The following is a 266,619-nucleotide window of genomic DNA, read 5'->3' as shown; positions in this document are numbered from 1 at the left end:
ATCAGAACCTTCATATTAGCTTCAATTAAAGATGTATTAACCAACCCTTTATAGGTTCTTGTTCCTACCTTATGCCATCTTTCCAGGTCCCAGGTCATCCGCAGATCTCTCTCCCATGCCTCCATGTATGAAAATTTGGAGGTCACCCCAGATAGTGCCGTGTATATTGTAGAAATACCCCCTTTGTGTTCTGTCATTTGTTTGCACCAGCGTTCATAACTAGTGGGAATTGAATATTGGGATTTGTCAATCCAAAAGGTTGACACGAAGCGAGAAATTTGCAAGTATCGATGTCTTTCCGAATGGGGCAGATCCAATTTCCTCACACAATGTTCCAATGAAAGCGGGCCTGTGGTTGACAAAAAATCACCTATTCTATAGATCCCTTTGTCTAGCCACCATTGGAATGCTGTAATGTTCATTCCCGGGGGGAAATGAGGATTGAGGAAGATCTGTGTCAAGGGCCTGGCCCCTGAGACGAGAGAAGGAAGGTGTCTCAGACTGTCCCAGAGTTTGAAGGATTGTGACAGTGTGGGGGACATTATCGCAGGTCTGGATTTCTGAGGTAACCAGAGAAGGCTCCCCAACGTTAGGTTAGGGACCGCCAAACTCTCAATGTCTATCCACTCTGGTTTTTCACATTTCGCGTATATGGATGATAATTGGGCTAGTCTGGCTGCCTGATAATACTTGAACAGGTTCGGTAGTCCGAGGCCCCCTTGTGTTTTAAGCCCATATAGAAAGTTTTGGGCCAATCTGTAGCCTTTACCTTCCCACACGAATTTAAGGATTTTGCCCTGAAATGATCTAAGTTGATCCTTTTTAACAGCAATCGGGAGAGATCTGAACAGGTAGAGTAACCTAGGTAATAGAGTCATTTTAATTGCATTTACCCTACCTATCCAGGAAAGCTTGTGTCGAGCCCATGTCTGGAGATCTGTTTCTAGTTTACGAAAAATAGGTGGGAAATTAGCCTGATATAGTTGTTCAATTTTGGCAGTGAGGTTTATGCCCAAGTACCAGATGGATGAGTCGGCCCACTGGAATTTAAAGTAGGGTTTCAGATGATCGATCACTGAGGGTGGAGTGGAGATATTTAATGCTTGGGATTTATTCCAATTGACCCGCAGACCCGAGATTTTTCCGAAGGACTCAAGTAAGTTGCATACAATTGGGAGAGAGGTGATCGGAGAGGAGACAAACAAGAGGAGATCGTCTGCGAAAAGCGCACATTTGTGGATTTGGTTACCGCAGGTCACCCCCTTAATGTCCGGTTCAGACCTGATAGCGATAGCCAAAGTCTCAATCGCTATGGCGAAAATCAATGGGGATAGGGGACAACCCTGTCTAGTACCTCTGGCAATACTAACCGGGTCTGAGAAGTATCCCTGTAATTTGACCCTTGCACTGGGTTCAGAATAGAGGGACCTCAACAGACCTCGAAACTGCTCTCCAAACCCCCAACGCTGCAATACCTCAAAAAGGTACTCCCAGGATAAGGAGTCAAAAGCCTTCTGGAGGTCCAATGACAGAAGGAGTCCTTCCTGCCATGGGCTCCCGTCCCATCCTGACTGGAGCAATGAGATAACATCTATTGCTCGCCTCACCTGATCTGGGCCCTGTCTACCTGGTATAAAACCGACCTGGTCTTTATGGATATACATTTTTTATGAAGGAATTTAACCTATTGGCTAGGATCTTGGTCAATATTTTTAAATCGTTGTTGATTAAGGAGATAGGTCTGTAATTCTCAACTAGCTCTGAGTTTTTGTCTGGTTTGGGTATGACTGAAATATACGCCTCATTTAAATTTGGGTGCATGAATCCCCCCTTCTCCCCCCGTTTTGAATTAAAAAATTTAGTAAGGTATGGGGCCAGGGTTTCAGAGAAAGCTTTGTAATATGGCACTGAAAAGCCATCTGGTCCAGGGGCCGAACCATCCCTCAGGCCCTTGATTACCTCCACAATTTCTTCCTTAGAGAATGGGGCTTCCATTAAATCTACATGACTCTCCTGTAGGCTCGGGATCGAAAGCCGATCTAAAAAAGATTTGACCTCAGAATGCTTGGCCAATCCCGACCCCTGATACAGGGAGGCATAGAAGGTTTCAAATTATTGTAGGATGCGTTTAGGATTGAGGGTCGCGGTCCCCTCCCGGGTCTTGATTTTGGGCAGAGCGAATGTTCGGAATCTCGGCGAGAGCTTAGTGGCTAGCATTGTGTTCATTTTATTCCTATATAAATAAAATCTAGCGTTGTTCCAATTTAAAGATCTTTCCGCTCTAACTGTAAGTGATAGGTTCAATGCTAGTCGAGCGGCATCAAGCTGTGAGACCTGGACCGACGTCTGGTCTTTCTTATGTTTTTTGCGCAAGATTATGAAATCCCTTTTAAGTTTCACTATCTCCGCGTTTTTTTCCTTTTTTCGTTTAGTAGCTATCTGAATGATCTTACCACGAATGGTAGCTTTATGGGCTGCCCACAATATCTCAGCCGAGATCCCATCCACATCATTCAGCTCAAAATATTCTTTCATGGCCTTCTCAATCTCCCGGACCACAATCGGGTCATGTAGTAAGGTTTCGTTTAGCTTCCAGTGGTATTTGTGGGATCCTAAAATTTGAGTTTGTATTGAGCATACCACCATAGAGTGGTCTGATAGGGCTGTGTCTTTTATATTAGCTTTAATGACCGTGGGGACATGTCTGGCGGATGTGAATATGTGATCAATCCTAGAGTATGATCGATGTGGATGTAAATAGTGTGAATAGTCCTTTTTATTTGGATTAAGTTCCCTCCATATGTCTACAAGGTTATGTTGGTATATTAATTTTGCTATGTGCGAACTGGCTCTAGTTGGACGGGTTAGTATTGTAGCCAGAGGCTTGGATTTGTCTAGACATTGGTCGAATGCTATGTTGGAGTTCCCACCGCACACTATCATTCCTTCCAACAGGGGTTCTAAGATATTAAACATAGATTTAAAAAAGGCAGTTTGGCCCCTGTTGGGGGCATAGTATGAGACGAGCGACACCAACAGGTCATCTAGTTCTCCCTTGACTAGGAGGAACCTACCGTCAGGGTCTCTATGTATTAGCAGAGGGTTAAATTTGCAGGTCTTTGCGAAAAGGATTGCTACCCCTCTCGTCTTATCCTCTGCGTTGGCCAAAAAAAATTGTGGGTATTGTGTATGTAAAAATGAGGGAGAATAATTGGCCGGGAAATGGGTCTCCTGCAAAAGGACAACTGACATCTTCTGGGAATGATATGACTGAAACACCTTCCTTCTCTTAACGGGCGAGTTCAACCCCTGAACATTGTGTGAGACAACTCTAATAACGGTAGGCGGAGCCGAATTAAGGGATGAAGTCATTGTGAGAGCAAGATGAATATAATTTGGAACTTACCCCGGTCACAGGGAGGCATGGGAGAGAGTGACGCGGACGATGAACCTGGCCCGGCCCCGAGGTACTCTGGGCGGAAAGCTGTAGAAATTGACTGGCAATCAAGAGAAAGGAGGGAAAACAAAAAACAAAAAAAAAGATTAGTGGAAACAGGAAGAGAAAAAAAAACAGAAAAAGAAACGATGCATTTCAGTAAATGAATTGATACCATACAACGAACGTGGGAGGGATAAGGATCCATCCCACCCCCGTCAGAAAAACAATCAACATAGCCCTTGAAATGGGCTACTGGACCACTCCTTGACAGTGAAGGATCCACCGTCAAGGAATGGTCTGAGGCGCAAGGCGTCCGCCTCGGCCCCCGTCAACCCTAAGAGTAGTTAGGAGAATTATAACTTATTAAACAATACTCTAAATGAATACTATGACATTTCATATATAGACTATACGAATCACGGTCAGTGCGGAGAAAAAAAAAGAAAAAGAGAAGTGGCATCAGCCAAAACCACATATTAGACCGGTATATGCCAACTTGAGGAAGAAGAGAGGGGCGGGGGGTTGCGTGAGTCCCCAGCCACGGGGACTCCCAAAAGACAAAATAAAAAAATAAAATAAAAACAAGAACAGAGTGGGAGGCCGAACTAATAAGATGAATAGTTCAAGTCTTTGCTGGATCTTTGGTGCGTCGGCTCTTGTTCGTTTGCCATGTAGGGGATAAGGGACTAGCCGGGGTGGACCGCTTGGAAGAACCTTGTTGTAAATTTGAAGTGTCCATTGCTGAGTCCAAGGAGATGAGCTTTAAGGCGAGCAGGATTTTTTCTCCCTCAGAGAGCGTGGAGAAAGAGTGAGTTTTGCCTTTGTAAGTGAATTTTAAAGCAAACGGAAATCCCCACCAATATTTAATTTCTTTCTGGGACAGAATCAGCAGCAAGGGTTTCAGTGTTCTACGTCTTTGAATAGTTGAGGCGGAAATATCAGCAAAAATTTGAATGTCCTGTCCCATGAATGACATGCGGGGTTGCTGTCGAGATGTTCTCATGATCTCCTCCTTCACAGAGTAGTAGTGAGGTTTTACTATAATGTCCCTGGGTGATCCGTCCTTTCTCAGGGGGCCAAGGGACCTGTGGGCCCTGTCCAGTTCCAGCTTGTGGGAAGCAATAGAGGGAATCATGCTTTTGATGAGGTCCTGAATGGCCTTGTGGACATCTGTAATGGACTCAGGGAGACCCCTGACCCTAAAATTGTCCCTCCTAGAACGGTTCTCAAGGTCGTCAATTCTATTTAGGGCCACATCCAATTGCTCTTGGAGGAATTGTATTTGATCGGTGTTCTGGTTAGTTCTGGCGACAGTGATGTCCAGTTTACTTTCAATTATCTCCATCCTGGAGCCTATGTTCTGAAAGTCAGCATGTATTTCTTTTGTGATATTATATGCTGTTTGAGCAAGGCCTCGCTCAAGTAGTTCAGAAAACTTCAAAAAAAGTTCCCCTGTATTCTGTGGTATTTCAATCTCTGAATGTCCTGTGGGGGTCCTGGAGACTGGCAAAACATAAGTTACCTCATGTGCAGCACCAGCATAGGGGGACAGTGAGGGGTCTGACTGGGTCTCTGAGGTGGCTGGCGGGGGAGACATGGGGCCTGGGGAGCCTTGGGTGGACATAGGTGTAAAGTTCAGGGTGGCTGGGGAGATTACTTGCCTCAATTCAGCACTTCCCCCTGCGTGAGGTGTTTGTGGCTGAGGCGCGGCCGCCATCTTGGATTCGGCCTGTGTATTCAGCGCTGAATAGCGCGGTTCTAGGCCCTTCCGGACCGCGCTGCTGTACATGGGGGTCTCAACCGAGTGTCCCCCTATCGAATCCTCCCTTCAGAAGGTCCCGCACCGCCGTGAATCCGGTGCTAGGGCTGACGTGGGGCCGTGGCAGAGCGGAGCTCCTGGCTTAAGCAGCCATCTTGGACGCCTCCGCGCATGCGCCCCCAGGTGTGCACTTTGAAACCCAGAGACCTAATCCTGAGGTTGCTGACAGGTGTCAGGAGGGCTTCATGCTGGAGCCTGAGCAGTGGTGCTACTGCTGAAAAGAGCCAGGTGGCTTGGCATTTCCTTTTGCATGTGTGAGCCAGGAGGCTGACGTCATTATTTTGTTTGGACTTTTATTTTTGCCTTTTTTTAGTAAAAATGGGCTACCAGGCCCTTAAACATAGTTCCTGGCTGGCGTGAATCCCTTAAAGCCGCATATCCCACTTAAAGCGGTTGTAAACCCGCATCAAAAAAAAATTCTCCTACAAGGCAAAAGTCATAATGAGCTAATATGCACCGCATATTAGCTCATTATGAAATACTTACCTCGGAACGATGTGTGTAAAACTTACCTGGTTCACGCCGAGCGAGAAATCATCTTGCTCCGGCGTGTCTTCCGGGTATCGCCGCTCCAGCGCTGTGATTGGCTGAAGCGGCGATGACGTCACTCACGTGCGTGCGCGTGGGAGATTTAAATTCGGCAAGCTGCCGGTCCTTTAGCCGAGGATCCCCCCTGCGCATGTGCCGCTGCAGTCAGCGGCGCAATGCGAGGGAAATATCTCCTAAACCGTGCAGGTTTAGGAGATATTCTTTATACCTACAGGTAAGCCTTATTATAGGCTTACCTGTAGGTAAAAGTAAAAAAAGTGGGTTTACAACCACTTTAAGCTAACAACCCCCAACTTTACACCACAAACATGTAAATCACTGGCAGACCCTCTATTAAATGTAGTTATAACACACAGGGTTAGCGTTTTATTAAAACAAAGCTTGTAAATACCTTTTTAGACCTATCTTCAGTCTTGTCACATGACTCCCGGCCAGTCTCCTACTCCGATCCCCGTGCTACAGCAGGACGAGTAGGAGAAATGCTCCCTGCCCCAAGGAAGCTCATGGTCACTCTGCTCCCTCCCATACACTGCCCCCCTCCAGACATGCTGTACAGTCCCCCTCATACTGCCCTACATTATCGGATCCCACTTCCCATCATACAGCCCTCCACTACCCCCCTCCCATCATACTGCCCTCCACTATCACCCCCTCCCATCATACTGCCCTCCACTACGCCCCCTCCCATCATACTATCCCCCACTACCCCCCATCATACTGCCCTCCACTACCCCCATCATATTGCCCTCCACTACCCCCTCCCATCCTACTGCCCACCACTACCACCCCTCCCATTATACTGCTCTCCACTACCCCCCTCCCATCCTACAGCCCTCCACTACCCCCCATTATACTGCCCTCCACTACCCCCTCCCATCATACTGCCCACCACTACCACCCCTCCCATCATACTGCCCTCCACTTTCCCCTCCCATCATACTGCCCTCCACTGCCACCCCTCCTATTATACTGCCCTCCACTGCCCCCCTCCCAACATACTGCCCTCCACTGCTCCCTCCCAGCATACTGCCCTTCACTGCCACCTCCCAGCATACTGCCCTCCACTGCCACCTCTCCCATCATACTGCCCTCCACTACCACCCCTCCCGTCATACTGCCCTCCATTGCCCCCATCCCATCATACTTCCCTCCACTGCCACCCCTCCCATCATACTGCCCTCCACTGCCACCTCTCCTATCAAACTGCCCACTGCCACCCCTCCCATCATACTGGTTTGCACTTAAATGGAAGGGGGTCTTCTGTGCTGGGGGGAGGTTTATGGGAAGACTGGAGGAGTATTTAAACTAGGATTGAGGGGGGAGGGTGAACTAGAATTACATCAGGCAGACAGGTCAGTTAGGGGTCAGACATTAATGGAGGGTGGAATGGGTATAGATGGGGGGAGGGTTATGGCAGGTGACAAGAAAGTTCCCGTGTTGCAAACAGCCATTGTAAAATATAGTGCCATTTGTACTACTAAAAATGATATGAAACACACCAGAGCAAAATTTAATAATGCATTAAAGTGCTTGTTCACCAATGCCAGAAGTCTGCCAAGCAAAATAGGTGAGTTGGAAGCAGCTCTAGTGCATGAGGAGAGCTATGATGTAATCGGTATTGCTGAAACTTGGCTTCATTCCTCATATGACTGGGCTATTAATATTAATTAATAATTAATATTAATATTCCTGGCTATGCACTCTTTCGGAGAGACAGGGTAAGAAGGAAAGGTGGCGGGGTCTGTCTTTACAGTATGTGAGAAGTGATCTCAAAGCAAGTGTGAAAGAGAACCTGGCTGATGAAGAGTGTGATGAGTCTGAAGCATTATGGGTGAAACTGCACATAGATGTGCGTAGTTCAAAGTTAATCATTGGAGTTTGTATAGACCACCCAATGTTAATGAGGAGGTTGAGACTCAGCTCCTTGCACAGATGGAAAGAGCTGCAAGCAGGGCTGTCTTAATGAGAGGGCACACCTGGGCACTGCCCAGGGGCCCCAGCTTAATGGGGGGGCCCCTACACTTTCCCCAAAGCAGCTGGTCCTTGAGCCCATGCTGCCCCGAAATTGGGGGCCCCATGATGGCACTGAGAGTGATAGATGCAAAGGGGAGGCAGTCTGCCTCCTATCTACTTAATGTCGGTTTTCCTGCACTTTCATCATTGTAGGGGCCCCAGAGCATTACTTTGCCCAGGAGCCCATGATGCTATTAACACGGCCCTGACTGCAAGGGCTGGGACGGTAATAAAAATGGGGGATTTTAACTACCCAGAAATTGACTGGAGTAATGGCACTGCTGGGACTGTTAACTGCTTGCCGACCAGCCGCCGCAGTTATACGGTGGCAGGTCGGCTATGCTGGGCGAGAGCTCGTAGCTATACGTCACCTCACCCAGCAGCCAATAGGGACTAGTAAAAAAAAATATTAATAAAAATGCCATAAAACTACCCCCTATTTTGTAAACGCTATAACTTTTGCGTAAACCAATCAATAAACGCTTATTGCAATTTTTTTTAACGAAAAATATGTAGAAGAATACGTATTGGCCTAAACTGAGGGGAAAAAAAAGTTTTTTTATATATTTTTGGGGGATATTTATTATAGCAAAAAGTAAAAAATATATATTTTTTTCAAAATTAAATTAAAAAATACCACCAAAAGAAAGCTCTATTTGTGGGGAAACAAGGACGCCAATTTTGTTTGGGAGCCACATCGCACAACCGCGCAATTGTCAGTTAAACGACACAGTGCCGAATCCCAAAAAGTGCTCTGGTCTTTGACCAGCAATATGGTCCGGGGGTTAAGTGGTTAAAGGCCAAACATTTATAAATCTATTACAGGACAATTTTTTGGTCCAGTTTATTGAGGACCCAACTAGGAATGATGCTCTGTTGGACCTGGTAATCTCAAACCATGCAACCATATTATTACTAATGTTCAGATAAAGGAACACCTGGGTAGCAGTGATCATAACATGATTTCATTTGATGTTAGCTGTAAGCAAAAAACACATAAGGCTAAGCAAAGCACATGCTAGCTGGAGATCCGACATCCCTGAGTTGACGGAGGACATCTGGCATGAGGTTTTGCCCTTCCAGTTCCCCTCTGTCATTTCTTCCCGTGACAAGGTAATACAGACCAAACTGTTATACAAATCCTATTTTACACCTTGCTTATTGTTTAAGCTAAACAGAATCCCCTCAGCGCCAGGGCCGGCGTTAGCGCAAGGCAACATGGGCACTTGCCTCCTCTCCCCCGCTACTGTCCTGGTTAGCACGGCGCCGTTGTGTAAAGCGTGCATGCGTAATGCATGCAGCTTCAAATTCTAACGGCGCCAGCTGCCAGTAGCAGAGGGCACTGAGTCTGACTGACTGAAGCCGGGACCGGGACAGGACTGACAGACTGCCGCCGTACACGCTGAAGAAAAGTAACGGTAAGGCCGCCCGTCCCCTCCCCCTTATCTAGCAGGCTGACAGGTGTCATTCCCTCCTCCCCCTCACCTGTACTCCAATGAGGAGGGCGGGCACCAGATGTGAGCCTGGCACTGAATTTATATAAAAAAAAAAGGATGTAATAATGTCACCCCTCCTCTGTGTCACCCCCATCCTCTGTCAGCTTACCCCCTCTCCTCTGTGTCAGCTTACCCCCCACCTCTGTGTCACCCCCCTCCTCTGTCAGCTTACCCCCCCTCCTATGTGTCATCTTACCCCCCTCTTCTGTGTCAGCTTACCCCCCCTCCTCTGTGTCCCCCCCTCTTCTGTGTCAGCTTACCCCCCTCCTCTATGTCAGCTTACCCCCCACCTCTGTGTCACCCCCCTCCTCTGTCAGCTTACCCCCCTCCTATGTGTCAGCTTACCCCCCTCCTCTGTGTCACCCCCCTCCTCTGTGTCAGCTTACCCCCCCTCCTCTGTGTCCCCCCTCCTCTGTGTCAGCTTACCCCCCTCCTCTATGTCAGCTTACCCCCCCACCTCTGTGTCACCCCCCTCCTCTGTCAGCTTACCCCCCCTCCTATGTGTCAGCTTACCCCCCTCCTCTGTGTCACCCCCCTCCTCTGTGTCAGCTTACCCCCCTCCTCTGTGTCCCCCCATCCTCTGTGTCAACTTACCCCCCCTCCTCTGTGTCCCCCCATCCTCTGTGTCACCCCCTCCTCTGTCAGCTTACCCCCCTCCTATGTATCATCTTACCCCCCCTCCTATGTGTTACCCCCCCACCTCTGTGTCACCCCCTCCTCTGTCAGCTTACCCCCCCTCCTATGTGTCATCTTACCCCCCTCCTCTGTGTCAGCTTACCCCCCCTCCTCTGTGTCAGCTTACCCCCCCTCCTCTATGTCAGCTTACCCCCCCACCTCTGTGTCACCCCCCTTCTCTGTGTCACCCCCCCCTCCTCTGTGTCAGCTTACCCCCCCTCCTCTGTGTCAGCTTACCCCCCACCTCGGTGTCACCCCCCTCCTCTGTCAGCTTACCCCCCTCCTATGTGTCAGCTTACCCCCTCCTCTGTGTCACCCCCTCCTCTGTGTCAGCTTACCCCCCCTCCTCTGTGTCCACCCATCCTCTGTGTCAGCTTACCCCCCCTCCTCTGTGTCAGCTTACCCCCCACCTCTGTGTCACCCCCTCCTCTGTCAGCTTACCCCCCTCCTATGTGTCAGCTTACCCCCCTCCTCTGTGTCACCCCCCTCCTCTGTATCAGCTTACCCCCCTCCTCTGTGTCACCCCCCTCCTCTGTGTCAGCTTACCCCCCCTCCTCTGTGTCACCCCCCCTCCTCTGTGTCACCCCCCTCCTCTGTGTCAGCTTAAACCCCCTCCTCTGTGTCACCCCCCCCTCCTCTGTGTCACCCCCCCTCCTCTGTGTCACCCCCCTCCTCTGTGTCAGCTTACCCCCCTTCCTCTGTGTCACCCCCCCTCCTCGGGGTCCAGAGGTGCGGTGCTGTGTAATGTAAAAGCGGTCCAGAGGTGCAGGGTGCTGTGTAATGTAAAGGGGTCCAGAGGTGCAGTGCTGTGTAATGTAAAAGGGGTCCAGAGGTGCGATGCGGTGTAATGTAAAATGAGGTGAGGTTTCTGTGGAGGACAAGACAGAGAGGAGACTTGCAATTAGGGGAACCCCAAAGCCAGGCAGCGCAGCTGCACACTGGGGCATTGCGCCGTCGGCAGTAAAGCGCCGCTATTTTAGCGGCACTTTACTGTAGTTTTTGCGGCTTTGCCTGAGTTGGTAAAAATCCTTGCACCGGCCCTGCTCAGCGCTATGCTCCCGATTTGGCGTGGCTGATGGCACGTTTTTTCATTTAATGTGGGAGTGTGCTCCGATTAGAAAGTTTTGGTCAGAGGTCACAGCCTTCATTAGTTCACTGACACAGATACCCAACATATGTAGTCCCCCGAGGTGATTACTGGGTTATATCGATGACGAAAGTATGTCTAAGAATACGCAAACCTTCCTGCGGATAGTATTGTTTTATGCTAAGAAGTCTATAACCTTCCACTGGAAGTCTCCATCCTTACCTACTATTGCCTTCTGGCTCACCACCATCAACCATGCTATACCGCTGTATAAGTTGACATATGAGGCCAGAGGGTGTCCAAAAAAATTCTTGAAGGTTTGAGGCTCTTGGGTTAACTCCGAAAGCACCATACCACCTGCTCCTTAAAATTTGACTGATACCTCTGCCCGTTGAGTAGACCTGAGTGAGCAAATTGATAATTTTATTGTTTCTTTCCCCTATTTTTTATATGTTTCTATGAATATGCTGAATGTGTACCAGCTACCAGAGTTTTGTGAAATAATGTAATGGGCGATGTTCGCTCCGTATCTGTGTGTGTTGTATTGTATGACTTGTGCGAAAAAAAACTTAAACTAAAAATGTACCTTTAAAAAAAAAAAATAGAACATGCTCTATTTTTTCGCGTAGTTTTTCACGTTGTCGTTTTTCACGTTGTGAAAAACGGTAGTGTGTAGGCTTTAACGATGTGAATAAAAATGCGCATGCTCAGAAGTTATGAGACGGGAGCGCTCGTTCTGGTAAAACTAGCATTCGTAATGGAGATAGCACATTCGTCCTGCTGTAACAGACTGAAAAGCACAAAGCCTGAAAAGCACAAAGACTAAAAATCATGAAACGTCTCTCACCAAACTTTTACTAACACGAAATCAGCAAAAGCAGCCCCAGGGGTGGCGCCATCTGAATGGTACTTCCCCTTTATAGTGCCGTCGTACGTGTTGTACGTCACTGCACTTTGCTCGAGCATTTTTTTTTTCACGATCGTGTGTAGGCAAGGCAGGTCGAAAAAAACGTTGTTTTTTCTAGACCAATAAAAATGGTCGTGTGTATGCGGCATTAGACTGGGAGGGAATATTGGCATCAATAAACACAGAACAAAAATGGGAATTCTTCAAAAAGTCAGTTTGTGAACTCACTGCAAAGTATATTCCCATGGGCAATGAGTTTAAAAGGCTAAAGTTGAAAAAAGCTACAAACAATAAGAAAAGAGCTTTTAAAAAATATTAAAATGAAGGAACACTAGTGTCATTTAACCACTTAAGACCCGGACCAAAATGCAGCTAAAGGACCTTGCCCCTTTTTGCGATTCGGCACTGATTCGATTTAACTGACAATTGCGCGGTCGTGCGACGTGGCTTCCAAACAAAATTGGCGTCTTTTTTTCCCCAGAAATAGAGCTTTATTTTGGTGGTATTTGATCACCTCTGCGGTTTTTATTTTTTGCGCTATAAACAAAAACAGAGCGACAATTTAAAAAAAAATTCAATATTTTTGCTATAATAAATATCCCCCAAAATATATAAAAAAATTGTTTTCCTCTGTTTAGGCCGATACGTATTCTTCTACCTATTTTTTTGTAAAAAAAAAATCGCAATAAGCGTTTATCGGTTGGTTTGCGCACAATTTATAGCGTTTACAAAATAGGGAATAGTTTTATTGCATTTTTATAAATTTTTTTATTTACTACTAATGGCGGCGATCAGCGATTTTTTTTTGTCACTGCGACATTGTGGCGGACACTTCGGACAATTTTACACATTTTTGGGACCATTGTCATTTTCACAGCAAAAAATGCATTTGAAATGCATTGTTTATTGTGAAAATGACAATTGCAGTTTGGGAGTTAACCACAGGGGGTGCTGTAGGGGTTATGTGTGACCTGAAGTGTGTTTACAACTGTAGGGGGGTGTGGCTGTAGGTGTGACATCATCGATTGTGTCCCCCTATAAAAGGGATCACACGATCGATGAAGGAGCCACAGTGAAGAACGGGGAAGCTGTGTTTATACACAGCTGTCCCCGTTCTTCAGCTCCGGGGACCGATCGCGGGACTCCCGCGCGCGATCGGGTCCGCTGGTCCCGGTCACGGAGCTTCGGACCGGGTCGCGGGTGCGCGCCGCGGGCTGGACAATAGCACAGCACGTACCTGTACGTGCAGGTGCCCAGCCGTGCCATTCTCCCGACGTATATGTGCAGGAGGCAGTCCTTAAGTGGTTAACCACTTCCCTACCACAGTAGACATGTGCGTTCCCGTTCGTAACGAATGGATTTTCGTACGAATTTGTTCGTTTTCGTACATTGGTATCAATTCGAACATTCGAAAAGCCGAAAGAACCAAAATACGAAAATTACGGAATTGCGAATAAGCAAAATAACGAACAAGCGAAAATACGAACGTATGATTGGACAATCTTACTAAAATACGAAACACCGAAAAAGCAAAAGAACGAAAATGACATCTATAACGAACGATTTGCATTCCGTATTTTAAATCCTTTGTCGTATTTTCATTTGTGTGTTTTGTAAATCCGTTTCTTTGTCTGTTCGTAAATTTGTGTACTTGTATCGTTCTTTCGAATGGGCACTGGGCAGTGTAGTTAGTGAGTGATGTATCTTACTTAATATCTTAGCCAATCAGCTTATCTCTTTTGTGCTGAGTCACATTGTACAGTGTAAAGCCTCGTACACACGATCGCACTTCAAACAAACTTTTCCGTGGATTTTTGTCTGAAGGGAGTTGGCCGGACTTTTGAAACCGAAAAAGTTTGTCCGATAGAGCGTACACACGGTGGGATTTTTTGGAAAACGCTCATTTTGACGTTTGTTGGCAAAAAGTCCGACCGTGTGTACGGGGCTTAAGGCCTCGTACAGACGAGTGGACCTGTCCGATGAAAACGGACCGTTTTCATCGGACATGTCCGCTGGGATCATTTGGTCTGATGGCTGTACACACCATCAGACCAAATTTCCCGCGAACAGACGGCGTGGTGACGACGCGGCGACGATGACGCGGCGACGTGCGCGAACCCGGAAGTTTAATGCTTCCACGCATGCGTCGATTCACTTCGACGTCATGCGCGGGTTCTCGGGCCAGCGGACATGTCCGATGAGTCACACTGACCATCGGACATGTCCGGTGGACATGGTTCCAGCGGACATGTTTCTTAGCATGCTAAGAAACATTTGACCGCTGGAAACCTGTCCGGTCGGCCGGAAAATTGTCCGGTCGGCCCTACACACGAGCGAACATGTCCGCGGAAACTGGTCCGCCGGACCAGTTTCAGCGGACATGTTCGGTCGTGTGTACGAGGCCCAAGAGAAAAGTATATCTTAATATGAATTAGCCGCATGTTGCTATGTATTTACGAAAGTACAAAATTACGAATCCATTAAACGAAAGTTATTATCTAACAAAATTACGAATTTCGAATCAAGGAAAATAAATTAGACAGAATTACGAATCATTCAGTATAAACGAAAATAAAACTGTTACGAAAATACGAACGGGTCCGAATAGGAAAACTTGCGTCTTACGAAATTACGAATCCACGGAACGAGACGAAACGGAACAAAAAAATGCAAATTTTTTTGTTGTGCCATCTGGGACCCGGAGAAAGAATCGTTCGGATGATGACCATAGAGATTTTATCTCTATGACCATCGGAGGCTCGGGCGCAACATTATGACGTCACGCCCGGGCCCCGGATGTAAACAAAGCCGTGATCTCGGCTAGTAAGCATATCAGTGATTTTTTTTCTCAATCTCATGCTTTACAGCCTGGAGGAGAGATGTGGGGTCTTATTGACCCAGCATCTCTCCATAAAGAGGACCTGTCACAATAGAGTCCTATTACAAGGGATGTTTACATTTCTTGTAATAGAAATAAAAGTGATCAAAAATAAAGTAAAAATAAAGTAAAATAAAAAATAAAAGAATTAAAAAAAATAACAATTAAAATGCCCCTGTCCCCGGATGCTCGCAGTCAGAAGCGAACACACACGTAAGTCCCGCCCACATATGTAAACACCGTTCAAACCACACATGTGAGGTTAGAGCGCGAGCAACAATTCTAGCACTAGACCTCCTCTGTAACTCTAAACTGGTACCAAAGTTTTAGCGCCATTCCATGAGTGCAATTTCAAAGCGTGACATATTGGGTATCTATTTACTCGGCGTAACATCATCTTTCAAGTTATACAAAGAAATTGGGCTTACTTTACTGTTTTGTTATTTTTAATTCATTAAACAGTTTGAAAAATTATTGCGCAAATACCGTGCTAGATAAAAAGTTGCAATGACTGCCATTTTATTTCCTTAGGTGTCTGCTAAAAAAACATATATAATGTTTGGGGTTCTGAGTAATTTTCTAGTAAAAAAAATGATTTTTACATGTAGGAGAGGAGTGCCAGTATAGGCCCAGTATAGACGTGGTTAATGTTACAAAGAATATAACAGAATATGTAAAAAGGAAATCAAGGATGCAAAAATTCAAAACGAACGACAGATTGCAAAGGATAGTAGGACAAACCCCCTAAAAGTCTTCAAATATAATAGTAAAAAGGTCAGGTCTGAGCATGTAGACCCTTTACAAAATAATCTAGAGTGGGTGACTGGGGACAAAGAGAAGGCTAATTTATTAAATACTTTCTTCATCTCTGTGTATACAAAAGAGCATGGGGGATCGCATGTCCATAATGGGGGTGGTATTGGCACAGCCCCAAATGATCCACAATGGTTTAAAAGTGAAATGGTCCATAAATATTTAGACAAAATAAAGGTGGATAAAGCACCTGGACCAGATGATATCCACTAACGGATCCTAAAAGAATTGAGCTCTGTAATTGCTGGGTGAATTGAAAGATGCAGTGCTAGACTGCATGCTGGAGAGACACCCACATCTGGGTGGGGTGTGGATTCGACGGAGGAGCTTGGGAGCTGGGAGGGAGATTTTCCTTACACGGTCATGGAGAGGTCTCCTGGAACAAGAGCTGGAGGAGCAGTTGGTCCACACGATCCAGGTAAATCCTTCAAGAAGGACTCAGGGCAGGAGTCGGTGAGTGAGGCACAGTGTAGATCTGGAAGAGGCATGCCAGGGGAGCTGGGTGCAGAGTCAGAGGAGAGACTATGGGGTTTGGTGTCAAGTCGCGGCAGTCTGAGGACTCAGGATTTGCACATCAGGCTTGCTGGGATCAGTAGTCCATTGATAAGGATACCCCCTGGCACAACTCCAGGGCATAACCCATTTTGCCTCTGAGTCAAATTTCATAACAGTAAAACACGCAGACAAGAGGGAAATTCAGTCTACATCCTCTACCATCCCAACAGCAAGAGAGAAAGACGGAACCTTTATTGGCATCGTAGATTTATAGACAGAGTGACATAAGCAATCGTCATTCATATGGGTATATCTGATTCGCTAATCCATATATGGTCTTCTCTTGTGACGTCCCCTTTTTGCCACCTCGTGGCTTACATTCCACACTCATGGGGGCCATCTTTCTTTGGTCGATGGAAGGGGCAGGAAGGAGGGAGGAGGGGGTGACGAGTAGCAGCAATATTCACTTAATCACTCCTGAAGGTTTTTAACTCTATAATGACTTTTTCAAGGAAAATAATAGTATTGTAATACACACACACACACACATATATATATATATATATATATATATATATATATAATCTCAAGAAATAAAAGAAATAAAACAATATAAGAAAGGAAAGCAATATTTGAGTGGTTAGGAGAAAAATAACATAAACACAAAATAATAATTTTATCGACTCCATCACAATCCCCCCTTAACCACTTAAGACCCGGACCAAAATGCAGCTAAAGGACCTTGCCCCTTTTTGCGATTCGGCACTGCGTCGCTGTAACTGACAATTGCGCGGTCGTGCGACGTGGCTCCCAAACAAAATTGGCGTCCTTTTTTTCCCACAAATAGAGCTTTCTTTTGGTGGTATTTGATCACCTCTGCCGTTTAATATATATTAAAAAAAATGTTTTCCTCAGTTTAGGCCGATACATATTCTTCTACCTATTTTTGGTAAAAAAAAACGCAATAAGCGTTTATCGGTTGGTTTGCGCAAAATGTATAGAGTTTACAAAATAGGGGATAGTTTTATTGCATTTTTATAAAAAATTTTTTTTTACTACTAATGGCGGCGAAAAGCGTTTTTTTTTCGTGACTGCGACATTATGGCGGACACTTCGGACAATTTTGACACATTTTTGGGACCATTGTCATTTTCACAGCAAAAAATGCATTTAAAATGCATTGTTTATTGTGAAAATGACAGTTGCAGTTTCGGAGTTAACCACTAGGGGGCGCTGTTGGGGTTATGTGTGACCTGAAGTGTGTTTACAACTGTAGGGGGGTGTGGCTGTAGGTGTGACATCATCGATTGTGTCCCCCTATAAAAAGGGATGACACGATCGATGCTGCCGCCACAGTGAAGAACGGGGAAGCCGTGTTTACACACGGCTCTCCCCGTTCTTCAGCTCCGGGGACCGATCGCGGGACTCCAGCGGCGATTGGGTCTGCGGGTCGCTGGAGCGCGCCACCAGTGCGCGCCCGCGACCCACGGCTGGGTACTAGTACAGGACATACCTTTACGTACATGTGCCCAGCCGTGCCATTCTGCGGACGTATATGTGCAGGAGGCGGTCCTTAAATGACTATTTTATCAGTACTATCCCCATGCTTTTAGTCCCTGTGTTTGGCCTCCCTATCAGGATCTTTTTTGTGTTTTGCATAGCGACCAGACAGGGCTTATCCATAGTCCTTACCATCGAATTGTCAGGAGGCAGTCAAATACTATTCTTTCCCTTATCATTTGAGAATGTTGTATGTGTTTTTAACAGGTAAGGACTGTAATGGAGGATACGGTCAATACAACAAACCATTATCATAACCAATATAAGCAGAAACAAAATTGCTATACCTACAGTATCTAAATACAAATGCGTTATCACCCAAAATACTGTTCCCAAGTAACATTTTACATACACCCCCCTTCTCAGCTAAAATCATGTCTAGGGCCATACGATTTAACAAAGTCATTTGTGAAATGGCCTCTAGTTGTTCAGCTAAACCTTGGAGTGCATCCCTGTTTATAGTTAACAAACCTCTGTTGGTTATAGTAAATATAATTAATCCAATCTACATTCTTATTTGAACCCTCTTTATCCTATTACTAAATTACATTTTGTAAAAGTATCAATCTTACCAGATTACTGTATTTTTTCCTCTTTTAATGACAATAACTTGCATATTAACCTTTAAAACTAGCACTTTTGATTTTTCATGCTCGTGTCCCATAGACTAAGGCCCCATACACACGAGAGGATTTATCCGCGGATACGGTCCAGCGGACCGTTTCCACGGATAAATCCTCTCGAGGATTTGCGCGGATTTCCATGCGATGGAGTGTACTCACCATCGAATCGAAATCCGCGCCGAAATCCTCTGGCGATGACGTGTCGCGCCGTCGCCGCGATTATGACGCGGTGACGTGCGCGACGCAGTCATATAAGGAATTCCACGCATGCGTCGAATCATTACGACGCATGCGGGGGATCCCTTCGGACGGATGGATCCGGTGAGTCTGTACAGACCAGCGGATCCATCCGTTGGGATGGATTCCAGCGGATAGATTTGATAGCATGTCATCAAATATTTATCCGCTGGAAATCCATCCCAGGGGATAAATATCCGCGGAAACAGATCCGCTGGAGTGTACACACCATAGGATCTATCCGCTGAAACCCATTCGCTGGGATTTTTCAGCGGATGGATTCTATCGTGTGTATGGGGCCTTAAACAGTGTTTGCGTGTTCGAACAAATTTTTTGCCTGTTCGCATTTTCTGCTGCGAACCAAACTGGGGGGTTTTCCGGCTCATCCCTACTCCCTATTTGTGCCTCAGTTTGGTCTGATCTATATAGTTGCATATAACATGCACTTTTTATCTTTCTTTTTTTTTTTTCAAAATCTCTTTATCAATTTTCATTTCAATTCGTTACAGAACAGTCATCTAACATACATAATATATACCCTTCAAATACAAACATTTCATTTCCCTTCCCTAATTAAAACCAGTCTCGACGTATTATCTTTACCAACCTATATTTGAAAGTATATAAGAGGCCCCATGTTCCCGAGCTCCTATCCTACTCTATTATACCTTTATCCCTCAGTCTTCTTTTCTTGAGTTAAAATTAAAAAAAAATCTATTCCTTTTCCCAGCCTATCCAGATTAACTTAGTATGCGTAGATGGAGAGGAATGCCCCTAAGGAAGTAGGAGGCACCAGGCAGTAGGGGAAAGAAGAGAAAAAAGGGGGGGAGTTAAAAAGTAGTGTTAGTGTTGTCCCCATATCTTATTGATACGCCCTGAATTAGTCACGTAAGTAGGGCTTATTTGAATAGTGCCTAATTTTTGGACCTCTCCAAGTATGCGATATATACGTGAGGAAAGCAAAAAAAAGAAAAGAAAAAAAAATGATGGGGGGGGGGGGGGGGGGAGAGCACCCATTGATGAAAAAGGTGTACCAAGTTGGCCTAGTATAAGGCTTTATTTAGAGGGACTGAATCTACAGCCCCATGCACACCCCCGTGCCCCACTCTCTAGAGTGCTTGTGCATTCAGACTCAAGAAAGGAAGAAAAAAAACGGGGGGAGGGGAGTTAATAAGTGATGTTTGTGATATCCCTATACCTTATAATAGTACCCCCATAATTATTCATGTATTAGTGTTAATTGTATGGTGCCGAATGCAGCATTTCTTGAAGCAAGGCCTGGAAGTGCTGTATTCTAATAGCCCTCTGTGATGGTGGTAACATTTCCGCCATTTCTTGTTTGTACCGGGGGTCTACGTACGTTGCCACAGAGGAATGGTCCTTGCCCTTTATGTTTTTTATACGGGGGTCCCTCTTAAAACACTGGAGCATGAAGGCCCCCATTTGCACTAAACTGGAAGCGGTGTAGTGACCTGGCTCCTGCTCATCATCCAGGATATCCCAGAAAGGTTTAAAGCATGCTCTTCTTGCTCCTCCTCATCTGCCCTGGCACCATCCTCCTCTGACTCCTTTTCAGACTCCCGTTGTTGACTTGTCTCAGGTGGAGTAGCCCCCCATGGGAATTCATCCAGCATTGCGACTTCCTCATCTTCCTGCTCCTGCTCCTTGACGGCTTGATCAATGACACGACGCAATGCACGCTCCAGAAAGAAGGCATAAGGTACGATGTCACTGATGGCACCCTAGCTGCGACTGACCAGTTTGGTGATTTCATCAAATGGCCGCAGAAGTCTGCATGAGTCGCGCATGAGCAGCCACTGGCGCTGTGAAAAAAAACCAAGCTCCCCAGAACCTGTCCTGCCACAGAGTTCATACAGGTAGTCGTTAACTGCACGTTTCTGCTGGAGCAGCCTATCAAGCATATACAAGGTTGAGTTCCATCACGTCGGGCAGTCACAAATAAGACAAATAAGATGTCTGACGGGCAGGTTGTGTTGCTGCTGAATGTCAGCAAGGCGAGCCATGGCCGTGTAAGATCTTCCGAAATGGCCCGAGATTTTCCTGGCCTGCCACAAGAAGTTCTGGACCCCAGGAAATTTGGCAACGAATCGCTGCACGGCCAAGTTCAGGACGTGTGCTATGCATGGCACGTGTGTAATTTTGCCCTGTTTCAGCACGCTCAGCAGATTGGCACCGTTGTCACACACCACTTTACCAACTGTCAAATTGAGTGGTGTTAGCCACTGATCTGCCTGTGAACACAAAGCTGAAAGGAGTGCAAGACCAGTGTGGCTCTTGTCTTCCAGGCACAACAGACGCAGCACAGCATTGCAACGTCTCACCTGGCATGTCGAATAGGTTCTGGGGATCTTGGGCGGCGCAGCAGAAGAGACGGTAACATCGGAAAAGGAGGAGTCAGCCGAGGAGGAGAGGGAGGATGGAGTAGGAGGAGGAGGAGAAGAAGAAGAAGAGGCAGGCCTGCATGCAATCCGTGGCGGTAAAACCAAATCTCCATGGGTGCCACGGGTTACATGCTTGACGGATGTCAGAAGGTTCACCCAGTGGGCAGTAAAAGTTATATACCTTCCCTGCCCGTGTTTGCTAGACCATGTGTCTGTGGTCATATGTATCTTGGCACCGACACTGTGTGCCAGAGATACAGGTCATTCTCAAAAAATTAGCATATTGTGATAAAGTTCATTATTTTCTGTAATGTACTGATAAACATTAGACTTTCATATATTTTAGATTCATTACACACAACTGAAGTAGTTCAAGCCTTTTATTGTTTTAATATTGATGATTTTGGCATACAGCTCATGAAAACCCAAAATTCCTATCTCAAAAAATTAGCATATCATGAAAAGGTTCTCTAAACGAGCTCTTAACCTTATCATCTGAATCAACTAATTAACTCTAAACCTCTGCAAAAGATTCCTGAGGCTTTTAAAAACTCCCAGCCTGGTTCATTACTCCAAACCGCAATCATGGGTAAGACTGCCGACCTGACTGCTGTCCAGAAGGCCATCATTGACACCCTCAAGCAAGAGGGTAAGACACAGAAATAAATTTCTGAACGAATAGGCTGTTCCCAGAGTGCTGTATCAAGGCACCTCAGTGGGAAGTCTGTGGGAAGGAAAAAATGTGGCAGAAAACGCTGCACAACGAGAAGAGGTGACCGGACCCTGAGGAAGATTGTGGAGAAGGACCGATTCCAGATCTTGGGGGACCTGCGGAAGCAGTGGACTGAGTCTGGAGTAGAAACATCCAGAGCCACCGTGTACAGGCGTGTGCAGGAAATGGTCTACAGGTGCCGCATTCCCCAGGTCAAGCCACTTTTGAACCAGAAACAGCTGCAGAAGCGCCTGACCTGGGCTACAGAGAAGCAACACTGGACTGTTGCTCAGTGGTCCAAAGTACTTTTTTCGGATGAAAGCAAATTTTGCATGTCATTCGGTAATCAAGGTGCCAGAGTCTGGAGGAAGACTGGGGAGAGGGAAATGCCAAAATGCCTGAAGTCCAGTGTCAAGTACCCACAGTCAGTGATGGTCTGGGGTGCCATGTCAGCTGCTGGTGTTGGTCCACTGTGTTTTATCAAGGGCAGGGTGAATGCAGCTAGCTATCAGGAGATTTTGGAGCACTTCATGCTTCCATCTGCTGAAAAGCTTTATGGAGATGAAGATTTCATTTTTCAGCATGACCTGGCACCTGCTCACAGTGCCAAAACCACTGGTAAATTGTTTACTGACCATGGTATTACTCTCCTGACCTAAACCCCATAGAGAATCTGTGGGATATTGTGAAGAGAAAGTTGAGAGACGCAAGACCCAACACTCTGGATGAGCTTAAGGCCGCTACCGAAGCATCCTGGGCCTCCATAACACCTCAGCAGTGCCACAGGCTGATTGCCTCCATGCCACGCCGCATTGAAGCAATCATTTCTGCAAAAGGATTCCCGACCAAGTATTGAGTGCATAACTGAACATAATTATTTGAAGGTTGACTTTTTTTTTTATTAAAAACACTTTTCTTTTATTGGTCGGATGAAATATGCAAATTTTTTGAGATAGGAATTTTGGGTTTTCATGAGCTGTATGCCAAAATCATCAATATTAAAACAATAAAAGGCTTAAACTACTTCAGTTGTGTGTAATGAATCTAAAATATATGAAAGTCTAATGTTTATCAGTACATTACAGAAAATAATGTACTTTATCACAATATGCTAATTTTTTTAGAATGACCTGTACATTCACTTGCCGCTGAACATGGCCATATAGCTCTGGGATGCTCTTCTGTGAGAAATATTTCCTTCCTGGGACCTTCCATAGTGGTGTTCCAATGGCCACAAATTTTCGAAAGGCCTCCGAGTCCACCAGTTTATATGGCAGTAGTTGGCGGGCTATCAGTTCAGACAAGCCAACGGTCAACCGTTGGGCAAGAGGGTTATCCGGCGTCATAATTTTTTATGATCAAACTTTTGGGCCACGGAAGCCTGCCTTTTTGCAAAAAAACGTGAGGACAGCATGATGGAAGGTGGAGTGGAGGACAATTGTGAGTATAGAGGAGAAGGAGAAGAGGCTAGACGGTGAGTGCCTGGAGTGTGGCTTTGTGGGTTCTGATGGCGTTGCTCCCACTGGAAGCACCCAGAGGCGATTCAGTTTGCATGTGTTGCGCTATATAAGTTTCTCACTCACTCACTCACTGGGCTCGGTGATGGGAGGCCAGGTGCCTTCTTAAGGCGGTCGTCCCTAGGTGAGTGTTGGGCTTACCGCGACTTATGCGTTGACTGCAAAGGCTGCAGATGGCAACACTATTGTCAGCAGTGGACATGTTAAAAAAAGCCCACACTGCGGAGCCATGGGCCGGTGTCCTTGGAGTGCCAGATGTGACCGTACATGGTTGATGGCTCGCTCCTGATACATTAGCAGTCTGGTTTGTCCCTCCTGTGCAATGTAAGTTTGGCCTGCTTCTCCTCCCTATCTGCTGGTTCATCTCTCCCTCTGAACTCTGCTCCTCTTCCTCTCTTGTGGGCACCCACGTGACGTCTGTAGACACGTCATCATGGACGTCACCTTTCCCACCACTAACATTAGAGATCTCGGAATAGGCAGCAACAGCGGGGACCATCCTCCTTGGGCTAATCTGGTCACTGTCGTCAGACTGCTGAGTGGCGGCTGTTGTTACCTCTTCTTCCTGATCCAATGCCAAGAATGGCTGCGCATCAGAAATATCTTCTGATGGATCGGAAAATAATTCCTGTGACTCAAGCGGAGGGTATATGGTGGTGGTGTTGGTGGTGAGTCACTCAACCAAGTCTGGTGATTCCTTTGACGTAATCGAACGCAGCTTGTGCCACTTCCTACTTTGGCTCCAGCCTGGTGCTCCTGCCCTACCTCTACCATCCCTGCGGAAGGGCCTGCCTCTTCCTCTGCCTGTCATTTTTTAAATGACCCTGTGAAAAAAGTCTCTAGAGAAGCGCAGTATATGTGGAAGAAGGTATATAACACCCCGCTTCAATCTGTCGTTTTGGGGGGCCACTGGTTTATCGCACCAGTTATAAAACTTTTTTTCCAGTAACATTTGTCACTGTGTATAGCAGAGTTAAAGCAGCAAAACAGAAAAAAAATTCTGCAGTACCCAAATACACTATTATGAAAGTATATTTTTATAAAACACCCTGCTTCCATCTGTCGTTTTGGGGGGCCACTGGTTTATCGCAGCAGTTCTAAAACTTTTTTCAGTAAATTTTGTCACTGTGTGTAGCAGAGGTAATGCAGCGAATAAGTACCCAAATACACTATTATGAAAGTATATTTTTATATAACACCCCGCTTCAATCTGTCATCTTGGGGGGCCACTGGTTTATCGCACCAGTTATAAAACCTTTTTCCAGTAACGTTTGTCACTGTGTGTAGCAGAGTTAAAGCAGCAAAACAGAAAAAAAAAAATCTGCAGTACCCAAATCCACCAGTCACAATGCTGCACAGTAAAAAAAATTCCCAAAGGAAATGTCAGAGAAACACATTGTAAAGAGTCATGTTCTACTTCCATTTGAACGCTAGATGGCAGCAAAGCTGACAGTGAAACACTCATGCATCACATGACTTCCTGGCTGTCTATAAAAGCTCAGGAAGTGCTCAGAGGGATTGCTGGTTTGTCTTCAGCTTCCTGTTTCCTGTGACTTGTTCCTATGTTTGATTACCTGCTGTGACCCAGATTGCCTCTGACTCTGCTGATCTTCTCCTGGACCCGACCTCGGCTCGTATTACGGACTCCGCTCATCTCCTGTGTTTGACCCTCGGCCTGTGACCTGAACTTTGCCTATTATCTCCTTGCCTTGACCTTTTGCCTGTGACCTGGACTTGCCTTGTGTGTTCCCTACACAGTACCTCCAGCTGTGTTTGGACTATCTTACCAGCCCGTGCTTGACCCTCAGCCTGGTTTTGGACTCTCTGACTTAGTTCTTCCAGCAAGCCACGCACCTGCCAGTTTGACACAGCTGCTCGTCCACTTGAAAGACCCTGATACCAGTCTACTTGAACCTGCTGGGTAGCCTGTGCCTCTTTGTGCCTTTCCTCCCCTGTCTCACCTCCAGGGGTCGAGGTGCGCTTAGTCGCAAGGGTGAACCGCTCTCGGCATCTCGGCCTCGGTAAATACTAGTCTACCCGTGATAGTACGAACCAGCCATGTCTGAGGCCGACAGAGCGCGTTCTCCTCTTGAAATCCTGTGCCAACAAGTCTCCCCCCTCACAGATGCAGTGCAGAAATTGCAGGAAGTCTACACCCAAATAGACAATCATCTCCAGCAACTTTCTGGACCTTCCGCATCAGCAGCCGCACCTTTGGCATCCAGCAGCGGGGCTCCTCCTTCTCAAAACGCTTCAGGTCCCACAGTAAACATGGAATATGTGCAGCGCTTAAGGAAGACAAAACCTAGTGGACAGGTTATGTAAATGAATGCAACTGAACCATAATGGCACACAGTGACTGCTTGGAAAAGTACATGAGTAACCAGGTAACAATGAACAAATGATAGTCCAAAATAAACCTTAAGTCATCATAGTAGTCTGTTAAGGCTATATGGAGCAACAAATAACAAGCAACAAATAACCAATATAAAGTGATGCAAATAACTAAATGCAAAAGCTCATAGGTAAAAATGACTAATGATAGTCCAAAGTGAATATCAGCTGAACATGGAGGTCTATTACAAGACTGCACAAAATATCAAAAGTGGATAGTCTATTAGACCATGTGGTGGGTAAAACAGATCTTCAATTTGATTGGAATGAAGGGGACATAGATGTGAAGACAATCCTAGATAGATAAGTTGGATACTCTTCCCGGGTATTGTGTACCAAGTACCTTTCGGTCTGGGTCAATCAGGCAAAGGTAAGAGTGTTGATGCGACCAGCTCTCCCGTCGGCGTCTGCCTTGGTGCTTGGCAGCTCCTCCAGTCAAAGATCTGGATGGAATCCTCCACAGTTGCAGACTTCCAGCAGCTTGTTGGTCTGTATTAAGGCAACGATAGTTACTCCTCCACAGCTTCAAAATGTGTCAAAGGCATGCAAGAAAACAAAAAAGGCCTCCGCATGGCATAGATCAGATTGACCAAAAAAGGGTTTATTAAAACAGGATCAAAAATATAAAAAAATGGATAAAATGGTAAACATCCAGCAATGGTTACACAGGGTGATCACAGGTAAAAAAGCGCTGTAGTGGCAGCAAGCGTAGAACCCAATGTATTTCGTTCTATAGGACTTCTACAGGGGTAGCCTTAACAGACTACTATGATGACTTAAAGCGGGAGTTCACCCGAAAATCTATTTTTAACATTAGATTGAGGCTCATCTTTGGAAGCAGAATCGGGTGTTTTTTTTAAATCGAAGCAGTACTTACCGTTTTAGAGAGCGATGTTCTCCGCCGCTTCCGGGTATGGTCTTCGGGACTGGGCGTTCCTATTTGATTGACAGGCTTCCGACGGTCGCATACATCGCGTCACGAGTAGCCGAAAGTAGCCAAACATCGGTGCGGCTCTATACGGCGCCTGTGCACCAACGTTCGGCTACTTTCGGAAAATCATGACACGCTGTATGCGACCGTCGGAAGCCTGTTGGAAGCCTGTCAATCAAATAGAAATGCCCAGTCCCGCAGCCCATACCCGGAAGCGGCGGAGAACATCGCTCTCTAAAACGGTAAGTACTGCTTCGATTTAAAAAAAAAAACACCCGATTCTGCTTCCCAAAATAAGCCTCAATCTAATGTTAAAAATTTAGTTTTTGGGTGAACCTCCACTTTAAGGTTTATTTTGAACTATCATTTGTTCATTGTTTGTCCATATGGGAGGTGGGGCCCGTGGGCCCAGGCTGGCATTTACAGGACCCCCTAGGAAGGTCTGGCCAGGTCTGGGGGCTAGCAGCAGGCCCCATCCTGGCTGACCATAACATTGTATTTCAATGGAGGGAGGGGGAGGGGGAGGGGGGAAGGGAGAGGGATTATTTGTGATGTTTAATTATGTTTGTTATTGTCTGGGTACACGGAATGGTCCATCCTACAGAAATCAGTATATGAGAGGATATAAACTTTATGATGTATGTTTGAATAATGCATTTTTGAGGGGAGAGAGAGGGAGAGGAAAAGGCATACACTGGATATTTTCTAAATGGCACCCTTCAAAATTATTACATATAATGTTAGGGGGTTAAACAGTCCCTCCAAGAGACATCAAATACTGCAAGAACTGAAAAACTGGGCATCAAATATTGTTTTTCTACAGGAGACTCATTTTAAGTTTTCCTCTAGGGCTGGATTAAACTCTAGACACTTCCCACTTTGGTTTCATGCATATTCACCTAATAAAAGATCTAAAGGTATAGCAATAGGACTCGATAGGAATACCCCCTTTGTGTTAAAAGACATGGAATCAGACTCAGAAGGGAGGTATCTTTTTGTTAAGGGTTCCTTGTTTAATAGAATGTATACTCTAGTTAATGTCTACTGCCCTAATGCGCACCCCTGTCTCTTTTTTGGAAAAGTGTTAAATAAGCTGGAAAAGTTTAGAGAGGGGGGTGTGATTATGGCAGGGGATCTTAATTTTGTGTTTGATCCAGTCCTGGATACTCAACCCCTTTCCCTGCGCTCGGAAGGAAGGGTTCTTAAAGTTATCAAAAGAAAATTACATCAACAACAATTAGTAGAAATTTGGAGGATCCTTCACCCTAAAGTAAGGGACTTTACATACTACTCCCAGATACACTCCACTGACCATATTTTTTTAGACCACCAGCAAATGGAAGGGGTAACGAAGGTAGAGGTGAAGTCCATAACCCTCTCGGATCATGCTCCAGTAATGGCCATATTAGATTTAGAAGATGTTCCGGTTAGGCAGAGGTATTGGAGATTGGATGAATCTCTCCTGTATGATCATTGTGTAAGTGAGGCTCTGGAAAGGGACCTAAATTTGTTCTTTGAAGAAAATAATGTAGAAAATATTGCACCATCTACATTGTGGGAAACCCATAAAGTATTCATGAGAGGGAGATTAATAGCGGAAAGGGACAAAAAGAAGGAAAATTTGGGCAGCAGGAAAAAAATCTGATTTTACAGGAAATTCAGGAGCTGGAGCAGATACACAAAGAGTCAATTGACAGTAAAATAATGGAGGAACTAACAAGAAAACGTGAGGTACTAAAGAATCTGCTGGAACAGGAGACAAAAAGAGTATTTTTAAAAACAGCTAAAAAACAATATGAATTCGGCAATAAGTCCGGGAGACTTTTGGCAGAAACAATTAAACCGAGACGAAACCGGAATTATATTGCAAAAATAAAAGATAAAAAGGGGACCCTGAAACATACAACGAGAGATATTAGTCAAAACTTCCTTGAGTACTATCAATCTTTATATAAAGTAAGCGATAGTCAGGATAAAGAAGAAATACAGAATAGGAAAGAGTTGAACAATATCTTAAGAAAATAAAATCATTAGCTATCTCAGAAGAAGAGTCAAATAAATTAGAATGTGAGATATCTGAGGAGGAAATTCAGCAAGCAATTAAGAATAGTAAAAGTGGAAAAAGCCCAGGACCGGATGGGTATACATCCCTGTACTACAAAAAAATTCTTGGAATATTAACACTGCACTTCTATTGTTATATGAACTCCATTGGAGAAGGGATGAAAATACGTAAAGAAGCATTAGGAGCTCATATAACAATACTACCAAAAGAAGGCAAGGACCCAACGCTGTGTTTAAGCTTCAGGCCAATATCCCTGATTAATGAAGACATAAAAATCTACGCTAGGATCTTGGCCGAAAGACTGAAACTACATATGCCAGATTGCATAGAGACAGACCAGGCAGGCTTTGTCCCAGGAAGGGAAACAAGGGATAATATATTAAGGACAAACCTGTTAATACATGAAGCAAAAAACAGAAAGAAATCGGCCCTTTTCCTATCCGTAGATGCTGAAAAGGCCTTTGACAGAGTCAACTGGGAATACATGTTACAAACACTGCATGGATTTGGCCTGAAATCACGGATGATGAGATGGATAGGGGCATTGTACTCAGATCCTACGGCTCAAGTCCAGGTGAATGGGACTCTGTCAGAGACATTTAAGCTACATAATGGGACACGTCAGGGATGCCCACTCTCCCCTTTATTGTTTGTGCTGTCTTTGGAACTCCTTTTAGCCTCCATAAGAAAGAACTGAGAAATAAATGGCATTAAGGTAGGAGGGCAAGAACATAAGATAGCTGCTTATGCAGACGATATCATGCTATTTATAGCTAATCCCAGACAATCACTTCCAAAGGTTATGGAAGAAATGGAGGAATATGGAAAGATCTCTGATTTTAAAATACATTTGGAAAAAACAGAGATACTAAATATAGACACACCCCTAAAAGATAAAAGAGAATTAAAAGCACTTTATCCCTTTGTGTGGAGAGAAAGGGGACTGAAATACCTAGGAGTCTATTTATCAGTAATAACAACGGATTTATATCAAGATAATTATATTCCCCTACTGAATAAAATCAAACAGGATCTGAAGGGATACCAGGCATACAGATTGTCATGGCTAGGAAGGATAAATGTAATTAAAATGATGACACTTCCGAAATTTCTGTATATCTTCCAGAGCTTGCCAATCTGTATCCCCGGGGCATATTTTAGAACCCTGAGAAGTCTAATACAAAAATGTATTTGGAAGGGGAAAGGAAGCCGTATCTCATATAAAGCAATGAGTAGATTAAGAGAAAATGGGGGAGTACTACTTCCAGACCCCCAAAAATACTATGAAGCAGCAGTAATAAAAAGAGTTATAGACTGGGTTCATAATACATCACATAAGAAATGGGTATCCCTAGAAGAAAATATGAGTAAAATGAAGTTAGGTCAGATTATTTGGATCCCGAAAAAGATCTTCCTAAGGCACCTGCCCCAATCACAATAGAAACACTAAAGATATGGGATAAAGTAATTAAGGATACGAAAGGGCAATATAACAGCCCATTGATGCCCCTAACGGGAAATGATTATTTTCCACCGGGGAAAAATAATAAACTGTACCTAAAATGGACCCACTCGGATAGACTGAGGTTAGGGGATGTTTTAAAGGGGAACAGGTTATGCCAATTAGAAGAACTTCGAGAGAAATATGGAATATCGCAGTGGGATAGTTGGAGATATATGCAGCTCCAACATTTCACTGAATCCCTTCCAAAGCCTTTGCAAAGTATTGAAAGATTAAATCCCTGGGAGAGACTGATAGACCAGGGAGGGATGAATAGAAAAGGGATGATTTCTAAAATATACAAGTTGCTGATATCCTCTAATGAGGAGGGGTCAACACATCCTCTGGAAAAATGGGAAATTTAACTAAAACAAAAAGCTCCAGAGAGGCTTAAGAAGAGGGTCATGGACTATGTACACTCCACCTCAAAGGATATAAAGGTGAAAGAAATGAACTATAAACTATTGACCAAATGGTACTATGTCCCCACTAAAATGCATAAAATAAATTGTGATACATCGCCCCTGTGTTGGAGGGAATGTGGGGAAGACGGAAATCATGCTCATATCTGGTGGCAATGTAGAATTATTCAAACATATTGGGTGGAGGTACTAGGCTTAATAAAACAGATAGAAGGGAAGGAGATAGGACTGGATCCCTGGAAATGTTTATTTCATGCCATGGAAGGTCAGAGGAAAGAATATAGAGCATCCCTCACCTCATTTCTTTTAAATGCAGCGAAAGCATTAATCCTGAGAAATTGGAGAATTAAGGATCCACCAAGGATAAAAGAATGGTTTAGTGAGGTAGATAGAATAAGAGTAATGGAGGAATTAATAAGCTATCAAGAAGAGGCAGAAATAAAATTCCAAGAAATCTGGGGAAAATGGACATACTTTAAGCAATCCCAGATTTATCTGAAGATTATGGGGAAAGAAGAAAGTTTGCAGGCTGGTACCTAGAAAGGGATCTTTTTTCCTTCTCTCCCCCCCCTTTTTTTCCCCCCTTCACATAATATGAAGTGATATGGAGGACAGACGGTCCACCATCTCACTTCCTTAAAAAGTAATGGCACATATATAGAGATATATTATAAAAGGGATAATGTCCCTAGGATTTTTTTTTCTTCTTTTGGTCAGAAGACAAGAGACACTTGGGTGTGTGTATATATATATATATATATATATATATATATATATATATATATATATATATATATATATATATATATATATAAAGGAATCGGTTGGGTGCAGGGGGGGGGGAGCAGGTACAGACTATATGGAAGTACTTGGGGAAAAAAACCTTATCCCTGCTCCCTCTTTTTTTTTTTTTTTTTTTTGGGTTCATTGGAGGGGGGGAGAGAGGAAAGGGGAATGTGCCCCTAGTTTAAAGGACATCATTATAGAGAAAGCATTGTAAGGATGGACCTAGCTTTGTACCTACACAAATGTTTTCTGTATTGTTGTAATATGTAGTCTGTATATGTTAATGTTATATGTATGAAGAACTTGTGAATTTTATAATGATTGGTGATTTCAAAAATGTTTTTAAAGAAAGTATGTAAAGTTTTTCTATTTTTGTGAAAACAATAAAAAATAATTTAAACAGAGTATATGCAATCTTCAAAAATATTCAAAGTGTTGAAAATGAAGAACCTCCACCGAGAATTCAGTGTGCAGATAAGGAAACACAGCACACCCTGTGCAGCCAAACTGCTTACCAGATCAACATCATTATAGGCATGTAGAGTTAAATAATGCAGGGATCAATGGCAGTCACACTTCCACTTGGAGAGAAAAAATCCACAAATCCAACAAGGGTAAAAGGCCATCCACAACTCAAAAGGATCCAAGGTTATATATTGCGTTCATCAGCAAGGTTAGGATGACCAAAAAAAATGCAGAGAGGAAACACAATAGTGAAGCCCGTATGTGAAAGTAACACGCAATTTTATTGTAATGTACTTACAAACATGATTGAAAAGCAGGCATCAACAAACATAAAGTTCCATGGAGAATAGCGTACATGTGTCAGGTCAGCCTTACATGTTTCATCCGACAGGATATCTTCAGAGGCCTTTACTGTGGCGGTTCAGGCCACTTCCTTCGCACCTGCCCAGTGAGACCTAGTAGGTTCTATCCTCAATTTGTCACGAACTATCAAATTGCAGGAATTTCCCAGACTTATGTTAATCTCTTTGTCTCCCTGCAGCTAGCAGGAAAGGAAACTCGCCTGCTGGCTATAGTTGACTCTGGAGCGTGTAGCTGCTTTCTGGACTCCTCACTGGCTAACGACCTGCATATTCCTCTTCTGACCAAGAAACAAAGCCTCCAGGTACACCTGGCCGATGGGTCTCTTCCCCGCTCTGGACTTATCACCCAGGAAACCAGACCCATCCTCACCACCACGGACTCCGGTCACCAGGAGTTTCTGCGCTTCGATGTAATTCCCTCTCCTATTTTCCCCATCATCCTGGGCCTTCCCTGGTTGCAAGCACACGAACCCCGAATAAACTGGAATAAGAAGGAGGTCACCTTCTCTTTCCAATATTGCTCCCAGCACTGTCTGGCTCCAGCTCCAGCCTCTTGCCTGGCTGTGACACCTGCACCTGACAACCTCCAGCATGTACCTCCAGTATATCTCGAGTTTAAGGACGTGTTCAACAAACAAGGGGCTGACCATCTACCACCTCACAGGCCTCATGATTTCCCCATTGACCTCTTGCCCGGCCCTGAAATCCCATTTGGCAGGATCTTCCCGCTATGTGAAAATGAGCTACAAGCTCTCAAAATGTATATAGATGAAAACCTGGAAAAAAGGTTTCATCCGTCCTTCCTCCTCACCGGCCGGAGCAGGTATTTTCTTCGTGGAAAAGAAAGACGGTTCCCTGAGGCCCTGCATTGACTACAGGGAACTAAATAAAGTAACTATAAAAAAACGGTACCCGCTTCCATTAATCCCAGAATTATTCCAATGCTTCCCAGCCGCCCGAATCCTTTCCAAATTGGATCTCCGTGGGGCCTACAATCTCTCATCCGGATTCGGGCCGGCGACGAATGGAAGATCGCTTTCAGGTCCAGGTTTGGGCATTACGAGTACCTGGTAATGCCATTCGGACTCTGCAACGTCCCGGCTACCTTTCAACACCTGGTGAATGATATTTTCCGTGAATACCTAGATGACTTTCTAGTGGTCTATCTTGACGACATCCTCATCTTCTCTGCCACCATCGAGCTTCATCAAACACATGTCAAAAAGGTCTTGGCAATCCTCAGGAGACGCAAACTATACCTCAAAGCAGAAAAGTGTGAGTTTGAAAAGACAGTTGTACAGTTCCTAGGATTCATTATCTCTACTGATGGGATCGCAATGGACCCTCAGAAAATCAAAGCAATCCAGGAGTGGCCGGCTCCTGTGGACAAAAAGGGGGTACAGCGATTCATCGGATTCGCAAACTTCTATCGGAGGTTTATCGCAGGCTTCTCATCCATTGTGGCTTCCATCACTCAATTGACACGCCAGCTGTCAGGGACCTGCCAATAGGCTCCGGCGTGCACGCATGCGCACACATACTAATGGTCAGAATCAAAACCAGTCACCTATTCATGTGCGCAGGCGCGCCTCACATGCACACGGATATGTGCCAAATGCGCGCATCTGCGCGCCAAATGTGCACGCACGTATGCGTGAGCATGCGCCTACTACACGCGCACGTGCACGACGGCGGGAACGCGCGCTGTCTCCTGCAACCACCGTCCCGAAGGACCACCAACCGTGCCGAGCTGCTATCATCACCAGGCACTCCTACCTCGCCGTGCTCCCGAGCTTGCTGTCCCAACTCCAGCAGCTCCAGAGCCGGGGCTGTAAAAGAGGCCTCCTCCTGCACACTAGGCTCTGGCTACAAGGTACGTTCCAGTACATAACACCAGCATAATCGCTTCCAGTGGTCCCCAGAAGCCCAGGAGGCTTTTATCACACTAAAATCACTATTCACTTCTGCACCAATATTACGGCATCCAGCTCTGCCCTTTGTACTGGAAGTGGATGCATCCGAAACGGCCACTGGGGCCATCCTCTCTCAACGACAGGGCCCCAAGGCTCTTCTGCACCCTGTAGCCTTCGCATCCCGGAAGTTAAGTTCACCAGAGAAGAACTACGATGTTGGTGACAGGGAGTTGTTGGCCATCAAATTCGCCCTGGAGGAGTGGATGTATCTACTGGAAGGTGCTGTCCATCCTGTTATGATCTTCACTGATCATAAGAATCTAGAGTACCTCACAACAGCAAAATGCCTGAGACCCAGACAAGCCCGATGGGCTCTTTTTTTTCTATATATCTTACAGACCAGGCTCAAAGAATGGAAAGGCAGATGCACTCTCTTGAATGTTCCTTGAAACCCCTCAGTCAGCCGAACCGAGTACTATTCTGTCTCCACATAATTTTCTTTTAATCACTCAAACAAACCTATTACCCACCATCAAATCGGCATCCGGTCACTGTTCCAGTTTGGAAGTACCTTCCTTGGAGAAACATGATGACCTACTCTGGGCCCAGGGGAAAATCTTCGTCCCGCCAGAGGTAAGACCCCTGGCATTGAGAACCTTTCATGACCACAAGTTGGCAGGTCACTTCGGGATTCAAAAGACTATGGAACTACTCTCTTGTTCTGTTTGGTGGCCAGGTTGGAGAAAGGATTGTAAAGATTATGTTGCTTCCTGTGTTCCATGCCAGCGCAGTAAAGGATCTAATTTTAAATCCTGGGGTCTACTTAAACCCTTATCCATTCCAGAACGGCCATGGACAGAAGTCTCCATGGACTTCATAGTGGACCTGCCTCCCTCGGAAGGGTTCACCACCATCTTAGTTGTAATTGATCGACTCTCCAAGATGGTGCATTTCCTACCCATGGTGGGTACCCCTTCTGCTGCAGACACAGCTAACATTTTCTTCAAGGAAGTAATAAGGCTTCATGGTGTACCTGTGAGCATCACCTCTAATAGAGGCGTTCGGTTTACCTCAAAGTTTTGGAGAGAACTCTGCAAATCTTTGGAAATAAAAATCTGTCTCTCCTCTGCCTACCATCCGCAGAGAAACGGGCAGACGGAGAGAACAAACCAAACCTTGGAGCAGTATCTCCGCTGTTTCTGTTCTGGCTCCCAAGATGACTGGTCCACTCTCTTACCTTACGCTGAGTTTGCGTACAATAATCGATCCATTCGGCCATCAATCAAACACCTTTTTGGGCGAATTTTGGCTTCCATCCTTCCTTTCTTCCAGACTCCTTCACTGGGCTGTCTGTCCCTGCCGTACAGGACCGGGTAACCTCCATTCAGCAGAACTTTCAAAAGATCCAGGAAGCCATGCAAAAGGCACAGGAGGACTACAAAAGGTTCTACAACAAGGGTAGAAAGGAGAATCCAGCCTTCAAGGTAGAATCCAAAACAAATTGAGAAGAAGGAATCACCGCTCCAGGTGGGTCAGCTATTCCCTTGTTCTATTGCTGTAACCCTGTGATGTGATGTATCTGCTGTTCGTTTGAATAAAAGACAACCTCAACGGTCATTGGAGTGCTGCTATCCATTCTTCTCTTTATATCCAGCCTTTAAGGTAGGCGAAAAAGTGTGGTTATCAACCACTAACCTCAGACTACCTCTTCCCTCACGGAAACTGGGCCCAAAATTCATAGGCCCCTTCAAAATAAAGAGAATGATCAATCCTGTGGCCTTTGAACTAGTTTTACCCAGGTCCTATAGAATACACCCTGTGTTCCATGCATCACTACTCAAATCTGTTGTTCCTAGCCCCTTTCCTGACAGAGAAGAACCTCCGCCTCCACCTGTCCTGGTGGACGGAGAGAACGAGTTCAAGGTGGAGAAGATTTTGAATTGCAGGAAGAGGGGTAGACAACTCCAGTATTTGGTCAGTTGGAAAGGGTATCCCCCTGAGGACAATTCCTGGGAACCCTCCCGGAACTTGCATGCCCCACGTTTGATCCAGGCATTCCACCGAGACCACCCAGAGTTTTTGTCCACTGTGGGCGTCCAGAGGCCGCCCCTTGGGGGGGGGGGCACTGTCAGAGAAACACATTGTGAAGAGTCATGTTCTACTTCCATTTGAACGCTAGATGGCAGCAAAGCTAACAGTGAAAGACTCATGCATCACATGACTTCCTGGCTGTCTATAAAAGCTCAGGAAGTGCTCAGAGGGATTGCTGGTTCGTCTTCAGCTTCCTGTTTCCTGTGACTTGTTCCTGTGTTTGATTACCTGCTGTGACCCGGATTGCCTCTGACTCTGCTGATCTTCTCCTGGACCCGACCTTGGCTCGTATTACGGACTCTGCTCATCTCCTGTTTTTGACCCTCGGCCTGTGACCTGGACTTGCCTTGTGTGTTCCCTACACAGTACCTCCAGCTGTGTTTGGACTATCTTACCAGCCCGTGCTTGACCCTCAGCCTGGTTTTGGACTCTCTGACTTAGTTCTTCCAGCAAGCCACGCACCTGCCAGTTTGACACAACTGCTTGTCCACTTGAAAGACCCTGATACCAGTCTACTGGAACCTGCTGGGTAACCTGTGCCTCTTTGTGCCTTTCCTCCCCTGTCTCACCTCCAGGGGGTGAGGTGCGCTTAGTCGCAAGGGTGAACTGCTCTCGGCATCTCGGCCTCGGTAAGTACTAGTCTGCCCGTGATAGGAAAACACTGCGCTAAATAGATTGTGAATGTTAAACACAAATGATATGTGACAAATTAATAACTAGCTGCCAGTACCAAAAAAATTGTGATACAAAAATTTCCTAAAACATATGAAAAATTCAGTACAGCGCTCAAAATATTAAGTCAATAGGTCTAAGATGCATTGAATTGATCTTATATATAACGGTGATAAAGATTTTTTTTCCCACAGTGGCAGTTCATAAAGGCAATTCATGTGAAGAAGCCAGTGAAAGTGACACAAAAAAACCATATGTGAATAAAGAAAAAGTCCCACTAAATTGAATATATGGAGGAACATAAGAAAAAATCAGTCCTTGCAGGATGAATCAGTCCTTAAGGGGTTAAATTCAAATGAACACCCAAAGAAACAGATTGCAGGATAGAGAGAACTTCATCCACCAGGAAAGCACCCAAAAGTCGTATTGCAGTCTCCTTACCCTGTCAATGTGACCACCATTACCGTAATCTCAACAAGCCTGAGGATTTTAGGTCTCCCTCCGGACCCTCTGTGGGATATGTGAAGTGGTATCTGTTGTTTCGAACGATCAGAAAAAAGAGAAAAAGGACCATAGCATATTACCATAAAAAATGAATTTATTAGGCCAAGTAACTATGCACTTATGAAATCGTAGAAGGCTGAATGCGATAAAAAATACAATGGAGGCACAACGGCTTCTCCTGTCTCTCCTGTTGGTATGGGCTCCGAGCTTCCTCGTCTAGAAGCGTAATGACGTCGAGTCTGCAAGCCACGCCTACGCGTTTCGTCACCATGGACAACGTCTTGGATTGGCTGCTGCAATGCTGCACAGTGCACAATACAAATCCACTATAATATTACACCCCTATATACTGCACACCAAACAATAGTACACCTATACCAGTCCTTAAAAGGACTTTTGTGGACCTTTTAGCTAGTGATTTGTTTCACTACAGCCTGTCCCTGCTCCACACAGCAACCTCTCCCTACACTGACAAAAAGCAGAATGTAAAATGGCCACCAGATCAGGTCTATTTATAAGGTAGGGGGTATGTGCTGAAATGTCTCAATTGGCTGTCCTGTACCACCTGATAGATGTGTCATGGGTCAAAGTTCTTCTCAATGTATAATTGCGGACAGGCGCGAATATCGCCAGATGTCCGCCTGTTCGGCGAACCGCAAACTAGCAAAGTTTGCCGCAAACCGACCACCGGGCTAACCCCCAGGCCATCTCCAGTCCTGAATTCCTGCTGAGTCATTCAGAAGAAACCACAGTTGATGTCTTCAGTCTTTTAGAACCTGACAAAGAACCAGAGATCTGTCCTGAAGTCAAGACCTTTGCCACTGATCTGAACCCTAACCTTCAAGTTGAAGACCTCTTTTTGCTTAAGGACCAGCAAGCTGAAATAATTGAATGGCCTATGGGACTTATTGTAAAGAGCATTCCTAGTGATGATGGTAAGGTACGCAAGGTGGAGGTGAAGGTTTCAAGACAAAGGACTGTAAAGACTTTCATCAGACCTATCACAGAACTTATTCTGCTCTTGCCCTTTGGAGAATGAACTTGTTTGCTTACGCTGCTGGTTCCTACTAGTGACTTCAGGAAGAATGTGCCTTGAACTTTTAGTGACACTTCTTGATGCCTTATTGCAGTTATTGTTGCATATATATGCGTGTTATTTTATGTATTTTAGGTTTTCAAGACATCAAGGCAAATACCACTGTTTGTTATTTGCAGTTGCATCTCTACCGTTCTGATATATATAGTGACATTTATAATGCCAGACGGGGAGTGTGCCGCCCAATAGGCATATAATTTGTTATATATACATATGGGCCAGATTCACGTAGCTCGGCGCATCTTTATGCCGGCGTAGCGCCGGCGTAACTTCGAGAGGCAAGCAACATATTCTCAGAGCAAATGCTCGCAGTGTTGCGCCGGCGTAACTTAAATTTGTCGGCGTAAGCCGACGTAATTCAAAGTGGGAAGGAAGTGGGCGTGATCCATTTAAATGAAGCGTGACCCCATGCAAATGAAGGGCCGAACGAACGAAGCATGCGCCGTCACGTGATCGCATGTCCCGCGTCTCTCTGCGCATGCTCACAACTACACCCGGTGTATCCCCTGAGATAATCCGGCCCACTGTTTACACCTAGGGCATAAATACGCCCAGACATGCACCCGTCGAGTGCAAAAGTACACAAGCAGCTTTGGTTGGTTTGGTGTTGTAACTTTTGTTTGCTTATTTCAGAGCCATGTCTGCACCAATGCCTAGGCGTAGGGACAGGAGGGTTAAAAATTTTACATGAGAGGAGAAGGCTATAATTATTGATGCCATGTCAAGGCACAACAAGTACCTCCATGGTTCGAAAAGTGGCATGAACAGCAAGGTCCGAAAGGATGAGATACTTGCTGAGATTGCAACACAGGTCAATGCCCTTGGCCATGAGGAACGGACCCCAAACAAGATAGGTAAGAAAATAAACGACCTGCGGCGTCTCGTGAAAGAGAAGGTGGCCAAGATGAGGAGGCACAGCAGGGGCACTGGAGGTGGGCCAGCCCTGAATATCTCGCTGACTCCTGATGAGCAGGTCATAGCCAGGTGCCTGGAGAGAGAGCAGGTGGAGGGCCTGGAGGGCTTCGATTCTGTTGATCAGCCCTTGAGGAAGGTAAGTGTGTTTTATCTCTTATCTTGTGTGTAGCATATGTGGGGTGGAAGGGAACATGTGACAAGTGTGTGGGTCCACCAACATGTGAATGTTTTGTGTCATCCACAGATGTCCAGGAGGGAGCGGGCCCATCCTCGGCTGCTGGGCGACCAACCCCATCCCATGAGGACTATGTCCACACATCTCCTTTAGAGGAAGTAGAGGAGGAGCACAGGGACCTGGAGGAAAGAATTACCCTTGGGGACGAGACCACCATCCCAGGACCCTCCCATACCTCCACCTCCATAGGGGATAGCCCCCCAAGGGCCTCCACCATTATGGGAAGCCCCCCAAGGGCCTCCACCATTATGGGAAGCCCCCAAAGGGCCTCCACCATTATGGGAAGCCCCTCCTCCTCCTCCTCCTCCATAAGGGAAGTACCCTCAAGGGCATCCCCATACAGATGGCCCCAAGCCTCACCTGCACCCAGGAAGGCTACGAGGAAGACGAGGGGTGATCCAGAGGCCTTAAAAGTGACTTTGTCGAGGGACCAGGCCAGGCAGACCTGCCATGTTGGTTCTGTTGCATGTGACATGCGCCGGGTGGCAGACAGCCTGGCCTCCTTGGGCCAGACCCAGGCTGCCTGCACACTGGCAGTCCAGCAGGCCCTTACCCAGCAGGCTGCTTACACTACCGCCATCACGGAAAGCGTGCAGGAGGTCAGTGCAAACAGCACAGCGATAGTGACCTGCCTGGGGGACCTGGATACCACAACTTCAGGCCTTGTGGCAGAGGTCAGGAGCCTGGCAGTGGCCATACAGGCCAATACAGCTGCCATTGAGGCGGTGGGGAATCAGACAAATGCGGCCCTCACACGCATAGCCCTGGCTTTGGAGGGAAGCCAGCCAGCCAGGGAGAGACCGGGGGATGATCCTCATCCCGATGACCCACCCGCGGCTCCCCCCAGGCAACAGAGGATCAGGAGCCTTGGCACTAGGCGTAGCCCACGTCAGGGCAAATGAGTGCCAGTTCTATTATTTAATTATGATACTCATGTTATGAGTCTTATTATTTTATTATGATACTCATGTTAGGAGTCTTATTATTTTATTATGATACTCATGTTAGGAGTCTTATTATTTTATTATGATACTCATGTTAGGAGTCTTATTTTTTTTTAATGTAGAATGAATGTACAGCAACATAATTGGAGCCTTGGCGCGGCGTTGCTGCTCCCAAGTCCTGAATGGTGGACTTGGGCTAATCCAATTTGATGAGGATGTGATGTGTGTGAGCTAGGGACCCCAGTGGTGTGCATGCGTGCATTCTCCTTGTGCCATGATGAATGTGTGTGTTTAACGTGCAAAGATGCCTACTGTGGGGGATCTCCTGACTGTTGTTCCCTCAGCAGACCGGGTACCCTCGGTTAGGGGGGGACTGTGTGGTTCAGGGGTCGGGTCATCACATATGTCAATCTCCAGGCCCTTTCTCATGGCGAAGTTGTGTAGAATGCATCATGCACCGATGATCTGGCACACAAAGTTTGGGGAATACAACAGGGTACCCCCGGATTTATCCAGGCATCGGAAACGGGACTTCAGGAGGCCAAAGGTGCGTTCCACCACTCCACGGGTACGTGCGTGTGCTTCATTGTATCTTCTCTCTCCTGTGGTTTGGGGATTCCGGAATGGAGTCATGAGATGGGGTCCAAGTGCATATGCAGAGTCACCTGGAAGGGAAAAGACAGGAGGATGTTAGTCGTGCATGTGCCCCTCGTGATGTCTGCATCATGGGGTCGGACAGTCATGCCTGACTCCCATGTCACTCACCAACCAGCCAGCTGTTCCCGTACACGTTCTGTTCGAATTCCGTTGGGATGGTGCTTTGACGGTATATGTAGCTGTCGTGGCTGGCCCCTGGGTGTTTGGCATGGATGTGCCATATGAGGCATTGGGCATCGGCACCAACCATGGGGCAATCTTTCTCTCCTGAATTCCAAAGAAGGAGCACTGTTTACTCCCACTAATGCCAAAAAAAAATTAGATTCACGCTGGCAACAGTCCAGCCCCCCTAAAGTTTGAAGGACTGTAAACTTGCCCTTTGTTTAGATAGTTTGGAGACCTCTGCCATAACCGATGCAGCATAGCCAATCTTATGTGAACAGTAATAGTATGTCCAAAGTGAGTACATGTTTCACTCTAATGCCTTTGTCTACCCAGAAGCAAAATGTATGGGCACATACTGTATGCCTGTAACATAATTTTTAAAGTGGATGTAAACCCACATTTTTTTTATTTATTTTTTTGCTGTCACAATGTAGAGTAAAAGATTTCCTATCATCTGTGACCAGTCTTGCCACAAAGAGTTAATCCAGCTCTGAGCAATCCTCTTTTATTGTTCAGTGAGATAAAACGGACTTACAGAGAAAAACCTTGGTCCGTTCCGCCCCCTTGCTGTGAATGAGAGGTTATATACATATCTCAGGCATTATTTTTTAATTCCCACCCCCACTCCTTTTCTGAAGTCATGTGTTAACTTTTCTGGATTTTGACTGGATGTTAGTGATCATAGCAGAATTCAGTGAAAGTAATACACAGGACAAAATGCATGTTGACAAGGGGAGTGTTGAGTTGGGCGGGGAGTCTACTGACATCACGACTCCACCCACTGAGCTCCAGACAACAGATCCACCCACAGAATCTGCAGTTCTTCAGTTCTTATAACAGACAGAGGGGAGATATTTGACAGGTAAGGATACATGCAGGAGTAATGTATATCCTTATAGATCAACACTATGGCAGTAGTTTAGAAATGATGAGAGTGGGTTTACATCCACTTTAAACAAAAACCTGAACCTTCCATCTGTGTAATATCATGATATAAAAAAAAAAAATTGCCACTCAACTTTTAAGGGTCATTTGCACTTTCTAGTCTCACCACTAGATGTCACAATAATGCTTTGGTGATTCTGTTCCCAATTACCTGGGTGTTGTGATGTTCTACAATGAGACAGATACAATGAAGAAAATGACAGTTCATTCCAGAATAGACTGTGATACCCAGTATCCAAGATATGCTCCAGAGACTGTATGTACACTGTGATTAATGTCAAAAGAGGGAGGGAAAGACAAATGTGCTATGGACAAAATATAAAAAAAAGTAGAAATAAAGGGATGTGGTTCATATAATTGCCTGTATATAAAAATGACATGATAGATAGATAGATAGATAGATAGATAGATAGATAGATAGATAGATAGATAGATAGATAGATAGATAGATAGATAGATAGATAGATAGATAGATAGAAAATGCAAGGGAAGAGAAAAGCATTAAAGAGCAAGGAAGGAGGTGTGACGGTGAGGGAGGGAGAGAAAGAACTTGAAAGGGGGAGAGGCAAACAGGAGGAGTGCAAGGTACTGGAGAACATTAGCAGAGAAGCAGCTGGGATCACAGATTACACAGGAGTGTGCTATAAGATGCTTGTGTCAGCTTCTACTTCTATCTTCTGATATACAGCTGAGGAAGACGTGCAGACAAAAAGTGAATATACAGGTAGAAGACGAGAAAGCTTGAAAAGAAGTATACAACAAAGGTGAGCGACATTAAACGGACAAACAAAGAAGACGGTTGCTAAATAGGAAAAGGAGAAAAAGAAGACGGTTAGGTGACTGATATCTATACACAAAGGCACATATGACGACGTTCTGATATACATTTGTATGTAAAGTGCCACCTCGGACTCTACACAATGCAAGCTACACGGAGGGGAGGAGAAGCTATTTTTTCACAAGACTGATATTTTTTTAACCATCGACATTTAAAGTGCCAAATATCACAGGCTATACAAGCAGTTTACTAACCTATAGGTTTGTACTCTACATTGCAGCCTTCCTTTCTAATTGCTACCTAATTTGTATACCGAATCCTACTTTTTGGCGTGCAGTGCTCTCAGATGTTTCATGTTTAGCTCTAGACAATATTTTTAACAATATTTTTGATAGTGTTTTAGTTTTCATTTTTAGCAGTTTTATATTTGTTTAAGTCTTTGACCACCTTCTGCGAATTGTTTTTCCGAATACTACTGAAGCCCTCACACCGAGCACTTGCTGAACAGACGGACTTGTAGCCACAGAATTTGGACAATCTCAAGGAACTCTAATTAAGCATTGTCTGATCACAGACTCGGAAAGTCGTCCTTCGCAGCATTTTTCAGCCTTCTTGAAGAGTAGTTCTCTCCTTAGAGCGGCTCTTCTTACAGTCATCATTCTGTCTCCTCCAGAGATGGCGTTCACCTTTGCTGCGTTCTGTTACATGCTAACACTCGTCCTCTGTGCTTCTCTCATCTTTTTCATCATCTGGCACGTGAGTCTCAAAACTAAAAGGGAGTTGAGGGTCCAAAGGGCATACGGGCATTCCAAAGGGCATAAGTATCCCAGAAATTGTACAGTCAGATCACCCCTCCAAATAACACATTCAGGGTGCTGGGGTAATCTTTGATGCTAGAAAATGCTATGTCTGATATGAAAGTGGAAAAGGTTCACAGAAAACCTCTGGTCAGATATAAACTAAAAAGGTATCATGTGGGTGTGCCTTATGTTGGGGCAAAAGGAAAATAGCTGGCCTGTGCCAGAGTATGTGGACTTTCATTTTGGAAAAATGTAGGGTGGGAACAATGTTTGAGAACAAAAGACAAATGAAAAAGACAAGCTAGGGTCTGATACAGTAAGTGTACTATAAAGCAGTATAGCTGTATTCTACATGCCCACTGTAGCTATCTGCCTTTGTGTGTAGATATGTATGTGATGTGTCTCAGGTGTACCTTTTTACACTCCAGTACCCAAGTCACAGCTGTGCTTGCGCTCTATCAGGTAAAATCACAATTTATTAGCAGTGATTTTTTAATGATATTGTGTGTATATATAAAATATATATATATATAAACACACGTACATACCACACACACATACATACGTCCCTCCCTAACATAACTAAATATTTGCAGCAATATTATCCATCCGCATTGTAAATGATCACTTTCCAGTCTTTAGAACAGGGCTTTCAGGCATTAAACAGCTCTGACACTAGTAAGCAACATTTTCACGTTTATGGGGACATTCCTATGTATATAGTGTGATATATTCATTACACTATTTACATATGAGGGTTCAGTGTTCCAACAATGTGCAACTAGTTAACTGTGCAACTGCAAAGGATGCTACCAGTGTATATTATGAAGCTTTTAAAGGCAGCAATATGAAAGACTTTTGTAAAGTGTCAGTTCACGGAAAAGGAGATTTGTGTTTTATAAAAGGTTCTAACAGCAAAGCTGAAATCTTTTCACTGAAATCAGTGTATATATATATATATATAGTATGTAGTTCTACTTATATGATTCCATGACTTTTGCACAGTTTTTCATCATTCTTTTCTGTGATTGTCACCAGCATTGATTTCCTGTGTGAAATAGATGTTTCTCGTTGTAGAACTGATCATTTATAGGTGATTAATTGCAATAGTGACAGTATCTATACTTGTGATTTGCTGGGTTTCATTGTGTATTTTAAAAGTCATGGTTACCTACACACTAAGTCATTGTTGTCCTGCTATTATTTTATATGTGCAAATATGTCTCAGTTACTAACCTAATATATGTGTCTAAATGTGAATGCTTGTACCACAATGTGTGTGTATAATTGTGTATGTCACATTTTCTTAGCCCCCACCCTCCCCCATGTGTTCATCCTTTATGTTTCTGCTTCTCTCTGTTGCTGTGGAGACTGAGCTCGTTTCCATGGAAACTGCATATGTTTATAAAGTGGTACCCAGAGAACTAAACATATCCTAGCTTAGTACAATCCAGACCACCACCCTACCATATTCTTCTAAACACCCTCTTATGGTCTTCTTTGTGTCAAACATACCAGTCATACTTCTTTTGTCTTTCATTTACTCTTTGGTCTATGGTTCTTCTTTATTTCATTTTTTTTTGTTGATCCCTCAGATTGTACATTATCCACCCTTTTCTTGTGTTCTGTTCCCCCTTGTCTGGGCACTGTATCCATATAATCTACTGTCAGCATTATTTAATAACATAATGCAAATAACAAAGCATTACGTTCAAATTGCATTAATAAGAATAAATCTAAATCTTTTTTCACTGTCCTGACTTCAGTAAAGTGAATTTTGATTGGTGGCAATGGGCTATTGCACTTTTTGCACGCTGCTTTGCTTCTTCACTCTTACATTTCTAATAGAAATTGATAATTTTATTCTATAACAGTTTTAGTTTTAAAGGCATTTAATAATATATATTTCGGCATGTTTTGTATGTTTTCACTTTTCAATGAGAAAATGAGAATGTATCCTTCTTGATAGTTCACCTTCTATCCACAAAAATAGGTACATACTGTACTTTCAATATTTAGGGAGAAATTTTTCGCTAACCAAACTTTCTGCAGTTTTCAGTGGCGGAGCTTATTAGACCATTCGTTTGTCAGAAGTCTTGAGGCCTAGGAATATACAAATAAACCTATTTTCTAAATAACCAGAACAATTTCTTCAAAATTGGAAGTTTTTAGAAGTCTATGCACATGAACACATTCATAGTTGTAACTGTTAAATTACATGTTGACAATAAAAAAAAAAAAAATCCAGGTCCCTTCTCTAGCCCCCTCAATAGACATAGTTGTGCCCCCCATCCAATGGCAGTGTCATTCTGTCTGTATCCCAGATGATAAAAAATCTGGTTCCAGGCTGCTGCCCATGCCTGTGCATGAATGTAGTGTGTGTTGTGTGTAATAGACTTAAATGGAATGTTACTGCATCTGTACAGCTATGTTCCATTTATCAGCTGGACTGGACCTTCTGGGGTACACGGTTCTGTGTATAACACTTCATTAAAGCGTAACTCCACTTTTGTTGAGAAAAAAACCCCCCCTCTGGGTGATCTATGCACATTGCAAGGATTTTAACCCACTTTGTTGCAGATTCCTAATTTAGTTATTCAGAAGAAATCACTGTTTGTTGCTCTGTGCCCCTGTGCCAAATGAGTTTAATGGGAGTGGTTTTATAATTATCAACCGGGTGCTGCAGAATGAGGGCTCTAATGAGGAAAGTTGCAGGGTCTGCATGCCTTTAGATGTTATTTCCTATTGGCAGTATCCTACCAACAATTGCATTTTTGCTGCATAGGATGCCAAAAATCTGAATTGTATCTTAGTGTAGACTTCTGGGAAAATCATTGAGCCAATCACACAAGCAGGAAATTATGTTTCTGGGGTGGCGTTCTATATACACTCTGTGCAGCAGATTGAAAATAAAAGGTTGTTTTTAATAACATTCAATTACAATATGACTTGTGTTGCATATTTATATTCTATATTATTTATTTATTTTTATTTGCTATTTTTTTTTCTTCCATGAAAGTAGCGTTACCCTTTATGCACCACAGCTGCATTTTTCCTTATAACACATAACCTTTGCACCCTAGTGGTGATATGTGTTGTTCTTGTGCAGAAAAACATAGCGCCAGATTCACAAAAGGTATACGACGGCGTATCTCCTGATACGCCGTCATATCCCTGTTTCTATCTATGCGACTGATTCATAGAATCAGTTACGCATAGATATCCCTAAGATCCGACAGGTGTAATTGTTTTACACTGTCGGATCTTAGGATGCAGTACCGCGGCCGCCGCTGGGGGGAGTTTGCGTCGTAAACCAGCGTCGAGTATGCAAATTAGGAGTTACGGCGGATCCACGACGGATTTTCGCGTTCGCTACGTCCCCGCTAGTCTAGTTTCCCGTTGCAAAGTTAGTCGTTGTTTTAGGTGCCCTAACTTTAGTCAGCAAACGTATTGCTGTCTAAAGTATGGCCGTCGTTCCCGCGTCGAAATTTAAAAATGAACGTCGTTTGCGTAAGCCGTCCGGGAATACGGGATTACGCTACGCGCGTCGCCGTTCTAATAAAAATGACGTCACAGCGCGCAAAGCAGGACGGGAATTGCCCATTTGAATTGGCCCGCCTTGCGCTGGAGGCCGCCGGCGTAAATTTCATCGCAAGTGCTCTGTGAATCAGGCACTTGCGATGAAAACTTGCGGAGGTGTAATGTATCTACGATACGTTACGCTGCCGCTCCCCTACGTGAATCTGGCCCATAGTCACTGCATCCAGCATGAACCCTAAAGACGTGGAGACTCCATAAACAGTAATTGAAATTTTTACTGAAAGAGTTTTATAAAGTTGTTTCAGGTTCTGTTGGTTAGTTGGTTGGTTAGTTTGTACAGATATAGGGCCATATTCTCGTAGATTTCCGGCGGGCGGCGCGTAAGCCATTTACACTTCGCCGCCCCAACCTACAGGAGCAAGTGCTGTATTCCCCAAACACTTGCTCCGTAGTTTGGGGCGGCGGAGTGTATTTGGCCCGGCGTATCCCCGCGTATCTCCAAGGGGGCGGCTTCTATTTAAATTAAGCGCGCCCCCGATTCTAACGAACTGCGCATGCGCCGGGCTTAAAATAGCCCAGTGTGCGTGCTCCAGTTCTCGGCGTAAAACGTCAATGACGCCGACGTGTGCGTCATTGACGTAAAGTCGTATTCAAGAACGACTTAGTAAAACGACGTACCCGACGGGAAAACACGACGCGGACCCGACGCCATACTTAACATGGCCTACGTGGGACTGGCGTAAGGTTACCCCTCATATAGCAGGGGTAACCTTACGCCTAACGTAAGCGACGGTTACGTGATGCAAATTCGTTCGGGAATCGGCGTATCAGGCTCATTTGCATAAACAAATGAGACCTGAACGTAAACGCCACCTAGTGGCCGGCGGAGTATTTACATTTAAGATCCGACAGTCTAAGGCCGGGTACTCCGTCGGACCGTTTTCACCGTACATGTCTGCCGCCCGTGCATAAACAATACGCGGGGCGTGTCCGCGTCGTCGCCGCGGCGATGACGCAGCGACGTGGGCGGGCCTGCCATTTAAAGGCTTCCACGCATGCGTCGAAGTCATTCGACGCATGCGAGGGACGGCGGGCGCTCGGACATGTACGGTAGGTCTGTACTGACGACCGTACATGTCCGAGTGGGCAGGATTCCAGCGGACGGTTTTAAAACACGTCCAGGAATATTTGTCTGCTGGGAAAAGGCCCGGCGGGCAAATGTTTGCTGGAATTCGGCCCGCTCGCGCCTACACACGACCGAACATGTATGCTGAAACTGGTCCGCGGACCAGTTTCAGCATACATGTTTGGTCGTGTGTACGGGGCCTTAGTGACTTACACATGTCGGATCTTCAGTGTATCTATGCGAAAATGATTATAAGAATCACTCGCATAGATACACTGGCCAAAAAAGAGAGATACGATGGAGTATCCTGAGATACTCCATCGTAACTTTACTCAGAATATGGCCCATAGAGATTAACTGAATTCTTTAAATTATTTACAGTTATGTAGCCATCTTTCAGTTTTCTTTAGGTAACATAAAAGGACCTTCTTAGGAAGGATATGTGGTAATTGCTTGTGCTGGGCCAGTAACTCACTTAACCACCTAAAACCCGGACCAATATGCAGGTAAAGGACCTTGCCCCTTTTTGCGATTCGGCACTGCGTCCCTTTAACTGACAATTGTGCGGTCGTGCGACGTGGCTCCCAAACAAAATTGGCGTCCTTTTTTTCCCCACAAATAGAGCTTTCTTTTGGTGGTATTTGATCACCAATGCAGTTTAAATTGTTAGCGCTACAAACAAAAATAGAGCGACAATTAAAAAAAAAGGCAATATTTTTTACTTTTTGCTACAATAAATATCCCCAAAAAATATTTTTTAAAACAATTTTTTTTCCTCAGTTTAGGCCGATACGTATTCTTCTACATATTTTTGGTAGATCGCAATAAGCGTTTATTGATTGGTTTGCATACAACCCACTGACATGTTGATATCAGACCATATGCCTCCTATTTTTGGGGTGTGCTAAGAAGGGTCCCATAGAAAAAATTGTAACCCTCACGAGGCATTGAGCCCTATGCTAATGGTCCAGGACTTTACAGATTCCCGCGTGCCCAGGCAAAGATGCTGTATGGGAAGGGGGCTTATATGTCACATTCTTGTCGCCTGTTACAGATTATTAATCTGCACAGAAAATCAAAATTGACCTTTAAACCTTTTTGGTATGAAGGGCAAAAAAGTGTAAAAATTGTATGTTACATAATGTGGAATCTTCCCACTGACATTACTATTAGAAGAATAAGATCATTTTAAATATTTGGGAAAAAAACTTGAATCCCATTTATTTTTAATAACAAATATTTTTCCAAAATGCATATAACAAACATTTCATAACTTTTAAAAATGATGTCTCAGGTGTTAGTGTACTAGTATTATCAGGAAAATTCCCATTAAAGCATTTGCAGCATTACATAAATTTACATTTTTTTTCTGTACAATTCTTAAAAGGTTATATTCTTTCCAGTGCCCATTTTTCATTTTCTCTTTAATCCTCATCGGTATTAGGTTTATTATTTAGCTTCCTTGCCAGCCATTTTTCTTCCGCCTTTCTCATTCCAAATTACGTCACTCTGGAGTTTTTCTCTTCTCTGTTAGGATAATTTCTACAATTTTCTGCTTGTATTTTTCATCTGTCTCTCTTCACAATGTGAATACCACCCACAATGCAAATATCAACAGTGAACCTCTTTGTTTTTTTTAATGATTATATTTTTCCTGAATTTTTATTTCACCGCTACATTTTTGATTCATTCAATATTTAGTGTCACAGTTTATTATGCTTTCATCCTAACTTGAATTAAATAGGACTCATTTTTTTAATTAGTTAATTTTCCACTAGTGAAATAAATGCTAATAGTGAAGGGGAATAACAAAATTTGAAAAAGGTTTGTGTGAGATTTGTTTAATAAGGTTGTGCAATGTTCAATGATTGCACCTAATTTTGTGTTTTTATTGCATCTCATTTAACAATAACTTAACCACTTAAGCCCCGAACCATATTGCTGGTCAAAGACCAGAGCACTTTTTGCGATTCGGCACTGCGTCACTTTAACTGACAATTGCCCGGTTGTGCGATGTGGCTCCCAAACAAAATTGGCGTCGTTTTTTCCCCACAAATAGAGCTTACTTTTGGTGGCATTTGATCACCTCTGCGGTTTTTCGTTTTTGCGCTATAAACAAAAATAGATAGACAATTTTGAAAAAAAATTATATTTTTAACTTTTTACCATAATAAATATCCCCCACAAATATATAAAACAACTATTTTTTTCCTCAGTTTAGGCCGATACGCATTCTTCTACATATTTTTCATAAAAAAATCGCAATAAGCGTTTATTGATTGGTTTGCGCAAAAGTTATAGCGTTTACAAAATAGGGGGTAGTTTTATTGCATTTTTATTAATATTTTTTTTTACTAGTAATGGCGGTGATCAGCGATTTTTTTCAACATAATGCGACATAATGGCGGACACTTCAGACACTTTTGACACATTTTTGGGACCATTAACATTTTTATAGCGATCAGTGCTATAAAAATGCATTGATTACTATAAAAATGACACTGACAGGGAAGGGGTTAACACTAGGGGCGGGGAAGGGGTTAAATATGTTCCCTGGGTGTGTTCTAACTGTAGGGGGGGATGGACTCACTAGGGGAAATGACTGATCGCTGTTCATACATTGAATGAACAGACGGCCAGGCATTTCTCCCCTGACAGGACCAGGAGCTGTGTGTTTACACACACAGCTCCCAGTCCTCACTCTGTAATGAGCGATCGCGGGTGCCTGGCGGTGATCGCGACCGCAGGGCACGCGCGCCGGTATCGGGAGCGAGTGGGGGGCGCTTCGCGAGGCGACTTAGAGCTACGGGCTCTCGCGCAGGAGAGCCGACCTGCCGCCGTAGAACTGGTCGGCATGTAGTTAAAATCAAATTGGTTCCATTGTTGTTCACAGTTAATGTGCTGCATTTGACGGTGCTTGCAGTGTGCCACCTACTTGTCTTCTGACCATAAAATCATCCTGCAGTAAATAACCACATTATTGCTATATTTAGCATTAGCATCACAAAAAACAGTCTGAAGACCCAGCCTTGTCTGACAAAATAAAAATCTGTACTTTTTGCTAGAAAATTACACAGAACCACCAAACATTATATATTTTTTTCTTAGCAAAGGCCCTAGAGAATGAAATGGTGGTAGTTGCAATGTTTTATGTCATACAGTATTTGTGCAACGTTTTTTAAACAACATTTTTGGGGAAAAAATACACTTTGAATGCAACAAACACACGATATATAATCCAATTTTGGTCCAAAAGATGATGTTATGCTGAGTAAATAGATACCCAACATGTCATGCTTTAAAATTTCACTTTTAAAGTTGTAGGGAATCCCCGACTGAAAATGTAATTACTGGGGTTATGGCCGACAGCTGCAGCAAAACCACTTAAACACAATCACGTATATACACATGATTGTGTGGCAAGTGGTCAAGGGTAGTTACAATTCCCCACTGTTCTAATCTGTGTAACCTGTTCCATCTGTGTAAGACGCTACTTTTAACTTCTTATTAATATTAAGAGACCTGTATGACATATTCCAGTTATTAATTCATCATATTTCACACCAATGTTTAGTGCCAGGACAAGTTCCTCTTCTGAAGATGCTGAAATGTACTTCCCCCCACCTTGAGCTGGGACAGATGATGCTTGTATGCAGAGGTATAGATAAGTATGGAAATATTGGAGTACAAAATTACTCCAGTGCTTCTGCCATCACATGTCCTATGTATCTTCTTTAGTCCCCCCCAAATTTGTGACTTTACACAGGAATCCTTGTAATGCTGTGTGTTCTTGCATCTGTGAAATTCAGAGCTCAGACATAGCACAGCTTAGAGGAGGAAGGCCCTAGACCAGGCATGTCCAAAGTCCGGCCCGCGTTCCAGTTTAGTATGGTCCCCTGGTGATTTGGATATATATATCTTTTGTGGCCCCCAGGGCCACAAAATATATATACCAAGCGGCAGATCCACAAAGATCTGCCTATCTTTAGGCAGGCGTAGCGTATCTAAGATACACTACGCCGCTGTAACTTACTTTTTCTTCTTGTGAATCCTCAAAGAATCCGCGCGGTAAGTAACGGCGGCGCAGTGTATCTATTGCAGCGTAAGGGCGCGCAATTTCAAATGGGAGTGATGGGGGCGTGTTCTATGCAAATACGTAGTGGTGTCACCCGACGTAAACAATGTTTTTTTTTAACGGCGCATGCGCCGTCCTTAAAATATCCCAGGGTGCATTGCGACAAAGTACACAGCAAGGACGTCATTGGATTCGACGTGAAAGTAAATGACGTCACATTCCTATTCACGAACGACTTACGCAAACGACGCAAAAAATGTAAAATTAGACGCTGGAACGACGGCCATACTTAACATTGAGTACGCCACCATATAGCAGCTTTAACTATACGCCGGAAAAAGCAGAACGGAAACGACGTAAAAAAATGTGACGGCCGCTCGTACGTTCGTGGATCGTCGGAAATAGCTAATTTGCATACTTGACGCGGAAACGCCACCTAGCGGCCGCCGAAAAATTACATTTAAGATCGGACGGCGTACTAAGACGTATGCCGGTCGGATCGATCCCAGATGCCGCCGTATCTTGTTTTGTGGATACAAAACAAAGATACGACGTGGGAAATTTAAAATTACGCCGGCGTATCAATAGATACGCCGGCGTAATCCTTTTGTGGATCTGCCCCCATATTTATCAGCGCTGCCTCGGAGGGAACAGGGAGGGGGCAGGATGAGCACCTTCAGATTACATACAGGAGAATCTCCTGTTTACTTAGTGGCATCTGTAAGAGGAAGTCCCATCTTCTGGGCTGCCATTGGACGACTGTTCTGTCTATCATAGGAGGTGGGACTTCGTATTAACGAGGCCGCAGAGTAAACAGGAGATTCTCCTGTATGTAATCTGTTGGCGCTCATCCTGCCCCCCTCCGAAGCTGAAGATGGGCATCGATCAGGCTGCACTGATGGCAACGGTGGGTCTGCATTCATGGCAACGGTGGGTCTGCATTCATAGCAACTGTGGGTCTGCATTCATGGCAATGGCGAGGCTGCAGATGGACACTGAATAGGCTGCATTGATGGGCACTGCCCCCTAATTTGCTTCACAGTTCTTCATGTAAATTATTTTTTTCCTGAAACTTCCATCTTTAAGTGAAGGTGCGTGTTATACGCTGATAAATATGGTATATCCAAATAACACGCTTGAGATCATCTCTTCACCACACACAGCCACAAAGGCAAGATAATTCTTGTAGGGCAGTGTATAAGTGCTCAGAGGAACACACTTAAACCAAATTTTAATGGTTCAAAGATTGTCAGCTAAAATGGTCGGCCCTCGCGCATATTCACTTCATCAAATCTGGCCCTCTTTGAACAAAAGTTTGGACACCCCTGCCCTAGACCCTAAGCACCGTTCATGCAGCATGGAAAAGTCCTAGGCAATGAATAAGCACTTTGTGTGAAACGCGTTTGCTGAACAGTTTTGATTCCTTGTGTGTCATGTTTTTTAAACCTTTGACTCTACAATAAACCAACACATTTTTCTTCATCTCTGGATGTGCCGCTTTTTCTCTTTGTTGCATGTCCTAGGCATACCTTTGCTGTGTCATGTGACAGAGCCGAGGTACGCCTGGGACTTTATTTCACTGCATGAAGAACAACACTCAATATTTAGGATCTGAGCAGTTTTCACAGAAGAGGTATGTACTAAAGAGGAAAGATCTGTGCTTTTAGTGGTGAGAGTTTGTGCTAGAGCAAAATTTGTGTAGGAAGGATGATTTGTGCTGTGCGGATTTGTGCTTGTCAGTGGATCCTGACATTTACTGGGGGGGTTATTTTTTGCCTTGTCATTTATTGGGGGTTTTTGCTGGCCCTGATGCATGCTGAGTGTTGTTACTGCTGGCACTAATACTAATGCTAGAGGCTATTTTTTGCTGCCTCGTACATCAAAAATAGGACTTATTTGACTGTCTTTTTAGTGTACCCCTAACCTCTATTCTGTCTAAACCATAGCAAACCAAAAAGGGAAAAATGGCACACTGCAAATCGTGAAGCAACACCCACTTTATTGATCATGTCCACTTTTATATCCAAACCACAAAAGTCATGGCACGCTGTATTTTTCTTCTCAACCTGCTCATTAAAAAAACTATTCCCCTGCTTGCATGTCTACACATACAATAACCAGCCTGATGTTGGGGCCAGAAATAAGAGTCTCTGTTCTTTGGCCCTATGGTTCTCACCTTTGGCCCAAATCAGAAAACCGAACCAATTGACATGTTGTGACATAGGCAAACTAGTGTGATTTATTAATAGTGGGCATGGCAAAACAGAAAATAATATTGAAACTAAAAACTAGCGGCCCATTCACATGCAGTTTAATGTGTTATGGTTATGTGCTTGTTAGAATGTGTGCTATTGCAATGCACCTTACAAGAATTAGCATATTGTGGTGCCCTTCATTTTGACTCAACTCAACTGTGAATGGGCCCTAAGTGATAACAGAATGGAGCAGTGTGAATGGGTCCAAGGGGATAATATGGGATTGAACATTTTATTATGTTAGTTTTGTTTCTATGGTGTGTCAGGAACTACAATCAACTCCCCTAATATAGATTGGGATCTGGCTGTCACATGCATAGAGAAACCCTGCTAATTACATCAGGAGAGCTGCTTTCAGTGTAATCTGCATGGGCTGGGCTGTCATTTTCACAGCCAGGTCCTGCACTATGCAGAAGACAGCCACTAGAGAACAAGGAGAGAGTCCTGCTGCAGCTGAGTCCCTCCAAATGCCTCCTGCCTTTGTGTTGGCTTGGCCCTGTCCATGTGTAATTCCACCCACAATGCCTCAGCACAATCACATCTAGGTGCCTTTAATTCATACCTGCACCAGTTTGCTCCTTTCCCCTCTGACAGAATCTCTGTAAGAGTATAGTTGCTGGTTAAGTAAAATTAATTATTATATCTTGATTTATAGAAAGCATAATGTTTTTTATAATATATGTGTGCCCAAACCTATATCAATCCAAACTATATAACCCAGAATGTCTGCTAAGTATGATAAGAAGAAGTATGATAATGTTCTGCATGAACATAATCATACTTCTGCTGCTATAAAAGTAAGATATCCATAGTCCTAAATTAAAGAAAAGCCTGTACAGGTGGTCCCGGGTTACAATCATACAGTATGACTTACAAATGACAACAGGAAGTGAGAGGCAGGACAACAGGAAATGAGAGAAAATCTACCCCTTCCTCTACCCTATTCACTCCTGCACTGCTGGATTCAGACTATTGTGATTTGGATACGGGTTTCCCCACATCCAATTCACATGTCAGGAAATTGTGACCGGCTCTCTATGGAGCCAATTTGCACATCTCCGGAGCGACTCTGGTGCGCATTGCACAGGAGTCCTGTGCATCTTCTGGTTCGTTTCAGGTCCAAATTCAGCCAAAAATTCGGACTGAAATATGACCTGAAATGGTATATGGGGACGCACTGAACCCCTGCTGTGAGCCGCTACTTGCTGCAGTGTGAACCCAGCCTAAGAGTTATCATGGGACAAAGGTGTCTCCATTGAAGGTTTATCTCAAATCCTTGTTTCCACAACAACCCAAAAATTCTAAAATCCATTTGTCATAGGACAGAAATTGCGCTGAAATCTTCTGACCAGGGGCATAGACAGCAAAACAAATAATAAAGGGGTGTCAACCCTTCCCTATGCTATCCAAAAAACATAAAATAAAAAAATTTGGGCTGGAGTTACACTTAAAAAATGTACCTGTTCTGACTTACAAACAAATTCAACTTAAGAACAAACCTACAGAACCTTGTTTGTAACCTGGGGACTGCCAGTATTGAGAAAAATGTGTAGACTGCCATTGTTGATTTCTGCTTTTGGTTTTTGTTATTTTATCATGCTAAACCTCTGACTTTTGTAGTTTCTAAGTTATTGATTTGGAACATGTTTGCAACTTAGGTGTTCTGATTTCTCTCTGATATCCCACAGAGACCATCAGTCAAATAGTATTTTCAGAAGGAGGACAGAAATTACAGTCCACATATTTCCCTCAATGCAGTTTCTCGTTAAATTAATTTAACTAGAAATATCACTCTGCTACAAAAAGTAAAAGATCAAACAGTGGATTAAATACTTAATTATATTTTCCCTTCCCCATTATACAGAATGTATGTTATGCATGTATTCAGGGTCAGTGATACCAATATTAAATACTCATTCTGCGTTTGTGATTGTTTCATAATATATTATGGACAGTATTTTGTTCTAACATATCTCCAGATCTATGGCAAGCATCTGTTCTCCAATTTGTACTCATTTTCTCTAAACATAAAATCGCAAAAAAACAAAAAAAAAAAAAACAAATCCGGTTTGAGGCTTCTGTGATTGAATTGACTTGAAATTCAGTTGCTATGGAAATGTGTGTACTGACTGGCTGAACAACTTTCAATACACTTATTCACCTTTTATAGCGGTGATTGGCAGTTAGTCAATGATTAATGCTGGGTTTGCCAAAATACAATCAGACTTAAGCCCCCGTACACACGATCCGAAAATCGTACGAAAAATGCCGCTTTCGAAACGATCGTACGATAATCGGATCGTTAGTACAGAGCTTTCAAAAGCCGATCAGGACAGTTCATCCAATTTTACTCTATCGGACATGCACGGAATTTTTTTTTGTACGATGCCAGATCGTACGATTTTCGTTTAATCAGTACAGCTGTCGTTCCAAAATGCAATTTCAAATGCATTACAACACATGACATCACTTCCGATTTTTTATTCTGCCGTACGAGAATTTTCGTGACTTTAGTAAACTCATCAGATTCGACGTGAGATTAGTTTACAAAAAAAAACGGACGATCATTCGTCCGATAATCAGATCGCGTGTATCGGGCATTACAGCATGTGAAAGAGAAACTGTCCATATCCCTCCAAGAAACCAATCAATCTATTTCATTTGTTCTAGTAACACAAAAAAGAGGGAGATTGGTTTGGGCTAATTCACACAGCAGGTGTTGCTTATTATGGCATTGAATTATTAAAACAGAAGCCATGGCAAGTGCACAGTCAAAATACACATTTGAACTATGTATTTTATATGGTGTGGATCTGTGAAAGTTTTCTATATTGATAGCTGCCATAATCTCTTCGTTAATTAGGTACAGACCTTGCACTAGTTTCTATTTCACTCTGAAATAGAAACTGGTGCGGGTGGTGCAGATAGATCTAAAACTGCCCAAAGTAAGCGCTGGTGGGCCAAATAGTCACCACTTTGTGCTCATGGATGTCATCTTGTCATCGATTGGATAATATGGCAGACTATCATACAACATAGTACGGATTTTAAGAAAGAACCTCATGCCATAAAAACAGAATAAGAATTGTGAGGTCCCCCAAAATCTATACCAGACACTTATCCAAGCATGCAGTGTGGCTGTTTAGGAAGGCCCTCCCGCCTGAACCATATCAGGCCACATGGCATCAACATTTGTTAATGATGAAAAGAGCTTCTTCACCACAACCCCAGCCCAGTGCTGGTTTGTGGGGGGGGGGGGGGTGGAAGTAGTGCAGCCTTTCACTTTTATAATTTAGGGCAACTTGTAATGCTGCGTACACACGACCGTTTTTCGGGTTGTAAAAAATGACGTTTTTAATGGTCTAGAAAAAACAACGTTTTTTTTCAACCCGATCATTAAAACGGCCTTGCCTACACACGATCGTGAAAAAAAAAATGCTCTAGCAAAGCGCGGTGACGTACAACACGTACGACGGCACTATAAAGGGGAAGTTCCATTCGGATGGCGCCACCCTTGGGGCTGCTTTTGCTGATTTTGTGTTAGTAAAAGACGATTCACGCTTTTCAGTCTGTTACAGCGTGATGAATGTGCTTACTTACGCTAGATTTACCAGAACGAGCGCTCCCGTCTCATAACTTGCTTCTGAGCATGCACGTTTTTTTCACTTCGTTAAAGCCCACACACAACCATTTTTTACAACGTTAAAAACGTTGTGAAAAATTAGAGCATGTTCGAAATTTTTAATGGCCATCACACAATATGGCTCACTGATTATTTGCTAGCATGACTTCTGCTTGTTGATAGGTTGCTAGAGATTACTGTACATCAATACTGCTCACTGATTGGTTTCTAGAGGTTACTGGACATCCTTACCACTCACTGGCAATGCTGTGGGTATGATCAATGGTGATTCTGGGGAGTTGATGGGATCAGTTGCAGTTGTGGAAGGAAGGGGGGGGGGTGGGATTAGTTAGGAGGCAGTACACTATTGTAAATTCTTAATCAAGTAGAGCAAATCTCGAAATCTTTGGCAAGTATATAGTGGGGGATTCTACACTGAACACCAATGTGAGGGGAAATTTGCATTGACCACCATGCAACGGGTGATTTTACGCCACCCACCAATATAAAGCAGGATTTCTACACTGAAACCAATTATAATAGGAGCATTTTCACCAACCACCAGTGTAAGGGGAGGGGGAATATTCAATGACCTCCATGTAAGGGGGAATTTACACTGACAACCATTGTCAAGGAGATTCATACTGACCACCAATGTAAGGTGACACTGACCGCTAATGTAAAGGGGTATTTACACTGACCACCAGTGTAAGGGCAATTCTGCACTTACCACCAATGTAAAGGGAAATGTACACTGATCACCAATGTAATGAAGAATGTACACTGACCATCAATGTAAGGGGGACCTTCTGTCAGGGCTGGGCTCAGCCCTTCCTTCTCTGAGCTGGCTGCTCAGCTGTCGGCTAATTGCCAGCTCCTATCTCTCCACAGTGATTCACCTGTTAATGATCCGGCTTGTCAGCAGTGGCGGCTGGTGCTGGGCGCAAACGAAAAAAGAAATAAAAAATTACAGCCTCACTGTGCCTATCAAATGCAGCCACTGTGCCATCAATTGTCACCACTGTGCCATGCCATCAAACGCAGCCAATGTGCCATCAATTGTCACCACTGTGCCATGCCATCAAATGCAGTCACTATGCCATGCCATCAAACGCAGCCACTGTGCCATCAATTGTCTCCACTGTGCCATGCCATCAAACGCAGCCACTGTGCCATCAATTGTTACCACTGTGCCATGCCATCAAACGCAGCCACTGTGCCATCAATTGTCTCCACTGTGCCATGCCATCAAACGCAGCCACTGTGCCATCAATTGTCACCAATGTGCCATGTAATCAAACGCAGACACTGTGCCATCAATTGTCACCACTGTGCCATGCCATCAAACGCAGCCACTGTGCCATCAATTGTCACCACTGTGCCATGCCATCAAACACAGCCACTGTGCAATCAATTGTCACCACTGTGCCATGCCATCAAACGCAGCCACTGTGCCATCAATTGTCACCACTGTGCCATGCCATCAAACGCAGCCACTGTGCCATCAATTGTCACCACTGTGCCATGCCATCAAACACAGTCACTGTGCCATCAATTTGCACCAATGTGCCATGCCATCAAATGCAGCCACTGTGCCATGCCATCAAACGCAGCCACTGTGCCATCAATTGTCACCACTGTGCCATGCCATCAAACGCAGCCACTGTGCCCATTGATGCCACTGTGCATGTCACTGTGCCCTTTAATTGTTGCCACTGTGCCCATTATCACCACTGTGCATGTCACTGTGCCCTTTAATTGTTGCCACTGTTCCCATTGTCACCACTGTGCCCTTTGTCACCACTGTACCCATTGATGCCACTGTGCCCTTTGTCGCCTCTGTGCCCATTGTCGCCGCTGTGCCCTGTAAAATGCACTTACCTTTCTGCTTCCACGTCCCTCGATGTCCTCTCCCGCCCTCGATGACGCTTCAGCCAATCAGGTTACCAATAACCAGAATAGGCAAACCTGATCGGCTGAGACGGCCGTCAGTCTTATCCAAGGAACGCACCCCCCGTGCGTTCCGAGGATAAACATCCGGAAGGCTGAGGGCTGTACTCGAAAAGCCTATCAGAGCCGTTGTTATTTGCGAGAGCCAGACGGGGCGGTGCTGCAGCGCCCTCTATAGATGGACCGCCATCACTGCAGTATAAGTAAAACGACATTTTAGGGAAAATAAAAAGTCTTAAAGGGCCCGTTTTTTTTTTTTTTTTTGTGACTACAGGAGGGGGGGGGGGGGCGGCACCCGGGCGCCGCCTATGGACGGGCCGCCACTGCTTGTCAGTCCTGCCTACTTATGCCTTCCAGTTCACTTGCTCTCTGCCTTTGCCTTGGTCAACATCACAGAGACAATCTCCTGCGTTCCTGTTGAAGACTTGCTTGGCTGACACATCCCTTCTGGCTCCTGAATTCCGTTTGCTGTTCTACTACATTCTTCTCTGGCTCTATGACATTTGGCTCGGCCGACTATCCGATCTGGTTCCTGAACTCTGGCTATGTTTTGACTATACTTACTCTGTTTATCTTTTTATTATTATTAAACAAGTGTGATTTAACTGTACTTCTGTCTCGGTCTGATTCATGGTTTCTGACAGTAGGCAAAGGCGATGAATTCAGAAGATGCAGTCAATCCACTTTTTATTAATATTTTTTCCAGATTGGATGACCTGGATCACGCATGGATCAGTTTGCCATGGCAATACAGATGCTCCTGAGTCGCACGGCTCATTTGGAATCTCCCACTGTGGTCGCTCCAGTAGAACCTGTGCTGCTGTTGCCCCAGTTTTTGTGCAGGCACCCACCTCTAGTATTACCTCTATTAGAGTCATGTCTGTTTCTGCTCCGCTTCCCCAGCGATTTGGGGGCGATCCAGTTCAATGCAGAGGGTTTCTCAACCAGGTTGAGATATACTTTGAGATGCTGCCCCAGGCGTTTCCCACGGACAGAAGCAAAGTAGGTTTTGTGATATCTTTGCTTTCTGAGAGGGCCTTGGCCTGGGCAAACTCTCTATGGGAGACGCAAAAAACCTGTGGTCCTGAGTTACTCAGAATTTGTGGCTTCCTTCAAAAGGGTATTTGACATTCCTGCATGCACCGCTTCTGCTGCCAAGAGCCTTATGTCCATCAAACAGAGTAAGAGAACTGTTGCCGATTACACCATTGAATTCCGTACTCTGGCAGCAGAGGTTACATGGAACAATGAGGCTCTCGTGGCTGCTTTTTCTCATGGTCTCTCGGATAACATCAAGGATGATATAGCAGCCCGAGATATACCCACTGAGCTAGAGAAGTTGATCACATTTGCAATCCTCATTAAATCCAGACTCAGAGAAAGACTCTCTTTTAAGGAGCGCTTGCGGAAGACTCCTGTACATTTGTCTCTGAGCTTTGCAGTCCCACCCTTGCCTCCCTCACCTCCCATGCCTCCTGGTACTGAGTCAGTCAGTGAAGGTAAACCCATGCACTTGGGCTTCACGCGTCTCTCTGCAGATGAGAGAGCCCTTGGACTGAGTCGTCGGTCGAGATACAGGCTTTAATCGACTCTGGGGCTGCAGGCCTGTTTATTGATGCGGCCTTTGTATCGAAGCACTCGATTCCACTGCAGTTGCGTGACACCTAAAATTCCGCTGGTTATTGGTTATCGTTGGTTACAGAGGCACAACCCTTCTTTTGATTGGCTCCGTGTTGAGGTTCTGTCCTGGTTGCCACAATTCAGTAAGAGATGCTTCCTGAAGGTAGCCAAGGTCCTGTGCACCCCTTCATTCTCCTCCCTGCCGGAGTAACCCGATTTAGCGATGTCTTTGACAAAGGTCAAGGCGGTCAAGGCGGTTCTTTGCCTCCACTCAACCTGGTGCCATACCCCCTCGTGGCCGGGTGTCCCCTTTGTCGGTCTTGGAGAATAAGACCATGGAGGAGTATGTTGCAGACGCACTTTCTCGAAGTTTCATCCGCAAATCCTGGTCTCCTGCTGGTTTCTTCTTTGTAAAGAAGAAGAGTGGTGAACTGAGACCTTGTATTGATTATAGGGGTCTCAATCGTGTCACGATTAAGAATGCCTCTCTGATTCCATTGATTACAGAGTTATTTGACCGCCTCAAGTGAGCAACTGTTTTCACGAAGCTTGATTTGAGAGGGGCATACAATCTCGTCAGGCTTAAGGAGGGCGATGAGTGGAAAACTGCCTTTTGGCCTTTGTAATGCTTTTTTCCAGGAGATTATTAACAATGTCCTCCGAGATTTGTTGCAGTTATGTGTGGTGGTTTATCTTGACGATGATCTCATATTTTCCAAGTCTCTGGAGAGCCACCACACAGATGTCTGTCTTGTGCTTCAGAAACTAAGAGAGAACAATCTCTATTGTAAATTAGAGAAGTGCGAATTCCATCATGAACAGGTTAAATTCCTGGGCTATGTCATTTCCACTGCTGGTTTTTCGATGGACCCAGAGAAACTTTCAGCAGTCCTACAGTGGCCTCGACCGTGGGTTTAAGTCCTCTGCAGTGTTTACTTGGCTTTGACAACTATTATCGGAAGTTTATTCATAACTTCTCGTCTCTGGTCAAGCCCCTGACTGATATGACCAGAAAGGACGGTAACCCACAGAGTTAGTCTCCGGAGTCCATTAAGGCCTTTGAGAGTCTCAAGGCTGCCTTTGTTTCTGCTCCTGTGTTGGCACATCCTGATCCTATGTTGCCTTTTATCCTTGAAGTTGATGCTTCTGAGACCGGAGTTGGCGCCCTTCTGTCTAAACGTCCTAGCTCTAAGAGCACTATGAATGCGTGTGGCTACTTTTCCAAGAAACTGTCACCTGTGGAGTGCAATTACGAGATTGGTGATAGAAAGCTGTTGGCGATCATTTTAACCCTGAAAGAATGGAGACATCTCCTCAAGGGTACCACTGTGCCAGTTCTCATTCTTACTGACCATAAGAATATCACATTATTGTCTGAGGGTAAACGCCTCTCCCCCATAAGGGCGCAATGGGCTCTTTTCTTGTCAAGTTTTAATTACATTGTCTCATTCTTACTCGGTACTAAGAATGTAAGGGCTGATGCCTTGTCACAACAATTTTCCTCCACTTCCAAGATGGAATTGGTTCCGGTTCCTGTGATTCCTCCTGATCGTATTCTGGCTACGATTTGCACCAGTCTCACCTCTCCTTTGCAATGAATAAGCACTAAATTTGGTGTGAAACGCGTCAGATTTTTACCCCGTCTGATGTGGCATGCTTTTTGTGTGTTTTTTTATTTTAAAATAAAAGCAATTTATTTTTGGAGTGCGACTGTCCAGAAAATTTTTCCTTCATTTTGCATCATTCCATGCATTGACAGCACCCGTGGCTTTGGATCAGGTGAGAAGACTTTCTGATTAGTATCCTAGAGCGGTGATTTCTCTTTTTCATTCTCACCTCTCCTTTGGGTGACACAATTCTTGCTGCTCAGGTTGATGCTCCTGAGTAACTCTGTGGCCGCTGCTTTGTCCCAGAGAGTCTCCGCCCTACTCCAGACTTACCATTCTCTCAAGGCTGCTGGCCACCCTGGGAAGAATCAACTCTTTTGGGCCATTTCCCAACAATTCTGATGGCCTAGTCTACGTGCTGATGTAACCGTATTCGTAGCTGCCTGTTCCGTGTGTGCTCAGAGTAAGACTTAATGACACCTTCCAGTGGGCCTCCTACAACCCATACCCAATGAAGAGAGGCCCTGTATCCACCTGTCTATGGATTTCATTGTGGAGTTACCTAGCTTCCAGGGCAACACAGTTATCCTTATGGTGGTTGACCGGTTCTCGAAAATGTCTCATTGTATCCCACTTAAGAAGTTGCCCACTTCTAAGGAACTGGCTTCCATTTTTGCTCGGAAGATCTTTCACTTACATGGTGATTGTCTCAGACAGGGGTAGTCAGTTTGTGTCCGGGTTCTGAAGAGCTTTTTGTGCACAGTTGGGAATTCAGCTTGCTTTCTCCTCTGTGTATCACCCGCAGTCTTATGGGGCCACAGAACGAGCCAATCGGTCCTTGGAGCAATTTGCTACGTTGCAATATTTCTGACCATCATAACAACTGGTCAGACCTCTTACCATGGGCGGAGTTTGATCACAACAGTGCCTTGAATTCTGCTTCCCGATTGTCCCTGTTTATGGAGAACTATGGTTTCCAACTTTCCATGTTGCCACATTATTCCGCAGAGTATTCCTGTATTAGAGGAGCATCTCCGTGGCTTTGTTCCACTTGGGCACAAGTCCAAATCTCTGACTTTGTGTTTCTTCTCTGAAGTTCACACCTTGTCTTATTGGGCCTTTCTGTATCCTTCACAGGATTAACCCAGTGGCTTACGTGTTTGACCTTCCTTCAAGTATGCGTATCTCTAATGTGTTTCATGTCTCCTTATTGAAACCTCGCTTCACCACCTCAGTGCCACATCCTTACCCTATACTGGTTAAGAACCATGAGGAGAATGAAGTACAGTCCATTGTTGACTCCTGTAGGTTCCGTGGGCGCATACAGTACCTAGTGCATTGGAAAGGATGCGGTCCGGAGGAACGCTCTAGGGTCTCATCCTCGGAAGTACATGCCCCTGTCCTCCTCCGTGATTTCCATAGACGTTTTCCCCTCAAGCCCGGTGGTCCTCCAAGGGAGAGGGGTCATTGGGGACAAGGTTCTGTCAGGGCTAGGCTCAGCCCTTCCTTCTTTGAGATGGCTGCTCAGCTGTCGGCTAATTGCCAGCTCCTATCTCCCCACATTGACTCACCTGTTGATGATCCGGCTCATCAGTCCTGCCAACTTAAACCTTCCAGAGCACTTGCTCTTTGCCTTCACCATGGTCAACATCACAGAGACTATCTCCTGCGTTCCTGTTGAAGACTTGCTTGGCTGACACATCCCTTCTGTGTCACGGAAGCATGAATCAGACGTACAACAACAGATAAATGAAATAGGAAGGCTTTATTAAAACCAAACAGCAAGGTTAAAGTCCAAACGGATGATCAAACAGTAAGCAGAGTCTTCCACCAGAGCCAGGGATCAGGAGCCAGAAGGATAGTCCGAACAAAGCCAGGGATCAGGAGCCAGAAGGGTAGTCCGAACGAAGCCAGGGATTGGGAGCCAGAAGGATAGTCCGTGGAAGCCGGGTCGGTAACCAAAAGCAGCAGCACAACCTCAGGAGCATGTGTATACAAGGGGACCAAGCAGGGAAATGAAGCAACAGACCTCCTATATATATGCAAGGCATCCAGCTCCTCCCAGTGGGAAGGAGGACCTGCAGGGTGTGGTAAGTTATAAGAAGCCCAGGAACCAATATGGCCGCCAGCACATGTCAGACGAAAGTAGCCTGCAGAGAGGTAAGACCATGACAGTACCTCCCCCTCAAGGGCCCCTCCTCCGCGGCGCAAAAAACAGTTTCTGGGGGAAGCGCGCGTGGAAGGCTCGGAGCAAGGCAGGAGCATGGATATCTGCGGAGGGAACCCAGGAACGTTCCTCTGGACCATAACCACGCCAGTGGACCAAAAACTGCACCCGACCGCGGACCAAGCGTGAGTCCAGGATATCGCTCACCTCATATTCTTCATGATCACCCACCTGGACCGGACGAGGCCGAGGAACCGAGGAGGTGAAGCAATTGCACACCAGTGGTTTCAACAGGGAAACGTGAAACACATTGGAGACCCGCATACCAGGTGGGAGCGCAAGGGCATAGGCAACCGGGTTTACCCTGCGAAGCACTCGGAAGGGACCAACAAAGCGAGGAGCCAGCTTAGGAGTGGGCACTCGAAGGTTGAGGTTGCGAGTAGACAACCATACGCGGTTTCCGACCTGGTAGGAAGGAGCAGGCGCCCGTCTGCGATCAGCCTGGAGTTTCTGGCGCTGCGCAGAGACCTCAAGGGACCTCTGGATCTGTACCCAAGAAGCACGTAGAACGGAAAGGTGATCCTCCACAGCCGGAATATCCTGGGGAGAGAATGACTCCGGTAACACGGCAGGTTGGAACCCATAATTGGCCATGAAGGGAGACGTCCCAGAGGAAGAGTTCACCGCCGTGTTACTGGCAAACTCAGCCCATGGCAGAAGGTCAACCCAATTGTCTTGATGATCGGAGACATAGCAACGAAGGAATTGCTCCAGGGCCTGATTGGACCGTTCTGTGGCCCCATTGGACTGAGGGTGGTAGGCAGAGGAGAAGGAGAGTTGAATCCCCAACTGGGAGCAAAAGGCGCGCCAGAACCTGGACACAAACTGACTTCCCCGATCCGACACTATCTCCTTGGGCAAACCGTGCAACCGGAAGACCTCCCTGGCGAAAACCGTGGCCAACTCTTGTGCAGAGGGTAATTTCTTGAGAGGAACACAGTGGCACATTTTGGAAAACCGATCCACAATCATGAGAATAACCGCATGGCCTCGGGATGCAGGAAGGTCCACAATGAAGTCCATCCCAAGGTGTGACCATGGGCGCTCCCCAGTGGCGATGGGTTGCAGAAGGCCCAACGGAAGGCGCCGAGGGGACTTACTCTGGGCACAAACAGAGCATGCCGCTACATATGCGGCGATGTCAGAACGTAGAGAAGGCCACCAGAACAAACGCGAAACAGCCCAGGACAGCTGATTCTTTCCAGGATGCCCCGCGGTCTTGGAGTTATGGTAGGTTCGCAAAAACCGAGTGCGCAACTCCTCAGGCACAAAACATCTGCAGTTGGGTCTCCCAGACGGAGCACCAGATTGGGCTGCCCAAATCTGCTCTCCCAGGGGAGAGGTCAGGCTGGTGCGAATGGCGGCCAGGATCTGATTAGGAGGTATGACCGAAGTCGGTATCGATTCCTCCCTGGACAGCTCGGAGTATTGACGTGATAAGGCATCCGCCCTGACGTTCTTGGAACCGGGTAGGTAGGAGACCACATAATTAAAACGTGACAGGAACAGAGCCCATCTGGCCTGACGGGGTGTCAATCTCTTGGCCTCAGAAAGGTAAGTCAGATTCTTGTGGTCCGTCAGGATGAGAACCGGAACCACCGAACCCTGGAGCAAATGCCTCCACTCTTTGAGAGCCTGCACGATGGCCAACAACTCTCTGTCACCAATCTGGTATTTGCACTCCGCGGGAGACAGTTTACGGGAGTAAAACCCACAGGGAAGCAGAGGACCCTCTGGTGTCCGACGCTGAGACAGAAGGGCGCCTACTCCCGTCTCAGACGCGTCCACCTCGAGAACAAAGGGCAACCCAGGGTTGGGATGAGACAGTATTGGAGCCGACACAAAGGCAGATTTTAGAGCCTCAAAAGTCCGGATGGCCTCGGCCGGCCAGACCTGGGAATTGCTGCCCTTCCTGGTCAGATCCGTGAGAGGCTTGGCCAGCATGGAGAAGTCCCTGATGAACTTCCGATAATAATTGGCGAAGCCCAAAAAGCGCTGCAGGGAACGAAGACCACTGGGCTGGGGCCACTGTAAGACAGCCAAAACCTTCTCAGGGTCCATGGAGAACCCCTCCGCGGAAATGATGTAACCTAAGAAGGTTACCTGGGACCGGTGAAATTCGCATTTCTCAAGCTAACCGAACAGCCTGTTCTCTCGTAACCGTTGCAACACTCGCTTGACATCCAGAATGTGGGCCTCCATGGATTCAGAATATACCAAGATGTCATCCAAATAGACCACCACACACTGCTGCAACAGGTCACGGAAAACATCGTTGATGAACTCCTGAAAAACTGCGGGCGCATTGCACAACCCAAAGGGCATAACCACGGATTCATAATGACCGGTCCTGGTGTTGAACGCGGTCTTCCACTCGTCACCAGCCTTGATCCTTACCAGGTTATATGCCGCCCTCAGGTCGAGTTTGGTAAAGACCGTGGCCCCTTTCAGGCGATCAAACAACTCGGAAATCAAGGGTATCGGGTATGCGTTCTTGATCGTGATGCGATTAAGGCCCCTATAGTCGGTGCAAGGCCTCAACTCTCCGCCCTTCTTTTTCACAAAGAAAAATCCAGCCCCTGCCGGGGAACGAGGATTTGCGAATGTGACCACGGGAAAGCGCCTCCTTCATGTACTCCTCCATGGCCTCATTCTCCGCAACCGACAGTGGATAGACCCTGCCACGAGGAGGAACGGCACCAGGTTGTAAATCTATGGCACAATCGTAAGGGCGATGCGGGGGTAGGAACCCAGCGCGCACCTTATCAAATACATCCCGGTACCCCTCGTATTCAGGAGGCAACACAGAGTCCGAGGAGGTACACAACAACTTGACAGGCCCATGGATGCAACTAGCCCCACACTGTGGTGACCACGAGAGGATCTCGGCCGATCTCCAATCAAAAGTCGGATTATGCTTCTGGAGCCAGGGGTACCCCAAGACCACCGAGTAGTGTGGGGACGAAATGACCTGAAGGCAGGCCGACTCCCTGTGAACGGCCCCAATGGTTATCCCCACTGGAAGGGTCTCATGAGTCACGTGCGACGGCTGGAGGGGTCTGCCGTCTATCGCCTCGAGAACCAGCGGGGAAACTCGAGCCTGCAGAGGAATGGAGTTGGCGGCAGCGAACTTACTATCAATGAAAAATCCACCAGCACCAGAGTCCACCAACGCCTGGGTCGTCACCGAGCCCCCGACCCAGGAGAGAACAACGGTGATCAGTGGTTTATCAGCACGGGAAACCGGGGACGAAGAGACTCCACCCAAGATCTGCCCCCGACAGGATCTCAGGTGCGAGCGTTTCCCGGACGGTTCGGACATGCCAACCGAAAATGCCCACCGAGACCACAGTACATGCATCGGCCCTCGCGTCTCCGGAATGCCCTCTCCCCCTCGGACAGGCGAGCAAACTCCAGCTGCATGGGTTCACCCCCAGGCAAGCCAACTCCAGGAGGCGTGGGAGGAGAGGGAGGCACGGGTGGGACAGCAAACGTAGGCGCCAATCTGTTAGGAGACCTCCGCAGGCTCTCCTTAAAGGAAGGTCTCTCCCTGAGTCTGGTGTCAATCAATATCAGGAAAGAAATAAGAGCCTCGAGCTCCACTGGTAGTTCCTTAGCCGCAACCTCATCCTTCAAGGCATCCGAGAGACCATGGGAGAAAGCAGCGACCAGAGCCTCATTATTCCAGCCCACCTCTGCTGCCAGGGTACGAAACTCAATTGCATATTCGGCTACCGATCGTGAACCCTGTCTGACGGACATAAGGAGCTTCGCAGCAGAGGCAGATCGAGCAGAGGCAGATCCTTCCGAAGAGAAGCAACAAAACCGGAAAACTCGGCAACCACCGGATTGTTGTTCTCCCATAAGGGGCTTGCCCAGGCCAAGGCCTTGTCCGAGAGCAGCGAGATCAAGAAGCCCACCTTTGATCTCTCAGTAGGAAAGGCATGTGGCAGCAACTCGAAATAAATGCCCACTTGGTTAAGGAAACCTCGGCACTGAGTTGGCTCTCCCCCAAAGCGCTGCGGAAGGGGGGCAGAACCGGTCATACCCCGAGACACTGCAGGCGCAACAACAGGTGTCGGGGTAGACTCTGGCGCAACAACCGGAGCGGCAGTAGGAGCGGACCCAGGAGCGACAACCGGCCTATCGGCAATGGGAGCGAGATGAGCCGTGCGTGCAAGCAGGGTTTGCAACGCCTGAACGAACTGACCCAGCAGGCGATCCTGCTGATCCAGTCTGGCAACCAGCATGGGTAGCGAAGGTGGCCCTGTACCGTCAGAATTCATGGCTTGGTCCTAATGTCACGAAAGCATGAATCAGACGTACAACAACAGATAAATGAAATAGGAAGGCTTTATTAAAAACCAAACAGCAAGGTTAAAGTCCAAACGGATGATCAAACAGTAAGCAGAGTCTTCCACCGGAGCCAGGGATCAGGAGCCAGAAGGACAGTCCGAACAAAGCCAGGGATCAGGAGCCAGAAGGGTAGTCCGAACGAAGCCAGGGACCGGGAGCCAGAAGGATAGTCCGTGGAAGCCGGGTCGGTAACCAAAAGCAGCAGCACAACCTCAGGAGCATGTGTATACAAGGGGACCAAGCAGGGAAATGAAGCAACAGACCTCCTATATATATGCAAGGCATCCAGCTCCTCCCAGTGGGAAGGAGGAGCCGCAGGGTGTGGTAAGTTATAAGAAGCCCAGGAACCAATATGGCCGCCAGCACATGTCAGATGAAAGAAGCCTGCAGAGAGGTAAGACCATGACATTCTTCTCTGGCTCTATGACATTTTGCTAGGCTGACTATCTGATCTGGTTCCTCAACTCTGGCTATGTTTTGACTACGCTGACTCTGTTTATCTTTTTATTATTATTATTAAACAAGTGTGATTTAACTGTACTTCTGTCTCGGTCTGATTCATGGTTTCTGACACCTTCACACTGACCACTGATGTGAATGAAAGGATTGTACACCAAGCCCCAATGTAATGAGATGATTTGCACTGACCACCAATGTAACTGAGACATTTAGCCAGTGTTCAAATTTCTTTGTGTCGGGAACGCATGCAGAATAACTTTCCTGACACCACAGAAACATGCTGCCCTAGCAGATACACAGCAGTGCCATTTAATTGTTAATAACACCCACACACATCTGCTGAGATCTGCGTATTCACATCCACCAAAATGTACAGTGCTGTGGCTCCATGTTATTTTGAAAATGGGTTCCATCTCCAATTTGCTTACCTTTGCAGAGCAGGCTGATGTTAGGCTTAATGACCACAGTAGGCAGCACTTTCATGCATGCTGAAATATAAATCGGTAAATCGATAATATTGTATTAATAATCGATATTCATATTGATGAGAAAATTTCCAAGAAAATTTGTTCCGTTCTTGTGTAAAAACTCAAAAATTGATTTAATAATAAAATAGTAAAATGTCACATGAATATGATCAATTGTATAATATAAAAATAGCATTGATAAGTTTCTTATTCTTGAAAATGGAGATTGAATCAAATATATCTTTGTGTGTGTGTGGCTATGTCAGCCTTCTTCCAAGTGTGAGTGAGCGTGTGTGTAGCATTCAAGAGAGGAGAGCAAAATTTCTGCACCTCTGTCTTTATATATAGCCTGCCCCCACCTTCCTAAAAAAGGCTCATTTAACGTTCATATTTGCCTTGTGGTTCTACAAAAAAACTGCCAAATTCAAATATCCTTCAGAAGAGAGGGGTTCATTTACTCTACAATTCCTGAGGATGGGGCTGTGAGCTCTGCGAGTAGTTGTATTTAACTTATATAATACAAATTTCCTCTAGCATCCAAATCAAATATATATATATATATATATATATATATATATATATATATATATATATATATATATATATATATATATATATATACATATAAATACTACATATACATAGAAATACTGTAGTCTAAAAGAACTATGGGCCAGATTCTCAAAGGCGTTACGACGGCGCAACGCCATTTGCGCCGTCGTAATTCCTAATCTGGCCCAATCTATGCGACTGATTCTTAGAATCAGTTACGCATAGATATCCATTAGATCTGACAGGCGTAAGGCTCTTACGCTGTCAGATCTTAAATGCAATTTTTTTTCCCGCCGCTAGGTGTCGCATCGTCGTTTTCCCCATCGTCTATGCAAATTAGCTAGTTACGCGAGATTCCCGAACGTACGCACGGACGACGTAAGCGTAAACTTGCCCCTGCTATAATGAGGGGCAAGTTTACGTAGGTCCGTCGTATGCCATGTTAAGTATGGCGTCGGGTCAGCGTTGGCTTTTTCCGCTGTTTACGTTGTTTTCGTAAGTCGTTCGCGAATACGACTTTACGTCAATGACGCTCACGTCGGCGTCATTGACATTTTCCGTCGTGAGCTGGAGCATGCGCACTGGGCTATTTTTCCGCCCGGCGCATGCGCAGTTCGATTGGCGTGGGGGCGCGCTAAATTTAAATACAAGCCACCGCCTTTGAATTACGCGGCCTTACGCCGGGCCAATTACACTACGCCGATGCAAATTATGGAGCAAGTGCTTGGAGAATACGCCACTTGCTCCAGTAATTTGCGGCGGCGTAGTGTAAATGGCTTACGCTACGCCGCCGCAGATTCTACAAGAATCTGGCCCTATATTCCTACTTAGCATACTAAAATGTTTTGTCCCTAGAAAAATGGGAGGATAGTAGAATTTCAAGAGGAAGCCAGTTCAGCCTAATGATAACCATATGCCAGTTTTTACCATAGATTTTCTTTTGAAGCTTAAATGAACTATATACTTTCATAATTCTAAAAGTTTATATATTTCACCTTTCCATATCCAGACACAAATATAAATATTTTAAATGTATTCAAGTCCATTATTCTCAAAGACCCAACTCCATTCATTCATGTGTTAATATTGTTAATAGATGAATATTAGATATTAGATTAAAGAAAATCTTTATAACGTTCTAAATTCATTCATATTCATTCGCTTCACATTTGTGTTCATTCATAAGTAAATCTTAAGATAATTGACTTGAATACATTCTCAATTCTAATTCCACATAAGAAAAAGTGATTTCAGAAAACCTTTTGCTTCATATACCATAAAATTATTATTATTATTATTATTATTATTATTATTATTATTATTATTATTATTTTTACCTTATTAATTTCTTTTTCCTTTTACCATCAAATCAACCCCTTAATATTCCTAAATTCATGAATGTAACATTGTTCTACAATACTTTGAAGTATGAATGTCACTTCAGAAATATATGTTTCATATTTTCCCTCCAAATTATGTTTAGCACATTTAACTATAATCCATAAAACATTTCTAATAACCTTGTCAAAATTTTAATATAAAATATGTTCTTAACTTCAATTTGTTCATATATGTGAGATGTTTTTAAAACTAAATGCATATTACAAGGTAAAGTTAATCCTAACTTGTTTATGTACCTTTAAGAAACATGTACTCTATCTTAATTAACACCAGATGTTCCTACTAACTAGAGTCTATTGTAAAAAAGTTTAACCCCTTTAACTCTGAAAGTACACTACATGTATTTATAAAAATTGACGTGTAAAAAATATCTCCTCTTGATATGAAAAAAAAAAAAAAAACATATCTCATCACATAAAAAGTTCATATATAAAAACAGCAATATATCTGATGGATAAAATTATATCATCAGTTGTCAAAAATCAAAAGTCAATTGTTTTTATAAATTTCTCTCTCATTAGAGGTATTGATTCTTCTTTCTTTTTTCTTCCTCTTGTACTCCTGTACTGTAAAGTTGAAAAACTTTATTGAAGATAGAAAGACAACAATAATTATGACGAATTAATCTCTTATGTCATCTTCTCCCAGAACTATGGGCCAGATTCACAAAAGAGATACGACGGCGTATCTCCTGATACGCCGTTGTATCTCTGTTTCTATCTATGCGACTGATTCATAGAATCAGTTACGCATAGATATCCATAAGATCCGACAGGTGTAATTGTTTTACACTGTCCGATCTTAGGATGCAGTACCGCGGCCAGATCCTGTAAAATAATGCAGCATCATTTTTTTGGAATGAAAAAATAAATGTTATATATCATAATCCTAATATTTTATCATGACATGAAATTAAGTATATCCATTCACTTTTGCCCTATACATTCAGAGTAATGTGTACTGTACTGTAATTTTTATCTTCCAATTCAGCATTTTCTGTAGAATTTTGGCTGAATGACGTTCTTTGAGTAGCACATAGAATACCCTGTTGAATGAATCTTGATATCATCAACAAATACTGGCTTAAAACCTCTCTCGGCACTTGTTTTAAAAACATCATTTTGTACACATTGCTGAACATGTTCTGTTATTAAATCTACCTGTATAGACTTATAGCTGGATTCAGAGACGCCGCCGCAACTTTAAGGCGGCGTAGCGTATCGTATTTACGCCACGCCGCCTTAAGTCAGAGAGGCAAGTACTGTATTCACAAAGTACTTGCCTCCTAACTTACGGCTGCGTAGCGTAAATAGGGCCTGCGTAAGCGCGCCTAATTCAAATTAGGATGAAGGGGCGTGTTTTATGTTAATGGGGGGTGACCTGACGTGATTGATGTTTTTTACGAACGGCGCATGCGCCGTCCGTGTACATATACCAGTGTGCATTGCGCCAAAGTACGCCGCAAGGACGTATTGGTTTCGACGTGAACGTAAATTACATCCAGCCCTATTCATGGACGACTTACGCAAACGACGTAAAATTTTCAAATTTCGAACGACGGCCATACTTAACATTGACTAGTCCAGCTATTTGATGGAATAACTTTACGCCTGAAAATGCCTTATGTAAACGGCGTATCTTTACTGCGACAGGCGCACGTACGTTCGTGAATAGGCGTATCTAGTCATTTACATATTCTACGCCGAACTCAACGGAAGCGCCACCTAGCGGCCAGCCTAAATATTGCACCCTAAGATATGACGGCGCAGGCTGTCGTATCTTAGCTAGGTTTAAGTGTATCTCAGTTTGAGAATACACTTAAACTTAGGACGGCACAGATTCTGAGTTAGGTCGGCGTATCTACTGATACGCCGGCCTAACTCTCTCTGAATCCAGCTATTAGATTGTAAAGTTTTAACAAATGGGCAATATCTGTCATATAATTCTCCTGAATTAATTCTCTGTAGAAGAAGTTTTAGTGATTGATCAGATGTCTGTAATATGATCTTACTAGATCTCACAATCTTTTCTGTTACTTTAACTGCAAAATAAACACTTAACAATTGCTTAGTATGTGCATCAAAGGTCTTTTCCATATTTATGGTCGTTACCCTCTGACCGAGAGTGATGTGGATCACATAAACGCGCGACATGACTTACAACATAAATAGACCTGAAGTGTGCCTTTGTGGTCTGGTCAGTATGTCAAGAAAAGGGGGCATACCCAAGGTAATTAATGGGTAGTTAATTGAAGAAGGATATGCTGAGAAGTGCCCTGAAAAAGGGAAGGGCGGGAGGGTGTCGAATGCGATTGAATGCGCAGACTCACGGACATGAGGTGAGCTGGGAAGAGTCAGCCCAGTGACGTGTAGTACCGCACACTGAACCGACAAAGAGCATGTGTGAGTGGGCTGCTTAAATACCCTCCGGGCTCCTCCCGTAAACTCAGGCCACCATACTGGCCTTCTTATTTATGGTCGTTACCCTCTGACCAAGAGTGATGTGGATCACATAAACGCGCGACAAGACTTGCAACATAAATAGACCTGAAGTGTGCTTTGGTGGTCTGGTCAGTATGCCAAGAAAAGGGGACAAAAGACTCAGATAGGGAAATAGCTTTTATTGATTTATTGTATCTATTGAGCCAGCTTGGTAAAGGCTTGTGCCATTCCTTCCTGAGGATTTGGGATGTATGTGGCAAAACAAGGAGACTTCCATCAGCCTGGTATCTTAATTACGTGGTCTGGTACTCCCTGTTGGGAGGCAGCTGAGGCTGCTTTAATTTGGAAAGAATGTCCAGAGAACTGACTGGGGTTTGAAGCCCAATTTACTTAGGAGGATTCTGACATGCTTGACACACTGGCTGCCACTCAGGGAGCTGGTTTAGAAAGTGTAGCAACGAGCTACCATCAGATTGGCTGGGTAGATGGAGCAGAAGTCAGTCGAGCACCGTCACTGGGCTTCAGGCGTTGTTAGTCTGAAACAGGTTGATGTCAACCCCCGGAGCTGGTTTGTTGCGTTTGCAGACTCTGAGAGTGTAGTGGTTCGAAAGCGAGTTGGGTGGCGTCGGAGCAGTGTCTGACTGCCGGAGCTGCTGACTGTATATTCACTAGGTCGTAAGGAACCGTAGAAGGCCTGGTAGATGGCTGTTTGGGTGACTAGGCTGGGCAAAGCCCTAAACAGGGAATGAGTAAAGATTTCAGACATGTCCCTAAAGAGGGCACTCTCGAAAGGTAGGCGCTTGCCACTGACTACAGGTTGGTGCTTCTGTATGCCCTGTAGGAGGGACTTGACTGCATTGGCTTGAGAATACTGACGGTTTACTGGGGTCCTGCAGGGACAAGAAATGCTGGAAGCCATCTAGATATGTATTGTGAGAAAGGGTCAGCTGCGTGTGGCAATACGATATGAAGGCTAGGACGTGTCTAACGTTGCCTATTGCTGCTCCGGGGCAAGGGGTCAAAAATTTGCGGTTAGTGTTCCAAGCAGTGCGATAGGCCTTCAGTGTGTTTGTATGTGGCCACTTAAAATCTGAAGACATGTCAGCAACTGCTGTAGAAATATTTCCAACATTACTGTAAATAGACTGATCTATTAAAATTGGAGCAACATAATTTAATGTTGGAGAAGTTCTTTTTTCCTTCATTTAGGCAATGGAAGTAATCCATTTCTCTCATTGTCAGTATTGTTTGTCTTATTGATTGAACTGTCATTAACAGTCAATGTACTGATCTGTTTGACTTTTGAGGCATAAGGCAAGTCAATCGACTTTGGACAAGGATGAACAAATTGCTCAAAATGTTCCTCCTTTCCTAATTCTAATGTTTGTCTTTGTGAATCTAGTTTATATTTCAAACATTCTTTCTGTACATATCCACTTTCTTTACTCTGAAAGCAATTAGCATTTCCTATCTGCTCAATTCTGTCTGTGACGTAAAATCTCATCATATCTGGGTGTGGCCATACACAAAGTATTTTTACCTGTCACTTTGAATTTCAATGTGAATAGTTTTATTGCAGGCATGGTGTGTATATTAAAAAAAACTACATAACACTTGCCAATTTCACAGTGACTTATGCTGGTTATAAATGTATGGAACGGTGCATAGAACAGTACGCAAGGGTACAAAAGTTCTAGGGAGTGCTGTAAAAAGCCCTGAAGGTCTGTTTTGGGTGAAGTGGCATTAAGTACCAATGACTGTTAACCTGCTGATATCCTGTTAAAGGAAATAAGTTGGCTGTCTGACTATATGCAAACTTTGGGTTTTTTCTTTTTTCTTTTTTTGAGTGGAAATTGAGTGGAAATTATACCCTGATAAAAGAAATACGATGGATATAGCCACATAGAAATGCACACACAGACAGAGCCCTTAAGTGTATAGAAGTCCCAGGGAGTGGGGGTGAAGCTCCAAGTAAAGCGGATATAGGATTGTGCGGGGTGGAGATTCCATCAAAATTATCAAAAGGGCAAAATGGTACGCAAGGCCCCAAAAAACACGCAGGGAGGTGGATCCGGCCGCAGTACAATGAGGTCTTATCTTGTTTCTGAAGGACTGGAGCGAATACCGGATAGTCCTAAAGGAGACGGGGATAATGGTATACCTGAGACACCTCTAAAAAACAAGGGACAGACTGAGGGGGAGACCCCAGGGAAACAGAAGGAGAAAAATAAAGATCAATCCTCAGCAGTGAAAGGCCAAAGTAAAGTCTTAAAGACCCCTGAGATCCAACAACAACAAACAAGCATGTTCTCTGATATCCCCCCTGAAGACACTCAAGCCCCACCAACTAGACAGGATATGATGGATATGTCAGAAATGATATTACGTCTAGAGAGAACTATTAAGGGGGAAATGGGGGCAACAAGAAGAGATATTCAGAGTGTGCTACAGAGAGTGGAAGGGATAGAGGAACAATTAGAGGAACATAGAAATGCAATAACGGAATTAAGAGAAAGAGCTGATATGGATTGGATTGAAATAAGAAATGCCCGATATAAACTAGAGGATCAAGAGAACCGCAGCAGAAGAAAAAACTTGCGTATAAGGGGCCTCCCAGAAGAAGTCAAAGATATAGAATTGGGGGAGGTGCTGCAAGGGATATTCAATACAGCTCTAAAAAGGGAGGTGACAGCCCCTATGCATTTTGAACGGGCCCATAGGATACAAAAACCATTTAACACACAAAGAGACCTACCAAGGGACACTATAGTCAGATTTCTAGAATATAGTCAAAAAGAGTTGGTATCTCAAACTACGAGGAATTCAGCAACTATGGAGTATAAGGGGGTCAAGTTACTCTTGTTCTCAGACCTCGCACCAGAGACACTAGCACGAAAAAGGGCGCTGAAACCACTGACTAGTCACCTACAAACAAAGGACATACCATATAGATGGGGCTTCCCAGCTTGCCTGTCGGTTAAGAATCAGGGGGTCTCAGCGGTTATTCGCTTCCCTGAAGATGTAAAGGAATTTTGCAAAAAGCTGAATATTCAGCCGATGCAAATAGACAACTGGGAAAAGAGACCTCCAGCCTGGAGAAGATGGAGGGAACAGGAATGGAATAGGGCATAGTTTATTCAGTTTATTCTTGATGTAGGGTGCCTTTTTCTGGGGACTGGGACGGGAGGAGGGTGGGATGGGAGGACGGGGGACAAGGGTGGCCGGCCATCAGGTATCCGCGGGGATTGTCCCCTGCCTCTGATCTCCCCTCGGCCCGCTCTTTTTGTAATGAGGGTTGTCAGTAAGGATAGGAACCCAGAGGAAGAATAAAGGATGCTGCCTGGGGAGGGGGGAAACATGGAGCTGATATGCCGTCCCTGGACCAGGTGCCGTCCTACTTTAATGGACGGGGCCTGGGAAATGGGGGGTCATAGTAGACGTCCCGAGGAAAGGCCCACTCGGCAAGTGGCCTGGATGGGCACAGTCCGAGTGAGTCTTAGCATTGAGGATCAATGCGCTGGGGGGGGGGGGGGGGAAAGGGGGGGGCGTATGTTGTTTATGTTGTTTGTGTGGTCTCAAGGTACCTCGGCTGAGATTTTTTCCTGGAATAATATTAGTTTGATGTTAAATCAGGAGTATGGTTTAGATTTTCTATATAATAAGAAAGGGCCTGGAGTCTCTCATGTTCGGTGGGGATAAGATGCGTGCTCCCAATCAGGGGGGGAAAAAAAAAAAAAAAATATGAATTATAATAAATGGCTGCATTAAAGTTTGTTACGTACAATGTACGAGGGTTAAATAGCCCAAGCAAGCGGTATCAGATACTACAGGAGATGAAGAGACTCTCGGCCAATATAGTGTTCCTTCAGGAAACCCACCTAAAAATAACATCAAAAACTAGACTAAACTCAAAGGAGTTCCCTACATGGATTCATAGTTATTCTCCTAACAATAGAGCAAAGGGTATTGCAATAGGGTTCGATAGGAACATAAGGTTCTCTCTAGAAGCTACAGAAATAGACCCTGACGGAAGATTCCTATTCGTTAAGGGCACTGTCTTAAATATGAGATATACATTGGTAAATGTATACTGCCCCAATGTTAGGCCAGCTGTATACCTGAGGAAAATTCTGAACAAATTAGAAGGATTTAGAGAGGGTATGGTGATTCTAGCAGGTGACCTAAATCTTGTATTTGATCCACTATTAGACACCCATCCCATCTCATTGAGATCAGAGGGGAAATATCTCAGAATGATTAAACATAAATTACATCAGATGCAACTGGTGGAAGTCTGGAGAATTCTCCATCCAAAAGACAAGGACTTTACATATTTTTCATCGGTTCATGGGTCATATTCTAGAATCGACCATGTCCTGCTAGATCATCGGCTGCTTGAGGGACTGATGAGGATAGAAATAAAATCTATAACGCTATCCGATCATGCTCCAGTGGTAGTGTCCCTAGATTCAGGGGAGATCCCGGCTGGACAGCATGTATGGAGATTAGACGAGTCCCTAATAAATAACACCAAAACAGCCGATGACCTAGAAAAGGATATGTGTATATTTTTTAAAGAAAATGATACTGAAAATATCGCACCAGCAACGCTCTGGGAAACGCACAAGGCATTTATGAGAGGGAGGTTGATAGCAGAAAAAGCTAAGCGGAGGAAGATCAGGCAGGCACGGAAACAAACATTACTAGAGGAACTTCAGGCCCTTGAACGGAAACATAAAGAATTACAGGAAGAGCAGGTTCTAAGGGCACTAACTAGTAAAAGAAGAGCTCCGTGACCTCCTGGAGCAGGAAACAAAATGGGTTTTTAACAATGTGAACAACAAATTCTACGCGTTGGGTAATAAGCCGGGGAGACTGTTAGCAAGGACCATAAAGTCAAGAAACACGCAGAACTCTATCCTGAAAATAAAAGACAGGAATGGAGATATGAGACACTCCACTAGGGAGATAGCTAAAACATTCTACGAATACTACCAAGACTTATATAATGTTAATAAGGGGCAAGGGGACACAGATGTCCAGAATAAAAGGGAAAAAATTAAACAATATCTAGAGAAGGTTAAGACCCCAGGTTTGGCAGAGGAAGTAATAAGCAACCTAGAAAAAGAAATAACAAAAGAGGAAATAAGCCAAACGATTAAGAGTATTAAAATGGGTAAGAGTCCTGGCCCCGACGGGTACACGTCATTATATTATAAAAGGTTTGGGGAGATATTAGTGCCATTTTTTCAGAAATATATGAACTCCATAGGAGGGGGTATGGTAATGCGTAAGGAGGCCTTGAACGCTCACATAACTCTGATAGGGAAGGAAGACAAGGACCCTTCCCTATGTGCCAGTTACAGGCCGATATCTTTAATAAATGTGGACATAAAAATCTACTCAAAAATCCTTGCAGAGAGAATAAGACCACTCTTAATAGGCCTGATAGATAATGACCAGGCAGGGTTCATACCCGGGAGAGAAACAAGAGAAAATATCTTAAGAGTGATACTTTTGTTGCAGAAAGCAAAAAAGAATAAAGAACCAGTAGTTTTCCTGTCTTTAGATGCCGAAAAGGCGTTTGACAGGTTGGATTGGGAATTTATGATAGCAAACTTATCCCATATAGGATTTGGCCCAAGTATGCTCAGGTGGATAGGAGCTCTGTATTCGGCTCCCTCGGCCCAGGTGAGGGTGAATGGCACCCTCTCGGATAGCTTCTCACTTTTTAATGGGACCCGGCAAGGATGTCCGCTATCGCCTCTCCTATTCGTCCTATCATTGGAGCCTTTATTGGAAACAATACGGATGAAGCAGGAAATAGAAGGGATAAAATTGGAGAGAAGGGAGCACAAGATATCTGCATTTGCGGATGACATGATGCTATTTGTATCTAATCCTAGGGAGACACTGCCTAAAATAATGGCGGAATATGAAAAGTACGGGGAGATTTCAAATCTCAAAATTAATAAAGAAAAAACGGAGATACTAAGTATAGCATTAAGTCCGCAGGACCGTAGGGAGCTTGAGGTCCTCTATCCATTTAAATGGAAGCAGAGGAGGATGAAATATCTAGGTATATACCTGTCTAGCACAGAAAGATACTTCTATGAAGATAACCACATACTATTACTGAATAAAGTAAAATCAGACTTAAAAGGTTACAGCATATATAGAGTATCATGGTGGGGAAGGGTTAACACTATAAAAATGATGATTCTGCCAAAAGTCCTTTATATCTTCCAAACACTTCCGATAAAAATTCCAGAAATGTACTTTAAAGTCCTCGAAAAGATAATAGGAGGCTTTATATGGAGGGGAAAAAAGTCGCGTATAGCAGTGGATACTCTGATTAGATCTAAAGAGGAAGGGGGAATACAGTTGCCGGACTTTAGAAGGTATTATGAGGCGGCGGTATTGAGGAGGATCACAGATTGGGTGCAGGGGGAGGATGTGAGTAAAAAAAAGTGGGTAGAAGTTGAAGAAAGTTTAAGTAAGAAAGAGCTGGGAAATATAATATGGGTACCGAGGCAATATAGAGGATTACCCCTGGACACGCCTGCAATAACAAAAGAAACTCTTAGAATATGGGATAAGGTCTGTAAGAAAAATAAACTGCTCTATAATAGCCCTCTGCTGCCTCTTACGGGTACGGATTTCTTCCCGCCGGGTAAAGAGGGGGGGATTTACCTGAGGTGGGCAACCTCGGACACTTTAAGATTGAAGGATATAATGAAAGGAAATGAACTATGTACGATGGGAGAACTCCAAGAGAAATATGGTCTGTCCTTAGGGGACAGATGGAGATACAGACAAATCCAACATTTTGTGGGCACTTTGCCAAAGCCCCTGCGAGATATAAGTGATCTAAATCTCTGGGAAAAATATATGACCCAAGATGAACCTGGGAAACGGGGAATATCAAGTATCTACAAAATGTTGACAACCAAGATAGAGATAGGGAAATTGAAAATAATAGAAAGCTGGGAAATAGAACTCAATCAAACTATACCCAATAAAAAGAAGAGACAGGTATTAGAATATGTCCAGGCCACATCGATGGATGCAAAAGTAAAAGAAACTAACTATAAGCTACTAACTAAATGGTACTACGTTCCAACTAAATTGCATAGAATGAATAGTGAGGCCTCCCCCCTATGCTGGAGAGAGTGTGGGATGGAGGGAACTCATGCCCACATATGGTGGCAATGCCCCCTTATACAGGTATACTGGCGTGAGATATTAGGACTGATTAAAAAAATTAGTGGATATGAGATAAGATATGATCCATGGGAATGTCTGTTTCATACCACGAGTCTGTCCAGGAAAAAGTATAGAGATACCTTGGTCCCGTTCCTGTTGAACGGAGCCAAGGCACTGATACCTAGGAACTGGAGGGAAAAAAGTGATGGAAGAACTGTGGGCCTTCCATGTAGAGGACGGGCCAAGATTTGAAACGATATGGAAGGGATGGAGGGACTTTAGGGCCGGGGGGCGAGATGGGGAAGATGGTGGAGGAGGGAGTAGGGGGGATTAGAGGAGACCGCTAGCTAGGACTTCTTCAAGAGTACCCCCCCGCCTGTTTTCTCCCTTTTGTTTTTTGTTTTTTTTTGTGTGTTTGGGGTGGTTTCTATTTTAAAATGTGGGTAAGGTTCACAATAAGGGGAAATTATAGTCCCTATAATAGATTGTTTTGTCTTTGTTTATTTTCTCTTTTTTCTTTATAATATAGGGGAAATTGCGTATTCCCCTTCTGATTTTGTAGTTGTTATTAGCTTTCTATTTTTTTTTTTTTTTTTCCTTTTGTACACAGAATCACATTTATAATAAGGGGAATTAACCCTATGTTCTATATTATATCCTAGATAGGCCTAATGTTTGTTTTTTCTTTGTCTTCACTACACAGGGGAATCTTAAAAAAATTTTTTTTTTTTTTTTTTTTTTTTTTTTTTTTTGCTCATTGAAGTAAATACACAATTAGGGGAAATGATCCCTACACTCTATATAGACTTCCTACAGATTTTTTTTTTTTATTTTTTTTTTTTTTTCTCTTTTTCACAAATTAGGGGAAAGTGCCCTTTTCTCCCCCTCCTACTATTTAGCACCTGATTTTTTCTTTTTTTTTTTTTTTTTTTTTTCTCTCTTTTCACCGAAGTAAATACACAATTAGGGGAAATGATCCTTATACTTTATATAGATTTCCTACAGATTTATTGGCTTTTTTTTTTTTTTATCTTTCTTTTTTCTTCACAATTTAGGGGAACGTGTCCTTTTTTTTCCCCATCTTAATATTTAGCACCTGATTTTTTTTTTTTTTTTTTCTCTCTCCCTCTCCTCCTTCTTCCCTCTCTCTCCCTCCTTTTTCCCTCTGTCTCTATCTTTGCCCTTCCCTCCCATCTAATACGGGTAGGGTATTTCCTACCCCTAGGTATTTCCCATGGTTAAGAGATGGGGAAAGACTGGTTCAGGAGGTAAAAAGGGACAGAGAAATCCAGGAGTAAGACTGGCAGAGGACTACCCAGCTTCTATACTAGCTTAGGAAGGGGTATATTTTGAGACCTTGTATGTTAGTTTGTATATTGATTTTGTGTTGTATTTATTGTACTGTTTTGTAAAGAAATTAATAAAAGATTTGTTAAAAAAAAAAAAAAAGGAGTAAGGGCTGTATATACTGTACATACATACAAGTATGATTAAATGTGAAAGCAATGTGTCAGAAATGTAGGCTTAGGAAATTACTAGAATAAATGTCATTTTAATGCAAACAGTCAATGTACTGATCTGTTTGACTTTTGAGGCATAAGGCAAGTCAATCGACTTTGGACAAGGATGAACAAATTGCTCAAAATGTTCCTCCTTTCCTAATTCTAATGTTTGTCTTTGTGAATCTAGTTTATATTTCAAACATTCTTTCTGTACATATCCACTTTCTTTACTCTGAAAGCATTTAGCATTTCCTATCTGCTCAATTCTGTCTGTGACGTAAAATCTCATCATATCTGGGTGTGGCCATACACAAAGTATTTTTACCTGTCACTTTGAATTTCAATGTGAATAGTTTTATTGCAGGCATGGTGTGTATATTAAAAAAAACTACATAACACTTGCCAATTTCACAGTGACTCACTTCATTGCAGGCATGGTGATTTATTTTAAATGTAATATATTTACATGGGCTATGTGGGTTATTATTGATAATGATAACTGTATACTTCAATAATGCAGTTTGGCCGCAGTGCAGGTGTAGCGCAGTGTACCTGCGGTTTTCATGTGGTTTCTCAGACTTATATTATGTCCCTCATTTTTGGTGTGCTTTCAGAAAATGTACCAAAAATTAATAGACATAATAGAAGTTTATGAGAAACCACATGAAAACCGCTACACCTGCGCTGCGGCCAAACTGCAGTATTGAAGTATACAGTTATCATTATCAATAATCCATCTATAATATATAAAAAAAATATTAAATCACCATGTCTGCAATGGAATGAGTCAATGTAAAAGTGTAACAAGTGTTATGTAGGGTTTTTTTTTTTTTACTTCACAAGGGCACAAAATTACAGATTTTAAATTGTTTGCCTGGGGTTATGGCTGAAGATATCAGCCATAACCTTGGTATTGTTTTTTTACAGACAGTGGCTGGCTATCTCATGAAAGCTTTCCGAACGGCTCTTGAGCCACTGGAACGCTTTCAGAAGCGTTGGGAGGGGATGTCCCGCCCTCCCACCGTCTCGCCTGAGAAACAATTCAATGGTGTGGCCGGCTAGTCCAAGAGGCAATGAAAGAGTAGATCCCCCCTTAAAGGACCGGAGCAACGGCATGACTTCCGGTCAAGGCTGCAAGTAAACAATTTTTTTTTTTTTTTAAAGCAAAAGATAAAAATAAAAAAATCTTTTGCTTTTAAAGGTAAAGGAGAGAGATGAGGTCTTTTTGACTCAGATCTCTCCATAAAGAGGACCTATCATGCTTATATCTATTACAAGAGATGTTTATATCTCTTGTAATATCACAGCTTTGGTGTGCCATGAGATTCTGACAGATTTTAAAGGGTGCCTTGGTTAAAAAAAGGTTGAAAAACACTGCTCTAGACTCTGTCTTTCTAGGCTTTGTGTGCATATTGTATCTTTATTCATTACTTTAGTTTTAAACAAAACTTCAAGTTCCTGGCCATATTTTCCTATAGACCGCTTAACTGGTACAACAGACTTTTGCTTAGAATCATCACTATCATTACTGTAGCTTAACTCTGCTTTAAACTTTACATTATTCTGTAACTCCAACAACTGAATATCTTTTATTTGAATTGCACTTTGCAAATCATCTATTTGTTCAGTCAAAATCAAACAATTAGTACAAAGACTATTGTCCTTCCCTGTTGCACAAATAACATTCCTTTCCGGAGCTTCTAAAATCATTGCATCAAAAACTTTAACAAGCTTCCTCAAATTCCTAATCTGTTTGCTGAATTTCTTAAAAGTAAATTTTGACTTTTGTATCTCAATATTAGATTGTAAGCATTCATTGAACATGTAACACCATAATTCATCATCTTTAACAAATTTTGACAGATTTTTAAAATTCTAAATTACTCACTAGATAATTCATTAATAAAATCCATTACTTACCAATGTAGGACGACTTCTTTCACTCTTTCCCTCTCTTCACGGGAGATTACGTCATCAAGAAACAGTATTTTCTTACGTGTGTAAACTTCTTCACCAAATGATTTCTCCTTGAAGCTTGTCTGCATGATCAATGCTTGTTTTCCCTCTCGGGAAGCGATAGGAGAAATAATTCAAAAACTTTCGATATTCGGGCAAAACGAAGTGGCAAAGCTCGCCATTGAAATATAAATCGGTAAATTGATAATATTGTATTATTAAACGATATTCATATTGATGAGAAAAGTTCCAAGAAAATCTGTTCCGTTCTTGTGTAAAAACTCCAAAATTGATTTAATAATAAAATAGTAAAATGTCACATGAATATCATCAATTGTATAATATAAAAATAGCATTGATAAGTTTCTTATTCTTGAAAATGGAGATCAAATATATCTTTGTGTGTGTGTGTGGCTATGTCAGCCTTCTTCCAAGTGTGAGTGAGCGTGTGTAGCATTCAAGAGAGGAGAGCAAAATTTCTGCTCCTCTGTCTTTAAATATAGCCTGCCCCCACCTTCCTAAAAAAAAGGCTTATTTAACGTTCATATTTTCCTTGTGGTTCTACAAAAAAACAGCCAAATTCAAATATCCTTCAAAAGAGAGGGGGTCATTTACTCTACAATTCCTGAGGATTCCTGGGGATGGGGCTGTGAGCTATGCGAGTAGTTTAATTTAACTTATATAATACAAATTTCCTCTAGCATCCAAATCAAATATATATTTATATATATATATATATATATATATATATATATATATATATATATATATATATATTGTGACAGGAAGTCAGGTAAATCTGTGGGTGTTGTCACAGACGGGACATACATTTCTGCCTTGTTTAGACAATACACCAATTGTTATTAGGCGTCGGCTGCAAATGTAGCCAGGAAAGGTTTGAGGGCGTTGGAAGACTTCAGCTGTTCAGAATGAGGCAATTAAGGCATCTATAAGTAATCCAGAGGATTACCACTGAATGGCGGCATCCTGAGGCTTTGTGAGAAAAGAGAGCAGTGTACTGAAAGTCTTCTGAGGAGGTGAGGAGAGGATTGATTTTTCTGTGTGATAAAAATCAAAAGACTATTGTTTTCCTGCTGTATGACCAGCAGTGTCTGCCCAGCACTAGGCTGTGCCAGACCCCATAGATAGGTTCCTGTGTGGAAGGTAGACGCCCCAAGTGGCCAGGGTTTATTTTATGTTTGATTTTGTTTATGCTGTTTGGATGCTTGCACTTGTTTCCAGCAAGATGAAAGAATAAACCAAAATCTTTGTTTTCAACCGTCTTCGACTGCCCATCCAGGGGATCACACACCCCGCTACCGAGCTAACCCCTTACAATATATATATACTGTATATAAACTACATATACATAGAAATACTATAGTCTAAAACAGGGGTGGGCAATCTCGGCCCTCCAGCTGTGATGAAACTGCAAATCCCATCATGCCTCTGCCTCTAGGATTCATGCCTGTGATTGTCAGGGTCTTGCAATGTCTCATAAGACTTGTAGTTTCAAAACAGCTGGAGGGCCGAGTTTGCCCTCGCCTGGTCTAAAAGAACTATGGGCCAGATCCACAACCAGCGGGCGCAACTTAAATGTTCCGATTTAAGTTACACCGCCGCAAAATTTCTAACTAAGTGCCCGATCCACAAAGCACTTACCTAGAAATTTGCAGCGGTGTAATTTAAATCTGTCCGGCGCAAGGCGTGCCCAATCTAATGGGGCGAGTCCCATTTAAATTAGGCGCGCTCCCGCGCCGGACGTACTGCGCATGCTCCCGACGCTATTTTCCCGACGTGCTTTGTGTTACGTTACGTTGCACCGAGTTTTGTGAATCGCGACGGGTAAAAAAGAGATACGGCGGGAAAAAAATGTTTTAAAAAAAATTTGACAGCGACGCGGGAAAGAAGGGTATACTTTTACATGGTGTACTAAGTTTACACTTTGTAAAAGCAGCCCTAATTTTGCGACGGAAAACTAACACTTACGGAGAAATAACGAAGGGAAAAAGCTTTGTGGATCTCCGTAAGTGCTAATTTGCATACCCGCCGCTGGATTTTGACGAGAAATGCCCCCAGCGGTGGCCGCGGTACTGCATCCTAAGATCCGACAGTGTAAGTCCATTACACATGTCGGATCTTAGGGATATCTATGCGTAACTGATTCTATGAATCAGCCGCATTGTTAGAAACAGGGATACGACGGCGTATCAGCAGATACGCCTGAGTATCCCTTTTGTGGATCTGGCCCTATATTCCTACTTGGCAGTGGCGGCTGGTGCTCCAAATTTTTGGGGGGCGCAAAGAAAAAAAAATTGCAGTCTCACTGTGCCCAAACGCAGCCACTGTTACATGCCATCAAACGCAGCCACTGTTACATGCCATCAAACGCAGCCACTGTGCCATCAATTTGCACCACTGTGCCATGCCATCAAATGCAGCCACTGTGCCATCAATTTGCACCACTGTGCCATGCCATCAAATGCAGCCACTGTGCCATCAATTCGCACCACTGTGCCATGCCATTAAACGCAGTCACTGTGCCATGCCATCAAATGCAGTCACTGTGCCATCAATTCGCACCACTGTGCCATGCCATTAAACGCAGTCACTGTGCCATGCCATCAAATGCAGTCACTGTGCCATCAATTTGCACCACTGTGCCATGCCATTAAACGCAGTCACTGTGCCATCCATTGTCACCACTGTGCCATGCCATTAAACGCAGCCACTGTGCCATACATTGTCACCACTGTGCCATTAAACGCAGTCACTGTGCCATCCATTGTCAACACTGTGCCATGCCATTAAACGCAGCCACTGTGCCATACATTGTCACCACTGTGCCATGCCATTAAACGCAGCCACTGTGCCATCCATTGTCACCACTGTGCCATCCATTGTCACCACTGTGCCATGCCATTAAATGCAGCCACTGTGCCATCCATTGTCACAACTGTGCCATACATTGTCACCACTGTGCCATGCCATTAAACGCAGCCACTGTGCCCTTTAATGGTCGCCGCTGTGCCAGTTGTCCCCACTGTGCCCTGTAAATTGCTTTCTTTCCCTCCCCGCCCGGCACTTACCTTTACTGGTTTTAGGCATCCACGTCCCACGATGTCTTCTCCCGCCCTCGATGACTGACAGGCGTCTCAGCCAATCAGGTTACCGGTAGCCAGAACCGGCCAACCTGATTGGCTGAGACGCCTGTCATCTTATTCAAGGGGCGTACAGTCTGTGTGCTCCGAGAATAAGCTTCCGGGACCCGAGGGCTGTATTGGGAAAGCCTATCAGAGCTATTGGCTCTGATAGGCACTTCCGTACAGCCAACCAGCTGGCGTTATTCAGATGGCCGGACATTGAGCGCCGACCATCTGAATAACAGCGGCAGCTGTGAAAATAACATAGATTCGTGCAATGCATGAATCTATGTTATTTCACTCAGTGGCGGTGAGAGCCAGAGGGGGCGGCGCTCCAGCGCCCTCTATGGACGAACCGCCACTGCTACTTGGCATACTAAAATGTTTTGTCCCCAGAAAAAGATGTAACCTTATCTCGATGGGAGGATGGTAGAATTTCAAGAGGAAGCCAGTTCAGCCTAATGATAACCATATGCCAGTTTTTACCATAGAATTTCTTTTGAAGCTTAAATGAACTATATACTTTCATAATTCTAAAAGTTTATATATTTCGCCTTTCCATATCCAGACACAAATATAAATTTTTTAAATGTATTCAAGTCCATTATTCTCATTAATGTGTTAATATTGTTAATAGATGAATATTGGATATTAAATTAAAGAAAATCTTTAAAACACATGCCCCTTTACCTACCTACCTCAGGGGGCATAATATACATATGAATGTCACATGAATTTACATGTTAATGCCGCGGTCCACGCCATTTCCATATTAAAGCTGTCGTTATTTACATATCATTGCTGGTTATTTACATGTAAACACAGGGTCTGCGGGTGAGTCACCTGTACATGACAATGGGGCAGGGCTAGGCAGCATTAGTAACAGAACTTTACACTGAGACGAGGGAATTTAAACTGATAGTTGGCAAGTATGAGGCAGCTGCTTTGGGCCCCATAACAATGATGGGGCCCCTGCCTTAAAGCGGAAGTTCACCCTCAATATGAACTTTATATCACTAGTAACTGCAGCCTTAGTACATGTATAAGCAATGTTTTGTTTTTTCCGTAGTTTAAGGATTACCGTGATTCTGTTGATTTTAACTCTCTTCCGGGTATAGTTTCCCCGCGGGAGTGGGCGCGTCCCTTCTTTTTTCCCCCACGGCCCAGTGTGTCATGGGAGCTGGGTGCTGGGCGTGTATCTGTGACGTCCCCTGTTGTCATGGTGACAACGTTGACGGCGCAGCTCGCCCTGCTCGCTGTCAACGCGCATGCGCGAGATTACGCTGTACATCATGGGAGCGTCGGATCATCGCATCCAGGAAGTCTTTGCTTTTGGGCTTCACAATGCCCACAAGCAAAATGGAAAACGCCTGGATGTTTTTTTAAAAGTCCTTATTTACGATGGAAAATGAGGCAATCGGACTAGAGGCGGATAGCAAGTGAGTGTCAAACTCATATATGTTTAACTATGCATTGCACACAAAAGTAAAAAATCAAAAAAACGCGGAACCTCCGCTTTAAAGACGGTCCTAACAGCAGCCCCCCTCAGTTGGGAGAATTTATCCTCTCTTTTTGTCCCAGTGACCACTGTCAATTGTGCAGTTGTCACAGGAATAGGAGGTACGTGTAATAACAAGTGTGAGGGAAAATAAATCTGCGCTGAAAACCCTTAATAAATGAATAATAATGAAAAAAAATATTTTTTACACCAACGTGACAAAAGAAAAAAATGCAAAAATGTTTAAAAAAATTGCTGCAATCAAAAAAACTTAAATCTTAAGTCAACATACATAAATAAAAAATGAATTGCGCTCCCACCAAAATTGAAAAACAAAATTATCATATGAACTCAAATGACCTTCAGGATTGTACCGCAGCGGGAATCCGGTGTAACACGAACGGAACTCAGTACAACACGAGTGGTGTGTCTTGGAGGAGGAATCCCCAGATGATCATCCTGGCTTGCCTGGAGTATATCTTGATGAGCGTTATACGATCTTCTATCTGGTAAGCGGAGGTGAACGCCTTTCTTTTTCTTGATGAACAGAACACCGGAGTAGACTCACCTGCTGTCGAGTTTTTTTCCTTTCCCATTTAATCTACATGGACTTTGCCTTTGATGAGTCAGTTTGTATTCACCAATTGGAATGAATCTTCATTGATAATCCTCTAGCGTTTATGTATGAACTTACACGTTATTGTTTTTTGTGTGAACACTACTGCTAAGGTCATTTGAGTTCATATGATAATTTTGTTTTTCAATTTTGGTGGGAGCGCAATTAATTTTTTATTTACGTGTAATAACAAACCTTCCAATGGGAACCCCTTTTCCTCAAACAACTGTCTCCTCACTTTGGAGATATTTCCTCTTGTTCTGACTCTAGGAAGGGAAATCAAGGAGATCTACCTTATAGGCACAAACAGCCCTAAAAATGACAGAAGTATTACGTATTCTCTAGTTTATCTATCAAGGTTAGCAAAGGAAAAACTGATTTGAGAGACCTTCTGCCTTATCTGCGCTGGCTGTAATATTCAGTGATGATGATAATGTTATTAGTTACAGCTAATTATGCACAGAACTTAAGCAGAATGCTTTGAACATCATTTAAAAAAAAAATGTATACTTTTTACTAGGGCTGTGCAAATTAACTTTTAATTAATCGATTAATCTTTAATTTTTTTGATCGATCAAAATCTTTTTGATCGATTAAAATTCTTTTGATTGGTACTCACCTTTCCGCCGGCTTTTGGGCCTTCAGGGAGTTCTGTCGGAGATCCGGTAACGTCACGGACACCGGCGGGGCTTGCCGTGTCCATCTGAAGGGCTCCTTTGTTGTGCCTTCATATCTACATGCCGGCGGGATCTTACAATCTGCCACACGCAAAGGTTGTGGCACTTCCCTCTATCAACCTGGGATTCTACAGTCATCCACTGGGAGTTGTGATAGTTCCCTTCATTGGACATCTACATGCCGACGGACTGATGTTAACCTCTCCTCGTCTGGATTCAACAGTGGTATCGTTGTACACATTTTTATACCAGTATCATACTTCGCTACATGTTTTTATGACTGCTTTTGGTACCGTTTGGTATTACTCGCACCATTTTTACAGCTTATGTAGCTACATCGATTTTATCTCCAAGGAGATCAGTTAAAAGTAGTTGGATCTGTATGTGCGTTATAATTAATCGAAATTAGTCGATTAATCGATTAAAAATAGAAACGATTAATCGAACAGAAAAATTTTGATCAGTAACAGCCCTACTTTTTACCTAAAAAGGGTGTATAACCCTTTAAACAGTGATCTCTGTCAGTGCCATCTCACTTGGAATCATCCACAAGCGTATTCTAATCTAAAATGTTAATTAATATACACTCTGCCTTCTTCGTGTTCTTACCCAGCATCATCCATGGGCTTTTAGTTTTAATTTCGTTATGTAGGCCTGCAGTGCTGCTTTGTGAGGAGGTATGTTTCTTTAATAAAATGATTTCAGTAAATCATTGAATATTAGATGAGGAATAATCTTAGCAGATATGAGGCTGCATATTTGTTTCCGAAAATTTGCTTTCACACAGGCATTCTGCCATGCAGAATGAATTCCTTTACTAAGCATCTGGTGTTACCTTACAGATAAACAGTTGGCATGTTTAATCTTTTCATTGATTCTTCACTCAATTCTCAGGGTATATATAAAGCAAATATGACACTTTCTAGAATTGCATTTTTATAAACATTCTGCTATTAGTTTGATTGCCTTAACTTAGCCATAATTTTTTTTGGTATTTGGTTTTCCTAGCAACAAGAAAAATCCTCTCTCCATGATACTGGACTGGATCTTGCCTTTCTTTGCTGGCTGCACTTGAATCATTAAATTTGCTGCTTTTATTAATTCCGTTCTGCTTATCCAAAGAGGATACACATTTGGAAAAATAGAAATGTTATGTACATGGCTGCTACAGAACTAGATGTCCTATTTTTGTTTTTCGCATAGATTTAAAATAACCCCTTCCATAAAAATAAAAGCATGTAAACTTACAACAGGAATGGAGAAGCAGGCACCCACTGGGACCTCTTTATGTTCTTCATAAAATGCATTAAGACTTTTAAAACCAGGGGAACACCGATATACAGATATTGACTTCTGAAAGCAAATTGACAGCTAGCATTTTCCTTATTACAATTACATGTTGTTCTTTATACATGATGTGCAGGCTCAATAACCAGTAGGAAAATGAGGGAAGGGGGGCAGTCTTTAAGTTGCCGTTTGCATTATAGAGCTCCCTCTCTTTCTGGGGTCATAGGGTATTGAGAAGACATTGATAGGTATGTGCAGTCACTAGTGGGCAGTGCACTCTGTTTACATTTAAGTTGCAGGCTTTACATTCTCTTCTATTGAAAGGGTTGCTTTGAACTACAATTTTTTTATTTATTTTTTGCATGTATACTACTGGCTACTTTTGTCTTTTAAACTCCATTAAAGAATATGAATGCATTTATAGGAACAGTAAAGCAAAAGAAAAGTGAACAAAACATATGGACTACACCCACGAATAATCAAAGAATTGAGCTCTGTTATTTTTCAGCCATTTTTTCTAAATGGTAGAAACCCTTAATGACTGGCCTGGTACCAATGGACTGGCAAAAGGCCAATGTTATATCTATATTTTAATAGAGATAAAAGTTTTTACCCAATAATTACAGGCTTGCTTGACTTCTGTAGTGGGGATGATACTGGGGGGTTTGATAAAGGACCAGATACATAAGTATCTGCTAGAATACAATATCAAAAGCCATAATATAGAATTCCCTTCCTTCCTCACAGAAGAAGTCCTATTGGACGAAACGTACGTCAGACTAGGCCTGAGCAGTGATAATGTCTGAGCACCCATAGAGGGTGCTGGACAAAGGAGTGTTTCAATTTAAGCCTAATTTTCTAATTTCTGCTGTAAGTAGAACTTTTTCTAAACTCTTGTGTGCTTTTAACGAATGTTACGCAATGAGTCTATCTTCCTCTTCCATATGTTTTATCCTGTGATCGGACTCTGGAGTTCCCTTGAAGGATAATAGCTGTGGGGGACACATCTTTGCAATCCAATAAAATAGGCTGAACAGCTAAGGCAGTTATACCCGTAGGTGAAGGGTGAATGCTCCCTGATGCGATTATAGACCTTGGGTGGTCTTACTATCTGGTAAGCAGATATATTTTTCCCTATTTATCCTGTGGGGATCACTGGGTGTTTGCACCGATTAAAATTGGATCAACACTTTTTCAAGTTCTCTTTATAGATTCATAGCTGGAATTTTGGACTATTATTTCTTCATTTTTTTCACTTTTATTTGAATTGATGGACTTTGTGCACTTTATGTAGATAAGGTCATGTTTGACAGTTCAACACGTTATTTGCATAATATAAAATTGGATTGATTTTGAAAAGGCAGAAATTATAAAATTAGCATACCTGGATTTTGCAAAAGCCTTTGGCACCGTTCCCCACAGATGGTTAATGTGTAATTTGAGGTCCATTTGCTAAGAAAATCCAGCCAGTAAATTGATATAAAACTAGATTAAAGTCTGCATTTAGTGTGTAATGTCAGTGATTCTGAATGGTCTATAGTTGTTAGTGGTATACCCTAAAGTTCAGTGTTGTTTCTGGTATTTTTGAACCTGTTTAAAAACACAGAGTTTGAGAATAAAAGTAATGTTTAGGAGTTTGTAGATAACACAAGACTATGTAGTGGAATAGTGTTCTAGTAGATCATAGACTCAATTACAGCATGCAAAATTAATTTGCAACTTCTAGAGGTCCCTCCTATTCAACGAATGTGCCCGCATTCTCCACCAAATCGGTCTGCCATGTGCCTTTACCTTGGGAACCACCACTTGGGTAGGAAGAAGCAGAGCGTCAATCAGGTCCCTGACTGCTGCTCTGTGTTTTATGGGTGTACCCACTGCTGTCAAAAATCCCCTGTTCTTCCACGGGACCCCATAATCACAGGCCACTCCAAGGGCGTATCTTGAGTCTGTATAAATGTTGGCCTTTTTCCCCTCCGCCAACTTGCATGCCATGATTAGGGCCTGAAGTTCTGCTTCTTGTGCGGACTTAGAGGCATGGAGGATTGTGTCTTTGGTAGTGACAGCATATCCGGTATGGTACCTCCCTTCATGATCTGCATATCTTGATCCATCAACATAGATAGTCAGGTCAGGGTCGTCTAGAGGCACTCTGCTCACTATTGGCAGGTGTGTAGTTTCCATCTTCATCATTTCGAGACAGTCGTGAGGGGTATCGTGAGGGTCGTTTCCCCCCTCGAGAAGTGGGAGCAGAGTGGACGGGTTGAGGGTGTTACATCTGAGGAGGGTGATGTATCCGGGAGGAGCAAAGTGCATTGTAGTCTGAGATGTCTTGCTGCTGACATATGTTTTGGTTGTACTTGGTTTAGCATGGCTGATATGTCATGAGGGGCTAGAAGGATGAGAAGGTGGCCCAGCACGAGATCTGCAGTTTTGTCCAGAAGGGCCTGGGCTGAGAAAACGTCTCTGAGGCAGGAGGGTGCCCCCCTAGCTACTGGATCCAATCGACAGGAATAGTACCCAATAGGTCTGAGTCTGTTGTCATGAGCTTGGGCCAGTACTCCTGTGGCATGTCCTTCTCTCTCTGAGACAAATAATTTGAAGGTTTTTTCATAGTCTGGGAGGCCGAGCGCGGGGGCTGAAGACAGGATCTGTTTCAGAATTTCAACGTTTGTAAGGGCCTTTGAAAGCAGCGTGAAAGGATCAGTCTTTAGAGAATCATATAGTGGTTACATTAGCAGAGATGCTTCTGGAATCCATGAACGACAATAAGATATTAGGCCCAAAAAAAGCATGGAGAGACTTGTGGCCAGCTGGCACCGCAATTGCCTTGATCACAGCTATTCGCTCTTGAGTGGGATGTCTTACACCTTGTGAGATACAATGTCCAAGGAAGACCACTGTTTGCTTGCACCACTGGATCTTCTGCCTTAACGCTTTAAAACCTTGTTCAGCCAGGTAACAGAGAAGGTCTTCAGAGTGGGTTGCAGCATCATTTTCGGTATCTGCGCAAAGCAAGAGGTCATCCACATACTCGAGAAGCACAACGTCTGGGTGGAGTTTAATCCATGTGTCCAGATTGAATTTCATTGCCTTGGCGAATTGGGACGGAGAGTTCTGGGCACCTTGCAGCATTACAGTCCAGGTGTAGCTTTTCCTTTCGTGGACAAAACTGAATAAGAATTGACAACACGTGTCTAGGGGGACACTGAAGTAGGCATTCGCTAGGTCCACCACAGTACTTAGCCGTGGGTGGTATTCCCACCAGCAAGGTGTGTGGGTTGGGTACGATGGGCGTTGGTGGCCTCATTCACTGCTCAGAGGTCCTGCACCATGCGATATTTCACAGGTTCTCCTTTTGGGGTTTTCTTCTTGACTGGGAGGAGTGGGGTGTTGCAGGGGCTTGTGCAGTGTATGAGAGCCCCATTCTGTAGGAGGACCTCTATCTGGCAAGTGATTGCTGCTGACACGGAGAGCTTGAGGGGGTATTGGGGTTTTCTGGGGAAAGGAGTGAAATGGAGCATAATGCTGAGGTGTCTTCATTAGTCAGTGGTGAGGTCACTTGAATACCACCATCAGGTTGGAAGGAGATTGAGGCCTGGTGTCTGGATAAGAAATCATCCCCTAGTAGGTTCAAGGGACAGGTGTCGGAGACCACAAATCTTGCTAGTAGGTCAGGGATGTTGCCAACTTGTAGGGGGCGGGTCAAAGGACTTTTTTGGGGTGTTCCATCCACTACAACGCATGTAATGTCGATGTCCAATAGGAAGGAGGTATCGGGTAGTTCTTTCGTTCTAATAACACTCCTGGCAGCACCTGCGTCACAAACAAAGGTGGTGGGATGGCCAGCGATACTGAGAGTTATCTTGGCTAGAGGTCCTCCTGAATCTTTACGTGCTGCAATCATGGTTGAAGTGTATGACACAGGCTTGCCGAATTCCTAGGGATCCATATGGCCAAGAGGAGGAGAAGCAGGAGGCCAATCATTAGGTGCTGAGTTGGGATTCCCCTTGACATTTTGTCCTTGTTGTTGAGCATCGGATCTCCACGGGCTTCGGCATTGTGTCTTAAAGTGTCCGGGTCTCCCACAGTTGTAACAGCAGGCTCGCGGGTTTCGTGCTGGTGGTGGCGGGTATGGTGTGTAAGAAGCCAACATGAGAGGGACTGCTCTTTTATTACCCTGTGAGGACTCTATGTCCTTTGCTACCAGTAGTAGAGTGTCAAGAGGTAACACTCTGTATTCTGGCCAAGATAGTAGCAGGCCTTTCCGGATTGCTTCCCTGAGGCCTGCTACAAACAGAGGATAGCATCTGTGTATGTGCCTTGTTTTGTGCGCTGAATCCCAAATCAGTGAACACCTGTAACATCCTAGTATGGAATTTCTCAACTGATTCAGCCTTGTCTTGTGTAATATCTTGTATGCTTGTTGCTTGGTCTGCCAGGCAGTTACATGCCCACCGTAACTGGGTTACAAACTCACATCCCGAACTATATGTACTGTCAGGGATGCTACTGTCCACCTTAAAACACCTTTCCATTACTGGCCAGTAAGCATCCCCTGCTTTAATTTCACACAGGCTTACCAGGTCCCGCCAGGCACAGGAGTATGTCTTCTGGATCTGGGCAATCCTTCTGTAGAATGGCATGGGCTGTTTCTCAGGGTCTGGTAAACTGGTTACAAGGGATGATTCTTGTTGAGGGGTAAAGGTCACATACATCAGGGGTGCACCTGATGCTGCAGGCATTTCCTCCCTCGGTATGTGAGGTTGTAACCCATGGGGTGGGGGTCTCCAGTCATTTCTCTGTTGTGGCAATTGAAGAGGAAGTCCCCTGTGTGTTGGGGGGGACCATACAGTATGGTGTCATGTGAATTACCCGTGGGTCTTCCCGAAACATTTGCCATGTCCTCGGAGAACAGTTGTGAAGCGGGAGGGGAGTACAGTGGAAGTGAGTACCTAGCGCCCACTTTGGCTTTTTGCAGTGCTCCCAGAGGCACTGCGGGTGTAGGCCATGCTGTTGTAGATGTGGGCTGGGGATGTGAGGATGTTATTCAGTCAGATTCAATACAGGTTCCCCGCACTCTAATCTGAGTTGGGCCATGGCTATCATAACTGGTACCAGGCTCTGCTGACCGGGCTTTCTCTCAAAGCTGCTGCGCTGTCACTTCTCCTTTTTTAAAAGTACCCTTTTTTTTGTGAAATCGAAAGTGTCTACAAACTACTGCAGACGGGAGGTAAGCGATACGTGACTTATTGCTCTCAACAAAACATAGTAGTTAAAAACCTCCAGCAGGTTTACATGTATTTGCCGGCGTACCCGCTCGTTTTCAGAAAAATCACTTTCAATTCGGCCCGTAAATGTTAAACAAACACATGTCACTACACTTCCCCACATCACCCCACATCCCCCCTAATAAACTCCCTCCCAAACCCTTTCATTTTCCATTTCTAAATGCCATGCGCCAGGTCCATAGAGGCGCACCATGCTTGAACAAAACACCTTCCTTTGGTGATCAATACTGTGGTCAATCCGGTTCTGTGATTGGATTCTCTCCTCAATGTATTGTATACAAGGTTTTTCACTCTATCCCTCTGATTATAATATTTAATGGGTCTTAAAGTTATTTCCCACAACGTCCAGGGTTTCAACTCACCCCACAAACGTAGAAAAGCATTCCATCACTACAAACGATTGGGTGCTGACATTATTCTGTTGCAGGAGACGCATTTTGCAACATCCTGACACCCAAATTATTTTGATAAATCATATAATCAATTTCATTAAACGACCTTCACTAATAAAACCAGTGGTGTGCGGTATTTATCCGTAACTCCACTATTTTTGACATTCAAAATATCTACAAAGATGTGGATGGTCGTTTTATTACACTTAAAGGACATATTAATAACAGGGAGATTACTATCTCATCAGTTTATGCTTCTAACGAATCCCAATCTTCTTTTTTTACCAACATTTTTGAGATCCTGGACCGTTATAGCTCCCCTTCATATTATATTAGGTGGTGACTTCAATCTTGCAGCCCACTCAGCCCTCGATAGAAGCAAAGTTACCCCCTCATCCAAAGCCTTTTCCAAAACTATGAACTGCTCTATCAGTAAATTACAACTTATAGATTCCTGGAGGGCCCATAATGTAGGTATAAAGGCATATACACATTATTCCCACCCTCATGACTGCTACGCTAGGCCTCGACTTCATATTCTGTACCCCTGTCTTTTTGGCTAACTCATCTCAAGCACATATTCACCCCTGCCCATGGTCGGACCATAGCATCAACTCCCTGGAAACCACCTATATAGGCCTCTCTCCTTCGCCATTTAACTGGCGCCTCAATGACTCCCTCTTGACAGATGCTCCTAACATTCAATCTATCTCCACAAACATAGAAAATTACTTTGCAGAGAACACTAATGATGTTACCCCTCCTACTACCCTATGGGTTGCACACATAGCTGTCTTACGTGACCATTTAATAAAACTAGCGGCTACTAAAAATAAAGAAAGACTAGCTAATATAAAAAGCCTCACTAAGGAACTAGAATTTCTCTATCATAAATTACAACACACCCCTTCTCAGGAACTCAATCAACAGATTCAGACCAAACGCCAAGCCCTTGATCTTATTCTCTTAGCTAATACAGAAAGATCAAAAGCCAAATTTCTAATACATAGTAACTCCACGTCTGCTATGTTCGCCAGAAATCTTAACCAAGACAACAAACCTACACATGTATACAAACTTAGAGACGCCAATGGCAACCTGGTATCACACCCCCAGGAGGTCCTGAAGATTTTCACATCCTTTTACAAGGACCTTCTATCTAGCCCACATGGCCAGCCTTGCCCCTCTTTTAGGGCATGGATGGACAATATACATCTTCCTTCCCTGAATCAATCCCAAATTGACTCTCTTAACGAACCCTGTACAAATACAGAAATCATCCAAATTATCAAATATCTTAAAAATTCCCTAGCCCCATGACCAGATGGATTTACCACCTCCTATTACAAGAAATTCACATACCACTTAGCCCCTAACCTCACTAAACTGTTCAATCACATACTTGAGGGTAATCATTTCCCGGATGAGATGCTCCTAGCCAACATGTCCCTCATTCCTAAGCCCCACAAGGATCACTCCCTTCCCCTGAACTTTCGTCCCATTTCTGTTATAAATAATGATCTAAAAATCTTTGGTAGATTGCTTGCAGATAGACTAGCACGAGTCATTTCTCCTTTAATTCACCCAGACTAGTCGGGTTTTGTCCCTGGCAGACAGATTGTGGACAATATCAGGCTGGTCACCAATATAGTGCAGGATGCTGGCCTGTATTCACGCCGGGCCTGCCTTCTCAGCTTAGACATTCACAAGGCGTTTGACAGCGTAGATTGGTCCTATCTAAATTATCTCTTTCCCAGATTTGGAATTTCGGATAAGTTCCTCCAGGGCTTCAATGCATTATATCATTCCCCCCAAACTCGCATCAGAATCCCGGGTAACAACTCTGATTTATTTTCCTTAGGCAGAGGAACAAGACAGGGATGTCCTTTGTCCCCACTCCTTTTTGCACTGGCCATTGAACCTTTGGCCCAGGCCATCCGAAACAATATAGACATTAAGGGTTATTCTAAAGATGAAGTTGAGTACAAAATTAGTCTATATGCTGACGATGCCCTAGTATTCCTTACTGAACCCCTCATTTCTATCCCTATCCTCCTTAAAGAACTCGACACATTTCACAACACCTCTGGCCTTAAGATCAATATAAACAAATGCTCGGCTTTACCGATTAATCTCCCCCAGAACATGCTAAAATTATTACAAGACAATTTTTCTTTTACATGGTGTACACATTCCTTTAAATACTTAGGTGTCCATGTTACATCCTTCCATGGTACTTTGTACAAAACGAATTACCTCCCTCTTTTCATACATATCGAATCTCTACTTAAATTTCATGGTCGTCCTTTCACATATAATTTTTAGGTAGAATATGTGCTATTAAAATGAACATCATTCCTAAAATTCTATATTATTTTCGTACCCTTCCCATTAACATCTCTAAAACAAAACTGGACTCCCTTCAGAGGACTATAAATACATTTCTCTGGTTGGGTAAAAAACCTAGATGCAGCTACACACTTCTCCACAGACCACAATCCATGGGTGGGCTGGGTTTACCATGCCTTTGGCATTATTTTCTTGCTGCTAGACTAACACAGCTCTCCCAGTGGTTCTCAAATGGTCATAACGCTCCGTGGAGGAATTTCGAATCCTCCTCTATCCACCCTTATCATCTCCAAGGTATCCTTTGGTCGGACTCAGTCCTTTATCATAAGCTCCTCAAACTCAATGTAATAGTGGCCCACTTCATCCAACTATGGCATAAAATTAACATCACTTATGGGCTGTCATCTGTCACCCCACCTCTAGCTTTCTTTCTGGGTGACCCTAGACTTGGCCTAGCTTTCGATTAGAGGACGCAATTTTCGGCCTGGATCGATAATAATTTAATCACACTGAAATCTTTTCTCATCAAAGACAGTTTCATATCATTTCATACGCTACAAAAAAGTTTAATTTTCCAGACTCCGAAAATGTACATTATCTGCTAATTAGGGCATTTTATACTAAATTTTTCCTATTGCCTATACAGGCTCCCAACACTGAGTTTGAAAGGATCTGTATATCATCTTCTAGAGATAGGGGCTTAATTTCTAGGTTATATCAGTGCCTCAATAACTCAACACAACTGGAAAAATCCGAACCGATGCTCCGTTGGGAATCTGAGCTTGATTGCTCTCTCTCACCGGAGAATTGGTATTCTATGGCCGATAACCTTCGTAAATGTAACAGAGCCATCTCATTTAGAGAAACCCCAACTAAAATCTTCTCCCGTTGGTACCTTACTCCCTCTAGAATTCATTCCTTCTATCCCTCAGCCTCTCCTGACTGTTATAGAGGCTGTCCGGAACATGGTACATTTTTACACACGTTTTGGAACTGCCCACACCTTGACCAGATATGGCAGTTGGCTATTGACAGATTTGAGAAATCCTCTAAGCACAGAATAGTTCCCACCCCCCAAATCTGCCTTTTATATGCTAAATTTCCTGACGTTCCTATTCCTTGCTCTAGACTTTTTCATTCGTTATGTAGATCCATACAATGGATGGTAGCCTTTAATTGGAAATCCAAAAATGTTATATGGTCACAGGTTCTAGATAGGATGGAGATGCTCAAACTTTCAGAAAGAATCTATCATACCCTACAAGACAGCCTCCAAGTTTATAATGCTAAATGGTCCTACTGGAACCTCATTTAAAATTTCATACTATTGATAACAACGCAATAATGTTGAGCTGTTCCTATGTTGAATTTTTTTATCCTCGCCTCTTGGGCCTTTATCTTTCATTATGTCTCATTTACGACTCTATTGTATGCTATTGTGCCACTCTATGTTCATTGATATGATGCCTATACTACCGCTGACTTTATGTTAAACTTTTCATTGACCACTTTATGTAACTGACTGTTCGTACTTCCAATAAACTTTTGTAAACAAAAATATATACATCCCAGGTGTTGTACATATATTTATACACTGTATAGTTTAGCTAGATCAGTTCTTCCTAATTTACTGGCAGGCAGTTGATTGTTTGTGCTAGCTGCAGTATTCTCACGTGATGTATTGTCTGTTAGGTAGATTCACAAAGAGTTAGGCCGGCTTATCAGTAGATAAGCCGACCTAACTCTGAATCTACGCCGGCGTTTGTTTAAGTGTATTCTCTAACAGAGATACACTCCAACCCCACTATACTCTCAGTCCTGACTAAGCATTGAGGTTCAATGTGAAACGCGTCAGCTGTTTTTTCCCACTGTATGCTGGTTTTTGTAGTGCATTTTCTTTTTACCCTAATAAAGGGCACGTCTTTTTAAGACTTTGGAGTGCGGCAGTCCATATATCTTTATTTCTTTGCATGTCCTGTGCATTGCCGGCACCCATTGGTTCTTGAGTGGACAGTGATTACCTTAGGTGTGCTCACCTGGAGCGGCAGCTTTCTTACATACTCTCAGTCCTTTCTGAAGCCTGCACTGGTAGGACTGAAGGTGTAGAATTAGGTGTGTCACAGTCTAGTACATGCGGGCAATCTACTATCAGTACACCGATGGCAGATTGTACCAGGCAAATTTCCCTGCCCCCAGCTGCTGCAGCGCCGAAAGAAGTTCTCTCCCAGCCATCCACATGGCCAGCGGTTGAATGCTAGCTTAGCTAAATTGCTAGGACTTCAACTGCTGCCTTTTCAGTTGGTAGATTCTGCCCCCTTCCGTGAGTTTGTGGAATGTGCGGTACCTCAGTGGCAAGTTCCCAAACGCCACTTTTTCTCACGGAAGGCGATTCCGGCTCTCTACCGCCATGTGGAAGGCAATGTCCATGCCTCGCTGGACAGGGTGGTCAGTGGTAAGGTGCATATTACCGCTGACTCATGGTCCAGCAGGCATGGACAGGGACGTTACCTATCTTTCACGGCGCATTGGGTGACTCTGCTGGCAGCTGGGAAGGACGCAGGGCAAGGTACAGTAGTGCAGGAGATTGTTCCGCCACCACGCCTCCAAAATGCTACTACTGGTTGTGATACACCTCTCTCCTCCACCCCCTCCTCTTCTTCCTCTGTGGCCTCTTCCTGTGCTGATGTGTCCTCGGAACCAGTGGTGCTCCGTAGGCGTTCAAGGGGCTACGCAGGTACGCAGGCAAAGAGATGCCATGCAGTGCTTGAGCTGGTTTGCTTGGAAGACAGGAGCCACACTGGGGCAGAGGTTCTGTCAGCTCTGCAGGGGCAGGCTCAGAGGTGGTTGACGCCACGCCAGCTTAAGCCAGGAATGGTGGTTTGCGACAATGGCACCAACCTCCTCTCCAGGGACAACTGACCCATATGCCCTGTTTTGCTCATGTCCTTAATTTGGTGGTGCAGCGGTTCTTGGGCAGGCACCCGGGCTTACAGGATGTCCTGAAGCAGGCCAGGAAAGTCTGTGTGCATTTCCGACGGTCATATAATGCCAGTGCTCGGCTGGCAGACCTCCAAAGGGAATACAACCTGCCCAAGAACCGCCTAATCTGTGACATGCCCACCAGGTGGAACTCTACGTTGGCCATGCTGGCCATGCTGCGCTCCAACTAGAGTATCTGTGAGGGGTTGCAGTGTTGTGGCACCAGCACCAGTGCCTAAGGCCCAATTTTTCTGCCCCTGTTTAACAGGGGTGTGTTATTACAATTTTTGATGCAATGCTTTGCAGCAGGCTCATTGCTGCGCTCCAACTAGAGTATCTGTGAGGGGTTGCAGTGCTGTGGCACCAGCACCAGTGCCTAAGGCCCAATTTTTCTGCCCCTGTTTAACAGGGGCGTGTAATTACAATTTTTGATGCAATGCTTTGCAGCGGGCTCATTGCTGCGCTCCAACTAGAGTATCTGTGAGGGGTTGCAGTGTTGTGGCACCAGTGCCTAAGGCCCAATTTTTCTGCCCCTGTTTAACAGAGGCGTGTAATTACAATTTTTGATGCAATGCTTTGCAGCGGGCTCATTGCTGCGCTCCAACTAGAGTATCTGTGAGGGGTTGCAGTGTTGTGGCACCAGTGCCTAAGGCCCAATTTGTCTGCCCCTGTTTAACAGGGGTGTGTAATTACAATTTTTGATGCAATGCTTTGCAGCGGGCTCATTGCTGCGCTCTAACTAGAGTATATGTGAGGGGTTGCAGTGTTGTGGCACCAGCACCAGTGCCTAAGGCCCAATTTGTCTGCCCCTGTTTAACAGGGGTGTGTAATTACAATTTTTGATGCAATGCTTTGCAGCGGGCTCATTGCTGCGCTCTAACTAGAGTATCTGTGAGGGGTTGCAGTGTTGTGGCACCAGCACCAGTGCCTAAGGCCCAATTTGTCTGCCCCTGTTTAACAGGGGTGTGTAATTACAATTTTTGATGCAATGCTTTGCAGCGGGCTCATTGCTGCGCTCTAACTAGAGTATCTGTGAGGGGTTGCAGTGTTGTGGCACCAGTGCCTAAGGCCCAATTTTTCTGCCCTGTTCAACAGGGGCATGTAATTACAATTCTTGATCTAATATTTCACAGCAGGGCGTTCCAGCGCCCACCAAGACTAACTGTGAGAGCTTACAGTGTTGTGGCAACACCAACACCTAGGGCCCAAATTTATGCAGAGTATATACCGCAGGCCCCTACTTTCAAACATCCAACTTTCAAACGACTCCTGCTTGCAAACGGAAGGAGACAACAGGAAGTGAGAGGAAATCTACCCCTAGGAAGGAAAATCCTCTTCTGTAAAAGGTGTCTCCTGTCCACTGATGCTTTATCACAATCCTTGTTTCACACAAAAAGGTGCAATCTTCTGAACAGATGCACACAGACAGCAAAACAAATGTTACAGGAGAAATAACCCTTCTCTATGTTTTCAGAAAAGCTTAAAAAAAGATTTTATGGCTGAAGCTACACTTTAAAGAAGTACCAGTTGAAAATGACAAACAGATTCTACTTAACAACAAACCTACAGTCCCTGTCTTGTTTGCACCACCTGTATACTGCTGTTCAAAGTATATAGGGCCAAAAGGAGCTTGTAATGACCTGGGGGGAGGGGGCCGGGGAAACCCATGCTATTTTTCTCAGTGATTTGTATCCATATTGCAGGGACCAAACATTACATTAAAGCCGCAAGCAGTCTTAAATAACTTTTTTCTTATAGTAATCTCATTTTGTGCAGGGACAGTTCTAAACATGTGCCACTACTATAGACACCCAGCAGGTATGATATTTAAAGGAATTTTTCATATTTATTTTTTCACTTTAAGCATCTTTAAAATCGCTGCTCCAGAAAAAACTACCGTTTTTAAAACTTTTTTTTTCATTGATACATGTTCCCTGGGGCAAGACCCGGGTTCTCAAACCCGTTTTCCGACAATAACTTGCATATTAGGCTTTAAAATTAGCACTTTTGAATTCGAACGTTCAAGTCCCATTGACGTCAATAGGGTTCTAAATGTTTGCGCGCATGTTCGGTCCGTTCAAAGGTTCTGGTGCGAACCGAACGGGGGGGTGTTCGGCTCATCCCTAGTTCTGAGACGACCTTGCGCCTGAGCATAGAGTACAATAGGTTAGTGTTACACTTGAACTGCAATAATTAACTGCTCATTAACTCTAGAGAAATAAGCTGTAATACTTACCTTATACCTCTGGCAGGATTTTAGCCACACTTTGTGACGAGTTCCCTAAAGCCTTTTCAGTGCTTCAGTCGGTGGGTTCACATAATTACATATAAAGCAGGGTACTAAAGAGAAAAGTAGAGAGGAATTGGTAAGTATTATAGCCTATTCTCCCCCTAGACTTAACCAGCAAGCAGGGGCGGACTGACCATTGAGTCACTCGGGCACTGCCCGAGGGCCCCATGCCACTAGGGGGCCCCATCAGGGTTGCCAGGCTCAGTAAAACCAGGGACAGTATGTAAAAATCTGTGTTTTTTTTACATCTGTCCCTGATATTTCCAAAACTGACATGCTTTTGATGTGAAAATCCAGAGATTTTAGCTGCCCCGCCTCTGCACTGCCTCCTGGCGTGGTGGCCATCTGTAAGCCCGGGGGCCCCATAATCTTCTATTGCCCGGGGGCCCCATGAGTTGTCAGTCCGCCCCTGCCAGCAAGTCAAACCTTTCACTGCTGGGGGTTCTCCCTGTAAGAATATATATTTGTTAAATCACAGAGTTCTGTTTTAGAAAAGCCTAACTAGTGGAATAGGTTTTGTAATCCAGAATGTTGCTACATTATCTCTACGTATATAGTATATACTGTAGATTTTAAAAATAATAGTTTATGTATTTTTCTCATTCTTCTGATGATCATAATGAAAAAAATGCCAGATGAACATTACAAATGTCTTTTTTTCTTTTTCAATGTTAAATTATTCTTTTATGCTCTTGGATAGTTTTACTCACTATTGGTAAAAAATAAGGCAAATTGATTATTCCCAGACATTTCTTTTGATTTTAGAGGACACTACAGATTATGGGAGCATGTAATCCATTGAACGCTAAGAATAATGACTGACTTATTTAAATAGTGAGCCCAGCTGCAGTAATATACAGCTAATTCTGGAAAGCACATTCAATTGCTAAGCCTTTCATTTAGATTAGAGCAAGCTGGCTTGAAGAAATGGACACAGTAGGAGAACTGAATGTATTCATAGCATATTTAAATACCCTGTGTACGCATTTAATGTTAACCTTTCCTGCAAAACTCATGGTCAACTAACACTACCTCTTAAGATCAGACACTACAAATTATCTCTGTTCATCTTGTTTATTTATCAACAAATGTTCATCAGTGTGGCCTATTAATACTCTGATGTAGGTGCAGTTAGCAAGAAAATGTCCTGCTGTGCATTGTGACCAATGTCCTGACCTGCCTGCTGTTAAAGTGGTTGTAAACCTAATTATACCACATTTACCTACAGGTAAGCCTATAATAAGGCTTACCTGTAGGTACTGGAATTATCTCCTAAACCTGCACGGTTTAGGAGATATTTACCATATACGTTTGCCCCATCATCATTGGCGCATGCGCACTGTAGAAAAGGCATGTTTCTAAAGGGCCCATGTCGTGATCTCCAGCTTCCATGTGCAAGTACGGGAGCGGTGTCATGGGACTCCGTCCAGTCACAGAGCTGGAGTCCATGGCCCCAGAAGGGCTCAGCTTTCTTTCTTCTTCTTCCCCCGCTAAGAGGAGGGGCTATGCGGATTCTGATTGGTCGGCGCCACTCATGTGACAGGTGTGACCAATTAGAATGCTCTTAAACGTCCCTCCTGACGGGGTACATTTAGGAGATTAAGCTCCAGGAATTTCTAAGCCCTAGAGCCGTGAGGCGTTTATACTGGGGCTCAGAATGGGTGTTTGCTGCCATGCAGGTCAGTGCGACTGGGTGAGGGGGTGAGGAAGGAGTCCTGTGTAAGTTTAACTTACAGAATTTTTTGTAAAGGTGAACTTACGCTTTAACTATGTTCTCTATACACTGATCCAAAAAATTCCAGTACTAACAGAAAGCTCACAGATTTATTGCCAAGCCCACTAGACCTTGCTTTTGATATAATTTCTCAGAAGTAAAACACTAAGGAAAAATCCAATTCATAATCCTTTAAAGTGGTTGTAAACCCTATCATATACCCAGTGAAGTGACTAGCCTCAGGGGATACACAGAGATGAAACAAATCCTCTTTCATAAGTTATACTTTCTTATCTGCAGCTATCTGTCTTTTACCGCCATCTAGAACACAGAGATTAAAGGAATTTTCTCAGCAGTGACTGCAGGGGCAGAGATCTGACATCACACACACTGCAAACTAGGGCACAGAGTTGCATCTAATCTGAGAGCTGATTGGAGGAAAGTGACACCCTCCTCACAGGCTCAGGGAAACATAGAGCTGTGGGCTGGTGGTATAAATCACCTGCTGTGTGCTGGGGGGGCCGGTGCTGTCTTCTTGGAGGCTGAGGTGTCGGCCTAAAGTTCTTTCAGTGATTAATGCAGAGAGGGGAGAGATCAGAGAGGGAGGACCAGACTTGGTGCTTTGTATTCAGGTTAGTACACACTATAGAGAAATGTGTCTTGGTAATTTTTCATATCTGTACTTTATAACCACTTTAACAGCTGAAGAGTATGGCCCAGATTCACGTAGATCGGCACATCTTTGTGCCGGCGTAGCGAATCTCATATGCGCTACGCCGACGTAACTCTGAGAGGCAAGAGCAGTATTCACAAAGCACTCGCTCCCAAACTTGCGCCGGCGTAGCGTAAATTGGCCGGCGTAAGCCTGCCTAATTCAAAGTAGGTTGAAGGAGGGCATGATACATGTAAATGAACCGTGACCCCATGCAAATGAATTGGCGAACGAACGGTGCATGTGCGCGCATGCTCAGAATCACGTCGCATATACTCCCTAAGATACGCCGGCTCAATGCCTACGACGTGAACGTAACCTATGCCCAGCCCCATTCACGTACGACTTACGTAAACAACGTAAAATACGACGGCTGTTTCGTCGCTGTTCCGTCATCCATACCCTAACATGACTTACCCCTGCTTTTTTGCGGAATAACTTTAACCTTTGTTCAATAAATACTTTGATTCATTTGTATTGTAGATTTGCATTTTAACAGCAATGCTACTCAATCCATGTCCTTAGTCTGCTTGTCTTCAGCAAAAAGTAAGCTACCATCTAAATAAATGAACGCCTCTGGATGTGGTTATCTGGATTTTGCAAAGGCATTTGATACAGTTCGCAGCAAACGTTTACTTTACAAACTGAGGTCTGTCCACATGGACCATATGGTGAGTACCTGGATTGAAAACTGGCTACAGGGGCAGGTCCAACGGGGTGCTGATAAATCACGAGTACTTGGAATGGTTCAGTGTGGAAAGCGGTGTCCTCAAAGGATCTGTCTGGGGACCAATTCCGTTTAATTTATTCATAAACGATATAGAGGATGGGATAAACAGTTCAATCTCAATATTTGCGGATGATATATAGTTAAGCAGGACCATGACTTCTGTGTGGGATGTGGAAACCTTACAAGAAGACCTAAATAAAATAATGGTTAGGGGAACTACATGGCAAATGAAGTTCAATGTTGAAAAATGTAAAGTAATGCATTTGGGTGCTAAAAATACAAACGCAAGTTACTCGCTACGGGGAGAACCTCTGGGGGAATCTAAGATGGAAAAGGACTTGGGGGTCCTGGTAGATGATAGACTCAGCAATGACATGCAATGCCAAGCTGATGCAAGCAAAGCTAACAGAATATTAGCATGCATTTAAAAGGGGATTCACTCCAGAGATAAAACGATAATTCTCCCACTATACAAGACTCTGGTCAGGCCGCATCTCGAGTATGCTGTCCAATTCTGGGCACCATTCCTCAAGAAGTATGTTCTGGAACTGGAGAGAGTCCAGAGAAGGGCAGCAAAGCTAATAAAGGGACTAGAGCATGGGTCTTCAAACTATGGCCCTTCAGTTGTTCAGGAACTACAATTCCCATCATGCCTAGTCATGTCTGTGAATGTCAGAGTTTTACAATGCCTCATGGGATGTGTAGTTCCGCAACAGCTGGAGGGTCGTAGTTTGAGGATCCCTGGACTAGAGGATCTCAGCTATGGGGAAAGACTACAAGCATTGAACTTATTCTCAATGGAGAGGAGACGCCTGAGAGGGGATATGATCGCAATGTACAAATACTGTACTGGTGACCCTAGCATAGGGCAAAAATGTTTTAGTGAAAGGAAATTTAAATAGACACAGCCATTTACTGAAATTGAAAGAGAAGCAGTCTAACCATAAACTGCATAGAGGATTCTTTACTGTCACAGTGGTATGGATGTAGAATTCTCTTCCAGATGGGCACCTTAACAATCTCAACATACAGGCATATACAATGTACTATTGACATAAACACAAGCACACTCACACACCGCAGGTTGAACTGGATGGACTGGTGGATTTTTTAAATCTTACTGACTATGTAAAATTAAATGAAAACAAGTGGCTGTTTGAGCAAGCATTTAGGGGCAGATCCACAGAGCGAGTACGCCGGCGTATCTACTGATATGCCGGCGTACTTTCAAATTTCACGCGTCGTATCTTTGGTTTGAATCCTCAAACCAAGATACGACGGCATCTGGGTTAGATCTGACAGGCATATGGCTTAGTACGCCTTCGGATCTTAGATGCAGTACTTCGGCGTCCGCTGGGTGGAGTTCTCGTCGTTTTCTGCACCGAGTATGCAAATTAGCTATTTCCGACGATCTCTTACGTCGTCTCTAGTGGGCTTTTTCCGGCGTATAGTTAAAGCTGGTGTTTTGCGGCGTATAGTTAGACTTGCCATGTTAAGTATGGCCGGCGTTCCCGCGTTTCATTTTAATTTTTTTTTTTTTTTGCGTAAGTCGTCCCTGAATCGGGATGGACGTAATTCACGTCTATGTTAAAAAAAATTACGTCCTTGCGACGTCATTTAGCGCAATGCACGGCGGGAAATTTCGGGATGGCTCATGCGCAGTTCATTCGGTGCGGGGACGCGCTTTATTTAAATGAAACACGCCCCCTAATCGCCGATTTGAATTCCGCCGCCAGAGATAGACTACGCCACCGTAACTTACTGCGTGAAATCTTTAAGGATTCAAACTAAAGCCAGGTAAGGTACGGCGGCATAGCGTATCTTTGATACTCTGCGCGGGTGCAGATCTCTGTGGATCTGCCCCTTAGTGTTTTTCAGGCCCTTCTTTAACTCCCACTTTACTAAAAGACTGCAGTACACACTGAATTTTTCAGAAATACTGTATGTGATCAAGAAAACATGATTCCTATCATATTAATAAACTATTAAATTACAGTCAGTAAAACGTGTTTTGAGGGGGAAGTTTCTCAGTGATGTGGCATTTCTTATGAAATGATTATTTACCTTTAATAAAATGGTGAGAGACTTATCCTTTAACTGCATATATGTATCATTCTTTTTTTCTACATTTCAACAGAAGTTTATTTTGCAGAGTGGAAATCCTTCTGTACTTTTAAGCTAAAACTAGACTTCTTTCAGAATTACGTATGTAAAACATTACATCCTCTAAGCTAGAATATTGTTTGTCAGTGTTTCAGTAATGTGCAATAAATCATGCAGTGTACATTGTGCAGTTCACTTGTCTATTGGGTAAAATTACGTGAATACAAGATTTAAATTAGACTCTGCAGACAAGTTAGTGCAGAATATTCCCATAGTGTATCCCAAACCACCTTAAATCAGCATGATATCTAGAACATGGGTGTGAAACAGCACTTTCTTTTACAGTAAATTAGACCCTTGCTGAAATCAAATCCAGGGCAGCAAAAATTGCTCCCATAAATTCATTAAGGTGTCCAGAATGTTATACTTATATTTATTTAATGTAATACATAAATGTAATTAGAAATTGTATTTTGTTTACACATTCAATGCAATAGTTATTTTTAGATGAAGATTGTTATCATGTTTATTTTATTCAGAAGTCTGTAGTTCTTGAAGTGTAAATACACAATTTACATCTATCCATACCATTGGAGTAGTTAGGTATTATACATTTTCTTACCTGCGCCTTGTGTTCTTTTTTTTTACTTGCACAAGCTGTACATTGATAATGTAGTTTCATGGTGTCATTTGTTGCCCTGTATGCTCTATGGGCCAGATTCACAAAAGAGATACGACGGCGTATCTCCTGATACGCCGTTGTATCTCTGTGATCCGCCCGTCGTAACTTTGCGGCTGATTCATAGAATCAGTTACGCATAGATAGCCCTAAGATCCGACAGGTGTAACTGTGTTACACCGTCGGATCTTAGGCTGCAATTCTAGGCCGGCTGCTAGGTGGCGATTCCATTGCGGTCGGCGTAGAATATGCAAATGACTAGTTACGCCGATTCACGAACGTCCACTTTGCCCGTCGATGTAAATTTACGTAGTTTCCGTAGAGATGCGTTGCGTAAAACTAAGGGTGCCCTCTAGGTGGTGTAACCCATGTTAAGTATGGCCGTCGTTCCCGCGTCGAAATTCTAAATTTCACGTTGTTTGCGTAAGTCGTCCGTGAATGGCGCTGGACGCCATTTACGTTAATGTAGAAACCAATGACGTCCTTGCGACGTCATTTAGCGCAATGCACGTCGGGTAATTTTATGGACGGAGCATGCGCAGTACGTTCGGCGCGGGAACGCGCCTAATTTAAATGGTGCCCGCCCCATTTGAATTAGGCGGGCTTGCGCCAAGCGGATTTACGGTACACCGCCGCAAGTTTACAGGTAAGAGCTTTGTGAATCAGGCACTTAAGCTGTAAACCTGCGGTGGTGTAACGTAAATGGGATACGTTACGCCGCCGCAGCGTAACGTATTTGTACCTGAATCTGGCCCTATATGCCTATAGTGTAATAAACCTTTACATGCCAGTGGCAGGTGGTGACAGATTTGCTTGTGTGATATGTGTGATGTGTGATAGACAGCATATAAAACATAATAAGGTGTAATTGAAATGAACCAAACCATTTATTCAGCAAAATTCAATATAATTATTATTGTCCTTTCAGAGTTTTCTTTCCTGACAATTTTGAATTTGACAGTGTGAAAGGGACAGCAGCTATTGTAATGCAGGTATGATAATACTCTGCAGTTGTTCTATCAGTGCACACCTTGTACTATGGAGAATACATTCTCTGACTTTGTCATTAGTGCAGGACACAGAGCAGAGTAAGGCAGGCCATACATGATTGTTTTTTGTTTCATTCAACTAGAGGTGATTCCCCATCCACACTTAACCCTTCACACTGAGCTATCATATTCTGCTTGAGGGTAGCTCTCCCCGTCAGCAGAATACAATGATCAGTGTTGGTGGCTATAGCCAGCGGGATTGGCTCGTTCAGGAAAAACCAAACAGGCTGGTTGTACCCTAGTCGATTGATAGATCAACTTGGGTACAAGCAGCCATGCGGCGTCGCACTGATTATGATGGTGCCATTGTCGGAAATTTGCTGGAAAATGCTGCTAATTTTACATTTTCAAATCGCATTTCAAAGCGCACCAGTGTGAACCAGGGCTAAAGTTCCAATTTAAGGGAAGGCTTCTGCTACATCATAAGTGATATGATGTAGAACCACATTCCAAAAACGCTTCTCTTCCTACTGCTCCATGTCACATTGTAAAGGATGCTGAATGCCGGCATCCAGCAATAGCAGGGATGACAATATCACTGTAGCTGTGCTTAGAAAACTGGAATCAGACTGAGTATGATTAAAGTAAGATTAAAGTACATCCAACAACAGCAAACAGTATACAAGGCAACATGAAAATATATGTAGACAAAGGAGAAAAGATCGGGATGGCTGCACTCTAGTAAGCAAACCTCCGTTATTTCAGAAAACCACAAAGACACAGTGGGGGACTGAAGGTTGACGTATTTTATGGTTGTATCGGCACTTAATCATAGCCTTAGGAAACTGGAATAATTAGAATTACATCATAACATGATTTCATTTAATGTAATCTGTAAGCAACAAGCACATACTGGAAATATAAAAACACTTAGGCCGGGTTCACACTATTGCGAATTGGATGCAGGATCTCCGCATCAAATTCGCAATAGCAGGAGAATGTGACGAGCTCTCTGTGGAGTCGGTTCACATATCTCTGATGTGGCTCCGGTGCGAATTTGCACAGGAGCCCTGTGTGTCTTTCAGTCCGTTTCAGGTCCGAACTCAGGCCAAAATTCAGGCTGAAATCGGACCTGAAACTGTGAACCAGGACACACAGGACCCTTGCTGTGAACAGCATCGGCATTCAGTGTGAAGAGAGCAAATTTTCCAAGGATGAGGGCTGCTTTCCAAGACATAGACTGGGAGGGAATATTGCCATTGATTAACACAGAACAGAAATGGGAATTCTTCAAAAACACTGTATACGAACACTGAAAAATATATTCCCATGGACAATAAGTTTAAAAGGCTAAAAATAAAACTTATGTGGCTCACGGTCAAAGTTAACCACTTCCCGCCCAAGGATATCATATGACTTCCTGGACTTTCAGTGGGGATATCTGAATGATGCCTGCAGCTACAGGCATCATTCAAATATCACTATTTTCAGCCGATTCTGTGCACCATAAGAATGATCATAGCGGCAGTTGCGCCGCATGATCGTTCTTATAGGTGACATGAGGGGACGCCCGCCTCCATCTGGTGCTTTTCTGGGCTCTCCCGTGCCATCGGGGACCCGGAGAAACGATCAGCCGTTGCCGAATGGGAAGCACAGAGATTTCTGGTGACCAGATGGCCACCGGTCATCTCTATGACTGTCGGAGGCCCAGGTGCGACGTTATGATGTCACACCCGGGTACCCGGAAGTAAACAAAGGCGGCTGTCGGCATGAGATCTGTGAATTTTTTTTCACTATCTCGTGCTTTCCAGCCTGGAGGACAAATGCGGGGTCTTATTGTTTTTTTTTAAATATTTTTTGGGGGGATATTTATTATAGCAAAAAGTTAAAAATATAAAAAAAATATCAAAATTGTCGCTCTATTTTTGTTTATAGCGCAAAAAATTTAAACCACAGAGGTGATCAAATACCACCAAAAGAAAGCTCTATTTGTGGGAAAAAAGGACGCCAATTTTGTTTGGGAGCCACGTCGCACGACCGCGCAATTGTCAGTAAAAATGACGCAGTGCCGAATTGCAAAAAGGGGCAAGGTCCTTAACCTGCATAATGGTCCGGGTCTTAAGTGGTTAAAACTTGTGTGAAATATGTTGGAGCACTTGCAGAGTGCTAGAGCGGGTGGGAACTTCCACATGCAGTGTCACAGTCGCACAGGAGGGCCGCTGGAAAGTCTCTATTAAGGGATCCACGAGCACCGTGTGTTAGCCGCAGCTGGAGCTACGATAAGCATCATGGAGATGTCGGCTGTGTGTCTCTGGGTGGGAGTGGTCCAGGGCTGCAAACTTGGGAGCCGCCCACACGCCTTCTGGTCAATCAGAACACATTTCGAAGGCACGACCTAGACCTTCATCATCAGTTGCTGATGAAGAAGGCAAGGCGTGCCTTCGAAACGCCCTTTTTCACGCAAGCTGTTTAACCACTTAAGGACCGCCTCCTGCACATATACGTCGGCAGAATGGCATGGCTGGGCACAGGCACGTACCTGTACATCGCCTTTAAGAGCCCAGCCGTGGATCGTGCGCGTGTGACTCTGTCCGAAGCTCCGTGACCGCGCCCGCTGAACCTGATCGCCGCCGGTGTCCCACGATCGGGTCACAGGAGCTGAAGAATGGGAAGAGGTGTGTGTAAACACACCTTCCCCGTTCTTCTGTGTGGCAGTGTCACTGACCGTCTGTTCCCTGTTACAGGGAACAACGATCAGTGACATCACACGTACAGCCACGCCCCCCTACAGTAAGAATCACTCCCTTAGGGCACACTTAACATCATCTTCACAGAAATCAGTGCAATTTTATAGCACTTTTCGTTGTGAAAATGACAATGGTCCTAAAAATGTGTCAAAAGTGTCGATGTGTCTGCCATAATGTTGCAGTCACGAAAAAAATCGCTGATCGCCGCCATTACTGGTAAAAAAAAATTATTAATAAAAATGCCATAAAACTATCCCCTATTTTGTAAACGCTATAACTTTTGAGTAAACCAATCAATAAGCACTTATTGCGATTTTTTTTTACCAAAAATAAGTAGAAGAATATGTATCGGCCTAAACTGAGGAAAAAATTTTTTTTTTATAATTCTTTTTTTGGGGATATTTATTATAGCAAAAAGTAAAAAATATAGATTTTTTTTCAAAATTGTCGCTCTATTTTTGTTTATAGCGCAAAAAATTAAAACCGCAGAGGTGATCAAATACCACCAAAAGAAAGCTCTATTTGTGGAGAAAAAAGGACCCCAATTTTGGATGGGAGCCACGTCGCACGACCTCACAATTGTCAGTTTAAGTGATGCAGTGCGGAATCGCAAAAAGGGGCAAGGTCCTTAACCTGCATAATCCGGGTCTTAAGTGGTTAAAGGATTGACTTGGTGCTTTTCTCTCCTTTTGTTTTCCTTTTGTTCACAGTGATCGGGTTCCCCAGGCAGCGGCTGAAGCAGCCTCGTTCCCTTTAGAGCCTTCATTTAGAGACTTTTTTAGAGACAAATTTTTAGGGGTTCATCCCCCAGAACTTTCATTTCACTCACCATTCACATGCATGCCTTTTCATTAAAATGTTAAACTTTGATCTTTTTCATAAGATGGTTTAGCGCTGAACATTATACCAATATTGTGTATGTGTTTCCTCCTAGTAAAATAATCTGTCTATTATTTTCCACTTTAATATAGTCTTTATACAGTAAAAAAGGGGAATGTTTTATATATGATGGATATATGGATACAGAGTATTTAAATGCTCAACACGCTCAGGGTCCCTTTATCCTGTACGTGGCACAATCTTATTTTTATCTAACAGCGGAATGAAGTCATTATTTTCTATTAAGGTCATCACACCTCGCCTTGAAATCAGGACACATAGGAACAATTAATCCAACAACGTTGATGTTAAAATAGGCGGATCCCTGCAGTATTAATATTTTCAGAACCCTCTTGCATTAAACTGTAACTCCAACTGAATGAGTTCAGTGTGACTACTAATGAAGTTTTAGGTATTCTTATAAAAGTAATCTACATACTTGAAGCAATGAATTAACATTTTAACTGTTGTTCTTAGTGATTGGACTCATCATACAGAATACTATGAGTGTAACATAAAGAGTAATTGTTAATCTGCTCTGTATAATGAGTTTGAGTTTAAATCCCAGTGTGAACAAGCCACTTAAATTAGGAGCCATTCTAATAAAGCATGAAATAGATGTTGTTTGTACCTTCATGCCGCGTACACACCATCGTTTTCTGCGATGGAAAAAAACGTCATTTTCAAAAACGTCAATTTAATTGACCGTGTGTGGGCAAAAACGTCGTTTTATGTCTTCTAAAAAACGACAGAAAAAAATTGAAGCATGCTTCAATTTTATGTGTCGTTTTTGGCCGACGTCGTTTTCTGTGTTCTAAACATTGACCGTGTGTACGTAAAAACGTCGATTTAAGCCCGCGCATGCTCAGAAGCAAGTTAGGAGACGGCAGCGCTCATTCATGTAAAACGACTGTTCAGAATGGAATCAGCACATTCGTTAAGGTGTTTTTCAGCTTATAGACAAGAAAATAAACCGCATCTTTAACCCCTGCTTTTAACTGCTACCCAGAAATGGACGTTTGTTGCGGCTGATCTTGTTGCATAGTTATGACAAGCTTTTAATTAGTTTCTTTCTTGTTTGATAATGTTTATGTTTGTGTTCTGTTATTTAGTTGTATCTTCCATCTTAAACATTTTAAATATATATATTGGTCCACCTTTTATTTTTTTTAAAAATTTTTCTCACCAATTTGATTAGTAATCTCTATTATTTTTTTATTTAGGAGTGTGTGAAGTGTATGCAACAACCTAATTTTTTAGTTTACTCACCCACAAGCATGTTTTTTTACCTTGTTAATGTTTTCATTATTTTTTTTGTCATGGGTCTGCCCACTCAATACTGATCTCTCAAATCTACAATAAAGAAACATGTTTAAATTTGGCTGAAAATTAAATTTTTATTTTAGTCTTCATAAAAATTTAGAAAAAAAAAAAGTGGCAAACCAAAAACACAACATAATAAAAACAAAGATGCCAGGGTAGGCAGCACTTTAGAGCATGCTTGTTTTTTTCTGAAAACAAGGGTCCCCGAAGCCACAAATACAGCCTGTGAGTCCACATAAAAATTCCATCAGGGGCACCGTATTATTTCTTCGCCCTTTTCTTCCCAGCAGCCTTCCCTGCAGTCTTCCCTGCAGCCTTCCCGGAAGCCCGAGTCCTTGGGGGCTGGGTTCCTGGAGGAGATGAGGTGGCAGGAGCCATAGCAGCCTCATGAGGTGGAGAAGCAGGAGCAGGAGCAGGTGCAGGAGCAGGAGCAGGAGCAGGAGCAGGAGCAGGAGCAGGAGCAGGAGGAGCAGCAAGGACAGGAGGAGCAATCCGCACAATGTGGGTGTCGTCATCGAGCTGCCCCAGGGATGCCATGGTTATGGCTTCGAACATGAGGAGTTCGCAGCGCACACGCTGGCTCTGCTCCAGATTGTACAGCTTGGCTGCAATGAGCGCTGCGAACCCCTCAACTTCACTGGGTGGCTCTCGGATGGCTGCAGTAGCTTGGCGAAGCAGGCCCTGGGTCTCCTCCTCCATCTGTCGCATACTCCTGAGCCGTTTATTGGGATTGCGGAATGGAGGGATCCGGGAGATGGTATCCCGCCGGCGTGCCTCCTGGGTCCCACTGGGGCCTGCCACCTCCTGGCTCCCAGTGGGCTCTGCCACCTCCTGCCTTGCAGTTGGCCCTGGCTCCTCCTGGCTCCCTGTGGGCCCTGTCTCTTCCTGGCTCCCTGTGTGCCCTGGCTGTTCCTGGCTTGGGTCTGCCTGTGTATGAAAAAAAGGAACATATGTTATTTGTGTTTGTCATTAATCACACACATTTTTACAATCATGAGTGATGCAAATTGAATGTCAATATATATTACACACAGGGTCGCCATCCTTAATTATGTGGCCCCTTAAACACCTTCAGACATGGTCCCCCTGGAATTATGTGGGTTGTTGCATGCCTAATTTAGTAAATAAGTGGCCTTTTACCCAAAAATTAGGTTAATCAATTTAGTGTCAACTAGATAGTACTCAAAAAGGGTGTCTTCCATCTGGGACCCCTTGCAGGTGTATTGCGTTACTCCCCCCCTACTGGCCTATCTGAAAATGCCACCCACTCCTTCATCAACATTATTAATTTGCCCATTTTGACCCCATCATGTTTTCCCACTACTGACTATTGATCCTATCCCTAAACTTTACAAGATTCACATAGAATTTAGAACAATAGTAACATACATTTACCATTATTACTATACTTGTCATATACTAACTAAATTCAAACAAAAAACACATACCATTCTCCACGGCTCACAATTGGGGTCCTCCAGGAACTCTTCCTCTTCCTCCGAGCTTGTCTGCTCTTGTCTGCAGGGAAGACTGGAGGATTGGCTGCTGGGAAGCTGGGAGCTACCTCTTGGGGGAAGGGTAGACAGGGATGGCCTGGTCTCTATGTGGTCGTCCAGGAACTGCAGCTGACTGTAGTACCACAGGGTTGGTTTGTAGATGGAGTCAGCTGCAGCCCCAGACCTCATTGAGGCCAGGACTTGGACCCGTTGGGCCCTGTAGGTGCCCCTGATGGAATTGATTTTATTTTTCACAGTGGCTGTTGTGGCGTTGGGGACCCTTGTTTTCACAAAAACAAGCATGCTCTGTCTAGCTTTCTCCCTGGCATCTTTGTTTTTATTTAGTGTGCTTTTGGTTTGCCACAGAACTGGATGTTCCTTCCATTTTTGGATGAAGTCTGTCAGGAAGTCCGCATCCTTGAAGGCATCCATTCTTTCTGCACATGAAACAGAAGCCAAAACATAATGTAATTAAAGGCACTAGCTTACTTCCCCTAACTAGCCCACAAACTCATTCCCTATTCACTATAATAAAGTCGGAATTAAAAACTTACGTCTCGTCGTTATTAGGAAAGATCGGGAATTACGACTTCTTCCACAGACTATGCAGGCCGTTTCCAAACACGTCCCATCCCTTTTACACTACGCACGCGTGACGCTCCGCACGACACCCCGCCCCTGACGTTCGGTATCGTCCTTTCCACGCCCCTTCTCTGTCGTTTGGTGAGGGAGAAAAGATGGACAACATGGAGGTGTATTCCAGCTCAAGCCAGGAGGCAGGCCAGGCCCAACCACGCCGCAGATTCCGCTGCAGAGCCTCCAACATGTCATTTAATGAAATGGTGGAGATGGTCACCATATTGAGGAGGGAGGACTATGATGCCAAGCATGGCCCCTACATGCATCCCAATAAAGTAAAAGCACAAATTATGGAGAAGGTCATCCGTAGGCTCCAGCGGAAGTTTGGTAAAACCAGGAGCAGAGAGCACCTGCGCAAAAGGTGGTCGGATTTGAAAAAAAGGGAACCCCACCAACTTTACCGAATTAATAAGGTGATTCGAAGAAGAAGTAAGTTTTTTCCATGTGTATTTAATTATTTTTGTGTGTTCTTTGTGCCCTTTTTTTTTTGTGCCAGGTTGACCATAAAATGAATATTATGAATGTGGACGCATGATGCAGTCGTCGTAGTCGTCGTTCATTCGGTGACTTTCAATAATCCAAGACCATATTAACGAGAAATGGCATCATGCCTAGTTGGCATGTGCAAAGGGGAGTTGAAGCACTGTATCTGATCAAAAATCGTAAATTGAGGAATTGTGGGCGAATGAACGACGACTCCTATGACCAATTAGTCGACACAAATATGAAAGTTGTGACATTTTTGGGGCTTAAAAAAAAGGTGTATTCAATTCTGGACTAGATGGAAATGTGTTTCAGCTTATTTTAGAAGAAACGTAAATACCTTGAGATTCACAAAAAGGAGCGTTTGCTACTCCTTTTTTTATTGAACATGTGTACTCAGTAGCACAATTGTTTGTCACAATCACAACCTATGTTGGGTCACACACAGGGGTGAGCAGATCCAGGGGAGACTTGTTTAGCTTACATATCTAAACGTAAAAATTGTGTTAACTGATTTGAGATTACTTTGTGAATGGATTAAATATTGGTCTATTTTATTGATAATTGTTTAAAAATCAACAATAGTGACCTTTTGTTTATCATTTTTTAATTTTTGGGTGTCATTTCAGGCCGCTCTTAATGGTTGAACCTCATGTTTTCCCTTTCTTCAATCTTGTAGGGCACAATGAAGCACAAAGGCAGGAGGCACAAGCCAATCAAGCCACACCCCCGAGGGATGTAGAGGAAGAGGAACCTGCCTCAACATCCGGTAAAGTAACATCTACCACATTTTCTGTGAATATAGATATAGGCATACAATCTTTTAACACATGTTTTGGTTCCACATTTCAGGAGGAAATCGGGCTGGTCAGGGACTGGACACGTATAGTGCCCAGCTCCTCATCGGCGAGGTTCTCACCTGCAGGGCCCAAGTTGAGGACATACGTCTGGCCTGCCGTGAAATACGCCACAAAGCCAAGACGCTGGAACGGCAGCTAAAAAATTTTATTAATGTTTTGGGGAGGGTTTAATTTTTGGTGTATTTTCTTTTTTCCTTGAATTTAAAAAAAAAAAAAAAAAATAAAAAAAATATATTTTCTAATAATCAAAAAAGACCAACAAAAATAAAAAAAATATTATATTTTGTAATAATCAAAAAAGACCAAAAAAATAAAGAAAATATATTATATTTTGAAATAATCAAAAAAGACCAAAAAAAATAAAAAAAAAATTATATTTTGTAATAATCAAAAAAGACCAAAAAAATAAAGAAAATATATTATATTTTGAAATAATCAAAAAAGACCAAAAAAAAAAAAAAAAAAATTATATTTTGTAATAATCAAAAAAGACCAAAAAAATTAAGAAAATATATTATATTTTTAAATCATCAAAAAAGACCAAAAAAATAAAGAAAATATTTTATATTTTGAAATAATCAAAAAAGACGAAAAAAAAAAAAAAAAATGATTTGTTGTACTAATCAAAACTAAAAAAGTAACAAATAAATAACATTTTGGACTCCAAACAATTTGTGTGTAGTTATTGGTATCAATGCAGACTCATTAAATTAATCAGGCATATTTGTAGAGTTATTAAGATTTAACACTCATGGGAATTTATTACATCCCAAACACATGGCTGGATGAGAACCTACGAAAAAGAAACATTACCCCCCAAAACTTACAAATAACTAAAATCAAACAAATAAACACTGTTTCATCAAACAAAAAGTAAATTTATTTTTTTAAACAAGATCAGGCATTGCAATGGCCCCCCTCCCCATAAAATAGTCCACATAGGATTGACGCACTGCACGTGCGGTTTGGGGGGCCAAGCCTCTATGGCTAGCCTGATGTCCCGGCTCCGGAGCCACAAGATCAGCCTCATCAGGCAATACCGTCAGGTACGTTTGAGAATTTCTTTTCAAAAAATTGTGCAAAATGCAACAAGATAGTATAATATAATTCCACTTGTATTCCGCCATGTTTATTGCTGTTAAAAACAATCTGAATCGGCTGGCCATGATTCCAAAGGCATTCTCTACCACACGTCTTGCCCTGGCCAGCCGATAATTAAAAACCCTCCTCTCATGGGTGAGGGTGCGTACGGGAAATGGCCTCATGAGGTGGGGACCCAAACCAAAAGCCTCATCTGCTACAAACACGAAGGGCAGACCCTCTTCGTTCTCCTCCGCAGGTGGCAATCCTAGGTCCTCCAACCGAAGCCGTTGTGCGAACTCCGTCTCCGCAAAGACACCGCCGTCCGACATCCGGCCATTTTTCCCAACATCCACGTACAAAAACTCGTAATTTGCTGAGACCACCGCCATCAAAACAACACTGTGGAATCCCTTATAATTGAAGAAATGGGATCCACTATGGGGTGGGGGCACAATGCGGATGTGCTTGCCATCAATGGCTCCTCCACAGTTCGGAAAGTTCCAACGCTGGGAGAAGTCCGCTGCCACAGTCTGCCATTCCTGTGGCGTGGTGGGGAACTGGATAGAAAGAAAAAATAAAAAACATTAGAACAAAGATTTTAAACAGAATATAGCTAAAATTACAAGGGATCCCACCAACAATTCAACAAAAAAGGTTAGTATTAAAAAAAAAAATGTGAACAATTAAGCATATTAATCACCCCCCTCTGATGTTTAAAAAATATATTTAGGGGGAGTGGGGCTCAAGATGAGATGAGAAACAACCCCCCAAAAAATATCTAAATAAGAAAAATAATTATTAGTATGTATTTCAAAAATCTAGGGGGGGGGGTTTGGACAATGGAGGCCACAAATAAACGGGGATATAGGGACACACAAAATGCAGCACTACAATGGAGGCCACAAATAAACGGGGATATAGGGACACACAAAATGCAGCACTACAATGGAGGCCACAAATAAACGGGGATATAGGGACACACAAAATGCAGCACTACAATGGAGGCCACAAATAAACGGGGATATAGGGACACACAAAATGCAGCACTACAATGGAGGCCACAAATAAACGGGGATATAGGGACACACAAAATGCAGCACTACAATGGAGGCCACAAATAAACGGGGATATAGGGACACACAAAATGCAGCACTACAATGGAGGCCACAAATAAACGGGGATATAGGGACACACAAAATGCAGCACTACAATGGAGGCCACAAATAAACGGGAAGATAGGGACTATGCTAGGTGGGTTTGCCCACAACATAGAATGATGGACAGGTTGGCTAAATTAAATAAACATGTAGGGCTTTACTAATTGTGTAGAACAGCATACATAGAGACAAAGTGAGCATTCTGAGCATATTAGAAAATTATTACTTTTTTTTTTTTTTTTTTGGGAATTAGTTTGACCATTGAAAGAACACCACTTACCTTAACATAGTCCTCCTGAAGAACCTGAATGATGGCCGAACAGGTCTCAGGGATTATGAGGCCCAGAGCCTGGGGGGAGATGCCCGTCGAGAACTTCAAGTCCTGCAGACTTCTCCCTGTTGCAAGGTAGCGCAACGTAGCAACTAGCCTCTGCTCAGCAGTGATGGCTTCCCGCATAACGGTGTCCTGCCTGGTGATATATGGCGACACCAAAGCCAAAAGCTGCTGAAATACGTGGTCAGACATCCTAAGAAAATTCCTGAAATCATCAGGGTTATTTTCTCGGATCTCCCGCAGCAGAGGCATATGAGAGAACTGGTCCCTGCGTAGCAACCAGTTCTTGGTCCACAACCTCCTCCTCACCCTGTTCATGGACCGTCGCTGGGATGCAGCACACATCCTAACAACAAGCACAGCACGATCTCGGCGACGAGTTCGTACCCGCAACATGGCTAGAAAACGGTCGTCAAATCAGATCAGACTAAAAATTACGCCCTGAAGTAAAGAATGGCCTTTGAAGAACGACCTGCTAAACAGCACCGTGCACACCAAACGTAATGCCTAAACAAATACGTCCTTAGTACAAGCACTGTATCACAGATCCGACAACAAATAGACAAACTGTACGACAGAAAACGAAATTTAAAGCACAGTCACTGAAAATCACGAATCGTATCTCACCAAACTTTTACTAACACGCAGCAACACGATATCAGCAAAAGAGGCCGTCTTCCGCATGGAAACGACCCTTTATAGTGACGTAGTGCGTGATTGACGGAACTGCGCTGTGCTAGAGCGTTGTGAAAAAGCGATGGTGTGTATGCTACGTCGTTGTTCAAATTGAAGTTTGAAAAATGACGTTTTTTTAAAGCACATAAAGCGTCGCTTTTTTCCATCGCAGAAAACGATGGTGTGTACGCGGCATCAGGCTCTCTCTTCTTCATTGAAGCAATATGTTAATAGTCTAAAACTGTGTATGCCTTCAATAACTAAGCAAAATGTTTGTTTAATGGGGTCATCACACATAACAATAGTTGGAGCGGGAGATTATTTTATAAAGTTCAGTTTCTGTGTTATATGGGACATTTGTAAAGTGTATACATAGACTGAATATTTTTTTAAATATGTAAAACATATGAAGATGCTTCAAGACATAATTCACTTTGCCTTGATTTACCTCAACTAGGACAGAATAAACATTTATCTGGTACAGTAGTTTCAGCTCACCTAGAAATGTATCTTTTTTTATTTTTTTTAAAGATTACTATCAAAAGCTATTACTCTAATGCTTTCCAACCTGGTAGACAAGAGCACACAAGGATTCCCATGTCGCTGTCTTTGACCATGAAAACAAGTACTACTTTTCAACAGACAAATGATAATCTCCCACTGCTTAAACTTAACAAGAGCGATATTATAAAATAAATGAAAGAAGAAAACCAAAACAGATTTTAAAAAATATATACATTGATCCTTTAAAAATACACAATTGAATCCTAAAAAATGTAGAATTCTGGAGGATTATTTATCACTTTTCCAATCTTGCATGCAGGATGGAATCATGTGTGTACACTGCTATGTCTTAATAGGTTAGTGCTTACCTAACCTCTTCCTGACCGCGGTCGCCCAGTTCTGGGAGGGCGTACATCCGACATGCTCTGTGTTCATAGTAAAGGGCCAATCACAGCTGATCACTTGTAAGCAAGCTTGCTGATTTTCAGCATTCTGTTCTTGCTCTGTCATAACATTAGGAGAAGTGGTAACCAGCAATTCTGGAAGGGGACATTTACACTGATATCAGAGCACTGATCATCAGCGCCCTGATTATCAGTACAGCCCCATCAGTGCTGCCTATCAGTGCCCATCAATGCTGCCTATCAATGTCTTCTAATCAGTGGCACCTATCAGTGCCCATCCGTGCTGCCTATCAGTGCCACATATCAGTGTCCATCAGTGCCCATTAGTGCTGCATATCAGTGCAGCATCATCAGTACCCATCAGTGCCACCTCATTAGTGCAGCCTACCAGTGCTGCCTATTAGTGCTCATCAGTGCAGCCTTATCAGTGCACATCAGTGAAGGAGCAAAATTAATTTGGTAAATTTTATAACAGAAACTAAGAAAAGCTTATTTTTTTAAGCAAAAAAAAAAAAAAAAAAACAGTAGTAATTAAATACCACGAAAAGGAAGCTCTATCTTTTGCAAATTTCATTTGGGTACAGGTTTGCATGATTGCGAAATTGTCATTCAAAACATGACAGCACTGAAAGGTCAAAATTTGCCTGGGAAGGAAGGGGGTAGAAGTGCCCAGTATTGATGTGGTTAAAGGATAACTAAAATTAAAAATGAAAATTTAATTTCGAAATTAAATTTGGTGCAGTTTACAGTGCTTATATGAGGTGGCTATTTTTATCCCCCCCCCTTTTTTTTTACCATACCTGCTGATCATGCCAGAAATACTGGGGATGATTTAATAAAAGTGGACAGTGCAGCTGTGCATGGTAGCCAATCAGTTTCTAACTTTAGCTTATTCAATTAAGCTTTGACAAAAAAACAACAACTGGAAACTGATTCGCTTCAATGCAGGGCTGCATTAGATTTTGCACTTTTACAGTTTTAGTAAATGCACATAAATATATATTTTTTTATAGCTAAACTACTAATTGCCCTATATCCCATGTAATGGACTTGTTTGCATTTCATACTAGGAGAGTAGCCATGGCTCCCTCCATAGATACAGTGGAGCAGAGATGTAACCACCCAGGGACATGAGGCATATTATTTCCAAAATAAAGTTTGAAAAAAGAAAACACAGCCACTACACCAAGGACTAGTAAGCTGCAATATATATATTTATTTGTTTTGGGCTTAGATACGCTTTAATTCATTTTTTGATCTCTCAATCTCTGTCATTCTTTATATACGTGCATTCAAGTATTCAAACTACAGCCTATGATATTCTCAGTTACATTTTGGCATACTAGGTGAACAGTGTTTTTGTTCAGTTTTTCAGATGAGTATTTAATATCATATTTATGCATAGCAACTTGCTGTATGAACTCCTCTCAACAATCATTTACAAGATTTCTATTGGTACATGTTCCTGTTACACAAACATGGTGACTGTTGTTCTTGCAAAGTAGCTTATTGTAGCGCTTGTTGTCTCTCCTGCCCTTTATACTGCAATTGGAAGACTATTCATAATTCCCCACCTCTCTCATAGAAACATGATTTATTTGCTGTCATAGTATCAACTTTCTGTGTTTTATTCACCAACATCCTTTGAAACCCTCCATCTTCATGAACTAAAACATTGAATTGAATATAAGAGGGCTACAGAATGTTTATTTGTGAATCATCAGCAGACTGTTTTTGCACTACTTATAAATAAGAATATTCTTAAGCAGAAACATGTTTTTAAAAAGTGCATTTTTGACCACAATACTTTATATACTAGCACAGAAATAAGTGTAATATATAATACATTTTTTCCAACAATGTTGGAAAAGGATAAAGAAATGGTTTACAACAGCATCACATAAACAGTAGTACAGTAGGCAAAAAAACCCCCACCAGAATGTACATGGTGTAGCACAGTTTCAGCAATAGGGAACCAGTAGCAATAAAATATAAGGAACAAGCCCCGTGATAACTCAATCAAAAGAATAGAAAGCCAGGGGATAACTGGAGCCTTATTCCTGGTATGTGGTAGTACTGGAGAAAATGTGGGCAGCGTGTATGACAAAGAGGTAGCATACCCCTGCTAGTGATGAGCTTCAAATTCGATCGTTCGACAAAGATTGAACTTTATGGGCCGTTCGCCCCAAATTCGAGTAGCGCGTCACGGCCCATAATGCACTGCATCATCGCAGTGCATTTCTGGCTGTTGATTGGCCAATCGAAACGCCGTCAGCACAGAGAGCCATAATTGGCCAAGGGAAGGGACCTCATCCAGCCGTCGCAGAGGGAGCAGAGGATGAAACATCTTTGGGAGGCCTTGCATAAAGGTTTGTGCGATGTGTTTCCAGAGCATGGGAGGTTACAAAAATTCCTGGTCCTGAACAACAAGTTGCTGAGGCTTCGGTCAGTCACAGAAGGAGCGGTGGAGAAGGTGGCCGTCCGAACAATGCGTTCAGACAATTTTTTAGTCCGCAGCCCCAAGGTATGATCAGTTCCAGCAACCAATCGCCAGCATCTGATTTACATGGTGAAGGAATACCTAGGGGCAAGATCAGACTTGGACACCTTTCCCACCAAAAATCCTCTGGGTTACTGGGTCTTGAGGATGGATCACTGGCCAGAGCTTGCACAGTATGCAATTGAGCTATTGGCCTGTCCTGCATCCAGCGTTCTTTCGGAACGCACAATCGGTCGATCAGCTGACCTTCATGAAAAAATGAATCAGTCTTAGATCACCAGCTACCAAGCACCTGATGCTGATGTAACCGAATAACTTTTTTATGAATCTGAGATCCCTTCAAGACTGCCTATGCTGATGCTGAGTGACTATCCTGTTATGCTGAGTGACTGTCCTCTTCCTCCTCAATGTTCATGTAAATGATAGCTTGTAAGAACATTTTTGGTTCTGGGCACCGCCACCAGTGGCTAAGGCCCAATTTTTCTGCCCCTGTTTAACAGGGGCGTGTAATTTACAATTTTTGCTGCAATACTTTGCAGCAGGGCTCATTTCTGCGCTCCAACTAGAGTATCTGTGAGGGGTTGCAGTGTTGTGGCACCAGCACCAGTGCCTAAGGCCCAATTTTTCTGCCCCTGTTTAACAGGGGAGTGTAATTAAAAATGTTGCTGTAATACTTTGCAGCAGGGCTCATTCCTGTGCCCCCACTAGAGTAGCTGTGAGGGGTTTATAAAAATAATTTCCGCGCAAGATACACAAACTGATAAAAGTTAAAGCAAAAAAAAAACTTATAGTGCTAAGCTGCTCCTCTGATGATTAAGTGGATACCTTCTATCTAGTGATTGGTGCAAATTATAGAGGGCGCTTTAAGTAAATTGCTCAAGTGAACATAAATATATAAAAAATATATATGTAAATAAACACAACAATCCTTTGTGAATTATTGAATTCAAGAGATTGATCTGTGATTCAATCAATCATCATAAGAAATCGTGAACTATAGTCCTAACTTTTCCACATTGCACATATGTTCAGTGATAAACAAAAACAATCTTGCTGAGCGAAGAAAATAACTTCTCCAATCGTGCTATATATATTCCTTCACCAAAATATTTGATATAACACCCAAAGGGCACGGAATGTGGATTGTGCTTACCAGACCTAATTGACCTCTTTATTTAAAAAGATAGTCAAAAGCACTTGTGCAGGATGATGCCTGCAGACATATCAATAGACAGGACAGTACGATACCTCTTCCTCTGAGTGTTTATAGATAGGACATGGAACACAAACAGAATGCTTTCATAGAGCAACACTGTTTTATTTAAAATAAAGTATAAAAAACACGAGCCAAATGGCTACTCACATAAAAAGGTGGGGCTTATCTGGATTCACTTGCTCTCCCACCTCCGTGGTGGCGTGCGTTCCACCGGCCGTTTAGCGCTGACCAGATGAACCGGAAGTGGCGTAGGGCATAATACACATGACCAGGTTACGCGGCCTATCTGTGAGGGGTTGCAGTGTTGTGGCACGAGCACCAGTGCCTAAGACCCAATTTTTCTGCACCTGTTTAACAGGGGCGTGTAATTACAATTTTTGCTGTAATACTTTGCAGCAGGGCTCATTCCTGTACTCCAACTAGAGTATCTGTGAGGGGTTGCAGTGCTGTGGCACCAGCACCAGTGCCTAAGGCCCAATTTGTCTGCCCTGTTCAACAGGGGCATATAATTACAGTTCTTGATCTAATATTTCACCGCAGGGCCCATTCCTGCGCCCACCAAGAGTAACTGCGAGGGCTTACAGTGTTGTGGCAACACCAACACCTAAGGCCCAAATATCTGCAGAGTATAAAGGGCAGGCCCCTACTTTCAAACATTCGACTTACAAACGACTCCTACTTACAAACGCAGGGAGACAACAGGAAGTCAGAGGAAATCTACCCCTAGGAAGGCAAATTCTCCCCTGTAAGAGTTAATATGGGAAAACCGTGTCTCCTCTCCACTGATGCTTTATCACCAATCCTTGTTTCCCTAAAAAACTCAAATTTTCAAAATACAATTGTCTTTGGGACAGAAAGTAAGGTGAAATCTTCTGAACAGGTGCACAGACAGCAAAACAAATGGTACAGGGGTGATAACCCTTCCCTATATTTTCCAAAAAGCTTAAAACATTTTTTTTGGGCTGGAGCTACACTTAAAAAATGTACCTGTTCCAAATTACAAACAGATTCTACTTAAGAACAAACCTACAGTACCTGTCTTGTTTGCACTGCCTGTATACTGCTGTTCAGAGTATATAGTGCCTGGGGGCCCCACGCCTTTCCTTTTTTTTATTTGGGTGCGGGGTTCCCCTTAATATCCATACAAGACCCAAAATGGCTGGTAGTGGGCTGGGGGGGTACCCATGCCGTTTTTCTCAATGATTTTCATCCATATTGCTGGGACCAGACATTACATTAAAGCCGAAAGCAGTTTTAAATTACTTTTATTCCTTTACCAATGTCATTTTGACACCCCCAGGCACGATATTTAAAGGAATATTTCACTTTTTATTTTTTCACTTTAAGCATCATTACAATCACTGCTCCTGAAAAATTTCAGTTTTTAAAACTTTTTTTGCATTGCTACATGTTCCCTGGGGCAGGACTCGGGTCCCAAAATCCTTTTTAGGACAATAACTTAATTATTAGGCTTTACAATTCGCACTTTTGATTTCTCACATTCAAGTCCCATAGACTTTAACAGTGTTTGAAAGTTCGCACAAACTTTCGGTCCGTTCGCATGTTCTGGATGCGAACTGAACCGGGGGGTGTTTGGCTCATCCCTAACCCCTGCTATGAGAGATTCCCAAGGACAAGGCCTATCACAAATGAACGAACCAGGTCAAAAGTTCTACTCACTACAATATATACTGTCCATTGGGGGTAACAGGTAAAAGATAAGAAGCATGTATATCAACCTGGTGGACCTCCTCGCCATAGGTCCTCCCTACTCAACCCTTTAGCCTAAGTCCAAAGGTACTATAGGAGCAGAGGCCCCTCAGCAGAGATACGCTGCACTTACGACTGATGGTCAAGGGGTCAATCCTATCAAGTGCTTGTATGATTTAGTGTTTTGAAAGTGAGTCTATTCTGACTCCAATTGTTGTGAAGCGAGCTATCCCTTGTGAGACCTCTATGCCTGGCCTGTATAAGCAGATATAATCACTGAGGACAATCCTCATCAATAGCTTGAACTCACCAAGTACCGATTGTATTCGCAGAGGTGATTTTAATCCGAACATTGGGTTACAGCAGATGACAGGATACAACAGATGAATAGGTTGTGGTACTTATGCGGTCAAAAGATGATATTGTCTGTAGCTTACTATGCAGAATACATGTGCCCTGTTACATGTGGCCTGTTAGCTGCCTCCATTATACAGGAAGTACCAAACACAGGAAGTACCAAACACAGGAAGAAGGGGTGGACCATTACATACAAAGGAAGTATGTCATAACATCAGAGAAGGAACATAGAAAATGCATACCACAAAAGGTCACTAGATGGCAGCATGTGAACTAAACATAAACGTCAATAGAAAGGTGGTTAGGGAAACAATCTATATAACTTCTATGCCCCATTGGGGCGGCACACTCCCCGTCTGGCATTGTAAATGTCACAATATACATCAGAACGGTAATGATGCAACTGCAAATAACAAACAATGTAATTTGCTCTGATGTCTTGAAAACCTGAAAGACATAAAAAGAACATGCATAGAATACTCTTAATTTAAGGCTTCAAGATATATCAACTAAAGTTCAAGACACTTCCTTCTTGAAGTCACAGGTAGGATCCAGCAGCGTAAGCAGACAAGTTCACTCTCCAAAGGGCAAGAGCAGAATAAGTTCCGTGATAGGTCTGATGAAAGTCTTTACAGTCCCTTGTCTTAAAACCTCCACTATTCGTACCTTACCATCATCACTAGGAACGCTCTTTACAATAAGTCCCATGGGCCATTCGATTATTTCAGCTTGCTGGTCCTTAAAGTGGAGGTTCCATCAAAAAAAAAATGTTGCTTAAAAATGTACATTACACCTAAAAAAGGAAAAAAATATGTTTTACCCACCTTGAAATGCCTGTTGCTATGCGGTCCCGCAAAATCTGCCTTCCTATCCATCTTGGATCCTGACGTCAGCTCCCTCGGCTCTCGTCGCTAATGCTCTTGGGAAATGTAGTCAGATGATGCCGTGCGCCTCCACTGTGAAACTCAATTGGTTGACGGCGCGGCGCTGCAGGACGGGCGGCGCTTTACTATTCATCGATCCAGAAATCCAGGAAGTAATTACTTTTCAGATTCATTATGCCCACAAGCAAAATTACATCCATCGGAACAACAAAATCTAAAGTGTTCTTTGCTGAGGATCTGCAGAACGGGAGGTCATTTAGACATAGTAAGTGACACTATTTTTACAGCCACACCGAGTAATGAACGATCGTACTTTTAAAAAATGCAAAATGTAGTGAAAACCCCGCTTTAAGCAGAACAAGATTTCCAACTTGTATGTTAAGGTTCAGGCATTGCCATTTCCTGCGTCCTTGCAGAGTAGAAAGCTATCTCCATCTTCCAACGATTCCAGAAGCAGTTGGCGAGGTGTTGTACTCGCTTCCACTGGTCAAAGCACAGATTTCCTGCTTTAAAGTTTCCAGGTGGAACAGGAACAGATCCAAGCTTCTGGGTAAGAAGAGTAGCTGGGGTAAGGATAGTTGGGGTCTCTGGATCTTTGGACACTGGAACAAGTGGTCTTGAATTGATTATTGCAGATGCTTCTGCCAGGAAGGTGGTTAAAATCTTGTGGGTAAGTCTTGTGGAGTTCAAGTCCATAAGCATAGAGTCCAATGTTTTGCTTGTGATGCCTCTCCCATGAGCCACCCATGTGGGAAGCATGAGGAGGATTGAAAATCCATGTACAGGCTTTTTCAGCTAAAAGGTCTTGGATTGGCCTAGAGTTGAGCTGTAACTCTTGACAGGCTCCAATGAAATTAGTTCCACAGTCAGATCTTAGTGTCTTGACTGGTCCTCTGATGTCTAGGAATCGTCTTAGAGCATTAATGAAACTTGAGGCATCCATAGATTCTAATACTTCAATGTGTACTGCACGCACACTCATGCAAGTGAAGAGCACTGCCCATCATTTGCTATTTGATTAGCCACCTGGAGTTTTGCAGGCTGTTACCATCCATTGCCCAAAGACATCCAGACCGAATAGATGAAAGGTGGATCAGTACTTAACCTGTCAGCTGGCAAATCTGACATTTGCTGTTGATGTTTCGCTCTCAGTTTGCGGCACTGAACACAGCTGTGCAGTGTAGCTGTGATCTGTCTTTTTGCTCCTATAATCCAAAGGCATGCAGCTCTTATGGCACCCCCTGTGAAGTGTCTCCCTTGGTGCGTAACCTCTTCATGGTAGTGCTGTATGAGAAAAGTGGTGATGTGATGGCGAGCAGATATAATGAGAGGATTCTGTTCTTGCTCACTCAACTCAGCCTTGTTTAAACGTCCACCAACCCTTAACATACCATAATTGTTAATGAATGGATTCAGGTTGGCAATTGGACAGTTTTTTGCAATGTCCTTTGTAGCACTACCCCCAAAGGAGCTGCTGGTTTGTTTTGGGCGGCATGTTACCTCTATTCCTTCGCCGTCTAGGGTATACGATGAGAGTTGAGAAAACTTAAATTTCCACACTTTAAGCTTCCTTTTCTTTGCTTTATTTACCCAACGTGGTAAAAGGATAAAATTAATAGTTATAGAGGTGGAAGGGTAATAGGTAGTAGGTTCAGGTGTATAACTTTGTTCGGAAACACTCCTGCTTCCAGCAACGTACCTTAGAGTGGGTATTGTGCACCTGGATAGGCCTCTCTCACTAGCCTAGCAGCCAGGATGTCTCTGCCACAGACCTTCCCAAAGGTGGAGATATATTCGGTCCAGAATACTCTCAGCACAGGATTAAGCACCCGGATCTCTCTTGAATAAATTCTCGTGAACATATTTTTGCTGAAGTCTTGCCCATGCAGCTACAAGACCTGCATCTGGGTGGTCAACATGCACTGTTCTCAGTCTTTTAACAAGATTTGCAGATTCTGGCCCCAGCCACTTTATGAGCAAATCATGTTCCTCCTTGGTACTAAGGTTAAGATCAGCAATAGCAGCTTTGAAGGTTGATCTCCAGGCCCTGTAGCTCTCAGGACAGTCATCAAACCTTGAGAGGGTAGTGTTAATGAGCTCACGGTGTACCATATATCTGGCAAAGTCATTCAAGTCTGATCTCTCACTCTTTGGTGCCAAAGTAACTTGTGGAACCCCTCGGGTGTGAAAGTTCTTTGGTGAGCGTTGCTCCGCCCTGACATGTTTGGGCGACCTGGAGGATTAGAAGAACTCTTGTGGATTTTAGGTAAGTAGTACATAACTGGTACCCTTGGTGCAGAGGGCACCAGGTATGCTTTTTCTTTTTTCTTTTAAATGCCCCGCCTAAACCCTTACAACAATAAAAAACATGATAGAAATGTTCCTTATCCCTATCAAAATAATTTGTTCTATTCAAGGCATATACACACACTACCACTCGACATGTTTCGCTTTAGACAGCTTCTTCAGGAGATTTAGGTGTGTTGTGTTAGATGCTATAGCTAACAAGGAAGACAAGAATGAATTTCATGTTTTTGACAGACTAGAATATCCATCATATTATTGGCATATAATCAATATGCAGATTTATAACAAATAAATCAGTGATATTAACATAAATCAATACATTTATATATAGAGATGGGGTGAAGATGAACCTACCTTACTCCCTTGGTGCACATTCATCCCACTATAAAAAGGCAAATGCCAACAAATTGCACTTGAGAGAATGCCAGTGAGCCTGGGTTCACACTAATGCAGTGCGGCACACCACATTTAATTTGCACAGGAATCGCAGCACATTTCTGTGCGAATTACATGCTGTGTTTTTGGGGTGTGATTTGAGCTATGGATTTGTATGGCTCAAATCGCACTGCATTCGAATCAAACTCATGCAGGATCCTATATTTTGTCCACACCAGAATCAGATCACATGGGTGTTCACAGTGTTTTGCAAACTGATTTTGGGGTGTTATCAATTTACAATCCACTCTGCAATCAGTTCGCATTAACAGGTTGCGATTTTAATTTGGTGAGGAATCTGCAGGGAATTCTCTCCACATCTAGTATGAACCGAGACTCAGGGATACATTGGGAAAATTTACCAGTGAATCCTTTTTATAAATAGACCCATTGTCAGAAACAGTGTTGAGTGCAGTGGGGACACAACTAGTCATATCATACTTTAGTAATATAATCTCTCACATTGCATATACCAAGCTAATATTGTTTGCTAATCATTGCACATAATGTAATTTCTCAGTGTTCTAATGTGTTCCCTCTCAGTGGTAGAGAATTGTAGTCACTGCTACATACAGCCCATCCACATTGGGGTGTTCTGTTTATAATGAGACTAAAATAATAGTTTTTTGTTACAAAGCATAGTAAAGTTATTTTCAAATAAAATAAAGTTTTCTTTTTTAATTTTGCATAATAAAAGCAGACATCAAAACATCAGTCAGAAGGGGAGTAGGAGAGAGGCGGCTAGTCACGTGAGCACCAATCGGCGCTCTGAAGTGAGGTATATAGTTGCACTTATTTTTTATAAGGTACAGACACAGGGCAGATTACAATAATAATGAGTGAACTGGGTGGGGAACGAACACGGAGCTGACAGGCAAGGAAGAGGGGGAGAGGACAGAGAAGAGCACAGAGGAGGACAGAGGAGAGAGCGGATGACTAAGGCACGTAAACTGACCACAGTGTCAGAGCTCAGCAGCCATGATATACCGTGGTCAGTTTACATAGAGGAGGCTCAGCCAGGTATTTTAGGTATTACAGGGGGCCAAATTACATAGAACAGGGGTCTCAAACTCAAATTACCTGAGGGCCGCAAGACAAGTTTTCATATCCCATGGGGGGCCACATGCAAACTTTCAAACTTCAAAAACAGTACTGGTGTCAGCGAACGTATTATTAACCCCCAGCACTGGTGTCAGCGGACACATTATTAACCCCCAGCACTGGTGTCAGCAGATGCATTATTAACCCCTAGTATTGGTGTCAGCAAACGCATTATTATCCCTGACCACTGCACTGTACACGGACCACTACACACGGACCACTGCACACTGACCACTACACTGCACACTGCCGACAGACCACTACACTGCCGACAGACCACTACACTGCCGACAGACCACTACACTCTGACCACTCACCATCATGGCACAGCACATCAAGGCTCAGAGCCCAGCACATCAGGGCACAGCACATCAGGGTACAGGGCACAGCACATCAGGGTACAGCACATCAAGGCACAGAGCCCAGCAAATCAGGGCACATGGCACAGCACATCAGGGCACAGGGCACAGCACATCAGGGCACAGGTCACAGCACATCAGGGCACAGCACATCAGAGCACAACAGGGTACAGGGCACATCAGAGCACAGCACATAGGGGTACAGCACAACAGGTCACATCAGGGTACAGGGCACGGGACATCAGGACAGGACATATCAGGACAAGGCACATGGCGCATCAGGGTACAGCACAACAGGCCACATCAGGGCACATCAGGACAGGGCACATGGCACATCAGGGTACAGGGCACATGAAACAGCACATCAGGGTACAAAGCCCAGCAAATCAGGGTACATGGCACACATCAGGGTACATGGGCCACAATCAGAGCACAATCAGGGCACATGGCGCATATCAGGGCACATGAGAGCACATCAGGCACAGCACATCAGTACAGGGCACATGACACATCAGGGTACAGGGCACAGGGTACCCTGATGTACAGAGCCCAGCACATCAGGGTACATGATGCACTCCCTCCAGAGGTGGTTCTGGCCAGCTCAGTAGATTGCTTTAAGAAAGGCCTGGATTCTTTCCTAAATGTACATAAAATAACTGAGTACTAAGATTTGTAGGTAAAGTTGATCCAGGGTAAATCCGATTGCCTCTCGGGGGATCAGGAAGGAATTTTTTCCCCTGCTGTAGCAAATTGGATCATGCTCTGCTGGGGTTTTTTGCCTTCCTCTGGATCAACTGTGGGTATGGAGTTGGGTGTATGGGATTGTATTGTGTTTTTTATTTTGTTTGTTTATTTTTTTGAGGTTGAACTGGATGGACTTGTGTCTTTTTTCAACCTGACTAACTATGTAACTATGTAACTATGTAACATCAGGGTACATGAGGCACATCAGGGTACATGGGGCACATCAGGGCACATGAGGGTACATGGGGCACAATCAGAGCACATCGGGGCACATGAGAGCACATCCGGGCACATCAGGGCACATGAGAGCACATCAGGGCACATGAGAGCACATCAGGGCACAATCAGGGCACATGAGAGCACATCAGGGCTCATGAGAGCACATCAGGGAACATGAGAGCACATCAGGGCACATGAGAGCACATCAGGGCACAAGGTCAGCGTTTACTTGTTGTTTTCTTCAGATGCCGAGCAGTGCAGGAAGCGTCTGTCATAAGTTCACTTGTCTCATGTCACTCTGCTACTCCCTCATCCATCCCAGATGATGTCACAAGCAAATAGGGATGGAGGAGAAGAGAGGAGGGGCCGCCGGGGAGTAGCAGCGTGACATGAGAGACAAGTGAACCTCTGACAGACGCTTCCTGCGCTACTCTTCATGCACCTCGATCTACACTTCCACGGCACCCGCCCTGCCTGCGGGCCATTTATTACCGGTCCACGGGCCGCAAATGGCCCGCTGGCCGGTACTTTGAGACCCCTGACATAGAACAAGCACTGTGATGTTTGTATAACATGCTTTAAAGAAACACAATCTTTTTTTTTTTTTTAGGTTAAAAAACAAACGATTTAATATACACAATATATAGTAAAAATAGATAAAAATAAAACATAAAATATAATAAAACAGGGATAAAGTGAGGGAGGATATAATTGGGGTTTACTTAGACCCCTTTAACACTGAGGCACACTGCAGGCGTTTTTCAAGCACTTTAGCGCTAAAAATAGCGTCTGCAAAGCACCCTGAAACAGTGGCTCCATTCACTTCAGTGTGAAGGCCCGAGGGCTTTCACACTGGAGTGGTGCTCTGGCAGGATGTCAGAAAAAGTCCTGCCAGCAGCTTCTTTGGAGGGCATTAGGAGAGGTGAACTCACCGGTCCTAAAGCGCCCCTGCCCATTTAAAAACGATGGTAAAGTGCCGCTAAAAATAGCAGCATTTTACCACTGACGCCTAGGTGCTTTCAGTGTGAAAGCAGCCTAAGGGTTAAAACTGGTTTACAGGCATACCCCACTTTTGAGTACACAATGGGGTTTATTTACTAAAGCTGGAAAGTGCAAAATCTGGCTCACATCTGCATAGAAACCAATGAGCTTCCAGTTTTTTTTACCAAAGCTTAAATGAACAAGCTGGGGTTAGAAGCTCATTGGTTTCTATGCAGACGTGAGCCTGATTTTGCACTTTCCATCTTTAGTAAATAAATCCCATTGTGTACTTAAAACCCCTTTCACACTGCAGGCGTTTTTCAAGCACTTTAGCGCATAAAATAGTGCCTGTAAAGCACCTGAAAAAAGCCTCAACTGCAATCCCAGTGTGAAATCCCAAGTGCTTTCATACTGGGACGCTGCGCTGGCAGGGCATCGAAAAAAGTCCTGACAGCAGCTTCTTTGCAGCGCTTTAGGAGCGGTAAATACACGCTTTAAATCAATGGGCAGCGCTGCCGAATCGCTCTTAACCCTTTTCCGGCCAATGGCTAAAAGCTCCCCGTTCGCGGCTGAAAAGCATTGCAAAAACGACAGTAAAGCCTGGTAAAAATAGCGGCGCTTTACCGCTGACGCCCGAGCGCTGGGGTATGCCTGTAAATAGATACAGTTTAACCACTTAAGCCCCAGACCTTTAGGCAGCTAAATGCCCAAGCCAGGTTTTGCGATTCGGCACTGCGTCGCTTTAACAGACAATTGCGCGGTCATGCGACGTGGCTCCCAAACAAAATTGACGTCCTTTTTCCCCCACAAATAGAGCTTTCTTTTGGTGGTATTTGATGACCTCTGCGGTTTTTATTTTTTGCGTTCTAAAAAAAAATTGAGCGACAATTTTGAAAAAAATGCAATATTTTTTACTTTTTGCTATAATAAATATCCCCCAAAAACATATATAAAAAATATTTTTTTCCTCAGTTTAGGCCGATACGTATTCTTCTATCTATTTTTGGTAAAAAAATCGCAATAAGCGTTTATCGATTGGTTTGCGCAAAATTTATAGCGTTTACAAAATAGGGGATATTTTTATTGCATTTTTATAAAAAAAATTTTTACTACTAATGGCGGGGATCAGCGATTTTCTTTCGTGACTGCGACATTATGGCGGACACTTCGGCCAATTTTTACACATTTATGGGACCATTGTCATTTTCACAGCAAAAAAACGCATTTAAATTGCATTGTTTATTGTGAAAATGACAGTTGCAGTTTGGGAGTTAACCACAGGGGGCACTGAAGGAGTTAGGCTTCACCTAGTGTGTGTTTACAACTGTAGGGGGGTGTGGCTGTAGGTCTGACGTCATCAATCGTGTCTCCCTATAAAAGGGATGACACGATCGATTCAGCCACCACAGTGAAGCACGGGGAAGCCGTGTTTACATACGGCTCTCCCCGTTCTTCAGCTCTGGGGAGCGATCGCGAGGGGGCGGCTAGAAACGAATAGCCGCGCCCTTGTCCCGGATCGCTCCCCGCGGGTTTCCGACCGCCGCATGTACCGGGGGGGTGGGTCCCGATCGGACCCCCGACCCGCGGAAAGGCAGGGACATGTACGCCCATAAGCCTGTACGTGCTATTCTGTGGACGTACATATACATGCGGCGGTCGTTAAGCGGTTAAATGAGAAAATACAAACTTTTAATTTCATTTTCCAGATTTTTAAGTCTGGAATTATGTGCAAATCAAAGAACAATCACTGAGATCTGCACATAAATGAACTATTTAAAATAACAGCATGGACAGTTTTCATCGGACGAACTGATCGTGTGTGGGCCCCATCAGTTTTTTTCCCATCGGTGAAAAAGAAATAGAACCCGTTTTAAAATGTTCTGATGGTTAAAAAACCGATAGAAAAAAACGATCGTCTGTGGGGAAATCCATCGGTCAAAAATCCACGCATGTTTAGAATCAAGTCGACGCATGCTCAGAAGCACTGAACTTCATTTTTCTCTGCACATCGTTGTGTTTTACGTCACCGCGTTGGAAACGATCGGATTTTTAACTGATGGTGTGTAGGCAAGACTGATGAAAGTCAGCTTCATCAGATATCTGATGAAAAAATCCACCGGTCCGTTTTCATCGGATGAACGGATCGTGTGTACATGGCATTGGAAGACTCCAGGTACAGCATTCTCGACTGAGCATAAAATAGTTTTAGCATATATCTAATGACAGAACACATAATACATTACATGTCTTACATTGTCCTGGCTGACAACTGATAGTGGAGGAACAGAGACATCACAAAAGTTCCTTATTACATTCAATGAAATTTCATAGAAATTAAAAGCAACATACGAATAACAGGTGGCCTTATTCATGTAAATGAACCAGCCTCTTTTTCACCTTTATACAGATCTCATCTCCCACAAAAAAAATTGTGTGCAAATACATTGAGGGGAATATGCAGACTGCAATGTGCCCACTATTTTTGAGCAGATTGCATAAAAAGGTAAATATAAAACATCTGTGATTAACTGTTATAATTATCACAATCTAATGGTGTAGTCTAAGAACCAATTGCACCATTTGTTATTATAATTATTATTGTGAACGTCCATAACACAACCTCTATAAAAAGATTATTAGGGAACACACCCTTAACAAAATTCCAATCTAAAGTGAACTATGCGTAATCCATAGCTAAATAACTGTGACTGCTTTTGTTCCACATTAGAATGACATGGTATAGAAAGCCAGTTGCCAAGGAAACGCAAAAAAACATGTACATACAATTTGGAAAACCTAACAGCTAGACTTATCCACTCCCCACAGGTACCTATTGTCCTGGTGAAATGCAAAAATGAAACAGATATTGACTTTTAAATGACTTCAGACTCTACATACTGGCACAAATAATAAGAAAATGCATATTAAAACACATTCAATTCATTCAAGGTAAAGAACGAACATGTTAATATGTATTTTATAGTATGTAGAGAGTCTCAAAGTATAAACAATGATTTTTAATTGTAGTTATATAATTACTATGAAGTTTTATAACCAATTTCCAAGAATTTCTATGAAAAAAGTGTCAATGCATAATGTGAATATTCTGACCAGTTCATAAAAGACCATAAACCAGGGGTGCCCAACCAGTGACCCGGGGAGCCACATGTGCCCTCTGATGTGGCCCGCGACCCCCTGCTCTGGGATAGCTGGTTGGCAAGCCCAGGATGCCGACCTGCCATCCCAGAGCATCAATGTTGTGAATGAAGCCGGTGGTAGAGGAATCAAGCGGGTTTTCAGAAAGTGCACCACACCTGCAGGATATAATAGACGTCTATGGCAAAGTGCAGCTAACCGGCGGGAAAACCACAGGTACATTGCGCCGCACCCACGGTGTGGGTAGACCTCAGACCATTAGTGTAAAAGCAGCCTTATGCCGCGTACACACGATCGGATTTTCCGTCTGAAAAACCTTGGATGGTTTTTCCGATTGAATTCCACTCAAGCTTGGCTTGCATACACACAGTCACACAAAAGTTCTCTGAACTTTGGACCATCAAGAACGCGGTGACGTACAACACTACGACAAGCCGAGAAAATGAAGTTCAATTCTTCCGAGCATGCGTCGAATTGTTTCCGAGCATGTGTCGGAATTTTGCGCGTCGGAATTGCTACAGACGATTGGATTTTCCGATCCAAATTTTTTTCCGTTGGAAAATTTGAGAACCAGCTCTCAATCTTTTGTTGCCAGAAATTCCGACAGCAATAGTCTGATGGAGCGTTCAAAAGCTCAGATCTGACCCTGTGTGTATTGGTGTTCTGGAACAGGGAGTTGGAATAGGTTGTGTCCCTTCCATGACTGAGAAATCGGTCAGAGACATGCACCCCTTGTTGGTAGTCCTTCACTCTTAGGTTGTATGGGGTGCTTATTAATGCATAATCAGAAGGTATCTTCAGGGAAAACCTCATATTATGACTTTTCCTGTAAAACCTAATTTTCTGATTGGCTCTAATATGATAAGAGCCCCACTGATTGGGATGTAAAAAGGGGTTGACCCAAGCTTAGCTTTTACAGGAAAATCAAGATTTGCATATACATTTAGTTTTCACAGAGAGTAACCTGTGCTTTGCTTTTGACTACTTAAAGAGGAAGTAAACCCTCTTGAAAAAAAAAATGACCCCCCCCCCCTGCAAGACAAAGGCATAATGAGCTAGTATGCATAGCATACTAGCTCATTATGTATTACTTACCTCCGATCGAAGTCCCCGCAGCGGTCCTCGTCTCTCTCTCCGTCTGCTGTCATGTCGTCCCAGAGTTACTTCCGGGTATCGGCACGGAGACTGCAGCAACAGCACATAGGTGCTATTGCTTCAGTTTTCCCCAGTGCGCATGTGCCGATGACATCGGCACATGCAGGGGACAGGGGAAATCTCCTAAACCATGCAGGTTTAGGAGATATCCTCCTTAGCTTCAGGTAAGCCTTAACCTGCCTGGCGGTCTTCCCGAGTCTGACACGGGGTTAGATTTTCCTGCTGCGAGCGGAAACCCCGTGTCAGACTCGGGCTTGCCTCGCTAGATCCACAGGCACAAGTTACTTACCTTGTCCCTGGATCCAGCGATGCCACCGCGCTGTGTGAGCGAGCGGGACCTCGCTCGATTCACACAGTGCCTCCGTGTGACGCCGATCTCCGTTCCCTGCGACGTTACGACGCACGGGGACGGAGAACGGCGCCAAATTCAAAAAAGTAAACAAACACCTTACATACAGTATACTGTAATCTTATAGATTACAGTACTGTATGTAAAAAAAACACACCCCCCCTGTCCCTAGTGGTCTGTCCTGTGTCATGCATGTCATTTTATATAATAAAAACGTTTCTTTCTCCCTGCAAACTGTAGATTGTCCATAGCAACCAAAAGTGTCCCTTTATGTCAAAAATAGTTTTAGATCAGCTAAAAAACAGCGATAATAAATTATAATCACTTGCAGAATTGTGCGATAGCGATTTGTGGGGAAATTCGTCATAAAAAAAATAAAATAATGACAGCAACAATTCTGCAACTGAGCAAATTTCAGTGATTTTGATTTGATTACATTATTGAATAATTTTTATTATAATTATATTATTATTTGTTATAATTATTTATAATTATTTATTATATTATAATTTATAATTTTGTTTTTAAAAAAATGTCATACCCGGGATGCCTATTAGAAGCTTGTTTGGTCAGATTTAAGTGAGTTATTTCTAAAAATTACAGACCTACAATATAAAACGCCAAATTTCCTTGCAAATAATGGTACCGCTTTTAGCATGTTTTTTCTGACAGAATCATACCGCCAGGGAGGTTAATATAGGCTTACCTGTAGCGTAAGGTTGTAAAAAAGAGTTTACAACCACTTTAAGGACCGAGCCTCTTTCTGAGATTTGGTGTTTACAATTTTTTTTTGCTAGAAAATTACATAGAACCCCCAAACATTATATATATATATATATATATATATATATATATATATATTTCTAACACCCTGGAGAATAAAATGGCAGTTGTTGCAATACTTTTTGTCACACCGTATTTGCGCAGCAGTCTTACAAACGCATTTTTTTAAAACAAATCACATTTTTAATAAAAAAATAAGACAACAGTAAAGTTAGCCCATTTTTTTATATTGTGAAAGATAATGTTACGCTGAGTAAATTGATACCCAACATGTTGCGCCCGCTCGTGGAATGGCAAGGCAACAAGGCGACGAGGTCTAGGGATAGAATTATTACTCTCGCTCTAACGATCATGGCGATACCTCACATGTGTGGTTTGAACACCGTTTTCATATGCGGGCGCTGCTCACATATGCGTTTGCTTCTGTGCGCAAGCTCGTCAGGGCGGGGCGCTTTAAAAAAATATATATATTATTTTTTATTTTATTTTTTTATTTTGTCACAGTTTTTTTTTATTTGGGTCACTTTTATTTCTATTACAAGGAATGTAAACATCCCTTGTAATAGTAAAAAAGCATGACAGGTCCTCTTAAATATGAGATCTGGGGTCAAAAAGACCTCAGATCTCATATTTAGACTAAAATGCAATAACATATTTTTTTTAAATGTCCCCCTAAGAGCATTGGGCAGAAGTGAAGTTTTGACGTCCCTTCCGCTCTGCAATGATATAGAGATGGGTGGGGGCCATCTTCCCTTCACTCGTCTCCATACCCAGGCAGGGACAGTACTGGATCGCCTCGCCTGGGCTCTCTCCCGCCACCGATAAAAGTGATCTTGCGGCGTATCCGCCACAGAGACCACTTTTATCTGAAAGAGGACTGCCCGCTTAAGAAGAGGATACCGGGGTTATGGTAGCTAGCTGCTACCAGAACAATTGTATTCCTCTTCAAAATAGCGACGTATTCCTGCGGTGGGCGGTCCATAAGTGGTTAAAGCAGAACATCTATGCATCCTTGTCTCCATGCTTTATTTTGTTGAGAAAAACACCCCCTAGCATTTCAAGTTATTTTGGGAAAGGGCATCTTGATCCAGCAATGATACATGGGAGACTCAGCTGTGGGAGCAGAAGGTTATAGTTGTGTGGGGACAGGGTCATAGGCGGTGGACAACAGATGACATTGGTGAAGGCAATCAGGGCAACTGAAGAATGTAGCATTTACTTCCTGGATTGCATCTACCCATAGCTTGGTCATGCAGGCAGGAGGGCGTGCTTAGCTGAGAAAGCTCCTCCTCCCCCCTCCAGATGAAAGAATTCTGTGATGTATGGCATCATTTTGGTCTTGACCAGAAATCAGAAAGCAACTGGAGAAATTTACAAAATGCTAAAACAAGTAAATGTAATATACCTTCCTATCTATTTACTAAGGCTAGCAGCATAAAGATGAAAACTAGTAATGTTGATTAAGAGAGTTTAGTTCCACTTTAATCATATGCAAATTCTATGCATTAAGATAAATAGCCTTCTGTGTGTAGCAGCCCCCCTAATACTTACCTGAGTCCCATCTTGATCCAGCAATGTTGCATGGGAGACTCGGCTGTGGGAGCAAAAGGTGATAGTTGTGTGGAGACAGGGTCAGAGGCGGTGGACAACAGATGACATTGGTAAAGGCAATCAGGGCTTGTGTAAAGCGAATAACAAAGAGCTGCAAGAGGGATGACATCGAAGTTTGGGACTGAAATGCCATATGGTGCGGTGAGAGAGCATTGAACACGCTGGGAGGTGGATACAGGGACAGAGAGAATAGGTGTGGTGTAACTGATGGAGAATTTGCCTTTTAACTAAAATCCACCAGCAGTGAAAGTCAACACTGCAATTCTCCTAAACCAGTAACAAAGACCTTATAACTAGAATCAGTTCTCCAGAATGAAATACCTCACAATTATGTCATGTGGACAGCTGCCACTCCTCTGTCACCAATGTTGGCTGTGATGCATATATGTTCAGCTCTGGAGAGCTCTTCTAAGACAAGCAAATGAAGGAATGACCTTGGAAGGAGATGCTGGATTTTTAACAGGCCCTCCTGCCTTAACAGATAGATTTTAGATATTTCATCTTCTGCTGCAAAATTTATTGGCTCAGTTGTCTAGGGAGAAAGGATTAGGGGCACAGGATTCTTAAAATCTCCAGCAAAATTTCCTCCGCTAAGTAGTATATCTCAGTGATTTCTTTAGTATCTTTTAACCTGTGAATTCTGTAGGCCCAAATGGGTGGCTACCTTTATCTATCTTCAGCTTCTGTCACAGACATGGTTAATAAGCCTCTTCAGACTTATCCCACAGGCTAGTTGTGGACTCTTCTTCAGTTTTATCTTACTCCCTAGACAAGTGGAATGGGAGGCACCACACTGGACTTCCCGCAACAACACCCTGCCCAGGCATCAGGCCCTGGAGGCAAACCCCTGGGCTCACATCTTCCTCAGGCAAAATCTAGAAGGCTATGACCATTCTAGAAACTCACTTAAAATATTTATTATCTTCCACAGCCTACTTACTGCATAAACCCCTCAGTGGTTGCCCAAAGCAGATTAATTATTCCTAATCTAATACATTGTATCTTCTCATTCTATCTACTGGAGAACACTCCCCAGAAGCGGGCAGAAGTAAACCGTGTCTTTAGGCTTAGGGAAAACCTAACAAACCCAGACAACATAAACAAACAGTGCTCAGGCTGGTTACAAGCTAGTTGCTAACACCAAATTTAGACTTGGGACAATCCAGCTTAAAGCAGGGTCCATAAATGCCTATGCTCTGTATGTGGGCTTATTGAGAATGTACCAATTCCTCCTGCTCAAATGGGGTACTGTAATGATTGGTATATGATATATTTTATCTTTTGGTTCTGGCCCCAGCATGTTGGATTGCTTTTGCTCCTTTATTTGCCACCTTTTATGACAGTTGCCTGCTTGCTTGTCCCTAATCATCTGCATTAAATTTTAGCTCTTTTACACCCCTGCCTGAAGGTTTCCACCTGTGTAGAAAGGGGAACAGAGGGGCACCAGAGTGCAGTATTTCCAAGAATTTTAAATAAAATCAAGTAGTAACTTTACAATTAAGGTAGAAAGAGGTCAGCATGTAATAAGATCGCCAGTACTGGAAGCTCTAGAAAGCGTATAGAGAGCGGCCTGATCGTCCTCTGCAGCCTGGGGCATGGATGGGGTGTTTGTAATCATCCAGGAAGTGCTGGGAGCCAGGAAGCAGGAAGTCTGGAACAGCTGATCATGGCCTTGACCAGTGTGAACTGCAAGATGGTGCCGGACCGGACATGACATCACAAGAACAGTAAATATAACTATTCACAGTTAAAAGGGGCGGTAATGCATTTCGAAGCTACAAGCTTCTTCATCAGACCAAGATTGGCTGACACTACTGACATTCTTAAAGTGGATGTAAACTCTCCATACACCCAGTGAAGTAAACAGCCTCAGATGATACACAGAGATTAACCAAATCTCCCTACATTGGTTGTATATGTATATCTGCTGTGTTCACATTTATATACTGTTTAGAAAGTTGAGATTGTGTTAGGAGATTTTCTCTTCCTGGTCAACACAGAGTGTGATGTCTGGGCATACAGCCAAGATGGCTAACATTGCTGATTGGAGGACAGGCACACACCCCCTCTCTTCATAGGCAGAGACTCACAGAGCTGTTTTGTAATAGGAGCTACTCTCCGCTACTCTATTTTAGCAACCTCCTTTGACAAAAGATTCAGGCTGCTTTTGTCTAAAAAGTCAAAAAATATGTCAGATGTGCTTAGGCTGAAAACAAAGGAACCATTCAGAAGAGAGCTATAAGACTTAGCTAATTGAACAGAGATAACAAAATACTGCAGATATATGTGGCCAGCTCAAATTTCATGAATCAGGTTTACATCCACTTTAAATACAGGAAGACTGAAGGAAAAAAGATCTGATAGGCTGGCAGACACATCAGTCAAATAAACAAGTTAAAAGGAATAGATGTTAGAAAAACAAATGGATATAGATATACATAAGTAGAAGCTTGCTTGTTAGTAAAAATCGTTGATAATGTTGTGATGTTAAAAGAGAAGAAATAACTAATGAATTAATTAATTAAATGGTTTAAAATGAATGGTTTTAAACAAATGGATAGACAATTTGTAAAAAATGTATTAATATAAATAATTACTAAAAATCATTATTATAGATTAATTGGTTGAGAGATAATACATTTAAAATAATAAATAATAATAATAATACTCAGACATCACCACAAAGGATATGTCTATTCACATGACGAGATCTGCCTCTTAAATGAATATGTACATATAAATTATGGATGATGATGGCAGGAAAGATGTGTAATAACTCATATAACCATGCAAACACGTCAGTCCGTGTGTGCACAAACAATTACACCCATGCAACATGTATGTACAACCGCACAGGTATACACACATGAAAGACAAATGTGCATTCACATGACCACATGTGTGTCACGAACCTAGCCTGCCCCACAAGGGGGGAGGGGTTTTAATTGTAGAAGTCATTGAAACATATTGAAAATTAATTGATATATACACACATACATACATGCACACATATGCACGTGAAACTTGATGAAATGGCCGCACAGTCCACCAGAGTATGACCAGGGAATGATCAGGGGATTGCCAACAGCACTATTAAATAGCAGTGCTGACCTCGATCTTCTCATTTATTCCTCTGTGTAAGGTAAAAATCCAATACGTTTTCTCATCTGGTCTTCTATGGGTGCTACATCGATGATATTATCATCATCTGGGATGGTCCTCTACAAGGAATTCGTATCCCATTGCAACTTAAACACCTTTGGTCTCTCCTTCACTTCAGAGGTAAACACCACCTTTCTCTACTGCTTGGATTTGGAACTTAGCTACCTGGAGTCTAATATCACAGCTAAAAGTTATACCAGGCCTACATCGGGCAACCTTTTCTACATTTTACCAGTTGTCACCACCCTAGATGGGATAAAAAATATTCCCAAAAGCCAAATTTGCCATTTATGTTGTAGAGGACTACAACATACACAGTGCTCCCCTCAAACAGAAATTTCTAGAGAAGGGCTACCCCTCAGGCCTTATCGACCAGGCCCATATGGTCTATAATATGAATGATATCCCCAAACTGAAACAGCAATCACAAGAAAACGTAGGAGCAGGATCCATAAGCCAATACCATAACAAACATTGGAAAATGGAGTGTATTCAAAAAACACTGGTCCATATTACAGCAGGATCCCCATTTAAAAAACGCCATTTCTACTGTGCCACAATTTGCTTATAGGAAGGCTCCGAATGTAAAAGGGAAAGTCGCTACCAACAAAATCAAATCTACCCAATCCACATCCGATATTATTCAACTAACACTTATTCTCTTGGTGGGCATGTTTCAGTGTAAAAAAATCTTTTTGCCTAACTTGTGCCCGTATTCAACACGGTCAAAAATTCTTTGTTCATAAGGGAAAGACATACACATTCAACACCTTTCACAATTGTTCCTCCATGTTTGTGGTTTATTGTCTATATTGCCCTTGTGGCATGTCATATGTGGGGAGGTGCCATTACAGCCGGCCGAGACAGATTTTGGGATTTGTTAATGCTGGTTTCCCCATAGTGTCCCTTGCCACTTCTTAGAATTTCATAAACAATCGTCAAAAGAATAAAAAGTTTGGGTTCTGGAATCCATTCTAGACAAATATTCATCTGCAGAACGTTTTCGAAGACTTCTACAATGAAAACCCCTCCCCCTTTGGAGAGTGCTTGGTTCGTGAGACACATGTGTACATGCGAATGTGCATGTGTCTTTAATGTGTGTACACATGTGCGGTGTAATTGTTTGTGCACACACAGACTGAAGTGTGTGCATGAGGTATTACATATCTTTCTTGCCATCATCATCCATAATGAATTTATCATTTAACCACTTAAGACCCGGACCATTATGCAGGTTAAGGACCTTGCCCCTTTTTGCGATTCCGCACTGCGTTGCTTTAACTGACAATTGCACGGTCGTGCGACGTGGCTCCCAAACAAAATTGGCGTCCTTTTTTTCCCACAAATAGAGCTTTCTGTTGGTGGTATTTGATCACCTCTGTGGTTTTTATTTTTTGCGCTATAAACAAAAATAGAGCGACAATTTAAAAAAAAAATTCAATATTTTTTATTTTTTGCTATAATAAATATCCCCAAAAATCTATAAAAAAATGTTTTCCTCATTTTAGGCCGATACGTATTCTTCTACTTATTTTTGGTAAAAAAAATCGCAATAAGCGTTTATTGATTGGTTTGCGCAAAAGTTATAGCGTTTACAAAATAGGGGATAGTTTTATGCCATTTTTATTAATACTTTTTTTTTTTACTAGTAATGGCGGCGATCAGCGATTTTTTTCATGACTGCGACATTATGGCGGACACATCGGACACTTTGACACATTTTTGGGACAGTGTAATTTTCACAGCGAAAAGTGCTATAAAAATGCACTGATTACTGTGAAAATGACAATGGCAGTGAAGGGTTTAACCACTAGGGGGCGCTAAGGGGTTAAGTGTGCCCTAAGGAAGTGATTCTTACTGTAGGGGGACGTGGCTGTAGATGTGACGTCACTGATCGTCGTTCCCTATAACAGGGAACAGACGATCAGTGACACTGCCACACAGAAGAACGGGAAAGGTGTGTTTACACACACCTCTCCCCGTTCTTCAGCTCCTTTGACCCGATCGCGGGACACCGGCGGCGATCGGGTCTGCGGGTCCCGCAGGCTTGGTCATGGAGCTTCGGAACGGGGCCATGGCTGGGCTCTTAAAGGCGACGTACAGGTACGTGCCTGTGCCCAGCCATGCCATTCTGCCGACGTATATCGGCGTTAGGCGGTCCTTAAGTGGTAAAAGATATTATACACATATTCCATTAAGAGGTACGTCTCATCATAGCACAGTGGATAGACATACCCTTTGTGGTGATGTCTTAGTATTATTATTATTTATTATTTTAAATTTATTATCTCTCAACCAATTCATCTATACAGTAATAATGATTTTTAGTAATCATTTTTATTGATTAATTTTTTACAAATTTTCTATCCATTTGTTTAAAACCATTTATTTAAACTATTTAATTAATTAATCCATTAGTTCTTTCTTCTTTTTAAACATCACAACATTATCAATGATTTTTACGTACAAGCAAGCTTCTACTTATGTATATCTATATCCATTTGTTTTTCTACTATCTATTTCTTTAACTTGTTTATTTGCCTGATGTATCTGCCAGCCTATCAGATGTTTTTTCCTTCAGTCTTCCTGTATTTAAAGCAGAGTTTCACCCATATAAAGGTCAGCAGCTACAAAAAGTGTAGCTGCCGACTTTTATTAATTGGACACTCACCTGTCCCAGGTTCCAGCGATGCGGGCATATGAAGCCCCACTCCTCTCCCCCTCCTCTCTGTGGTGCCGGAATCATGAGTGTGGGCGCCCGGCTGTGGCTTCACAGCCGGGCACACACTGCGCATGCGCGAGCCACACTGCATGCCGTGATTGGTCGAGCAATCATCTGGGACCTGTGACGTATCCCAGATGATTGCCGAGAGGGAGGGGGGAGAGGTGAACTTCCTTCCGGTGCTGAGGTGCCCAGGGAGGAAGTGGGAGCTGGAACCCTCTAAAAAGAGGGTGTCCGCTCACCCCCCAAATGTGGCATGTCAGGAAGTTTATGGGTGGAACTCCGCTTTAAGAATATATATGTCAGTCGTGTCAGCTAATCACAGTCTGATGAAGAAGCTCATAGCTTCGAAATGCATTACCGCCCCTTTTATCTGTGAATAGTCATATTTGCTGTTCCTGGCACGTCACGTCTGGTCAGGCGCCATCTTGCGGTTCATGCTGGTCATGGTCGTGATCAGCTGTTCCAGGCTTCCTGCTTCCTGGCTCCCAGCACTTCCTGGATGATTTTCAACACCCCATCCATGCCCCAGGCTGCAGAGGACGATCAGGATGCTCTCTAGACGCTTTCTAGAGCTTCCAGGACTGGCAATCTTATTACATTCTGACCGCTTTCTACCTCAATTGTGAGTTACTACTTTATTTTTAATTAAAATTCTTGGAAATACTGTACTCAGTCTGGCACCCCTCTGTTCCCCTTTCTACGCAGAGTTTACTGCTTCACTCTAAGGGTGCTGCCTCCAGGTGCTGAACACACAAGAAAATGGACCATTGATGGACTATATTTGTGTATGTGTGTATGTTCTAACACACTACTTTTTATGTAAACACATTCCAGTTGTTATATAACCTTTATGCTATCAACCTTATCTAGTGCTGCCGTTTACTATCGTTTGAAGGTTTCCACCTGCAACTATTTATTGCTCTGTGGTTTTTGTCCACCTGTTTGCTACTTTGTTTTGGTCATCTGTATAAATATTAGCTGTCAGTGGTGGCCAAACCCAGGTACCACAAGTTTGATGCATTATGCATAACTTTTTGCCAAGTCCTTTTGAACTAAAGACATCCTAAACTCTTCAGAGCAAACACACACACACACACACACACACACACACACACACACACACACACACACTTTCCACTGGTGATACAGAGGGGTTGATTTACAAAAGGCAAATAGCTTCTCCAGAGCTTTTTTGCTTCTCACATGATTGGATGATGGAAATTAGCAGAGCTTCTGCTCATTTACTAAGCTCTGGAGCAACTGCACTTTTCAAAGTGCACAGTGTATATGCCTTTATAAATCAACCCCATAAAGTCTCAATGCCTATATCTACAAATAGCTGAATTAGTAAGCAACTGATAAAGGAAAAAAATCTGAGTAATATTCTTGTTGCTTTCAGTATGTATCACACACCAGAGACGTTTTTGTCACCCCATGGGATCAACAATGTTGGAGCTGCTAGGCCAGGGCTATATACGATATTTTAAATTGATATCTTAACCTAAGAACAGCATTTTAAAATATTGTAGTTTACCAATCCATAGATGTAGTGGCTGCATTGAGGTTCATTTTCAGGCTAAGGGCATTCACAGCAAATACTGAAAATAACTAAAATCTCTTCTGGGGCTTTTATAGTTTTATGGTTCATGACTAGGTGTGTTCACCCTCATGCCCTTTCCTTGTACCATACAGAAAGTCAGGAGCACTTCCCCAATGAAGTCAGAGACAGCAATAAAAATCTGAGAGGTTCTAACCATTTATAAATGAATATGATTTGTTTTACATCTGTTTCTAGAGATTCCTATTTCTATTCTAAGTGACAAGAATCCTCCAAATAGAATCTAATGCCGCATACACATGATCATTTTTCAGCATGAAAGAAATCGTTGTTTTTTCAGCATGTCTAAAAAACGAAGTTGCCTACACACCATCGTTTGAAAAAAATAATCTAGCAAAGCGTGGTGACGTACAACACGTACAATGGCACTTTAAAGGGGAAGTTCCATTTGCCTTTGGGCTGCTTTAGCTGATTCCGTGTTAGTAAAAGATTTTACCAGAACGAGCGCTCCCATCTCATAACTTGCTTCTGAGCATGCGCAGGTTTTTTTCCGTCGTTTTAGCCCACACACGATAATTTTTTACAACCCGAAAAACAACATTGTTTAAAACGACGTTAAAAAATGCAGCATGTTCGAATTTTTTTTTGGGCGTTTTTCAGAACCTGAAAAATGATGTGTAGCCCACACACGATCATTTTAAATGATGTTTTTGAAAAACAACGTTTTTTTCATGTCGAAAAATTATCGTGTGTACGCGGCATAAGACTAAATAGAAAACTTTGCGCTAGTTCTCCTAGTTACTGTTTTACTTATACTTTAAGTAAAACCTGTACTAATAGATGTATAGACTGCCATTGTTGATCTTATCTAAAAATGCTAGTTACATGGCCTCTCTGACTTTTATGCCGCGTACACACGATCATTTTTCGGCATGAAAAAAAATTTGTTTTTCAGCATGTCCAAAAAACTAAGTTTTTCCAACTTCATCATTAAAAACGACGTTGCCCACACACCATCGTTTTTAAAAAATTATGAACAAAGCGCGGTGACATACAACACGTACGACGGCACTATAAAGGGGAAGTTCTATTCGCCTTGGGGCTTCTTTAGTTGATTCCGTGTTAGTAAGAGACGATTTGCGCTTTTCTGTCTGTTACAGCGTGATGAATGTGCTTACTCCATTATGAACGGTAGTTTTACCTGAACGAGCGCTCCCTTCTCATAACTTGCTTCTGAGCATGCTCGGGTTTAAAACGTCGTTTTAGCCTACACACGGTCATTTTTTACTACCCGAAAAACAACATTTTTAAAAACAACGTTAAAAAATGCAGCATGTTCTAATTTCTTTTTGGTCGTTTTTGAGAAGCCGAAAAAGATGTAAAGCCCACACACGATCATTTTAAATGACGTTTTTAAAAACTTCGTTTTTTTTTCATGCCGAAAAATGATCGTGTGTACGTGGCATAAGACTAAAAAGAAAACTTTGCACTAGTTCTCCTAGTTACTATTTTACTTATACTTTAAGTAAAACCTGTACTAATAGATGTATATACTGCCATTGTTGATCTTATCTAAAAATGCTAGTTACATGGCCTCTCTGACTTTTAGGCCCCGTACACACGTCCGAGGAACTCGACGGGCAAAACACATCGTTTTGTCTGTCGAGTTCCTTGTGAAGCCGCCAAGGACCTCGGCGAGCTGAAATTTCCCATTGAACAACATGTTCTCTATTTCCTCGCCGAGGTCCTCGTCGGCTTCCTCGGCCGAAAGTGTACACACGGCCGGGTTTCTCGGCAGAATTCAGCTCCGACCGAGTTTCTGGCTGAATTCTGCCGAGAAACTCGGTCGTGTGTACGGGGCCTCATACTTTAAGCCATGGACATGGAACAAACATTTAGTCTGTGACATCAGGGCAAAGTCAAAGTCTAGCTTTAAGACTATTCAGACTATTCAATTCAGTGATTCAAAATATATTACAATGAAAATTTCATCAATATTGAAGCCAGACAACTATATTTTTTCAAGAAGAGGTCAGCAATGGCGGCATACAAGTTCCCTTAGTACAGGATGCTTTTAAGACATTGAAATGGAAGCCAGTGCACAGTTAGATTAAGAAGCAGGTTTAAAGAAAAGTGGGTATGAATTCAATGGCCACTATACTCGAACCTTACAATTTTTTTTTTTATATGGTAAAATAGTTTTTAGCAGTCCTGATGAAGTTATATAATATTACAGTAAATATACACTTCTGAAAAAAATAACAAAATATAAAGCTGGTTGTATAAAGACAAGCTCACTGCATATGACAGTATTACAATATCTACAATAAACATACCTGGCACCTCCCATTGGCATTATACATTAGCCATTAATTTGTTTTTCTTGGTTTTGTGGCAGTAAAAAAGAAAAAGAAAGTTGTTTATTTTGTCTGTCTAGTCTTTGTCCCCATCATCACAATGGCCACAAAGACAAAATTAATACAAAGTTTTTTTATACAGCTCATGAAACCAGGTATAAAATGCCATTGACTGGCCTTGTAAATTACCTCTGTTGATATACATATTGGTAATAAACAAGTATAAAACATTTTTTTGGTCAAATAGCCAGATGTCTTGGGGGTATAATTTTGTAATATACTTTATACTGTACTATAGTGTATATGAGAGGACCATTACTTTTGAAACTTGCAAAGTAAAATAGCACTAAAGAATCACCAAGACATAGGAGCCTTAGGCCCCTTTCACACTGGGGCGGGAGGCGCGGTGGTGGTATAGCGACGCTAAAAATAGCGGCGCTATACCGTCAGATTTGCCGCGGGATTCGGCCGCTAGCGGGGCGGTATTAACCCCCACTAGCGGACGATAAAGGGTTAATACCACCCGTAATGCGCCGCTGCAGAGGCGCATTGTGGGCGGTATTGCCGCGGTTTCCCATTGTTTTAAATGGGAAGGAGCGGTATACATACCGCTCCTCTCACCACTCCAAAGATGCTGCTGACAGGAGGTTTTTTTCTCTCCTGCCAGCGCATCGCCTCAGTGTGAAAGCCCTCCGGCTTTTAACATTGAGGTTGTTGGGCAGTAGTTTTTCAGGCGGTATAGCAGCGCTATTTTTAGCGATGTACCGCCTGAAAAACTCCTCAGTGTGAAAGGGGTCTAACTATCACTGGTGGATTTCAGATAAGAAGAGTTCACAGCAAAAAAAGAGGGCAGCTCCGTTTTTTTTATATATTTTATTTATTTTGAAATCTTGGGGATACAGAATTACATCCAACATTCTTCTGTACAGAAATTGTAATTATACATTGGCTTAACCACTTAACGACCGCCGCATGTACATATACGTCCACAGAATGGCACGTACAGGCAGATGGGCGTACCCATCGTCTGGGAGCGATCCGGGATGAGGGGCTGCTATTCGTTTCTAGCCACCCCCTCGCGATCGCTCCCCGGAGCTAAAGAACGGGGAGTGTCGTATGTAAACACGGCTTCCCCGTGCTTCACTGTGGCAGCTGCATCGAATGTGTCATCCCTTTTATAGGGAGAAACAATCGATGACGTCAGACCTACAGCCACACCCCCCTACAGTTGTAAACACACACTAGGTGAAACATAACTCCTTCAGCGCCCCCTGTGGTTAACTCCCAAACTGCAACTGTCATTTTCACAATAAACAATGCCATTTAAATGCATTTTTTGCTGTGAAAATGACAATGGTCCCAAAAATGTCTCAAAATTGTCCGAAGTGTCCGCCATAATGTCACAGTCATGAAAAAAATCAATGAGGAAAAAAAAAGTTTTTTTTATATATTTTTGGGGGATATTTATTATAGAAAAAAGTAAAAAATATTGCATTTTTTTCAAAACTGTCGCTCTATGTTTGTTTATAGCGCAAAAAAATAAAAACCGCAGAGGTGATCAAATATCACCAAAAGAAAGCTCTATTTGTGGGAAAAAAAGGACATCAATTTTGTTTGGGAGCCACGTCGCACGACCGCGCAATTGTCTGTTAAAACGACGCAGTGCCGAATCGCAAAACCTGGCCTTGTCTTTTAGCTGCATTTTGGTCCGGGGCTTAAGTGGTTAAAGGGTCACTAAAGAAAAATATTTTTTTTGCTGAAATGACTGTTTACAGGGTATAGAGACATAATAGTTAACTGATTCCTTTGAAAAATGATTAAAAATAGATAAAAACCAATCATATAATGTACCTGCAGTTTAGTTTAGTTGTTGCTGTTGTTTCCTGGTTCTCTGATGTACAGAGACAAAGAGCCAATAGAGGGCAGTGATGCTTTTTAAAACGAAACTGGATTGGTGCTGACACACAGTAATCACACCTCCTTGATTAGTCACCACAGTGAGAAATATCCCAGTACTGTGGTGATCAGGAAACAGACAACCAGGAAGTGTCCAGAACAGAGAGGAATTACAGCAACATCAAAGCAAAAACGAACAATGAGGAAGTGAAACCAGGACTGTAGTATGTAAAGGAAGCTATTTAGCTAAACAAAAAAATTCCTTTTGTGACCCTTTAAAACTCACATTGATGTAAAAAATATTCAAAAATTTTGCTTGATAAGAGAAGACAAATAACTCCTTAATAATATATATATTTTTTTACATTTTCGGTTATATATCCTCTTTTGATTGAGGCAGCTCTGAATGTTAGATCCTATATTCCTCAACTGATAGAGTTTCCTCTCTAGAATATTGGGTGGAAGAACAACGAGGTTTCAAAACTGCTTAACAGAAAATATATTTTTTGTCTAACAGCCTGGAATCATTAATAAATGGACAAGCGTGTAGGAGACTTCAAACTCAAGATAAAAAAAAAAGTATTCTGTAAATTCTTGGCATGTTTGTTCTAGTAAAATACTTTTATTTAGTATTTTTTATAGTGAGCACCTGCTGAGTGCTGGTTGATAATATGGCTGTCTCTCTGCAGATTATTGCCTTTGATGAACTTCGGACAGACTTTAAGAACCCTATCGAACAGGGGAATCCATCCAGAGCGGTGAGATTTTCTTATTTCTTCAATTTTTCATCTTCCTGTTATTGCATTGCAGAGCCTCTCAGCAGCTGTGGGATAGAGAAAGGGCCATACAGTATATCTACAGCTGTCACTAATGTCTTGTATCTCTCTGCATGTTTTCGTCTGACACCTTTCCCTTAATTGTCACCTCTCCTTTCTTCTTTTCTTTTAATTTCTATCTTTTACTGCCTCCTGCTCCTACCATCCAAATTCTTCTATCCTCTTTTACATTCCCTTCTTTATTCCACTCTCTCTTTCTCCCCATCACCTTTTCTACAGAGAGAGAGGGTTAAGAACGTGGAACGGATTTGCTGCTTGCTCAGAAAGGTCAGCGACACAACCTGTGTGTTATTGTACAATATGCGTGTTGTCCTATGCTACGTTTGTTATCTATAATGTTTTTCAGCGTGTGCAGCATACTGTATGTTTTGATTGTATTTTATTCCATTGTTATGTATGCCATATTCACAGTGTCATCAGAATCTCATATTTATTAGATAACAATAGACTCCATACTACAGATGTATACATTGCTTTTTGCATGTGACTTGAACATCTGTCTTTTATATATTTATGTTTGTTTTTTTATGTTTTTACTCGATTATTGTGCATTTGTGAAGAAATATTTGTGAATACTTTTTTCACATTGGTGCCAAGTTCACGTTAACAACTAAAAATGGAACAATCATACCTGCATCAGAAATGCTGGAGCCCAACATGTACGTTTCCGATTGCCAGCAACCATGCAAAGCTAAAATATCAGAAATGGGTGGATCTGACCTTTAAAGAAAGTTTTAGCATACTACTAGGTAATCCGGTAGAAACACATCAAATGTAGACATCAGTGTAAATCTTCTCTGTTGAAAAGCATCCCTGTACAAAAAAAAAAAAACAATAAAAAAAAAAACTTTATGCTGCAGCAATAGAAGTGCTCTTATATTTTACAAATATACTGAGAGACTACGGTGGACACATTTGCACAAATTTCATAATCTGATCACATTTCTTTAAATGCAATACGGAACATTTATTTACAGTATATTATTGTATAGATTGAATTAAAAGACCACAGCAAATATCTTTTCATGGGGGAGGGGGGCATACCAAAGTGACCTAGTGGAGCAGATAATCAAAATGTAACCTTAGTAGAATGTAGGACTAGGCCTAGATAGGAAAGAATACATATTTTTTGTAAAGTATGTAAAGATAGAAAAGAGTTAATTCATAGGTACATTACTTTCGGACCTTTTAGAAATGTTCTAATTAAAAACAGCATATTCTTTCAAAATGTGTACCTACTCAGTTGACTACACACAGAAAAATTTAACAATTTTTTCCTGAAATAGGATAGAATGCAGCTTACTAGTCCTTAGATGTGATGGCTGCATTGTTCCCACCTCCACACACACTTAAAAACACCATGAGGAGGACGGGGACTGGCTTTTAAAGTCTCAACATCAGTGACCACTGCTCTGACACAGTAAGGCCAGTTGGCTAGCAATGATGATAATGCTCACTCTGGGAACCAAAGGAACAGAACAAAAAGTGGTCACAAGCATGCTTCATGGGACAGCCATGCACGTTAAATCTTGATCACATTTCTAATCTAATAATATTACAATTGTAGTTAACATTTCAGTAACACATTGTAAAAACATTTTTTTTTTTTATATTACTGCATACATGCTCCTTTGAGCTATTGATTTGTACGTTTGTAAATAGGCAGTTACAACCTCATGGCCGTACATCTGATTAATCCTATGCTGTCAATGTGTATATGCATATCCTTCATCTTTAGTAAATCAGAAAAAGATATGATAAGAAGAATGGACTTGTGGACCCCACTTTATTCATCTATAAAGTATGGTACCAACATCCTGATTAGCTTGTAAAATACACTGATTTGATTGATTGGAATGTTCATCCAGTACCAAATAAAGCACAAAGACATTCCCATAAAACATAAATAAATAATTTTCTTATACAAAAGTCAACCCTAAATGTAATGTGTTGATGAATAAAATATACAGTGTACATAACCTCTTTCTCACTCATAAAGATCATTCCCTAAATGCAGTTGCAGACCCTAATCACCACAATATAGGTAAGTCGTTGGCCAGAGAGGTGAAGTCCCTTATTTGCCAAAGTTTTCACTTGTTGATTACAAAAATTCATCTGGAGTAGGAAAGAAATGGATATTGTACAATATATAAATAGAGACAGTTGTCACAAAATAACTGTAATTCCATACAAAAGAATGTTTTTTTTTTGTTTTTTTTTTTTAAGGGTAAATTTTATTCATTTTCAAGTAAAAACAGAGGTATACATTAATCAAAGCATTCCTGTTACAGAAGATAATATCCATCGAATACATAATCGATAACATACAGGTTTAGAAGGATTAGCTACAATGCAACAGTGCACATATTACAAGTATGTTGTCTATTCAACTATGCATAGTTCCAACCTCCATCTCCGGGGAAGTACCCCTGGGTACAAACATGTAAAAAAGGAAAATCAAAAACTTAGAATAGCAATGTAATTGAAGTTATCCACTTTTGGAAGCATACCAATAAACTCATTACCCTTGTTATGCAGAAGTATTCATGTATTTATTTTATTTGAGCCATTTCCCAATGAGGAAGACAGGAAACAGTCCTGGTCCCGTCTATTCTGCATTCACACCTCTATATCTGCTGACACTGATTTAATCCAACCAGCCCATATTTTGTTAAACTTTTTTGGGCATCCCCTGGAAATGTAGGTCAATTTATTATTTTGGTAGGGCTCCATTAATCAGGTCAACCCAGCAGAGGAGGGACGAAGGCCTTGCATCCTTCCTCTTAAGACCCAATGCCTTTTTAGCATAAAAAAAAAAAAGAGCATTTGTAAGAGAGTCTTTTTTGATTCAGACAATTCCTCCTCCCCAAAGTCACCTAGTATGCATCTGGCTGGAGCACAAATTTTTGGGAGGGCAAATTTTTCCTCCCGCCCAGAACTTCCCTACGTGAGGACAATGCCATATCATGTGAAAGTAATCCCGTACCCCAGCCCTGCACCGATGGCATTCTGGTGTTTTCACCCTGCCCATCTTATGAAGACGCGCAGGAGTAGAATACACACGATGGAGGAAATTACACTGGACAATTTTGTCTCTGGTCGAAATAACGGCAATAACGATACGGTGATCTCAACCCAAGATTCTATTGTAAGGAATGGGATATCAGTTCTCCACTGAGCTTCCACTCTCTCCATCCTAGGTGAAGAAGAGGTTAGCAGGGCGAAGTAATATCTCAAGATAAGTTTTGAGTGGTCTCCCTTTAATAATAGTTTCTCCAGCTCAGAATGGGCGAGCTGGACCTCCTGAAGACCAAATTGAGCTGCTACAGCATGGCGCAGCTGGAGATACTGATAGAAATAGGCGTTGGGGCATTTATATTCGGTTTAAATATCCCTGAATGTTCTAAAAGTTTGGTTCCTGAAAAATTGGTACACATACTTGAAACCATATCGAGCCCAACATACCCCATCAGGGATTTTATATATTTCTTTGAATTGGGGATTATACCACAGTGAAGCGTTAGGAGAAGAAGTCAGAGGGCTACTCCCCGTTCATTTATTACAAATAGGAAAAATCCTATATGAAAGTTTAAGAACATCTGTGCCCTGTGAAGGGTAAGGGCCATTTCTATATATCACATTAGTGAGTGCCTCAAATGAGTGCATCAGGGCAGCCTGACTCTCCACCGAAGCCACATCCATCTGGGGGAAAAAACACCAATGAATATGCGTTAGTTGTGCTGCCAAGTAATAGCACTGTAAGTTTGGCAGAGCCAGCCCGCCACTCTGGACCAGTAAAAACAATGGCCCGGATTCAGAAACAACTTACGCCAACGTATCTATTGTTACGCCGCGTAAGTCCACGAATGCGCCATCGTATCTATGCACCTTATTCAGCAAACAAGATACGCCTGAATTTTGGCTTAATACGACCGACGTAAGTCTCCTACGCCGTCGTATCTTGGGCGCATATTTACGCTGGCCGCTAGGGGCGCTTCCATTGATTTACACGTCGAATATGTAAATGACCTAGATACGCCGATTCACGAACGTACTTGCGCCCGTCGAAGTAAGCTACGCCGTTTACGTAAGGCGTACGTCCGGCATAAAGTTATTCCACATAAAGCAGGGGTAAGTCATGTTAGGGTATGGACGACGGAACAGCAGTCGTATTTTACGTCGTTTACGCAAGTCGTACGTGAATGGGGCTGGGCGTAGGTTATGTTCACGTCATAGGCATTGAGCCGTCGTATCTTAGGGAGTATATGCAATGTGATTCTGAGCATGCGCGTGCATGCGCCGTTCGTTCGACCCTTCATTTACATGGGGTCACGCTTCATTTTAATACAACACACCCACTACCTTCCTACTTTGAATTAGGCGGGTAGATCATCTTGAATATGTTGTTTCGACCCAGGAAGTTGAGGGACAGTTTAGACCAAGTCTGCATGTTATCCTTCAGATGTACCATTAGAGGGTGCAAATTGTTTTTGATATATACGTTCGCTGGTAGCTGGATGTCAACCAGGTATCGGAACCAGGAAACAATTTTTAATGGCACCGCATCAGGCAGACTGGGGAAATAGTCAGGGCTGATAGGGAAAAATCTGTGATTTATCCCAATTAACTTTAAACCCAGAGTACCTTCCAAAACTTGTGATTCTTTTCAACACTGTAGCCAAATAACCCTCTGCCTCCACCAGATATAGGAGCATATCATCGGCATATAAAGAGGTCTTTTCTTCCTTAGTGTTTATCCAGAAGCCCTTCACCTCTCCATCCTCCCTCAACTGTATAGCCTTAGCAAACAGAGGTCGACAATGGGCACTCCTGCCGACAGGGCCTGCGCTACCACTAGGCCTAGGGCGCCCCGGTACACAGCAGAGATGATGTGAGCGAGGAACAGGCAGCAATCACAGCCTGTGTCACGGTTCACGTTGTCGGACGTTTGCTGAGCCTAAGACCGTCACCTGGTGGTGATACTGGTGTGGTGATACTGGTGTGGTGAGTAAAACTGTTGTACATTGTATGTATATGTGATGACAATGACATTTTTTTAAATGTGTGTGTATGTGTATATTAAAATATCTGCCAAATGCCCCCCCCCCCGGGATTAATTGCATTTATTGACACTGGTGAAGCGTCATTGATGGACGCGGGTGAGGCTGTATTTGATAGGCGGGGTTGAGGCTGTATGTGATGGACGCGGATGAGACTGTATTTGGTGGACGCAGATGAGGCTGTATTTGATGGATCTGGGTGAGGCTGTATTTGATGGGCGTGGGTGAGACTGTATTTGATGGGCGCGGGTGAGACTGTATTTGATGGACGCAGGTGAGGCTGTATTTGATGGACACGGGTGAGATGGCATTTGATGGGCGCGGGTGAGATAGAATTTGATGGGCACTGGTGAAACTGTATTTGATGGGCACGGGTGAGGCTGTATTTGATGGGCGTGGGTGAGACTGTATTTGATGGGCGTGGGTGAGACTGTATTTGATGGACGCAGGTGAGGCTGCTCACATACCGGAAGTCGACATGCCCCCCCACCCACACAAAATGTTAATTATCCAAAATAAAATTGCAATAATGTTGTATCAAGGTAAAATGCTAAGGCTTAGGGACCTGAAGTAGAACCCCAAAGAAAGTACAGAAAATGCCCCTACAAATATGGAGGATCCAGCAGACACCAAGCAGGAACAGATGGTCAATATCTATGAGGTGAATTAAGAGCAGGTGTCCTGAAATGTAAATTTTTAATTACTCACCAAACTATTCTGAAGAATATATCTATATCTATATTTATATCTATAGATAGATAGATATATAAATAGATGGTGAAACAATCCCCATGAGTAGAGAGCAATATATCTACCAGTATGTATGCTGACTTGCTCCTGCAGACTCCTAGAGGTGGGAGCAATGAACCCTCTTATAGTTTTCTAATTGGATAGTCTGTAAATCCAACAAGTTGAATATAAATAAAAAAAGAATCCCTTACAAGGAGGTCAGTACATGCATAACTTCCATTGCACAAACAGTGGTAGCTTACTTAATGTGTGCTAAATTATGCCTGCCTCATTAGGGATGAGCTCAGTGTTTGGTCCGAACTCATGTTTAGACAGAACACAGGCTGTTCGGGTGTTTGTCTAGGGCGTGTGGCATGGATGAATGTAACATCTTCCGGCTGTCAATGGTTGCTAAGGAAGCAGAGGCTGCTTGCAGCCTCTGTATCCTTACCAACCACTGACATCACCTGGCTTATTCACTTAGGCCTCGTACACACGATAGGTTAACCAGAGGACAACGGTCTGAAGGACCTTTGTCCTAGGTTAACCTATGAAGCTGAGATGGTCCGTCATGCGTACACACCATCAGTTAAAAAAACGATCGTGTCAGAACTCGGTGACGTAAAACACAACGACTGTTGTCCTCTGGTTAACCTATCGTGTGTACGAGGCCTCACATAGCCAGGAATCCCCAACCATGTAAAAAAATGGGCAGGGAATAGAGCAGGTTATGTCATAGACTAAATATGGCCAAACGGCTATATTTGGGCAATGCTGTCAATGGTTGTTATGGAAGCAGCGGCTGTTACTCCTACTCACTACTGAGGCCACCCAGCCTATTATTTACATAGGTCAGGAATCCCCACAAAAGCAAATGGGTGGGGAAAGGAGCTTTACATTATTGTCTAAATAATATGGCCACATGGCAAGATGGCAATGGGCATTGTGATTAATGATGGATTTACGAGGGACATTTTTGGGAGTTTTTTCTTTTTAATAAAGGAAGGGTGAAACATTTTAGTGTCTTTATTTCTAGGTTACAACTCTTTTTTTCATTTTGTAAATGAGTATCAGTATCCCTACTCATTCACATGGAGGGGGGTATCTGGGGGGCCCCTTATTATTAAAGGGGGCTTCCAGATTACAATATGCCCCATCAACAGCATGGGGACAAGGTGCTTCACCAGGGGGGGTCACCACATGTTGAAGGGATATGGCCAGGTATGGTTCACAAACTGGAGTCATGCAATGCGGACTTCCTGCAATTGTAAATTAAACATGTGAAGCCTAGCAAGTCATTTTCACACTTATAGCCCACCCAGATAGCAGCACAATTGCTTGCTATCTGGGTTGGAGGGGTCTGTGTACTTCATTTTTTAATAACAAACAGCAAGATCCATAAAGACATGGATGAGCAAGTTTGGGGTGGAGGAACTCGACTGTCCTGACCTCAACAGAACACCTTTGAGATGAATTAGAGCAGAAACTGCGAGCCAGGCTTTCTCGTTCAACATCAGTTCCTGACCACAAATACGCTTCTGGAAGAATGGTCAAACATTTCCATAGACATTCACCTCCACCACAAAACGTGCGTGCTTATCGGAAGGCAAGCTATTGTAAGCTTGCGGCTATTTACCCAGCCAGGGCCTTTATCCAGGAGGTTTTGAAATAGCAGGTCAATAGCTCTCAGACACTGCTGAGTGAGCCAGAGAGCCCCCAGGAGCCTCCCAATCTCCCTGGTCGCCTGCTGTGTACTTTTACCTCACCAAATCAAGTATCCTTGAGCTGCTATTTCAAAACGTCCTGGATAAAGGCCCTGGCTGGGTTCATAGCTGCAAGCTTACAATAGCTTGCCTTCCGGTAAGCACCCACTTTATGTGGTGGAGGTGCACGATTTCATGGTGGTGTTGGAAGCTATTTCAAGATTATGCACATTTGTGTTCCATGGACTGAATACCGTATATATTGCACATGGTTTGGTGCTTAGAGTCATGTCAAGATTCATGCACAATCATTTGTGTTATATGAACTGTTTATCACAATAACTTTTTTTTTTTTTAGCGTGGCTCCGTCTAATTATTAATTTTGTATATGTGTGTATTTCACTTTTGAGCTGCTACTTTCTACTTCTATTATTTCACTTAGCACGGTATTCTCTTATATATATATATTTTGATCAAGAGTGCTCAATATAGAAAGAATCTGTAGCAAATTACAGCTCTACGCAGCATTAAGCCTGAGTAATCTGTCCATGATCAGGTCCACTGGAGCAAGCCCAAGGACATCTAACCAGAGGGTGTAATTTTTGGAACCTCCAAAATAAATTAATCAAGTCACCATAATCACATTTACATCTGGAACTAGTAGGTGTTGATTAAAATCCCATTGTATGTAACCTATGAGGAGTATAGTATATCCACAAAATAATATATAATTGGGTCAATCTCTGCATCACTTTGGCATCTTGTCTTGATACAAACATTTTTGCAAGTTTGTTTTGGACAATTAACAACATTCTTTTGTATGGAATTATGATTATTTTGTGACAACTATCTCTATGCATATATTGTAGATTATCCAATTCCTACTCCTCATCCGGAGTTGTGTAATGAGAACTTTGGCTCATGAAGGGTTTCACCTTTTTTACCATTGATACTGACTTACGGTACCTATATTGTGGTGATTAGAGTCTCCAACTGTATTTAGCGAATGTTCCAGGAAAGATTTATGTAGACTGTATATTTTATTAATCAATGCATGGCATTTTTTAAGGTCGATTTTTGTATAAAAATAATTTTTCTCTTTCTAAGGAATTGTCTTTATGTTTTATTTAATACCGCGTAAAAATCCCAATCAATGAAATCTGTGTATTTTCCATATTCCAGAAACACTGTTAAAGATTGAGGCCAAAGCTTACAGATCTGCACCCACATCTTCCATTACATCATTATGAAAGTATTTTTGCATGCCCTTTGATCCCTTGGCTGTCTGGGCCCTGTCAACAAAGGGACAGATAACCAGAACAACAAGAAACAGCCTCAACTTCTTTCACCATAGTCAAGGTGTTCATTGGTTACGCACCTTACAAAAGCTTGTGTTTTTATGTTTTATTTTTGCAAAATCAGTTTGCATGGACTAGCTAGCGGTATTTTGAGGAGCATTGAAACTTTCAGCAGGGAGACGCTGTGAACACAGCGTCTCCTCGCAGGGATGTAGTCCCAAGGGAGGGGGGCGAGCACGCTGACTAACCCCCAGCCAGAAAGGCTCGGATGATGGGGGCAAGCTTACTGGGGAGGAACAGGAAGTGAGAAATTCAGACAAAGAAAAAAGACATTTAGAAGGGAAATCGAAGGAAAAGGTAAGTGAACCAACAATGCACTAGCTTAAAGGGGTTGTAAAGATTATTATTTTTTTAAATAACAAACATGTTATACTTACCTCCACTGTGCAGCTCGTTTTGCACAGAGTGGCCCCGATCCACGTCTTCTGGGGTCCCTCGGCGGCTGTCTCTGGTCCTCCCTGCAAGAACTCCACACATTCATGCGAGCGAGCTTGCATGGTGTGGAGTCCTTGCAGGCGCGCTCCCGTGATACAGCTATAGCCGTTCACTGTATCACTCTGCCCCGCCCGAGTGATACATATCACCTTAATGCATAGGATGCATTACCTTAATGTGCATTAAGGTAAAAAACGTTTACCTTTACAACCCCTTTAAAGGAATCTATTTAGAAAATAAAAAACGAACCTTTACAACCCTTTTAAGATGACCAGTTTTGCATACATTTTCAATAAAACAATTAATATTGTACAGACTTCTGGCATACCCATAGAGGATGATTTACCAAAAACAAATTTGGGGCCAAATCCACAAAGAAATTGCGGATCTTAGTTTTAGGCAGAAAAGTTACAATTGCGCAATTTTAGTATTTTAGGTAGCGATCCACAGAGCACTTACCTCTAAAATTGCGCCAGTGTAGCTGATCTCCTTGCATCTTAAGCGATCCCTAATTAAAATGGGCGATTCCCATTTAAATTAGGGCGCGCTCCCGCGCCGGACGGACTGCGCATGCGTGTGACGTCATTTTTCCCGACGTGCATCGCGCATACGTAGTTTACGTCGGGCTTTGTGGATAGCGACGGGTTTGTAAAGTTGCGACGGGAAAAAAAAAAGTTACGCGACAGGAAAAAAAAATCAAATTTAAAAAAAAACCGCGGCGATCGAAAAAAAGGTATGGTTTTGCATGGTCTACTAAAGTTAGTCCATATAAAACCAACCTTAGTTTTGCGCAAGCAAATTCGTAACTTACGCAAATCACACAATGCCTAAAGCTTTGTGGATCTCCGTAAGTACTAATTTGCATACGCAAGGAGGGATTTCGACTCGAAATGCCCCCAGCGGCGGATGCGGTACTGCATCCGAAGATTCAACAGCGTAACTAAATTACGGATGTCGGATCTTCTGCCTAACTTGGGAAAAATCCTTTTGAGGATCGCTCCCAAAGTTAGGCACAGAGATACGCAGGCGGAACAGCAGTTCCGCCTGCGTATCTCTTTTGTGGATTTGGCCCATATTGTGCACTTTGCAAGTGCAGTTCCACTCAGTTTCCTTTGAACATGTAGACGGGTGAAGCTTCACTTTGTAAAGAATACCCAATTAGGTGCAAAGAAAATACAGTAACCATTTTTGCTTGCACATGATGATAATGATAGACATGATTAGAGCTTTTCCACATTTACTAAACTCTGGGGAAAATTATACAGTAAATCTTCTATAATTGTCTGCATTGATACCCTATACATACTTATGTGCAAGAAAAGGAGGGCACTAGTGCAACTGCCAAAAACAATAGGCATACAAAGATAAACAACATAAAGAGGTAGAGTCTTTTAGTCCTTGAGAAAAGTCCATATAAATACACTGGCATGAAGTTCACATTATTGCAGTGTTGGCAATCTCTCTTTCTAGCAGTATCTGGGGAAGCTCCCACTAGCAAACCATGTAAAAACAAAAAGAAGGAGAGAAAAGCACCACTACCGAAGTGTAGCATTTGTTAAAACATATTTATGAAATGAAAAACAATAAATATGCACTCACGTTTACAAGATTAAAAAGTGTATCCAGGGCTGTCTTTAATATTGATTGGACCCTGGGCAAACATTTTTTTAGCCCCCCTTGCATGCAATCTCACCCTCCACATGCTCTGAGACATACAATAAATAGCAGCTAGACTCAAAATCAGTTTCCTGAATCAAGGCAGCGATTGGGATTGGTTGTCAGAGGTTACAGTGCATCATTAACGCTCACTGACTGGCTGCTAGAGGTTACAGCAAACATTATGGCTCGCTGATTGGACATCCATACCACTCACTAATTGGTTGCAAGAGGTTAGTGCACATCATTACTGCTCACTGATTGCTTGCTAAAAGTTACAGCACATCATCTCCTCACTACCTGCACACCACGGACTGGGGAGGTGAGGGGACCCATCAATAGACAGAAAACTCCTAGGAATCCTAGGGCTCCTGTGATGAGTGCAATGCTGGGGGGGGGGGGGGGGCAAATTCTGAATCATGTAGAGAAAAGCTGGAAATCTTTGGCAAACATATAGTGGGGGATTCTACACTGATCGCCAATGTAATGGTGAATTTACAATGACCACCAATGTCAGGGGGGGTTTACACCGACCACCAATGTCAGGGGGAAATGGCACTGGCCAACATGTAATGGGGAATTTTATGCCACCCACCAATATAAATAATTATTTCTACACTGACACCAATAGAATAGGAGCATTTAAACCAACCACCAGTGCAAGGGGGAATTTACACTGATAACCATTGTTGAGGTGATTTGACCACTAATGTAAGTTGACACTTTTACACCGACCACCAATGTAAAGGGGGATTTACATCGACCACCAATGTAAAGGGGGATTTACACTGACCACCAGTGTAAGGGAAATTCAGCACCTACCACCAATGTAAAGGGAAATGTACACTGGTCACCAATGTAATGAAGAATTTACATTGACAACATGTAATGGGGGATTTTACATCAACAATCAATAAAGGAGGATTTCTACATTGGCCACCAATGTAAGGGGGGATTTACACTCACCACCAATTTAAAGGGGGCTTCTACATGTACCACAAATGTAAGGAAGGATTCAAAACTGACCACAAATGCAAGTTTGGATTTTTTTTTACAGATTACCAATATAAAGAGGAGTTTCTACACTGGCCACCCATGTAATGGGGATTTACATTGACCACTAATTAAATAGGAGCATTCACAGTAACAACCCATGTAAAGAGGGAATTACACTGACCACCAATCTAAGGAGAACTTTCACACTGACCACTAGTGTGAATAAACAGATTGTACAACAATCCCCAATGTAGATGAGAAGATTTACACTGGCCATCACCTGCGTTCACATTTGTGTGTGTCGGGAATGCATGCAAAATCGCTCTTCTGACACCACAGAAATCTGCTGCTCTTTAGCAGATACACAGCAGTGCCATTAATTGTTAATGACACCCTCAAGCATCTGCTGCGATGTGTGTATTCACATGCACCAACATTCAGTGTGCTGTGGCACCAGGTTATTTTGAAAAAGGGTTCCACCTCCAATTTACTTACCTTTGCAGAACAGGCTGATGTTAGGCTTATTGACCACAGTTGAAGGCAGGACTTTCCAGCATGTCCTTTTACCTCCCCAGTGGGCAGCATCCAGCAGAACTGATGGTGGATATGTCCCCAGTGGGGTTTGTTATACATATGAATGCTGCCTCTATTTACATATGAATGCAGCAATTCACATATTAATGCCGCCACTATTTACATATCATATGCCCCTTTTGCCCTGCCTTAAAGATGACCCTGAGGCCTCGTACACTCGACCAGGTTTCTCTGCAAAATCTAGCAAGAAAACTGATTCTTGCCGAGATTCCCGTTCGTGTGTACGAGGCATTCAGGTTTCTCGTCAGGAAATCTGGCCAGAATCTCGACGTAAAAAAAAGAGAACCTTGTCGAGATTCTTGTCGGCCTGTTTCCCGATGAGAAACCCAAGCGTGTGTATACTAACCTGTCGCCGTGGAAACCTGCGCATGCTCGAAATGACTTCAACGCATGCGCGGAAGCTTCCACGGCATAGGTAGGGTGAAGCAAGATGGTGGCGACGGCATCGAATGTGACGAGCGCATGCTCCTCATATGCAATGACATCACCGCGTTCTTTCCTTTCAAGAGAACCGCGGTTCTTTTGAAATGACAGTCAGTACACTCCGGCGGCAAGAGTTTCTTGCCAAAAATCTTGTCAGGGAAAACGACAGGTTTTTCCTGACGAGATTCTCGGTCGTGTGTACGAGGCCTGAGTGTATCGATAAGTCTCTAGCAGGGGGCAACTTTCCATGTGGTCATTGGTGACCACCTGAAAGGTTGCCATCTGTTGGAGACTTATTGATATGCTACACTTAGGTAGTGGAACATTTCTCTCCTCTTTGTTTTTGCATAGGAAGTTCAGTTAGCTCAGTGACTCTGTGTTCAGTTAAAAGAAGCCGTCATATGCATGAGAATTAAACAAAAAAGCAATTTCCCTTAGATGATTGAAGTGAACAAAGCTTCACTGGACTAAATTAACATTTTTAGTTATTCAACTATTGTCTTCATTGACAATGGGCAGACTAAAAACTGGGTACAAATGATACTTTAAAGGGGTTGTAAAGGTTCGTTTTCTTCTTTCTAAATTGGTTCCTTTAACCTAGTGCATTGTTGGTTTACTAACCTTTTAATTCGATTTCCCTTCTAAATGTTTTTTTTTCTTTGTTTTCTTTGTCTGAATTTCTCACTTCCTGTTTCTCCTTAGTAAGCTGTTCTGGCTGACTAACCCCCATGGATAATGGGGGCAAGCTTACTGAGGAGAAACAGGAAGGAAAAGGTAAGCAAACCAACAATGCACTAGCTTAAAGGAACCTATTTAGAAAATAAAAAACAAAACCTTTACAACCCTTTTAAACCTCACTCGCCCTTTGCCCAATGCAAGGTAAATCAACAATTTTATATCAATGTTGTTTCTGCTACTAATTACACTAGTTAGATAGAGTTGGTATTTGAACAGTCTTCAGTTTAAATGCTGAAATGTTCTTCACTAAGCTTAGGCTGTATGATGTGCACATGATTGCAAGGGCTTACCTCTCTCTATGAAAACTTTTAGTAGGACATGGCTCCACTGAGTATGTAGATATTGCTGAATCTCCCAACCATTGCCACTGTAGCTGCAAATGATTTTAATGAATGGTTAAAGGATGTATTCATAAACAGTTACAAAACACATGCTGCATTCTTGTTACCAGTAAAATATTTCTCAATTGATAATAGTTTTTCCTGCAATAAACATGTATATTCATAGTTTTACTGTATATCGTGTCACCTAAGACTGGGTGATCATTTATTTTGGTAGGTATTCTGCATTCTGAACATTGGTTCCTGAACACATAGGGCCCTAAATGCAAGTTACACTTGGTACAGTGTTCAGCAACTGTGTATTTCTGCCTGCCATAGACTGACAGACTGCAGGCACCTGTGCCTCCTTCTCTGCTGCAGTTACGTAGCATTAACAGGTCTTTCGCTTTCCCAGCCTATGACTAGACAGTGAAAGTAGAAGCAGCAGACAGATGAGCCCTTCTCTCTCTCGTGCTACTGTCTTCTTCTGTCACCATGCTTCTTGTTTGCATATAAGCATTGCAGCAAAACAAACTGGCTTCCTCTCCCTCTTCCAGTTTCAGCCCTGTTGCATTGCTTACTTAAAGTGGATGTGAACCCTCCATACACCCAGTGAAGTGAACTGCTTTAGATGATACACAGAGATGAACCAAATCCCCCTACTTAGGTTTTACATGTATATCTGCTGTCTTCACATGTATATAATGTTTAGAAAGTTTAGATCATGTTAGGACATTTTCTCTTCCTGTTTAAAACAGAGTGTGACGTCTGGGCATACAGTCAAGATAGCTAACATTGCTGATTGGAGGAAAGGCACACAGCCCCTCTCACCATAGGTGTTTTGTAACAGGGTCAGCTCCCTGCTAATCTATGTTAGCAACCTCCCCCAACAGAAATTTCAGGCTGCTTTTATCAGATGTGTCAGAGAATTTGTCAGGAGTTATTAGGCTGATAATAGAGGAATGGTTCAGGAGAGAGCTTTGGGACTTGGCACTTTGAAGATAAATAACAAAATACTGCAGATATATGTGCCCGGCTCAAATTTCATGAATCGGGTTTACATCCACTTTTAATGTATCCCTTACGTATCTGTCTGAAGTTTAGCTTTAATTCTGATTAAATATAAAGCCTGTAAATGCCTACTGCCTTACTGAGCCTGGCCCTTTTGCATACCTTTAAAGATTTTTTCCACAACAAGCATAAGCTCACCACCCTTTAAATTGTTCCTACAAAAGACTTTGCTAATTAAGTACACTTAATCATTTACAGTAGCAAAACTACTAATAAGGCAGCAGCATGTATGAGGAATGATTGTTGCAGGTGAGCTTCGAGGTAAAAAACGCAAAAAATGAATTGGCTGAAAACCTTCTTATTGATAATAGCTTCCCTCTGTTTTTTTGATTTCTGGAAATCTTGGAAAGTTGGCAAGGTATGTGATGTACGATGGAAGTAATCATACAGTAAATCACAAATTGTCATGTATTTCTGATAAAATTAGGCAATACTAATGCTACTCTACCATTCATTTGCTTTATTTGTATTTACACGTAGCTAATTCCAATCAAAAGTTTATTCATTTTTATGATAACTATAAATGGAGGACATTTCAGTATCGTGGTTTGATTTCTCTTGATTTGGGGTTCTATGTGAAGTCTTTATCAAGTCACATTTCTTTTGTCTCTTTCCCAGCTGGTAGTACCAGAGTATTGTATCCATGGCCTCTTCTGTCTCATGTTTATGTGTGCTGCTGAATGGGTCACTCTTGGTCTGAATATACCGCTGCTATTCTACCACCTTTGGAGGTAACTATTTATTTATTTTGTGTTTTTAACATTAGCAAAATTTGCAAATATATTATTCATATTCTGCATGGCTTTGTGTATATAAAACACTACAAATCTCTTCCCACTCCGCGCTAATATATATATATATATATATATATATATATATATATATATATATATATATACACACACACACACAATACATTACAAACCCTATTGACCTCAAATAAATGGAATAATACAATGTGCAAATACAGTGTCTTTCCAAGATTGTGATTAAGCAACATGAGTGTCAAAAAATCACAATGCACAATATATAAAGTTAATAATATACAAAACACTTAGGGGGTTATTTACGAAAGGCGAATCCACTTTGAACTACAAGTACAAAGTGCACTTGAAATTGCACTTGGAAGTGCAGACGCTGTAGATCTGAGGAGGACATGCAAGGAAAATAAAAAAAAAAGCATTTTAGCTTGCACATGATTGGATGATAAAATCAGCAGAGCTTCCCCTCATTTTAGATCTTCCCCTCAGATCTACAGCGACTGCACTATCAGTGCGATTTCAAGTGCACTTTGCACATGTAGTGCAAAGTGGATTTGCTTTTCGTAAATAACCCCCTTAGTGTCCACTCAGTAAAGCAGGTGCAAATAATACAAGTGCCAATTACAAATTCACATAAACCAAAAATACATGCTTCTAAAACCACTGTGCTTTGCCTGAAAATCTTTGAAGTCCACACCAATGTTTAGAGTGCATCACCACGCCAAACTGACAGGAACTCACCCCAAATATATTTCTCTCTTATTTCAGATAGGCATATATCACTTTAAATGAAGATTACAAACAGGGCTCAAGTCCTGCGGGAACGCGTGGGAATGGAGTTCCTGCACTTTTTTCACAGCAGGAACGCAGTTCCCTTTGCAGGACTAGAGCAGCCGAGAGCAAACGAGCCGCCCGAGCCGATCCTTCACTAAGCGGCGATGCCCAGCTCGAGTCACTGTCAGGGGCAGGCGAACCTTAGTAATCCTTAATGTTACTGGCCGCTTCCTGTATATGGATTCATCAGGTAGTGTGCGGGTATTCAGTCACTTCCTCAATGCCGCAATGTCTCCTGGGAGCTTTTGTCATTGTTCCCAGGAGACATTGCGGAGGTCTGCCGCGAGTTATTGCGGGATTTAGAAAGAACTTGCTTAAAGCGGCAGACCTCCGCAATGTCTCCTGGGAACAATGACAAAAGCTCCCAGGAGACATTGCGGCATTGAGGAAGTGACTGAATACCCGCACACTACCTGATGAATCCATATACAGGAAGCGGCCAGTAACATAAAGGATTACTAAGGTATAGTGGATCGGAAAAAAAAAAACCATTCGGTTTAGTAATTATGCATATGAACGTCTCATTTTTTTTTTTTTTGTGGGGGATTGGATCTTGGGTGGGAGTTCCCACACTTTTTTCCCCAGGACTTAACCCCTGATTACAAACTACTGCTGGCTCATAGGAGTGCTCCTCCTTCACTCCTCAGTCGCACTTGTTTCCCCGGTAGTCTCACATAAAATATATAAAACAAACTCCATTAGTGCAGTATGCTTAAACTCAAGTGACTTTATTATAAAGGAATACTACTTACAAACTTACAAGCATACATTGAACATATCCATTATAAAAACTTCAAAGCAATGGATGGAAAATAACCATCCCAGTGGCGCTATAAGAACTGCCGTTCGGTATGTCACTATGCCAACCGGATGTCACTTCCAGAGCTGAAACATTTCTTTCCTCTGACTGATATTGCTGATGCTGGAGCACTTATTTCCTTCTGCTGCTCCCCACCACTGTTTTTACCATATTTCCCTGCTGCACACTAGGATGGATTTACTAATGACAAATAGACTGTGCAAGTGCAGTTGCTTCTGAGCTTAGTAAATGAGTCAAAACTTTACTTTGCACGGAAAAAAAGAAAATCAGCATTTTTACTCGCAAGTGATTGGATGATGAAAGTCAGCAGAGATTCCCCCATTTACTAAATTCTGGAGTAACTGCACTTGCAGAGTGCATGGTCTATTCGCCTTAGCAAATCAACCCCACTATGTGCACCCCATTTAAACCCTTCAGTTTGCTGCAGAGCACTAGAAATGTCACAAATATTGTCTCATGTTGGTGCAATGCATGAAACAAACCTAATAGAGTGGAACCTCGGATTACAAGCATAATTCGTTCCATGAGAATGTTCATAATCCAAAGAACTTGCATATCAAAGCGAGTTTCCCCATTGAAGTCAATGGAAACGAAAATAATTTGTTCCGCATTGACTTCAATGGCATGTAATACCGCATGTGGCCAGAGATGGGGGGCGCTGGAGAGCCTCAGAAAAAGTCGGAAAGACCCAAGGACAGCTCAGCTGACCTCGGCAAACCTCGGAAAGGCTCGGGAACTGAGCATTTCCGAGTCTTTCTGAGCATTTCCAAACGGCTTTGAACAGCTCTGCTCGGCTCTGCTTTGCTCCGACGCCCCCCCCACCTCAGGCCAAATGTGGTACTGCACACTGCTTTGGCCTGAATCCTGCTGGTTTTGCGAGACAACACTCGCAAACCAAGTTAGGATTTTTAAAAATACAGTGCTCGTATTGCGAAACGCTCGTTAACTGCGTTACTCGCAATCCGAGATTCCACTGTACCCTAATTTTAATCCTCTGCTATGGTCCTTCACCCACCTAAGGCTCACTGACTTCCAAAAGTTCCCAGGTATGACACTCAATGTGACGAGAGAAGGTACAAGTAGCAGACTAGACATCAGGGGGGTTATCCTCAAAAGAGATACTCCGACTTAACTGCTGTTCAGTCTGTGTGTAACTTTGGAAACGATCCTCAAAAGGCTTTTTCCAAAGTTACACAGAAGATCCGGCATGTGTAATTGAATTACACTGCCTAATTTTAGGATGCAGTACCGCATCCGCCGCTGGGGGCATTTCGAGTCGAAATGCCGTTGCTAGTATGCAAATTAGCACTTAAGGCGATCCACAAAGCTTTCTAGCTTCTTTTTTGCGCCGTAAGTGTTATTTTGCAAGTGTAAAATTAGGGCTCGTTTTACAAAGTGTAAAGTTAGTAACACCTTGTAAAGGCCCATTCCAGCGACGGCATTTGGTATGCTTTCCCGAGGGAGAACTCCACGGCAATTTGTAAAAAACAAAACCGGCATGGGTTCCCCCCCAGGAGCATACCAGGCCCTTAGGTCTGGTATGGGTTGTAAGGAGACCCCCCCACGCCGAAAAATTGACGTAGGGGGTCCCCCTACAATCCATACCAGACCCGTATCCAAAGCACGCTACCCGGCCGGCCAGGAAGGGAGTGGGGACGAGCGAGCGCCCCCCCCCCCTCCTGAGCCGTGCCAGGCCGCGTGCCCTCAACATGGGGGGGTTGGGTGCTCTGGGGCAGGGGGGCGCACTGCGGGCCCCCCCACCTCAGAGCACCCTGTCCCCATGTTGATGAGGACAGGACCTCTTCCCGACAACCCTTGCCATTGGTTGTCGGGGTCTGCGGGCGGAGGCTTATCGGAATCTGGGAGTCCCCTTTAATAAGGGGGCCCCCAGATACCGGCCCCCCACCACGTGGGTACCTACCGGAGCATGATGGGACGGTGATGCCTATATAAATGTGATGCAAGGCGCGCTTCCATCATTACAGCGACAACAGGCGACGAGGCAACATCGGAAGAACAGAAGACCAGAAGAGAAGATGACGCCACAGAAGACCGCGCCGGCTGCCTGTTTGAAATCGAGCTAACACACAAACATAGAAGGCAGCCAGCGCTGAAGAAGAAGGCACCGGAGAGCTGAAGAAGAACCGGGGTTCGCCGAGTCAAGAGCGGAAGAGGGGAGAAGATGGAAGAAGCCCCCCGGAGTCCGGAGAAGACCCCCGGAGAGCGGAGAAGACCCCCGGAGAGTGGAAGAAGACCCCCGGAGAGTGGAAGAAGAAGCCCCCCCTGGTAATTGAGCTAATAACGAAGACAGGGGGGGCCTCCGGAGCAGAATAATAAACTATTTTAAAAAGCCTTGTGTTGTGTGTTTACTACATTTTACTTTTTGCCTACAGGTGAATGGATAGGGGTATGATGTACCCCATATCCATTCACTTAGGGTGGGGGGCCGGTATCTGGGGGCCCCCTTATTAAAGGGGACTCCCAGATTCCGATAAGCCCCCGCCCGCAGACCCCGACAACCAATGGCAAGGGTTGTCGGGAAGAGGTCCTGTCCTCATCAACATGGGGACAGGGTGCTCTGAGGTGGGGGGGCCCGCAGTGCGCCCCCCTGCCCCAGAGCACCCAACCCCCCCATGTTGAGGGCACGCGGCCTGGCACGGCTCAGGAGGGGGGGGGGCGCTCGCTCGTCCCCACTCCCTTCCTGGCCGGCCGGGTAGCGTGCTTTGGATACGGGTCTGGTATGGATTGTAGGGGGACCCCCTACGTAAATTTTTCGGCGTGGGGGGGTCTCCTTACAACCCATGCCAGACCTAAGGGCCTGGTATGCTCCTGGGGGGGGAACCCATGCCGTTTTTTTCTTTGAAAATGGGCATGGAGTTCTCCCTCAGGAATGCATGCCGCTGTCATTTTTTTTATCCCCGACGCAACTTTAAGCCGTCGCGATCCTCAAAACTCGGCGTAACGTAACTTCGCGCATGCGCAGTACGGCCGGCGCGCATGCGCAGTACGGCCGGCGCGGGAGCGCGCCTCATTTAAATGGGACTCGCCCCATTTGAATAGGAACGCCTTGCGCCGGCGGAATTTTAGTTACACAGCCTGAAATTTCTAGATAAGTGCTTTGTGGATCAGGCACTTAGGTAGAAACTTTAAGGCAGTGTAACTTAAATTGGATTTTTTAAGTTACGTCAGGTTTTTGTGGATCTGGCCCCAGTTCTCAGCACCCAAGTAACCATTTAGTCATTCTCAATTTTCTTACACTCAATGCATTTTTAGCTATAAAGTAATGCAGTTTACTTGTCAAAGTTTTACTATCTAAACTGGATTATTGTGATTAGAAAAGGGTGACCCCCGGCATGTCACATATGCCCAAGGTATGTTTTTTTAAAGCAGATCCTTCAGTAATTTTTTCATCTTTCCATCTATTAACTCTTCTGTCCTTGTTTTTTTTAACTTCGGATAGTAAAACATTTTTTTTATGCCAGTAAATACCTTATACAGCCCACTTCCTCTTTCTTGTCTGGTCATTAGCTTAGGCTTATGACATCATGCACAGCTCTCTCTCTCACACATGAGAGTTTGCCAGGAAGGGAGGAGGGATGAGTTATAAGAGGGGCAATGGGAGCTGCAGGGCTGCAGAGCTGGAGGTGTGCCTCTGTGTGTCTGTGTAAATCCAGGAAGTGAACAGACAGCAGCTTCAGCTGCCCACAGTTGAAATGGATTCAGCCAGACTTAGTGGAGGGAGATTTCTGCAGCATATTTGGCAAGTACAGAATCACAGTATATATAAAATAATATGCAAAGTGGTTGGAGGGATGGCAGAATGGCAAATATTTTTACCCCACAGCTATTAACTTTTGTATCATTTGACCCCCCCTCCTAGATTGTAAGCTCTAATGAGCAGGGCCCTCTGATTCCTCTTGTACCAACTTGTAATGTAACTGTAATGTCTGCCTTTATTTTGTTAAGCGCTGAGCAAACTGTTGGCGCTATATAAATCCTGTATAATAACAATAATAATAAAAGGTGTACCTAATACACTGAAGATCAGTACCGTATTTATCGGCGTATACCACGCACTTTTTTTCCCTGAAAATCAGGGCAAAATCGTGGGTGCGTGATATACGCCGATACGTTTGAATACTGCGCCGGCATATACCGAGCGCAGTACACTCGTGTATAGTCGGGACGTACAGGACGTGAGCGCGACAGTAGCCGAGCCTGCCCGAGTGTACTGCGCTCGGTATATGCTGGCGCAGTATTCAAACTCGGCGCAGTAAACGAGCGAGGAGGACGCCGCAGAAGGACGCCGGACCTGTCCTCATCAAATTTTTCTGGAAAAACAGAGAAATAACTTAAATGGGTTGTAAAGGTTCATGTTTTTTCACCTTAATGCATCCTATGCATTAAGGTGAAGCCTAGAACAAATATTCCCTGCATATCAAATCCTATTGGCCTTAACACATATTCAAAAAGGTGTTCAAATTACAATATTCTAATGTAAACATGTTCTTTCTAATTATAAATTTTGTTAGAAACATTGAGAATATGATTATTACAAATATAGCCTAGGGAACAGAATATTTGGACATATTTGTATGCACATTGGTCTGTGCGCCATTTGTTGATAGGGGTCAGGTAAATCAAGAAATAAAGAATCACACCCCTGCTCATAAACCAAAAGTGATTATCATGTAGCAAAAAAGATTTAGTACATACAGTAGCTTTGTGGTATAGCCATCAAACTTACATATATTAAGAAAAAGTTTTTCAACTTGAGGTTATTATACAGATCATTTAGATGACCGTGATGCTTAGTGCACTTTTAAAAGCAAGCCATAATTGTACAGTGGAACCTCGGATTGCAAATAACGTGGTTAACGAGCGTTTCACAATACGAGCACTGTATTTTTTTTAAATCCTGACTCGGTTTGCGAGGGTTGTCAAGCCACAGCGGTGTGTAGTACCATGTTTGGTCTGAGGTAGGGGGCGCCGGGGCCGATCAGAGCCGTTCGGAAATGCTTTGAAAACCTTGGAAATACTCCGTTCCCGAACCTTTCCAAGGTTTTCCGAGTTCAGCCAAGCAATCCTCGGGCCTTTCTGATCGTTTCCGAGGCTCTCCGGCGCCCCCACCTCTGGCTCCATGCTGTTTGCATGCCATTGAAGTCAATGCAGAACTAATTATTTTAGTTTCCATTGACTTCTATGGGGAAACTCGCTTTGATATGCGAGTACTTTGGATTACGAACATTCCCCTGGAATAGATTATGCTCGTAATCCAAGGTTCCACTGTAATAGAGCAGTGTGAATAATTACCTTTCCTGCTGCCCTCACCTACGAATGCCTCATTGATCCTGTGGGATCTCCTGGGTCCCCCTCAGCTCTTACTTGTTCCTTCTGCTGACCTCCACTCACACTTACAGAATACAGTAGTGACATGGAGGTCAGTGGGAACTCTGTCAATCCTGCAAAAAAGGAAAAAGTTACATAGCATTGTTGTACAATGTGACCTGTTTTTTTTTTGCTTTGTTTTTTTTACATGGTTGGGTTTTGGCACAGGACATAGGTTAGTCCAATTGTATTTAGCAAAAGGAGACTCTTTTTTTTTTTTTCTTTTCATGGCCAGGAGAACTTTGAAATGTAAAAAGGCACTTTTTTCAAGGATTTTTTTTTTCCTGGAGCAAGTAAAATTTTAAAACTGAAATGTAGTTATTTTTTTTTCTGCTATACTGCACCAGGGACATAACTTACCTCTAATAAAGAGTGACTTTCACAGCTCTTAATCAGTGATGGAAGCTCATACCTGGGAGGAGGATCCAACATCAGTGAGGCCGGGTTCACACTGGTCCGACAAACGCTCCGACATTGGGAGCTCATGTCGCATGACGTGTGAAAATCAATGTTTCCCTATTAGAGCTGCCTTAACTGGTCCGACACATGTCGGTCCAACTTTGAAAATGCTCCCTGTACTACTTTGGTCCGACTTTGATCCTATTTCAGCCCATTGAATATCATTGAAGTCAGATCAAAGTAGGACCCTTGTCCTTACCATCAGACTTTTGACATCCGACATTGTGATTACAGCAGCAGTAAAAGGAATTAATCTCACTCTGTGATTGTTTTGATTGGTCAAAGAACAAGTCAGACTATCACAAAGTCGGATCAAAGTAGTATCCTATTCATGAAAGTCGGATGGATGTAGGATCAATGTAGCAGAGATGTCGCAGAGCAAAGTAGTACTACTGTCGTGTAGTATAGTGTGAACCCAGCCTGAGGCTGGGTTCACACTACTACACTACTTTCATCCTACTTTGCTCTGTGTTCAATGTTTCCCTATGAGATCGTCTTGTAGTGTCCTACACAAGTCGGTCCGACTTTGAAAATGCTCACTGTACTACTTTTGGTCCTACATTGATCCTACTTCAGGCCCATTGAATATCATTGAAGTCGGACCAAAGTAGTATCCTGTTCATGAAAGTAGGATGGATGTAGGACCAATGTAGGATAAATGTAGGACCAATGTAGCAGAGCAAAGTAGGATGAAAGTAGTGTAGTAGTGTGAACCCAGCCTGAAGGGTGAATTTCTATGATCAGAAACAGCCAGCAGGATATATGTAGGTTACAATTCATTAGAGGTAAGCTATGCCCCTGGTCCTCCCCTTGCCAGATTTTTTTTCAGGTCAGGAGAGCTTTTAAGCACCTACACCAGGACTGTCTTTAAGGAAGGGCAAAAGGGGAAGCTACCCATCATTGTTGTGGGGCCATAAGCAGTTGCCTCATACTTACCAACTATCCCAGTTGAAATTCCCTTGTCCCTTGAAGTTTTAGTCCAATGCTGTGTCCCGATATCTTAGTGTAAAGTTCTGTTACAAATGCTGCCCAGCTCTGCCCTATTGTCATGTACAGATGACTCACCTGCAGACCCTGTATTTACGTATAAATAACCTTCATTGTTATGTAAATAGCAATGGCATTAATATGTAAATAGCCAGAGGCAGCATTCATATGTACAGTATATCATGCCCCCTTGAGGTCATATCCCTCATCACTTCTGCTGAATGCTGCCCACTTGTGAAGTAAAAGGGCATGCTTGAATATCCTGCCTATAACTGTGGTCATTAACATCAGCCTGTTCTGCAAAGGTAAGAAAATTGGAGGTGGAGCCCTTTTTCAAAATAACAAGGTGCCACAGCACTGTGAATTTTTGCATGTGAATACACACATCTCAGCAGATGGGTGAGGGTTTTATTAACAATTAATGGCACTGCTGTGTATCTGCTAAAGGGCAGCATGTTTCTGTGGTGTCCGGAAAGCGATTCTGCATGCGTTCCTGACACAAAGAATTGTAAATGCAGGCAAAATGTCTCAGTTACATTGATGGTCTGTATAAATCTACTCATTACATTTGGACTTGGTGTACAATACTTTCATTCACACTAGTGGCCATTGTGAAGGCCCCCCTTACATTGGTTGTCAGTGTACATTCTTCATTAAATTGGTGATCATTGTACATTTCCCTTTACATTGGCAGTAAGGCAGTAAGTGCAGAATTGCCCGTACACTGGTGGCCAGTGTAAATCCCCCTTTACATTGGTGGTCAGTGTAGAAGTGTCACCTTACATTGGTGGTCAGTACAAATCTCCTTGACAATGGTTGTGTTCATTGTATATTCCCACTTACACTGGTGGTTGGTGTAAATACTTTTATTACATTGGTGTCAGTGTAGAAATCCCTCTTTATATTGGTGGGTGGCATAAAATCCCCCATTGCATGGTGGTCAGTGCAAATTCCCTCTCACATTGGTGGTCAGTGTAAATCCCCCCTCATATTGGTGGTCAGTGTAGCATCCTCCACTATATACTTGCCAAAGATTTCCAGTTTTGCTCTACATGATTCATAATTTGCCACAGTGTACTGCCTTCTAACCAACCCCCCCCCCCCACCACTGCCACTGATCCCATCAACCAACCAGCATTGCCACTGATTACACCCCCCTCCCCCAGCATTTCCACTTATCCCAGGAGTCCTAGGATCCCTAGGAGTTTTCTGTCTATTGATGGGTCCCCTCACCTCCCCAGTCCATGGTGTGCAGGCAGTGAGGAGATTATTTGCTGTAACCTTTAACAACCAATCAGTGAGCAGTAATGATGTGCACTAACCTCTTGCAACCAATTATTGAGTGGTAAGGATGTCCAGTAACCTCTAGAAACCAATCAGTGAGCAGTATTGATGCACTGTACAGTAATCTCTAGCAACCAATAAACAAGCAGAAGTCATGTGCTGTAACCTCTAGCAAATAATTAGTGAGCCATAATGCATGCTGTAACCTCTAGCAGCCAATCAGTGAGCGGTAATAATACACTGTAACCTCTGGCAACCAATTGCGATCTCTGCCTGATCTGATTCAGGAAACTGATTTTGAGTCTAGCTGCCATCTATTGTATGTCTCAGAGCAGGTAGAGAGCGAAATTACATGGAGAGGAGGGGGGCTAAGAAAATGTTTGCCACATCCTCTCCTAGTCATTATAACTGCTTTTCACATTTTAAATACTGAGAGTTATTCTCGCACATTTGCTTGTGCTATTTAAAGATAAAATCCTTCAGTTTGGAAAACAGCCACCAACAACTAAGATTATGCTACTTTGCTTCACAAGCTATACAAGTCCAACTAGGGACTAGTGGAAACTGGAGATTGAGATACAATTATAATCAGAAGATGACTGCTCGGAAAGGATGACAAGAGGAAAATCAAGATTTTAGGTTTATCATCTTGGTGCAAATGTCTTGGTACAAAGAAGACTTGTAGTCAGCACTGTCAGCGATCACCATAGTTCACAATGCATTTGTGCATGCAGAATCAATCTTTTAACAAAAGTGGAGTGGAGTTGTAACAAATGTATTTTCATTTTACATTTCTGTGACTTAATCTTTTTATCTTAAATACTTGGGCTGAAAATATTAAAATCCTTAGTGCAGGTAACATTTTCACAAAAATGTAGGTAAAATAGGTAATGCCCACAAAACAAGTGATTTTATTTGCTAATATATAACAATATACTATAATATAGCTATGCTGCTCTCTGCTCTGTTTACTTTTGTGGCACATTTACACCAGATGTGCTAGCATGAGTTGATAAAAGCATGCCAGTGCATATACATTGTAAAATAAATGTATTTCAATTGCAGCAGTACACACCATTGTGTCAAGCTGATGTGCTCGGTCCTCTGCTGAAAAAAAATAGAACAGGGCCTACATATTTGCAGCACAGTGCAAGTAAACGCATGTAAGTGCACCACAACACGGATCAACACAAGAGTCAAACTGGTCCTTTTGTTTTACAAATAAATCTGTAAAGTAAAAAAAAAGTATGACAGCGCAACACAGCCATCACATGTCAACGTACACTCGTTTATGGGCACTTAAACCAGTACTTTACTCTTAACATTTTTTTGTAAAAAATTATCGTTCTTTAACAAAATAATATATATTCCATATTAATGGTTATGCTACCAAAATTAGAGTTTGCTGTAAATTGCTTCAAGCATTGCTCCTGTTTCTTCTTGCTGGAGTCCAGAGCAGTCACTTCCTTATCGGAAACTCTGCTCCTCTCCTTGGTTTCAAAAATTATATGTCACTTTCTCCAATTAAAATACGTACTGTACATTTTTAAACTTGTATTGGCTCAGATATAGAGGAAGGCTGACAGAAGCTTTTCAGTGCAGACGTTCATAGGCTGCCTATGAGGGAGAAAGGAGAGAGAATGAGGCAAATAAAATAAGATGCTATCCTAAGTTTAAGTTTTGTGTCTCCTGGCATCAGAGTTTGTCGTGTCACCTCTCCTGCTTTTTTTTCCTTCCTCCACAATCTTTGGGGCAGATTCACGTAGAATCGCGGCGGCGTAACGTATCCTAGATACGTTACACCGCCGCAATTTTTCATCGCAAGTGCCTGATTCACCAAGCACTTGCGATGAAAACCTACGCCGGCGGCCTCCGGCGCAAGGCGGGCCAATTCAAATGGGCGTGTGCCATTTAAATTAGGCGCGCTCCTGTGCCGGACCTACCGCGCATGCTCCGTTTCCGAACTCCCGTCGTGCTTTGCGCGAAGTGACGTAATTTTTAGGGACGGCGATGCGCATGGCGTAATTCTGTATTCCCGGACAGCTTACGCAAACAACGTTATTTTTTAAATTTCGACGCGGGACCGACGGCCATACTTTACACAGCAAAAAGATTGCTGTGTAAAGTTAAGGCACCAAAAAAAACGACTAACTTTGCGACGGGAAACTAGACTAGCGGCGACGTAGCGATCGCGAAAAACCGTCGGGGATCGCCGTAACTCCTAATTTGCATACCCGATGCTGGTTTACGACGCGAACTCCCCCCAGCGGCGGCCGCGGTATTGCATCTTAAGATCCGACAGTGTAAAACAATTACACCTGTCAGATCTTATGGCTATCTATGCGTAACTGATTGCAGAGATACGCCGTCGTATCTCATTTGTGAATCTGGCCCTAAGTTCCCTCAGCACAGTCTGTTTTTTTCCTGTTGCTTTTTTCCATTTCAGCAACAGTACATCTTAAAGTGGTTGTAAACCTCAGACATAAAATATGAACAAAACATACTGTATCCCTCTTTGGTGTGTATTTGTCTCAATTAAGAGCACTAAGTGTAATTTCTGTCTGCTGATTCGTTCCTCTGCTATCAGTATGAGTCCCTTCTGACAAGTTTTAATAAAACCAAGAGAAAAAAGTTGACAAGGGAGGAACCTGCATTTTTTCTTGCCTATATAACAGCTGTTACAGCCAAAAAAAAGCAGTTGCCGAGAGGCCTCCCATAGAGGAAGAGTTTTTTATTTGTTTCCCCTCTATTTTTCAGGTCCATCGGGCGCCGTGATTGACGATGGATATATGTAGTGGGACACTTTATTTTATTTTTAAATAAAGAAATTGTCCAAAACAGTTTTTACTTTTTGACACTTATATGGGTGAATATATTGGTGAATGGATCGAGAGTAGTGGGGTTGCGGGATCTGGGGGCTCTCTTGTTAAAGGGGGCTTTGAGATTCCAATAAGCCCCCTGCCCACAGACCCCCACAACCACCTGGCCAGGGTTGTGCAGACAAGGCCCTTATATACGCTGCACTGTTTATATAGTCTACACCAGGCATGTCCAAAGTCTGGCCCGCAGGCCAATCACGGCCCGTGGCCCGGTTTTGAATGGCCCACCTGGTTATCTAAACATTTAAATCTTTTGTGGCCCCCGACGATCTCCCAGCACCGGGGGGCCCCAAAAAATATGTAGGCTGACTGCCTTGGAGGAGGCAGGACGAGTGCCGTGCATACAGAAGGAGTATTTCCTGTTTGCACTGCAGCCTCTGTAGTAGGAAGAACCCGTCTGCGGCACTGCCATTGGACGACTGTTCTGTCCATCAAAGGAGACTTGACTTTCTATTACAGAGGCCTCTGTGAGATTCTCCTGCAGGTAATCTTTGCCGTTCGTCCTGCCCCCTCCCTGTCTCTTCCAAAGCTTGCACTAATGGCAATGGTCGTTGCTGCATTCCTGGCAATGGTGGGGGCTGCATTCCTGGCAATTGTGGGTGTATTAATGGCAATGGTGGGTGCTGCATTCCTGGCAATGGTGGGTGCTGAATTCCTGCAATGGTGGGGGCTGCATTCCTGGAAATGGTGGGGGCTGCATTCCTGGAAATGGTGGGTGCTGCATTCCTGGCAATGGTGAGTGCATTCCTGGCAAAGGTGAGTGCATTCCTGGCAATGGTGAGTCTTGCATTCCTGGCAATGGTGGGTGCTGCATTCCTGGCAATGGTGGGTGCTGCATTCCTGGCAATGGTGGGTGCTGCATTCCTGTCAATGGTGGGTGCTGCATTCCTGTCAATGGTGGGTGTTGCATTCCTAGCAATAGTGGGTGCTGCATTCCTGGCAATGGTGAGTGCACTCCTGGCAATGGTGGGTGCTGCATTCCTGGCATGAGGAGTATTTCCTGTTTACACGGCAGCCTCTGTAATAGGAAGAACCCGTCTCCGGCACTGCCATTGGACAACTGTTCTGTCCATCACAGGAGACTTGACTTTCTATTAAAGAGGCCTCTGTGAGATTCTGCTGCAGGTAATCTTTGCCATTCGTCCTGCCTCCTCCCTGTCCCTTCCAAGGCTGCACTGATGGCAATGGTCAGTGCTGCATTCCTGGCAATGGTGGGTGCATTCCTGGCAATGGTGGGTGCTGCATTCCTGGCAATGGTGGGGGCTGCATTCCTGGCAATGGTAGGTGCTGCATTCCTGGCAATAGTGAGTGCATTCCTTGTAATGGTGGGTACTGCATTCCTAGCAATAGTGGGTGCTGCATTCCTGGCAAAGGTGCATGCATTCCTGGCAAAGGTGAGTGCATTCCTGGCAATGGTGGCTGCTGCATTCCTGGCAATGGTGTAGGCTGAATTCCTGGCAATGGTGTGGGCTGCATTCCTGGCCATGGTGGGTGCTGCATTCCTGGCCATGGTGGTGCTGCATTCCTAGCATTAGTGGGTGCTGCATTCCTGGCAATGGTGAGTGCATTCCTGGCAAAGGTGAGTGCATTCCTGGCAAAGGTGGGTGCTGCATTCCTGGCAATGGTGGGTGCATTCCTGGAAAAGGTGAGTGCATTCCTGGCAATGGTGGGTGCTGCATTCCTAGCAATTGGGGATGCTGCATTCATTCCCGGCACTACCATTGGACGACTGTTCTGTCCATCAAAGGAGACTTGACTTTCTATGAAAGAGGCCTCAGGCTGGAAGGCAGGCACTGAGACATCAGGCTAGAAGGCTGGCACATCAGACTGGAAGGCGGGCACATCGGACTTAAAGGCAGGGACATCAGACTGGAACACTGGCAGCAAAACTTCAGGCTGGAACATGGACACAAGGTCATCAGACCGGTCAGCAGATACTGAAACATCAGACTGGATAGTATGCACTGGGGCATCAGACTGGGTAGTAGACACTGGGGAGTCAGACTGGGTAGCAGGCACTGGGGCATCAGACTGGGCAGCAGGCACTGGGGCATCAGACTGGGTAGCAGTCACTGGGGCATCAGACTGGGCAGCAGGCACTGGGGCGTCAGACTGGGCAGCAGGCACTGGGGCGTCAGACTGGGTAGCAGGCACTGGGGCGTCAGACTGGGTAGCAGGCACTGAGTTGGCAGATTTAGGTGGGTCATCTGGTTCTGCCATGAACGCAGGCTGGTTGGGTTACTGGCAGGATGGTGTGGGTCGGAAAGAACTTTTGTTTCTTTTTTGGCTTAGCCACTGCAGATTTGTGAGAAAAGGATGTCAAACACTGCAGGTGGCAGCTACTCCGGGGGGGGTGGGGCACGTCTGTGTCAGAGGACGTGAGATGTGAGAGGAGACGGGAGATGGAGCTCTGCTGCTGACTTCCCTTATCCCTATCCTTGCCTAAGATCCTTTACCCTCGGGAAAAAAAGGCAGAGACTATGATACCTCCGGTTAATACCCTGGTTACTCTTGGTTAATCCCAGCTTTTCCGGCTCTGCTTCTTTGAATTATTGAATGAACTTTGCTTTGAACTTTGTTTTCTACCTGCCCTGATTGAATGCTGATTGCGCGGTTCCTGCTGCCTATGCTGTGTGTTAATAGCATCAGCTGTCCCGTCTTCGACACCAGACACTAGATATTTGATCCCTGCTCATTATCACGGCTGCATTAAATGATACAGCTCTGCTAATGGCTCTAAGTGTCGGCTCTCTGGCTTTTGTCTTTGGGTGTTTTATCCCAGATCGCTGTGCTCCTGGCCTCCCGGTTCACAGCTTTCTATTCCAGGCTTCTGACCTCTGGCTTACAGCTTACTGATTTACGTCTCCCGGCTCCTGGCTACCGACCTGCCTATGGCTTGCGGCATTTGGAATCTAGTTCTTGATTTAAGGTTCCGGGCTTATGGACAGAGGCCACTGATTACTAGCCATTGGTATATGGCCCCCTCCCTCCAGTTTCAGCTTCCAGTTCCTGGCTCCTGGACCTCGGTTCTTGATCTGAAGACATCTTCATATAGCCCACATACAAACTACAGCCTACGGTCCCCAGCTTTCGGCTCTCCGCTGCCAGTATATGGTCTAGGGGCTACAACCTATGGCTCTGTCACCAGGTACACTTTTTTTGGGCTGTAAGGCTGCAAGGTTGTAAGGCTCATGCTTAAGTAGATGACACCACATACCAGACTTTAAGTTATATACTATGGGCCAAATCCACAAAGCAGATGCGCCGACTTAACTCGAGATTTCTAATTTTATACCGCGCGTATCTTTGCGACCGATCCTCAAAACGAAAAATCCGTTTTTTCCGTCCTACCTAAAATAATTACACCGGCGCATCCTCTGACGCAAATTGCGCTAGTCACGCCGCTTTTTTTGATAGGCAAAAATGCAAATGAGGGAGATAGGGCGATCCTCAAAATTAAGTGTGTGCGCCATAGATTACGCCCTGTGCGCCGTAGATTACGCCCTGTGCGCACCTGTTAGTTTCCTGGAGCAAAATTAGACTTTATAAAAGCAGCCCTAATTTTACACCTGCCGTGTAAAGGTCTGCAGAAGCAACAGCATTGAGGAAGAGCTGACAACACATCTTTGCTGGACTTCAATCTGACTGCCAAAATGCCTGGCCCATCCATGATTCTAACAGCACTCGCTACTTTACAGGCGCAAAGAAGGAGGAGGGCACAGAGGAGGAGGAGGAGGGCACAGGAGAGGGTATACCGCCCACGCCAAGATCTCTTTGGCATGACTGCTTCTGAGGTCTATGGCAACTTCCGCTTTAACCAGGAAGCCATCCTGGAATTAACCCGAATCCTGCAGGATGATCTCACCACCCCAACCCAACGATCCCATGCCCTGCCACCTCACATCAAAGTAATGGCAACCCTGCATTTTCTTGCCACTGGGTCTTTCCAAAGAACATGTGGAGGTCTGGCTGGGATGGTACAGTCCTCGATGAGCAGGTGTGTCCATCAAGTAGTCCCTGCAATACTGAGACGCATGGCCAATCAATTTCAAAAGCCCACCCAGGAGGACCAGCGATTGAAGACTTTTATCACATTGCTGGGTTCCCACGGACCAACGGGGCCATTGACTGTACCCATGTGGCACTACAGCCCCCCCATGAGACAGAGCACCTGTTCCGGAATCGCAAAAACTGGCATTCCATAAATGTCCAGGTGATTGTAGATGCCCATGGCCTTATCTGGCACGTCTGTGCCAAATTCCCTGGATCCTGCCATGACAGCTTTATATTCCGGCAGACCAACATATCTGGAGATTTGGAGTTGAACATGTATGGAGACAGCTGGCTGATTGGTGAGTGACATGGGTGTCAGGTATGTCCCCCCCCATGATGCAGACATCACAAGGGGCACATGCATGACTAACATCCTTATGTCTTTTCCCTTACAGGTGACTCTGGATATGCCCTGGGACCACATATGATGACCCCATTCAGGAACCCCCAAACCCCAGGAGAGCAACGCTACAACGAGGCTCATATTCGCACCCGGGCAGTTGTGGAGCGCACATTTGGGCTGCTGAAGTCCCGCTTCAGATGCCTGGACAAGATTGGGGGTACATTGTTGTATTCCCCAGACTTTGTGTGCCAACTAATCGGTGCTTGTTGTATTCTTCACAACTTTGCCATGAGAAGGGGACTGGAGATTAACTTACGTGCTGACCTGACCCCCCACCCAGGCAATCCCCCCCTAACCCACTCTACCCGGTCTACTGAGGGCACAGCAGCCAGGGGAGGAGCCTCCCCTGGTGTCTGACCTCCGGCTGGCCTGCCCTCCAAGGCCACTGCTATCCTGTTCAGACAGACAGTGATGGCAGCCGTATTGGCCTGGCCAGCCCGGTTATTGTCCTGCACAGCCCGGGTGTTGTCCTGCACAGCCCGGGTGAGGGCAGTCACCTCCTGGGCCACGCCTGTTGTGGCGGTATGCAGGGACCACAAACAGGTGATGACCCCCAATGAATTGGTGGCCACATCACTGAGTGACTCCCTCATTACATCCAGGCTGTGCTCCATCTTGGTCATAGTTTTTTTGATGTCACCCAGACTGCTGGTCTGCTGGGCATTGTCCCTCAGCAGACTGGCCGGCAGACGCTCAGACACCCCCCTGGTCTCCTGGGTCGCCATCCTGCCTGCCCCTGAGGCTTGTGGCCTGGGAGGAGGGGATAGAGTGACCCTTGTGGGTTGCGGCCTGTTGGGGGAGGAGTGGGAGGGGCTACCCCTGATGGTGGCCTGACTGGTGCCAGCCTCTGGGGTAGCCTCTGGGGGAGCCTCAAGGGTAGCCTCAAGGGTAGCCTCAAGGGTATCCTCAAATGTCATGAGATCAGTGGCAATAAGGATTTCCCGGCCAATCTGGAGATCTTCTTCCTCCTTCCCCTCATCCTCCTCCCCCTCAGCCTCCTCCCCCTCAGCCTCCTCATGAGGGGAGGTTTGGCCACTCCCCTCCCCTGGGGACTCCTCAGAAGCCTCCTGTCTTTGGGGTGGTGCAGCAGCCTGGCCTGATGGGCCAGCAATCTCCTGGTCATCTGTGGAGGACACCAAACAATCACAGGTTTGAGGATCCACACACTTGGCACATCTTCCCTTCCCCCACCCACACATGCTAATCACCAGATAGAAAAACAAAAACCTTACCTGGCCTCACAGGAACATCAGACTGATAACCAGGCAGGCCCACCACCTGCTCTGGCTCGAAACACTGGGCCACTGCCCATTCCTCCTCAGTCAGCCGGATGGGGCATGGTCCCCCCTCCTCCAGTGCCCCTCCTATGGGCAGTGAGCTTGGCCACCTTATTGCGGACCACGCTCCTCAGATCATTGATCTTTTTCTTGATGCCAGCGGGGGTCCTCGTCTCCCCCCCCCCCGCCGCATTTATGTGATCTGTAATTTTTGCATATATCCTCTTCCTTTGGGACGGGGAGGTGTTCCGGCTATCAGGCCCATGTAAATATCTTCCATATTGGATGATATACCTGGCAAGGATTTGCTTTTCAACATGAGAAAAATTCAGCTTCCTGCGTTTGGGGGCCATCACAGACACCACCCAGCAACAAGAAAACAAACAGGACAAACACACAAAAATACACACACAACAAACACACAAAAATACACACACAAGCAGACAGCTACTACAAAGTCAAAAACAAACACACAAAAAACAAAAACAAAATCCAAGCAGAAAAAAACAAAAAACAAACACTTAGCAGAAACAATCAAACAAAAAATACACTTATCAGAAACAAACAACAACTACTATCTAATACTCCTCCAACACTTCTCTATCACACACAACTTACCAACAAACACTGACAAACTAAGAGCAGAAGCAAATTGCTCATGGAAAGGAACACAGGGAAATACTTTTGCAAGGGAAGTGTGTTTGACTGGGGCTATTTAAGCACAGGGCGATCCTCAAACTAAGTACACTTGGCCTTTTACCTATCTCACTGATTGCACCCAGCAAAGTTCTGCACATGCGCAGTGAGCAGCAGATTCGTGCGCGCATGCGCAGTACGGCCGGCCCTTCATTTGCATGGGGTCACGGCTCATTACAATGAAGCACGCCCACTTCCTTCCCACTTGCCATAACCCCGCCTTACGCCTCGGAATTTAAGTTACGGCTGGCGCAATTTTGTGCGCAAATGCGCTGTGGATACGGCACTTACGACACCAACTTAGGGCGCCGTAACTTAAATGACATAAGTTTTCAGAAACTTAATTTGCGCCGCTGGCTGTGGATTTGGCCCTATGTCTTTATAATGTAAAGCAGTGTTTTTCAACCTTTTTTTTTTAACCAAGGCACCCTTTAAAATCTGTCAGAATCTCATGGCACACCAAAGCTGTGATACCTCACATGCGTGGTGCAAATACAGTTTACATATGCGTGTTGCGACTTGCGCATCAACTTGCGTAGGGATGGGGCGTGTGCGTAAAAAAAATGTTGTCTTATTTATAATTTTTTTTTCCTTTTCACTGTCCCTTTAAAAAAAAATAAAAAAAATATATCACTTTTATTCCTATTACAAGGGATGTAAACATCTCTTGTAATAGATATAAGCATGATAGGTCCTCTTTATGGAGAGATCTGAGTCAAAAAGACCTCATCTCTCTCCTTTACCTTTAAAAGCAAAATATTTTTTTATTTTTATCTTTTGCTTTAAAAAAATAAATAAAAATTGTTTACTTGCAGCCTTGACCGGAAGTCATGCTGTTGCTCCGGTCCTTTAAGGGGGGATCTACTCTTTCATTGCCTCTTGGACTAGCCGGCCACACCATTGAATTGTTTCTCAGGCGAGACGGTGGGAGGGGGGACATCCCCTCCCGACGCTTCTGAAAGCGTTCCAGTGGCTCAAGAGCCGCTCGGAATACTTTCATGAGATAGCCAGCCACTGTCTGTAAAAAAAAAATACCAAGGTTATGGCTGATATCTTCAGCCATAACCCCAGGCAAACAATTTAAAATCTGTATATTTGTGCCCTTGTGAAAAAAAAAACACCTACATAACACTTGTTACACTTTTACATTGACTCATTCCATTGCAGACATGGTGATTTAATATTTTTTTTATATATTATAGATGGGTTATGTGGGTTATTATTGATAATGATAACTGTATACTTCAATACTGCAGTTTGGCCGCAGCGCAGGTGTAGCGGTTTTCATGTGGTTTCTCATAAACTTCTATTATGTCTATTAATTTTTGGTACATTTTCTAAAAGCACACCAAAAATGAGGGACATAATATAAGTCTGAGAAACCACATGAAAACCGCAGGTACACTGCGCTACAGCTGCACTGCGGCCAAACTGCAGTATTGAAGTATACAATTATCATTATCAATAATAACCCACATAGCCCATGTAAATATATTACATTTAAAATAAATCACCATGCCTGCAATGAAGTGAGTCACTGTGAAAGTGGCAAGTGTTATGTAGTTTTTTTTTTTATACACACCATGCCTGCAATAAAACTATTCACATTCACATTCAAAGTGACAGGTACAAATACTTTCACCTCTATTACTCTCTCGTTCTTCTTCCCCCTCAGGTAAAAGCGCGCCAGGCAGAGTCTACTCCTGTACCCGTGGCTCTCACGTCACACGTAACAGTGCGTGCGCCCGACCCTCCCATAGCAACCGATGACGTATTCGGTTGGCAAGACGCGGAGGGGAGGCCCGCACAGCTAGCACAGCTTCCCGAGTGTCGGGAAGTGAGTTTTTACACAGCGGACTGGCACTGCTGTAAAGGCGAATAATAACGAAGTGCCCAGCAGTAGCTGTTACATCAGATAACAGCCATAGCTGCCTATATTGGAGGTCATTTGCCGCGGCACACCAGGGGACTCTTCACGGCACACCAGTGTGCCGCGGTACACTGGTTGAGAAACGTTGATGTAAAGGAAGGTGTGGAAAGCATCAGAACAGATGACTCTATTGATGTAAATTGGAATTGGAAATATTGTTTTTGATCCCGGGCCATGGGTCTATCTGATTATACTGCATGTACTGGCTATACGGGAACTGCAACTGTGTCTCTCTGAGTCTCTATTTAAACTCACTTATCAGCTTCCTAATCAGTAAAAATGACACGCAGAAACAAGAAGGATGCGGGGGACGAAGAGCACCCCACTAATGAATGCCCACAGAGCAGTTCAGATAAAAAGCATCAAACTAAAGCTCAAGATAAACAACAAGAGATAAAATCTCGGCTTGAGAAATTTACACATACCCCTAATGTAACTAAGGACGAAGTACAAGCTGTTATCTCTAAATTTAACACAGAATCCACAGGAATTAACTAAAGAAGAGTAGACCATTGGAGCAGGAATAATGCCTACTGAGGTAACACCAGTGAAACTCCTAGATGATATAACGAGCAATGCAGCCTCAGATAGTGATATTCATGATACATCAGCCAGATCCTCCAACGTTTTGAACGCCTCAGACTGCTCAAACATCCCAAATACGGAGCAGGTAATTACATTAACAGATATTATGAAAGCTATTAATATCTGTAATAGCTCTGTAAATTCTTTATTACACAATTTGGAGGGAATGAGAGGAGATATAAGCTTGCTTAGACAAGATATCCATACAATTAAAGAAAGAATAATGGGTGCGGAAGAAAGAATAAGTGCACTTGAAGACTCCCTACAGATAGTTATGAAAACTTTTAAAAAATACTATCCTTGTATGGCTCTCGTTTAGAGCATTTTGAAAATCGTCTTGGACTAAACAATATCAAGGTAGTTGGCCTCCCTGAACGTGTGGAAGGTAATAAGCCAGTGGAATTTATAGAAAAATGGTTTAAAGACACCATAGGAGCAGAATATTTCTCTCCCCTTTTTTCTGTGGAACGGGCCCATAGAGTCGCTGTACGATCTCCGCCTATGGGAGAGAAAGTAAGACCAAGACCTCTTTTTCTGAAGATGTTGAATTACAAAGACAGAGATATGATAATGCAAAGAGCCAGACAACTAGTAGATATAAGGATTGAGGGCTCAAGGATAAGCTTGTTCCCTGACTTTTCAGCAAATGTACAGCGCCAAAGGATGGGATTCATGGAAGTAAAGCAACGTTTGAGGCAAATGGAACTGTCCTATGCTATGTTATTTCCAGCTAGACTCAGAGTAAAGACTCATGATAATACTTTTTTTTTTACCAGACTCAGTGACTCAATAGCTGGATAATTATCTGCGGCCAAATTAACACTTAAAGACATTTTTGGGACTTTTTTTTTCCTCCCCCTTTTTTTTTTAGCATGAGCTGAGAGTGGGAATGGGAGGGAATTAGATAAGAAGGAAGAAAAAAATGTAGAAATAAGGGGGCCAGAGTGGACTCTATTTTTGGGGCCCTCTTGCTCATATAGCCCCTATGAATATATATATGTGTTAGATTATGTGTCTTTGTCCTTTTGTCTATATAGTCTCTATGGATGTTTATATGTGTTGCTTTCTTTTTGTTAGTCTGTTTTTGTCTTATGTTTGTTTGTGTTGGTTTGTGTGTCTTTGTCTTATATGATTATACACCTCTTACTGGATATTGCTCTACTTACCCTTTGGCTCCTGTTTTCGGTCTGCTCCCCTTTCTTTCCCACTTCCTCCCCCTTTTTCCCTAACTTGTGATAGATGGTTATCAAGTAACTCGAATATAACCAGGGCCTTTTTTCTCAGACAATAGGTGCAGGAACTCCCCTTTTCTGAGTCACTTGTTTTCTCTGCCCCTATCCACCTCCGAGCAATGTCCCTTGGTTCCATCCCCTACCCACCTCCCAGTACCGTCCCTTTTAGACAATACAGAACCAAGTATCATTTTGTTGTGCTAAGTAATTTGTATGGAATTTGGTTTCCCCTTCAGCCAGCAACAATAGATCCTCCTAACAATGTATCACCCACAACAAAATCCCCCCCCAGCAACAATAGACTCCCGGCAGCATCAACAGATCCCTGCACAGACAGCATTAATAGACTCTCTGGCAGCCATCAACAATAGACCCCTCCCCCAACAGTAGATCTCATTCAGCAACAACTGACCCCCCCAGCAACAATAGACCCCCCTGCGAAAATAGATCCCCTCCAGCTAGAATAGATCCGCCAGCAGTGAACATCAATACCCTGCAGCACACCCCAGCACCCCTTGACATTACATACAGTCAGTCCAGGAGGTGCCGGAACTGCGTTCCCACGCGTTCCCGCTGAAAAAAAGCCCTGAATATAACTGAAGTTAAAATGTATGGTGATATTGCCTTATGACCTCTTAAAAGGATGTAATAATCTCATGGAATGTTAGGGGTCTGGGCACCCCATCCAAGCGGCAAGCTATCTTTACCTCACTGACAAGATTTTTACCTTCTAAAATCTGCCTGCAGGAAACTCATTTACTCCCTCATACTTTACATTATTTAAAGAAAAAACAATTTAAAACTCAAATTAATTCGATATACACATTATATTCCAGAGGAGTATCCAAACGTATAGCTAATACAATTGATTTCCAATGTAGGCAGTTTAAGAAGGATGGTAGAGGTCGATATATTTTTTTGCATTGTCTACTGGCTGGACAAAAATGGGTATTGGTGAACATTTATATCCCACCGCCCTATACTCCATAAATCCTGCAGGAATTTGTTGTGTTTGCATCTGATAAAACAGATATAGCTAGATTCAGAAACACTTACGACGGCGTATCACTAGATACGCCGTCGTAAGTCCGAATCCGCGCCGTTGTATCTTTAAGCGTATTCTCAAACTGACATACGCGTAAATCTTGCAAAGATACGACAGGCGTAAGTCTCCTATGCCGTCATATCTTAGTTGCATATTTACGCTGGCCGCTAGGGGCGTGTACGTGGATTTACGCAGAGGATATGCAAATGAGCAAGATACGCCTATTCACGAACGTACTTGCGCCCGATACGCTGTTTACGTAAGGCGTTTTTCCGGCGTAAAGATAAACCACCAAAAAGATGGCGCAGCCCATGCAAGGTATGCGTCGTTTGCGTAAGCATACGTGAATGGGGCTGGGCGTAGGTTACGTTCACGTCGACAGCAAGGAGTATTTGCGACGTGATTCTGAGCATGCGCGCGCATGCGCAGTACCAACGGCCCTCATTTACATGGGGTCACGGGTATTTTACATGGAGCACGCCCCCTACCTGCCTAATTTGAATTAGGCGGGGTTACGCCGGCACATTTACACTACGCCGCCGTAACTTAGGACGCAAGTTCTTTGTGAATACAGTACCTGCCTCTCTAAGTTACGGCGGCGTAGTGTATCTGAGATACGCTACGCCCGCACAAACTTAAGCCAGTCTTTCTGAATCTGGCTAATAGTCTATGGCTATTAACAGGGCACTTTAATAATTACATGGTTCCATCAATGGACAAATTCTATTTCCCCGATAAGCAATATCCACAGGGGACTACGGCTTTTGCTAAATATATAGCGGAAATGGGACTGCTTGATCTTTTGAGATTACGAAATCCAACGAGTAGGAAATTCTCATGCTCCTCTAGTACACACACACACACAACTTTGTCCAGAATAGATCTGGCATTAGGCTCCTGCTCTCTACTGCCATATCTTTGTGAGATTAAATATGAGGCCAGAGGTATATCGGATCACTCTCTGATCTTATCTTTTCTCTTTAGGACTAATACAGGGAACAAGCTATGAAAGGTGAATCCTTATTGGATTTCACTCTTCCCACCAGAGGACATCAAATTAGAGCTCGCCACCTTTCAGCAAATAAATACACATACTGTCTTGTCATTAATCTATTGGGATGCACAGAAAGCTTATCTTAGAGGTCTCCTTATCTCACAAATATAAAAAAAAAGAAGCAATTTAGAAAATGGGGAAAAAAACCTTGCTGATAATATGATGCAAGCTGAAGCATTATATATAACTAACCCTAATAAAGTTACTCAAAAACAATGGATACACAGCCAAGAAAAATATGCACAAGTAGCCATAAAGAAAGCAGAAAACAAAAGATTCTTCCTGCAGCAACCCTATTTTGAGGAAGGAGAGGGAACAGGACATATATTGGCCTCTGTGGTAAAGGCACAGTGCCCTTCAATCGTTATAAATGAAATCCAAACTTCTGAACACGGGAAGACTGATAATATTCAAGGTATTTCGTTTTTTTTACCAGGAGTTATATAAAAGCAGGACCAGAGACCAAGAGGGGGATATGAAAAAGTTTTTTCAGTCTATTAATTTGCCAATGTTATCAGATGATAAGAGAGAGATATTGGGAGAGACCATTAACCTCCTTGGCGGTATTCCCGAGCGTGACTCTGGGTTGATTTTTTCTGCTAGGAGCGGTAACCCAGAGTCACGCTCAGGGGAACATTGCAGAGCCTGCAGCGGAGTCCCCTTACCTTCTCCTGGCGATCCAGAGATGATATTCTACTGCTGTGATCGCCAGCTGTCACCTGACTTCCTGGTTCCGTTCCCTGAGAGCAGCAGCGGTGCATGGGAGTGGAACTGGGTGGGTAATTCAAAATTCAAAAGTGACACACACATAAAAGGAGGTGATACATTATAATCTGAGAGGATTACACTGTATCATCTCAGATCTGACACCATCTCCCTTGTCTGACATTTTACTGTCATTTGTGCCCATAAAAAAATATTTACAACATGGCATCAAAAAAGCGCCACTTTACTGGAAAGGCGCTTTTGGACCAGTTGCGTGACAGCGACGCGGAGTTGCTCGCAGAGCTGTGCAATAGTGAGTCATGGCGAGATTTGTCGTCTGACACTGACACTGATCTGGCAAGTGACAACGCCGATGATCCTGCACCTGACCTCTGCGAAGTGCGCACTTGGTGCTCTATAGACTGCAATACGGACCAGGTAGCACCCCCGAGATTCCCATTCACTGGATCACCTGGGATGAAGGTAGATGTTGAGCGTGACAACTCTCTGGCATACCTGCAATTATTCCTCAGGTAATTAAAAAAAATCTGGGAGGTATGCCAAATGATTGTGACCAATTTCCAGCAGGTCTACTTGCCAGAAAGAAACGTCAGCGTGGATGAAAGTTTGATGGCCTACAAGGGTCGCCTAAGCTGGATACAGTTTATTGCATCCAAAAGAGCGCGGTTTGGCATCAAATTCTACATGCCCTGCGAGTTATCCACCGGATACATCTGGAATTTGGTCATTTACACCGGTAAAGGCACGAAGTTCAACCCCAGGTACAGCGGCTATGGGATGGCCACATCATCTGTCCTTACACTGCTGGAGCCATTGCTGAACCAAGGATATTGTGTGACCATGGACAATTTCTGCATGTCTCCCGAACTGTATGAGGTTTTGCTACAAAACAAGACTGATGCGTATGGTACTGTTAGGCCTAACCAACGTGATATGCCATCTATGTTTGCCAAGAAAAAACTCAAAACAGGAGAAATGGCTGCCTTTCAGAAGGGTAAGATGATGGCAATTTGATGACGAGACAAGAAGGACATGTGTCTCATGAGTACTGTGCACAATACCTCCACTGCCACGGTCCACACAAAAGGTGGGAAAGATGTGCTGAAGGCGCAAGTCGCGATTGACAGTGGGAGGTGTAATAATAACACAATGGCAGGTGTCGACAGAGCCGATCAGGCAATGACATTTTACCCAGCTATGCGCAAACAAGAAAAATATATTTTATAAGAAGATTTTCAGGCATCTTCTGGAACAATGCCTTTGGAATGCATATATCCTGTATAGAGCAAAGAGTGACATGCCTCTTGTTCATTCTGACTTTATCTGGAAGGTGGCTGAACAGATTTTTGTCAACCACCAGACGCCATCAGTAGCTGTGAACAGACCCGGACGACGTGCTGTTGATGTTGTCAACCCAAAACGCCTGACTGGTCGTCATTTTATGGACTACATACCGCCAACTGCAAAAAAGGCAGCACCTACCAGGATGTTCGTGGTTTGCTGTTCAAAGAGAGATGGCAATAGAAAGAAAGTACAAAAAGAAACAAGGTTCCATTGTCCTGATTGTAACGTTGGACTTTGTCTAGTTCCATGCTTTAAAATTGATCAAACTCAGAATGTTTATTGAATTTTCTTTGTTTGACAAATTTCATTATTTTTTATTACATTATTGAATAAAATTATATTATTTATTAGATTATAATTCATGATTTTGTGTTTCAAATTTATCACATCTGGAATGTCTACTAGAGTCTTGTTTGGTCAGGTTTAAGTAAGTCATTACTAAGAATTGCAGGCCTATAATACAGATCACCAAATTTCCATGCAAAAAATTGTACCGCTCTTGGTACAAAATTCCAGACATAATCATACCGCCAGGGAGGTTAACAGCGGAAGAGTTGAGAAATGCAGCAGCCAATCTATCCAATAACAAATCTCCTGGATCGGATGGCCTCCCAGGGGAAATTGATAAAATATACATAAATAAGATGTGCTATTATCTGATCTCCTAGCAGTTTTCAACCATGCCTATACAGTGCTCCGAGTACAGATTAATGGATCCATTTCATTACACTTTTTTTTTTGAAGAGAAGAACAAGACAGGGATTTCCCCTGTCTTCGCTCCTTTTCGCACTGGCCGTTGAACTCCTGGCGGAGGCTATTCGAGACTGTCCAGATATTGTGGGGTTTCGGAGAGGTATGGGCGAGGAAAAAATAGCACTCTTCGCAGACGATGCTCTAGTGTTTCTAGGGGATACATATACTTCTCTCCCTGCAGTTATTTCACTTATTGATAATTTTGTTACATTCTCAGGATTTAATATCAATTATGATAAATCATTATTTCAGAAAAAAATCATCTTTGGGATGTGTATTGTAGTTTTGAAGTGTTTTTGTGGATTCGATATTGACATTATAGTAAACCTTTAGGTCATTACAGTGTGGTACTGTGAAAAACAAACATAAGCTACACTATGAGACTTTTTTGCCACTGGACAGTAAAAAAATCAATTACACATGCAAAATATGTGATGGCAGAATACAGTGACATAGATGCTGTCCGTTAGAATTGTACTATTTTATAACACCACATACGGCCTAATGCCGCGTACACATGGTCGGAAAATCCGACAAGAAAACCGTGGATTTTTTTACGACGGAATTTTGGCTCAAACTTGTGTTGCATACACACGGTCACACAAAATTCCGACCGCCAAGAACACGGTGACGTACAACACTACAACAAGCCGAGAAAAATTAAGTTCAATGATTCCGAGCATGCGTCAAATTGATTCCAAGCATTCATGTTTTTTTGCGCTTCGGAATTGCATACAGATGATCGGAATTTCTGACAAGAACTTTTACCGTCGGAAAATTTGAGATCCATTTTTCAAATTTTTGCTGTCGGAAAATCCCACAGAAAAAATCAGATGGGGCCTACACAAAAGTTCACATCGAACTTTTCTTGTCAGAAATTCAGACCATGTGTAGGCTGCATAAAAGCGTCTCCCAAGCATGTGTTAAAAAAAAAATTGTGTTTTTCTGTGTTGATCATCAGATGGCAATGCTAGGCCCCTATGCCCTTTGTCTGACAATCCCTTTCCTATTAGCCTGGAAAATGGCTAGATTCACTCCATTGACTTTAACCCCTTGCCGACTGTTGCATGGCGATATATGTCGGCAGAATGGCACGGCTGGGCATATGGATGTGTGTATATATACGTCCCCTTTAAGATGCAGCATTGTGGACTCGATGTCCACCAGAAGTCCTGTGATCGTCTCATGGAGAGGAAGACCGGCATAATGCTAATGTAAACAAGCATTTCTGCATTCTGCCTAGTGACAGGACACTGATCTTCTGCTCCCTGTGATCGGGAGCGGTAATCAATGTTGTGTCACACGTAGCCCCGCCCTCACATAGTTAGAACACACCCCTAGGACACAATTAACTCCTTCAGCGCCCCTCCAGATTAACCCCTTCACTGCCAGTCACATCTACACAGTAATCAGTGCATTTTTATAGCACTGATCGCTGTATAAATGTTAATGGTCCCAAAATAGCACCAACAGTGTCCGATGTGTCCGCCATAATGTCGCAGTCAAGATAAAAATCGCTGATCGCTGCCATTACCAGTAAGAAAAAAATAATAAAAAGGCCATAAAACTATCCCCCATTTTGTAGGCGCTATAACATTTGCGCAAACCAATTGCTTATTGCGTTTTTTTAATAAAAAATATGTAGAAGAATGCATATCGGCCTAAACTGAGGAAAAAAACATTTTTTTATTTATATTTTTGGGCATGTTTATTATAAAAAAAGTCCAAAAATGCAGCGCTTCAGTGAAAAAAATATGTGTTAAAGTCCATATGATGAAATCAATTAGAGATGAAAAACAGGTATAAACACTTTTACCAAACTTCAGTGTGCAGAAAAACCACACCAATGTGCTCTCAGTCTGCTTACCAGAATTATGTGACAATCAGGCAACAAGATCATAGGATGCAGGTGGGCAGTAACAAAGGCAGCACTCCTAACTTGATAGATGAATGGTGGATAACATCAATAGAGTTGAGCGAGACACCTGGATGTTCGAGACACCTGGACACCTGGAAGTTCGGGTTCGGTAACCCGAACCCGAACCCGAACTCCGAACCCCATTGTAGTCAATGGGACACGTCTTTTTAGAAAAAAAAAATCAATGTGGACAGTCATGTGTTGCTATAAATGAGAAAATAAAAAGAAGAAAGGCGATAACTTAGTGATAAAATGTATGAATTAATTGCAACAGCACATATTTCTGTCCATGTCTGGCACAAAAAGGTTAAAACTTTAAAAAAAAGTTTTACATAAAAATGAAAAGTAAACTCTGTTAGCAACTAGGTATATGTGGTGAATTATGTTATTAGTATGGTAGTGATTATGATCAACAAACCTTAGAAGAAAGGGATAAATCCCAAAGGTTTGTCCATAATGTGTATGTTAGTGCAAATAAAAAAAAAATATTGTGGACAGTACCCAGTTGTTTTTGTTGCAAGTACACTAATACAACTACAATCACTTGAGGAGCAGTTTGTCTTGATAAGAAACACTGGGATCATGACACTGGTGTCTATTTATCCATGTTTCTCACCCAAGATTCTCTAATATTTCTAACTAAATCTTAGGTAAAAAATGTATGGTGAAAGTGTGAATCTTAGGTTAAAACATTAGAAAACAGACCCCTTAATGTGCATTTTTATCATTCGTATATTTAATTGTATATTAACTTCTCCAGCTCTGATCCCAATCTCTAATTGCTCATTGAGTTTCTGCCCCCTTTCTTTTTTCTACATCACATTGGTCCATTCTGAATAAGCATGCTATGGCCTCATATACGCGACCGAGGAACCCGTCGGGCGAAACACATCGTTTTCCTCGACGAGTTTCTTGTTAGGCTTGTCGAGGAACTCGACAAGCTTGCTTTGCATACACATGGTCAAGACAAAATCTCCTTGTTCTCAAACGCGGTGACGTACAACAAATACAATGGCAGGGGAAGTTTGATTCCACTTGCACAACTCTTGGGGCTGCTTTTGCTAATCTCATGTGTTTGCGTGTTAAGTAAAAGTTTGGTAAGAGACGATTTGCACTTTACAGTCTGTTACAGCTTGAAAAATGTGTTATCTCCATTACAAATGCTACTTTTACTCCCGTCTCATACTTTATTCTGAGCAAGCGCGGGTTTCTTAGCATACACACGCTCGAGTATCTCGTTGAAAACCAGCCCGACGAGGAACACGACAAGGAAGTTGAGACTCCCGTCGAGAAAAAAGAGAACTTGTTCACTTTTTTTCTCGTCAAGTTCCTCCACAGTTTCCTCGATGAAAAACGTACACACGACCGGTTTCCTTGGCAAAAAAGCTCTGCCACCAAGTTTCTTGATGGATTCTGTCGAGTTTCTCGGTTGTGTGTACGAGGTTTAAGAGAATAGCTCCTGAAACCCACTGTTTGAGAACTGCTTTTTTAGCACTAAAGATAGTAATACGTTTTTTTTTATTCTTGCCAAAAATGATATAAACATAATTTTTGGGAAAAAATATTTCTATTTTTTTAGTGGTTAATTATTTAAAAATTTGTGTATTACTATACATTTTTGAATGTTTCAAAATGATAAACAGTAAGCGTCTTAGCAAATTCCTTAACAGCTTCATACCTGCTTCTGTAGATACAGAAAATACCATTCTAGTAATTTACATTAAGCTAAATGGGAGGGTCTTTTTCTATAATTAATAATCAGTGTGTGCTAGGCATTTTTGGCTGGTAAATCACCATAGATATAATGTATACTACATTAAACCACGTACAGTGTTCAAGGGTCTGACATTTTGCCCGCTACCTGGTTTAAAAAGACAACATTTTAATTGTTTGTCTGTTGTTTTTTTTTTTTTAAATCATAGATGTCTGAAATGTTAAGGTAACTTTTAATCGTTACCATACAAAATGGCCAGTGTAATCATTATACACAATATATTACAGCAAAGGTTTAACAAACGTGCAGTTTTCCTTTAACACACTGAATTACTTATTATTTTTTCATGAAGTGCCACTGAAGTAGAACATTTAAAATGTCAGAATTCTTGTTAAATTCTGTCAGCTGGTCCTAGATGTTCTTGACAATACAGTTATTAATTAGTAATTTTACACTTGGCAGCTGTCTCCTTCCATAACTGCGCACTGAGATAACTGAAGATGCCATTAAGAAGCTAACATTATTCCATGCATAATGGGAAATGATTTAGAAAAGCATATGAGCTAGTTAAGTGATACTGTTTGTTACCTGTTACAGGTACTTCCACCGACCTGCGGATGGGTCAGAAGTTATGTTTGACCCGGTATCCATAATGAATGTGGACATTCTAAATTACTGCCAGAAAGAAGCTTGGTGTAAATTGGCATTCTACCTGCTGTCCTTCTTTTACTACCTGTACAGGTAAGTTATATAATATCTCAAAATTGATTTTTCTGGGAATGAAATGTCACATTCGGTAATCACGCTTACTTCTTTACTTCTTCTTCTTAAGTTTAATTAAAGATTTATCTTTTCTGAATATATTTTTGCCAAAGTCTTATGCCCTGTACACACGATCGGTCTGTCTGATAAAAACGGTCCAATGGAGTGGCCCCATCGTTTTTTTTCCCATCGGTGAAAAAAAATCGAACCTGTTTTAAAATTTTGTGATGGTTAAAAAACCGAAAAAAGAAAAAAACTCATCTGTGTGGAAAACCATCGGTCAAAAATCCACGCATGCTCACAATCAAGTCGACGCATGCTCGGAATCATTGAACTTAATTTTTCTCAGCATGTCATTGTGTTTTACGTAATCGCATTGGACACGATCGGATTTTTAACTGATGGTGTGTAGGCAAGACTGATGAAAGTCAGCTTCATCGGATATCTGATGAAAAAATCTACCGATCCGTTTTCATCTAATGAACCGATCGTGTGAACGTGGCATTAAAATGCATATAAACCCTAACAATGCATTTCTCTTTGCTCCCTTTTGATCTGTTAAATATAATACCAAAGGAGATTTGTTATATCTGTTCAATAACTGCAAAAAAAATCCTGTTTCTCCTGTCAGAAATACATTGCTGTCTCATAGTTACATAGTTGCATAGTAGGTGAGGTTGAAAAAAGTCCATCAAGTCCAACCTATGTCTCCTGTCATGTGCCCATTACAAACTTATCTCAAGATCTCAGGAAAACCTACACAGGCTAATCTGGGAACTACAGAACACTTACTACCTATGTTATGGATATGAGAGGGAGGGGTGTTCTGTAGTCCTAACACAGTTTCTGTCCTAGGGTGACAATGAACAGTAAACTGTAGTGAAACCATAATAATCTAAAAGTTTAAATGAATTCAGAGAGATGTATATGCAGTCACATGGACATTATAAGTTATATAAGTTATACTAACAACCTACAGTTGTGCAGGGTGTCTCAACATGGTTTTAAAGAAATATATATAATACTAGTGGATATGGTGTTGCTAATATAATAAATACAATTAAATTGAATTCTGTTCTGCAAATAAAGGTAAATATTACCATATGCCCAAAAATTTGCAAAAAATGCAGTATATACATACAATTACGCATTTTGTCATCAAGACTTCATAAAAACCACCCGCTTCTGATGACGTCTTAATGACAAAACACGCACGGAGCTAGAAGCATTATTGTGTCACTCCAGTTTGGGTCTGTGGAGTGCAGCGAGCTCCAGACATCCTTGTTTTCAATTTTAGATGATCTTTTACCTGCTGTAAGTACAATACAGTGGAACCTCGGATTACTAGCATAATCCGTTCCAGGAGAATGCTTGTAATCCAAAGTACTCGCATATCAAAGTGAGTTTCCCCACTGAAGTTAATGGAAACGAAAATAAACAATACCGCCAGAGGTGGGGGGTGCCGTAGAGCCTCGGAAATGGCCGGAAAGGCCGAGCGTGTGAATGAGGCTTTCAGGTTTCTCGTCTGGAAATCTGGCCAGAATCTCGATGAGAAAAATAGAGATCCTGCTCTCTATTTTCTCATCGAGATTCTTGTCGACCGGTTTCCCGACGAGAAACCCGAGAGTGTGTATACTTACCTGTCGCCGTGGAAACCCGTGCATGCTCAAAATAACTTTGACGCATGCGCGGTAGCTTCCATGGCATAGGTAGGGTGAAGCAAGATGGCGGCGACAGCATCGAATGTTACGAGTGAATGCTCGTCGTACGCGATGACATCACCACGTTCTTGCCTTTCAAAAGAACAGTGGTTGCACAAAAACTGACCACTCCTAGTCGGAGTCTCTATACTAACAATTCTATGTTAGGACAGCAATCTTCCCTGCTGAGCTATTGTGTTCTGACAGGGGGATGCCCCCCCCCCTGCCAAAACACGCCAATCAGCGCTTTCAGCCATTGCCTGAGAGCACTAATTGGCTGCTGGTTTTGCAGCATTCTCAGATGGCTTCTGTTGGACTGACTGACATACACATCGGCCAAATGTTGGACGGTTTTTATTGAATCGGCCAATGTCTCCCGACATTCAGCCCGTATACAGGGGGCTAAAGCATATGCTTTTATTGTGGCATACAACACTGAACAATAAGCAATGCTGAATGCTGTGTCAAGTGGTTATTAATGATAAGGAAACGTCTTTTATTACTTGTCACCTAATGATTTAGGAACACTGTTTGTGTGCTTCTGTAGTGTACCTGCAGGCATTTTCCCTAGAAATGTAAAAAAATACTGATGAGCATTGATGTGCTGTAGAGTTCTTGTAAATCCATGTCCACCCAAACCAGTAAGTTTAGGAAATCATTTTTTTTACATATTTCTTAAAATTTAGGTAGGTAGGGAACAATCAAGTAATTTTTTTAAATGCAGTTAGGATCCTGTTAGGAAGATTTCCCTTAATTTTCTGTCCTAGAGAAACAGTAGGAAATAAAAGATTATGACTAAGGCCTTATTGGCTGAAACACGTCAACTGACTTCATCTGCGTTTGTCCACTGTGGCTTTTCAATAAAATTAAGAAATTTTAAGAGCAACAATCGGAGTGTGGATAATTTTTCCAACAAGAAATAAAAGACAATCTCGGAGATACCCCCTCTTATAGGGTTGTGATCAGAATAAGTTATCCTATTGGAATACTTGACTTCACCTACTGTTTCTGTGACAACTCAAAACTTTCTGATTTCACATCACTTTTTGTACCAAAGACAATAGTGACCAGGACCAATAGTGAGGCTGAATCTCCCCAACAGGAACACAGACAGTAGAAAAAAAACTGGCAGAAGTTATATTCAAAATGAAAAAAAAAAAGCTTTGTTTTTACATACAAGTTAGGCCAATTGGATGTTTTACCTTAGACAGGGTTACTAAAACATTACGCCTTGTGTTCTGACCTGATAAGTACTTCTGAAGAAAATGTTTCCGAAATCAAATATATCACAAGATATTACCCACATGTGACCAGAACTACAGATTTATAGGGATAATCAAGAGAATTTATGAAGGAGTACCCTTTAGAATTTTGTTGGGGTGCAGCTTGCGCCCGATTTATGTACCTGTTTGAGACAGGTACATGAATCTGTCACACTGGACACTCCTTTCTCCTTGCGCTCACTCTTGCCCTCCCACCCTAGCCACAGCGCCTAGACACGAACAGGTGCATGGCCGAAGGTGCAGAGCCTGATGAGAAACTGAGAGACTAGTTCCCCATCATGTCTTTACAGATCCATAACCGCTATTCAGTCCCATAGCGGCTTTCAAATTCACTGACTGCTGTGCACAATAAAAAGTACACATTAGTCCTTTCAATAGAAAACGCCTAACATTCGTCCCGTGTGTAAGGCAGCCAGTCCGGCAGAAGCCGGCTTCTGTTGATGGGTCATGACCGAAAAAGGTTTGCCAACCAGCTCCTGAACAGTGCTCTCAGCCAATGGCTGAGAGCACTAACTGGAAAGTTCTGGAGGAGCAGCCACCCCCCTGTCAGAACACAATAGCACAGCAGGGGAGATAGCAGTACTAACTTTGGACAGTTAATACAGCGGCCCTGAACTGAGCTATCTTTTTTTTGTTTTTCAATCTACTGGGTTGAACAAAACAATACTAGTAGTGTGGATGAGGCTTAAAGGGGACCTGATGACTTTACCTTGTGTTTACATTTATCTCTCGGACAGGAAATCTCCATGCTACCAACTATTTGAGACTGGGGATACAGCCCTGGGCGGGAAGCTGTCACTCACATACATAAAAGCTTCCTAGCACAGGTACAGCCCATGCAAGCTCATAGTTAGTTTTAATCCTCACTAATTTCCTAATATGAGAACTGGAAATCATTATTTAAGAATTTGCTGCTGCCATAGCAACAGGTTCTTAAAATGGCGGTAGTAAGAACTGCCTGAATTTCTTGCACGTGTCGGTAACATTACTGACACTGCTGAAAATGCTTACCTGAATTAGGCACAGGTAGGTCTTAAGGTAACAACCACCAGAACTTTATTAGGGCTGTTTTGAACTCCCCTAAATCTTTTTAACGATTGGCTGTTGCAAAAAAAAAAAAAAAGTGAAAATAGGAGCAATACCTCTTGTGTTTGTGCAAGCTTCTGAGAATAATTAGCTCTCTTTGACATGCATGGTGTTACCTTGTGCTGATAAACATGTTTCAGTCATGTTCACAATCTGCATGGATAGGAGCTCACATTGGTTGATTTCTAGATTTACTGTAAGTGCATGTGAGAATATTGAGATTGTTATTGCACAGCATCCTATAAATTTCCCACTCTGCATACATGCAGCTCCCTGTACTAATGCCACTTCTTCTTCGCACGCAGGGTGGGGGCCACTGTACGTTATGTCAACGCGTAGGATGCTGTGCTTCTGCTGGTGAGTGATTCGTCTCTAGTTCCACATACATGCCCCCACTCCTACTTCTTTGCACTGCCACTTTCTGCATGCTGGTATCGATAATCAGTCCCAAAAACACTATCCTCTACATTGGTAGAAATACCTTAAATCATGTTAAATTACTCATATTATTATAATATTTAAAGTGGAGTTCCACCCATAAATATAACATTACATCAGACTAAATGTCATTAGTCCTTTACGAAATTTTTTTTTTTTTTAGATGCCTTCAAAGTGTTGTTGCTAGGCAGAATAGTTAATCTTCCCACTTCCTGCACCTAGGTGCTTAATGCTTCCTAACCTACACCGCACAGACTCCTGGGAATGTAGTGGGTGTAATTTTCCAGGAGTCTGTGCATTCCCCAGTCTCAAAGAATCATGTGACTTGGACAGCACAGGTGCTGAAACCTGATCTGACACTGCTTGTGCAGCACTGAGCATGTGCGAGATTTGCAAGGCTGAAATGCAGGAAGTCATACAGTCTGGCTTCATGATGCCCACACTTAAGATGGCCCCAGTCAATTTCTATTTTATAAAGTGTCTAAATGCTGTAACAACCTAACAAAATGGACCTTAGTTTACAGACTAACTTTACTAGAATACATTAAGCTTGTGTATTACAGGGGTATTTATATTTAAAAAGTGAAATTGTGGCCGGAACTCCGCTTTAACTAATTCCCACAAACCCTTTTAATTTTGAATGTATCCTTATTAACACCTGCAAAGCTTTATTACTTGAATTCTAACACATTTTTTTCTCTCTTTTCTAATACTCTTTCCCTTCTCTCCCATCCACACTACCTTATTTTCTCCCTGTCTTTCTTGCATGTTTTATTTCTACAATGGTATCTTTACATCTTCCTTGCCACATTTCTCAGTATGATATACACACTCGTCACTTTTTGAATTTCGCCTGTTTGAATCTGAATCACGGAGACAGAGGAAGGAATCTTAGAGGGATTGAGATCCTTGCTGATGGAAAAGATGTTGAAGGACATCTCTCCTTCCCAAATTCCTGCTGGTGGAATGACTTTCTCTAAATATTCTTTCTACCACAATTCTATCTCTCCCTCTCCTCTCTCTCTGCTTTGCTCTGATTCCACTTTTCCTCCCCCCCCCCCTTCTCCTTTGTGCCTCTTCCTCTTCTCCTATTCCTTCTCTTCTCCAGCCTTCCTTTTTTTTCTCCCTCTCAGATCCTTCTTGTTTATAGACTGCTGCTGGCTCACAGCTCTTTTATGTCTGTTTGAAGTCTGTGACTTTATTTCTTTAGAAATGTGTGAATTTTTCTGTCAATAAAAGATATATATATATATTCACTATGTGAATTAATTTGTTCATATTTGTTTTGAAAAGTAAAGTAGGTGTAGTGATCGGAGGATAATGCTGCTGCTTCTTGTATAGGAGTAGATCTGATATCCTCATACAAGTAACCCAACCACTATGCAAACAAAAATAAAGTACACATTTGTAGTCTACCAGAACTGCAGTGTAAAATGTTCAATAACTTGAAACTGATTTTGAGAGTTTTATGTAAACCACATTTATATTATATTATGTGCCAGACAATGTCCCTGTGCTGTTGGGCCAATTTACTATAGCGGTTAAAGTGTATTCATGGTCAAAATGAAAATCATTATATTAATTTCCACACTGAATTTTATTTATTTCTAGCCTACTTCTATTAATCTGAACCATCTTAATGCGGTTTTAAATGCTGAAGGTTTTTTATCTTCATGCATTCTATGCCCCCCCCCCTAATATTTACCTAAGCCTGATCTCAATCCAGTGGTGTGCATGAGACCTAAGCTCTCTGGGGTCTCTCTCCTGATTGGCTGAGATGCAGTGGCAAGAGCGATTGGCTCCCGCTTCTGACAATCATAGCCAGTGAGGTGGGAGCGGGGGCAGGGCTGATCTGTGCTCTTTGTGTCTTATGGAAGCAGAGTGCCGGCTTGGGAGCAAACATGCAAGAGTGCCCCTACAGCAAGCATCATTTGGCAAAGAGTAGGGGCCCAGAGCGCCAGCAGGGGACCTGAGAAGAAGAGCATCAGGGCTGCTCTGTGCAAAACCACTGCACAGAGTAGGTAAGTATGACATGTTTGTTATATTTTTTTTATAAAAAAAAATCCTTTATAATCAATTTAATGTTTGAAAATGTACTTTGTGAAGATGCCCACACATTTACTTGCTTGAATTCTGTGACACATATCCATTATGTCCTGTGAGTAGGCACTGCTGTGTCAAATAGTTCACAGAGCCTTCTGAACTAGAGAGGTGCTGGAGGAGAGGAGTTTCAGGAGGTGCAGTCAGTACAGGAATCACTGCTTGCAAGCAGCAAGGTACCATGGGATATATAGCACGTAGAAATGGAAAGTAAACAGCAATCATTTGGTGGAGGGGGGGTTATGATGTGGGGTTGTTTTTTAAGGGTTGGGCTTGGCAGGAGTCAGGAGTTATGTTTAACATAGGGAGATGAGACAACTTCTTTACATGATGCAGCATTTTTGGGATCAAACCCAGACAGATAATCAGAGATGCTAAGCAGAGGTTCTAACCTTTAAGCCACAGAGCTGCCATATGTGGTTTTGGGATTCGGCACTGTGTCGTTTTAACAGACAATTGCACGGTCCTGCGACGTGGCTCCCAAACAAAATTGGCGTCCTTTTTTCCCCCACAAATAGAGCTTTCTTTTGGTGGTATTTGATCACCTCTGTGGTTTTTATTTTTTGCGCTATAAACAAAAATAGAGCGACAATTTTGAAAAAAATGCAATATTTTTTTTACTTTTTGCTATAATAAATATCCCCCAAAAATATATAAAAAAAAAAATAATTTTCCTCAGTTTAGGCCGATACGTATTCTTCTACCTATTTTTTGTAAAAAAAAATCGCAATAAGCGTTTATCGGTTGGTTTGCGCAAAATTTATAGCGTTTACAAAATAAGGGATAGTTTTATTGCATTTTTATTCATATTTTTTTTTTACTACTAATGGCGGCGATCAGCGATTTTTTTTCGTGACTGCGACATTATGGCGGACACTTTGGTCAATTTTGACACATTTTTGGGACCATTGTCATTTTCACAGGAAAAAATGCATTTAAAATGCATTGTTTACTGTGAAAATGACAATTGCAGTTTGGGAGTTAACCACAAGCGGGCGCTGATGGGGTTATGTGTGACCTCATGTGTGTTTACAACTGTAGGGGGGTGTGGCTGTAGGTGTGATGTCATCGATTGTGTATCCCTATAAAAGGGATTACACGATCGATGACGGCGCCACAGTGAAGAACGGGGAAGCTGTGTTTACACACAGCTCTCCCTGTTCTTCAGCTCTGGGGACCGATCACGGGACTCCAGCGGCGATCGGGTCCGTGGGTCCCGGTCACGGAGCTTCAGACCGGGTCGCGGACGCGCGCACGCGACCCACGGCTGGGTACTAGCACAGGACGTACCTGTACGTGCATGTGCCCAGCCGTGCCATTCTGCAGATGTAAATGTGCAGGAGGCGGTCCTTAAGTGGTTAAAAACAAAATAGAAGTAGAAGCAACATTGTTGCAAGGAAAATTTATTTCAGAGAAAGATACATTTCATCTCAACATTAAAAGTATTTATTTGGGGAAGTTGCAATTGTACTGTTCGAATTAATGGCTGAAACTTGCATTGGACAATCGCCGATTTTCACTCTCAAAAACACATTTTAGCTCAGCGCTAATTTTGGTATTTACTATACCGCCCTGTAAAAAAAAAACATGGGAGTTAAAATGAGAGTAGTTTGCAGGTCTGAGCATGCTCAGTTGTGCTGACACCTAGCTTTACAGAGACTGGGAATGTACCGTATTTATCGGCGTATACCGCGCACTATTTTGCCCTGAAAATCAGGGCAAAATCGTGGGTGCGCGGTATACGCCGATACCCGCTTTCCCGCGCTGAATTTGAATACTGCGCCGGCATATACCGAGCGCAGTACACTCGTGTATCTTCGGGCAGTTTCGGCGCCTCTCGTGCTGACGTCCTGGACATACAGGACGTCAGCGCGTGAGTAGCCGAGCCTGCCCGACGATACACGAGTGTACTGCGCTCGGTATATGTCGGCGCAGTATTCAAACTCGGCGCGGGAAACGAGCGGGGAGGACGCGAGGACGCCGCAGAAGGACGCCGGGCCCGACGAAGAGGACACCCGAAGCCGCAGACGGACGCCGGACCCGACGAGGCCACCGATGGACACCGCGGAAGACACCAAAACTGTAAGTATAAAAAATATTTTTTTCACAGGAATTCGGGGCAAGTTTAGGGGTGCGCGCTATACGCGGGAGCGCGCTATACCCCGATAAATACGGTATCTCTTCTCAGACTTTTAAAGATATTTTTTTTTCACACCGTTTAAAAACAGATTATCTAATTATTAATTGAGTTGAGCGGACACCTGGATGTTCGGATTCGACGGGTTCGGCTGAACTTCGGAAAAAAGTCCTGGTTCGGGACCCGAACTTGACCCGAACCCGAACCCCATTAAAGTCAATGGGGACCCGAACTTTTCAGTACTAAAATGTCCCTAAAACACTAATGGAAAGGGCTAGAGGGCTGCAAATGGCAGCAAAATGTTGGTAAGAGCATGGCAAGTACTCTCCAAATGTGGATAGGGAAATAACTTAAAATAACAAAAAAAAAAAAACATTTTGACCTAGGAGGACGATGTCCATATGTAGTAGGAGGTTGAGGTGGATGTGGCGGTGTAGGTGGAAGCGGCGGTGGAGGAGGAGGATGTAGCCAACACAGCAGGTTTTTGTTTTTAATTGATTTATTTTTTAAATTAGGGTACACCCCAAAAGAGTGAGAAAGATCTAGGGTTGCCACCTCATCCCTTTAAACCCGAACAAATAGTAATTACACAGGTTCTGGGGCTAATTTAATGTCGATAAGGCACCAAGTGAGTTTAATTAGCACCTTAATCAGCCAGAGAACCTGTGTAATTAATATGTTTTTGATTTTAAAGGGATGAGGTGGCAACCCTAGAAAGATCAAAAATAAAAGAATGGCTGTGTAAGGCCGGTATAGGTGTCTATTCTGCACAAGGTACGGACAAGTCCTGTGGGATCCATGCCTGGTTCATTTTAATGAACGTGAGCTTGTCCACATTGGCTCTGGACAGGCGGCTGCGCTTGTCTGTGATAACGCCCCCTGCTGTGCTAAATACACGTTCAGATAATACACTGGCTGCAGGGCAGGCTAGCACCTCCAAGGCATAAAGGGCAAGCTCAGGCCATGTGCCCAATTTGGAGACCCAGAAGTTTAGGGGGGCAGACCCGTCGTTCAGTACGTGTAGGCGTGTTCACACATACTTCTCCACCATGTTGGTGAAATGCTGCCTCCTGCTAAAACGTTCCATATCAGCTGGTGGTGCTGGTTGTTGTGGCGTGCTGACAAAGCTTTTCCACATTTTGGCCATGCTAACCCTGGCTTCTGAGGTGCTGGCGGTGCCCCGGCTGCGTTGGCGACCTCTTCCTCCTTGTTGAATAGAACAATAGAAGAACAATAGCTAAAGTGTTTATCTCACACGTACAGATATGGAGGAAAAACTACAAACACTGGAGAAAACACTGCAAAATATATTTTTTGGCCCTAAATGGGTGTTTTTTTAATAGAACAATAGAAGAACAATAGCTAAAGTGTTTATCTCACACGTACAGATATGGAGGAAAAACTGCAAACACTGGAGGAAACACTGCAAATTTTTTATTTTTTGCCCTAAATGGATGTATTTTGAATAGCACAATAGAAGAACACTAGCTACAGTGTTTATCTCACACGTACAGATATGGAGGAAAAACTGCAAACACTGGAGGAAACACTGCAAAAAAATTTTTTTTGCCCTAAATGGATGTTTTTTGAATAGCACAATAGAAGAAAAGTATCTAAAGGGTGTATCTCACAGTAACATATGCAGTGCTGGTGTAATTTGATTTCTGAAGCAAGACTGACTCCTATATATTTCAGTCCCTATAAGCACAATCAGGAACATTTCCCTAAAGTATCTAATGCAGAGTATCTCACAGGAACATATGCAGCGCTGGTGTAATATGATTTCTGAAGCAGGACTGACTCCTATATATTTCTGTCCCTATAAGCACAATCAGGAACCTTTCTCTAAAGTATCTAATGCAGAGTATCTCACAGGAACATATGCAGCGCTGGTGTAATTTGATTTCTGAAGCAGGACTGTCTGACTCCTTGTCACGTACCTTAAGGGTGAGCCCGACGTGCAGGAAGTGGCTGCTGTTGCTCCTCTGATCCCGGACCCCTGGTAGAGTAGACAGGGGGAGCGGGAATGCAGAGTCGCACAAGCGCCAGGGATGACTCTGGTGCAGGGGCCGGATGGAGCTTCTGCGGAGTCCGAGGAAGTCTCTGAAAGGCAGGTGCAGGCCGGTAAGTAGCAGCCTGGATGCTGGAACACTGGAACAGCAGGTAAGCCGGAAAGGAAGGTATTCGGAGAGTCTGGCCGCAGCAGGTCCCAGAACACTGAACAGGGTCCCAGAAGACCGGAGAAGCAGGAGCAGCCGGACTGGTAGCAGGAGAGGCCCAGGTAACAGAGAGGTCGACTAGCCGGGTCGGCAACAGGCGGTCAGCGGAGTACCAGGGGTCAGGCAGAAGGATGGTCAGAGCAAGCCGAGGTCAGGGCAGGCGGAAGACAGGAACAACGAAGACAAGCCGGGTATCAGGATCTGGATCAAGCAGGAGTAGTTGGTACAGGTACAGGTACAGGTGGTCTCAGGAAACGCTGCAGACCGGACAGCAAGGGGCCAGGCTCCCAGGACACTTTAAATAGGTTTGTTTTGGCGCCAAATGGACGCCTGCACGTGCCCGCACGCCGTTACCGCCGATGCGCGCTCCCGTGCGCCGTTACCGCCGGTGCGCGCGTGCACGAGCGCGATGCCGCGATTGCGCGCGCATTGCGCGTGCCGATGCGCCGCTAGCGCCCTCTGGTGGCCGAGGTAATTCATGACATTGCCCCCCCCCCAAGGGGCAGCCTCCGGATGCCCAACTGAGTCATCTTCAGCGGGTGAGAGTCTTTAAACAACTGAATTAGTCTTTCGGCGTGTATGTTGTCCTCCGGTTCCCATGAATTTTCCTCTGGCCCATACCCCTTCCATTTAACGAGGAACTGAATTTGGTTGCGTCTCTTCCTGCAATCCAGGATAGATTCCACCTCAAATTCCTCCTCACCATCGACTAATACTGGTTCTGGGGGATCGGTATCCCGTCCAGGGAAGGAGTTGGGGACGTCCGGTTTGAGCAGGGCCACATGAAACACCGGGTGGATTCGAAAGGACTCTGGTAAGTCAAGTTCGTAGGCCACCTCGTTTATCCTTCTCTTGACAGCAAAGGGACCCACGAATTTAGGACCCAGTTTCTTCGTAGGGCATGCGAGCCTTAAGTTCAAAGTGGACAAGTAAACTTTAGTTCCGGGTACTAAGTTGAGTTCCCCCCTTCTTCTCCTGTCAAAGATTTCCTTATTACGTTCCTGTGTTTGGGTCATTGTTTCCTGCAGGATCCTGTTATTTGAGTTAAAGAAATCCAAGGTGTCTTGAACGGCGGGTACCGTACTTTCTGGAACAGAATTGGAGAGGAACAGTGGGTGGAACCCATAGTTGGCAAAGAAAGGAGACTGTTTGGTGGCCGAATGGATAGAATTATTATAAGCGAACTCCGCCAAGGGCAGCAGAGAAACCCAGTCTTCTTGCGAAAAGGACGAGAAGCAGCGGAGATACTGTTCAAGGGTCTGATTCGTTCTCTCCGTCTGCCCATTTGACTGTGGGTGGTATGCTGAGGAAAACGATAGGCCGATCTCGAGACTACTGCAAAGTGCCCTCCAAAACCTAGAGGTGAACTGTACTCCACGATCGGACACAATATCCGCAGGAATGCCGTGGAGTCTGACAATTTCTCTGATGAAGACTTTAGCCGTCTCTGGAGCCGAGGGTGTGCCCTTTAAGGGGACAAAGTGTGCCATCTTAGACAGCCTGTCCACTACCACAAAGATAGTGGTGAAGCCCTCTGATGGGGGAAGTTCCACGATGAAGTCCATGGAGATCCTTCTCCAAGGTCTTTCCGGTACGGGTAATGGTTTAAGGAGCCCCCAGGCTCTGAGTTTACTACCTTTGTTTCGAATGCACGTAGTGCACGATTCCACATAATCTTTGCAGTCCTTCAGGAGTTGGGGCCACCAAAAGGTGCGTTGCAGAAGTTCAGCGGTCTTTTGTATCCCAAAGTGCCCAGCCAGCTTGTGGTCATGGCAGGAGCCCAGAACATTAACTCGCAGCCCCTCGGGTACGAAGATCTTATCCCGGTACCATAGCAAACCGTCCCTGGATTGTAGCTCCGGATCAGGTGGAGAAGAAATGCCAGCGGATGCCTGCCTGATCTGGGGTACCAAGTCTCTTTGTAGTAGCAAGAAGTTCCCCGATGACAGAATAGTATCCGGAGGATTGGGAGGCTCAGAACTGGCGTACATGCGGGAAAGAGCATCCGGCTTGACATTTTTCGACCCTGGCCTGTACGTGATGTGGAATGAAAATCTCGTAAAAAAAAGTGCCCACCTGGCCTGGCGTGGTCTAAGTCTCTTGGCCACCTTTAGGTACTCCAGGTTTTTGTGATCTGTAAAAATCAAAATCGGGTGCGCTGCGCCTTCCAGGAGATACCGCCACTCCTCCAAGGCGGCTTTTATCGCCAACAGCTCTCGGTCCCCAACATCGTAATTTTTCTCTGCTTCAGATAGTTTACGGGAAAAGTATGCGACGGGATATAGCAGTGCCTTGGGCCCCTGCCTCTGAGAGAGGACTGCTCCAACCGCGGTTTCAGATGCATCCACTTCAAGAATGTAGGGCAGGCTTGCGTCGGGATGTCTCAGAATGGATGCCGAGGTGAACAAGCCTTTCAGGGTTTCGAAGGCTGTTTGGGCCTCTGGTGTCCAGCGAAACCGAGCAGACAGTTTAGTCAAGTCCGTTATAGGAGAAATGATGTTGGAAAAGGCTTTGATGAACTTCCTATAAAAATTCGCAAACCCGACGAATCGCTGAACACTCTTTCTGTCAGTCGGAGCTGGCCAGTCAAGTATTGCGGAAACTTTCTGAGGATCCATCTCAACGCCCCTTACAGAGATGATAAGTCCCAGAAACTGTATACTGGGGCGCTCGAACTCGCATTTGCTGGGTTTTGCGTACAGTCCGTGGATACGGAGACGTTCAAGCACCTTCCTCACATGTACCCGGTGTTTCTCTAGGGAAGGGGAGAAGATTAGGATATCATCCAGATAGACGATCACAAAGAGGTCCAGATAATCTCTAAAAATGTCATTGACAAAGTGTTGGAATGTTCCCGGAGCATTACAGAGCCCAAAGGGCATGACTAGATATTCAAAGTGCCCGAAACGGGTACGGAAGGCAGTCTTCCACTCATCCCCTTCGCGTATGCGGACAAGGTTGTAGGCCCCTCGGAGGTCCAATTTAGTAAAGATGACCGCGGACCCCAGACGCTGAAATAGTTCGGGTACCAAGGGAAGAGGGTATCTGTTTTTAATAGTTATTTTGTTGAGTTCCCGGTAGTCCACACAGGGGCGAAGGGAATGGTCTTTCTTTTCAACAAAAAAGATGCCTGCACCTGCGGGTGACGTGGAGGCACGGATGAACCCCCTCCTCAAGCTGTCATCGATATAGGTTTTCAGGGTCTCAAGTTCAAGTCCGGTTAAGGGGAAGATCCTTCCGAAGGGGACTTCGGCACCAGGAAGGAGTTCGATGGGGCAGTCATAGGCCCTGTGAGGTGGGAGGGTCTCGGCCCCCTTTTTGCTGAAGACATCCAGATAGTCATGATAAATTTCTGGGACGGATTGACGAGTCTCAATGTCAGAGTCCGAACAGAGTAATGGCAGGGGTGGAGACGGTAGTTGCAGGCAATGCTGTCGGCAGAATGGAGAGTTGAAGTCAATTTTACCAGTGGCCCAGTCAATCTGGGGGTTGTGGACTTGGAGCCATGGTACTCCCAGTATGACAGGGAACAGGGGGGAGTTGATCACATCCAAGCATAAGAGTTCGTGGTGGTTATCGGCAATGGTGGTGGCAAGAGGCTGGGTCTCCTGGGTGACGGGACCAGATTTTAACACCGAGCCGTCTGCTAAGTACACAGAGAGTCCAGTAGACCTGGGGCGGAGGGGAATCTGATATCTGAAGGCAAATGATTGATCCAAAAAGCAGCTACAGGCTCCTGAATCAATAATGGCGCTGGTTTGTATAGTTCTTCCTGGAAGCTGGAATAAAACAAGGATAGCCAGATGAGTGGAATTGCTTGGACGGACAGGTAGGGATACAGACGACAAGGATTGACACTTACGCAGCTTGGCAGGACAGGTCCTCACGTAGTGTCCGGACTCCCCGCAATACAGGCACAGGTTGTTGGCCCTACGGCGTTGTCGTTCCTCCGGCGTAAGTGAAGGGCGAAGGAGGCCTAGCTGCATAGGCTCTGAAGTATCAGGGATAGAAGAGGCTGTGGGAGCTGATGGAGGTGGATTGAACGTGGAAGGTACCCGTGGCATCATCCAGACCGGACGGGATGGGGCAGTGGTCCTTTCAGTCCTGCGCTCCCTCAGGCGCCGATCGATCTGGATGGTCAAGTTGATTAAAGCATCCAGGGTCCCAGGAACTCCTACCCGGGCCAGCTCATCCTTTAGCGGTTCGGACAGGCCAAGGCGAAACTGGTAGCAGAGAGCCGAGTCATTCCAGGTTGTGTCAGAACACCATTTGCGGAATTCGGACACATAGTCTTCTGCGGGTCTGCGACCCTGTTGTAGAGCATGTAATGCAGCTTCTGCAGTGGCGGTCTGATGCGGGTCCTCATAAAGCAGAGACATAGCCTGGAAAAAGGCGGTTAAGTTGTCAAGTGATTCATCCTTGATCTCCATGAGGCGATGAGCCCAGGTTTGCGGTTCGCCAGACAGTAGCGAAACGACGAAGCCCACCTTAGTAGCTTCCAGAGAGAAAGTCCGGGGTTGGAGAGCGAAGTATAATTCGCAAGCGTTGCGGAAGGCTCGGAATTTGCTACGTTCTCCTGCAAACCTCTCGGGCATGGGAACTTTAGGTTCAGGTGGCAGCATTATTACTGATGGCGAAGCGGATGCCCCTGAAGTCGCAGAGGCTGTGGCAGGAGTGGACAAGGCTTGGACCCGATTTTCCAGACGTGTATAACCTTCTTGCAGGGTTCGGACGGCCTGGGTTAGTCCTTCCAAATGGCGGCAGAGTTCCTGCATCGGATCCACTCCCTGCGCGGGCTCGGACATGGCTGTCCGGTACTGTCACGTACCTTAAGGGTGAGCCCGACGTGCAGGAAGTGGCTGCTGTTGCTCCTCTGATCCCGGACCCCTGGTAGAGTAGACAGGGGGAGCGGGAATGCAGAGTCGCACAAACGCCAGGGATGACTCTGGTGCAGGGGCCGGATGGAGCTTCTGCGGAGTCCGAGGAAGTCTCTGAAAGGCAGGTGCAGGCCGGTAAGTAGCAGCCTGGATGCTGGAACACTGGAACAGCAGGTAAGCCGGAAAGGAAGGTATTCGGAGAGTCTGGCCGCAGCAGGTCCCAGAAGACTGAACAGGGTCCCAGAAGACCGGAGAAGCAAGAGCAGCCGGACTGGTAGCAGGAGAAGCCCAGGTAACAGAGAGGTCGACTAGCCGGGTCGGCAACAGGCGGTCAGCGGAGTACCAGGGGTCAGGCAGAAGGATGGTCAGAGCAAGCCGAGGTCAGGGCAGGCGGAAGACAGGAACAACGAAGACAAGCCGGGTATCAGGATCTGGATCAAGCAGGAGTAGTTGGTACAGGTACAGGTACAGGTGGTCTCAGGAAACGCTGCAGACCGGACAGCAAGGGGCCAGGCTCCCAGGACACTTTAAATAGGTTTGTTTTGGCGCCAAATGGACGCCTGCACGTGCCCGCGCGCCGTTACCGCCGATGCGCGCTCCCGTGCGCCGTTACCGCCGGTGCGCGCGTGCACGAGCGCGATGCCGCGATTGCGCGCGCATTGCGCGTGCCGATGCGCCGCTAGCGCCCTCTGGTGGCCGAGGTAATTCATGACACTCCTATATATTTCTCTCCCTACAAGCAGCAGCAGCAGCAGCAGCAGCAGCCTTTCCCTACCCTAACTAAAGCAGAGTGACGTGCTGTGCTATGTGCCTCTAGCTTATATAGAGGCTGGGACACATGCTGGGTCACATGCTGCACTGACCAATCACAGCCATGCCATTAGTAGGCATGGCTGTGATGGCTTCTAGGTCACACAATTAAAACAAATGGTGATTGGCTGCCCTGCAGCGCGCCATTACATTGCCAAACACCGAACTCGAACCTGAACTTACAGCAAATTGTTCGGGTTCGGGTCCGGGTACCAAAAACTCAAAAGTCCGGTACGAACCCGAACTTTACAGTTCGGGTTCGCTCAACCCTAATTATTAACAATATACTACATATTTATATCATGCTCTGAACATTATTTCCATGTGCACTACTCCAGGTTTTAGCAGAGTAAGGATTTGAGCGCTATTTGTTTTCAGGGAGCTATAGTAAATTAGATTTTGGGATTATTTTTTCACCAGCGCTAGAGTACAGTTTTAGCGTTAATTTGCAGCAATTTGTGGCAATTAGCGCTAATTAGTGCTGCAGCGCTATAGTAAATGACCCCCTAAATGTTTTAGGATTGTAAAATATAGCTTAATGTAAATAACTTTTGGTGTGATTTACCAAATAATCTGAAATGTTTAGAATATATTGACACAGACAGAGTCTTCTATTGTGTGAAATGTATACGTTAAGCCACATGAAGCCCCCCAAAAACAAGCTTAATGTCCCTAGTTTGCCTTGTAGTAGACCAAAACCCATGAAACTTATTTGATAGGTTTGGGAAGTTGAGAACTTGGGCTGTGCAAAGTTTCAAGACGATTGAGGTTTAGGCACATTATGGTAAGTTAGGCTCTTTTTACATTAACCACTTAAGACCCGGACCTTTAGGCAGCTAAAGGACCCGGCCAGTTTTTGCGATTCGACACTGCGTCGCTTTAACTGACAATTGCGCGGTCGTGCGACGTGGCTCCCAAACAAAATTGGCGTAATTTTTTTCCCCACAAATAGTGCTTTCTTTTGGTGGTATGTGATCACCTCTGCAGTTTTTATTTTTTGCACTATAAACAAAAATAGAGCAACAATTTTGAAAAAAAATCTATATTTTTTACTTTTTGCTATAATAAATATCCCCCAAAAACATATGAAAAAACATTTTTTTCCTCAGTTTAGGCCGATACGTATTTTTCTACCTATCGGTTGGTTTCGCGTAAATTTATAGCGTTTACAAAATAGGGGATAGTTTTATTGCATTTTTATAAAAAAATATTTTTTTACTATTAATGGCGGTGATCAGCGATTTTTTTCGTGACTGCGACATTATGGCAGACACTTCGGACAATTTTTACACATTTTTGGGACCATTGTCATTTTCACAGCAAAAAATGCATTTAAAATGCATTGTTTACTGTGAAAATGACAATTGCAGTTTGGGAGTTAACCACAAGGGGCGCTGATGGGGTTATGTATGACCTCATCTGTGTTTCTAACTGTAGGGGGGTGTGGCTGTAGGTGTGACATCATCGATTGTGATTCCCTATATAAGAGAACAGACGATCGATGACGGCGCCACAGTGAAGAACGGGGAAGCTGTGTTTACATACAGCTCTCCCCGTTCTTCAGCTCCGGGGGACCGATCGTGGGACTCCAGCGGCGATCGGATCCACGAGTTCCACGGCCACGGTCACGGAGCTTCGGACCGGGTCGCGTGCACGCACGCGCAACCCCATGGCTGAGCTTAAAGGGCAACGTACAGGTACGTTGATGTGCCCAGCCGTGCCATTCTGCCAACGTATATCGGCGTGAAGGGGTCCTTAAGTGGTTAAGCTGTTTAGCACTGTAAAATATAGCTTAATGTGAATAACTTTTGGTGTAATTTACCAAATGATCTGATATTTTCAGAATATGTTTACAAAGATAGAGTCTATTATGTGAAGTTTGGGGGAAATTGGTTAATATCTAAGCTCTTTTTTGTACATCAAGCCACATTAAACTCCAGAAAAACAAGCTTAAAGGGGTTGTAAAGGAATTTTTTTTTTTTCATAATAAGCATCCTTTACCTGCAGACATTCCTCTTTTCACTTCCTCATTGTTCGTTTTTGCTCAGAAGTTGCTCTATTTCTTCTCTGTTCTGTTCACTTCCTGCTTGTCTGATTTTACTGACCACCGTGATGGGAGGCTTTACTGCGGTGGTCAGTAACGTGCTCGCCCCCTCCTGGGAACTATATCTGTGTGGCAGGACGCGCTCTACGTGTTAGAGGTGTGAATAACTGGGCGTGCCGCAATTCATACTGGGAAATGTAGTTCTTACATTAACGAGCGATGCAAACCAGGAAGTGAATGAGAGAACAGAAACTAGAATGCCGGAGGTGATATAGATGAAGGAATTTAATAGGTGTTTACTCGTTTTTTAACAGAATCATTACACTATTCTGTCTGTCTACCTTGCAGACATTCATTTTAGGCAACATTTTTTTTTTCCTTTAGTGACCCTTTAATGTCCCTAGTTTGCCTTGTAGGAGACTGTACATGTGCTGTGCAGAGAGAAAGAAGCACATTTTTTAAAGACACATTTTTTTAAATAAAATTTGTCCCTTTGTTAGAACTATTGTAATAAAGCTGTGCAGGTATTCATTTAAATATTGTTCCAAAAATGCCTTATATGTTCTTAAACAATGTTAAAATTATCTATAGAGTTATTCTAAAGTTAAAACGGATGTCCGCTGAGAAAAAATAATTAAAAGCCAGCAGCTACAAATACTGCAGCTGCTGACTTTTAATATTAGGACACTTACCTGTCCTGGAGTCCATCGCTGTCCGCAGCAGAGGACGAGCGATCGCTCGTCACTCTGCTGCCCCCCCGCCATCCTTGGTGAGGGACCCAGGAAGTAAGGCAATCCGGCTTCAATGCCCTGTTCCCTACGGCGCATGCGCGAGTCGCGCTACGCCTGCCGATTGGCTCCCGCTGTTTACTGGGAGCCGAGTGTTTCCAGAACACAACGGGGGGGGGGGGGGAGGTGACGCCATGCCCGCAGTCTGCCCGAGACTGTGTGGCCGGAAGTGTGTGCAAATACCTGTCTTTGGACAGGTATCTGCACCCCCCCTCCCTGAAAGGTGTCAAATGTGACACCGAAGGGGGCAGGGTTCCGATCAGCAGGCGTTCCACTTTAGGGTGGAGCTCCGTATTAACAAGGGCATACTGATGCTGCTATATTTTGCTTGGTTACCCACACATCAATATTCTGTAGTTATGAAAGGGGTTCAGGAGTTATGAAAGTTTTTTTTTTAAAGCATAAGGAAGGATTTAGATTTTATTGCTGTGTTCTGATTGAAGAAATTCCTCTCACTTATAGTTCTGGTGACACAACAGGGACTCCAAAGTGAAGGGAAATCCCATCTAAGACATAACTTCCCATATTCAGTAGGAAGAGATAGCCCAACCGCCACACACCTCACCTGGCCCGATGTCAGGGCACTGCCCTTTACGGTCACATTTCCCCAGTTGGCTCTGGGTGGAATTGAACCTAGGACCTATCCATTACTAGTCCAGCTCTTTGCCTCTGAGCCACTGCTCAAGTGTTACTTTGCTTGCTGTCCATTGGAGCCTGGTGCTGAACCTATGTTACTTTGGACCAATCAGTGGCCTGAGCGGCCTACTTAAGCCAGCCCCTTCCTCCTTGCTAATTGCTGGTTCGTTGTCAGCTTTACCCTGTGAGAGAACCTTGAAACCTGAATACCCTGACCTGTTTGACCCGGATTGGACCTTGACTATTCTCTGCCGTCTCCTACACTTGACCCCTGCCTGCTTATCGGATTTGCTGTTGTCTCCTGCCCCTTGACCTTGGCTTGCTCTCACGGACTTCCTCTGATCTCTCCAACTCCTGACCCACGGCCTGTGACCCGGATTTGCCTTGTTTCCTGTTGGTCCCTTCTGGACTTACCTGCCTGTTCCTGCCTGATCAACGACTGTCTCCAGTCCTCTGCACCTGCCCTGTTTTCATCAGCTGCACCAAGTCTGCCTACCAGTTCCCGGCACCGGTGCCTCCTTGTGCCGTCCCTCCTCTGTTCTAACTCCAGGGAGTGGTCTGCACAGGGTCGCAAAGGTGAGCCGCCCTCAGCATCTCGGCCTCGGTGAGTACTTACCTTAATGGTCCTGACACCCGACTGGTTAGCAGGTAAAAGCAGCCTCAGCTCACTTCACCCAGACCATAACTCCAACATGTTTCACCCCATGGAGATTCCCATATTCAGTGCTAATTTTTAATGGATTGATTTTCCCCTCAGCTGAAAGTTGGGTAAAATTTTCTGTGGTATGAACACATGTATATAAAAACCAAAATGATATCCTTCCCAAAATAATTTTACAAAGAACCTATATAACGTAATCACTGTTTTCCCCATTAAACCTAAAATTGATTTACAAATGCAAATCTACCTATTGTATACATTTTGTATACCACCTTGCCTATCACAACCTTGTTCAGTTGTAATGACAAATATGATTTGCATGATATTCTGGGGCTCATTTACTAAAAGACTAAAGATTCTTACTTTTGCAAAAAATATAAATACAATAAAGTGAGTAAGCTTTGAAAAAGAAATGTTTTTTACTGACAGGTTAAAAATAAGAGTAATAAATAAAATAAAAAACATTAAATACCGGCACTATATCTGAGCATTGGTAAGCTATAATATACTGTATTTAATTCTTGTTTTCGATTTAGATATGCATTACAAAAGCAGAATTTATACTGGCATGTGATTGGGTATTCTAAGTAAATGCAGGTTCACCTTATGTACAAACATTCACTTTACACAATGAACACCCTCTGCCTATTGTGGGGGTTAGCTCTGACTTGTAGCCGGTTTTATTTGAAAAGGTTGCAATCAAAAGAAACAGAACAAAATAGAAAATAAATCCTCGCCATCCAGGCACTAACTATAAAGGACATATTCCTCTGTGACAGGTGAAGGGCTTCTCACAGTCACCAACAAATCTTACAGAGCGATTTCCACAATGGGAATAAAATGCCTATAGTAGCTTGTGAATCCAAGAAAAGCTCAGACTTGCTTTTTATTTAAAGGCTGGGGCCACTATTGAGTTGCCTCAGTTTTGATGATCTGAGGCTTAATCAACCTTCGACCAATGTTGTCGCCAATGTATCTGGGAATGTATCAAGGAATCTATTACTGCTTGCACCTAGGACAAATGAGACTCCAAATTAGGGCTTTGGATGACTACATCATCCACATAAGTGGCTGCATATCGGTGATGTGGTCCATCATTCTCTTAAATGAGGCAGGAGCCCATGCAAACCAAAAGACATAGGCCTTATACTGGAAGAACCCCTCAAGGGTAGAGAATGTCATCTTTTCTTTCGCAGTTTCCATTAGAGGTATCTGACAGTAGCCTATAGTCATATCTAAAGTAGCTATGTACCGGGCAGTTTCTAATCGGTCACCCATTGGGCATTGAGTAAGTATCAAATATGGACACACTATTCAACTTTCTGAAATTGTTATAAGATCTTATGAACATGAGTTTGACTCGAACTCGAAGCTCATCCCTAGTTATGATATATGTTACAGGCTTTTTTATCAATTGACTATACAACTGTAGCCTGACTTGCTATCAATCTTCCAAATCAAGTGGATGTATAGTATATTAACTCAGTACTCCATTCACTTAGAGGCTTGACTTGACCTGTAGTGGTCTTCGTATGAGGTGAGAGGCTGGGGCAAACTATTAGCACACAGCGGATGGTGGAAATACTGGGATGAATTTGATTCCATTGCTTTATGCATACACACTTTACTTAAATATTGCACGTTATTAGACTTGTTTATTTTATTATTAGCACTGATTATTTAGTATTATTTAGTATTGTTTATTAGCCCCGAATAAGGGCCACATTTTTTCTTCTTTTTTATTATACTAGTGTGAGAACACCTTTTATGTTGGCAGCTAATCTTTAGCCTCCTCTTTCATTGTTGGTTTGCGCATTAGTATCCATACTTAGTATTTTAACTGCTAATGGGTCTACACAAGTTGGGAATCTGTTGCAGTTTATTCCACATTGAGGAGGGTTCCAATCTATGCTCCAGTGCCCAACCAGGGAGCCACTGTGCTGGTGCTATTCTGTGTTGAGATGAGTGCTATGTGGTTTTGATGAACCCTGATGAAGCAATAGTTGGCAAATCGCATCGGTACATGAAGAACTTTATGTATAAGCATTAATCTCTGATGCATATTCAACACACAGTAAATTGTATCGGCACCATTCTTGTTTTAATACATCGAGATATACTGTACCCAAATGAAATCTTTATGGTTTTTCTCTTTTCGTACATGGACAGACACAGCTTCCTTAAATCTTGAGGGTTATGTTCCTGTTCTATAGGAGAGGACTAGGCAGAACATATTAGATATTTAAATACATGTTACATTAACAGAGTTGAACAACCCCGCCCAGGGGGCAGTCCCTCCAGACATAACCCTCCGCCCTGCAGTCAGCAGCTCAGTTTTTTTCTGCCTAGTAGAGGAGTAGGACCTGGCTCCCTTTGGGCTCTGAAGAAATTTTTTGTACTTTATGATTTTATTTTTGAGAATTTTCTATCAACTGCCGGCTGGGTGACAGGCTAGATAATATACAAGAAGAAAGAGAATGGCGCCCTCTAAGTGCAGCATATTTAAAACATCTTTAATAAAAAGGGATTAAAAACCCTCACATTTGAGTAGAGATAATCAGGCATGTCAAGGGTTAAGTGTGTTTCATCCACATTAGTCCTGGTGGAGTGTGTACATCACGGGCTGATGGTTGAGATCTGAGTCCTATAGCACTCCTGTCTGCACTGAATGTGTACAGCGCTGGCCGGCGGCTTGATCAAGCCTAAAGAAGGGACACGCATATCCCGATCGCGAAGCGCTGCCCGCCAGCCTGAATCCCGGAAGTGACGACATCACATCACGGAGCCTCCACGATCCCCGTCCCAGCCGCCGGCCAGCGCTGTACACATTCAGTACAGACAGGAGTGCTACAGGCATGGGCGTCCACTCCATAGGGCAAGGGGGGGGCAATTGACCCCCCCTGGAAAATCGAGAAGGCGTTGAAGAGTCTTGCGGGTGCAGCCTGTCTGAGCGGTCCCGGACCGGATGTCACAAAGACACAGCGAGCAGAGTGAAGCCGCCTCCCCCTCCAGTGTTTATGTGTACACAGGGGGAGGGAACCTGCTGTGACCTGGCCATGCTGATGGCTGATCTGAGGTACTGAATGGGATGGGGGGAGGTCCGTCTGTGCTGAAGGGGGGGGGAGTTTGTGCTGAATGGGGGTTCATCTGTGCTGAATGGGGGGGCTGTGCTGAAGGGGGGGTCCATCTGTGTTGAATGGAGGAGTCTGTGCAGAATGAGGGGTCTGTGCTGTATGGAGGGGTCTGTGCTGAAGGGGGGTCTGTACATTCTTTAGGCTATATTTATATGGGCATGGAGTGAAGCCGAATTATCACAAGAGCAATTTCACACTGCCAACTGACCGCGTTAACGGTAAAGCACCACTTTACCATAATTTTAGCTGCGCTATTCGGCCGCTAGTGGGGACCTTTTAACCCCTGCTAGCGTTTGAAGAAAGGGTTAAATGTGTATCACCGCTGCGGAAGCGCCCCCACCTGAAAAAATTTCAGCGGACGCCCATGGTTACAGGACTAAGATCTCAACCATCAGCCCATGATGTACACACTCCACCAGGACTAATGCGGATGAAACACACTTAACCCTTGACATGCCTGATTATCTCTACTCAAATATGAGTGTTTTTAATCCCTTTTTATTAAAGATGTTTTAAATATGGTACCAAGGTCGTCCCTGGTAGGGATGAGCTTGTCGTTTGACTCGAACGTATGTTCGACTCGAACATCGTCTGTTCATACGTTCGACGAATTTCGAACAAAACGGGTCATTCGCGCCAAATTCGAGTGACGCGCGTCGGCCCATAATTCACTGCGTCGTTGCGCACTGATGATTGGTCAAGCATGCACCATGACCCTGCATGCTTGGCCAATCACAGCGCGCAAAAAACGAAGAACTCTAATTGGCCAAAGCCAGGGTGGCTTTGGCCAATTATGGCTCAGGGGGTTTAGTACACGCCCCACACTATATAAGGCCGCCTGTAAGGCGGCCTCGTGTAGTGTGTTCTGGCTTTGTTAAAGAGAAGTCAGTCAGACAGTTAGAGAGAGGGAGATAGATAGAGACACAGCGGGGTAGATTCAGGTAGGGACGCGCACTGCTACGGCGGTGCAGCATACCGTTTTTACGATACGCCTCCTTAAATTACTGGAGCTACGCTTCATTCACGAAGCATTTGCTCCGTAATTTGCGGCGGCTTTTCGTAAAAGGGGCCGGCGTAAGCGCGCGTAATTTAATTGATCCCGTAGGGGCGTGGATCATTTAAATTAGGCGCGTTCCCACGCCGAACGTACTGCGCATGCTCCGTCGGGAAAATTTCCCGACGTGCATTGCGGTAAATGACGTCGCAAGGACGTCATTTGCTTCGACGTGAACGTAAATGGCGTCCAGCGCCATTCACGATCCACTTACGCAAACAACGTAAATTTCGAAAATCGCGACGCGGGAACGACGTCTATACTTGCCATTGTCTGCGCCTCCTAATAGCAGGAGCAGCCTTAGGACGAAAGCGACGAACGCAAACGACGTAAAACACGACCGCTGGGCGCACGTACGTTTGTGAATCGGCGTGAGTATGCAATTTGCATACTCTACGCTGACAACTACGGGAACGCCACCTAGCGGCCAGCGTCAGAATGCAGCCTAAGATACGACGGCATAAGAGCCTCCGTCGGGAAACTTTCCCGACGTGCATTGCGGTAAATGACGTCGCAAGGACGTCATTTGCTTCAAAGTGAACGTGAATAGCGTCCAGCGCCATTCACGATTCACTTACGCAAACTACGTAATTTTAAAATTTCGTGACGCGGGAACGACGGGTATACTTAGCATTGGATGCGCCTGCTAATAGCAGGAGCAGCCTTACGCGGAACCCGACGAACGCAAACAACGTAAAATGCGTACGTAGGGCGCAGGTACGGTTGTGAATCGGCGTTAGTATGCAATTTGCATACTCTACGCTGACCGCTACGGGAACGCCACCTAGCGGGCATCGTAAGAATGCAGCCTAAGATACGACGGCATAAGAGCCTTATGCCAGTCATATCTTAGGCTGCAGTCGGCGTAACGAGCTTTCTGAATACAGAAAAGTCGTTACGCCGGCGCAACTAAGCAATTGCGCTGCGTAACTATGGTTACGCAGACGCAATTGCTTACTGAATCTAGCCCATAGTGTTTAGTTTACACCTAAACATAGTACTTAGTTGTTAGTGGACGTGTGCTTTTTAATTGCACACATACACGCAGTTGCTGTTACTGTACGTGTGCTATTTTTACATAAACGCAGTCTCTGTTAAGGCACGTGGGCTATTTAATTGCACATAAACTAAGTCGCTCTTACTGCACGTGTGCTGTTTTTAGCCCATAAACGCAGTCGCTGTTAGTGCACGTTTGCTGTGTTTTTGCCCATAAATGCAGTCGATCTTACTGCATGTTTGCTGTGTTTTTGCCCATAAATGCAGTCGATCTTACTGCACGTTTACATAAAATACATAAAATAAATGCAGGATAAAAGTCCAATCCCATATGTGTATATGGATGGTCCTTAAGCTCTCATGGATGCATACAGGTCCCCTCTGTCAACCATATCATAAATCCAGGCAGATAATTCATGGCAGGTAAAGTAAGGTTAGAATACGCTTACCGAATGGCGTTGACCCACAACTCACCGTACGGTGGGTGGATCCCAAAAGCTTGTATGGGCCGAACGCCCTCCTTGGACACCGATATGGATATGACTCCTTAAGGTGATGTTCCAGATGGAATCAAGAGATTGATTGATGAGAGTAGCCACAGGAATCTCCAATGGAATGACGTGGGGGGGATGCTCCAAAAAAAACTCCAATTATGGGGAGAGAGAAAAAAAGAGGAAACACCTCCAGTTTCGTCCTCACAGACTTCAACTGGGGCATGAAACTATTGCACGTTTGCTGTGTGTTTGCCCATAAACGCAGTCGATCTTACTGCACGTTTGCTGGGTTTTTGCCCATAAACACAGTCGATCTCATGGCACGTTTGCTGTGTGTTTGCCCATAAACCCAGTCGATCTTACTGCACGTTTGCTGTGTTTTTGCCCATAAACGCAGTCGATCTTACTGCACGTTTGCTGTGTTTTTGCCCATAAACACATTCGATCTTATTGCACGTTTTCTGTGTTTTTGCCCATAAACACAGTCGATCTTATTGCACGTTTGCTGTGTTTTTGCCCATAAACGCAGTCGATCTTACTGCACGTTTGCTGTGTTTTTGCCCATAAACACAGTCGATCTTACTGCACGTTTGCTGTGTTTTTGCCCATAAACGCAGTCGATCTTACTGCACGTTTGCTGTGTTTTTGCCCATAAACACAGTCGATCTTACTGCACGTTTGCTGTGGTTTTGCCCATAAACACAGTCGATCTTATTGCACGTTTGCTGTGTTTTTGCCCATAAACGCAGTCGATCTTATTGCACGTTTGCTGTGTTTTTGCCCATAAACGCAGTCGATCTTACTGCACGTTTGCTGTGTTTTTGCCCATAAACGCAGTCGATCTTACTGCACGTTTGCTGTGTTTTTGCCCATAAACGCAGTCGATCTTACTGCACGTTTGCTGTGTTTTTGCCCATAAATGCAGTCGATCTTACTGCACGTTTGCTGTGTTTTTGCCCATAAACGCAGTCGATCTTGCTGCACGTTTGCTGTGTTTTTGCCCATAAACGCAGTCGATCTTACTGCACGTTTGCTGTGTTTTTGCCCATAAACGCAGTCGATCTTACTGCACGTTTGCTGTGTTTTTGCCCATAAACACAGTCGATCTTACTGCACGTTTGCTGTGGTTTTGCCCATAAACACAGTCGATCTTATTGCACGTTTGCTGTGTTTTTGCCCATAAACGCAGGTGCTGTTTATTTCTGATTTTGTCCTGTGCAGGCTATTAAAATGTCTGGAAGGACAACAAAGAAAGGCAGAGAGTCACGAGGGCAACGCTGGTGGTGGACACGGTGCATCCTCTTCAGGACGTGGCCGTCTGACACACTCGTCCTTCTTTTCGGGAGCTGGCCGTGTTGAGCCTCAACATGCAGAGACATTGGTAGAGTGGATGACCAAGCCGTCCTCATCCTCCTCATCCTCTCTCACCCAGGCTGAGCTTAGTTTATCTGGCAAAGCAGCTGCCAAGGCGTCCTCTTCCCTCTGCACAATGGCATCACACAATCCTTCCCTAGTCCCATCATGTCCTCCTGAGGAGTCCCCCGAACTGTTTCAACACAGTGTTGGGTACATGCTACATGAAGATGCGCAGCGTTTTGAAGGCTCCGATGACGGAACACAGATAGAGGAAGGCATTGATGTGAGCCCAGAGAGAGCGGGTGCCCGAAAGGGACAGCAATCTGGCAGTCATGTTCCCCCAGCTGCAGCATACTGCCAGGTTTTCGACAGTGATGAGGAGGGAGGGGATGATGAGGTCACTGACTCTACCTGGGTGCCTGATAGGAGAGAGGAGGAGGAAGAGGAGGAGCAGGAGGAGGAATAGGCACAGGCACATTTCAAAAGAGGCAGGATGCCCTCCAGGGGACAGCTTAAGGGCAGCACACCAACTGCATTACATCGCAGAGCTACGCCTGTGCAGGGCGCTGCTGCGTCTCAACGGTACTGCAAAAGTTCTTTGGTGTGGGCCTTTTTTGAGACATGTGCATCAGATCGCACCGTTGCTATTTGCAACATATGTCTCAAGCGTATCTCGCGTGGCAAAAAAATTACCCGCTTGGGCACCACATGCTTGACCAGACATATGTCGACCTGCCATGCAGTTCGTTGGCAAGCATACCTGAAAGACCCACACCAAAGAACAAAGCGGACCTCCCCTTGCCCCTCATCAGCTGGGAGCTCCAACCCCACTAGACCCTCAGTCCTCTCTGAAGCCTGCACTGATAGGACTGAAGTTGTAGAAATAGGTGTGTCACAACATAGTAGTACATGCGGGAAATCTACTGATGGTAGCAAACAAATTTCCCTGCCCCAGCTGCTGCAGCGCCGAAACAAGTACTCTCCCAGCCATCCACATGCCCAGCGGTTGAATGCTAGCTTAGCAAAATTACTAGCACTTCAACTGCTACCTTTTCAGTTGGTAGATTCTGCCCCCTTCCGTGAGTTTGTGCAATGTGCGGTACCTCAGTGGCAAGTACCCAAACGCCACTTTTTCTCACGGAAGGCGATTCCCGCTCTCTACCGGCATGTGGAAGGCAATGTCCATGCCTCGCTGGACAGGGTGGTCAGTGGTAAGGTGCATCTTACCGCTGACTCATGGTCCTGCAAGCATGGACAGGGACGTTACCTCTCTTTCACGGTGCATTGGGTGACTCTGCTGGCAGCTGGGAAGGACGCAGGGCATGGTACAGTAGTGTTGGAGGTTGTTCCGCCACCACACCTCCAAAACACTACTACTGGTTGTGACACACCTCTCTCCTTCACCCCCTCCTCTTCTTCTTCCTCTGTGGCCTCTTCCTGTGCTGATGTTTCCTCTGAACCAGCCGTGCTCCGTAGGCGTACGAGGGGCTGCGCAGGAATGCAGGCCAAGAGATGCCATGCGGTGCTAGAGCTGGTGTGCTTGCGAGACAGGAGCCACACTGGGGCAGAGGTTCTGTCAGCTCTACAGGGGCAGGCTCAGAGGTGGTTGACGCCACACCAGCTTAAGCCAGGAATGGTGGTTAGCAACAATGGCACCAACCTCCTCTCTGCCCTGCCACAGGGAAAACTGACCCATGTGCCCTGTTTTGCTCATGTTCTCAATTTGGTAGTGCAGCGGTTCTTGGGCAGGTACCCGGGCTTACAGGATGTCCTGAAGCAGGCCAGGAAAGTCTGTGTGCATTTCCGAAGGTCATACAATGCCACTGCTCGGCTGACAGACCTCCAAAGGAAATAAAGCCTTCCCAAGAACCGCCTAATCTGTGACATGCCCACCAGATGGAACTCTACATTGGCCATGCTTCAGCGGCTGCACACGCAGCAGAGGGCCATCAATGAGTACCTGTGCCAATATGGCAGCAGAACTGGGTCAGGGGAGCTTGGATTTTTTTCCCCACGCCAGTGGGCCTTGATCAGGGATGCATGCACTGTCCTGTCACCATTTGAGGAGGCCACGAGGATGGTGAGCAGTGACAGTGCATGCATCAGTGAGACTGTCCCTCTTATTCATCTGTTGGAGCACACTCTACGTGGAATAATGGACAGGGCCCTTGAGGCAGAACAGAGGGAGGAAGAGGAGGACTTCCTTACCTCTCAAGGCCCCCTTTATCCAGACAGTGGTCCTGCATGCCCGCCTACCACACAGGAAGAGGACGAGGAGGACGAGGACGAGGTGGAGGAGGATTGTATCAGCAGCATGGAGGTGGAGCCTAGCACTCAGCAGCAGCAGTCTTCAAGGGATCACTTACAGTCCCTCGGAACCCGTGGACTTTTACGTGGCTGGGATGAGGTGGCTGCGGATCCTGTCATCCTCGGTGACCCAGAGGACTGTGCCCCGAATGCCTCAGCAAACCTACGCTGCATGGCCTCCCTGATCCTGCAAAGCCTGTGTAAGGATCCTCGTGTTCGTGGTATCAAGGAGAGGGATCATTACTGGCTGGCAACTCTCCTTGATCCACGTTACAAGAGTAAGGTTGCGGAGCTTATCTTGCCGTCGCAGAGGGAGCAGAAGATGAAACATCTTCGGGAGGCCTTGCAGAAGGCTCTGTGCAATGCGTTCCCAGAACCTGGGGGATTACCAAATCCTGTTCCTGAACAAAGTGTTGCTGAGGCTTCGGTGAGTCACAGAAGGAGCGGTGGAGAAGGTGGCCGTCTGACCGATGTGTTCAGACAATTTTTTAGTCCGCAGCCCCAAGTTATGACCAGTTCCAGCAACCATCACCAGCGTTTGGTCTACATGGTGCGTGAATACCTAGGGGCAAGATCAGACTTGGACACCTTCCCCACTGAAAATCCTCTGGCATACTGGGTCTTGAGGATGGATCACTGGCCATAGCTTGCACAGTATGCAATTGAGCTACTGGCTTGCCCTGCATCCAGCGTTCTTTTAGAACGCACATTCAGTGCTGCTGGAGGCTTTGTGACAGATCACAGGGTGCGCCTCTCCACCGACTCCGTTGATCGACTGACCTTCATAAAAATGAATCAGGCTTGGATCAACACCAGCTACCAAGCACCTGATGCAGATGTAACTGAATAATTTTTTTGAAATGACAGATCCCTTGGAGACTGCCTATGCTGATGCTGAGTGACTGTCCTGTTATGCTGCTGACTGAATATCCTTTTCCTCCTTACTGATAGCTAGTAAGAAATTTTTTGTTTCTGGGCTCCACCACCAGTGCCTAAGGCCCAATTTTTCGGCCCCTGTTTAACAGGGGCGTCTAATAACAATTTTGAATGCAATACTTTGCATGTGGCTCTTTTCTGCGCTCCAATTACAGTATCTGCGGAGTTGCAGTGTTGTGTTGTGCCTAAGGCCCAATGTTTCTTCCCCTGTTTAACAGGGGCGTCTAATAACAATTTTAATGCAATACTTTGCATGTGGCTCTTTTCTGCGCTCCAATTACAGTATCTGAGGGGTTGCAGTGTTGTGTTGTGCCTAAGGCCCAATGTTTCTGCCCCTGTTTAACAGGGGCGTCTAATAACAATTTTTAATGCAATACTTTGCATGTGGCTCTTTTCTGCGTTCTCAATTACAGTATCTGAGGGGTTGCAGTGTTGTGTTGTGCCTAAGGCCCAATTTGTATGCCCCTGTTTAACAGGGGCATCTAATAACAATTTTTGATGCAATACCTTGCATGTGACTCTTTGCTGCGCTCCAATTACAGTATCTGAGGGGTTGCAGTGTTGTGTTGTGCCTAAGGCCCAATTTTTTTGCCCCTGTTTAAAAGGGGCGTCTAATAAAAAATGTTGATACAATACATTGCATGTGGCTCTTTGCTGCGCTCCAATTACAGTAGGGGTTACAGTGTTGTGACACCGCCACCAGGGCCTAAGGCCCAATTTTTCTGCCCCTGTTCTAGTAATTTTCTTTGTTTGATTCTTTTCTAATTTGAGTTCATTCTAGCTTTCTCCTACGTTATCATAGTGTTATGTTTATTTTCCTGTACTAAATACTCATCATTGTCAATGTAAACACCACAAATCTAGATTTGTTCTTTTAGGCAGCATTGATATAATAAGTAGCCAGACATTGTTGAGTATCCAAAAATATTTATTGTATCACACTTAAAATGTGTAATTTTCTTTCTTTTTTTTTAATATCTTAATAGAATTTTTTTTTTCCACCACCAGTGCCTAAGGCCCAATTTTTCGGCCCCTGTTTAACAGGGGCGTCTAATAACAATTTTGAATGCAATACTTTGCAGTGTTGTGTTGTGCCTAAGGCCCAATGTTTCTGCCCCTGTTTAACAGGGGCGTCTAATAACAATTTTTAATGCAATACTTTGCATGTGGCTCTTTTCTGCGCTCCAATTACAGTATCTGAGAGGTTGCAGTGTTGTGTTGTGCCTAAGGGCCAATTTGTATGCCCCTGTTTAACAGGGGCGTCTAATATAAATTTTTGATACAATACATTGCATGTGGCTCTTTGCTGTGCTCCAATTACAGTATCTGTGAGGGGTTACAGTGTTGTGACACCGCCACCAGGGCCTAAGGCCCAATTTTTCTGCCCCTGTTCTAGTAATTTTCTTTGTTTGATTCTTTTCTAATTGGAGTTCATTCTAGCTTTCTCCTACGTTATCATAGTGTTATGTTTATTTTCCTGTACTAAATACTCATCATTGTCAATGTAAACACCACAAATCTAGATTTGTTCTTTTAGGCAGCATTGATATAATAAGAAGCCAGACATTGTTGAGTATCCAAAAATATTTATTGTATCACACTTAAAATGTGTAATTTTCTTTCTTTTTTTTAAATATCTTAATAGAATTTTTTTTTTTTTGGAACTATATTTTTGCTTTTAAATACTTGTCTACATCTATTGTTTTTTTTTTTAAACCCTCCCCAGAACATCAATAAGATTCTTCAGGTTTTGGTCCACCTTTCTGTTGTTCTTTATGATCTTCTCGAGGGCGAGGTTTGTGTCCTCTATTTGTGCCCTGCAGGACATTATCTCCCCAATTAGCACCTGGGCACTGTAGGTGTCTAAGCCGCCCCCAACAGCTTGTACACCTGAAATTTGGGAAAAAAACATGTATTCAAATTATGCAGGCCTACATGTATTACCTGAAGCTGTGCTGTATGACACTGACCTGATGTGTTGGCATTTTGCAATTCCTGCACATCCAGCGAGGGTGGGGCTTAGCACTGTGTGGGGTTTGTTGGCTCTACTGCTGCAGCTTGATTGCGGCCTATGAGATTGTAAAAAAAGGGATAGATTAGTCAAAAAGATTAGAGGCCTGAAAGAGGAATATCAATCATTCTTTTTAAAACGTGTGGTACAATTGTCTGTTTTTACAATCCTTAACACAGGATTTTATCCATTACCAAAGCTGCTGCATTTCTCTATCTTTGGCCAAGTTTCCTACATGGGAAAACAACAAGTATACACTGGATCAACATGAACCTTGAAACATCTATTCTTGAACTGTATATATACACAACCTGAAATAAAAAGCACATGCCGCAAAATAATAAAAACAAATATTCAGAGTGCACATGAAAATTACTTACGTCTTCTGAGGACTCTTCGAATTCTCTCCAGCTGCTCCGGCTCTCGTAGTTTCAAATCAGACTATCTCTTGCGCATCTGCTCCCTGGACCTCTGCACCCCGAATTTTGCATGGAGAGTCCTCCGTACCTTCTCCATGATCTGGGCCTTGAGTTTATTAGGGTTCTTGTAAGGCCCTTTTTTGCCGTTGTAGTCCTCCTTTTTAAGAACAGCCACCATCTCCACCATCTCGTCGAAGCTCATGTTGGTGGCTTTGTACCTCCTGCTCCTCCTTGTGTGTGCCTGGCCTCTCTCCTGCCTGGTTGCAGCTTGCTGTCTCTCCTCCATCATTTCTTCAGACTCTTGCATTGACCGACTGAAAAGGGGCGTGTCAATCACTAGAACGATCGTCATGGGCGTGGAAACGTGCAGAGTTTCTCACATGCGCAGTGTATAAAGGGATATTGCGTGAATGAGAACGTTGTTCACAGTCGGTAGAAAACGTCGGAAAAACGATCGTGCAATACGACGATACGAAACTTGATTTTTGGACTTTGTGATCAGTGGATGAGTTTGTGGGTTAGATATGGGGAGAAAGCTAAGGCTTGACTGACATTAGTTTTTTTTGCTAATTTTTGACTTGCAGAAATAATGGAGGCCTTCAGAGAACAGGAGTTCTTCACATAATTTGTTCAAAGGAGGCCCCAGATGGCAACCCCCCTTTTCTCTAGAATTTTTATTTCCCAAAAAAATAATTTATTGAGCCCAGATCTGGCATTGTAATGCCCCCCCCCCCACCCCTAAAATAATCGACATATTGTTGCCACACAGCACGTGCACTTTGGGGGGCCAAGTCTGTATGGACAGTCTCACGGGCCACCACCACTGGAACATCAGTGGCCTCATCAGGCACAAGTGTCATGTAGTTTGTTGAGGGTCTCTTTAGGAGATTGTGCAATATGCAGGAGCAAAGTATGACATGGTTCTGATTCTACTTAAGAAACCTACAGTCCTTATCTTGTTTGCAACGCCTGTATGCTGCTGTTCAAAGTATATAGGGCCAAAAGGTCTTGTCAGGGCCGATCCTCGCTATAGGCTCACTATGCAAGCCGCTTAGGGCCCCGCAAAGCTGCGAAGGGCCCCCCAAATTACTAGAGGCCCCGTCTGGTGAGAAGTCATTTTTACCCCCTCACCCCGCTTCTAACTCGCTGGCTGAGTCATTTCTCACAGCAGAACACCCCCTCCCCCCGCTTCTCAACTTTCTTTAATGTGACATGTCACTGTCGTCAGAGCCCCCCCCCCTCCCCCCCCGATTCTCATTTTTAATGTGCCATGTCATTTTGCTAAGGCCCCCAGGGAGATCAGGATCGGAAACTCATGCTATTTTTTTCAATGATTTTTATCCATATTGCAGGGACCAAACATTACATTAAAGCCGCAGGCAGTATTAAATTACTTTTTTCTGAGAGTAATCTCATGTTGTGCAGGGACATTATTTAAAGGATTTTTTTTCACTTTAAGCATCATTAAAATCGCTGCTCAAGAAAAAACTACAGTTTTTAAAACTTTTTTTTCCATTGATACATGTTCCCTGGGGCAAGACCAGGGTTCTCAAAGACGTTTTCCAACAATAACTTGCATATTGGGCTTTAAAATGAGCACTTTTGAATTCGAACGTTCGAGTCCCATAGACTTCAATGGGGTTCTAAATGTTCGCGCCAACGATCGGTCTGTTCGAACGTTCTGGTGCGTGAACCGAACGCGGATATGTTCGGCTCATCCCTAGTCCCTGGTACGCCAACCTCGTTTGCCTAGTGGCGGATGCGCCCTGGCAGCTGCCAATGCGGGAGGACCTTCTGTCTCAAGGTCCCATACTTCATCCTGCTTTACAGTCGCTGGCTTTAAACGGCATGGCTATTGAAAGGCAGGTACTAAGGGACCTAGGTCTGACGGATTTGGTCATTTCAACCATGCTGAGGGCGCGTAAATCATCTTCTCAGAAGATCTTCCATTGCACTTGGAAGGCCTACATCTCTATGTGCGAGGAGATGGAGTGACGTCCACGGGCATATTCGGTTTCCAGGGTCCTTCTGTTTTTGCAGAGTGGAGTGGATCAGAAACTTGCTTTAAGCACCATTAAGGGACAGATTTCAGCCTTGGCTGTTTTCTTTCAATGACCCTTGGCGACACATTCACTGGTGGGCACGTTTGTGCAAGGGGTTCGACATGTGATCCCCCCCAATTAGACCACCGCTTCCTCCATGGGATTTGAATCTGGTGCTCTCGGCTCTTCAGGAGCCTCCTTTTGAGAAATTCCTCTCTTGATGCTATCTCAGAAAGTAACCTTTCTCGTGGCCATTACATCTGTCAGACGAGTTGTCTTGCAGGTCACCATACTTGGTACTCCATAAGGATAAGGCAGTGCTATGCCCGTACCCTTCTTTTCTTCCCTGCTACCCTGCTTTTCACCTAAATGAGGACATTGTACTTCTTTGTGTCCTCGGCCGTTGCATCCCAAAGAGGCTGCATTCCATACTTTAAACGTGGCTTGCGGGTGTACCTGTCTGCTACGGCTCCGTTCCGGAGGTCTGACTCACTGTTTGTGTCGGTGTCTGGTCGACAAAAGGGCCTGGCAGTCTCGTTGGCCACCATTCCTTGGTGGATCAGGCAGACCTTCATCCAGGCTTATGCCCTTAAGGGGCGGACGCCTCCTTTTCCTGTCACGGCGCATTTGACCAGGGCTATTGGTGCCTCCTGGTCTTTCCGACATCAAGCCCCTGTCTCACAAGTGTGTAAGGTGGCGACTTGGTCCAAATTTTACAAGGTTGATGTGAGTGCATCTTCAGATGCTTCCTTCGGCTGCAAGGTTTTGCAGGCAGCTTTTTAAAGTTGCAACTCCTCCATTAAGGAGCTCTGTTTGTTTGGGGTGAAGTTAGTTTTTTGATTGCTGTTTCCACCCATCGTTTTTTTGACACTGCTTGGGGACGTCCCACAAGTCAAGATTTAAGGAAGCTGTGTCCGTCCATAGACGAAAAGAGAAAATAGGATTTTTTGTACTCACCGTAAAATCCTTTTCTCTGTCGTCCATGGACGGACACAGCACCCACCCCTCCTTTTTTAGGTTTGTACTGCTTGTTACTAAATGAGCTGCTGACTGCAGGGCGGAGGGTCATGTCTGGAGGGACCGCCCCCTGGGTGGGGCTGTTCAACTCTGTTGATGTAACATGTATTTAAATATCTAACATGTTCTGCCAAGTCCTCTCCTATAGAACAGGAACTTAACCCACAAGTCAAGATTTAAGGAAGCTGTGTCCATCCATGGACGACAGAGAAAAGGATTTTACGGTGAGTACAAAAAATCCTATTTTTTTCCCACAAATAGAGCTTTTGTTGGTGGTATTTGATCACCCCTTTTTTTGCGCTATAAACAAAAAAAACGTCAATTTAATTATTATTTAATAAATATCATTTTTTTTTTTTATATTTTTTTCCTCAGTTTAGGCCCATACGTATTCTTCTACATATTTTTGGGGAAAAAAATAAATAAAAATCGCAATAAGCACATATTCATTGGTTTGCGCAAAAGTTATAGGCCCAGATTCACAGAGAGCAAAGCGTACATTACACCGCCGTAGAGCAAACACCGTACGCCACGCCAACGTAGCGTGGAAAGGCAAGCATTGCATTCAGCAAGCCAGTGCTCCCAACGCTGCGCCAGCGTGTCGTGGGTTTCGAAGGCACACGCCGGCGTAGGTGGAAGTGGGCGTGACCCCATGCAAATGATGGCATGAGCGCCAGACAGGTACGTATCACGAACTGCGCATGCGCCGTGACATGGACGCATGCACAGCACCACCCTGCGCCTGCTCACAACCACGCCGCAAAATCTGCCTAAGCTACGCCGGATCACCGCGTACACCGTGAACATAACGTACGCCCAGCCAGACACACGTCCAACGCACAATACGCCGGCTTGTGTTCCCTGGTGCAGACCTGTGCATGTCTGTTGCCGGGTTGCACCTCATTTATGGGGAATAACTTTACGCCGGACGTACAACTTACGCGCATCTCGCGTAGCATGCGCCGGGCACATGCACGTTCGTGAATCTGCGTATTTCCCTCATTTGCATGTTTGAATGGATAATCAATGGGAGCAGCACCATGCGCCCAGCCCATATGTTCGCCCACCCTATGCCGGGGTGTGCAAGCTACGTCGGCGGGGTGTAGCCTGTTTTTAGGCGCATGTTGGTTCGTGGGTCTGCCGCACACATACGACGGCGCACATTGGCACTTACGTCTGCGTAACATGTTATGCGTTGGCGTAAGTGCTTTGTGAATCTGGGCCATAGCGTCTACAAAATAGAGGATAGTTTTATTGCATTTTTTTTTTTTTTTACTAGTGATGGCGGCGATCTGAGATTTTTATTGTGACTGTGACATTGCAACGGACATATCGGACACTTTTGACAAATTTTTGGGACCATTCACATTTATACAGCGATTAGTGCTATAAAGCTGCACTCATTACTGTGTAAATGTGACTGGCAGGGAAGGGGTTAACACTAGGGGACGGGGAAGGGGTTAAATATGTTCCCTGGGAATGATTCTTATTGTAGGGGGAGGGGACTCACAAGGGGAGGAGACCGATGTGTGTTCCTCTGTACTGGGAACACACATCGGTCTCCTCACCTCTGACAGGAGGTGGATCTGTGTGTTTACATGATCATAGGCAATCGTGGGTGACCGGCAGACATCGGGCACCGGGTCCCGAGCGATGCCGCGCACCCCCTTGCGGCCGGGAAGCCCAGGATGTCATATGAAGTCCACCCGGATGGAGACAAGGTTCCTGCCGACGTCATATTACTATGACTCGTTCAGGGCCAGATTAAGAACATCATGGGCCTGGTGCTGAGGATTTTGGTGGGGCCTTTTATAAATAATAAATAAATGCGTGGGAATGACATGAACGCAGCCCGGCCAAGGCAAGTGACCAAAGGCATAGAACCCAGAAGGAAGACCAGGTGAAGTTGGAAGTGCCCGGGCCCCGCCTGATTCATCACAGCGCAGCACTGGAGGGCTCAGTCTGAAAATGTAAGTGTACCCTAATGTGCTAATATGCTGTGCATACTTGTACATTGTGGCATAACCCACCCCAGGGCCTCTAAAAAGTAGTAATGTCAGGAAAGTTTACTACCACTTTAATATCACAGGACCCCAGGAGCCTCTCATTGGGCCCCTACTGACCCAGTGGCTCTTGGGCAGTGCCTAAGTGCACAGTTGCCAACATTTAAAAAATATTTTCAGGGACACTTTTTTTACAAGTGCTATATTTAGAGTAGCTGAGATCCCCGATGTTCCTCTATACATCATAGTAGTAATCACAAAATTAAATGAGTACTAATAATGGGGCAGAACAAATATGAGAACTGATATTTCCTTTAGTTGAACTAACAAAAGTGTGTCCATTCTAGAGCTGGTAACATTGAGGATATTCAGTATAATTTTAAAGAACTGTTTTTGTGGGTATGCGACATAGGGGAGGAGTATGGACGGTATATAAGTGGGAAGTATGTGCAGGTGAGGGAGAGGAATGTGGAGGGTCTAACAGTGGGCACTATGTACAGGAGAGGAGTGTGAAGGGTATGACAATGGGCAGTATGTACAGGAAGAGTGTGGGGGTATGACAGAGGGTAGTACGTACCAGAGAGAAGTGTGGAGGTTATGATGGGGCAGTATGTACAGGAGAGGAGTGTGGAGGGTATGACAGTGGGCAGTATGTACAGGAGAGGAATGTGGACGGTATGATAGTGGGCACTATGTATAGAAGAGGAGTGTGGAGGGTATGACAGTGAACGCTATGTATAGGAGAGGAGTGTGGAGGGTATGACAGTGGGCACTATGTACAGGAGAGGAGTGTGAAGGGTATGACAGTGGGCGCTCTGTATAGGAGAGGAGTGTGGAGGGTATGACAGTGGGCACTATGTACAGGAGTGGAGTGTGTAGGGCAAGCATATGCAATTAGCGGACCTCCAGCTGTTGCAGAACTACAAGTCCCATGAGGCATAGCAAGACTGACAGCCACAGGCATGACACCCAGAGGCAGAGGCATGATGGGACTTGTAGTTTTGCAACATCTGGAGGTCCGCTAATTGCATATCCCTGGTGTAGGGTATGACAGTGAGCACTATGTATAGGAGAGAAGTGTGGAGAGTATGACAGTAGGCACTATGTACAGGAGAGGAGTGTGGAGAGTATGACAGTGAGCACTATGTACAGGAGTGGAAGTATATTTAGGGACTGCGTAGTGGTTAAGCGGGTCATACATGGATTGAAATTACGCCAATTGTGCAGAGACCAGCCATAGTCGATCTATGTATGGGCTAGCTGGTTTTACACAAGTCAATCTATTAATCGACTTGAGTACAACCAGCCTGTTAGGTTTTTACCAAAACAATCAGTGCTGCCAGCTATAGTTAGCAACACTGATCATTGTATTCACAGGCAGAACACAATAACACTGCAGGAGTGATTCCCCCATCCACAGGTCAGCAGGTGAGAGGGTGTGTGGGGACAGGCTGGGGAGAGATAGTAGTCAGTGGCTGGGTAGGCACTGGTAGTTTCAGAGCCAGATACACACAGGTTACATACGCCACGATCGTTAGAGCGAGAACAATAATTCTAGTACTAGACCTCCTCTGTAACTCTAAACATGTAACCTAAAAAAAAATTGCTAACTTAAGTAACTAGTGTTTTTTTTAATGTATCGCTTAGGATACCAAAAAAAAATTGTGCTAACTTAAGTAACTAGTGTTTTTTTTAATGAATGTTTGAAAAATTGCTGCGCAAATACCGTGCGAGAGCTGCACAATCAATCGTTAAAAAAAATTGTGATCTCGATTCAACCCCCCTGACGATCTCCAATGCAGAGTTTGCTGATTCTTTCATATAACAAGTGGAAAGACTTTCAGCTATCAAAAGAAAATATCTGGGCAGTCTGCCAAGTTTTTAACAGGAAACATTGTAACTAACGCTTCCTTCTTAGATCAAAGGGATAAACTTCTGTGTGTAAAGAAAAAATCTGGGCAGTCTGCCAAGTTTGTAAACAAAATGAAACATTGTAACTAACTTCCTTCTTAGATCAAACTTCTGTGTGTAAATGCGGGAAATGTAACCACTTAGGGCCAGATCCACAGCCAGCCGCCGTAACTTAAATATTGCCATTTAAGTTACACTGCCGCAAAATTTCTACCTAAGTGCCCGATCCACAAAGCACTTACCTAGAAATTTTCGGCTGTGTAACTTAAATCCGGCGCCGCTCCCGCGCCGGCCGTACTGCGCATGCTCACGACGACGTCATATCTACATCGGGAAAATGACGTTGTGAGCATGCGCAGTACGGCCGGCGCGGGAGCGCGCCTAATTTAAATGGGACTCGCCCCATTTGAATAGGAACAACTTGCGCCGGCCGAATTTAAGTTACACAGCCGAAAATTTCTTGGTAAGTGCTTTGTGGATCGGGCACTTAGGTAGAAATTTTGCGGCAGTGTAACTTAAATGGCAATATTTAAGTTACGGCGGCTGGCTGTGGATCTGGCCCTAAGTGGGTACATTTCCCGCATTTACACACAGAAGTTTGAGTCCCATTTAAATTAGGCGCGCTCCCGCGCCGGCCGTACTGCGCATGCTCACGACGTCATTTTCCCGACGTGCTTAGCGCGGTTTTACGTTGCGCCGGGTTTTGAGAATCGCGACGGGCGTAAAAAAAAATATGAGTTGCGGCGGGAAAAAAAAAATTGAAAAAAAAAAGACGGCGACGCGGGATAGAAGGGTCTACTTTTACAAGGCCTAAACAGTTTAGGCCTTGTAAAAGCAGCCCTAATTTTACGATTGCAAACTAATACTTACGGAGAAAAAACGAAGCTGAAAAGCTTTGTGGATCTCCGTAAGTGCTAATTTGCATACCCGAATCGGCATTTCGACTCGAAATGCCCCCAGCGGCGGATGCGGTACTGCATCCTAAGATCCAACAGTGTAAGTCCCTTACACATGTCGGATCTTCTCCCTATCTTTTGGAAACTGATTCTGTGGATCAGTTCCAAAGATAGAAACAGGGATACGACGGCGTATCCCTTTTGTGGATCTGGCCCTTAAAGTCCAACACTTGTTTCTTAAGTTAAAAAGCAATATTATTTGCTAGAAAATTACTTGGAACCGCCAAACATTATATATATTTTAGCAGAGACTCTAGGGAATAAAACGGCTATTGCTGCAATATTTTATGTCACACTGCATTTGCCCACTTCAATGAATAATAAAAACCATAAAAACAAAACAGTGAAGTTAGCCCATTTTTTTTGTTTTAATGTGAAAGATGATGTTACGCCGCAAGATTCGTGAGAGAATCGTGATCTATCTTCTAAGCAAAAAAATTGCAATTCTCATTTTAGCCAGAATCGTGCAGCTCTATACCGTGCAACATAAAAAGTGCAAAGACCACCATAGAGTAATTTACTAGCAAAAAACAAATGATGATTTTTACATGTAGTAGAGAAGTGTCAGAATTGGCCTGGGTGGCAAGGGGTTAATTACCATGAGTAATATACAAATAATTATTATAAGCCCTGTGATCATATCAGTCTGCTGCAGTGTGTCAGCTTGTATTTATATTGGCCGCTCTGAATGTAGCTTCTGACAGGCTGTGGAAGCAGGCCCGTATCTCCGGAACCATAAATGATAGCCGTCCCATATTTTGACCAGTTGTGGGGTAGGTCTTCAACTGCCTACCCCCCCCCCCCCCCAAATATGGGGTTTCTGTGACCTCTGGTCGTCGAGATACAACCCCCGAAGTCGATCTTTTTTTTCTGATTTTTTTTTTTTTGGGCAAATGGGCCTATCTTGAGAAAGGGGCCTGGAGCTGCAGCTCCATCAGCCCCCTTGTTAATCCGGTCCTGGACTCGGTAGGGAACTGGTTAAAGGCCACATTGACGGCATTAAGGTGACGTTAGCTACTATATTTGCACTAAATTTACATCATAATTATTTTCTTGATAAAGTGCTTTCAAAGCTAGTGGAGTTTGCAGAAGGTAAGTTGATTGTCAGATACTTCTTCTGGTACATCCTCTGTTTCTATTGGTCTCAGGAAACGTGTTATGTGGACGTTACATGATTTGCAGTTGGTTGACACTTGGCATACTTTACTGCAGGGGAGAGAGATTATACTTTTTTTCTAATCCTCATTAACTATACTCTTGTATTGACCTTTTCTTGGTCCCCCAAATATGACTGGCTTCAGTCCTAGATATCTCTATAGGACATAGAATTTGGTTGGGCCATGCCCAGATTATGCTTTGTCTTTCCCTGACTGGCTCGACTTACTCCCTGGACTAGCGTTGGCGGTTGAATGAAAGTTTACTTTCTGAAATTTGGGACGATATGCTTTAAGAGCTTACAGCATACTTTTAGATGAACGACACTCAGGGGAGTGACCCGAGCAAAGTATGGGATCTTGATCAAACATGGATCCCGTGTCAAAAAGGCCAGAGAAGCACAAATAAAAGCACCTTTTTGCTTTGTGGAACCAACCACTGGGGAGGGAGCCAGGTAACTGACCCACCTCACTACCAGAAGACCCTCCAACATACCAGGTACCATGCTTCACAACTAGTTGTAATGTATCTTGCGCTGTTTCCGGTTACTCATAGCAACTGAATTGCTCCTAATTGTCTTGCTGAGTACACCTTCTGTAGTGGATTTGCTTCATACCCCACATGTGCTGTACTGACCCTAGTTTTTTCAGGAACCTCCATGTACCCCTTTAAATGACTTCAGACCAAGCTTAAAACAGTGAATGTAACTTTACTTGAATATTTTGCAGCACAGTCCAACAAGAACAATTTGATGCAACATTTCATACCTGACTCAACTGGGCTGCCCAGGCATACCTTCTCAAGGCAGTAGTCCAATGATCGTGTTTCCCAAAGCTTGGCAATACTCTGGACTTCCAGCGTCTTCCAATGGGCTGCTGTACCCAACAGTCCCCCTTTAGTGCTTTGGCTGTTTCTGATCACAATATTTGCTTCAGGGATAGGTTACAATGCACAAAACATATGATTTATTACAAAGAGAACATAATTTGTATGTTGCTTATTATTCTGTTAGTTTAGTTTATCATTGTAGAAAGAAGCATAATACAGAATATTCCACAGAAATCGCTATCAATACTTCATTAATACCAATTTTCCATTTAGAAATATTGGTTTGGTGTCCCTGGATGCTCATTTCTTTCATATACACCATTTATTTCCTTGCTCCCACATTATAGCACTTCAATATTTACAGGTTTTCTGCAATGCAATATTCTGGTTTCCTCCACCCACACTGCTGTGTGTGACTGTGTGCTGTCCTTGTGTGTAATATAAATTCTGCTGTTCTCCCACACACTGCTGTGCCTCATTATATGCAGGACTTTTACGTTTAATATTCATTTTCTTGCTCCCACTCTGCTGTACTATTTCAAGAATAATATCTAGGCTCTTGGGTTGCCCCGATTTTCTTGCCTGGATGTCTTTATGACTTTGCGTTTGTAATTTTCATGCTGCTATGCTCAGCAATTTTCAGAGAGTTCTTGTGCGCTCATATATTGCATGGTTGTTATGTGTGACCTGCGTCTCATTCACACATCGCACAGTTTATATGGCTGTTATGATTTTTTTTTCATATCCTGCTGTGTGTTGGTTAGTCTTCATGCTATGTGAAGTTGGCAACCTTGACTTGTGTGATATTTACTCCTTCCTGAGAACCCATACTTGTGCGACTTTGAAGTACCTGCCTTTTATTTTCACTGCGGTTGCCTTATTCATGTTTTTTTCAGGGCAGTGCAGATGCATTGCAGTAAAATTCAAGGTTATATGTATATTATTTTACTACTTTTGGTATGACAGTTTTACCAAGTGGGATGAGGTAATGTCTAATGGAAACACAATTCTCTTCTAAATAATTCTTATATGCATTAATTACATATACAGTATATATACACAGATAACAAAGGACCAAATAACCCAGCAAAATTCATTGTGTAAATAACAGTCAACTGATGAAAGCTTCCTGACTTTTTTATTTTTTTTTACAAAAATTCCAAGACTAATCTATAATTTTAAAACAAGGAAAGCTGCAGAGTACTTCCAACAGGTGGTGTATTTTACCTTTTTGGTATTTTTTTTTGTTTTGTTTTGTTTTACAACCAATTCATATAAATGTATTATTTTTCAGCAACAACAACTTTTTATTTCAATTTTTTACAGAGTGGAAAACAAATTGTGGTAAAAAAGGTGAAATGGAAAAAAACATAAAGCAGATGTTAGCCTAATCTTTCTAAATAGTGTCCTGTTTAAGGGTTCAGCATACCCCCAAATGTTACACACATTTTAGAAGATTTAAAAACAATGAAAGTACATTTGCTTATCCCTCCCTTTCAGCATAATGTACCTGTTAAATTTCATATTTACATATCCAGCCAAGTGCCAACAGCTGGATTGATAGTCTCCCTTTACACTGGCTATTTTTACATGCCTTGCTGAAAACATAAAGCCTTTTGTTGAAAAAAGAAAGGGGGGGTGGCGCTACCTACCCTATATACAACACAGGTAAGTGTTAGGGTCGACCTCTGCAAAGAGGTCTAATGAAGACAAAATGTGTCTAATGTGCAAGAAGGGGTAAAGGCAAAAAGACAAAATGTGTCTAATGTGCAAGAAGGGGTAAAGGCAAAGATCTGCCTATCTTTAGGCAGGCGTAGCGTATCTAAGATACACTACGCCGCTGTAACTTACTTTTTCTTCTTGTGAATTCTCAAAGAATCCGCGCTGTAAGTTACGGCGGCGTAGTGTATCTATTGCGGCGTAAGGGCGTGCAATTTCAAATGGGAGTGATGGGGGCGTATTCTATGCAAATACGTCGTGACCCGACCTAAACGACGTTTTTTTTAACGGCACATGCGCCGTCCTTAAAATATCCCAGGGTGCATTGCGACAAAGTACGCCGCAAGGACGTATTGGTTTCGACGTGAAAGTAAATGACGTCACATTCCTATTCACGAACGACTTACGCAAACAACGCAAAAAAATTCAAATTAGACGCGGGAACGACGGCCATACTTAACATTGAGTACGCCACCATATAGCAGCTTTAACTATACGCCGGAAAAAGCTGAACGGAAACGACGAAAAAAAATGCGACGGCCGCTCGTACGTTCGTGGATCGTCGGAAATAGCTAATTTGCATACCCTATGCGGAAACGCCACCTAGCGGACGCCGAAAAATTGCATTTAAGATCCGACGGCGTACTAAGGCGTACACCTGTCGGATCTAACCCAGATGTCGTTGTATCTTGTTTTGTGGATACAAAACAAAGATACGACGCGGGAAATGTAAAATTACGCCGGCGTATCAATAGATACGTCGGCGTAATCCTTTTGTGGATCTTCCCCAAAATGCCTATATTAATCCCAATTGTTACTCAAAAAGTGTGAATAAAAAAATTCACACAATCCCTGTGGGATCTATTGGTTGGAATGTGTTAGGCCCCGTACACACGACCGAACATGTCCGCTGAAACTGGTCCGAAGGACCAGTTTCAGCAGACATGTTCGGTCGTGTGTACGGCCGACCAGACAATTGTCCGGCGGATGGGACAGTTTCCAGCGGACAAATGTTTCTTAGCATGCTAAGAAACATGTCCGCTGGAAGCCTGTCCGTCGGACATGTTCGGTCGTTTGTACAGACTCACCGGACATGTCCGATCGGCCGAAAGCCCTCGCATGCGTCGAAGTGATTTGACGCATGCGTGGAAGCATTGACCTTCCAGGGCCGCGCACGTCGCCGCGTCATCGTCGCGGCCACGGCGCGGCCACGTCACCGCGTATCGTGTCCGCGCGGATTTCTGTCTGATGGTGTGTACAACCATCAGACAGAAATCCGGCAGCGGACATGTCCGCTGAAAACGGTCCGGCGGACCGTTTTCACTGGACAGATCCGCTGGTGTGTACGAGGCCTAAGTACTCACATACAAAACGTGATACACAATAATATATATGTGACTAAGTAATTCCAAATAGTGTAAGAAACCATATAAAAATATAAATATATGATATTAGAAAAATATATATATATAGAGAGTAATAACGTATATGGGGCAGATCCACAGAGCAAGATCTCTGGCGTATCTACTGATACGCCGGCGTACTTTCAAATTTCCTGCGTCGTATCTTTAGTTTGAATCCTCAAACCAAGATACGACGGCATCTGGGTAAGATCCGACAGGCGTACGGCTTCGTACGCCTTCGGATCGCAGATGCAATACTTCGGCGTCTGCTGGGTGGAGTTTGCGTCGTTTTCCGCGTCGGGTATGCAAATTAGCTTTTTCCGACGATCCACGAACGTATGCGCGGCCGTCGCATTCTCTTACGTCATCTCTAGTCTCTAGTCGGCTTTTTCCAGCGTATAGTTAAAGCTGCTATTTTGAGGCATATAGATAGACTTGCCATGTTAAAGTATGGCCGCCGTTCCCGCGTCGAAATTTGAATTTTTTTTTTTTGCGTAAGTTGTCCGTGAATAGGGATGGACGTAAGTCACGTCTAAGTTAAAAAAATGACGTTGTTGCGACGTCAGTTAGCGCAATGCACGGCGGGAAATTTAGGAACGACGCATGCGCATTTCATTCGGCGCGGGGACGCGCTTCATTTAAATGAAACCCGCTCCCAACAAACTCGCTGAGGATTCGTAAATGCACCAGGTAAGGTACGGCGGCGTAGTGTATCTCTGATACGCTGCGCCAATGTATTTCTTTCTGGATCTGCCCCTAAGTGTACAAATCCACACAAATGATCGATAAATAATCAATAAATAATCAATAAATGGGGGTATAACACAACCATCCACATCCAATATGGTACAGGTGTTAGTATATATATCTGACGTAATTGTATATAAAAGGAAAGATATATACACTAAGCACTAATTAAGTGCCAGAGTCCATCCCAGAGTATTAGCTTAATAATCAGAAATGGTCAAAGTTCTATGAATCCAGCCGGGAATTGGGAGTGCAAGCTCTTATAGTGAGGAAGGTGCTTCTATGTCACAGGTGGGTACGCAAGTGGTTCCCGTGCTCCCCCTCAAGGGTCCCTACTCACCAGCCCCTACTACCCCTCTGGGGGTGTATGGCATATAATGCAGACTTCCCAAGGTTGCTCTCTCCCAGCTAGTTCCCTTCTCCGTTCAGATAGAGGGCCTCCAATGTGATGTAGTAATCCTCAGAAAGAAAAAGCGCCTTCCTTGGTGTAGTAAAAAATGGTTTTATTTGGCCCAACACTGCTGATTGAACCAGCGTTATTGACAACAATGGCCAGCAATAATATGACAAAAGTAAAAAATATATAAAAACTGCTATACGATAGCTAATAAAAACACGCTGCCGGGTGTTCTATATGCGCCACTGCTGGGAACCGCGGCTTGCGATCCACCTGCGTTCCAGCTAGCGTACAACCTAGACGTAGCGTCACTGCTACGTCCGGGTTCTACGCTAGCTGGAATGCAGGTGGATCGCAAGCCACGGTTCCCAGCAGTGGCGCATATAGAACACCCGGCAGCGTGTTTTTATTAGCTATCGTATAGCAGTTTTTATATATATTTTTTACTTTTGTTATATTATTGCTGGCCATTGTTGTCAATAACGCTGGTTCAATCAGCAGTGTTGGGCCAAATAAAACAATTTTTACTACACCATGGAAGGCGCTTTTTCTTCTTTTTTTCTGAGGATTACTACATCACATTGGAGGCCCTCCATCTGGACGGAGAAGGGAACTAGCTGGGAGAGAGCAACCTTGGGAAGTCTGCATTATATGCGATACACCCCCTGAGGGGTAGTAGGAGCTGGTGAGTGGGGACCCTTGAGGGGGAGCACCGGAACCACTTGCGTACCCACCTGTGACATAGAAGCACCTTCCTCACTATAATGCCGCGTACACACCATCACTTTATGTGATGAAAAAAAACGATGTTTTTAAAAACGTCACTTTAAATGAACGTGTGTGGGGGAAAACGTCGTTTTATGTCTTGTTAAAAAACGACAAAAAATAATTGAAGCATGCTTCAATTTTATGTGTCGTTTTTCAAAACGCCGCTTTTTACTTCACAGAAATTGACCGTGTGTAGCAAAAAACGACGTTTAAAACGACGTTTTTACACCCGTGCATGCCCAGAAGCTAGTTATGAAGCGAGCTTCAATGGAAAAAAGTGGTGAACGCGTAACCTTGCTTTGCTAGAGCATTGTGAAAAAACGATGGTGTGTAGGCAACTTCATCTTTGAAAATTTAAGTTTCAAAAACGTCGTTTTTTACTTCACAGAAAATGTCGTTTTTTTTCATCACATAAAGTGATGGTGTGTATGCGGCATAAGAGCTTGCACTCCCAATTCCCGGCTGGATTCATGGAACTTTAACCATTTCTGATTATTAAGCTAATACTCTGGGATGGACTCTGGCACTTAATTAGTGCTTAGTATATATATATATGTATATATATATATATATATATATATATATATCTTTCCTTTATATACAATTACGTCCGATATATATATACTAACACTTGTACCATATTGGGTGTGGATGGTTGTGTTATACCCTCATTTATTGATTATTTATCGATCATTTGTGTGGATTTGTACACTTATACTTTTTCACTCTCTCTCTCTATATATATATATATATATATTGTGAGGGGATAGCTCGGTAGCGGAGTGTGTGACCCCTTGCTTGGGTTCACCACACACTGATTTTATACAGACTGGCAGTCGAAGACAGTTGAAAAATAAAGTTTTTGGTTTATTTTTCCATCTTGCTGGAAAATAATTGCAAGCATCCAAACCGCATAAACAAAATCAAATATAAAATAAATCCTAGCCACTCTGGGCGTCTACCTTCCACACAGGAACCTATCTATGGAGTCTGGCTCGGCCTAGCGCTGGGCAGACAATGCTGGTCATACAGCACAAACAGTAGTCTTTTGACATTGATAACACATGAAAAAGTCAATGGTCTCCTCACCTCATAAGGAGACTTTCTGGCACTACTCTCCTACTCACACAGCCTTAGGAGTGATGCAGCAATCAAGTGGTAACCCTCTGGCTACTTATAAAGGCCTTGATTGCTTCCTTCTGAATAGCTGAAGTTTTCTAACAGCCTCTAGCCGACGCCCAATAACAATCTGTGTATCGTCTAAACAAGGCAGAAATGTATGTCCCATCAGTGACAACACCCACAGATTTACCTGACTTCCTGTCACAGTATGTTGTCGCAATGTTTCAAAGGCCTGAAGTTTGCCCTGTGTCAGATTGTTTCCCCTATTTTTTTATCTTCACATTTTTAATATCATTTCATGTCAAATCCAGAAAGAGCTTTACCCTTGGATTGGTGGTGGGGGGAAATAAGAAAGATTTGTTTTTGTACTCCTGAACAACTAGGGTTGGAGTGGAAGTTGTGCTTTCATTCATAGACTCACTATTTCGGAAAAGCTCTTCTGGATTATCCCAAATACCTCCCTCTTGTTCCAATAAGGTAAGTGTCTTAAGTGCACGGTAGTCGGCCCTGGTGTAGTATGCACATTCAGATTTAGAACATTATGTAGGTGTCTAGAAGGAGTAGCAAAAAAAGATTTTAAATGTAATTTCCGAGCAAAGAGTTGCAGATCTTTGACAAGGTCAAAACGATCTACATTTCTATACACAAAAAAAAGATGTGCAAAAAAACAAAAGCTTAATTGATGATCAAACCAACAAGTTTAGAATGATCAAAATGAATGAATAATTAAAGTGAAAAAAACACTGGTTACTAAAAATTTGTTAAAGTGCAAAACCATTATGTACCAAAAACCCAAAATTGGTTATTTCATGAATTTTAAGTGACCAAATGAATGGTTAAAAATATTAAGGTTTTTTTTTTCTAAATAGGTTCCTTTAAGCTAGTGCATTGTTGGTTCACTTACCTTTTCCTTCGATTTCCCTTCTAAGTGTTCTTTGAATATCTCAATTCTTGTTCCTCCATGTAAGCTTGTCCCCATCATCCAAGTCTTTCTGGCTGGGGGTTAGTCAGCGTGCTTGCCCCCTCCCTTGGGACTACATCCCTGCGGGGAGACGCTGTGAATGCACAGTGTCTCCCCGCAGGGATGTAGTCCCAAGGGAGGGGGCGAGCAGGCTGACTAACCCCCAACCAGAACGGCTCGGATGATGGGGGCAAGCTTACAGGAAGTGAGAAATTAAGACAAAGAAAAAAAACATTGAGAAGGGAAATGGAAGGAAAAGGTAAGTGAACCAACAATGCACTAGCTTAAGGGAACCTATTTAGAAAATAAAAAACAAACCTTTACAACCCCTTTAATTGCTTCAATACAGGGCATTTTCACCCCCTTCCTGCCCAGACCAATTTTTAGTTTTCAGCGCTGTCGCATTTTGAATGACAATTGCGTGGTCATGCAACACTGTACCCAAATTAAATCTTTATGGAGTTTTTTCCCCACAAATAGAGCTTTCGTTTGGTGGTATTTGATCACTTCTCCGTTTTTTTTGCGCTATAAACAAAAGAAGAGCGCCAATTTTGAAAAAAAAACAATATTTTATACTTTTACTATTTAATAAATATCACAATTTAAAAAAAAAAAGATTTTTTTTTGCTCAGTTTAGATCGATATGTATTCTTCTACATATTTTTGGTTAAAAAAATCGCAATAAGCGTTTATTGATTGGTTTGCGCAAAAGTTATAGCATCTACAAAATAGGGGATAGATTTATGGCATTTTTATTTATTCTTTTACTAGTAATGGCGGCGATCTGCGATTTTTATTGTGACCGTGACATTGCGACAGACAGATCAGACACTTTTGACACGTTTTCAGGACCATTCACATTTATACAGCGATTAGTGCTATAAAACTGCACTGATTACTGTGTAAATGTGACTGGCAGGGAAGGGGTTAACACTAGGGGGCGATCAAGGGGTTAATATGTTCCCTAGTTAGTGATTCTAACTGTAGTGGGAGGGGACTCACAAGGGGAGGAGAACAATGTGTGTTCCTCTGTATTGGGAACACACATCGGTCTCCTCACCTCTGACAGGACATGGACATTTCTGGTGGGACATATATTCAAACCTAATTTGAGCAAAGATAGTTCATCTTGTGAAAAAGAGATATTGGTAAGATTAATGATGTCAAATGTTTGGCTAATCTCTGAAGTACCAATAGATTTATGATAAGTATTTTGTGTAGGTGAATGATCGTCATGTGCGTGAAGTGAATTTAAAGCGGTGGTTCACCCTTAGAGGGCACTTTTTAGCCTTAGATTCCTGCTCGTTTTTACTAGGGGAATCGGCTATTTGTTTTAAAATATGAGCATTACTTACCCGTTTACGAGATGCATCCTCTCCGTCGCTTCCGGGTATGGGCTGCGGGAATGGGCGTTCCTTCTTGATTGACAGTCTTCCGAGAGGCTTCCGACGGTCGCATCCATCGCGTCACGATTTTCCGAAAGAAGCCTAACGTCGGTGCGCAGGCGCAGTATAGAGCCGCACCGACGTTCGGCTTCTTTCGGCTACGAGTGACGCGACCATCAGAAGCCTCTCGGAAGACTGTCAATCAAGAAGGAACGCCCGCTCCCGAAGACCCATACCCGGAAGCGACGGAAGAAGATGCATCTCGAAAACGGGTAAGTACGGATCATATTTTAATACAAATAGCCGATTCCCCTAGACCGAACGAGCAGGAATCTAAGGGGAAAAGGGGAAAAATTTAATAAATGGGTGAACTCCCGCTTTAAGTTGGACGAGACATCGGGGTGTCTAGCTTTCCTAAAGGGATACTTTGGTGTGAAATGTTGGGATGTTTGTGAAGTGGAGCTATACAAGTGGTGTATGAAGCATTGCCTTGCCAGCTTGACTATATATACCGATTTGTCAATGAGGGTTGACCTCCCATGGGCCAGTAGGCTTTATTAGACCAGTGATTCCTTCCTCTATATTACTCTGCATGTTGCCCCACCTATTTTGGGGTGAGTAAATGTTCTTTGGGTTATTACCTTTGACTATTATTACATATTGCTTATATTACCATACATGAGGCATATTTTCATATCCATATGACTGTACTTTGTTTGACATAATTCTCTGACCTATACCAATGTATGACCAAGATGTAATAATGTATTATTGTTGTATACAAAAATCCTCTTTGATCAGTGTTCTTCTCTTACGTTGTAGATTTGTGTTTACTATTATCATCATTGTTCTCTACTGCACTACACCTGAGTGGTCCTGAAGAAGCTGCACAGCTTTGAAACACGTTGACCTATCTCAAGGACTAGTGCATTGTTTATTGCAATATATTATATGCAGCTATATTGTTGCTGTGCTCTTTTAAATTGTATAAAATAAAAGTATTTGCTTTTAACTTTTTGCTTACGCTTATCTGAGAGTACATAGAAGTGTATTTAAAGAGGAAGTAAACCCCTCTTAAAATAATCCTGAAAAAAAATCCTGCAAGAAAAAAAAGACATAATGAACTAGTATGCATAGCATACTAGCTCATTATGTGGCACTTACCTGAAATCGAAGCCCCCGAAGTGCTCCTCGTTCCCCTCCGGCGCCATGTTCCCTCAGAGCTTCTTCCTGGTATCGCCGCTCTGACGCTGTGATTGGCCGGAGCAGCAATGACATCACTCCCGTGCATTGCGCGTGGGATCGACATAATCCCGGCATGATCCTATTCAGAATGTCGGGACGCTCAGTGCACCTGTGCCGTGTAGGTTAAGGAGATATTTTTTTTACCTACAGGTAAGCCTTAATCTAGGCTTACCTGTAGGTGCTAGTTGTCAAAGTGGGTTTACAACCACTTTAAAGTCCCAATTACACCCTTCCTCTTCCCATATCAATTTATAGGGATGACTCTTCTATGTCACTATGTCTAACTGACACCAACTCCTTCCCACAAATACTACTCTTCATTTAATGATTTTGTTGATGTTTTATTAAGCACTACCATTTTTTATTCAAAATCTAATATGATAGAGTTTGAGTTAGACTCACAACTATAAACATATCTTTTAAACCTCAACAGATTCCCAAAAAAGAACTACAAGGATTCTTTACTGATACACGTGCTATTTTGGGCCTTACCCTCAGGGGGCTCTGGAACTTAGTCGCAAGGCAAACCCTCTCTCCATTGGCCTTCAGCATCGGGTACATGATACATAGAAATGTGGTCCTGAAGGATGAATAATACAATGTTGATGGAAGGCCTAAATGCTTTTCTATATGACGATCACGATAAATTCTGAGCCACATGGTATGCTTGGATCAGATTTACTTAATCACAAGATTATTGGAGAGCACTTGCCCTCTTAACCCTTTCGCCACCAGGTCTGTACGTTGTACGGACTTAACGGCGGGTGTATTGTGCACAATCCAGTGGATGAATTTACCGGGATTGTGTGTGAAACTGACTGCGCCGCTGCCGCCCGATCGCTTTCACACACCCCCGGTACCAACGCCCCCCTGCTCGTGCTCTCCCGCCGTGCTTACCGGGCTCCACTTGCCCATCTGCGGGCCCAGAACAGTCATGGCAGCTGCCGGCGGGTAGAGGTGAAGGGGAAGAGCGCATACCCTTCTTGCAGTGACCCGGAATCGACGTCTCTGACTTATTTTCCAGGTTACGTTCTCGGTGTCCCTGCGATCTGCATTGCAAAACATTCAGTGAAATACAGGGGAGACATGCAGGGTCTTTTAGACATTTCAAAATAAAGAGAAGCAGTCACCAAAAAATCATCACATAGGGGACTGTTTGTCCCCTATGTGATGTAAAAATAGGTTAACAAAAAAAATTAAGTTACACCCAAGCACATAAAATCCCCCCCCCCCATTTTTTTTTGAGGCCCCCCACATATACGCACGTACAAACGTAAACGCATGCATTGGGGCTCCTACGACGATTGCGATACACATGACCGATGTACCAGTAAAAGAAAAGGAATATCCACTGCTGATTTTTTTAAATATACTGTACATACGTATATTAGGCTAAAATTTGCCATACGTTAATTTTACCAGCACGGGCCTTGGTATATATTTGAACGTGACCACAGAAAAAAGGCAGATAATATATTCTTGCATTATACTTGTGTTGCAATAACTTTTATTTGAGGAGGATTCACCTTGCTGCTACATCAGCTGTGACTGCTCAGTGAACACATGTCATAACATAGCTATGTGTGAGTGCTGATGGCTGGCACGGACTCAGCAATTGCTGGTATAGTAGTGTATGTGACAGAGCAGCTGGTTTCCCTTTCCTGATGTTCTTGCTTGGGGGGAGGTGACAAATGACAGATATATAAGCTGCAACACTGATCTCTATCCTGGAGGGACAGTCTCACATACTTTCCTCCGTCTCCTTCCATTTTGCTGACCTTCCATTTCTCTCAGTTCTCTCTTTTTCCTGTGTGTTTATTCTAGGCTCCCTGCTTTTCTTCCTTTCCCTCGTATCCTCCGATTCTATTATTATTCTCTCTTTGCTGTGTGGGGGTGAAAATGACCTGAAATTAACATAATTACAGAAGGCACTCGGAGAGAGAGTGAAAGAGAGAGTGGGAGTGAAAAAGGGCTAAGAGGAAAAATGAAAGTATGTAGAAAAAGAAGCATATGGTGATATAAAGACCAAGAGACATTAATTGGCTACAAAGAGATTGCTTTTAGAATAGTGCTTAGAACAGAAAACATGTCAGTACAGAAAGGAAAAAAAATAGGAAAGGAAAACATTTCTCATAGAAAATTATAATTTTCCCTTCATTTTTATTATAAAATATGCAAGTTGTATCTTGATTTTGTAGGCATAAGGATAGAGACTCATATATATTCCTAACCATATAATGAATGTTTGGTGAATGCCAGATTAACTGTTGTGCTTGCCGACCATGCCACGCACATATACGTCGACAGAATGTCACAGCTGCGCAAAGCAACGTATATATACGTTGCTTTGAATTTTGCGCCGTGCCCCTGCCGCAAGCTCTGTGACCCTACCCGCAGGACCCGCAGACTCAATGTCCGCTGGTGTCCCGCGATCGTGTCACAGAGCTGCAGAAAGGGGGGGGATGCATGTGTAAACAAGGCATCTCCCCGTTCTGCCTTGTGACATGACACCTTCTCATCGGAAGCAGCGATCAGTGTAATGTCACAGTAAGCCCAGCCCCCACACAGTTAGAATCACTCACTAGGACACAATTAACCCCTTCCCTGCCCCCTACTGTTTAACCCCTTCACTGGCAGTGTCATTTACACAGTAATCAGTGCACTGATTGCTGTATAAATGACAATGGTCCCAAAATAGCGTTAAAAGTGTCTGATGTTTCCGCCATAATGTAGTAGTCATGATAAAAATCACTGATCGCTGCCATTACTATTAAAAATAAATAATAAAAATGTAATTTTACCAAAGATATGTAGAAGAATACGTATCGGCCTAAACTGAGGAATTTTTTTTTAATATATTTTTGGGGGATATTTATTATAGCAAAAAGGAAATAATATATATATTTTTTTAAATTGTCGCTCTATTTTTGTTTATAGAGCAAAAAATAAAAACCGCACAGGTGATCAAATACCACCAAAAGAAAGCTCTATTTGTGGGGAAAAAAGGAAGTCAGTTTTGTTTGGGAGCCCAAACGACTGCGCAATTGTCAATTAAAGTGACGCAGTGCCAAATCGCAAAAAGTGGCCCGGTCATTTGGCAGCCAAATCCTCCGGGGGTGAAGTGGTTAATAAATATGCCCTTAAGAGTAGAAACTTAAAGTGTATCCAAACCCAAAAACAAAAATGTAATATGTTGCAGCTTACTATTCTTTAGAGCCCTTTCACATGGGTGTTCAGTCTAGATCTGTCTGCCAGTTTTTCAATGGATCCAGACTGAACCACTCTGTATGTCTAAGAGGAGGCTGATGTAAACAGATGATCATAACATGAGAATGGGTGGAGTACCTTTGCAAAGATAAATTAGGCACTATCCTCAATATATTTGTAACACTGGAAACCAGACCGGGCCTCCAATCTCTGTATCACAGGATTGGAGTAGGGGAATAATGTGTGCACCACAAAGACAGGCATGTACTATAAACCATACTAAATACAGTTTTATTGGTATATTCAAAACAGAGACATTTATAACATTCCATATCTGCATTCAATAGCATAATACATGTATAGAAAAGCCTGGTGGATCAATGTGTTTCGCACATAAGATTGCTTTATTAGGATCTACTTGCCATTATTAAAGAAGGATATGGTACATGATACAGCATCTATAATGAAAGAGAACAAATGAATAGTATATAGCATTTATATACCCAACATCAATAGTTACTATGCATTGCTTAAAGTGTCACTAAACCCACATCATAAAAAACTATCAATAAATGGTGTATTACATGCTGTTCATACTCAGTCACTATGAGATTTGTTTTCTGTATTCTGCAAAAAAAACTGGTTGATCCTGCTGTTCTATATCTCCCCCTTCTGTTCATGTAGCAGAGAATTTCCTCCCTATCACATCTGAACAGCCCATGAGACTATAGAGTAACACATGTGGGCGTATACACAGTGGAAAAGGACAACCCACCCCCTTACTCCTTCTCCATTTCCACTAACCAGCTAAACACAATCGGGCAAAATATTACATGTAGATTAATGGTGGCTTCATCTCCCTCTTATTCTAAGACACAGGATGGAGGGGTGGGACACAGCCTGTGACTGGCAGAAATCCACCCACACCATGTTATTCCCAAAAATAATAAAGATTCTATTTTAAATATATACAGTATTTGTACGACAAATTAAAGCACTTTATTGATATTAATCACTTACGGACCAAGCCTCTTTCTGAGATTTGGTGTTTTTCAAGTTAAAAACAGTTTATATTGGTAGAAAATTACTTAGAACCCCCAAACATTATATATATTTTTTCCTAACACCCTAGAGAATAAAATGGCAGTCATTGCAATACTTTTTGTCACACCGTATTTGTGCAGCGGTCTTACAAGCGCACTTCTTTTGGGGGGGGAAAAAAAAAATCACTTTTTTTAACCACTTCAATACAGGGCATTTTTACCCCCTTCCTGCCCAGGCCAAGTTTTAGTTTCCCGACAGGCTCCATGGCAGCATACGTGTGGGGTGGCCCCACCTCCATAACTACCCTATAGGACACCTCTCCCATAAATCTTTGCTCTGGACTGCCTGCCGTGTTACTTTTTGTCCTCCTCCATAGGACCATATGTTTGGTTCTCCTACCTGAAGACGATTCCCCTACGATCAGGATCGGCCAAGCGATATGGTATCACCTCCCATCCGATAAGCCTTGACTGTTAAGCAGGGTATTGATTGTATATGCAGAGTAGCGCTGAAGAGCTGGAAACATGTCTGCCAATTAGAAAAGCACTCAGGTCTGATTTCCTAGCAGTTTGCAGGCAGCCATTATCTACCCTAGAAGTCCTGTGTGTGTCTGTGTTCGGGATTTCCCTGACCTAATCGATCGTAGGTGGTGGTAAAATTGATGTCGCCTTCATGACAGCAGTGTTTGTATATGTTATCTTGCCTTTGTTTGCTTTCTCTGTTCTCTGATGTTCCTGTACATGGCGACTGGTTTTCCCTGCGCTACAGCCACCGTTCTCTCTCGCTTCCGGGTTCTATCACCGTTCTGCACATGCGCAGTCCCGGAATGAAAGCGAGGCCTGGTTTGCGCATGCGCGCAAGTCTCCCGGGCCTGGCCCTGCCGGGACGTCATGTGGCACCACCTTTAAAACCTGGGGAAGCAGAGTCTACCCCAGGTAAGTACTGGTGTTGGGGGGGGTTTATTTTCCCTTACTGGTATCTGATCCTTCGCTTTCCCACCTGCAGTGTCTAAACTTGGATAGCTATGGACCCTTCACTGCCTCCTGGTGGCCAGTCCTCTCGCAGCAGGTAGAAATGTGGGACATTTGTTTGTTTTCTTATCTTCTGCCTGCTGGGGGGGGGGGAGTAAGTACAGGGCATTATGCATAGTTTTATGCATTTCTCTCTTCTCTAACTTTCTTCTCTCTCTTCAAGGTCTGATCCACAGCACAGTTCCCGCAGACGGAGCGGGTCTTCACACCACCAGAACTTTTCCCCTGGTTCCAGGCACCATGGGTCTTCCCCTAAGTCTGGACATTGCAGTAGAGGCTCTTCCCACCCCCCCCCCCTCATTTCACAGTAAGGGTCCGGAAAGATCATGTTGTCAAACAGGTCATGAAAGAATCACTACAGGAGAAAGATGGCCGAAATCATTGTAATAATCCACCAGAGCCACTGGTCTCTCTGTCAGGAGGGGGGCAGGTGTTTGAGATGTTAGATTCTTCCCAACCTAGCCACCCAATCCATTCCTCCCTCGGATAGCGAGTCGGAAGCAGAAGATTCAGGGATGGGCTTCGAATACTACTTGGTCCCTTCTTTTGTGAAAGCTGTTAAAGAAGCTCTGAATTGGGAAGATCCCGTAACTTCTCCACCCAAACAGAGGACATTTTTCAAACAGCTCAGTAAGGAGCATCAATATTTTCCTTTCCTCTCTGAAGTAGGTGGCATAATTTCTGATGAATGGGGCAAAATGGATAGAAAAAGCTCTATGCAGTCAAAAATGTCAAAGCTATATCCCTTTAAGGAAGAAGAGGTTAAACACCTTGAGTCAGCTCCCTTGGTGGAGGCAGTGCTGAGGACACTTGTTAGGTATGTGACGCTTCCTCTGGAGGATACGGTCTCATTCAAGGATCCCTTGGAGAGACAAATTGATTCGGATCTGAAGTGGATTTATTTGACAGCGTGAACAGTCTATAAACCAGTCTTGGCCTTAGCCGCAGTCTCAAAATCCTTGGAATCATGGTCGGACAGTGTGGATGAGTCCCTCAGAGGTATCTCTAATGAGATGGCAAAAAATTTGCCTATTCTAGAAATCAGGCTGGCTTTCTGAGGGAGGCCTCTATTGATGTTATTCACCTGGGGCCAGATTCAGATAGTTTAGCAGATCTTTAGATCCGCGTAATCTATCTGATTTACGATCCGCCGGCGCAATTTTGCGAGGCTAGTGCAGTATTCACAAAGCACTTACCTCGAAACTTGCACCGGCGGATCGTAACTCCCCCGGCGGAATTCAAATTCCGCGGCTAGGGGGAGTGTAGTATTTAAATCAGGCACATCCCCGCGCCGATTTAAATGCGCATGCGCCGCCGGCTAAATTTCCCGGCGTGCATTGCTCACAATGACGTCGCTAGGACGTCAGTGGTTTCGGCGTGAGCGTAACTAGCGTCGGGCCGAATTCTGAATCGACGTACGCAAACGACGTTAAAATTTAAAACTCGGCGCGGGAACGACGGCCATACTAAACATAGGATACGCCGCAGTTACTCCTGCTATAGCAGGGGTAACTATCAGCCGGAAAAAGCCGAACGCAAACGACGTGAA

General features: G+C 43.7%; 1 protein-coding gene across 2 annotated transcripts; it reads left to right on the top strand.

Moving 5' to 3' along the window:
- Nucleotides 1–42,843: 42,843 nt before the first annotated feature.
- On the top strand, nucleotides 42,844–212,406 carry CNIH2 (cornichon family AMPA receptor auxiliary protein 2). 2 transcript variants are annotated; one of them, XM_040328822.1, is made up of 7 exons: nucleotides 42,847–43,819; nucleotides 158,510–158,578; nucleotides 158,876–158,923; nucleotides 174,358–174,470; nucleotides 206,479–206,622; nucleotides 211,018–211,069; nucleotides 211,969–212,406. In XM_040328822.1, exons 1-6 carry the CDS (start codon nucleotides 43,739–43,741, stop codon nucleotides 211,049–211,051), a joined length of 489 nt encoding a protein of 162 aa, XP_040184756.1. In that variant the 5' UTR covers nucleotides 42,847–43,738; the 3' UTR covers nucleotides 211,052–211,069; nucleotides 211,969–212,406. The 2 variants fall into 2 exon arrangements, with proteins under 2 accessions (XP_040184758.1, XP_040184756.1); XM_040328824.1 differs by lacking the exon at nucleotides 158,876–158,923 and having other exon boundaries at nucleotides 42,844–43,819.
- The last annotated feature ends 54,213 nt before the right edge of the window (nucleotides 212,407–266,619 follow it).

Source organism: Rana temporaria, chromosome 11, assembly GCF_905171775.1.
Source record: "Rana temporaria chromosome 11, aRanTem1.1, whole genome shotgun sequence".
Classification (NCBI taxonomy): Eukaryota; Metazoa; Chordata; class Amphibia; order Anura; family Ranidae; genus Rana; species Rana temporaria.
This window is presented reverse-complemented; position numbering and strand designations above follow the sequence as displayed.

Coding starts and splice junctions, on each gene's coding strand:
- CNIH2 (XM_040328822.1), top strand. CDS start 43,739: ATGGCGTTCACCTTTGCTGCGTTCTGTTACATGCTAACACTCGTCCTC. Junction 158,579..158,875: donor AGGGGAATCCATCCAGAGCG/GTGAGATTTTCT, acceptor CCTTTTCTACAG/AGAGAGAGGGTTAAGAACGT. Junction 174,471..206,478: donor CTATTCTACCACCTTTGGAG/GTAACTATTTAT, acceptor TACCTGTTACAG/GTACTTCCACCGACCTGCGG.